This window comes from Trachypithecus francoisi, unplaced genomic scaffold (genome assembly GCF_009764315.1).
Source record: "Trachypithecus francoisi isolate TF-2019V2 unplaced genomic scaffold, Tfra_2.0 Lachesis_group15, whole genome shotgun sequence".
Lineage (NCBI taxonomy): Eukaryota > Metazoa > Chordata > Mammalia > Primates > Cercopithecidae > Trachypithecus > Trachypithecus francoisi.
In genome coordinates, this window is record NW_022681460.1 from 51,439,920 (window position 1) to 51,661,557 (window position 221,638).

A 221,638-nucleotide genomic window follows, 5' to 3' on the forward strand; every position below is an offset into this window, starting at 1 on the left:
GAAAGCACACAGGAGAGTGCTAGTGGTTGGGGAGCAAAAGGATACCTCACTGGAGCAGAAGTGGGCTCTTCTGTAATACATATGATGTATTGTTCCTACCTGTGTAGTTATACTCTTGTGGATTATGAAGTTATTCAGGGAACACTATTTAACTCATGGTATATCTAAATTCGTAAAGCATCATCTGTTGTTATTATTGCCTTCGTCTACAGTACATGTGAAGAAACCTAGGGTCATTAAAAAGTGTAACAATCATCATTACTTCTGAAGTTCATTCTAGACTAAAAGTTTTCCTAATATATACTTTATGAGCCTTCTTTCTGTCACCAAAGATGTGCATTGTGGATTTCAATACAATGTCCTCACCTCAGTTTTCTGAAGGACATATGCTTGTGAAGGAACAGGTGCCTGTTCAATGTTATTTTTATTAAATGCCTGAACCATCACAGATTAAGTAATTTTCTTTAAAGGAAGTATAGCTGCCTCTAAATATAACTCTGGGCTACAGTTCACCTTTTCTGTTTATTTTATTCTCAACTTGTGAAACTGTATCTTAGGACTTGGGGTATATAACTTGTTATTTGATATCAGTTGCTCAACAGTGGATCAATTGTAATGCTCCTGGCACCAAAGGAAACAGGGGGCTTAAATATGTTTACAGAAGACAAAAGGCTTATTTTTGCGTAGTTTACAACATATGTTTCCACAGTTTTAAATATTAAAAAGCCCCCCCCCCCAAAGTTTTTTCACTAGTTCCCTCATTAAAGACTAACAGGATCAAACAGAGAAAACAACTCTACAACCCACATATTATTTATCAGATGTTTTGGATGAAATTCAGATTTAAAAAACCAAAAGGCTCTCTCTTCCTCTCCCTCTCCCAGCAAGAGCATTAGGGAGATACTCCCCACTGCAAAATACACCCACTCACACACTGGCGAATGTTGCACTATCATTCCAGGAGCGGGGGGAAAGTTGCTGCGACAGCCTTAGGCTCCTCTCCGCGTTACTGGGTCGTCGTACGTGCGCTGTGGGCTGCTGCGGGGTTTGAGACCTGGCCAGAGGACTCGCGGCTCACGACCTGAGTGTACCTGGATAAGTTCTCAGAGGCTACTAGGAACATCGCAAATACAGGACGCCTGTACTGCAAAGCTCTCCCTAAAACCTCATCAGTCCTCCTCTCTTGACTCTTCGTTGTCCCAGGAATTTTAACTTTTCCTCGGCGCAAGTGTTTCTCCTGCGGACCCCTTGCAGGCGCAAAGCCTGGCTCGCTCTGGCCTCCTCGCTTGCCCAGGATCCAGGCAGCCACGCGGAGCATGGTGCAGCTTCCCCTCGCTTGCCCCGGACGGTGAAGAGAAGAAATCAGGAGGGAGGAGGTACTCAGCCCTCCTGGGTGCACTCCCAGATGTTTTTAAGTTGGCCTTTATGAAAAACAAAATGATGCTAAAATGCAAAATAGGCAACGTGGAGGTACTCAGCTCTCCTGCGTACACGCCCAAATATCTCTAATTTGACGTTTACGAAACAGTGCTAAAATGCAAATTAGGCTTTGTAATACCCAGAATGAGCCTTGTTTGACAGGCCAAACTGAGATTTAATGGAAAGCTTACTCATATCCCCACACAGAATTCATTCTTTTAGGAACTTAAAAAAAATTGTGTAATTTTAAGTTCCACCACTGTCATAACGAACACTCCACAGTAATACGCAGTGGAACAATGGACACCCCCCATATCGCATTGTGTCAGGTAATTATGAAGTGTCGCGGCGCGGGAAAGAGAAGCTGGGAACGTCAATTTGTCCTCTGCAGCGTGTGGGAGCGCTCAGAGCCGCGCGTCTCCCAGAAACATCATCCAACCGTCACCCCCAATGCCTCAACCCAGGGACAGGGGCAGACTCAATCAGACCTCGGCCCCAGGCGTGGCAGGAGAGGGCCAAAGAGGGGACGTGTGAGCGCAGAGGGAGCGAGCACCGCTCCATGGAGGGCAGGCGCTAGCTTGGAAGTCGGGAGGAGAAAGTGCAACCGGGCGGGGAGGGGAGGATCCCACCAGGGTGTGGCGAGGGCGCCCGGACTCCGGGTGAGCGGGACCCTACGCGGGACCGTGCGCTCCCAGAAGCTCCCACTCAGCCCAACCTTTTGGGCGAAACCCAGGGCAGCCAGATAAGGGTGCAGGCGGGGTCACGCGTAAAGCTGTTGCTTTGAAGCAGGGCATAAGTGAGAAAGAGATAAAGAGAGAAGGAACAAGGGGAAAAAGAAATCAAGGGGCTGAAGGCCGAGATGTCCTACTTCTAAGTGGTTCTGTGAGAGGCAAAAGCTTCATTGCCAGCGCAGTCCGAGGCAGTGCCGCGTGGAGGACCGGCCGGGTCGGGCGCGGGGACCTCTCCAAGGGGTCTCCAGCCTCCGCGCACTCTGCGGTGGCCCCTGGAGGGGGAAACTCTATCCTGGCAGCTCAGTGGGGGGAAGCGCGTCGGGGCTGTGGTTTCCTTCCCCCGAGACCCCAGCGCTGCACCCTCGAGGCGGCAGGCTCAGTCAACCCTCCCCGGGGGACGGCAGCCCTCTAGCCAGGCGACCTCAGGTCTCGCGCCCTCCCACCGCTCAACCTCCTCGCTTCACCCCCATTCATTCTTCCTCAGCGGCTCCTAGGACGGGCTCAAAAACCAACTCCACACGCAACCCAGCCCACGTCGCAGAGCTGAGGAGTAGGGCTGGGTTCGGAGCGCGCGCCGGCGCCCCCGGCGCGCGGCTGGGAGTTAGCGGCCGCGGGGGGCGCCGCGAGCCGCCCGTGCCCGCCGCGGATGAACAGGAGGCCGCGAGCAGCCCCCGAAGCCGCGCAGCATCCGCGTATCCAGTGACGGTGGAAGCCACGCCCGCTCCAGAGCCGGGGGGCTGTCCTCGCCCCCCCACCTTTCCCCTCCCTCCGACCCCCTCCCGGCCGCGCTCCCTCCCCTCCTCCCGCGCCAGCCCCCGGCCCGCCCCCGGCTCGGCTCGCGGGAGGCGCTGGGCACTGGGGCTGGCGCGCTCTCCCGGGCTCACACACAGCCGCGCACGCACGCCCGGGGCGGCTTTCCGCGCCGGCCCTCGCTCCCCGCGCCCATGCGGACGGACAGAGCGACGGAAGATGGCTGACGACTCCACGGGGCCCCGAGGATGCGGCCCGGCGGCGGCGGCGGCGGCGGGAGCGGCAGCGGCAGCGAGAGCGGCAGGGGCAGCGGCAGCAGCGGCGGCGTTGGCTGCGGCGGCGGCGGCGGCGGCGGTGGCAGCAGCAGGAGCCGAAGCGGCGGCGGCGGCATCCCCGAGACTCTTCGAACTACCCTTCCCCGTGACAGCCACTGACGTCCTCCGCCGCTAGAAGAGACCCCGCTTCTCGGCGCCCGCCCGCCCTCCCCCTCGCGGCCCGGCCCGGCCCCGCCAGCACCGCTACCTCCGCCAGCCTCGCCACCATCAGCACCACCTCCACCGCCGCCGCCGCCGCCACCACCACCGCCGCCGGCGGCGGCAGCAGCCATTTCATCTCCACAGAAACCAGACACAAAAACATGGCAGAAATGGAGAAAGAAGGGAGACCTCCGGAAAATAAACGGAGCAGGAAGCCGGCTCACCCAGTGAAAAGGGAGATCAATGAGGAGATGAAGGTATTTTTGGATCTCGGGGGCCAGGGAGACTGAGCTCTTTCTTGCGCCCGCTCCCCGTGGGCCGTGGTATGGATCTGGGGGGTACCGGGGCGCGCTTGTCAGTTTCTGTAGGATGCCCAGAACGGCTCCGCGCCTCCAGGTGTAAAGCAGAGGCCAACTCGCGGGCTGCATCCCCGAAATTGTTGCCAACCTCAGATTTGATGAGGGGGGACCACATACTATTTAACCTTAGGAACCCCAGGTTGGCACGGGCGCGTTTCAGAGCGAGGGCACCGGGGACCCGAGCGGCAGTGGGCAGGGGAAGAGGCTTTCCCAGTGGACGGTGCAGTTTCTGCCCCCCTTTTTGGGAATCATTCTCAGGTTCCCTCCAAAGTTAGGAGCCACCTGGCCGGGGCACCCCGGAGAGAGCTCTGTTCCACCCCTCTCCCCCAGCTCACCCTCCTGCTCCTCAATCCCGCTTCCCCCCAACCAACCAGCTGCGACGGCGTGAAGAGCCCGTCAGTGCCCGGCGAGCTGCGGCCCGAGAGGCGCGGGTCTGGGCACGGTCCTGACCGCTCGCCTCGCCCACCCCCGCCCGCTCCTCGCCACTGGCAGCCTCCGCCTCTCGCTCGCCTCTGCCTGCCTCACTTCCCAGCGAAGCAGACCCCGGCCAGCCCCGCTGGAGGACAGCTGTCTGAGGGCGGCCTTTGCAGGGCGCCTGCCCATTGTTCGCGAAGGCCGGCCCCGAGTCCTCTCGGCAAGGCCGGGCTCCCCGCCAGGCCAGCGGTGCACCAGAGGTGGAGAGCACAGTAGCCTGGCGCTCCAGCTGTTCGCGTTAGAGCGATTGCACAAGAGCACTGCTCGACTCCGGACCCTCTCGTTGCCCCCCAGCCCCTTATTTTCCATGAAGTTGCGGCTTTTGCCTGGGCGAGGGTTTTATTCTGTGTTGATTTCACGAGTCTCTATTGATTTAAAACAATTTTTCTGCGAGCCATCAAAAAGTAGCAGGTTTGCATTTTGCGGTCTTCTTGGTGTTCCCCATCTTCTGCATGAAATCCTTAATACTACCAGGTGGCTAAATACTACTACATTTTCTATCATAGCTCACGCTTAGCAGGGGACACATGGATATATATCATATATGTATGTGTACCTAGGTGCATATGCTTAGCTTTATTTTCCTCTCGGAAATGTCAGAAGCAACCTAAATATCAGAATTAGGGGTTTTATTACTGGATAAGGAACTTAGTACCTGGAAGCTAGAGGTGCAGCATGAGTCCAACGGAGAGTTACGGGAGATTTGCCTTGAAAATCAATACCATTTCTTATGATGGAAACCACCGTTGATTCCAATGATGGACAGTTATATATATTTTTAAGACCAGTAGAAGTTGTTGTTTTTTGATAGGAACAAAATTTAAACAGTCCATAATAACCATGCTTCTTCACTTACCCTTGCCTCCTGTCCTGCATTTCCAGATTACTTTTGCATTTCATTTTAGGTTGGGGGTGGGGAAAGGGGAGAGAGGTGAAAGCCACTAGGAAATCGCAACGAGCTCTGGCCCTTTAAAACACTGCCTAATGTGATGTATATGGATGGCAGCTTTTAAGTTTCATAGGTTCTAGAATTACAAATTAGCTAATTTTAATCAAAACATGTGAAATGTTATCCCGGCTGGATATAAAGGCTGACTGTGCTCGATGCTTGGGGCTCTCGTTGTTGATTTTGGCTGCAGGCGCACTCCGTGGTTTGGGAGATAGTTGTCCTTCTACAGTATAACAGATGTTTGTCTGAACTGGTGAGGAAGAAACAAAAACAACATTGTGTGAAGGGGAAAAATTACACAATTTTTAGCCGATGCTGCAGGACTAAGTATGGAATTAACCTTGGTGCACAGAATTTCCTCTTTTTAAAATGTTATTTTCCTTCCAAATCACCACCCACTATTTGAAGTTTTAATCCTCACCCTTTCAATCCAGAGTATTATTAAATAAGAAGTTTTACACAGCAAATAATTCAATTGTCTGTAGGATCAAATTCAATTGTCTGCTTTGGACCAAAGTAAAATACCCCTAACCAAAATTTTTAGTCATGTTCAAGTATACCATGCCCGAGATCTAGTGGAATTGTTTAGGTGCATTCTTCTAATATAACAGCACCAAAAGTCCTCACTTAAAAAGTGGTTTCTCAAAGTTAAAAGGTGGAAAGGTTATTTTGAACTCCTTAATATCTTTCTGTTTTTAATATTAATAATTACATCAACAAAACCCCTCCCCAAACATCATGGTACTATTACTCCTCTAGCTCCCCGAACCTAAGTGTAGAGTAACATAACAAGTTGGTTGCCCTGTATATAGTTGTGTGCAACAAAATGTCACCAAGAACACAATGTAGCCTTGTGCAGCTTCATATCGGTGCCGCTGGAGCTGCCTGGCTGTGTTTGCCTTCATCTGAACGGCTTTCATCTGGACCAGTGTAAACTAAGCCCTGGTAAGTAATCACTGCCCGGCAGAAAGAAAGGAATGTATACAGCTAGCATGGCCTAAGCTGTAAAAACGGAAACCTGAGCCCCCACCTCGGATCACATATCAAGGCTTGAAGGTAGGGGAAATGAAAGGGGGAAAGAGGAGAGAGCAAATGAAAAAGTCAGCCTGGGAAGTGGAGGATCAGGAGGAGGCCCTCCTTAGGGAGATTTGGCTCAGGGATTAGGGAATTTTATCGTGGTGTACAGTGACCTACTCAGGTTTCAACACTGGTTGGATTGAGTTGCTTCTCTGTGAGCTGAAAGAAAAAGGACTGGTGTGTATGTGATTTTTTTTTTCCCCCTTCGGGTAATAGAAAGGACATTGGTACAAGTGTCTATTTTAAGTACAGCAAATGCAGGGCACTGAGAATGAGCAACAAACTTGCCTCATCATAGAGACTTCCTTCAAGATTTCCTAATTGAGATAGTCACATATTTATTTTAAAATGGCTGGAGAAGACAAACTGGCCGAGGTTTAGCTGACACCAGTAATGGCATTGAAGAGTGTCTTCATGTGGCTGAGAGCTAATGCTGATTGCTGTTTCACTAGATCAGATATTGAGTTACATTTTCGTTATCACTGGTTTAATGTACATGGCAGTTGTAACAAATTTAAATTTGATACAATAGAATTTTGTGTATGAAAAGTACATGACTTGGCATAGCTTGCTTGTAGTGTACTCCCTGAAAATATCTTCAAGTAGAAATGTTTCTCTCACTATGACCTTTACAATGTTTCTTTATCTTTCCTTTTCTTCTTCCCTTATCCTGGTTTTTCCTGATTAAAAAGATTGGTTGTACTAATGTACTTACAATTAGTATGCCTTATTTAATTAGTGGCTAGTAGAGAGAGTTTTTAAAAATCAGACAGCAATACAGTGTATATGTTTCTAAAGTGAATATCGTGATTGTATCTAATGTAATATGTCTCAGGTATATTGTTAGCTCACATGTATCATAATAAATGAATGTCAGGAGGGAATTCTGACATATGGAAAGGTTAATTAGTTTCAGGAGTTCATCCAGAACATAGTAGATATAATATAGAAACTAACTTCTACTAGTGGATGTGTAAGCGTAAATGTATATATAAGGTAAATATTATTGCACTTAAGGATATGTGTTTTGTGCACATATCTTTTGTGATCGGTAGCTACCAAACAACAATACAACTCAAAATATCCAAACTATGAGTAGAGATTATGAGTCCAATTTTTGTCTTTTAAAATTCTTTGACAAAACCAGCATGATTAGATCAAGCATTCTGTGCTGGAAACTTTCCTAAACAAACCATAATTAATTTACTTACAACGTTTAACTTCTTTATCAATTGCTAAACTACAGGAGAATCTGTGTTAAATGTCAGAGATGCTTCTTTGCTGAAGAAGTTTTCTGTCTATAAATATTCTCAGTAAGTAATTTGTACCTAAAATTACGCTTCAGTCCTGATGCCTACAATTTGAGTCAGGCACATCTGTTAGAGTTTAGTAGTAAACTTACCACAAGATTTTCTAGTTTGTTTTCTGATGGTCTCGATTTGGCATTAAAAATAACCTGTGTCAATTGCATAGACAATAAAGCAAGTTGCAGAGCCGAGCTGGTGAGATAAATAGCTTGATTTTAAGAGAGAGAGAGAAATCAGAGCGTGGATTGGAAAAGTCAGCATGTTTAAGTTTGAAATTGGCTCATTATTAAAACAGGTATATTTTAAGTTTTGCTGTTGAAACTCTCCTGGTGTCAGAAGCATAATTCTCAGGAACTTAGAAAGTGGACTTAGGACCCCAGATCCCACTGTGGCATTCACAAATTATGTTAGATTCCCCCTCTAAGCAGTGGCCTCAGGTGTGCCACGTGGCAGGGATGGGGACTAATGTTAGTGGGCATATAGTCCTGGCCTCTTGGGAGCAGGTATAAGATGTTCCTGAGCCTTCAGCCTTGTGCTCACTTGTTCTGCCAAAGCCTTCAAGCTAAACCCGTAAAAGATTGTCCTGTGAGAGCTTGGAGGGTTATGTATTATGGTCTGTTCAAACCAGGGGTTTTCTGGGAAGAGTCTCTTTCTCCATCCATGATCTGGTGTGATGTACAGTAGAGCATCATTCTCTAAACTTACTTATACAACTCGCAGGTTCCAGAGACGAGGAAATGGAAAGGAACCACTCCACTTCCTCTTGAATCTGAAATAAACATTTGAACTAGAAGAAAATGAGTCTGACAGACTCATTCCCTTCTGCGTTTCCTGCCTCTGTGCTTGCCAAGCACTGCTCTGAGAAGCCAAGCCCTACTCTCCTTGTGTGAAAGACAGACTTACAGAAACCAAGAGGTAACAGAATTTTTAAAGGAAAGTAAAAAACAGGGCCTCAAAAAAGGGCAAATATTAGCGAGCACAGTGGCTCTCTAAAAGGGAGAGTTCTAGGAAAGGGTAGTCTCTTGTTAGGGTAACCAAACTTTTTATATCTTATATAAAATTCTCTTTTATTTACTGAGTCTTTATACTTAACAAAATTATTAGAAGTAGTAGAAGGTATATCATCAAAATCCTTAAAGTCTAAAACTTCCTCTTGCGGAATGTGAATTTAGCCACACTTGTCCTATCAAGCTGATAAGATTATTGAATATGTTCCTAAAGGAGAGGGGATATTACAAGTTAAAAGAGGAAGGAAAAAAACACAGAAGACTTTGTTTTTGATAGTGCCCCTTGAAGCATGTAAACAGACCTGAAAGCATGTGGTAAGTGAGATTTGCTGAATGTATATTTTAGGATCTGTGGACCAATTGGGTGTTAATATCTCTTATATAACCAAAGGCCTGTGGAACTCTGTGCTGCATTAAGGCTAGTGACTTTGGCACAGACAGCAAAACAATGTAACAAGTCTTGGTGATTTTTAAAGGCAGTTCTGCAGCTGTGAAAGGACACAGCTGCACACAGCTGTACACCTGCCATGCCTGCCACAGTGTTAGTCTGAGGGCTGGTATTCACAATTTCACAGCATTTGTTTGACCCTTTTAGGACATTTGATGTCCTGGCAGCAGATTAAAATGTGGGGACATGATTGTCTGCTCTGTATCACGACGAGACAATAAAACACTATACATTTTATATGCAGAACCACATGATTTTGGTTTCATATGCCAATTATATAGCCATCCAATTTAGGATATATCAATAAGAGAGTAAGACTTTCTTTTCCAGCCTGTTCCAGGCCAGAGTTGGGTATTAGTGTTAATGATGTGTCCTCTGCATTAAAATCATTGTGTTGTGGCAAAGAACAATTCTGCAGAATGAACCAAAATGGAGCATAGGACTATCTTCAAAGAATTTCAAGCTTGAAAGCTGTAGTTCAGGTAAAAACAGCAGAGTTCAGTATGTAAAGTCTGCACTGAGAGTGGGAATCTGGCCACCCTTACTGTTTCATGCACATTGATGACCCGCTAGTGGGTCATCTGTGGGGAGTGGCTCGTCCTAACTATGCCGTTGGATCCAGTGGGATCATAAATGAGGAAGTACTTTGTAATCTGCAAAGGGCTCTTCAGATATTTCTTTTGCACTATTTAAATTTTATGTCATGACCTTTTTCTTGGCAAAACCATAAAATAGAACTGATCCACTGGGTTTGTGTTAAGAAAGACAGCTCAGACTCAGCCCTGGGCCAGGCCTGAGAATAGAGCTAGAAACTGACTTCTATCGGGTTCAGTTCCTGCTTCACTCTGGAACTTGAACAAGGCTTCTGCCTGTCTTCTGCAGATTCCCTTTCTTTATCTCTATTAATGAGTCCAATGATGCTTAATAGATATCTACCCCAGAAGTATGTCAGAGCATATGGAGATGGAAAGGGAGATAAACTGTTTTCCAGAAATAACCATCATTCCACTATTCATAACCTTAACTAGCAGAGGTAGTAGCATTTTTTCCCCCATGCTTTTGAAATTGTTTGGAATTGGGAGTTTCTTTTTCCTATGAAAGCATTTCTCATGTGCTCCACTTTCTTGGATAATGGGTGTCAGAATGTTTTGAAGTTAAGTAATGTAACCGACAAATCCTTTTTGTTGTCATTAGGACTGTGACTATAGCTGATGTAGTTGTCTGTGACTGAGACTATATGTTAATTTTTAATTAAAACTAGCTTTTTATTTTTATGAAAATAATACATGGACATGACAAAAATAGTAGAGTAGACAATAGAAATAAGCAAAAAGAAAAACAAAGCCTGTAATTTTCCCACCCAGACACAATTACTGTCAACATTTTGATTTATGTCTTTTCATGTCCTTTCTCTATATATGATATATAGTTTTTATAAAAAAAAACTCATACTGTACTAACCTTCCTTTTAAAACTTAATATACTGTTAATAGCTTTTCATGGCAATAAAAATTTATCTACAGTATATATTTTAGTGGCAAAATAGTATTCCATTATATGCCCAAACTATAATTTATTTAACTAGGATTCCTATTGTTTGGCATTTAGTTTGTTTCTAAGAAAACAACACTGAGATAAACATTCCTGAAACATGCATATTCCCATGGCTGTTTTCCTAGGATAGTTTCAACAGTCCCTAGAAGTAAAATTGCTAAGTCAAAGGGTATGTACAATTTTAAGGCTTTTAATGCACAGAGTCAAATTACTCTTTCTTACAGTTGTAGCAATTTAAATTCTCAATAGCATGAGAGTGCTTACTAATACTACATATTATAATTTTTAAGCTTTTACATACTTATTTTTAAAATCAGGTTTTCCTGAGTTTTATTTGATCGTTTGTCTGTAACTATGCATTTAAATAAATATTTGTGACTGGATTAAGTGCTAAGCATTATGTTAGGTGAGGCATAAAATGAAATTAAAGGTTCCTGCCCTCAGGTAACTTACATTGAATTTGAAATAGATGACATATTTTACTAGAACTGGGACTTGCAGTGAAAATGGGAATTATGTTTATGGGAAGGGGAAGGGCATGACTTGCCCCTCACTGGGTGAGTGACTGGGGCCTCTTTGAATACTTCCTGCTGTCTTGGGTAGAATACAAATTTGAAAGCACATTGACATTCAGTTTTGCAAGGCCTGGTATGAAAAAATCAGTATCTATGTTTTAAAATCTACTTGTTGTTTTCAAAATAAATAAAATCACCAGTTCTTTTTGAAGATTTTGAAGTACTTGTGTTTCAGAGGTATTTTGAGAATTTGTAATTACTGCTATTTTCAAAGTGTTTTGAAGTCAACTCTTTATTATTTACCTGGTAAAATGTTCAATCAAAAATCACGTAATGTCATTCACAGCTCCTCAGAAAGGAAAAAAAATCACGTAGGTTGAACTTTGACATTTGTACAGTACTTCCAGTTGAATAAGGAAGGTGTTTGATGAATATCCTGGCAGTTAAGATCCAACAAAAATGATTTTGCTGGTATAGGAAGAACTCAGGAGGAGTAAAGAAATAGTAAAATTTCCTTTCCACCTGTCTTTCTGTGACCTTTTTGTTTTTGTTTTTATTTTAATTATCAGAAGAGATCATGCTTTCAGACTAAATGTTAGGATTGTCTTTTTTCCTTATGAACCCCTGGAAGTGAGAGAGGAGAATTGGAGAGGGAAGGAAAGAGGCAGAGAAATTAGGTATTAGAAGTACAAAGCAGTTAGAGTTAGATGTAGTATCAAAACATTGTAAAATGAGGAGATTCCATTTTAATTGTGAATCTTGAGCACCCCTGTTAAGGAAAGTAGAGGTCAATGATCACATCCAAAAGCAAGCAAAGTCTCAACGTAAGTAGATATGCCCTATTTAGAAATCTCTTTATATATGATATTGACATCCTCTTGCATGATATCTTTGCAGCTCTTCGATTGGTCCGGGAGGTAGCTTCTTTGGAATTGCGGACACATTGGGAAGTACAGAATTTATAATAGAAAGAGACTTGGCTTAAGAATTAGAAAATACGTATTTTAGTTTTGACTTTACTAGATCTCTCATGCCTGTCTTTTACCTTCTTGATGCTCTAATTTTCTGTCGTAAAAAGAAGATGTCATATAGGTTCACCAAAAGTTTATTGTGGAAATCAAATATCTAACACATAGGGTTATTGAAAAGATCAGGAGAATTAAGAGATATAGAAACACTGTAAAGTGCTATAAGACTATTAGACATTATTATAATTACAGTGACCTATTTTCCAAATCCAAATTGGACCACATGGTTTGAGAGATTATTTTTGTGTCACTTCCAAGGTCAAGAAGCAGTCTGCAAAATGTAGTTCAAATGCCAAAATACTGAAATCTCTGGCACATTTTGATGATATATGGGAGCAATGATAAAATATTTGAAATAGTGACTCAGTAAAATTCATGAGGTATGATCACTGTAATTATGAAATTTCTTTGCAAAAGGTTTTTTTTTATTTTATTTCTTATATAAGTAGAAGTTCTTTGATTTCACAGAATCCTAAAACTGGGAGGGACTCTTAACAAGAAACTCTGCTTCATTTCCTGCCCTAGGTCTCCAGGAGAAATGCTGGGTAAAGATTTTGGGGGAGGCAGATTTCATAACCTGCCTTAGTTCAGTGGCTTGTTTTATTACTGAACATCCTTATCTCAAACATCTCTCTGCATTTTAACTACTATTACCTTTATTATTTTTCATATATATATGTATATATAAAAGAAACTTAGGAAGTGAATAAGTTTTTAAATAGGAAATTCCTTTTTAAGGGATAATAATACAAAAATAATGCTGAAAAGTAACTGTTGTAATTCTCTGCTAGAAAGACTTGAAAATCTTTGTAGGTCATAAACATTAAATTCATGTCTCAGAACATATTGTTTCTTCAGGCACGGTAGCTCACACCTGTAATCCCAGCACTTTGGGAGGCTGAAGCAGGTGGATCACTTGAGGTCAGGAGTTTGAGACCAGCCTGGCCAACATGGTGAACCCTGTCTCTACAAAAATAGAAAAATTAGCCGGGCATGGTGGCTCGCGCCTGTACTCCCACCTACTTGGGAGGCTGAGGCACTTGAGCCCAGGAGGTGGAGGTTGCAGTGAACCAGGATTTGTGCCACTGCACTCCAGTTTGGCCCACAGAGTGAGACACTGTCTAAAAAAAAAAAAAAAAAAGGAAAAGGAAAAAGAATATGTTTCTTGGATGATAACATTAAAAATGTATTTTATTTACTTTGGTTTAGCACCATAATGAACTATGACATCTAGCATCAAACTTCACCTTGAAATTTAAAATTAAAAATTTTTGATTCCTTGGAGTCCTTTGACTTCATACAATAGTGTATACAACAGAAGTAATAGTCATTTCTTGTAACCGTACTACAAAAAACTTTGGTGATCATTTTCTCTTTCATCTTGCCCCTTTCGTGAAAGCTTTGAGATTTATGGCTTGAAGTTATATAAACCTTTGTTTTCTGCTTTTGTAGCAGTATATCAAAACATTAAGGTGTTTATTTTTATTTTCCATGACAATAAAGGGAATGTTTTAGAGTTTATTTACCCTGACATTTATAGTAACTTGAAAATCATGGAATAGATCAAGTTCATATTGATTGTTCCATGAAGCCTCTGACTTTTCAGCACAAACCATAAACTAAACTAATGCAGTTTTATTTATTTATTTATTTATTTTTGTTGTTGTTGTTGTTGAGACGGAGTCTCGCTCTGTGGCCCAGGCTGGAGTGCAGTGGCTGGATCTCAGCTCACTGCAAGCTCCGCCTCCCAGGTTTACGCCATTCTTCTGCCTCAGCCTCCCAAGTAGCTGGGACTACAGGCGCCCGCCACCTCGCCCGGCTAGTTTTTTTGTATTTTTTTTAGTAGAGACCGGGTTTCACTGTGTTAGCCAGGATGGTCTCGATCTCCTGACCTCGTGATCCGCCCGTCTCAGCCTCCGAAAGTGCTGGGATCACAGGCTTGAGCCACCGCGCCCGGCTGATGCAGTTTTGATGCTCAAATAATGTGAATTTGGTGTTAATATTCCAGCTGAGGTTTCAGTTTTTACCCAAATGTCTAAAACTTCTGGATCCCATTCCTGGAACTGGTTCTGAAAGGCTGAATGGCTTTGCAGCTGGACTAAAACAAATCTATATCCTTGGCTAGGGGGTTGCTCCATGAATTATGCATTCGCAGCCTTTGTGTGACTTCAGAGGCTAGACAGAAACAGGAGAAAGTGGCACCCATAGATGACCGGTCTATAAAACTGGATATAGTCACTAGGATATATGCAAAAGATATTCCGTCTTGGCACAGTTTTCTTAGAGATTGGGGCAAATGGCACACAGACCAATCGGATGGCTTGCATTTGGCTTTTAATGCTGTTGGGAATTGGTTTTTTGATGAAAAATATAAGCCTCATCCTTGGAGATTTCTGCTGCCAGACCACTGATAGAGGACCTATATTTGTTTGCCTAGGGATTGTCATTCTCAAGCCAGGCTCTCATCTCAGTGAAAGAAATTAGGTGTTGGGGAGACTGATGCCTCATTAAAGGGATCTCTTGATTTAGTGGGGCAGCGTTCAACCCAATCCTCCTCAGTGATATTCCTAAAGTTGCTGAACTTATTATTCATATTAATCATATTTTTGTGCATTCATGAAAAGTATGTCTATTTAATGTGGACACTACCAGCCATCAGAGAGAATAAATGCCTCACTGAAGCTTGATATGACTGACTGTTGGCCTTGCGAATGGTAACACTGAGTCAATCTGGCTAGTTTTTCCTAATGGTTAATACACTGTACCATCACAGATTGACCCAGTTGGAGTTCACAGCTTAAGTGGGTACTAAAGCAAAAAACCTAGCATTCTATGGGTAGTTTGAAATGCCAGGTTTGTTTTTGTGGAGTCAGTAGTGTAATGTCTTTTATTTTTTGTGCAACCCCTGCTGAAATTTAAAGTCGTGAAATTCAAGAAAACATGGAACTCACACGTTGAGACTGTGCACACTCTGGCTTAGCCTTGGTGCTTTGTTTCAGGTATATAAATTATATATCGCAGTGTAATTCAGAAATGACAGCTTCTCAGAAGGATAATAAAAGATTCTTTGAGCCACAAAGAAGGTTAGAATATATAGTTTTTCTAGCTCAGCTTAGGAAGCTCGTGGTTCCCTGCCAGATAGGAATGTTTAAGGCACACACAAGCACTAAGGTCATTAACACACGGAGTCTTACATCTTGTTTCCAGATATAGCAATTAATAAGGTACTAAGATATAGTCACTTTAAGATATTAAATCTGTCCAATTATACTTACTGTTTTCAAAGTATGATATCCATAACAACAGCAACAGTGATATTATCTTACATTTATGTATTGATTTATAGTTCATAAAATGTTTTCATACAGTATCCCAAATCTGGGCTGGCTAGTAACTTTAAAGTTATTTGGCACTTTTATGTTATTTGTCAGAAGACAGTCTTAGTGACCTTTGATTTTATGGAGAAAGAACCTGTCACTAATGAAATTTATAAAGCAACTTATGCATTGATTTTTTTTTTTTTTTATTTCTTTTTAGATGGAGCCTTGCTCTGTTGCCCAGGCTAGAGTGCAGTGGTGTGATCTCAGCTCACTGCAACCTCTGCCTCCCAGGTTCAAGCGATTCTCCTGCCTCAGCCTCCTGAGTAGCTGGGATTAAAAGTGTGTGCCACCAGGGCATTTTTTGGTAGACATGGGGTTTCACCATGTTGCCCAGGCTGGTCTTGAACTCTTGATCTCAAGTGATCTGTCCGCCTCAGCCTTCCAAAGTGCTGGGATTACAGGCGTGAGCCACCGTGCCTGGCCTGATTTTTGAAAAAAAATCTTGCAGAAGGAAAAAAATAAAAAAGAAAGACCCTTGTAACCTATTGTAATCTAGCTTTCTGTATGGTATTGTTAACAATTGTGAAATTTTTCTTTGTTGAAATTTGGCTTTATCTGCGATAAGAGTTATGTTAAGAAAACAACACCTAAATCAGAAAGCAATTTTAGAACCACAAAAGGTTGTTTTCATTTTCAAAATCTTTTCTTAGCTGTTTTTGTGATTCACCTTTCAATATTTTTGTATTGATGTTAGAGATAGACTTTAGAGACTAATATGCTAAAATATGACTTCCTATTCACAGGCAAAACTAACACATGTAGTACCTTATTATCTTATCTTTAAATTACAAATATCTGAAGCCCTGTCATAATTGAATGCATCATCCTAAGATTTAAAAACATTATTGTTTTTGAACATGATTTGAAAAATGAACACCACACTAGGGGAAGTGAGGCAGGGCAGCAAAGAAATGGAGAGGACAAGCAGAATTCAATTTATGCATTCTTTTCAAGTAGTTATTGATTATAGAAATAAGTAGTAGCCTATGCTTCTTTTTCAGAACTTTGCAGAAAACACCATGAATGAACTCCTTGGCTGGTATGGCTATGATAAGGTTGAATTAAAAGATGGTGAAGATATTGAATTCAGGAGCTACCCTACAGATGGGGAGAGCCGGCAGCACATTTCTGTTCTCAAAGGTAATGACATTTAATGTCCTTTTGTTCATGCAAAGAAGGATTAACTATCTCAACCTGCCAGAATTGAGTTGCTTTGGGACTCATTTTGTTGATTATGCCAATGGTTGATTTAAACATACATCCCCAGTAGTGCTTTCCCATAAACAGAATTCTGCAGAAATATAAAAGAACAACATAAAACAAAAAGAGACACAACTTAATCTCCCAGCTATGGGAGAACTAGACAGGGACTAGTGGCCTAAGTGCCATGGTCCTGCATACAGATTTAAAGAAAGGGACAATGTTTGCTAACTAGAGTTTCCTGATGCCTTTGATAGATATCAGTTGTTGGGGACTGGGGCTTCTGTTAAGTGAAATGTTAGGTTTAGATCTTCAGACTGCTAGAGAGATTCACTGTTAGTTTGGTAATCCTCCTTCCTTTTTTTTTTCAGTGGGAACTCTAAATGGTAGTACTATTTTTGTTTTGCTTGATGTTTTCATTCTTTCCCTGCCCCCACACACTTGAATAGGGTAAAAAGAGGAGTAAGAGAGTGGTAAATGATTAGAGCCTATATTACTCTTTAAGAATTTTTTAATCAAAGCCCAGCTAAAGAGTGAAAATTACAGAGCCTTGGCAGAGCTGAATTAACACCGATTCTACCAGTGGGTAGCAGTGCCAGATATCTCATGGGGGAAGTCTGTATGAATACTGAATTTGTGAACCTAAATTAGGAATGAGAGCTTGCTTGTCAAAGAAGAGAAGTATGTGAAGAAGCAACCCATTTAAGGAATTTTAATAAAATGTGGATAAAACAAATTGTACATCATCACTGGCAATTTGATCAATATTTGCGTTGCATTCAAAATCTGTTGGCATAAACTACCTGTTCAAACATTTTATTTCCAGTCTTTAAGATAGAGCTTTCCCTTCATATATGCCAAGCAAGGAAATGTAATTGAGCTGTCCTGCAGGCAAGTGGAATTGAATGTACATGACACATTTTATGTTAAGCTTACTATGAAATTGTACACATCATGCTACAGAGATAATATCATCAATTTCACTGTAAATGAAAAATGCAAGTCATGAGTTTGTATTCTGTAAACTAATAGCTCATATAATACTTGGCCTAGGTAATAATCTTTGCTTCTGGGGAACATACAGCATGCCAGGATATGCTATAGAAGGAAAAAGTTGTTTACCATGGTTGAGGTTTTTGTTCATTTGTTTTTTTAAGTGATTCACATGCAAGGATACGATGTACAAAGCTCATATCATTGTAAGTTTTAAAAATTTTTATTTTTGTTATTTTTTAAAGGGTATTATCAATACCTTGTGAAGCATCAGTTTTCTTCCCTGCTTCTTTCTCATTGGTTCATGTGATTATATTATGATATAAGTTTATAATACAGTGGTACCTAGTTACAATGCTGGAGGGCATGTTTTAGGCTTTCTCCGATAGCCAGAGAGCTATGTTTGCTGTATATCATGTTGTACATGGAAAAAAAGGTTAATTGCCTCTTACTTTTCTTTTCTTTCTTTCTTTTTTTCTTTTTTTTGAGACAGTCTTGCTCTGTCACCTAAGCTGGCGTGCAGTGGCGCAATCTCAGTTCACTGCAACCTCCGCCTCCTGGGTTCAAGCGATTCTTGTGCCTCAACCTCCCAAGTAGCTGGCATTACAGGCGTGTGCCACCATGCCTGGCTGATTTTTGTGTTTTTAGTAGAGAGGGGGGTCTTACCATGTTAGCCAGGCTGGTTTCAAACTCCTGGCATTGAGTGATTTGCCTGCCTTGGCCTCCTGAAGTGCTGGGATGACAGGCCTGAGCCATAGTGCCTGGCCACCTCTCAGTTTTGTTTTGTTTTGTTTTTGTTTTTTGAGATGGAGTCTCACTCTGTCACCCAGGCTGGAGTGCAGTAGCATGATCTCAGCTCACTGCAACCTCTGCCTCCCAGATTCAAGTGATTCTCTTACCTTAGCCTCCCGAATAGCTGGGACTACAGGCACACATCACCATGCCTGGCTAATTTTTTTTTATTTTTAGTAGAGACGGGGTTTCACCATGTTGGCCAGGCTGATTTTGAACTCCTGACCTCAGGTGATCCATCCTCCTTGTCCTCCCAAAGTACTGGGATTACAGGCGTGAGCCACCTCGCCCAGCCACCACCTCTCAATTTTCTGTGGAATTTTACAGTGCTAAAATTTATCACCATGATTCAACTGGAATATTAGCTATCATAGTGGAACAAATTATAAAGGAACCCATTGGAAATTTATGGTAACCAGACTAAAATGTTCCTGGATGAACTGTGGAGTTCTAGTACATTATTTAAAGATTTGCAAGAAAAAATTTCTTTGGTTCATGGCCATTTTACTTGAGAAAATTAGGAAAAATTTAATTCTACTGCATTACATTCTTTGGTCATGTTGAATATGACTTTTTTCTTTTGCAGAAAATTCTTTGCCAAAACCAAAATTACCTGAGGACAGTGTTATTTCACCATACAATATAAACACAGGCTATTCAGGGCTTGCCACTGGAAATGGACTCAGTGACTCACCTGCAGGGTCAAAGGATCATGGCAATGTGCCCATTATTGTACCTTTAATTCCACCACCTTTCATAAAGCCACCAGCAGGTAAGTTACTACTGGTGTTTTCAGTGATAACAATTCATAGAAAGTTGTTTTAACTATCTTATGAATAATTATAAAATGCCCAAGTTAGCTTTGGTAGAGGCTGTCTTAGGGACCTTATAGGTAAGAAATGTTGATACAGGCATTACTTAGAGTATTATTGTTATATTAGGAAAATTTCCTTACCTACTACTACTTAGGCTATAAACTTTCAGCTGACAATAAACCTTTTCTACCACTGACTACAAAACAATGTTATTTTTTTTCTCTGAAGTCATCTGTTTAAAATGAGAAAAAAAACATAAAATGGTTTTTAAAAATAAGATATAGACAATGACTGTTTAGCAAGAAAAAAGTAACCATGGTTGGCCTGTAATCCCTGCACTTTGGGAGGCCAAGGTGGGTGGATCACCTGAGATCAGGAGTTTGAGACCAGCCTGGCCAACATGATGAAACCCTGTCTCTACTAAAAATACAAAAAAATTAGTATTTTGGGATTAGCTAGTAATCCCAGCTACTCCGGAGGCCAAGGCAGAAGGATTGCTTGAACCTGGGAGGCAGAGGTTGCAGTGATCCGATATCGCGCCACTGCACTCCAACCTGGGCAACAAGAGCAACACTCCGTCTCAACAAAAAGAAAAAGTAACCACGGTTGAACTGGGTGGTGCATAAAGAGGGCCACCTCTCCTCTGAGGTCTCCTGAGGAGAGGGATAGTTTTATAAAAGAGCATGTGGCAGGCTTGTTCTTCAACATGCCTTCCTTGAAATCTATTAGAGAAACCACCTAGATTAAGCTTGTCCAACCTGTGGCCCAACACAAATTTGTAAACTTTCTTAAAACATTTTACAAGTTTTTTTTTGAGATTTAATTTTTTTTTTTTTTCCGAGACGGAGTTTCACTCTTCTCGCCCAGGCTGGAGTGCAGTGGTGCTTTCTTGGCTCACTGCAACCTCTGCCTCCAGAGTTGAAGTGATTCTCCTTCCTCAGCCTCTCGAGTAGCTGGGATTACAGCTGCTCACCACCGCGACTGGCTAATTTTTGTATTTTTAGTAGAGACAGGGTTTCACCATGTTGGCCAGGCTGGTCTTGAACTCCTGACCTCAGGTGATTCACCCGCCTCGGCCTCCCAAAGTGCTGGAATTACAGGTGTGAGCCACCATGCCGGGCCCTAAAACAATTTTTTAATCTCATCAGCTGTCGTTAATGTTAATGTATTTTATGTGTGGCCCAAGACAAGATAATTCTTCTTCTAATGTGGCCCAGGGAAGCCCAAATGTTGGACACCCCTGAAGATTATGTATCTTCTCCACACAGAGTTCTTTCTAATTCCTGGAAACCTCTCTGAGAGCTTTTCTCGTTTCTTTTCTTTTTTTAATGGAAATCTTTCGCTTGTATGAAAATGTAATTCATTCTTTTATATTTCCAGAAAATTAGATGGCAGTGTATTAGATCTAGATGGCAGTGGGCTGAGTGTTATGTGATATTGCAAGCTGGGCTATAGGTATGTTTCACACGGAGAAGTTAAATAATATTGTATCTGGCTCGCTGTAAAATGTTGGAATCATCCTAGAGTGTTTAATTTTAACGCTGGTTATTTTTCTGTGTGTTGAACAATGATAAAACTGAGTTTCAACAGCAGTACTTATTATAACATACTAAAGCTAATGTTTGTGTTTTTATTAGGGAAGATAGGTATTTGGTTATGCTTCCATAAACAGTGAAGAAATTTGTAGATATAAGTTCCTGGGCTTATGTTATAGATATACTTACACTGTATTCTAAGTGTTACTCTCATTTTCCTTCATGGTTCCTGCTACATTCTTTCTTTGGTCTGCTACAGTTTAGCAGTAAAAATGTCCCTTCAGCCTGGCATGGTGGCTCACGCCTATAATCTCAGCACTTTGGGAGGCCAAGGCGGGTGGATCACCAGAGGTCAGGAGTTCAAGACTAGCCTGGCCAACGTGGAGAAACCCTGTCTCTACTAAAACTGCAAAAATTAACCGGGCATGTTGACGGGCACCTGTAATCCCAGCTACTCGGGAGGCTGATGTAGGAGAATTGCTTGAGCCCAGGAGGTGGAGGCTACAGTGAGCTGAGATCATGCCACTGCACTCCAGCCTGGGCGACAGAGTAAGACTCCGTCTCAAAAAAAAAAAAAAAAGGCCTTTCATATTGAGGTCTTAGATAGGTCATTAAAATCCATTTACCTGTCAAAATCACTTGTAATTGTATTTGTCTACTAATTACTAATGTAATTGGTGTATCATATAAAGTTTGCCTTATTAATGCCCCTATTCTTCTTTGGTTGATTGTTTTGTGATACAGAGGGGTCCATATTTATTTCCCAAGGACCAAAGACATATTTTACATAGGCCAAGTGGGAAAAAAAGGGTAACTAATTTTGTAAATGTACAGTTTATGTTTGAATATATGCCCAGTGGCTTAGGGGAGGGGAGATGATGATGAGGGTATCAATAAGGTAGTATGAGTAAATGACAATTACGTGGGGTTCAGATTCAGACAGATTGGGTTCAAATCTAGGCCTTGTCACATACCACCTCTGTGAACGCGGACAAGTTACATAAGCTCTCTTCCCTTCAGTTTTCTCATCTGTAGAATGGGGATCCCAGCCCTACCTCATGTGGTTGTTGTCAAGATGAGATAAGAAAATGTATGTAAGGCTGGGCGTGGTGGCTCATGCCTGTAATCCCAGTACTTTGGGAGGCCAAGGTGGGTGGATCACCTGAGATCGGGAGTTCGAGACCAGCCTAACCAACATGGAGAAACCCCGTTTCTACTAAAAGTACAAAATTAGCCTGGTGTGGTGGCACATGCCTGTAATCCCAGCTACTAGGGAGGCTGAGGTAGGAGAATCGCTTGAACCTGGGAGGCGGAGGCTGCGGTGAGCCGAGATCGCGCCATTGCATTCCAGCCTGGGCAAGAAGAGCGAAACTCCATCTCTAAAAGAAAATGTATGTAAAGCCCTTAGCATAGTGCCTGCCACACAAAACCAGACCTTTTTTCTTTTTTTCTGCCCTAGAGTTATCATGCAAATAAATTGTGCATAAGAAGGTGTGCATCCAAATGCAAATTGATCTCTAAGATTTATTTGAGCAAGGCAAACAGCTTTAGAAATTAGCATAGCTGAGGCTAACATAAGTCTGGCATGCCAAAAAACCTGCCCTGGAGTTTCCTGGTGAGCCAGCCACGTGGAATTTAAGCACACAGCTCCTATTTAACTCTAATTCCACATCAGATCAGGAAATAAATATGTGAAGGGACAGAGGCCAAAAATTGAGCCTTGAGAGTCTTAGATGTAGGAACTCTGAGGAATTAGAAGCCAGAGTAACTGAACACCAGTGGTTTTATTGGTTTAGTGCTGTCTTCCATGGAATTCCAAGGCGCTCATCTGTTGAAAATAAAATGTAGGGAAGGACATGTTTAATTTTCTGTCTTTGCTCTCAACTTTGATTCTGTCCTACTCAAGGGTTCTATATGACAAGACAAAGATACAAAAAGATTCTCTACTTTTAAGGAGCTTATTCTCTTAGTTACCAAGCAGGAACTTACGGGGAATGAATTTTGATTTAGTCATACTATCTAGGGCAGGGGTCTGCAAACCTTTTCTGTAAAGGGTCAGATAGTATTTTAGACTTTTTAGACCATACTGTCTCTATCACAACTGCCGAGCTCTTCTGTTGTAGCAGAAAGGTAGCTATAGATAATACAGAAATAAATGGGCGTGGCTGTGTTCCAATAAAGCTTTATTTACAAAAAAGACAGTGGGCAGGGTTTGGCCCGGGGTATAATTTGCTGCTTGTGCTAGGGTAAGATTAGCCAAAGTCTCCTGATAGCAGGAAGGTGACTAGAGTTTTTCAAAGAGTCAGACTGTGGACTTTGCTGAGGTGCACTATGTAATATTTCAAGAAAGGAAGTACAAGGGCAGGAAAATAGTGAGTTTTCAGGGTGTTTGGTGAGCTCTGCCACAATATTTGTTGAATAAATGAATGAATGACTGATATTCAACTCTTATTGCACATACATAAGCATTTCACTGAGAAAATACTAATGTTTTGTCTGGATTAGTCCCAACCTGTTTGACCTTGACCACAGCTTCCTTGATAGTGAAATGAGGATTCCATCAGTCTTAATTATCCATGGCTAAAGTCAACAAATTATCCAAAACTTCCATCTAGTGAATCATTTTAACTCTTCCATTGCTAAAACTTTTACCAGAGTTGTGATTCAAGGTAATTGAGTTGAGATATGCTCTCAGTTTTCTAGCTGTATGTAGGTTAATGCGGCATTCCTGTGGGGAAACCAATAAAGGGTACAGTGGCTAGGAGCAAAAGGCCCCTTGATAATCAGCCCTTGGATAATTTAGAGTTGACTGTATCATGCAAGTTCACCTCTCCATAGAGGGAAGATGAGGATCACGTGTATGCTTTGGATTCCTGTGTTAGTGTTCCAATTATTGTAAACTGGCTATGTGAAAATGCTAATAATACCTTTTATTTTATTAAATTTTTTAGACTTTATGAAATTTATTTACATTGATTATTTTATTTAATTTGGTCTTCATATAACTCTGGGAAATAGCATATTAGATATTGAATTTAAAGAGCTGAAGTTCAAACAGGGTTAAATGGCTTTTTCTTTTTTTTTTTTTTTTTGAGGCGGAGTCTCGCTCTGTCACCCAGACTGGAGTGCAGTGGCCAGATCTCAGCTCACTGCAAGCTCCGCCTCCCGGGTTTACGCCATTCTCCTGCCTCAGCCTCCCGAGTAGCTGGGACTACAGGCGCCCGCCACCTCGCCCGGCTAGTTTTTGTATTTTTAGTAGAGACGGGGTTTCACCGTGTTAGCCAGGATGGTCTCGATCTCCTGACCTCGTGATCTGCCCGTCTCGGCCTCCCAAAGTGCTGGGATTACAGGCTTGAGCCACCACACCCGGCCGGCTTTTTCAAGGTCACATGGCTTCTAAGTACTTGAGCCAAGACTAGTACTGAGGTCTTCTGACTCCTAATCCAAAATTCTTTTTAATGTAAGTTGCCTTTTAGCATATTCCTACAAAATGTCCCTAGATTGTATCAGAATAATAATGCCTATTAATATACTACTTCCAGATACCCCAATGACAGGACATACACTCTTTTCCTGCTAAAAGTTACTTTTTCAAGTCCACATTTTTGGGGATACTCGATGAGTTCTTCCCTAACCCTGAGAATCTGTGGTTCTATAAATGTGGATGGCCCAGTAGGGGTAAAATCCTAGCTTTTTTTTTACAATTCTTGCCATCATGAGGCGAGTTGCTTCTCTTTGGGGGTACCAGAGGGCTCCATCCAGTCAGGCACTGTTTCCCAAGCATGTGTTTCATGTGCTGGGGCAGGCTTACCACTGGATCCCATCCATGTCTTGGCAGCCAGTGGGCCCAGTGGAATACTCATGATTGGGAACACGGTGATACTGCATTCACTTGGATTTCCACTCTCCTTTCTCACAGCTGCATACAGAATTGTGGGTGTAGCTTACCTCTGGGCCTGGAGAACTGCTCTTCTGGCCCTGCCTTCCCTTTTCTCTGGAGAAGGGGAGCTCCCGTGTCTTGGTGGTTACCACAGCATTGACCCTGCTCTGGCCACACGTGTGCATTCATCTTCCAACTCTGTGCTGCCTTTCCCCCAACAGAGACAGCCTCTGGCCCTTGGTATAGTTTGTGACATCACAGGCATTACTATGGTAACAGATGTGTTATAAACACAGGATAATAGCTTTGCTTTTGCTTTCCCCATCCCCCGCCCCCATGCAGTGAAGGGAATCACCATGATCCTTAAATAATAATCACAGACTTTTTTACAGACTCTAGGAAATGAACAGAATAAGGCTTTGACATATAGGCAAGCCATGAAGAAAACTGTTATAAGAATATTAGAAAATAATAAAAAGTATTCAACACTTTCTTTTTGTGCAAACATGTCTTTATTCTTTCAGTCTGAACAAATGTAAAAACCTCCTTTGCTAATTTAAAAAATCACATCATGAACATAATCTGAAGTGGCAAAAAATATATCAGAGAGAATTTTGAAAGTTAACTTAGGTTAATTAAACTGTAACTTTGCTGTAATTCATCTCATGTTAGAGACTTTAGTATGGGTTCAACCCTTTGAGACTTCATTCGAAGGTGATCATGTAAGCCCTGTAAAGGGCTTATACATGGATTGTAAGAACTGTGCTGTAGTGAGTCTTCATGAAGATATTTGGCCTTCTCTGATTTTAATTGAGCATTAAATTTGGTCCCCTCCAAGTTTGATGATTGAGGTAAAGCACTCAGAAGGGATTTTGAATACACATCTTTGTCAAAGGCCTTATAATGGTCTTCACTGCTTTACAAGTGTAGTAGCCCTTGGCTGCATTGACTGGCCATCAGTTTTCTGGATGGTAGGGCAGGTTTGGGTCTCCCCACCTTGTCAACTTCTGGTCAAAGTAGTCAGGGTAGACCCTGGCCCAGCTGAGACTCAAACCAGGACTTTTTCCCCTCTAGTTTCGGGTTTGCTCCATGACAACATTTTGCTCCCAAGAATTTTTTTTTAAATTAATAAAACTTTCAGTGTGATTGTTTTTGTTCACGAGGAAAAATGAAATGAAGCAACTTTTTCTAGTGAGAGCTTTCCTGCTGCAGAAAACACTGTATACCTAGAAAACCACATTTTAGATCTGAGTCTTTTGACAGGTTTTCCCAGAGGCTTGCAACTTGCGTATTCCAAGTCCGGAATCCCTGTAAATCTCTGAATACTTTAAAATGAAATGAAATGTGAAAAAAAGAGGGAATATACTTCTCTTTATGTATTTATGTGGCAGTCTTCAATGAAATGTCTTTTACCTCAAATGATAAGTGCCCTTATTCTTATTTCTTACCATGTTCGCACATTTGAAGTAAAAGGAAGAGCCTGTCCACACGGCCCACACAGGTTTGTGTGGAGTAAGATAAGATCAATCCCCTAAAACCAGCTTGATTTCTTGTGTGCAGAAATGTCTTGTCTTTCTTTGAAAACAATAACCATTTCCTGTCCTCCAGGATGGTTTGCTTTTCAGTTAGTTTTCCAAATTTGAGTTCCATTATAGTCAGGGAAATATGATATATTTTTTCAGACAAATCTTGAAATTCCTAAGGGGTTATAAGAACTGGGCTCTAAGGAACCATTAGCTTAACGGAGAATATGGAAACAGTCACGTGATCTGCTAACCTCTATGTAAATAGCTGAGTAACCCACAGTTAATAAGCATGTTACTTTTTGGCTTTTATACTCTGACATGGAGTTGTACTTGCAGGGAAATGGGAATGAGAATGTGGTTTGCATTATGGTCATTATTTATTTTATCTGTTATTCAATATTCTTGGGGCTTGCATATGATGATGTGTTCCAAATAGCCATTGAGAAAACAGGATTTAATCAAAATTGCTTTGGACTTTATTTGTCCAACGTTTAAAATATGATTATTAAATAAAATTACCTAGAGTTAATGGGATTGGGATGACTTACTATTTATGAACCAGTTGCAATTCTCAAAAAAGAAAGAAAGAAAGAAAAAGAGTTCACTGAACCCTCAGTTTTCCCAGTCACTTAGGATAAGGACAGGAGGAATTAATGATGAATGGCAGAAATATGAGTACTTAATAATGTAATGATATAATCTCATCATAGCTAATAGTTTCTGAGCATGTATTATGCGTTGTGCTAATAGATTTATATCATTTAATTTTCACAACTCTATGTGGATGCTATTATTAACCTTGTTTTACAGATGAGAAAACTGAGGCCCAGAAAAGTTGAGCAACTTGCCTGAGGTTACACAGATACTGAGTGGCAGAGCTGATATTTGAACCTATACATTATGTCTCCTTAGCCTATATCCTTAACCACTGGATTATCCAAAACACTATGCCAGTATTTCAGTCAGTTAAGTATTTACTGAATGTTCCTTACATTGTACTAGACAATACAGATGTATGTCATCATCCTTGACTACCAAGAACTTAATAGTACTGTTGGCATATGATCAAAACATCATTCTAGTTTGACCTTGGAATGTATAATATAATTTTAGTTGCATATGGAGGGTCGATGGTAAGACTACAAGGGTAATTAAAGTGGAGTAGCAAAAAGTCTATAGGCAGATAATCAATAACTGTTATATTTATACAGTTGAGGGGAAATGGCACCTGAAACTTAATATAGGCTAGAAGATAGTAATTTAAAATTCAAAGTGATAAAAAAAGATCCAAAATGAAACCTGAAAATATTAGCTACTATGATATAGGTCCTGGTTTATTGTTCTCTTTACGGTTAAGGGTTCTTGAAAATGTATAAGGCATATTTTAGTGTGTTCTGTCATTTTTAATGCCAGATGAAATGTATAATTTGAATGGTAGCATGATGTGGTGAAGACTGCCAGAGCAAGAACCAAGAGACCTGGGTTACTAATGCCAGCTCTGCCATTTATCGGCCTTGTAATCTTGAATAAGGTAGTTTCTCTAAGCGTTAGTTTCCTTGTCTGCAAAGTGATGTGGTTAGCTTAGGTCATGTGTTACTTCCCTATATTTATAAAATCCTTATTTTGTGACTTGTATGGTTAGTTGCTCTCCTGATTTTATGATTTGAGAGGGTATGTTTTAATATGCTTTAATATGTACTTGTTAATTGAACAGATATAGAGCAAACTGCGTATATGTATAGTTATAGCAGCCAGAAGTCTGATGAAAGATTTATGCTGCTTAGGACCACTTTTAATGATTGTTACTTTTTACTTTGAACAAATAGTGAATGAAATAATAAGATTTAACATTTTTTAAGATAACAAGTGCTAGAAAATATGAAATGTGAGTAAATAAAAGGGTTCATATGCTATTAGAACTAATCATTTTGATGTTATGCATAGTGATTACTAGAATAATTCCGAGTTTCTTTGACAGAGACATCACATTAGTTTAACTTACCAAAAGAGACAGAAGAAATAGAAAACTGGAGTAGTCCTATATCTATTAAAGAAATAAAATAATTGAATCTTTTCTACAAAGAATATTCCAGACATAGATGGCTTCAATGGTAAATTCTATGAAACATTTAAGAAAAACAACAACAACAACAAAACCAAAACAACAACAACAAAAAAGAAATTGGAGAAACTTTTTCAGAGAATAGGAGAAGAAATAAATGCTTAGACTTATTTTATGATCTCAGCATAACATTGATCACATTACATGCCAAGGGCATTGTAAGTAGGGAAAACAATAATTTAATGTAATTTTATTACATTTAAATTGAAAACCTCTGGCGGGGCGTGGTGGCTCTCACCTGTAATCCTAGCACTTTGGGAGGCCAAGGTGGGGGGATCACTTGAACTCAGGAGTTTGAGACTGGCCTGGGCAACATGGCAAAATCCTGTCTCTACTAAAAATACAAAAATAAGCTAGGCATGGTGGTACATACCTGTAGTCCCAGCTACTTGGGAGGCTGAGGCATGAGAATTGCTTGAACCTGGGAGGTGGAGGTTGTAGTAAGCCAAGATTACAACATTGCACTCCAGCCTGTGTGACAGCGAGACTCTGTCTCAAAAAAAAAGGAAAACTTCTGTTCATCATGAACATTGATGCAAAAATGCTGAGCAAAATTATAGCAGACCAAAGCCAATGATATATACAAAATGTTAATACATATGACTATTTAGATTTTTTTTTTCTAGGAATGCAAGGTTGGTTTGAATTTTAAAAATCAGTCAATATAATTAACAAAGTAAAACCTCTGTTAAAGTAAAACCATTAACAGAATAAAGTAATAGCTGCAGCAGCAATTTTGATAAAATTTAGCACTATAAATGATTAAAAAACCTTTTGGCAAAGGAGGAATAGAATGGAACTTCCTTAATCTGTCCAAAGGTATCCACAGAACACTCCACAGCCAATATTATACTTAATAGTGAAGTATTGAAAACTTTCCTTTTGATACCAAGAATGAGATTAAGATGACCATTATTGGCCAGGCACAGTGGTTCATGCCTGTAATACTAGTACTTTAGGAGGCCGAGGCGGGCAGATCACTTGATGACAGGAGTTCGAGAACAGCCCAGCCTTCAGGGCAAAACCCAGTCTGTACTAAAAGTACAAAAATTAGTAGGGTGTGGTGGTGTGCTCCTGTAATCCCGACTACTCCGGAGGGTGAGGTGAGAGAATTACTGGAACCCAGGAGGCAGAGGTTGCAGTGAGTAGAGGTTGTGGTGAGCTGGGATTGCACTATTGTACTCCAGCCTGGGCAACAGAGTGAGACTCTGTCTCAGGAAAAAAAAAAAGAAAAAAGAAAAGAAAGACCAGTATCTCCCACTTCTATTCAATTTTGTACTGGTATTAACAGACAATTATTTAATAAGGAAATAAAAAGAAGTAGGAAACTCAAGATTTGTAAGATGGAAATTCTATTTTGTATAGACCTCCCTACAGTCAATCTGCAGGTTAACTATTATAATTCACGACTCAATTTATCAAAGTCTCTAAACACTGTCAATATCTGCAAATCAATTATATCTCTATATTCCAGCCATAAAAATTTCAAAAATGAACCTTAAAATGTAATTTAAAATGGTATTAGACACATCAAATACCCAGGAAAATAATCTCACAAAATATGTATAAGATTGTTACACAGAGAATCATAAACATTGCTGAGAGAAATTAAAGAAGACCTAAATGAATAGAGGGACATGCCATGTTTATCGATTAGAGACTAAATATTGTAAAGAGGAAGATTCCTCCCAAATTGGATCTATATATTTAAATCTAATTCTGATAAAAATCCTGCGTAAAATTTTGTGGAAATTAAAAAGTTGTTTTTAAAAATGTATATGGAGATGCACAGGAGCAAGAATAGTTCAATCTTGAAGAAAAAAATAAAATTGGAAGACTTATACTCTTAGATATCAAGATTTATTATCAGGACAGAATAATTATGATAGTAGGCAAGGATGCAAGGATATGTGTATAAACAATTACAGCAAGAGTCCAGAAACAAATCTAAATTGATACTTGACTATGATAAATATATTAGTTAGCTCAGGCTGACATAAAATACCATAGACTGGGTAGCTTAAACAACCAAAATTATTTTCTCACAGTTCTGGGGACTGGAAATCAAGATCAGAGTACCAGCAGGGTCAATGTCTGGTGAAGGCTGTCTCCTTGGAGTGTAGATCACTGCCTTATTACTACGTCCTCATGTGGTGAAGGGGGAGAGAGAGAGAGAGCAGGCTCTCTGCTGTCTCTTCTCATAAGGGCACTAATCCCACTGGACAAGGGCCCCATCCTCATGATCTCATTTAACACTAATTATCTTCCAAAGGCATCATCTCCAATTGCCATCATATTGGTGGTTAGAGCTTCAACATGTGAATTTGGGGGACACACAAACATTCAGTCTATAATGACAAAGATGACATGGTAGAGCAGTGGAGAAAGGATGGTCTTTTCAATAAATATGTTTATGGAAAAAAATGTATGTTGATTCTCTACTTCACGTCATTCATGAAAAGTTCTACATGAATTGTTGATCTAAATGTGACAGGTAAAACAATAGAGCTTCTAGGGAATACCTGGGGGAATATATTTATGATCTTGAATACACCAATATTTCTTAAACTACATACATAAAGCACTAACCATAATGGAAAAAGTTAATTAAATATAATAAAATTAAGAATGTTTGTTGATTTTAAAAAATCTTTCCGGTTGCTTGGTGGATATAATGTGTGTTATTCCAGTGATGGATACACTAAAGGCCTTGACTTCACCACAGTGCAATGTATCAATGTTGTTAAATTGTACTCATATCCCATGAATTTATACAAATAAAAAAAGAAAAAAAATCTTTCAAAAGAATGAAAAAGCAAATCACTGAGTACCAGATGTTAGTAATGCATTTCCCTATAAAAGACGCATATTGACGATGTATAAAGAACCTCTGTAAATAAAAATAAAACAGCTCAATAGAAAAATGGGCAAAAAATGTAAACAGGCCCTTCATCAAAGAAAATATCCAAGTTATCAATAAACATGAAAAGTTTTTCAATCTCATTACTCATTAGGGACATCAGATTTGAAATCATAGTGAGACCCCAGTAAACACATGAGAATGGCACAAATGAAGAAGATTGACAATACCAAGTTTGAAAAGGATATGGAACAACTGGTACTCTCATGCATAGCTGCTGAGAGAGTAAATACATATAACCACTATTGAAGGCTGATTGGCAATATCTAGGAATGCTGAACATACACATATGCAATAATTTATACAATTAAGTATTCTTGAAAATGTATAAGGCAATAATTCTGTCTTAGGTATGTTCTCAACACAAATGTGTACATATGTGAGCCAAAGGCACATAAAATAATCTTCATAACATTTATTCATAATAGGTAAAAACTGGGAACAACCCAAATGTTCACCAGCAATCATTAACATACACTTGGGATTCCTTAGATGGGCTTAGGTGGGTATGTGTAGGTCCTGAAGTTGACTGTGAAATTGTGTATATATCATATGTGCACAATTTAGGAAAGGCTGGTATTTTTTTTTTTTCCTCAAAAAGATCCTTGTCTCAAAAAACGCTAAGAATTCCTGCCTGCATACGAGATCTAGATTTCCATCGTTTTTAAGAAAATTTTAAACTCCTCCTAATTTAAGCAACTAAGCCCTAGAATGTAATTTAACTTTTTAATCCTATATTTAGTCTGTACATAGCTTTCTCAAATCATGTAGAATATTTAAAATCTCATCATTCCTTATTAAGGAATTATCACCAAGTGAAATATAAATGTATCATGGTGAAGCCTAAAAATTAAGTTACAGGCATAAGGCATAAATATACCCCTCTGTGGTCTACTTTAGAGCTGCATTTGATATGGTGTAAAGTGGAGAGTAATTAGGGGACACTGAATGAGTGACAAAAGTAGAATATACAATATCTCTATACCAGTGGTTCTTATCAGGGGGTGACTTGGCCCCCAGGGGACATTTGGTGATATTGAGAGACGTTTTTGGTTGTCACAGCTGGGAGAAGGGGTACTAATGGCATCTAGTGGGTAGAGGCCAGATATGGTGCTAAATGTCTTGCAATGTACGGGACAGCCTACACAAATTATCCAGCTGAAAATATGAACAATGCTGTGCTTTAGAAACCAGGCTCCACAGTGATGACAGGTCTGTGTGTGGGACACCTCTTGTGTTCCTCTTCAAATCCTCTTGACCCCACGTGTTACTCCCATGATTGCTGTAACACTTTGACCGGCTTGGGCTTGTGCATTCTGAAAGTTACTTGCCTTGCACCTGTGGCATATGTCTCTCGCTTCCTGCTCTGGGACTTCTCTGACATAGCAGCATGGGCATCCCATGTGGATCCTTTTGGCGTTCGCTTACACATTTGCAAACCGGCAGTGTAGGGGATTAACATACTATATCATCAGGGCATGAGAGTTGAATAGAGTTTTCCTTCTTTTGTCCCCTGGGTCGATAGTTATGAAATGTTTTCATGAACTCCAAAGAATTACCTCTGCAATTGAACACCAGTCTTCGTTAGCAGTGGCCGACTCAATAGCACATCCTTCTGCTGGCTCTTTCTTCTCCCTAGGTTCATTTCTCTTGTCCCTCACTCCTACTTCCTGGCATCACATGCCCAATAAAGCACCTACATGCAAGTCTTTGACTCAAATTCTGTTTTCTGGGAAACCCAGGATAAAATACCATGTATATGGAAGTCCACAGTGAAAGACCAGAAATTAATGGAAGAAAATATAAAAAAGTTAAAATTTTATGAGTATTTGTCTTTTTCCCTTTAAAGTCCAGCATTAACATATAATGAAAGAGTAAAAAGAGAGCACCAGATTCTCAGTGGCACAATAATGGAGCACTCAGAAAGGGCCATTTCTAAAATTGTCCTGTCTGCCAAAGAATTTTCTAAGCCTCTTATGATGGGGTAAGGAAAAACAGTGGTGGCTACACAGAAAGAGAAGAAACAAAGAAACTAAGTCAGAAGTTCGAGTGAAAGAGGAAAGAAAAAAGAATATCCTTTGCCTCAACTCCTTTAAATGGATTGTGTTATTGTGAGAGCTTTAGAATGCTAGAATTTTACTTAGAAGAAACCTAGAATATCATTTAATTAAATGTTCTCTTTTACGGAAGAGGAAATGAGGTCTAGAGAGGTTAAATGACCTTCTCAAGGTCACTCTGTTGCCTTAATGGCAGAACCAGGACCAGAACTCACTTCTGAAATAGGGACACAATCTAATCATGGATTCTGAATCATGTACTTCTGTGATTCTAGAACTTCTCTTGACATTCTCTAAACTCTTTCTGGAGTTATGACCTAGCTAGGATAATACTTTCAGGATACCCTGAAATGTCAGCTGTGCCTTTCCTTTCTTGTTAGAGGGTGGCCATGTTTCTAGCATTTCTTGTTATTCTAGGGACAGTCCCAGTGCTGACTTCTCAAAGTTCCTGTTAAATGGAGAAAACTTAATTGATTAACTTGACCAAGGAGAGTGGTAATAATGATCCCATTCTGTTTTAGGGCTTTTCACTGGTGTTTCCCTCTAAGACAACTTTGTTCTCAAAGGCAGTGCCCTTGGCTTCCTCCCACTATTCCCCCACTGGGTATCCAACATCCAAGGTGCACCTAGTAAGGATGCTTTTCTTCTCCTTGTGCTGAGGCCCCAGGTCAAATATTTTATTCTAGTGAGCAAGACAGATATGCTCCTGTCTTACCTGGCTCACAGTCTGGTGGAAGAGATAGACGTTAAAACACACACACAAACAAAAACAAAAACAAAAAACAACTCAATGAAGTCTGATAATTACCAAGTCCAGAGTGCTGTGGGATCTGACCAGGTTTGGGGTCAGGGAAGGTCTCCCTAGGATGAGGTTTAAGATAAGGTACAAAGGACTGAATTCATCAGTAGGACTAAACTGGCAAAGGAATTTAGGGTTGTGAGGGAGGAAGCAGCTCATGTAAACGCTGAGTGGAGGGAGGACCTCAAGGAAGTGAAAGAAGCCAGAATCCAGAAAGCAGGTGAGAGGCTGATGTGGTCTTAGAAGCCATGGAGGCCATGCCAGGAGTGCCACTTTCTTCTTGAGGGCAGTGGATGCCACTGAAGGGTTTTGAGCAGGTGAGAGCAGTGGTCATATTTGTGTTTCAGAAAAATTTTCTAGATGCAGAATGGAGAGAAGGAACTACATGACAGTGAGTTCGGAGGCTGCTTGTAGTATGGGCAAGAGATATTGGTGGCTTCACTGGGATTGAGAGCAACAAATTCCATGAAGATAAGGCACCTAGAACAGTGCTTCACATATAAGTAGACTTGATAAGCATTCATCGAATGAATGAATGATTGGGTGTAGTATGAAAACTTTTTTTTTTTTTTTTTTGCGGCAAGGTCTCATTTTGGAGTCGAGTGGTGCCATCACGGCTCACCACAGCCTTGACCTCCCTGAGCTCAGGTGATCCACCCACCTCTGCCTCTTCAGTATCTGGGACTATAGGCATGCACCATCATGCCCAGCTAATTTTTGTATTTTTTGTAGAGATGGTGTTTCGCTATATGTTGCCCAGGCTGGTCTCAAACTCCTGGGCCCAAGCAGTCCACATGCCTTGGCCCCACAAAGTGCTGGGATTACAAGCATGAGCCACCACACCCAGCTATTTAAAAATGTTTAGGAGGATCTGGTGATTAATCAGAATGTGGGCCGGGCGCGGTGGCTCAAGCCTGTAATCCCAGCACTTTGGGAGGCCGAGACGGGTGGATCGCGAGGTCAGGAGATCGAGACCATCCTGGCTAACACGGCGAAACCCTGTCTCTACTAAAAAAATAGAAAAAACTAGCCGGGCGAGGTGGCGGGCGCCTGTAGTCCCAGCTACTCGGGAGGCTGAGGCAGGAGAATGGCGTAAACCCGGGAGGCGGAGCTTGCAGTGAGCTGAGATCCGGCCACTGCACTCCAGCCTGGGCGACTGCGAGACTCCTTCTCAAAAAAAAAAAAATTAGAATGTGGCAGGTGAGAGGGAGGGAAGAGGCAGGAAAGATGCTGGGTTTCTGCCATCAGGTAACTGGGTAGATAATAGGGCCAGGAACTGAGGTGGGAAACACAGTGAAGGGGACTGGAAATGGAGAGGGATGTGTATGCAGCTGTGGACTTGACTTACTAAGATGTCTGGGAGGCAGTTGGACATAGTAGCTCACGAAAGATAATTGTGTTGATTTGGGAAATGTCATATTATGGATGGTAACTGGAGTCACAAGAATACATAGTGCAGCTCAAGAGGGATACGTTAAGAGAAGAGAGTGCACTGAAGGATTTCTTGTTAGTGTTGCTCTCTACTTTTCCTATAGCAGGAGTATTTTGGCATGCTGTGTCTCATTACATTCCAGAATAGGGATTGGCATGGGGCCCCTTCAGAGAGTCCCTCAACCAATCTTTGCTCTAAGAAATCTAAATAAATATTTAAAGGTGGGAAGAGTGAAGAGTGAAGTAAATTATTTTGTTGAAATGTTCTAGTAGGTTCATCTTGGTTCTTTTAACACATTTAGTTGAGTGCAGTTCTGCATACCCTTCAGCCTACTGAACTTGACTTTCTGGATGTGACTGCAATTCAGGGCACCGAGGGAAGAAAAGGGGCTGAGGAGGAGAACAAGCAGTGCTGTCTGTGAGTGCTTAGTCCCTCCCAGGTGTCCCCTTGACACCCAGTCTCTAGCCTGTCAATTTGCCTCCCCTAGGAGGTGGCCCCACGTGGCCTGCTGCTTGGCAGGACTGGCTGGAGCACCGAGGAGGCACTTGGCTTGCTCTTCTGTCACGATGGGCTGCTTGTGCTCCCCTCCAGTGGAAATGCTAACGCCCTCCCTTCTACAGTCACCAAGACATCTGGCTCCTGTGACCTCTCATGGTGATGGAGCCCTGGGAACAGGACAGGCTTGTCCTTGACGATTTTCTCCTGCACGTTGACATTTTACACTAGGGGCAGCCATGGGAGGCTCCTTGAGGCCTTGTTAGTGTCCATGCATGTCTTGTTAGTCAGTGTATTTCCAGCCCCTCATACAGTGCCTGGCATGAAATTGAGTAAAGAAATGAATCGTCTGTCTACCTCTGGGGAGATTTGTCAACCACTGTGGGACCCATTAAGTGTAATTATTGGGACAGTCAGATCTCAGAAGGGGAAATGAGCCCTTCAGTTAAAGAGCAGATGACAGAAATGCTTTTCTTGTTTTGAGGTCCTGTATAAAGCAGCTTGATCTTTTAGTCTTTATATGCTGCCACCACTTTTGTATCTCTTTGAAGATGGTGCCCCTCTAGGCAGGGCAAGGCCTCAGAATTGGTTTTCTATGAGTGGTGGGTTTACTGGAGCACACTTTTTGATCTGACTCCCTTGTTCCTCGTCACAGCATTCATTTGTGAACTAGATGCTGAGTAGACTTCAGCCATCTAGGAGAGAGAAGTTTAGCGGACAGCAAATCCATGATTGCAGCATCTTTGTCCCAGAACATCTTAAATTGCTCAGAGGTTCAGATTGAGGGCCCAGGGATGGGGATACGATTTTACTTGAGCATCCTGTCTATGGCAGCCACCCAGTGAACATGAGCTATTCGGTCTGTATTACTCTCTCTTTGTCTTGTTGTTGATTTCTCCCATTTTCTCTGTAGGGCTTTATAGGAAAAGGATTGCCTTCTCTGTATTTGATGCGAGTAACAGACACCATGGGACTTTGTGGACCATGGGTGTCTTTAATCAATCTGAACGTGCATATTGAGGACTAGTAGGTGTTGGTCAGCGTGCCCAGTACTGGCCACATGGCTGCAGGCCTTGTCTTTCTGCCCAGTGCAGGCAAAGGAGGCTCCTGGCAACTGAGGATATAATTGTGGGCAAAAGACAAGAAACCTTCCTGATAATTAATGACCCACATGGAAATGCTCATGCCTCAGTGCTGATGTAGGGCAGTGGAGCAGCACATTCCAGGAAGCTTCCTCAGATGTCCAGTCTTGGGAATTCTCTGTGAAAAGACATGTCCACTGTTAAATTTGTGAAATATGGCTCCCTCTGTCTCCTTTTCAAAGATTCTTAATTGTACGTTAGTGGAACCAGAATGTCCTGCTGTAAAAAGCCTGTTGTTTAACTTTGTGTAGCCTGCTGTTTTCCATTCATATTTAATCATGGAAGTCTTTTTTAAAAATCACATCCACGTAAGTACCCTATGGGCTTAGTGTTCTGTGGAATGTGCTTTGGTAAGTGTTGCATACAGGACTCTGGGTTTTCCTTACTCTAAAGCTCTACCTTTTTCCTTTCCTATTCCAGTTTCTTAGGGTGAGTACATAGGAAAGACAGACTCCACAGTGAACACTGAGAAGCAGAGGCGAGGTTATCAAAAAAACTTAGAAGAAGAAGCTGCTTCACTGGCAAGTCAGTGAAATTATGGGGAAATACTCAAATTAATGTCAGGGAGCTGGAGGCACATGTGCTTAGTAGTGTCATATTAAATAATCCAAGTTCAGCATGGTATTCAAGAGATAATTACAATTTTGTGACTTTATGAGTCTCTCCTTTTGCTCTCCTTCTTTATTGGAGTACGGGAGAATAAATGAGGAAGGGACATTGACTGTAAAGCAACTTCATTTTGTTTGAATTTGACTCTGGAGTCAACTTCCCCAAGAATGCTGTGGACTTTTCCCTGGCCTGCTTTGACTAGAAACATGGGAAGATGAATACTATGAAATTTCAGTTATTTCAGGGTTGGCAACATTTCTACATTTTGATAATTGATTTCATCTCATTCTTAAATCTGTCCTCTTCATTTCCACTGTCACCCTATAGGTTTAGGACTTCATCCCTTTTCCTCTGCAGCCATTTATTCATCTGTCCATTTATTCCTTCATGTAGCGTGAGCGCTGCTCTGTGCAAGGCACTGAACACACAAGACAGAATGAGACATGGACCCTGCTCTCACTTTGCTTACTGAGGCGTCTAGATGTGGAACTGGATTCTAGTCTCTCCAAATTCTGATCCGTCCTGTTACTCCTGTTGGAATAACATTTCTTAACACATCTCTGATCCTGTCATGTTTTCCCCCGCCCCCAGACGGAGTTTCGCTCTTGTTGCCTGGGCTGGAGTGCAATGGCACCATCTTGGCTCACTGCAACCTCCACCTCCCAGGTTCAAGCGATTCTTCTGCCTCAGCCTCCCAAGTAGCTGGGATTACAGGCAACTGCCACTGTGTCTGGCTAATTTTTTTTTTGTATTTTTAGTAGAGACAGGGTTTTACCACATTGGCCAGGCTGTTCTCGAACTCCTGACCTCAAGTGATCCACCCACTTCATCCTCCCAAAGTGCTGGGATTAAGGTGTGAGCCACCGTGCCCGGTCTGTCATGTTCTGTTGAGAAACATTTGGGAGCTTCCTATTACCTGTGGAATAAAGACGAGCTGCTTCCCTCCCGCTATGGCAAAATGACATCCATGAGACTCCTTGTTCAGGCCCTATCAGCTCCTGTCTAATCTACTTTTCCCTTCACACAAGCTTGGTCAACTGGATGACTGCAGGATTCTTGCCCACTTCAAGCCTGTCTGCCACTCTCTGGCTCCTGCAGTTCCTCTGTCCTTTCTCTCCTCTTTAACTCTCCCACCTTCCAAATCCTTCAAGACCCAACCCAAATGCTGTGCTCTCTGGAATGGCTCTCACAACTGTCCAAAACTCTCTCTTACTGCATTCTGCCTGTCATAAGATGAGCCACACACTTCAGGTCCTATCCAGCTCACATGTAAACACGTAATTCTTTCTGGAATCACATCCTTTGTATCTATATCTGTGTCTATGTCAGTCTTCATAATATGAATATAAATAATTTAAACTTGGGTAGAATGTTCCATTAGAAAATTGAAAATTAATTTTAAAGTCTGTCATTTTTCTGTAATTTTGTGTAATACATGCTCATTCCTTTTACTTATTGGAACCAATTTTTAATTTATGCATAGAATATTTAGATTTTACTTTGGGGTTAAATACTACTATGTTTAGAAAGGAGTGGACTATTTAAATTCTTGAAATAACTTCAAATCTATTTTCCAAAGAAAATTAGGGATAATTTTAGATACTACAAAGACTCATGTAATATTATGGACCTTTATCATTTAATTGCCTTATCCGTTTAAGGAGAACTAAATTCAATAAAATTTTATTATTTCAGACACCACTCTTTGGGAATTCTTGATAGTTCAGTTACCAAAGTGGCAGACATTTTTAGTTGTTGCTCTGATACTTTTTAAATGAGCAAACTTCTCAGGCACTTAGGAAGATCCACCCATGTGTGGATAGTTAATGTAATAATTACAAAGAATTCCCATCTATTAATTACAGAATATCTGGCAGTGCAGTGATATATTTGGCAACATCTTGTCAACTATTAATTCAAGTTAAGTACTTTTTTAAAAGAATAGCTGTAAGTGAGGCTTTTATTAATTTTAATGGCTTTACTCTTAAATAATCTAAGTTAGTGAAATTTAACCAATTACTGGGTTCTTTGTATTCAAGGATAGTGGTTCTACAGATGTCATCCACAGGAGGGGATGTGATTGAAGAGACTAGTGCCTGGTCACTGGGCCTCTCCAGATTGCATACAGCTGACACCTACCCTTTTCTTGTGGTTCTAATTGCCACTCGTTCTAAGGAAGGCTCATTTACATATAGAATGTGCATATTTAATCTTATTTGATCCTCACCGAAGCTATAGTTAGGGTGGGCATTACCAGTCCTTGATCGACTTACTCTTGTCACACACAACTAGAAGGGGCAATATTAGTATTTTCAGCAAAGTCCTCTGTCTTCATCTCTGTGCGTCACCACACTGTCTTTCAAATAGTAGCAACTTAGATTTGCAAATCAATGTGCATCTACTACCTCATTTGCTTATAAAAAGTCACCCCCTTGAGATTGTCCTAAGTGGATCTGCCTGTTGCTTTTCTTTTCTGGTAATCCTTGGCTATATGCCATTGTCTACTGTGTTTCATATTCATACTTAAAAGGCACTCTGAACGTATTTGACATATTCTACAGTGTCATCACCCTTTCCACGTCGCCTTCCTTTGGCTGCCCTCAGGTTGCTCTAGCTCTTTCCAAGGCTAGAGATTAGCTAAGTAATATGTCCCAACTCTCCCATCTTTGCCTCTCTACCTTTCTCATTGGAACCCTATCCTCAGCCCTTCTTTCCAATCCTTGTAAAAACATATTCTTCAGAAAGAATCATTCATTTCAAAGCATAAATCATTATTTACAAGTATATATTGAGCCTCCTTGCTTTCAGGGAATTTGTGTTTTAATGGCTCATAAGAAACATTTAACCAAAGAAATGACCTTCTAGTGGCAGAATTTAATCTTAGTGAGCAGCTGAAGGATAATTTTTTGAAGCTAGGATATTCTTATTGGCACCCTTGAAATTACAGAGGTAGGGGGTCTCCCATTTCAACACATGGAAAGCCGGTCGTATCCATGTCCTGCTGTGATCCCTACTCCTTAGAAAAGAAAAGGCTGGCAAGAGTATTGCTTGCCTGTGGGTAGAATAACTGCTTCTTGAGATCCACATATTATTGGGCCTGTCTTATCATTTAATGTTTAAGTAGCACTTGCTGGTGCAAGTTATACAGAGTGTTTGCAGCAATTCCATGTCTCACAGTCATAAAGAAGTAAAGGCTTGCGCTGTGGGCCTTTAACTTGTTTTTTAAAAATCAATAAACAAATACTGATTAACACTTCAGCTGTCTCCTCCAAGACATTTTGACCTTTTTGATTTCATTTTCTTTGTGTATTGTTGTGTTACTGAGCAATGTGCTGTGTAAGTTGCAAAATCTGTGACAGCTTTTAGTCCTTTTTGTGGAGAGAGGTCTGTGAGGATGGTTTATAATCTTACTGCTTAGAAAAGCCGTGGTCTCTAAGGTGTAGTGGTCAAGAGCTTGGGCTCTGGAATCAGATGGCCTGGTCCTCAGTAAGGCTCTAATATGTATTCATTGTGTGATTAGGAGCAAATTACTTAACATATAAACTCACTTTCCCCATTTGCACAATGGAGATTAATGTTAGTACCTGCCTGGTTGGTGGTCGTTGTGAAAAATATTAAATAACGTTGAAATGAGCCATGCACTGTGTGGGCACCTACTAAGTACTGTTAACAATCATTATGTTCTTTGTGGTTTAGTGGTCCCAGTTTTCTCTGGGTCTCCTTGTATGTTCACTCCTAGAACACAGGGGATTGTACAGAAGCTCCTGGTGGGCTCTATAGAAACTTTAACTTAGATTGCCTTAAAGTCTTTGGAATTGAATTATTTCAAAAAGGAATTTCTTTCTTCACAGAAGCTATAGAGAAAGCAAACTTTAGTTTCTTGTCTGTTTTCCAGGCCTTTACTTTATTCTGTTCTTAAATATAGCTGCTGCAACAAGTAGATTGACACAGTGCAGCCCAGCCATGGGCCATTTCATGTCATTTCATGGCATGGGGAACACACAGGAGTCTCCTCAGGCTGCTTTGTAACTTCTCTCAAATATAATCCAGGTCTTTCATTGATTATCTGGATGTGTGCATTCTAGGAACTGTTGGAGGAGATAGATGTCCCAGCAAATACTTTTGGAATTTCCCCTCAGTCTTGGACTCCCATGAAAGTTACAAAGGGGTGGTAAATCTACAGTTTAATTGCCTGGAGTCCATTAATGCCCTACTGATTTTCTTTGGGTGCTGGTCAGGTAAGTTAGTATACATGTTTATAGCCAATTTAAATGCCCCAAGAAGATCGCTGACCAATGGCCATCCTTATTTTTGAAAGTCACCAGATAAGGCAATTTCTCAAACAACTTCAGCAGGGCATTCCGGAAATGGCTTGATCTCATACTTCTCTGTACTGTGATAGATAAATACAATTTTGATTTTATCTTGGAGTAGTTAATTTGAATTTCTGGGATGTAAAGTAGAAAAATGTTCTATAGCTCTTTAAACATTAGATTGGAAAGAAAATGCCTTAAACATTCTGTTTAATTAAATTCTAAAGAGGTGGTACAAATTTTTCATGATTAATTGAAATATGCATATTTTGACTGATACGTATTTATATGATATTGTATGAAAATTTTATTATGTTATACAAAGCGTTCTCTGTGGGAATGTGATTTAATGCTGTAAACATTTCACATTTGTCAGTGCATTGTTTATTATAAAAATGCACAGGCTGATGGCTGTAAGATAATGTAATGTAAAAATCTGTTACATGAATCTTCTCTGAGGTAATCTCAAGTCTCTAATGGCACAGACCGTTAGCCAAAATGTAAGATAGGTAATTAGGTTTTCCCTAGCTTGAAGAAATATTTTTTTAAATAGAAAAAAATTTAAAGCAGATCACGTTAGAAAAGTTAAAGTGCTGAAACCTTCTATTTTGCCATTGTAAAGCCTGCATTTCATTTCCATGTTTCAGGTAGAAAGAGATGCAGATGTTGAGGTGGACTGCTCCCTTTGGCTTTAACCACTTGAGAAGTGTTCACTTTTCTAGGGGTGTAGTCATAAGATAGGGACACCATCTCATGTCTGGTGACAGAGTTTTGAACTATAGTTTGACTGACAATATTAATTTAGATAATCACAGTTCTTTATTAGTTTCTAAAATGTATTACTAATATAAATGACTTTTATTAATCTAGAATGCCTGAAATATCGGAAAATGTTTTTAAAATTTTTTGAATAACCCAATTATCAGACTGTTCTTTGGATCATTAGCTGCTGATAACAGTTTAATACTAGAAAAGGAGAAATCTAATGGGCTTTTTCCAAAGCATATACCTTTATGAAATAGAGTTGCATGAAAAACTGCTGGGAACGTCGACTTATTTAACAAGGCAGATGCTAACCATCATTCTAGAAGTCTTTCCAGCTGCCAGATATAAAAGTGCACAATTTATTTGGTCTCATCTCATATTGTTGCTTTGTAGTAAGAATGATTTGTAAGAAATAATCTGTTTTAAAATTCTACCTTTTTGTTCATTTATTTGTTAGGTCCATTGTAAGAAAGTATTCTTGCCTCCCTTTAAAAAATGACAAGTGGGTCTGTCTGGTGATGATGGACTGAAGCTTGAGAAAGACCCCGGAGCTGCCCTTTGGCCTCAAGCATCATTCCTCCAGGCCAGGCCCAAGCTGCACGCTAAGCGCCTGGCCTTATGAATAGCTTTGCACTCTGTTCTTTCTTATGTCAGTGTTGGTCCATTATAGCTGAAGATCTAGGACTTAAATAATTTTATGCTTTGTTTCCCAAATCAGATTATTTAAAGGAAGAAATAATGAGGGGGATCTAATGCATGTTCTAAAATGGCTCCTTGGGAAGTGGGGTCTCCTCTTTAAACTGTGAGGCCAGGTGATTTCCCGCATAAATTTTTTTTCCTTACAGATTTCACCAGAATCAAGCTTACTGCCAGTGGATCATTTATGAGAATTCTGCTGTATCTTCTTTTTCAGGAATTTAAGATTTTAAAGCATCTTATCAATTGAGAAAAATAGAAACTATTAGTTGCTATCTAGTTTAGTAAAGACAGGTGATTATTTTAAAATATATGCTCTTTCTAATCTAAGAAAACTCCTCCATACACTAAGGTAAATTATAAAACTTTGCTAATTTTTCATACCATGTAAAATGTTCATATGTAGAGAGATGCCATGTTAGAGACCATGTAAAATATAAATAAAAGCTTACTTTTATTTATTTTTAAATTTTTTTTGTTAAGGATATTCCTGAAATATCAAAAAGCTTGCTTTGAACAGAGCAAATTATTAAATATAGTAATTGTTTGATATTTGAATTTGTATTATGCCATTTAAAGAAAGTTATCAAAAATGTTTGACATCAAAGGTCATTTTTTATACTATCTCATTTGATAACAATAGATCACAATATGTAATTTGTGAAATACAAAAAGGTCATTAGAATGGCAATATTTATTCCATTGAGGTAAATAAAACGCTGCACATAGTTCTGAGTGGTGATGCTCAGGGGGAAAAAAAGCCGTATCACTGCACTACAAATTAGTTTGCTTCTAATTTTGCAGGCTGATGACCACACTGCCTCAAACCAAATCTTTTCCCTGGAAATGAAATGATTGCATGACAGACTCTATGAACCCTGAATATGTCAACACTCGTGGACCAGGCCTTGCTTAGCAATTAGTCTTTGGGGGATTTTATCCAGAAATCAGACAACACTATACTAGTGCTTGGTGGGGATTTTGTGATTACCATTCATGTATGGAGCATGAGTGTGGGATAATAATAATAATAAAAATTCCATAAAGGAAGAGAGATGTGGCAGTGAGTCTCACACACACACACACACACACTGTCAATTGGTAGGACAGAGAAAACTCAAGATGTAGCAAAAGCTGTTAAGAGGCAACAAGGAAGTATTACCTAGGTGTCTACTTAAAGTTTCCTTTTATTCATCCCTACCCACCCCTCAGAGAGGCCAGTTTCTCCCAGACCTGAATATCACCATCATAATTTTTGTCATAACTTCTGACTACCCGCACTGTGATTTACTGAATATATTTTACTAATTGACTCACTTTAAAATCCTTTCTTTGTTTTAAGCAGTAGTATTTGTGATATCAAGGGCTCATTATGCTAGTTAAATTTGTTTTCTTCTCATACAAAGGAAAAGAAATACAATTTACATAGTGGAAATGTTTGCCAACCACCTAAATTCATTCTGAAGAACCCCATGACATGACATGACATGAGAGGCCGGGAGGACCACCAATCTGGCTGAGAATGATCTGACATTTCCATTACCATCCCTCCATCCAGGGCCCATGAACCACATCACATGGAGGAGAATTTCAATCAGGCCTGCATCTCCCTTAGGACACCAGCGCCGGAAGGCTGCATTGTCAGAGTCTGTTCAGCGAGCCAGGCTTGGCCCTTTCCATTGCCAGAATCTGGCCGCGCACATCTTTCCTTTTTTGACTAAGAGCATTGCTTGGGAATTATTACATTGCAAGAGTAAACAATAGCACATATCATTTAACAGTAATAGGGAACATGCCATGGTTGAACCTGGCGCCTGGTCAAGGTTCACATGAGGGTGTTCCATTTGTAAGTTAGCACCCTACAAATTGTCCCACCCAGTGCAGATCCTGCAGGCTTTCACAGGACCTTTGAAGAAACAGGTTATTTTACAAGCTTCATTATTACTGGGGCTGGTTTAACTAGGCAGATGAAGCTTTTTTTTTTTTTTTTTAACTAGGCTAGGAAGCCCTAGGAGCCCTTGTGGCTCTGCCATCATGCTCTAGTTTTTAAGTAAATGTCTTTTGGAAACTTAGGAGCCAAAAAAAGAGAAAGAGAGAGAGAAAGAAAAAGCACTTCTCCAAGGTCCAGAAACTAAAATCAGGCCTGGGTAGCTCTGTCAGGTTCAGGGTGTGTCTAAATTTGAAGGGATGTTTGCTTCTGATATGAACATTTTTCTTATACTTTTATTATAGAAGATGATGTGTCAAATGTACAAATAATGTGTGCCTGGTGCCAGAAAGTGGGAATCAAGCGCTATTCCCTGAGTATGGGAAGTGAGGTGAAAAGCTTCTGCAGCGAGAAGTGCTTTGCGGCCTGCCGACGAGCCTACTTCAAGAGAAATAAGGTAAGAGCACCGGAGAGAGAGGCGGCCCCCCGCAGGCCTCACCAGCCCACACGCGCATGTGCCACGTAGCTTCTAGCGGAAAACACTGCGCACCTTTTACTTTTATATTTTTATTCTTTCTGTTTTGTTGATTCCCCTTTTGTGTCATGCTTAACCTTTTGGAATAAGGAATCCCCTTCTAATGTGTTTCTCTTGGCTTAGTGTTTGTGTTCTGAGAGGGTGAATGAATCTGATGAGGACACCGTGATCACAGCTGGTATCCTCATGGCCAGTGTCTTTCCAGCAGTAGAGTGCAGACTGCACTCTGAGTCCATGAAAGATAAGTGGTAGATATTCCTTATAAAAGCCAAGTAATTAGCCACAAAAGCATGGCCAGAAAGTTTTAGCCCACTTAGTTTAATTCTTGTACCCAGTGGAAATACTGCTATTGCTCTTTTCAAAATCTGGCCCACGAGTTCTTGTCAAGAAAAATGTTAAGTCTCTCTTGACATCTTACGTTAAAACTGATTGATATTGAGAAAAAAATGAAATCATGTATACATGAAACAACATTGCTCACACAGCCAAGCATTTGTGAGAAGCATGGTGGGTAAACACAGGAACAGCCATCATTAGAATTTTTTTTTGTTTTGTTTTAAAGACATCCCAGGTCTGAAAATGTCCTTTTTGAATAGTGTTAGCCACCATGGATGGGAAATGGAATGCATGGTATTTTTACGATCACACACACATGCACACAACTATTTTCTGAATCCTTAAAGAACTGCTGTAGCCTTTGCCACCAACTACTGAGGTGACTTGCTAGTCCTCAATTATTTTCCATTGATAAGTAAAGCTTCCTTAATTCAAAAAATCTTTACTAAAATTGTCCACATTTTGTTGTTTCCATTTCTATAATACAAGATCCAAATCTGTTCTTTCTTGAAGCAAACAATTATTATTTTTCTAAAAGTGTGATATTTGCAATCCCGAAATGCTAATTATGGGCTCACTGCATTGCAAGAAGCACTGTTGCAGCAAATTATCTCCTGCAAATTTGGGTCACATTCATTCTGCCAAAAAACATAATGCCGAAAGAATTAGGCTGCAGAATTCAGCGGGGTGGAATTTTAGTAGCAGTCTCTAAGAGTTAGGCTCATAATCTTCACTGGAACAGAGAGGCAAGTAAGGAAATTGTTTGGAATTCTTCTGGGACTGTCAGCAGTCAAGTTCACTTTCCCCTGGGGGGAGCCAGTGAATCTGGGGAGGAGGGTGGGAAGAAAATGGGAGACACGTTTTGTTTTAATATAGGGGGATTAAAATGATCTCCGAGACCCTGGGGCTCCCGTTTTGAATGCTGAGCACTGGAGTAACAACCCCAGCAGTGGGCCCAGTGCTTTCTTCTTCAAAGCCCTACTTACCACAACAAAATACTTTGCATTCCATCGCAGAAGATGGCTATAGAACAGGGCTTTTTGTCTTTCTATAATTCTGAAGGTTATAGGTCCGAATCTTGATGGGCTGCCTGTAGGGACTAAAATCAAGCAAGATGGATTTGTCACAATCCTGGTGATATATACTATATTTTGCAGACTATTTTATAGTGAGCCTTTGAAGAAAGGCACCTGATTCCATTTGGAAAAACACTCCAGAATACCATATCTATATCTGTGTTGTTTGCATCATTATAAAGTTTAAGGTCAAACTGAATTTAAGCTTTCATAGTGTACATTTTTGAAAAACGGATAACTGGGAGCCAGAATAGGAGTTAGCATTTGGAATACTTACAGCAGGTAAAGTCAGCAGTGGGAGGAAGCCCATCACATTTCACTTTCTACCAAGAGTTACTGGGGTATGTCTTTGAACATCTTGCTAAACCTGGAAGTTGCAGTGGTTTGGTGTTTAGCCAGTGACTTTGCCAGCTGATCTCAGTTGTCTATTAGTGTACAAACAATTCCTGCCTTCTCTGTAGTCTTCATCCTTCCTTATATGTCCCAAAGTTCTGACATGCTATGCCTTCTTGTGTGTTTTTTCTTCCCAAATAGAGAAATAAACTAGTCATATCACTTGCTGGCTTTTTTTTTTTTTTTTTAAATTTTAAAGAGTGTTATCTCTGTTACAATATTATATTGTATTACAATAAACATGTACAGCTGCTGCATTTCTGTTAACTGATAGGATTTTGTGGTCATTTTATTTAGGGCTTGGGTTTCCTAATGGATTGTATTAGATACCAGTCTCCATCCTGCCATTTCTAAGAACTGCTTGTAATAAGCCCCTGGGTGTTCCGTACTGAAGACAATAGCAAATAGCTACTTCTCTTCTTGTATCATTTAACAAAGTCCTTAGTCCTTGTTAATTAATTATGGACTTTCTTAATCTTAGAAAAAGGGCAAAATTCTTCCCATTCCTACATAACAGATTTTTTTTCTGGCTAAATTCTACCTTTTTTAAGTATTGAGAAGTGAATAGGAAACAGAGTGAATAATGTGTGTGTGCAGAACAGAATTTTGCCTTAGGTATAGTGTAGACTTAAAAAAAACATAAAATTAACTGTGCTGTAAATTATGCTTTATAATGACAGCCCGCTTCTTGCTGGATAGCATGCTGGGATCTAAAAATGGTCTCCAAGTTGAACCCAAATTGCATGCATAACTTTACAAAGAAAAATCCTAGTAGAAAAGGTAGCTAATTAGGAGCAGTATTCAGCTGACCTCTGTTTTGTGTCTGAGCAACACCTGCATTTGTGAATGTAAATTGGACAGCTGTGCTTGTGGTCTCTGTGCGTTTCTCTTCACACACGCTTGGGTGGAGAGTCAGGAATTGATTTGCTGCTAAAAACACGGACAAAAATAACCCAACTCTCAAAATGATGGCCCACTGAAAATGGGCTCTTTAAATTTCATTTGGCTGTCAGTTCTTCATTTCTCTTTGGGTTTCTCTGTCTGTTTAATGGGGTGGGTTGAAAGTGTCACATACATGTCTCACAGATTGTCACTATGCAATAAGGTGGGATGGATTGAAGCCAGGTTAACCTATATAGTATGTAGGTTATATTTTTAACTGAATTTAAATTTTTATTTGAAGAGTTGTCTGGATTGCTACAAATATTAGGCTTTCTTCAAAATACTTCTGCTCAACACTGCCAGGAGAGGACCATGAATCACAGCTGTATTCACTTAAGGACTCTAACTACTAGTTTACACATTTCAGAATGCTGGCTTAAGAAATGGATAGTGTTAATTCATAATATATTTTGTAGGATCCTTATCCCTGAAGGCTTATTTGCTGGCTTAAAATTTTTGAAACAGTGGGTAAGAAAAATACTTGTGTAGTCTGTGGGCAATGTATGACGATGGGATGTAAATCTCATTATTTCATGTATTAGAGACTTTTCAGGGAACTAATAGCTCACTCTTTTCCCACCCCGTTTTTGGACCTGAGAGCATTTCTGTCCTTGTGATTCACCTAGGAACTGGAAAGTTGCAGAGACTCCTTAGTGATTTTGCACTCTTGTAGAAACATTTAGTTCAATTTGCTAACACCAGTTTTACTTTGCATAGTAATACACACTTAAAAATTCTCTTCCCTAAGGGAGTAATGTCTTGTAACCATTATCCCTCTAAAAAGGAGTAACAAACAAGACCACAAATGTTAGTCACTTCCAAATGGCCTGTGTTTGATCTCTTTCCTTTTACATGGGAAATATCTTATTGTCCAAACTAATATCCAAAAATCAGGAAGGAAATCAAAAGTCAAGACAAATGGCCACTGCAGGCAATGTAAAGGATGATTGTTTACTTTTCTTGTTCAGATCTCAAGTTTTTAGTGTTCTTTATTGGATTAGGAATGTTGATAATTTACAAGTAAACACAAATTCCTAAGAGCACCAAAGTTTTGCTTCCTTGTTTTAGTTTTTCTTATAATTTGAAAGGCCGGGTGCCATGGCTCATGCCTGTAATCCCAGCACTTTGGGAGGTGGAGGTAGCAGGATTGTTTGAGCCCAGGAGTTTAAGACCAGCCTAGGCAATAGAGTGAGACCCTGTCTACAAAACATGCAAAAATTAGCTGGGTGTGATGGTGCTCACCTGTAGTCCCAGTTACTCAGGAGGCTGAGGTGGGAGGATTGCTTAGCCCAGGAGGCTGGGGCTGCAGTGAGCCATGACTGGTCCATTGTACTCCTGCCTGGGCAACAAAGCAAGACCCTATCTCAAAAAAAAAAAAAAAAGATCGAAATACTTCTTCAATAGCATAATATTGTTGTTCCCCAGCAGTCCATAGTGAGAAGAAACCAATGTGGCTCAGAGATGAGGACAAGGATGCATTAAAAAGAAAAAGATGATATAGACAGAAGCAACATTTGCAAATGATGCCATTAAGATTTCCTAACAATCATTATAATAATAACATAAATATTCAAGGAGGAGAATATTGTATTATTAGCACTTCTTTTACTTTCAAACTATATTCTTGGTTGTACAGTGATCTTTTCTTAGAAGAGATTTCTTTTGAAAGAACCCATCTCTAATTAGCATGTATCATCATGTTATTTGGAGTCTATTTTATTTAGACATAGTCTATTTGTCTTTTTATTACAGTTGAATATATCCTGGGAAAGATTTCTCAGTTTCAGACTTAATTATAGAACCAAGTAGTGTAGAAGAAATGTGTAACAAATGCCATGTTAATCTAGTGATTAACCTGTCTACTCTTTTTCCTTTAAATACCTGCGAGATTTAATTTGCAAAATGGCTATCATTCTTGAAGGCTTGGAGAAGGACATTAAGAAATTACTTGCAATTAATGTCCCCTGACCACCTGAAGCTCAGGCCACAGACTTGCTTTTGCCAGTTGCTTGCAAATATCCTTGGTCCACAAGTAAATGCACCCGGGGAGCCCCAGGGTTCTTCCTGTGGATTCCCCTTGGTTTTGACAGCCACCAGTGAGCCTCCTGGATCTGTCCAGCTGCACCCTGGCCTGCAGGATGATTGTTTGATTTTGCAGTGTCCCTTAGTACTGTGCTATAAGCCTGTCCACTGCCTCATGTGTATAATGGCTTCTCCTCCCAGGGATTTAGTCTGCAGGCTAGTGGCTGAGCTCCCTTTCGGTCATAGCAAACAGAGGTGTTCTCAGAAAGCTCTGGAGAAAGAACAACAAATTCAAGTGTTTCTTATTCTCTTCTATTTTGAAATACAGAATGGAATATTGGTGAGCTGCTGCAAATGAGAGGCTGGAGAAAGCAATCACAGAGGAGGGGTAAATGTCAGTCCTTGGAAACACATTTGGGAGTAGGGTTAGAGCAGGAAAGTTCTGGCTAGTGAAGTAAAGTGTAGATCCATATAAAGTTTGACATACAAGCTCTTGAGGAGAGCCAGAAAGTGTTCCAAGGCAGAGGTTCTGCAGACAGAGTGGGACAGAGTACTCTAGAAAGCCATCAGAGGCTTGGGGAGAGGCATGTGACCTCATGTTCACCAAAACACTTGAAAACCACTTGAGAAACTCTGGTCTAAGGGATACCTGGAACACAGCATGGGACAAGTGGGTTTGTACTGAAAGGAACAGCAACCACTTCTAGTTTTTAGTGAGCCACATGTTGGGAGACTATGAAGGAAACAGCAATAATTCTAACCCATTAGCCAGAATGGACATCTGTTTCTGAAGAACATTAGATATTTTAGATTAAATGTGAAGAGCTGATCAAAACTCTAAATAGCTTCAAGCCCCAGTCTGTGTTCAACATTTTTCAGTGAACGGAAGGAAGAGAGAGAATTTTTCGTAAATCAGAATCCGGTCACCCGGGGATCAGTACCCAGGGCTATTGACGTATATGTTGGAATGTTAATTTTCAGACATAGCACATCTCTGGCCATCCTCCTGGTGACGGCTAGTGCTGTTCACTGAAATCAAGTTTTTTCTCATCTGAACTGCCGGTAATTATCCAATCCATCTAAAAGGCACGCTCCCTTTTAACATTAACCACAGTGTCAGATTGCATCAGCCACATTGTGTTCTGGTGACTGCTTCTGCAGAGTGATGAATGTGCGTGTTTGGAGTTCATAGTCCGACTGTCTGTTTGGGCAGTGGGCAGTTCAGTGAAACAAATGATCAGGAAAGGATCTATTTATTTGGGACGAACATTCTCCTTATCGATCCAGTCACTTACATTTCCTGCTCTCTCACCTTGCCACTAACAGTGTTCAGCTTTATCTGAACAATGAACATTTAAAGAATTATCTTAACAGGTCATTTTGATGTGATTCTCTGATCATAAGCTGCATTCAGCACAGAGTTCCTCTTTGTGCCTGACTTAAAAAGGAAGGTGTTGTGAGACCTTATTAATAAAAACCAGAGGAGGGAGAAGGTTCTGAGAGTGCTTAGTGAACTGTCCTGAGAAACCAAGAGATAATGATTATTCATTTTCCTGGAATAGTAGTTATACTCTGTTGATTCAGTGCTTTGTTAAAAATGTTAAGTATCTGAATAAGTGCATGCATAAAAGGCCAGGTGGCTTGCCTTGAGACATTTTAAGGTAGTAGATTGAGTCCTGAATTTTTCTCATACACCTTTGCAATGTCTGGTCACAATGCCTAGTATACTCGAGAGGCCCCATGGGGGATCCAAGCTATAGATATGCTTGTGGTTATTTTAATTTCTCCTCCATTTCAGTATCTCTGGATAGCTTTTGTACACATAAGCAGAAGTGTGAACTGGCCAAGCCATGTGTAATTCTTTGTTCCTTGGGCTCTTTGCTCTTTGTTTATATTATCACAGATTAGAATGAAATAAAGAAAATCTTGCTACAAATGGTCACTTAATTTCTGTCCTAGCAGTTGAGACTGAGAATGGGAAATTCCCTGTGTTACAATCCACTCTTAGGGTGGCTGTGCACACAGTGGAATCTAATGTCTACTGACAGACTGCCTTTGGAGGTTACAAACATCAGTCTATTGCATTCTCTGTAAACACAGGCTGTGGGCCAGAGCTGGACTCTACTACAAGCTCTGTGAGGCAGATCAATGGTTTAATGAATCCATAAAGATGCTTGAACTCTGCTGCAATTTACTGAGCACTCTAGTTAAATGAAACTCCTGTAGTCTTTAACAAAGATAGCGATAATCGATGGTGGGGGATGGAAGTCCATGTCCAGCAGTCACAACCTCCCAGAATTTGTGTTGTCTCATTGCTAACAGAGGGTTAGTCACATTCAGGCTCTGAGGCTCACTGTGTCTATGTTGATATTTGCTCAATGTTTGAGAGCTGAATTTGGCCCAGAGATGACATAATCTTAGTAATGTTGCTTCTGCGAGGACTATTTTTAAACTATGGAATATTATTTAAAATAAATTTCTTTAAAGTGACAAGATTAAGCTCAAGAATTATATTTGTTCTAACAGGTAGTGTCTTTGTAAGTCATCCCCATGATGAAAAGTAAATAGCGGAATAAAATCCATTCCTGATTAAGTCCTCAAAATGTCAAATTGCATAGTGTTGGAGAGCCCTGATTAATTTTTCCATGGTAAAATATTCCTCATTAGTTTGCTATGGTTGAGAGTTAACCACTCCTATTATAAATTCAGACATTAATGTATTTTCTGCTTAATTCATCTTCGAATAGAGGAAAATATAGTGAGTAGATATGAATTTTTTACTTCCAAATGTGCTTTGGAAACATTATACTGATTTATGAGAGAGCTTTGGAGGCATGTAGTCTAATTCCTTCATAAATATGTTGAAATGTATTTAAAAGTATTTAACCACCTTTGATTGTAGAAAAACAAGTGCCTTGACTTTGAAATGATTATTTTTCCACAGAAATAGTAGAAGTTATGACATAATTCAAAGATTTTGCATCTGATTTTTGTCACAGAAACTTAAACTTTCTTAATGTTTAACTTTCTTGATTAGCTAATTAGCATTAATTAATCCCACTCCAATAACTATATTTTGGAGGTTCCATGGGTAATAGGAATTTTGAGATATTATGACTGCTTATTTTCACTGGCCTTTTGCCAAACATTCCATGATAAAGCAGTGATTTTTATATGGATCTCATAAATGATATATTATCTTGTAATCTGTTTTGATAGAATGATTTCATACTATTTAAAATATGGTGAGCGTTTTTATGACCACACATCTAAATCTTTGATATAAGGAGAATCTTTGAAGGACGTGACACTTTCTGTGATACTCTGTAGGATTGTATGTTTCATAAGTGGAGCAATATAAATTGATATCAAAGAAAAAGGGGAGTTTGCCCGATAGGAAATAAATACCTCCCTACAGCTTTTTGTTTGTTTTTAGCCACACTTAAAAGAAATCTTGTTATTTAATCATCCATTCATTCTTTAAAAAATAAAATAAAAAGATATATTGAGCCCGTGTACGACACTAAGCGTGTTTTACTCTTGGTGGATAGACTTTTGAACAAGAGAAAAAGTCCCTGTCTTAAAGGGACTTACACTCTGGCAGGGGAGATAGATGATATATACAGTCTTAAAAATATCTTTGTAATATAATTTCAGGTAGGAAAAAGTGCAATGAAAAAAAAGCAGACTGAGGGAGAGGCTCGTGAGGGGCTGCTGTTTTATGTCTGAGGACCACAGGAGTTATTTTTGAGGAGGTGACGTATGCTGGGGACAGAAGGAAGTGACGGAGCTAGCTGTGTGTGAGGAGCTGGCAGCAGAGTGTCCTGTGGAGAAGGGGGAGTAAGTGAGAAACAGAGGTCCTAAGGCAGGAACAGTCTTGGCATTTTTGAATAGCAGCAAGAAGTACAGATGTCTGGAGCGGAATGATCAAGGTGGTGAGAAGCCAAATGACGTAGGCTGGAGAGGCAGTAGTTTGGAGTTCATTCTAAGTGTGATAGCAGCTATTGGAAGCTGTTGAGCAGGATGGGTGATATGATCTGATTTTTGTTGTTGATTGGGCCTCTGTGAAGGAAGTAACACGTTTAGGATCCCGTATGCAAGGGGGATTTGGAGAGTAAGAAAGGCAACAGCATTCGCATCAAAGTTGGGTGTGTCTGGCAATAGAAAACTAAAAATATCTTATTCACTGAATTATTCATTAGTAGTTATGAAACATTTCCCAGTAGCAAAAGTGTGTTGAACCAATTTAGTTTTGTGTGTGTGTGTTTTGTTTTTTTTGTGTTTTGTGTTTTTTTGGGGGGCAAGGTGTGGGAGGAAAGGCATCAGGGAGGGATACTGTTCGGTAAGTGTTCTGACACAGCAATTTTCTTTCTATAGGGCAGGTGGGGCTTGTCTCCAATCTGGTAGAGAGGTTAGGGCCTCAGAAGGCAAACTCCATACAGAATCTAACTCTTGCTCTGGGAGACCTACAGCATCCACGGACCTTCTCAAGCTCTAGCCTTAGAGGTAGCATTATGGTAAAGAGATGGTAGTCTTGAAGGGACCATCTTTGGGTAAAGGGATTATTTTGAAGTCTGTTTTATTCTGAGAGTGGGTATAGTTTGGTGATTACTTGTAGGGTGTGTCAGGATTTTTAATACAAGTAACAGAAGACCTCAACAATAAAAGACATCATTTGGAGTTATAAAGTCCCAAGCTAGTATATACTTTGGGGCAGGTTGATTCAGCAGCACAGTGGTCTTATCACGGTCCCATTTCTTTCCATCTCTGTATTCTTCCATATAGAGTGTTGGCCACATTCCATGGCAAGCTCACCAGTGGTTATGGGACAGCTGCTAGCAGCAATCAGGGCTACACACTTTCTTGTTGACATGCTCTGGAATGAGTGTCTCTGTCCTAGCATTCCAAAAAAGAGTCTTGAAATTCATACTCGTTGTCTGTGCTTGCATTACATGCTCATACCTGAACTGGGGGGCTATGACGAGAGAGAGCAATGGAATGTCTAGCATGAGCCAATCAGGGCTTCCCTCTGAAATTCAGGTTGAGCTCATTTTCCTCTGAAGCCCATGGGCAGCATGGGGAGGGGTAGCTACCAGAATGAAAGTCAGGGAACTGTTAGGGAGGGGACCAGAGTGATGGCTGATGGGAGATGCCAGCAAATGCCCACAAGAGAGAAAGAGAGATGATTTCCTGAGGTTATTTCATGAAGCTGAATTCTTTACACAATGGATGTGTCATGCCTGTCTACTCTTGACATGTGGGAGAAATAATCCAAAGTGGATTGAAAGATAAAAATGTGGTTAGCATTTATCATAGGATCCTTAGATAAACCACCTCTTCTACCCAGCACCAGCTGTTTTGAGAAACCTGAGTATTAGAACACTGGCTGTAGTATCAGGACTGATGTGATCACTGTTTCCGCCCTTTTTGGACTTTAGAACATGAGATTGCACAGAACTAAAACAAAGGGATTGTGGCTAGCTGTTATCCCCATTTGTGAAGAGGAACAGTGGTGCCATTACAGCAGCAGATAGCCCAGAATGTAGTTTCCTCAGTGTAAGTGGCCTAGGAGAGGCTGGCCAAGGGCTGTATTGGATGTGGGGAGCTAGATGCTTTGAAGTAGAAGTCTGATGGGATGAGGCTGCTGTTACCCATCAAGAGTTAGCTGGTCCAGCTCAGAGTCGCTGCCGCCATGACTAGTCAGTCGCAGGGGATTCAGCAGCTGCTGCTGGCCAAGAAGTGGGCAGCCGAGAAGGTGTCTGAGGCCCTCAAAGGAAAGAACCGAAGGCTGAAGCAGGCCAAAGAAGAAGCTCAGGCTGAAATTGAACAGTACCGCCTGCAGAGGGAGAAAGAATTCAAGGCCAAGGAAGATTCGGCACTGGGATCCCATAGCAGTTGCAGCACTGAAGTGGAGAAGGAGACCCAGGAGAAGATGACCATCCTCCAGACCTACTTCCGGCAGAACAGGGATGAAATCTTGGATAACCTCTTGGCTTTTGTCTGTGACATTTGGCCGGAAATCCATGAAAACTACCGCATAAATGGATAGAAGAAGAGAGAGCACCTGTTTGTGGAGTGGCATTTTAGATGCCCTCATGAATATGAAACTTTAGCACAGCTCTAGTTATATTCTTATGAAATGGCATTAAATTATTTCCATATATTATATAGTAGGTCCTTCTACTTTTTGGACAGTAGCAAATCTAGCTTTTTTGTACAGACTTAGAAATTACCTAAAGATTTCATCTTTTTACCTCATATTTCTTAGGAGTTTAGTGGGTATATGTTGTCTTTTTTTCCTATGCCTTTTGGCTCAAGCAACATGCATATCACTGTTGACTTTTTCTTTCTTAGATCTAGTTAAAAAAAAAAAAAACCACATAACCATTGTTTTAAGAAAGGAAGGGATTAAATATTTTTTTTTCCCCTAATACTTTCTTGAAGGTCAGGGGCTTTATTTATGTAAAAGTGGTAACTAGTTCTTTGTAACCTGTCTGAAGCAGCAGCGAGCCTTAACGTAGTCCGTTCTTACTAATGGTTAGAACAGTGAATACTAGTGGAATTATTTGGGCTGCTTTTAGTTTCTCTTAATCAAAATTACGAGATGATAGAATTCAAGAACTTGTTACATGTTATTGCTTGGTGTATCAGTAATCATTTAAAAGTAAAGACTCTGTCATGCAAAAAAAAAAAAAAAGGAAAAAAACAGCTGGTTCACACATTGAAGCTACTTTCTTTGTGGCTGAAAACTGTGTCTGCTAAACAGAAGGAAAAGAGAAGTGTTCAGAAGAATTGCGATACAGTCTGAGGCTAAATGCTTCAAGTTCAGGTGGCCAAAGGAGTAGAAGTATTGAAGATTGCAGCTTTCACCATTATTAATTATTTATTTATTCATTCAACAAATATTTGTTGAACAGTAACTATGGGAGTTGCAGTGGCCAGCAAAACCTGGTCCTTGCCCTCATGAATCTTATAGTCCATTGAGGGACAGAAGTTTATTTAAATAATAACACAAATGTGAAATTGTCACTGTGGCAAGTGCCTTGATAGTATTGGGCACAGTCCCATGAGAACCTTTTTCAGGGTGAGTTGACTTGTCAGAAGATCTTGAAGCTTCCCTGAGTAAGTGGGACTAGCACTGAAATCTGAAGGATAAAGAGGTGTGAAGTAAGGAAAGAGAGAAGGAAGAGCTTATTAGGCTGAGGACACCGCAGTGTGATTTCTAATTTTGGCATTGATTTGCTCTTTCTTTGCTAATTTCGTGTTCTTTATGGAGGAATGGTCCTTTACCCACAAACAAGAAAACAATTGAGCAATCAGATATTCCCTGGAATGATAACCCTATTCATCCATTTGTTTGCTAATTCATTCCTTCCTTCCTTCTTTCCTTCCTTCCTTCCTTCCTTCCTTCCTTCTTTGTTTCTTTCTTTCTTTTCCCTCCCTCCCTCCCTCCCTCCCTCCCTCCCTCCCTCCCTCCTTCCTTCCTTCCTTCCTCCTTCCTTCCTTCTTCCTTCCTTCCTTCAAATCCTTGGGGATTCGTTGCTTGCCTGCTGGCCTCTGCCTGCTCTGACTTTTTGATCAGCTTCATGGACTATAGAGTTAGCACATTAATACTACATCACTTCAGAGAGTATACAGCTTGTAACTCTTGAAGATAGAAGCATTTTATAAATACATCATAATACTGTAATAATCACAATGATAATTATAAGAGCTTAAGTGTTTTTAACTATCAAATGTACTAGAAAAGCAACAATGACAACAGAGAAAAGATTGTGCAAAAACGCACTGATTTGAGAGAGGAGAATAGTGTAATTACTGTCTGATGAATGTGGTTGAAAGATAAATGAGGTAACTCACTTTTTGCTGGAAAGAGCCACAGAAAGGGCAGATACCCTCATCCCCACTAGGTGTGGTGAAGAGATGTAGTTTTGTTATATATAGAGAGAACTACATAGTTATGTTAACATTAATGCAAGGGCAGACAGAAAGTATGGGTAATGATGAATTCCAGGACAGAGAACTGCTGATTGACACTCAGGTCCCTACGCAAGACAATTGTGATAAAATGGAAACAGAACAGCATGTTTGCTGGCAAAGCAACAGAGGGTGATTTTTGTGGTGCAGTGGTGTGGCGGGAAGGAAGGGATTCTCCTCCCTTTCTTTGTATTCTTTGTTTCAGCCTCGCGTCTAATTTTAGTACCTAAAATCATGATGACAACTCTATAGAAATGTAGTGACAAATAAATAGGCAGGTGAGTAATTCAGATTTTATCTTCCTGGGTCTTACCTGGGTGATATGGACATGGATATTCCTAATGAGAGGAATCTGAATCTCTCTTCAGAATGCCAAATGGGAGAGATGACCCTTATAAGGCTACCCACACCTTTTCTTGCCTCAGGTAACTGTGAACCCGGGACTTCCAGTTCAGCTGGAGTCAGCAGCCCCTCTCCAGTTCTAGTAGCTCCTGAAAGCCACAAATAATGACAGTCATTTCCAAAAGAGGCTGATTTTAAAACTGTGCTGAAAATGGCTAACAGCAGGCTGAAGGTTAAAGTAAAAAACTTAAAAACCATAAAATCTGCCTGGAGGCTATTTAAGCAAACTGTTTTAGAGGCACAGATGGTTCATATACCTCTGAGCCAAAAACAAAAAGGAAAAAGGGGACAGTAAAGCTGGCGTGATTAAGCAGACAAGTATGAAAGTTTTATTAGTACTAAAAAGGCATCCTTTAGAAAGTAAAAGAATCTGTCTCAGGAAATTCGGAAGACATATTAAAGACCAATGGGAAATGGAGAGGGCACACAGATGACATTTCGGAAAGCAACCAAAGATAGTGAAGACACACAATGTACGTATGGACATTGGATGTCAGAAGCTGTGCTCTAAGGACCTTAGGAAGCAGTGTAAGAGAAAGATACCGTATATGGACAGTTGGGAGTAGCTTCCCTGTCCTGTATCTGTGATGTAGAGCAGGTTTTATAAGGATTTTGTGCAACTTAAACAGTGGTTTGAATCTCCAAGGAAAATCAGTTGAAGCAAATTTGAGAAGCTTAAGCGCCATAAATCAGAGGGTCCAAAACATATGAAGGAAATAAAGTACGATGTTGCTGATAGCATTAAAAATAGCACTTATACTTGAGAGTGGAGAAGTCACTGGGGTACAAGGGCATCCAGCTTCTCTCGAGGGTCCGCTTTGCTGCATCCTGGATGCAGTCCTCCAAGTATCTTCCCATAAGCATGCAGGTACCTGCACTCATGTGCACACAGAAAGCCTCTGGATTTGAGATGGGTGAGTGTCCATTATCAAAATTTTGAGAAAAGCCAGACTCTAAGGAATGACAGAATAGTACAAAGTTTGCAGGGTCACTATATGAGGAGCCTCCTTTGAGAGAAAAAAAAACAAAAACCAAAAAACAGTATTTATGTCTTGAGTTAGCATTTGATACAAACCTAAATAAAAATGACCAAATATAGCCTTGCAAAAAAGTAAGGTAAGTTGTTTGGATTTTCAAAAATCCATGTAATTCATTTAGAGTTTGGCTGACTCCCCCCGAAGAGACCCTTGAAGAACATAAACAACTGAAGACAAGAAATAAGGCCCAGCCTTGGATTAAGAACCTGGGGAAGGAGTGAATGATATTCCTCAGAGTAGAGAAATTAATAGTGTACCATCCCAGGGGTTTATATTAGGAGTAGTGTCCCTTGGTAATACTGATGGCTTATTTGGCAGTAGATGACAGGAAGGAGGGAGCATTTCCTACTTTCTCTTAGTTGCTTTCATTTGAAAAACCACAGAGAATTACCCTGTCCCCAAAAAGAAACCCTTACAAATATATACATATAATGAGGTAACCTGACATCAGATGCAATTCCATTCACTCAGCCATCAGCGAGCACAAGGGAACAAAACGTTTTAATCCTCACGTCCCTGATATGGGCTGACTCTCAGCATCCCCAGAGAGGAGAACTTGGTCCCATCTGTAGGGGGCTCATTGTGTTGCCTGCCTAGAGTAAAAAAATTAACGTTTAAATGTTTGACTACATTAAAGACAATTTTTTAAAGCAGACAAAAGTACGTCAAACAATATGCTGATAATCAAGCTATGTCCCTTCTCACAGGAAACGTGTAGTTCATTCTTCTTGAACCTGATTTTTATAAAAGGCTAATGCTGAACTTTAAAAGAGTTGACACAGAGGATTAAATGTATTTTTATTATACTGCAGGCTATACAAATATAGGATACAAAAGCCTGAAAAGGTATATTGTTGAGGACAAAAGAACTAATAATAAAACTAAAGAATTGATAAATGTAAATGTAATCAAAGTGTATTCAGTCTCTTAACACTCAGGGGTAACCTTTGCAGTTGGCCACAATGGGGAAAGACTGGATCAGACTCTATGGCAGATGGTTTAATATGTAGTGCATATATTAATCCATGGAGGCAGCCCTGGAAATGCAAGCAGGTTGTTAATGATCACAGATAGCAGTTGTGAGCTGTTCCTGGTCTTGCAGTTAGGTGTTCAGATGTCATGCTTCGGGGTCCAAGTTGATGGGTTTCTAGGTTGGGAAAACATTTACCCCCTTCTATTGCACTGCACAGCTGATAAGGCATGCTTCAGGGAAGGAGTGATTTAGACTATTGCAGGTGAATGGAAGGGAGAGAAGGTAGACTTACAACCCAGTCCCATGATTTAGTTTGATGACTTCTTACTTCTAGTTAAAGTGGTACCATTGAGAGCTCATTGAGTATGAGGGATTTGTGAATCAAATGTAAAGGGAGCAGACACCACTGCTGTAAATCCAATAGAACTTCAAATCTGACATCAAGTCAATACTGCTTACCAACAACAACAAAAGGAATCCCCAATCTCATGGCCTACTGGCATCAGAGAAAACCATGTACGAATGACATAATTTTCTTTTTCTGTGTTTTTTTTTTTTTTTTGAGAGTCTTGCTCTGTCGCTCAGACTGGAGTGCAGTGGCGCGATCTCGGCTCACTGCAAGCTCCACCTCCCAGGTTCACGCCGTTCTCCTGCCTCAGCCTCCCAAGTAGCTGGGACTACGGGTGCCCGCCACCATACTCGGCTAATTTTTTGTATTTTTAGTAGAGCCGGGGTTTCACCATGTTAGCCAGGATGGTCTTGATCTCCTGACCTCGTGATCCACCTGCCTCGGCCTCCCAAAGTGCTGGGATTACAGGCGTGAACCACCACGCCCGGCCAACCAATAATATACTTTTCAACTTTCTTTATCATGAATTATTTAATAAGTAGAAAAGAATATTGACCTCCCAGATTTCAGCACATTCAAAGTTGACTTAAAGAGTGAATTAAGGGCTAGGTGCAAAGGCTCACATCTGTAACACCAGCACTTTGGGAGGCTGAGGTGGGAGGATCACTTGAGGCCAGGAGTTCATGACCAGCCCGGACAACATAGCAAGACCCTGTTCTACAAAATATAAAAAAAAAAATTAGCCAGGTGTGGTGGTGCACACTTGTCATCTCAGCTACTAGGGAGGCTGAGGGAGAATTCCTTGAGCCAGGAGTTTGAGGTTGCAGTGAGCTGTGATTGTGCTACTGCACTCCAGCCTGGGTGACAGAGCAAGACCTTATTTTCTAAAAAACAAATAAAAAAATTAAAAAGTTGAATTAAAAACAGATAAACCGGCCAGGCACGGTGGCTTATGCCTGTAATCCCAGCACTTTGGGAGGCCAAGGCGGGCGGATCACGAGGTCAGGAGATCGAGATCTTCCTGGCTAACATGGTTAAAGCCTGTCTCTACTAAAAATACAAAAAAAATTAGCCGGGCATGTTGGCAGGCGCCTGTAGTCCCAGCTACTCAGGAAGCTGAGGCAGGAGAATGGCGTGAACCCGGGAGGCAGAGCTTGCAGTGAGCCAAGATCGCACCACTGCACTCCAGTCTTGGCAACAGAGTGAGACTCCGTCTCAAAAATAAAAATAAAACAAAACAAACAAAAAAAAACAGGTAAATACAGATAATTAATTATAAAGAGGCATACTCCCAAGCCCTATACTGGGGTGGAGCTCATAGAAATCATTTGTATTATTGAAGCACAAATTGATTATAGAAGCTTAAATCAAGACAACCAGAATTAAATAGAAACTCAGGAAAAAAAAAAAAAACCCTAGATGCCTTATGGTGTTTCATTTAGGGTGTCATTTTGTATTAAATGCGATGAAAGAAGAAAGTTAAAGTGCCCCAAAGTAAATGGAGTTAGAACTTTATATTTCCATTTCCCCAAAAGTACAACTCCCCTCCTCATTCAAGCCCTTTTGCTCATTTTTTTGCATTTCTAATGTAGTCATTTAGTACTTAGTAAATATCAGTTAATTTTAAATTTTTTATGATCATATAATTCAGCTCTGGATAGGGAGATGTTTGATGTTCCATGGCCTAGATATTTGGCTAAATGTTTGATCAGGGGCAAGTAATGGTGATGTAGACCTCAATGTCCTTCTCCATATGTGTGCAGGGAGATGGGGTGATGTACTGGAGAAAACCTGTGTCAAAACAACCATGATAGTTAACTCCTATCACCTGCACTCTGTAGGGATGTCCAGGGACCTGGTAAGCTATGGTCATGTTACTCTAACCCAGCAGTGCATGGGAGGAGACATGGAGAGATGGGCCTTACTCATTCCTGGGCAGCCTGGCACCCATGGGGTCCCTCCTCTCTACACCTGAAAGGCCAGTGGGGACAGGAAGGAAGTTGGCAGCTTTCATTTTGGTCTTGAGTCCTGAAGCTGAAATAATCCTTTCTGTCACTCAGCCCCCTTGCAGGGCAGCTGCTGACAGGAACAGTTGACCCACACTCAGCTTGGACCAGGATACTGGAATAGTGTGGGCAGTGAAAGGCTGGAGAGAAGCATAAGAATGCGTATTTGGGTACAGACTGGTGTCTGTAAAACAAGCACATGAATCAGCAACTCAGTGAGGTCCTCAGAGGATGGAACTTGTCTCAGGGCTGGGTGCTGTGGAAATTAGACATCTGAGACGTGGTTTCTGCTCAGAAGAGTGTCTGTTTGAGCGTGTGAATTTTTCTGTGCTTGTGTGGAAGTTGACCTCACGCCACACATTTATTCACTTACGCATTTATTTAACAAGCAATATTGAACATCCGCAGCATGAAGGGCATTGTTCTGTGGCTGGGGATACAAAGACAGATAAAGAGAGGTCCTTGCCTCTGAGGCTCTCACAGTTGAATGGGGAGAGCAACCAGTAAACAAATGACATGATGTGAGGCGTGCTGGAACCGATGCGGGTAAGAAGAACCTGGGCACCACAGGGTGACTTACCCAGCCCAAAGGCCAGGCTCTATGCATGAGTGAGCACATGCTAATTTAGAGACCAAAATATAGATTCAGGAAATGGAATGGATAGAAAAAAGGACGGCGAGGCTCACAAAGGATGTGAGTCAGGAATGAGAGTGCCACATGTCACACATTAAAAAGCAAATGCATAACCCTTACTGTCATTCCCTTGTTGTGCTTTAACATTTTAAAATATCACAGACTTTGTAGGAATGCTTGAAACAATACTACATAACTTAAACAATGGATTTTTGACATCATTTTGCCCTTGGGATGTTTTATGAAGAAGTATTCAGGAGATAAAGGAGGCAAAGAAGCAGAGAATCTAACAGACAGGGCTCAGGGCTCATGGATAAAGTAATGCAGAGACTGACAGACACGTGAAGAGTTTAATATGTGTCTGCACATTTCCTGAATTGTGCAAACTTAAAGTGATGATAGAAAACTTCTCCAACATCCTCCTCCTACGGCCGAGAAAACTGTGGCCCTGAGAAGTTAAGTGACTTGCAGGGGCCACACATCTAGTCAGGGGTGGATACCACAACAGACACATCAGCTCTGATGAAGTTTCTGAAGTCAGTAACAAGAGGAGGCTGTAATTGCAGTTGCCTGAAGAACAATAGAAACTGGTCTCCTTCATGATTAGAATATCAGTGTTTAGTAAGTGTACATACAAACTTCGTAAAATGGCGTAGTATGCTATTTTTCAAGCTTTTGTTTACTATGAACCAGTAGTAAGAAATTTGTTTTATAATTTGGTACGCACATACACAAACTCATAACCAGTTTCATGGAATCTAAGTCACTTTGATGATGGCGTTTTCTTGATTTTACCAGAAGGTATCAGTGAAGATTTTCATACAATTATGTCACAGCTGCAACCTGGCTAAAAACAGGGGTAAAATGAATTGTGATTTCAGAAGCGTTAAAATGTGAATAATATCTGGAGTTTAGAATACACAAAACAGGGCATATGTATTTAAAACTAAAATAAAAATTTTGTGAAATAATACAGTACTTATTTTCCTAGGTGATGCACTCTGATATTTTCTGTTTTATTTTATTTAAAAAATTGTTGATTGGGGCTGGGTCCAGTGGCTCATGCCTGTAATCCCAGCACTTTGGGAGACTGAAGCAGGTGAATCACTTGAGGTCAGAAGTTCGAGACCAGCCTCAACAATATGGTGAAACCTCGTCTCTACTAAATATACAAAAATTAGCTGGGCATGGTGGCGCATGCCTGTAATCCCAGCTACTCGGGAGGCTGAGGCAGGAGAATCACTTGAACCCAGGAGGTGGAGGTTTTAGTGAGCTGAGATCACACCACTGTACTTCAGCCTGGGCGTCAGAGCAAGACTCTGTCTCAAAAAAAAAAAAAAAAAATTGTTGATTGGGACTTACTGATGAGCTGAGAAGCTTGAAAATAATAGGTAAATAGGTATATTTGTATGAAATGTCATTATCATGGTAGGTTGGGAGCCTTCAGTTTCTCACCATTGGATAGATTCTCCTTGACCTTAACTCTGCAATTTCACCAAGTTAAACCAAGCTATGATCAGTTATTCTAAACTTTCATTGTGGGCTCTCTTAGCAGTGTTATATTTATCACTTAAAATGGCCAGTGGCTGCTCCATTTATAATTTAAGTATGCATTTGTCTTGATGGAGAACTGCAGGTGATGTGTGTATTGATCGGATAGTAAAAGGAATGCTCACATTTTAAGCTGTGCTATATGAAGCTCTTGTATCGGGTGAAAATGAAGCAAAGGAAGGCAGAGGCAAGTTGGTGGGGAGAGGCAAGGGTGGGAAAGCCAGGGGAGTGGAGGAAGACCAGACAATGAGGAGGGGATAGACTCTCACCATGTTTGGCCTGGTCTTCTCCATTCCACAGTCAAATGAGATGAGGCCCAGGCCTGTTCCACATAGCTGTGTTGTTAACCATGGCATGAGACACATCCTTCACAAGGATTGGCCAACATCAGGGGAGTTGATGAGAGAACATCTTGGCTACCAAATAGAAAGAGTGGCTGACTCTATTTTAAAGTCAGCCACTGGTCAGGGGTGATGGTATGTACCTGTAGTTCTAGTTACTTAGGAGGCTGAGGCAGGAGGGTCACTTGAACCCAGGAGTTAGAAGCTACAGTGAGCTATGATCACACCACTGTACTCCAGCCTGGGTGACAGCATGAGACCCTGTCTCTAGAATAAATAAATACATAAATAGTAGACTGATGAAGACATGATAGCTAAGGCTTCCCCGTTTAAATAGTTTGGTACTTTAAAGCCAGATTAGAGATGGGATGGGTGTGGAGTGGAGAATAAACCTGAGAACTTATTCATGTAACCAAACACCACCTGTCCCCCAGAAACCTATTGAAATAAATAAATAAATAAATAAGAAAAAGAAAACTCTCTGAGCTGGGAGTTCTTAACTGTTTGAATCATGGCCTTCTTTGATAATATGAAGAAAGCTTCAGATTGGAGTCTCTCTCCATGGAATACACATGCACAGAGAATTTCACACATAATTTCTTGGGGTCTGTGGACTTTCTGAAATCCACTCATGGGCTTATTATTTTTTATTTTTATTTATTTTATTTTATTTTTTTGAGACAGAGTCTCACTGTGTCACTCAGGCCTGAGTGCATTGGCACGATCTCGGCTCACTGCAACCTCTGACCCCTGGGCTCAAGTGATTCTCCTGCCTCAGTGTCCCAAGTAACTGGGACTGCAGGTGCACGCCACTACACCCGGTTAATTTTTTTTTTTTTTGAGATGGAATCTTCCTCTGTCACCCAGGCTAGAGTGCAGTGGTCTCTGCTTACTGCAACCTCCACCTCCTGGGTTCAAGCAATTCTCTGCCTCAGCCTCCTGAGTAGCTGGGATTACAGGTACCCACCACCACGCCTGGCTAAGTTTTTTGTATTTTTAGTAGAAACGGGGTTTCACCATCTTGGCCAGGTTGGTCTTGAACTCTTGACCTTGTGATCCACCCACCTCGGCCTCCCAAAGTACTGGGATTACAGGTGTGAGCCACTGTGCCTGGCCAGTTTTTTTGTATTTTTAGTAGAGACGAGGTTTTGCTGTGTTGGTCAGACTGGTCTTGAACTCCTGGTCTCAGGTCATCTGCCTGCCTCAAGCGTGGGCTTTTTGAATTCAGGTTTAGGGTCCTATCTGATGTAACATGCATTGGACATGGGAGAATTCAGCTCCCATCTTCTCTTCTACAAACAAGGTTTCTTCCCTTAAGCCAGAGATGGAAGATGGAAAGTTTTCTGACACATGCAGCCTAGAATGGAGGTTGGGGCAGGTGGAGGTGAGCTGTAAATCCACCAGTCTGAGGGACAGTGTGGCCAGACTGGGTTTTGACTTGTACTGCCTGGTGTGTCTCCCAGCAGATTTTTTGAGTAACCCTCCATTAATAAACTTTACAGTATTAAGGAAAAGGGCATTTGGCCTGCGAGCTAGAGATGATGCTCCTTCCAGGATGCAGGCCTTGAGAAATAAGTGACAGAGTTTTTCTACAGTTTGTCCAATACTTAGAGCAGTCCCAGACCTCTCAAAATGGATGACTTTAAAGTCACAAAACTGGTGATGTTAAGGAGAGATTCTTCCATTTGCATTACAGAGGCTTGATGGATGTGGGGAAGCTCTAGTCGTGGTAAGCTGTTGGATTAAACAGTCTTGCTGCCTGGATGTCCTGTCAGATGCAGCGTAATACTTAACAGAACTCCTTACTCCTTGCCACCTCTGAAAGGAATTTAAACTGTCAGCCCATTAAGTGTTCATTTCTAATGTGAAATTTCTAGATGAAGGCAATTTAGCTTAATTTACCAAGACACCTCTTCATGTCTGGGAGGACTGCTGGGGGAAGTAGAGCTGGAATCCATTGGAGCCACCTCTCTGCAGAAGTCTAGAACACAAGTGACACAGAGTGGCTTTGGTGGGTCATTATGGCATTTGTCAAGGAAAAGCAACATTGCCCTCTAACTGACTCTCACTTCTGTTCTGGAAAAAAGGCATCATCATTCATGCCACCATCCCAATAGACATGGGAAGCAATTTCTCTTCAGATTTTGAGAGCGTCTGAGCATTGACTGTTGTTTCTACAGAGGCCTGGGATGGGGCATGGGAGGTGGTAGAGAAACTATTACTCTGTGAGCCTGGCTGGGTCTGCAGATGGAAGGCCCTGTTCAAGTACAGCAGCATCCTTGTGCTGCAGTTAGTGGTTTTACATTTTTAAAAATCCCCTTCTGAGGGAAATCTGTGATTACATTTTTTTCTCTGCACAGGTGCTAGAATGCATTGCGCAAATACAAACATCCCACTTCATGAGAAAATTTGGAAGTCATTTTCCTTCCATCTGTCTGAAGTAGACTGTGCTCTAAAACTGGCCATCCACCCACCCGTTCTCCCACGCACCTTCTCGGTGACAGGAGGAGATGGCATTGTAAGAGAATGAAAAAAAAAAAAAAAGATAAACCCTGCAAGGCATTTGAAAGGATGGCTTATTAGTATCAGTTGGACAGCTATGAATAACACATGATAGCTTCTGGGGCGGCATATTATTCATAGAAGAGTCGCCTTAATTCTCCTTCTCTCCTCTTTCCCATTCCACTGTCCCTTTATTACAGATACTCTTCTCCATCAAATTCTCACATCCTTGCCAAACCTGAGTATTTTTTGATCACAGATCATTTTCATATGTCCACAGTGAGTTCTCACCCACGTAGGTAGGTAAGCAATGTTCCTTCAGAAAAGGGAGGCAGTGCCTGTTTCCAGAGGACGGTGCAGCTGTAAGCGCCTTGTACTCCAACAATCAGAGGCCCAGCAGGGCACCTTCCAAGCGCAGCTGCACGGCTCTCCAAGGCACTGCGCCCTACGTGCAGATTCCAAGCTACATTTAACACAATTGCCCATCAGCACTTAGGAAGCAGTTACCACAGAAACCCAGCAGAGACCAATTAGTCACATGATTAAATTAATTAAAATAACCCAGGGCATCTGCCATCTTGCCTGTTTCTGCCACGGATAGCGCATGACCCAGACAGAACCGCAATTGGTTAGCAATAGTGTTGTGTCTCCTAATCCTAGAATTGTCTTCTTACCATGAAAGCGGGTTCTCCTGACTGGCTTTCGTCTCCTGAAGAACTCTCTTGGGTTGTTTTGGAAGACAATTCCTCCCTATAAACTAGGAAGGATCAAATTTACAAAACATCAGACTTAATAAACAATGGGATTTGCTATGTTAGGGGTAAGAGGATTTGGAAACATTTTCCGGTTGCACAGTTGAAGACTTTTAGAGATTTTTAAAAATGAGGACATTAACAATGCATGCCAGAGGGTGCTCTGTAATATGCATTTACACTTGACCTGAGAATTCTGTGGCAAGTTGCAGAAACCAGATCATGGCTCTCCTTGTTAATGTAATAGGGATGTTATAAAGGGCACAGGCAGCCTGTGTTGGAAGATGGTTCCAGTCAAGGGTGGTGTCTAATGATCCCATTCAGTGGTTTGTCATGTGTAAAAAGCAGAAATGCACACTCTGAAGCAAACCCAGTAAATCAGTGCTTTGTCCTTGATATGCTGAATGACCTAATAATGGCCTCTCTGAAATCTGCATGTAGTCAAAGGTTTTCTATTATACCAGTGCTATACTTCCATGCACATACACAAATCAGCTTACCTGAAATCTCATAATGCTCACAGCAGCATGATTTCCATCACCTCAGACACTTTCTAGGGACCTATCTGATCCATCACACCTGAAACCAAATCACTGAATACAATTTGGAGGTATCCAACGAGGTAATAGTATGGTTTCCCAATGCTCTTTCTTTGTGAATTGGCTTGACAAAATGGCATGAATTAATTATATAGTTTGACTACATTAATGTTTGCCTAACAAAGCAAGTGGCACAACCTGGTCTATAAGCCTTGACTCTGAGACAGGGGGATCATGGTTATACACGAATAAGAGGTAGCATGGAAACCATCAGCTTGGGCAGGTCTTTCAGCCGCTGTAGACATTGGGCCAGTCCGAACCTTCCTTTTGCCTGGGTGAAACAGATTCTAGTCAAACCTCAGAACAGGTGTGTCCATCTGGCAGTTCCCAACATCAGGTGACTGATAAAAGAGAACCATGTGGTGATTGGATCCAAACTAAAACTGTGATCTAACATATATAATGAGCCTCAAAGGAAATTAATTGATAGTATATCATCAATAGCAGTAATAATAATAATAATATACATTTATATCACATTTTATAATTGATAAGACATTCATATACCTCCAGACTTCAACTTAATCTCTCCTTTCTGATCTTTACCAATTCTTATATTTGGGAACTATATTGTGTGTGTACTTGGTATACTTATTTTGTTGGTGTTGCAAGTGACCATTTTGTGAATAAAATAAATGTAATATGACTGCAAAAAGAACTAAAACTGAGGTGTAGGAAATATATTTCACATTTAGAGATTTTTTCCTTTGAAATCAAGATAAAATGAAAACATATAAAACTTCCTTTGTATAAGTAATTAGTGAATACCTCTGATAGAAGTGATTTGAAAAGCAAAGATATATTTTAAATATATCATAAGGCTAAATATGAGTGCTTTTGTAGGCTTGCTTTGTACAAGCAGAAATTTGTTTTTGCTATCTCTATATGAAATTGTTCTGAAACTATTAAAAATTATGGAAGATATAGCCATTTGGAAACTTAATGGCTACTCTTTCAAGAATGACAAAATTAATCAAAAATCAAAGTATATCTGATGGCCTTTAGCTGTATATCAGACTTGGTCAATATAAACCAAATGTTCGGAAAGTTACTATAGAGTGTTTCAGCAGATGGAAAGAGTGCCAAGTAGTGGATTTGAAACAGAGATTTCACTTTTTTTGGCCCCATTTTGTGTAGATGATACTTGATTATTCATGAATTGAGCTCTCACACCAACACAAGGGATTTCCTGTCACCATCATTATTCTAAAACCTGGCTGCTAAGAAAAACTTTGAGGCTGAGTGACTGAGGTTGGTTATGGAGCAGGTTACTGGTTGATTATGTATGTTCTGTGATTTTTTAGGTTTATCCTTTGTGTCATTCAACTTTTCCCATTCTACCAAGGAGGATGAGCAGAAGATGATTCTGCATAATTTATGGATAATTTCTCTTGTCTTTCTGCCTCCATTCTCACATGTTATATTGACATTCATTGTATCTAGAATGCAAAATTTAAACATTTTAGACTTAGAATGTTGATTCATGAGGTTAATCCTGACATGCTTCTGAGACTGACATCATGAAAAAAAATTACAAAGTTAAATTTCTACGAAATGTATGATTATAAGATGTAGGCTGTATTGATTTTTAGCCTTTTCATTTGATCTTCCTTGCAAATCTTGATTCTCAGGACTTACTGATATACTTAGATTGTCTGAGAAATCAACTTCAAATGAGAGAACATAAAATACTTTGGAAATGAGTTTGTGTTTCTACTCTTTTCATAAAGATCTAGTTCTTTTTTTTTTCCTCCAAGACAGAGTCTTGTTCTGTCACCCAGGCTAGAGTGCAGTAGCACGATCATGGCTCACTGCAACTTCCGTCTCCTGGGTTCAAGCAATTCTTCTGCCTCAGCCTCCTGAGTAGCTGGAATTATTGGTGCCTGCCACCACACCCGGCTAATTTTTTTATTTTTAGTAGAGACAGGGTTTCACCATGTTGGCCAGGCTGGTCTCGAACTCCTGACCTCGTGATCAACCCGCCTCGGCCTCCCAAAGTGCTGGGATTACAGGTGTGAACCACCATGCTCAGCCTAAAGATCTAGTTCTTGAATAGCAAAGAGGCAGGGCGATTTATGTAACTGCTCTGTCATAAATCCTTTCTAGAATGAGGCAGGGAAGGTACAGGTAAATTAATAAAATATAAATATATTTTATATAATGAAATATAAAATAATTAAAACTGCAGAATACCATGGGTAGCATTTTAGTTCTCATATGTTAATTCATAAGATACTAGAGAGATCAGAAAAAATTTAAAAATTATTCTAGTGATATTAAAAAGTGAGCACTTTTTATTTTATTTAACAACTAGCTATATAGATTAGCAGTTCCCATCCTCTCTAAATGCTTTATAACTTCTTTTGTTTTTCATAGCATATACTACTACTAGATATCGTATATCTTTTATAGATTTTAATTTGTCTATTGCCTGTGTTTTTCATTATAATAAAAACCCCATGAAGACAGGGATTTTGTCTGTCTTGTTTACCACTACATCTCCAGTGTTTGAAACTTCATCTGCCATATGAAAATGTCTTGATAAGTATTCACTGAATGAATGGATAAACTATTTCTGAACCAAATGATGAACTGAATAAACTAGGACTGGCTTTTTGAAATGAAGAACATTGAAAGGAATGTTAATTTGTTTACCAAATAAGATTAAATTTTTTTTTTTTTTTTTAAAGCTGGCTTATAAACTAGTAGATTTCCTCATCTGTACTGTCAAGTGTTGGGTGTATTTTCTTTTCTTTTTTTGTTTTGTTTACTTCCCACACTACACCTATGTAAAGGGTGCATTTTTTGAACCTGGGAACCCGTATAGAAGATGTGGAGGCTGTACAAGTAAAGGCTACACTAGTTGACCGGCATATTTTTCTCCCTTCAATATACACATCCTTTAGTACAAAGTATGTAAAGGGAACAGAGATGAAAAAATTAAGATGAAATTTATTTAAACTAAGAAAACAATAGAAACAGGCATGAAGTAAGAAAAAGAGGAGATACTGAGAACTACCATGTTCACCTAGTCCTGTCAAGAATAAATGGATCCACAGTCAGAGGATCCTTAATCTCCTGATCATCCATCCACATGGCTTTATCAGGGAATCATGGGTTATGCAAAACCTTTGCAGATTAACTAATCAATCTTCCTAAATTTGTCATGGTAGGAGTAATTATCTTATTCTCAGTCACAGTCGTAATTGTCACGTGAAACCTCTTATTTTGTGTTGTGTGAGAGAATATGGATTTGTATGAAATTTGGGTGACATATAGATCTGATTAGTTTCTTTAATACACATGTGGTTTGTACCGTGCGGCAAACATAGACTCTTATAATCTAAAGTAGGAATCTCAGTCATCAGTCCCTCAGTGACTTGCAATAGACATGTCAGTTTCTCCTCTTAAAAGAAACTGTGTTCAGTGCACTGCATAGAACTGAGTTATGACTTTATTCAGGGGGCCACAGTGGGGGAGAGGGTGGCCTGATGTCCCGGTGTCTATCAGAGGGAGCCCAGAAAAAGATAGAAAATGACTAATTCAAAATGACCCTTTCACAGTTAAAATAATGCTATGTGCCCTAGAATAACCATTCTTTTCTCTCCTCTAGTTTGTCTGGTGGTTTCTACTTAGCAGCTTCCTGCCTTCACCTTACCAATCTGTTTTTAAAAAACAGGATTTCAGGAGCCTTACCTATCCTTCCCCAGCCCAAGAGGTGTTCAGATATGCTTCATGCAGCTCTCTCCTGGGTCTCCTGTGTAGACCCTGGTAGTAAAGATAGGAGTAGCCCTGGAAGGATTTGAGAATTTTCATAGGGGTCTATTACAGGACAGTGTGAAGCCAGGGTGAGAAGTCAGCAAAGTGTGACTCTTGAGGTCCACCTGCTCCCTCTCCAGGGTCTCACCTCTGTCCACCCAATGAGGGATTCCTTTTTCTCTGGATTCTCTCCTTCAAGTACCAGACTCTCCAGGCCCACCCTCCTTTTCCCCAAAACCTGAGCACTGGAGCCTTCCTGACCCCTAACAGGTAGCATCCTCTTCATACACCTGTGGATACTCACGGTTTCTCCCATTTTTAAAGTTTTCACTATATTAGATACTGGGCTAAGCATTTTATGTTGTTTAAGCTTCATAATGCCCTGATGACAAAGATGTTAGTGTCCGCATTTTACAGGGGAGGCAACTGAGACTCAGAGAACTTAACCTACTCACTCAGACAGTCCAGGAGTGACCGGGCTGGGAATGGACTCAAGTCTCTTTCCCCACCAGACTGTGGAGGTGGGTATACATGGCCATGTTCACGGCCTCTGTTCTGTTCTGCTTCTCATCTTGTTTCCTATTGACGCAACTGAAATCGCTGGAAAAGCCCAACCACCTTTTCAGGCTTTTTTTCTTGAGAGACTGAGATGTGTGCTTCCAGCTGGGAAGCAGCAGTGAGACCATTGTCAATAATATACTCGCTTTCAGTTTCATAAACACTTCGGATGCATGCCCTTTCTTCTGCAAAGGTCTGTCTCGGGGGGTATCTGACCCATCAGGGAGAGATGCCAATTAAATCCGCATGGAATCAGAACATACTCAAATCAGGACTGTGCCAAACCTATCAGCGTAATGATTCTGGGTATCGTCAAAGTCTTGGGAGTATCTGAGGTGGTAGATGGATGTTAAGGTGAATGCTTCTTAATGTCTTGAGACATTTCAGCTAAACTTGTACTGGAAAACATTACAGAAGGGGAAGCAAGGCATATGTAGTTCATGGGGTTTCTTTAAATTAAAAAAAATCCAGCTAAATATTTCATCATTCTCTGGAGAGAAATTAGACTTAGGAGAGGGGAGTTTTACAGCTAGATGTGTGGACAATTTCTCCAACCATAGCCCTTTAATGGGAATTATTTTCCATAGCCTTTCATTTCCTTAGATATTCTGTGCTTGCATAGATGGTTCCAAAAACCCCTGCCCCGACTGAGGAGGCTTTCTCCATGAAGTTGAGGCGACAAGTCGGTCTGGGCTTGACTGGGCTGGGCTGGGCTGGGCCATTTCTCTGGGAGGAGGTGCTTTCTCTTTTGTAGTTCTGTGCTTGTGCACAGCTGCCTGATGGGAGCTCTGAATATAATAAAGGAGCTTAGCTGGTCAGATTCCTTGTCAGGTGAAGAAGCCTTTTGTTTCTGTTTAGTTTTCTGAAACAAGACAAATTATGATATTTTCTGTTAATTTCTTTCCTTAATGAGTTTCATTAAAATCAAAGCTTCCGGAAGACTGAGCCTTGACAGCTGTCTAAGGGCTGTTTCATTTACTGGGGGCTGCTTAGATGGAATAATTATTACAGCTTGATAGTTTAAAAGGAAGTAAGAACAACAGAAAGAAATAGATCCCTTGAATGGTGTGTCACACATTTTTATTTCTTTCTGTGTGTGAGATTCTGTGGTGTTCAAAAGAGATCACAAAAATCGTGTATCCTTTGAACTAAAATATTACTACATCATCACACACTTGCTTCTTAGTGGCTCCCTGGTTCTTTTTTTTTTTTTTTTTTTTTTTTTTTTCTGAGACAGGGTCTCCCTGGCTGGAGTGCAGTGGTGCAATTTTGGCTCACTGCAACCTCCACTTCCTGGGTTCAAGTGATTCTCGTGCCTCAGCATCCTGGGTAGCTGGAGTTACAGGTGCATGCCACCATGCCCAACTCATTTTTATATTTTTAGTAGAGATGGGGTTTTGCCATGTTGGCCAGGCTGGTCTCAAACTCCTAATCTTAAGTGATCTGGTGCCTGGGCCTCCCAAAGTGCTGGAATTACAGGTGTAAGCCTCTGTGCCTGGCCTCCCTGGTTCTTAAATAGTGAATTTTACTTAATGATGGTATATTATAAGGAAGCCTTTTAGAGGTTAAAAAAATTGTCTTTAGACCCTGGAAAGCCATCTGGTGCATGGGGCCATGAGGTCTTGATGAGACTATGGACGGCAGCATATTTCATGTTATGTTGACCAAGTAGTATGGTTAGCACAATCACTTGTCTTCCTCAGATAATTTTTATATGCCAGTTGGCATAATAAAAGAGACTTTAAATTCATGACCGGAATTCCATGTTTTGTAATAAAATCAGAAGTGTTTTTGTTTTGGGGCAAACAGTTATTTTCTTGTCACCTTCTGCAAAGTAGAAGTGACAAAGTATGACTGAGACATGTTGAGATGCTGAGATCCCTTGAGGAAGGGACTGAACATTGTGAGATGGGTAACGTGAGGGACAAATCTAAAGAATTCTCAAAAAGGAAACTAAAATAACATCAAAATGATGGAAAAATTGATAAAGTGAAATATACTGCTGTACATGAAACGGGATGATGTCTCAGAATTTTCAGGAAGAAAAAAATAAGAAGGGATGGATGAAGTAAGAGAAGTAAAAATCTTAATAATCGTTGAAGCTGTGTATTGAGAAATTGGAAATTCACCATTATCTCTATTTTTGCATATATTTTACAAATTCATAATACAAATTTTGAGAGTAATAAAATGGTAATAGAAACATGGCAGGAGGATTGCTTGAGCCCAGGAGTTTGAGACCAGCCTGGGCAAGAAACTGAGACCCTATCTCTACAAAAAAATTTAAAAATTAGCTGTGCATGATGGTGAATGCCTATAGTCCCAGCTACTTGGGATACTTAGGTGGGAAGATTGCTTGAGTCCAGGAGGTCAAGGCTGCAGTGTGCCATTATCATACCAGTGCACTCCAGCCTGGGCGACAGGGTGAGACCCAATCGCAAAAAAAGAAGAAAAATAAGAATAATAGATTGTAGGAGTTTGATGGGTCAAAATAATTTCACAAGAAAAACTTTATGTTATTTGAGAAAAACATTTGTACCATTGGGAAATTTATATCATTTGATTGATAAATTTTTATGATTAGGAAATTTACATACTTGAGAAAAAATAATGAGATGCAACTCTAATTATTCTGAGAATTCTGATTTTCTCAGCAGATAAATTTATCGATTTAAGAGATCTTAAAACTCTGTATTTTAGGGAAGGATTTCTAGGAGCAGATCTAAAATTTCACAAGGGACGCATCATTAGTAAAAATAAGTTTAGTGGCTCATGTGAGGTAAAGGAAAGATATAAATAGTGAGAAATGGACCACTGAAAAGAATAAGCATTTTCATTGTTCCTTTTTTATTGCTATTGGAAATAAAAAACAAACAAAAAAAACTTACAATAGACAATAGGGCGTCTCTCAGTGATTCTCCAGTATGTCTGGAAAAGCAAAGGACAGCCTTTCCACATGACTTTGGCCTGAGGGGATGCAGCCTCATAGCCACATTTCCCATGAATGTAGTGCTTCAGGAAAGCACAGTGAGGCCCTCACAGCTTGAGACAGAGTGGACCAGCACCAGCTACTGGGAGGAGCCAGCTGGCCGTGGCAGCCCTTGATAGCATCTAGTAGGGTTGCAGAGCCTCTCTGGAACACTTCCAAAGGCAGGAACTAGTATCCATTTTTGTACAGCTCTACTTAGTGATGGAGTTGGGTGGGTAGTCTAAGTTTCCTTCAAATTCTGAGATTCTATGATTATATAAGACAAAGAGAAATGGAAACATTTGGATGCAAAATAGGTATGTCTGTGAATGTGACAATGCACACCCAAATGTGCGCGCGTTTCCCTATAAAGGAAGACGTATCCATATTGTGAGCTGTAGGCTGGCTGCCCACCAAGTAGCAGACTGAATGTAATCTGGCCCTTCTATTTCTTAAAGCTTTTAATACTAAGGAGCCTGGTCTCTCTCAAGAACTCCTCATTAAAGTATAAAACACTCTCCCGTAGTTGCAACGCTAGGAAGGTGCTCTCCTTCCATAAAGTCTATCACTATCTTATGGAAATCTCTCCCCCAGGAGGTCACTGAGCCCAGAGCTGCAGCTGTGTTTTAATAAGGGCTGGATAATTTTATGACCAATAACATTTGTCGTTACACATGCTACAAGAAGGTTAATCAAATCTCAGCCTTCAGGGCATAATCTGCGTTCCCACAGGAATTTTCTTCCAGAATTCCGTGTTTGGCTGGGGAGGCTTATTTCCCTCCTCATATGTTAGTTGTTGACCATAGCTCTGTGATTCTGGATTTGTGCTTGTTTCTCTTACGATCACTAGAATATTTCAGTAATAAAACTATCTAAGAGCACAAACCTGAGTGGCGTGGCTCAGAGTTTCCCAGCTCTCAGAGCTCTTGCTTTCAGGCTGTTACTTTATTTTTCAGCTTGAAACTTCTGTGAGACTGGAGTATTCAATCTATCTGTTTCATTTGCCTTGGGGAGCCAAAGTTTAAGGCAACTTGCAGACCTGAGATACCAAATATTTTTCCAGCGTTTCTCTGTTGCTTAGGAAACCCATAAACTGGTTCAAACATCTCACTTGGGGAAATATTGAAGTGACATTTAACTCAGAAACAAACTGCCTTTGGTTTGCTAAAGAAAACAGCATCACTGCCTGAAAGGGCAGCAGATCAAAATAAAGAGGGCAAGAGGGAAACAAGAGATGGCTATTGAGAGCTGAAGCTGGGTTGGCTGTAACACAAATTGTGAGATTGTTGATGTTTTTCCTTTGGTTTGGAGTGTATGGCTAGATCAGTCTATAGTATTTCAACTCACGCAGTGATGAAGGAGTAGTCTGTTTGTCATTTAAAGGGTCAAGAGATGGCCAAGAAATCATCTGCTCAGGACTCAGTGATATTTAATGAAGCAGAAGAGGTGACATGGACAATCAGAAATAAGACATAGTTGCCCATGGGTTCCAGAGTCTCTGCTAAGTCCCATTGAGTTCTTCTTCTCCATCTGCCGTAGAATCTGTCTGCATAAGGCTGCCCCTGCAGGTTCAGTCAGACCAAGGTCAGATTGCCTCAGAGACTCCCTCATGGTAGAATTCTATGTTGCTCCACCCCTTCGTGGAATCCAGTACAAGGCAGACGCGAAGGATCGGACCCAGATTGCATGATAGGTGGATGGAATGGGTGGGGGGCGGGTGGAGAGAGAGGGAGAGAGACCTAAAGCTGACCAAGGGCAGCTACTAGAGAAGGTGTCGAGCAACCCATGACACACTCTGTTGCAAGAAGATGTACGGCTTCAATCCAATTTCCTCCTTCAGTAATATAAACTAGAATACACTAAGAGACTGCAGCAGGTGAGAATGGGAGCTGAACTGAGAGGACACAATGTTGAGAGGCGCTGAGATACCACTTCCCATATGGTCATCTGAGTAGGAAGTGACTTGCACCTCCGGAATGAGATAGGTGTGGGATGGGTGGGTAGAGCCTCAGGAGAGGAGGAAGAGTCCTAGGGAGTGACAAGACTCTATTAAATTGGAGAATATGCACCTAATCTATAGGCAATAGTGCAGAGCCAGAAGGACTGAAAAATCAAAATGAACCTAAAAGTCATCTGAGTATCCAGATTAATTGACCAGTTTCAGGAACGTCCAGATCTGTAACTGGGAACACTATGGGAAACACAAAAGGAAATTGGAGTGGGAAGGCATCCTGGCTCATCCCGCGCCTCCTGTGCAGGGAAAGCAGTTGAAGCCATGTTCTCCAGTTGCTTCAAGCATAATGTTGTACTTTCCCCCAGTGGGTTTCAGCTCAGTTTGTGTCAGCTTATGTGTACAAACAGATTTTTAAAATTTGTCCCTTGCTAAGGGAGCTGACATCTGCCACTCTCAGAAATTAGAAATGACAGACACCCCAAAGGGTGAAAGGCTGTGAACTAATCGGCTGATTTTTCGTCAAAAATAGAATCTACTCCAACTCCACTATTAACTGAACAGACAGCATTGTCTAATCTGTGCATTTAGTGGTGATTTCAGGTGATGAAGGAAAATGGGCAACTTAGTTCTGTTTAAACCAAAACCCTTCTCATTCATGTGTTTCCCTTTCTTAGATTTAATGCAGTGCCCAGTCTACCTGGCTCAGCAGGTGATGGTGGGTTGTGGATGAGATATTTGATTGTTTCAAAATCCTTATGTTTGTTCACCCTTTGAGGCTCTTTTCCTCTATAGGATCCCATTCCCCTCTCCCCAAGGGGGAGAAAGAAAATAAGCATCAAGACTTTAGAAAGGGAAGGGAGTGGAGTGAAGTTGAAGACAGAAGATGTTACTGTGTATTTTAGCTAGGCTCTTCAGGAAAGGGGGCTGGAATTGGAAGCAGAACGCAGTGAGAACTGAGGCAGCTTTGGGCTTGGCTTCTCTCCACCTTTCCTTCTCTCACGGTATCTCTGATTTTCTCTGGCTGTCTGCTCCATGTTTTTCTCGCCGTCGACCAGACCAGATTTCTTTGCATCCCTATAGCTCCTGGTCTTCATCACTTCAACACATACAAATCCATCACGGCCTCTGCAGCGCCTCTCAACACTGTGTCCTCTCAGTTCAGCTCCCATTCTCACCTGCTGCAGTCTCTTAGTGTATTCTAGTTTACATTCCTGAAGGAGGACATTGGATTGAAACCGTACATCTTCTTGCAACAGAGTGTGTTATGGGTTGCTTGACATCTTCTCTAGTAGCTGCCCTTGGGTCATGTGCCCAACCTTGGTCCAGTCAACTCAGACTAGAGCATGTGATATAAAACCATGGCTACACAGTCCCTGAGAAGGGGGTGTGTCAGGCAGATACCTGCAGTGATCTCTCTGCACAACATTTGTTACAGACATTTAGTGTGACATAGAAGTTCACTACACAGCATTTATTGAGCACGTGTATCAAGCACTATGCTGGACATCAAGGGTGATCAAAAGTGCTGAGTCTTTCATGTTTTAGAAGGACTCACTTTTTCCTGCATTTCTTATTTATATAGTAAAGAAGGAAGGAAAAAATGACCATGACTAGAAGTAGAAAAGAAATAGCAAGAAGCACGTTGGGAAGACAGACAGATTTGTGGTTCCGATCTAAAATCCAGAACACATTTTCTTCCTCTTCAGTCTTGCTCCTTGAGTGTGGAATTAAAAGAGGGACATATCTTTAAAAATTATTTAAAATCCTTATTGAAATCTTACCTACGGTACTCAACTAAAATCCCATGTCCTTCTAACCACTCTAGCCTGTGAGGATGGCTATATTTCACTGCCTTGGCTAGCAGGGCACATATTTAAACCAGCATCTGCCACTTATTTACTTTATTTTCCATTAATGTGTATATACCTAATCTTAACCAAGCGGAAAATTCCCTGAGAGAAGGCACCAGCGCTCGTGTGTGTCTTTCCTGTAATTCCCATAGTTGGTATTCTGTGAGATAAAGTGAAATGAATTCAGAATACTGGAAGAAGTTCCTCTAGAAGAGACTTGGCTCCTGATTGAATATGCTTTGTATTAAAATGAAATCCAATTCCAGAATTTTGTGTGTAAAATATGTAGGAATTTTGATGATACAAAATAAAATAATAGTACTTGAAATGCCTTAGAATACAGACTTTAGGAAGTCATATCTTGATCTGATAAGGACATAGCTTAGAAAGCAGCTGCTCATACCTGGGTGAGCCATAATGCTAAGGTATGTCTTTGCTCTGGGAGGCCTGGAACAAAGGGAATTTCCAAGGAGAACTAGAAAAGGGACTCTGAGAGTAGCCCAGAGAATCTCCCCAGCTCCACCTTTTCTGGCCCCAGAGTAGGTAGGTGTGTGGAAGGGGCAGTATTTAAGCTCAACTGGCTGTTTCCCTTGTAACCTTGTTAAAAGGTCCATTTTAAGAACCTGGGACTTTATCCAAGTATGTAATATGTCTTTCCCTTAGGTTTTTACATACTGCTTAGAAATCTCCATTAAGAATTTCAGCTGTATCAGTAACAATGATCACACACTATTGTTAATAGATAGGGTTAAATGATGAGAGTAATTTCCAATTATTGACTTCATTGTATTTTCATATATTTCAACTCATTAAGAAAAAAAAGCAACCATAAAAACAAAACAAAGAAAAATAAACCTGGAAAATGCTAGTGCTCAACAGTGGGAAACACGGTCAGGTTGCCTGTGGAGTCCTTACAAAACACAATTTTAAAAATATGTATTTTATTGTTTTTAGAAATTTGACAAACTAAAGCCATATTGAAGATGAACAGTGGACTCAAATGAGCCAAAGCATGCCTCAGACAACTCTAAGCTTCCCACCAGTTTGGGGCTAACTCCCATTACTCCAAACTTTTGTGAGAGTATATGATTCTAAATAGCATGGAAACTAGATCACAAGTTCTACACACAGAATAAATTAGGGTGGGAGCAGCATGCATGTCAGCATTATTAAGCCTGCTACTCCTCTACTACCTCTGACGTTGCACCGTACGAAAGGGTTAGGAGGGAAGAGATGTGTTGAATGAGAAGGAGCTGCCAATCGATAGGGACGCTAGCGGGTATTGTGGTGGATACCTTCTGCCCTTTTCCTTGGGTACTCTAACTCTGTATCTTATGAAGAATCCTGTATTATAATTCTTATTCTGTGCCTTCGGTCAGATCGCCTGGCTACCTCTTGGTTTCTTCATTTGTGAAGCAAGAAGATGTTATCACTCTCAGCAGGCTGAAACAGACTGAGAGAAACCTTCATGCATTGACCCCGATAAAACTGGCTTTATTAACACAATCTTTAAACTCCCATACTTTGTTATTAACGCATGTAAGGCTAATAAAAAAGAAAGAAAGATCTGTGATTGGAAGTGAGAAAGGATGTTTATACTACTCTCCTTATCTGGAGAACAGTTGTTTTAAAAGACTTATTTTAAAAATCATTATTTGGGGGGCAGGTAAAGGAAGAGTGGGAAAAGAAGAAAGGTCAGAACAATCCATCACTTTGCCCCTTTAATATCCAAAATATACAAGGAGATCTGAATCCTAAGCAGTATCAGATTTTGCTTTTAGAAACACTTAGGAAGTGAAAATGATGCCAGTGACTCTCTAAGGGCAGCAGCATCCCGTTGCAGAACAGTAGGCTGAAGACTTCAGGGTAAGAAGACAAAAATAACGATTTCATCACTATCCGCTACCAAGGCAAATCTGAGAAATTTTGCTGAAATTGTTTTTCCATATAAATTTCAAACGTTCTGAAAAATAAAGCACCAGTGGGTACAGGCAGAGGTTTCCCAGAGGGCATAGTGCATGTGGAAAGGAAGCCCATTCATTGGACCTGAAACCACAGGATGAAGGGGGATGAAATAAAGGCTGGCTGAGAGTCCCCACCTTCCAGAGCTGCCTTTGTTGCAATGAGTGTGAAGCACACGCCTCAACTTTTCGTTACTTTGGCTTTTTTTGGCTAGTGTTGCATCTTATAAGTCACAGTCTAGCTTCTCCTGTCCGTATTTTTACTGCACAGAAGGTTTCCCAATTTGCAAGCGTTTGCAGCACGGCTGGGCCCGGAGATAAAACAGAATGTGTATGTAGTACAGTATGCATTCAACTGATGCACAAGATTCTTTCCACCATATGTGCAAAGTAGTGTGCTTTTCACTCGAGGTGCCCCTGCCAAAATTGCCAGGAGCACATGAATAAGTGAAGGAGAGACGCCCTGTGTGTAATGCAGCTCCAGGCCTCACCCCACCTGGGAAGGAGACCCATGCATTCTGCAGCCACCTGCATTCTTGCCCCCCTTTTCAGCCCATCTCTCACATTGTTTTCTGCTTACCTTTATACAGCTCGAACTTCATCCTTCTCCCTCAACTGGGGCCCGTGATGCTAGCCATTGTGAAGGGCAGGTGTAGGGTCTCAGTTGCCCTTCCAGGAAGAGAGAAGCAAGGGTAGTGAGCACTTATGCTAATGAGGATAACAAGACGGGTTAAACAGTCATCAGTTTCTGAGGTATACCACTGGAGGAGAGCTAGTTGGTGTTTTTTCCTTCCCTTTACACATTTATTGTCCTTCGTCTCCTGCAAAGTGTAGCTTACCAGGCATTTTTATTGGAAAGTAATATTGGTCTGGTCTTTGAGGGTAAATCTTCCAGTGGAACGTCTTTCATGATGAGATTTATTTCATGGTAAGTTTTAAAAAAGAGTGAAGGATATGAAAGAATTGTACTTTCCACTCACCTCTTTGGATCTGTCTTAATCTCCTTGTATCTTTTAGTCTGAATCAATCAGTCTAGGGAATTTTTACCTTGATATTCACTGCCTAAAAATTGAATCACCACCTTCCTTGGCTTTACTGAAAATGTGATGTTGGTTTGAAAGCATACAGTATTTTTGACTCAAAGTTGTCAGTAGGACACACAACTCAGAATCTTTTGTTGAGTTTTAACTATTGGTGTTACATGGTGGTTACAGCCACGCTCTCATTCTACCAAGTGTGGGTAACAAGTACGAGCCCTGCTTTGTGGATGGGAAACCAAGCCATGGGGCAGCCACTTCCTTTCACCTGTCCTTTCATTCTTTCAGCCACCAGTCTGGGAGGTAGGGCTCTTCCACCCACGGGCCCTGCAACAGGGTATGCCTGGCAGAGAGGAGACATTGGTCCACGTTTGGTGAAGATCTACATTAAGTGTAATAGCAGTGCTATCATAATCCATTGTAAATAGGTCAATATCTCAGCTTTCTTCCTTGACTTTATTTGAGTTACTTGCAAGCTTTCTCCCTCAACATATTAACAACCTTTGGGCCAATAAAAATGCAATTTTTGTGCTTATGGTTTTCATGAATGCAAAGGGATTTGCTGTCCTTGACAGTATTCATCTAGAACCTAGAACAACGCAAGACTCTGTAGGCTGCTTGCTTCTACCACACCTCTCCTGATCAGTGGATCTGGGGAATTCCTTGCCTGGTGAGGGTACACTTGGAGTGTCGGGGCTGTTTGGACTTTGGCATTGTTCTTTGTTACCATGGGGTCTGGTGGAAGATGATGTATATCACAGAGGAAAGATATAGGATAAATATGGCAGATAATGCCCTGTTCACGTGGACATCTGGGTGGCCAGAGAGACAGTTGTGCCAGTGGGTGCTTGGTGACAGGTGAGGATGATGTGTTCTGGAAAAGTCAAGGAAAGGAAGTGGTGGGGATGATGTTGAGTTGCCCAGAAAACCTGGCTAACCATTCGTTTGTGTCCCTGTTGGAATCTCCATTACTGAAGGGCAGGGGCCAAAGGAGAAATGTCCCGTATTTTATCAAATTCAGTGTAGAGCAGCAAAGGCTTCTCGCAGCCCTGGAGAGCATCCTTGGCTGAGGAGAAGCCCAGACAGAGCCTCCCCCTAACGCCTGAGCTTTGGATGACACATCATCACTTTGCAGTGGTGGCAACAGTCGCACTGGAGCTTGATTCTCATTCATTTGGTAATTGGTTATTTCAACACAAACTGTGACTAAGGAACATGATTACACACCTGTCAGCCATATGATGGGGAAGAGAGCTGTCTGTGAGCAGAGGAAGAGGCCTCGTTTCTGCCGGGGTCTCCGTGGAGTCTTTTCCATCAAAGATGTCATTTTTCATTTTAACCTCGAAACAAGACATATTATAGCTACTGCCTTGTCTGTATCATTTATAGGAATCGCTGCCACAGATGGTAATCTAAACTAATACAATTTCATTTTGATTATATCTTCGTAGGCATCGGATTCTAGTGCACAGGAAGGCAGGATGTAATAGAAAGAAACAAATGAGCATAAACATTATGTGGTACCTGTGGAGCAGCTTCCTGTGACGAGGCAAGGGACAAGGAGAAATAGCAATTAAGATGTTTTGTACAAGGAGGACATTTTGCTGTAAGATGAAATAAATCAGTAAAATAAAAGACAGCTTTTTCAGGTTGCACAGCTGACTCAGGGAGGGGAGTTCTCATTTATGCAGAAGAAATTACCAGGTGATGGAGAATCATGTCTAAGGATTATAAATAAGAGATGATGTTTCAGAAAGATAAGGGTGGACACATTTAAACAAAATCAAACCCCGAAGACAGCAGTTTTGAACTGAATTCTAAAATGAAGCAGGACCTAATAACTCTGGCAACACTTAGTTAAAATGAAAAGCCCTAGCCTTTCGAATAAGAAAATAAGAGCTGCAAATTTGCACACGTTCTTTTTTTTTTTTTTTTTTTTAAGGCAGAGTTTCGCTGTATCACCCAGGGTGGAGTGCAGTGGCGTGATCTCAGCTCACTGCAACCTCTGCCTCCTGGGCTCAAGCGATTCTTGTGTCTCAACCTCTGGAGTAGCTGGGACTACAGGTGCCCATCACAATGCCCGGCTAATTTTTGTATTTTTAATAGAGACAGGATTTTGCCATGTTGCCCAGGATGTTCTCAAACTCCTGAGTTCAAGCTATCCACCCACCTCAGCTTCCTGAAGTGCTGGGATTATAGGCATGAGCTACTGTGACTGGCCTTAATTTGCACACTTTCTGGAAATGGGGAGCCAAATATCAGATTGTTCAGAAAAATCTCCCTCTCGTTTATCTTTTCTGCTCCTCTCCCTCTTTGGTGAGGTTACTCAGTGTGTGGATTTCAATGTATGTGTGCCCAAGCTCTGCTGAGCACTGAGCATATAAATCAGCAAATGATAAAGGTGTCCTCTGTTACTGATTTAGAAACAAAGTTTATATAGGGTGAAGTTAGTACCTGGAAAATAAGGAATTGAAAGAGGTGACATAAATGGTAATCAAGGGAAATAACACCAAAATCTTTTTTTTTTTTTTGAGACAGAGTCTCGCTCTGTCGCCCAGACTGGAGTGCAGTGGCTGGATCTCAGCTCACTGCAAACTCCGCCTCCCGGGTTTACGCCATTCTCCTGCCTCAGCCTCCCAAGTAGCTGGGACTACAGGCGCCCGCCACCTCGCCCGGCTAGTTCTTTTGGTATTTTTTAGTAGAGACGGGGTTTCATCGGGTTAGCCAGGATGGTCTCAATCTCCTGACCTCGTGATCCGCCCGTCTTGGCCTCCCAAAGTGCTGGGATTACAGGCTTGAGCCACCGCAGCCGGCCCCAAAATCTTAGTTTGAGTTATTTGGCAGAGGTGTGGTGAAGGCCATGGAATTCAACATACTGCAGTGCCCATGAATCCTGGGCTGCTCACGTGGGAGCCCCTTGGCGAGTGTGGAAAGTTTGTTGACCGAGATGCTGCTCTGGACATACCAGGAGTAAAGAGATACAAAGGAAACAAAACAATGCCTTTTTTTACAGGGAGCGAAATGGATAGTCAGATGGCCAAAGAGAGATAGAAGTGGTCGTTAAGTACTGATTGTGTCCAGATTGTGTAGAGGGTTAGGATCCTGATTAGTGGGTGTGTTTGTGCATTTCTAAAATTCCTCCAGCCTTTGGCAGTGTCTTCTGATTGGCATTTGCAGTGGGTGCAGTGGATGCTGGGCATACCCTTATAGTTGCATGCAATTTAATTTTAATCAAGACTTTAATGATAAGAAAAGATAGTGAGTTCCTATTGCTTTCTTGCCAGCTGAGGTTTTCTTTTTTTCTCCGGAAAAGGAAGCAGATTTGTGAAATTTAAATAGCTGTCATGTATTGAGTACTTATTCTGTGCCAGGCATTGTGTGACGGATTGTCTCATTTAATCCTTGCAACAAATTTCTGAAATGGATGTTGTGGACCCCATTTTGCTGATGTTTAGGTTCCTCTTTTCCCCATCACTGGTGGCACCAGGAATCAAACTCGGGTTGGAGTGGCACCACCTGGCTGTCCTCACCCCTTTCTGTACTGATGTCCTCAACTTAGTGGCACATGGGGTGCTCAGCCCTTGAGAATTTGCTCTCACTTTTTCTTGCTTTTTACTTCCTTAAAATTCTTGCCTGCTAACAAGAGTATTTTCTACTTCTTGCCTTTCGTAGTTTACTTTTATTTACCGCTATAAAATTGTAATTATTTAAACATCTAAGTTTTAAACAGGATATGAATATAAGATCTTTGACACTCCAGATTGTATATGAATAGAGCTTTCAAGGGACCATTTGCTCTATTGTTATCATTGAACTTAAAAAATTAAAATGTATTGAGCTGAATACCATTCATTTTAGGTGCTTGATTATTCAGTTGTCTACTACTGCCCGGCACACAGTAGATGCTCAATAAGTGAAGATCAGATGACTAAGTGAGTGAATGGAGACCTAAGGAAAACATTACTTAAGTGCCCTTGCCCCACTGTCTGCATTCTGTGGGGCCACAATGACACATATAGTGCTTTGGTATAGATATAGAGTATTGCATCCTACAGTTTATGGAACCAGTCAAAACATTTTTATAACTCAAAGGCAAAAAGTCTTTTATCCCTTAAGACAAAGAAATGACTGAAATTTCTTTATTATACTAGGATACTTGACTGTATGTAAACACTGCCTGTTTTTATTAAGAAGGAAAGGCTGATATCAATAATCTTATGAAATGATCATTCTTATTCCCCTTTTACTATTTTCCACATCAAAGAATAACAATTTTCTATTCTGTGATTAGGCAAGAACCGTAGGAAGAGGTTTATGAATCTAGAATCCCATGTCCTTGAGAACATGTCTCAGTTTGTCTAGGAACCTGAGAAAAGATTTGAGCTCACTCTCACTTTGATTATGGGATCACTAAAGATCCCTTAATCTTTCATTTGTGGGATGTGCACATGAAACTGGAATTTAAGAGATTTCAAAATGAGTGAGCCCTCTGGTGAGAAGTCTGTCAGCTTCAGGGATGTCTCCTTCCCCATCTCTGTGCAGGGTTTCTCATGCTGACTCACAGGACCCCACTGGCACCACTCCTATTTCATCTGCAGCCACCATCGTCCCATCCTTGCCTCATCTTGGTCCCATACCCCAAGTCTAGAATACATGGAGAGGCCACCCCGCCGATACTGGGCTTAGGGTTTGGGTCTGCTCAGCCTTTGGCTGTGTTCCTCAACCTATGAGATTGGCTCTCAGGTTCCCCCGTGAGGTGCCAGCTCCCTCACCATCCCTCCGTTTGAGCTGCATTGGACACCAATAATTCACCATGAAGGGGAGAGACCAGAGGGCGTGTTCCCTCTCACCCACAAGGACCTGCAAGGATGTGAGGGTTTGAGCCACGACTTCTCTGCCTTCTAGTAATCCCTGCAGTTTCTGTCACTCATCGTCACCGTGCTGCTTCTGCCAACTGTGCTCCTGGGGCACACAAGCAGTGTGGCATGGGGGTTGAGATCTGCGCCTGGTGTCATGACACCTGCATTTAGAGCCCAGCTTTGCCTTTTATGGGCTCTTTGGTCTTAGACAAGTTGCTTAACTTCTCTACAGGTCAGTTTCTACACTGGCAAAATGGAGGTGGTGAGTAATAGGGACTTTCTAAAGGTTTAGGAAGCTTTAATGAGCCAAAGTCTGTAAAATGCTTAGCACGGGGTCCGGCACAGAACAATCATTAAATCTTATTATCATTGTCAAAGTGGCTTCTATATTGAATTTTCTTCCTTTGTTCCTGATGACAGTTCTATGAAGTAGTCACTGAGTTGGAAGGTTCTGGAATTGGTGGTGCCCTCCCCAGTGGGGTCCAGCCTTCATACAGTGGGGTTTCTAGTCATCTCTGAGATGCCATCTAGAGTAACTCTGGGTGGTGGAGAGATCAGGGTGCAGAGGAACTGGACAGCTTGGAAATTTTGGTAACTAGAAAGGTTCAGTGAGGGAGGCAATGGAGCAAACAGAAGGGGTGGGGCTGCTCACTGTGCAAGGCAGAACCACGTATTATTGTTCTCAGTTTATACTAAGAAGGGAGAGGATGTGGAAACCCAGGTCACTTTTTGTCTTTCTTCACCTGGGCTTTGACCCCAAAATACGCCTCCTGGAAATGTGATAATAAGAAGAAGAAGAAGAAGAAGAAAAAGAGAGGGTGACAGAGGAGCAAGAATTAACTAAAGTTGTCATCCAGAAATGAACTTTAACTTGATACTCAGCTGTTGGTTTCAACAGGCGTGTCCCTAAACCCCAGTCAAATTCTGCTGAAATGATTATCCCCTATTTAAGCATACCACAATCCCACCTTTTATTACCTCAATTCATCATCTGCAGAATGGCTGGGGTTTAAAACAAAGACTCCAGAGAGTATCATTGGAGCAAAGGTCATTATTTATGAAGCCTCTTTGCCTTCATTGGTCCTGGGTTTGGAAGCAGAGTAATTCAGATATTTTTCTTCCTTAAGTCTGATAGCACCTCCGTTAACAGGTCAGGTGGCACATGGATCATATTTGGAGCTGTCAGGAGGACCATCCTGCTCAGAATCATGTTTGAACTTCACAGTCTGAAAGACCAGGGATGTGTTACCTTATCTTCTTCCTTTGCCTATATCCACTGGCAGAAGTCGCAGTATTGCTGCATATCTGTCAGAACATTTATGTGGCTAGCGCATAGTAAAAGTCAGGATTCTATCCTGGTTCTAGGCTTTCTCCTTCATGTTCAGGCTGATTTTAGATCTTTACATATATTGTATAATACTCATACTTCTTCCTAAAGAAATCTTATCTTTAAGACAAATTATATTTTGGACAACATTATGCAATGCTGACTGTAACACTGTCCCAGGCCAGAGCAGTGACCAGGGTGGGATACTTTCCTATGTCTGTCCAGAATAAAGACCAGAGTGGCAGGACCAAGGCCATACCCATGGAGGACAGTCAGCTCCAGCCAGGCCGAGTACACAGATCAGAGGGCCCAGGGCAGGGCCAGAGTCAGGGTGAGGGTAGTGAGCTGGGAACAGTATGGAAGTGGGCTCAAGCTGAAGCTGTAGGGAATGAGTGGCGAGAGTGCAGGGTGATGGCTGGGAACGGCTTTGAAGCATCTGCAGGCCTGCCTTGCTGGTTGGTGGGCATCTAGGGGATGAGGTGAACTGAGGCTTAGCATATGGACTGGCCAGAACAGATGTAGGCAACCCTGGTTGTACCCAGACCCTGATTATAGCATTTCTGTGGTTGCTGGTGGGAGAAAAGAAAGTTAAGTTGATCTGAGTGCTGAGCTCTTGTTACAAATAACAATTGTGACGTCATGTCTTTGACAAGTATTGCTGTTAGTAGAGAATTTATAGTCCTTGACCTCAGGATTAGTAACTAATTCATGGACACCATTTGTTTCAATTTGTGACTCATAGCTATCCATGACTACCCTCACCAGCATATGCCCTGTGAGTTATTTCTTCCAGAAGCAGTGAGAGATGTGCACTGATTCATCTGCATCCTTTCACATGTTTTCTGGTGTCTGTCTCCCCTTTGCCAAGACCTGTACACATGTGACATGGCAGGTCATGACGAAGGGTGTGTTCTGTGACAGTGACACAGAGCATTCTAACTCACTCAGGGCAGTGACCTAAGCCTCTTGCTTTGTGCTCCCACCAACTTGAGCTAATCAGCCATTGACCTGCTCAGGGCTGCATTATTATACTTCTGTCTCTGTTATTCCTAGGAATGGAGGGTGTTGTGGATGAAGCAGAGGCTGGCCAGCTGGCTTTTGGTGCTCCACCCCCTCACCCCCCAAAACAATCACCACAATCTGGGCAGGTTTCTTGACAAGGCACATCCAGGGACTCAGTTTCATTGATTGGTCCAGGGATATCCACTGCCTTGATGAACTGACTCATGTTGACCAAAGTCACAATCTGCATTCATATACCAAGTGCCAGAAATACAGGAGACAAGATAACATGAATGCCCCTTGTAGTCTGTACAGCATCACCTACAGGATTAAAAAAAATTGTATCATAATATTGATGATGTTTTTAGAAGTCCACAAAGGAGATTGCTAAAGGACCTGCAGAACTGAGTGAGTTTGGTAGGACATGTCTTTTCTGGTATTGAGAGACCTAGGTGTCATACTTAATGATCTGAGGTTTATTTAATAAGAATCAGATTAAAGAAGTTGGTTTGGCCGGGCGCAGTGGCTCAACCCTGTAATCCCAGCACTTTGGGAGGCCAAGGTGGGCGGATCACGAAGTCAGGAGATCAAGACCATCCTGGCTAACACAGTGAAACTCCGTCTCTACTAAAAATAGAAAAAAGTTAGCCAGATGTGGTGGCGGGCGCCTGTAGTCCCAGCTACTCAGGAGGCTGAGGCAAGAGAATGGCGTGAACTGGGGAGGCGAAGCTTGCAGTGAGCTGAGATGGCACCACTGCACTCCAGCCTGGGGGACAGAGTGAGAGTCTCTCAAAAAAAAAAAAAAAAAAAAGTTGGTGTTGAAGATGTTGAAGTACCATCTTCTGCAGGCTTCACGAGAGACCTACTGACGCTGCTTCTGAAGCTGCAAGGAACCCTTTTCTTGGGCTCTTTGCAGACTGCCTCTTCCCCTTCCCCTGCACCCTCCTCCCCCATTTTCCCCACCTCCCCACCCCCCGATTCTGTTATATTTGTCATTAAACACTCTCTTTTCCTAATTTTCTTGGTATATTCAATCTTGGAGTGCTAAAACCAAAGAAATTTGGAAACTTCCCTTAGTAACATGTTTTTAAAACGTAATGACACCGTGTTTTCAAGTTATTGTACACGATTTACCTTTGCCATCAGCACGCAGGTGGGAGATCATCAGTGTGTAGAATGGGGATTCTGGAACCAGACTGCCTGGGTCTGAATCCTGGTTCTACCACTTGGTAACCATGTGAGTTTGTGTGAACTCCATAACATCTCCGTGCCCCAGCTTCTTCATATGTGAAATGGAGATAATGATAGTACCTACTTCATAAGTCATTTTTTTTCCTTGATATATGTATGGGTGTGTGCATTAAATGAGTTGATACATATAAAGCACTTAGGATGATGTCTGGTGCATACATGAAAAGCTGTAGAACTGTTAGCCGTTATTATCAATCCCGGATAATAACCAGAACAGCATCTTAATCTGGTTAGTATTGTGTTTTTTAATCCCATTCGAGGCCAGGTTATTTCTGGGCGAGGCATCCTATAGATAGTGAATCTCCTCTGTAACATCTGGATCCTTTTCTAGCCTTACAGACAGGGTCCTGGAGTTCCCTTCTAGCCCTTGTCTGTTTCACATTTTCTCTGATTTCTCAGGTCCATCATGAGGTCTGCATATAATCATATGAGCCCAACCCCCTTCTGCCTAGTGATTTCAGAGAAAAGGAATAAAAGGACTACCTGAAATGCCTAGATTAGGTCTATTAATTAAGCATTTTGTGGGTGCCAACCAGTAGCAAAGTGGAATCATTTGTGTTTCCCTTCCTTTTGTTTCCCCTCACTGTGTCCCTGGGTAATAGATGCAAATGACTAGTGAAAAGCCAAAAGGCAGGCAGTGGGCAGAGGAGGAAAGTAGGGGAAGGGGAAGGAGCCTGGATAATCCAGTGTCGATTAAGCTTCCGGAGTAATCAGCTTCCAGAGTAATCAGAAGCTGCCTGGGGCTTGAGGTGGCGTGGCCTTAGCAGAGAGTGAAAAAGAAGGGAGCTGCGTGCCTCTAGCTGCTGGGCCTTACCTATAGATGCTGTGATATAACAATTCGTACCAAACAAAGACACTCAGGTGACCTGAGAAAGAGCCCTGCAAGATAAATGCAAAAGGGTCACCTGTCCAATAAAGGAAAAATAAATTTAAAAATAAAAAGTAAAAACAGACATTTTCAGAACTGCTTAAGCAACTGCTCTGATTATTCCAGACACAGTTGTAATGTGCTGGGATGAACATGATATATTTTAGTTCATGTGGAAGCTGTATTTCAGGCTGATGTAGAATCTGTTGCCATAACTGTCATGCAATCCATTAGGGCCCCCGAGTAAAGGCAGCCATTAATCAGGCACAAGATCAGCCCCATAGCCTCACATGCGTGCGGCTCTGAGGGGCTCTGACCTGACATCATTTAAGGAGATGCTCATGGAGGCCATAAACATGATTCGATTCCCATTATCTTCATGTTGCATATTTGTTACCATTATTCTTTGAAGACTCCAAATTGGATATTAAAAATTTATGATATATATAAAGATTTGCATGATGTGAAAAAATAGCTGCAGCAAATAAGTCCATCTCATCCATCAGAGGTGTGTGAGCTGTCAGAGGAGCCTGAAGAGGTATGGAGAAGGCCTGTCAGTTAGCCAGTTAAGGAGGATGGAGAATTAGGAGGGCCTTCTCTGGGCAAACAGCTTCTCCTACAGCCTACACGCTAAATGGGAATTTAAATACCTTTGGTTAAAAGAACAAAGTAAAACAGCACCACTGCAGAAATCCCCATAGACAATCGACAGGCAGATGAAAGGAAAGGCAAGGGATCCTGATGCAGACATTAGTAGTAATGTGAATGGAGCAGATGCCTGGGTCCAGAGATGGATGTTTCTGGGTTACTGGCATATCTCCAGAGCAGAGAGCCTGATGCCAGGTGGGAGCCCTGTGTCCAGGAGAAAGCCCTCCACCCAAGCTGCATGCACACATAATTTTGTTTGAGAACCATGCAACTCTCTACAATCTGTTCAGTGACTTGAATATTTGCATATAAATAACTCGTACTTAAGGGATATCCATTCATAGAGGTAAGCAGTTCAGAGTAGAGAAAAACAGAACACTCCAGGCCTTGGCTTAAGGAAGAGTGAGAGCTAATGAAACCATTCGATATATATTTACAGGATTGTTTGTTATATAAGAGACTTCATACATAATGCATGGTCTCTACCTTCAAGGAGTTTCCAGTCTGGTAGAGGAGATAAGACATGGATGGTAACCAAGGAGTCTCAGACAGACCTGGGACTCTAGGAGAAGGTGAGATATCAGAAACAGGGAACAAGGTGCCCAGTTGTTTAATCTAATCAAGGAATGGACTTTTGAGGGTGAGAATTTGTTGGGCAAAGACCAGAGGATCAATCCAGCAGGGATGTGGAGGAGAGAAGCATGTAGGGCGAAAAGATGATTGGCCAAAGTCTAAATTGAGTGCAAGATCTTCTGTGAGCCCAAGACCCTGGTATCTAACCAAGTAGGAGGAACAGATGTTAGACAGAAGTGCACCGAATAGTTGGTGAAGGTCTAGGTGTGAGGAAGGTGTGATCAGATAGCTCTAGGAGAGCCCTGCTGAGACTTGGGTATGGAGAAGATTCCTCAGGTTCAGAGGCAGAACACTCAACTGGTAGGGACTGGAGGGCAAGGCTGAATATCCAGCCATAGCGTTAAAGGATAGAAACCCATTCATTTATTCATTTGCTCACTCGGTCATTTATGGAACCCTTATAGTATGCCAGGCACTAATCCAGGATCTGGACATTTGAAGCTGGACAGAACGCAGTTTCCACACTCAAGGACCTCTTTGATTAGTGGGAGAGGCAGACATACACATGGTCATAATGCAATGCAATAAATTGGTGTGGAATGTAAATACATACAGGGACAGAGGGTGCAGAGCTTAGGTGAGGACCAAGAGGAAGAGTCACCAATGACTTCCTAAAGGAGCTGCGGTCTGAACGAAGGCTTAAAGGACACATAAGGGTCTGCCAGCAGAAGGAGAGATGGAATCTAGTTCCATCAGAAAGAATGGGGTTAAAGGATAGGAGACCCAGTAGAAGGGCACTGAGAATTGAGACCCGAGGAGCTGGGCCACTGAGATGAGCTCAACAGTGCAGAAACTCCAGGGGAGGCAGGGAGCTACTCTGAAGACCTCCCTATGTTGTTCCCATCAGAGGCAGGGGTGGCTGAACAGAGGTCCCAGGTGTCTGTCCCCTGCAGGACAAAAGAAACAGCACTGACCTTTAGTTCAAGTTCACAAAGACATTCACAGCACACTGAAAGGCAGTGTGTGATAGCTGCTGTTTATTTCTGAGCTTCCTCAAGAGAACGTGTGTATGCATTTGAGAAAGGGAGGCTAAACCAGAAATGAGATTTCAGAAAATGAAATTCCATGCATTTTCAGAGCAGTGTCCCCATGCTTTTACTTTGAATTTCGAAAGGAAATTCTATTATTTCTGGTTCCAACAATTAGTTATAAAATATAAAATCTATGTCCCCTATTTTCTCCTCTCCAATTATTCAACTATACACTTATTCTCACAACTTTGAGTTGCACTGTTTTTGGTGTTCTTAAGTCCGGTAACAGTGCCACATGTGTGAGCTGACATGTACTGCCTCTGCTGCAGCATAGGAGGGCTAAGCTTGGAAACTCTGCTGTGCTCTCCCCAGCCCTGATTCCAGGCAGAACCTTTGCTTGTTTTCAAAAGAAATCCTGAGATCACAGTGACACAGAAGTGTAAACTCCTATTCATCACAGGGAGGTATTAACTCTGAAGCCTAATTATCTTTCCACTTAAATGGCAATATTGTTAACCTTTTCATGGAGTCAGAAACATCACACTTCTCTGGGATAGGCAAGTGGAGCTATTTCTAGAATGTGTTCCACCTTTTCTAAAGGTGTTCTCCAGAGGAAGAAGAACACCGAGCTTGCTCCAACACGCACATGGCACCATGACTTTGTCCCAGAGGAAGCAGTGAATTCTTTAAAGAACTAAAGTTTGCCGTATTGCAAGAATCAAAATAAGAGAAGTGAATTGGTGCTGATTCAGAGGGAAAGAGAGGTGAATACAAAGTTTGTTTAAACCAGAGGTTTTTGAAGTAGAGAGGCAATTACTGTAAATTTCTCATATCATCTAATATTTATCTAAATGTTAGGCAAACCATGAAAATGGATACACAACTGTCAGCAAGACAGGGAAATTGCTTGCAGTTTAACTGAAGGATTTTTGTTTCTGTTATGGCAAAAAAAAAAATGAAGTTTCCTTTGAATAATAGGTCAAAAATGCACCTTTGTTCTGACAATCACATTTGTAGTAAAATGCAAAAAAATAGTCCCCCATTTGCTTTTCCCTGCAGTTGGCATAAATATCTAGCACATTAGTCAGAATAAAACTGTTGAAAATAAGACACAAGGAGAGAGTTAGTTCATCATGAAGTGCCTTGATGTGCCTTCTTTCAGAACTTGTCACTCTGGAAAAAAGTCAGACGTGAACACAATTCTTTGGCCCCAGTGGATATCTAGAGCCGACAGTGGGGTGGTCTACTCTCGACAGGCAATTAAAGAATGCATTGTCTGCAGAGGATTTAAGAACAATAATAAAACCAGCCAAAAGTTGGTCTGCTTTATATTATTACCATGAGTCAGTGATTCTGAACAATTTTAGTGTTCACATATTCCTCCCTGAAGGAGTCATTGGTGTCATATGTCCACCCTCCTTGTTAAGTCATTGTCTGGCACCCCAAGTGGGGGCAGATGTAGAATATATTAAATATATTAAAGCCTCTGATTTTGGCCGGGCGCGGTGGCTCAAGCCTGTAATCCCAGCACTTTGGGAGGCCGAGACGGGCGGATCACGAGGTCAGGAGATCGAGACCATCCTGGCTAACACGGTGAAACCCCGTCTCTACTAAAAAAATACAAAAAATTAGCCGGGCGAGATGGCGGGCGCCTGTAGTCCCAGCTACTCGGGAGGCTGAGGCGAGAGAATGGCGTAAACCCGGGAGGCGGAGCTTGCAGTGAGCTGAGATCCGGCCACTGCACTCCAGCCTGGGCGACAGAGCGAGACTCCATCTCAAAAAAAAAAAAAAAGCCTCTGATTTTAATGTATAAGAGGTTGTAAAACAGTATGAACTGATTCTCTATGTAGGGTAAGGAAGGTCCTATGGATTTTGTCTAACATTGCCACCAAGTTCTGTGAATGATCCAGCTCATTCTTACAGATCACTTACTGGGCATCGGGCAGTGGCTGGGCTGAAGATACAGTGGTAGAAGATCAGACTCCATCCTTGCCCTTAGGAAGCTTGTAGGCTAGTGGGGGAGACAAAAATCACACCAGTGATTCCAAGGTTACAACCATGTTGAGTCTAAGAAGGATCACAGAGAAGATATTTGCCTTGGATAGAGAGGTTTAGGAAGGCCTTTTTAAGGAAGCAGTACGGTAGTTCTTCCAAGATTATTGGTCATACCAGAAACTAAGAAACAAACAAATAATGATAATTTTTGCCCACAAGCAACTAGTTGTGTAATCTCTTAAATCTTTTTTTCTTGAGACAGGGTCTTGCTCTGTTGCCCATGCTGGAGCGTGGTGGTGTGATCATAGCTCACTGTAACCTCGAATTACTGGGCTCAAGCAATCCTCCTGCCTCAGCCTCCCAAGTAGCTAGGACTACAGGTGCATGCCACTACACCTGGCTAATTTTTTGTTTTGTTTTGTTTTGGTAGAGATGGGGTCTCCCTGTGTTGCCCAGGCTTTTTGAATATTTAGAGTAAGATCTACCATAGGGACTACATCCCAGAGGTAGAGTGTTCCTTATCCAAAATGCTTGGAAACAGAAGTGTGTGGGATTTTGGAATATTTGCATTGTATATGCTTACTGGTCGAGCATGCTAAATCTGAAAATTCAAAACATGAAATGCTCCAATGAGCATTTCCTTTGAGCATCATGTTGGCATTCAAAAAGTTTTGTATTTTGGGGCGTGTTGGATTTCAGATTTTTGAATCAGGGTTGCTCAACCTGTATATCCCCCTCTCATAGCACAGTGGTTCACTCCAGTGCCTGGGACTGGAGTGGTTAGAGAACATTCTGGCAGCTATGCCAAGGGCCTCCCTTTGATAGCTGTAGACACTCCCCTTATATCAGCAGTTCTCCCCCTTCCTTGGTACATTACAATCACCTGAGAGCTTTCTAAAAACCACCTGTGTCCAGGCCCCAATTAAAGCAGAATCTTAGAAAGGGAGGGGGGTCAGATACCAATATGTTAAACAAGCCAAAAACAAACAAACAAACCACCCCAGATGATTCTAATATGCAGCTGGGGTAGAGAATTCCTGCCTTAGATGAATGCACTGAATTCCACTTATTCCTGTCATAGTAATTTAAAATTACACATTAAAAACTTCACAATGCAAAGGGGATTACAGTGGTGAGAAGTGTGCGTGAGTTCTTATGTGTGCACACAAATACACGTGAAGGTGATGGTTCGAGAACTCCTTGTACTTTGCGTGCTTTTCATTTCTGTGGCATGTGGTGGAAACATGGCAAATGGCTGAAGGATAGAATTTCTTGGACTCTGGAGTCAGGGTGGGTGTTAGAGGACAGGCCATTCCCAGAGCCATGGAAGTTTGATGCAGAGGTGAACACAATAGTTCAATAAAAAAGCAAGTTTCTAGCCTTCTCTCTCCACTTCCAAATCTCTTCAATCCGCCTCTCCTTTCTCTTCCACTGCTACTTTCTTTAACCTCATAAATTATGTGGCTTTATATGAAGTCTATAGCCCCTTTGAGGAAGCACATTCAAATCTTAGATAATGGGATTTTTTTTTTTTTTTTTTGTCCTTTAAACACACAAAAAACATTGTGTGCACCTTACGTGTAAGTGGAATGAATGTATTTTTGCCACTAATGTTGAAAATATCCCTAGGCATCTGGTGTGTATGAATGTGTATACATAGTACATGCATAATAAACACATTCCACCTTATGAATATTTATATACAAGATACATATATATTGAATATAGACATACATATGTAAATAGTAGCCCTTGAAAACTATATGCAAAGTGTGTTTCCAAGCATATGTATCATAGTGCATCAGGAATATAATAAAGCTACTACCAAGTTTAGCATATTTTGAGGTGGCATTTTCTACAGAGTTGTTTATGGTAGGGTCTACTTACTATCCACGTATGCGTTTTTTGCATCACTTAAATGTTTGCTAAATATCAACTAAAAGCAAGGCACTGGGCATGGCAGAATAAGAAAGATGAAATTGTTGCAGTCCCTGCCTTTAAGAGACCTGTACCTCATAGAGTGGCTTAACATTTTGTTATGAAGAGTCTAATATTGTCACTGCCCATTGGCATCTTCCTGCTTTCTTACAACTGCCTTTCATTTATGTATGCCACTGCTACCTTTGCCAGTTGGGTTTTAAAATGCGACCCATTTGAGCTATATTAATTTAAACCCTGGCATAGCTGCAAAGTTGTTCCGATGCAGTCAGAAGATGCATTGATCTCAGTGCCTTGTCAGCCACTGGACATGAACAACAATTAAACTTTTTTCTCTGTCACATATAGCCAATCCTATAACTGCATTTTTATTTTAGTCTGATTTAGTAGGGAAAAAAGGTACAACAAAAAGGCACCAAGCCCCAGGGATGTTGATAAATCTCAAAAGTGAACCAAAAGAGAGCAGTCTCTTCTCCCCACAAACTTCTTGTAACCTAAATATTACTGACCATGACATTGCACTTCCAAGTTCCATCTAGTTCCCTCCCTGGGCTAGGTAGCAGAAGCTTTCTTAAATACAAGCAATACATTCTAAAATGTACAAAATATGGGTCTCTTTTTAAAATGACAAGACCCAGTATAGCCAGGGAGCTCTGAGTGACACTCATCAGGGCAGATTTTACTCCATTAAAGGAGAAACAATACATAAGCGTTGTCATCTCTGCCACAGTGTATGCTCATTGTTTTCTCCCCCCTCAATCCATACATAACAACAGGTAGTTCTCAGCTGTTCCCTTGGTGCCAGACATACATTTTATCTAAAGAGACAGCAGACAGAACTACCTGCTGCTTCCTGTGCGGCTCTCCCTGTGTTTCTCTCCTTTTTCCTACTTCACTAGGGCTTTTAAAAATCAGCTGGCAGGGAGCCAGGAGCTCATCATTTTAATGCAGTGTAAAATGGAATATGCATAATTATATGCAAGCCATATGTGAGGGAGACAGCTCAGCTGTGAATTTCAGGAGGCCAGGAAAGAGAGAGCAGTTAGGGCTAAGATGAGATGAGAGCAGAGCGGAGTGCAAGTGTCACCCAAATGAATGGTTTAATGAGTGTGCTGCAGACACGCCCCCTTTCACCTACCTCTGCCTTCTCTCCCACTCCAAACCAGAAACTGGTGGAGATTAGAAAGAAGACTGTATGCAAGTGGTATTGCTAATGGGTTCTGTTAATGTCTCCATTTAAACTTCAGCTTTCTTAATTAACAGCGTAGATCAAAATAACCAGTAACTTTTTAATGCAGCTTTTAAATTAAGTCTATTTTTTTTTTACTGCATTTAATTGAAGAATCATGGTTCTTACCAGATCATCGCTCCTTTTAGATCTTTATTTAAAATTGGAGGGGAATCAGTTTATCTCTAATAGTATTACAATGCAAAATATAATTATGCAGATTGCTTTTCTTATGGCCTTGCTATTAGAATTTTTTAAAAGTGCATTATCTAGAGATTGCTTAAGCATGCCAAAAAGTTTAAACACGTATGTATGTCATATAATCCTAAATGTGCAATGAACAATGTGCACTGAAAAACTAAGGTGGTGGTAATTGCCAACAAAATTATTTGATTTTGGTTTGCTTGATATTGTTTTAAATATTACACCACAATGAATTTGCATGTTCAAACTAAACAATGTAAAGAAGAATAAATCCCAAATTTTGATACCTAAAAGGCGTACTGCGTATTTAAACAAACTTCTTAATATTGTTGTTATTTCTGGATTCCCGTTTGTTGAATGATCTGAGCTGTTATGCTTTTAGCTTTTTTTCTTCCATTATTTGTAAGTCCCTAAATAGGCCATTATATTTCCCTTCAGGCTAGAGATGAAGATGGACATGCTGAAAATTTTCCCCAGCAGCACTATGCTAAGGAAACTCCAAGGCTTGCCTTCAAGAATAACTGCGAACTACTTGTAAGAATAACATACTTACAACAAGTCTAGAATGTTACTTTAGCACAGTGAAAACAGTTTTTGAAAGGGTTTGTTCATGATTACATAATTTATGAAATATTATAGTTTTCTGTATAGAGTTCTAAATGCTAATTCTGATATCACTGAATATTAATTTTAAGATCTCAAATTGTTTGCACATTTTTTATATCTGATTATAGAGCTTGAATGGCCCTGTCTTTATTAGCTTGTTTTGTTTAGTAGTTTATTAGCAGCCACTTGGAGAATGGCTAGTAAAGTTAAAAATATAGAGAAAGACAGTTGATATATGTAGCTTGGGAAAAAACGACCTCACCCTCACCCCTCCTCCTACGTCCTCATTGTACACTATTTTAGGAGACGACATGGTAATATTTTGTTCTGCTAGGGAAGATAGCAGAGTTGACACGCAGTACTCCCTTTAGAATTCAAGTATTCCTCCACTCTCTTGCCAAACTTAATCGTCTCTCCTATGCAGAAGGAGTCAAAGCAGTGACAGGGTGCGGGGATGTTTACAAGTCGTGAGAGGGAGGATATCAGCTGTGACATTGAGACTCTGTTCCAATGCAGGGTTAATTTGCTGTTCATTTTAGCATTTACAGCCAGACAAGATGAAAAGCAAGCAGGAATGCCTATTATATTTCTATTAAATGAATCTGTTGGGACCTAATGTTCTTGATTAGCTTTTGAAAATGAGGGCTCTGCAATGCATTTTCTGTTTACCTAAAGTAAACAGAGAATGAATTGTCATTTATTTAGAGATTCAAACACTCCTTTTGAAAATGAAGCTTTATGAGGGATCTAGCTATGTTGTCCCTAAATGTTCTTTTCTTTTCACTTGCATTAGTATATGTGCTGCCGAAGCAAGCACCTTTTCACTTGCATTAAAGCAAAACATTTGTTCCAACTAAATGAAAACACTGAAAGAGAATGAGGATGCTCAGTTGTTACATTTTGAGGTAGTCTAATTTCTGTTTAGTTTTTTGGCCGAATATAGTACAGCTCTGCCAGGTCTCTGCATTAGGAAATCCCACATGTAACAGTCTTTGGATTTAGCTCTGATACCAACTGTTCATTAAAAACAAAGTGTCCAAAGAGCAGGAGAAGAGACAAAAATACAGTTCTTACCCATTCTAGCCGCAGTAGCTACATGTTGACAGCAAGAACCTCCTTTTCCCCCTCCACAGTCTGCACAGTTACAATTGCACTACTCATTCTGTGTGTGTAGTCCCTTGACCAACAAATCCACAGGCAAATTTGCTGCTTATAAATGTAATTTTTTTTTCTGAAAATTTAACTTACCTTATATTTTATCTTAGGACTCTTAAACTTCCAGGACTGCTAGCATTACCTATTTATTCTGAGGAAACCCTTTTTGTTCATTTTGGTTTTAATGTTTGTCTCTCTAACCATGATTATTCAGCAGAAGACCACAGAGGCTCTTATGCTGTGTTTTGGTATCAGAATGCTTTGGGGTAGCTTACTTCTTTTTAGAGACATTGGTAAAAGTAACATGCCATATTTAATTTTTGTCTGTTTGTTAGAAAAATGAACATGTTTGAGTCCTGGTTGTGGTCAGTTTATGCTGGAGGAAGCAAAACATATATGTGAACATCGTTTTTAGCTGTCTTTAGGGAAAGTAGATGTTTTGTCATTGCTGTGCTTAAACACATTGTTGTGTTGGCAGTAGTTTTGAGCAATTTGGTACAATCTTTGTCCTGCTAGTCAGTGTTAGAAATGCTTTATTTTGGTCAGTATACTTTCCTGTGATAAAAGAAAAGGAATAAAAAGAAAACATAAGTAAGCTTGTTTCTCCAAGGAGAATTTTAATTTTTTTCAGCTGTAAGAAAAGTGATGGTGTTTGGCTGGTTATGAAGCCCTGAGAAGTTATGCTTCTATATGAAAAAGACTTGTTCATTCATAAGAAAGAAATAGGAAATCCTTGGAGTTTTCTTAGTGCAGCTTAGAGCAGATTTTTAAAGAATCTGTCAGAGAAGATTGCAAGCTCCACTCCAAAGTGCTTTTTTAGCTGAAGGGTGGTTCTGCCATCCTCTTGCATGGATTGCTGCAAGAGCAGTAGCCAGTTTAGAAAGTGTGGGAGCTCTGGAGAAAGCACTGAGGCACAGGGTACTTCTGGGCCCCCAGATGATCAGGAGCACATGGCTGGAAGACTAGTCCTCTGTGCCACAGACACTGACAGAAAGTGCCCTGACCAGGTAGATGGGACGTTGCCTTGACTTTATTACTGACTCTCTAATGTCTCTGCCTGCTCCCCACCCCCACATGACTGCTTCTTGGAAGAGGGAGGAATATTAAGTAACTTAAACAAAAGCAAAGCAAAATCGATGCCCGGAATACACAAGTATGTGTAATCAGAAGGCACTGACAAACAAAGCATTGGCTGATAGAAAAATCTGCTATGCAACTGTAGATTTCCTGTAGGGTATTGATTTTTCCATTTAAATCCCAAACTGTGATGTGTGCCTTCACACTTAATGTACAACACAGATGACTAGATATTTAGCTTTGTGGCCAAGATCCTTTAGCTGGTGACTGTGCAGCAGTTTCCTTATGCTTTTTATTAATTTTGAAAATGAAAGGCTGTCAAGATGAGTGACATTAGATAAAACGAGTACTATTTGATATGTTACAATTCCCTGTGGCCCCACCTACCTCTTCATAGATAGGCATGTACACTTGCGCGCGCGCGCGCACACACACACACACACACACACACACACACACTGGTGTTTTGCTGGCATATCTAAGTTTATGACTAAAGAAAACTTTTAATAAAAGAAAATGTAGGAATTTTATATCATGTTAACACTATAGCAGCCTGGTTTACAAGAGCCTGGAAAAGGGAACATTTAGAGCCAGCCATGGGTGAAACTAGCCCTTGCCCCAAATTCCAACTCCATTCTTGGTCCCTTTATCATTACTGCTTCTTTCTTCTGGGACTGGAAGGCTTCTCATTTCCTCGATTCAAATGCTACTATCTCTGGCGAGAGGTAGGTTCAGAGCTAGAATGAGGAGGACCATAAGCATGTTATGAGCTCACTTTTTCTCCTCAGCCATGACTTTCTCAATTTTTGAAAGCCCACTGAGAGTAAGACCTTGCAGAAATATAGCATGAGCTGGGTCATTGGAGGGGAAAGACCTGTAGTGAGAAGAAGAGGAACACTGAGAGGGTTTTGAGAAGGAACTGAAGACCCCTGAGCCTACTCCCCGAGTTTTCAAAAGATCAGTCCAGAGAACATCCCTGTGTTCAGGAAGAAGGTCAAAATATAACCAAAGAATAACAGCAACTGATGGAGTATTATGTGATTGGAAAAAAGCCAGGCTTAGGAAGTTTGAAAGGGGAAGTAAGAGCAAAGAAACTCAGGGGGGTAAAATCAGCCTCTCTCCCTCAGTTTCAGATTCCTGAGTCATTACCTAGACAACGTCTGAATTCCTTTGGCTTTTCCTGAGGCTGTTAGGGGTGAGGGCTTTGCAGAGGGAAAGAGAGGGAGCTCACAACTGGGAGGTGAAATAAAAATAGCATCGGGGAAGAATTCTTCCTGGTCACTTACAATGCCAGTGTAGGGAGAATATGAAAACTACTTTAGTTTTGTGGCTGTGTGATCAGAAGTGATGAGGAGAAGAGATGCTTAGGCTATTCTTCTGTGGGCTGATTTTTCCATTTCATTTCCTTGTGGATGTAGACAGGTGGATTATAAGAGTTGCATGTAGGCCTTAGGCAGTAGAAATACCCCGTGCTAATCCAGTGCTCAGTAAACATAACATTATTGAGCATCTTCTATGTACAAGGCATTGTACTAGACCGTGCAGGTAGGGACACAACATAGAAAAAGACATAGTCCCTTCCCTAAAGGAGCATGCAATTCAGTAGGAGAAATAAGGCACATACAGTATCATAGACATAAAAAATGTGGGTTCTCAGGTCTCGCCCCAGCTAGACTTTATACCCTGTCATCTTGGTGGTATAGCTAAGGATCACAGGCACAAAGGCTTAACATTTATTGTAACATATCTGATAACACATCATACTTTTGGATCCCTGTTTCACCCCCTTGGATCTCTCTGAGCTTCAGATCTTTTGTAAAATGTGATAATAAAAGGAGATAACTTCAGAGCATATCATAAGGATGGAAAGTGATGACATATATAAAGAGCCAGGCACATAGTAAACACTCAGTATATATTAGCTGCTGTTATTATCATCATCTTATAGTCATGATTGTTATTGCATAATGAGCTGTGCCCCAAAAGAACACTAGCAAAGTTCTTGGAGTACAGAGGAGGAAGAGATTGTTTCTGTATGCAGTCATTAAAAACTTAACAAGGGAAAATACCTTTGATCTAGGCCTTTCATGGATTGGATTTAGATCGTTGCCAGAAAGTGTAAGGGAAGGGGGTGTTCCCAGCAGAGGAAAATAGCCCAGGCATGGAGGTAGGAAAGTATGGGCCAGGTGCACCGCACACAGGTTAGTATCTAGGCTGGCCAAGTGTAGGGTACCCGAAGGCTAAGGAGTGAACAGGCAGGCAGTCCCATATGCAGGGGTCTCAATAACGGACACTATCCTATTGAGTCTGGGTTTTAGTAATTCTGCTTCATGGGAATTCCTAGCACTTCTGTGGATTAAAAACATTATTATGGAAAATTTCTAAGTATACAGAATTAAAGTAGTAGGAGTCATATAATGACCCCCCCATGTACCTTTCACCTAGCTTCAACAATTGTCAACTCAGGACTAATCATGCTTCATTTTCCTTCCCTGCATCCCCCTCCCCCAACCCGCTTTTTTTTTTTTTTTTTTTGCTGTACTATTCTGAAGTATGTATTCTTTTGTGAGGGACAGATTTGGTTTTTTAGTGTTTGGGGTTTTTTTTTCCTTTTGTAAAATCTTTAGGATCCCTCTTCTCTGGCTAGAAAGAATCCATTGATACTGATGAAACTAGGAATCAGAGCTTTGGGACAATGCATACATAAAACAAATCACTCTTGGTTATATATTGTGCTTTTCTTTCCCTGCTCAACACAACCTTGGTAAAGCTTGGCCAATCAGACCCAGTTTTAAAAGCCCTTGAAGTGTAAGACATCACAGTGTCAGTGATGACTTGAACTTTCTTTACTCTCAGGCCCCTGGTTCTAAGTGTATTTATTTAAAAACAAAATCAGATGTCTTTGCAACCCAGCCCAACTCACCAGTACATGTTAGCTTCTCACAGTCATGAGGGGAAATTCTGGATGGCTGCCATATATTAGCCATTGCTAGAACTTTTCTGCTAGATCATGAAGATATAACAAGGACCCCTGAAAGGTGATAGAAACTGTCCTATTTCATTTGAAACTTAATAGGTGTCTCAGAATGGGTGCAATTGACTAAAGACCCTCCCCCTAATGCTGTTGGTCTAATGAAAGTCAGATTTATGCCCCAGCTCAACATGAATTTACATACTATTGCTTTGATGTTACAGCTGAGCAGCACAGGCACTGAAAATTAAAATCATGATGGCACACATTGGAACTCATATCACATCAAACAAAACATCATATGATATATGCATGCATTGTATACTATATACCAGTTTCCTGAAATAGTCACTGCAATAGCCCTACAGGTATAAAATAACCAGAAAATCCCAGGGGACTGGCTGCTGTCTAGAGAAATAGCCTGTCTCACCATTTTTTTTTTTCCCCAGCCATCTTCCAGATCCCTTTTGTTTGTGGTTATTCCTGTATTTCCATAGTTTTCTAAACTATCTTGGAAAAACAGAACTTTCCAGAAATAAAAGTCACAATCTTAGACTAAGCAAGAGGCAGTTCTGATAGAGGTGGCATAATTATGCTCTCTGCAAGACCATCTAGACTTTAATACAGGCAGAAGGGATGGATTCCACTTGAGTCGTATTTCATCTGCACATTCCCCTGTTCCCATCTGTGCTGGTGTTTCACCTTCTTCTTCAGCTGTGTCTGCCACTTCCCTCTCACTCTTCAGCCTCTTGGTTCCCATTTCTGCCATAGTCTTGTTGTTCAGGTCCTTTCACTTTTCTTATATAAAGACCCTCTTGACCACAGTTGACCATCTCCCCTCCTTTCCCGTGCATGCAAACCCTATTTTACCTCTCTTTGTAATTCCGTTATTTGAGAGAAAATCCACATGAGGGAAGGCTAGAGTTGCTCAGCTTCTGCTCTGATATAGGGGCCTTATTGGGGGATGGAGTCTTGATTTGGCAGGCTCTCCTTTCCAGAGCATGGGGGATCTTTGCCCTTCAGATTTCAGAGCAATTGCATACAAATGTCAGAGGTATAATGGTTTGGTTTTCATGCTGGCTTCTCACACAGTCCATCACAGTGATTCTTGGAGCCAGAGGGAGGTATGAAAGACTGTGTGTTCTCCAAGGGAGGCACTGTGGTCTGGTGGATAAGAGTGAGAGTCCCAATCCTTTCTCTGCAGATGTGCTAGCTGTGCACCCTGGGCAAGTTTCTCACCCTCCTGAGCCTCAGCATCTTTATCAATATGGCGAGGATAAATACACACCTGCCTTCCTCAGGGTTGTTTTCAGCAGTCGATAAGATCATGTATATGAAGCATTTAGTATACCTAGCACCTAATAAAAGCTCAACAACCAGTAGTCTTATTACTAACAAAATGGAGCTAGAAGGATACATTAGTTTAAACAAAATCTTGAGGCAGATGCTGGGAGTACCTGTCTTTATTCTTCAGCTTGAGTCTCCTCCCAATTTGTTTGGATAAAAACTGAAATGTAATATTTTTAATTTGGGTAAAAGAACTTCTGAGAAAGGGTTGAACATCTATCCACTTGCCTTTTTATGCCCCGGGAACTAGAGGTACTTGTTGGTGGCATCGCAAATGTTGCTGACTTATGAAGTACTGCAATATCTGAATACCTTTTCAGAGGATAATCTAAAATTTCCAAAAAATAGTATAGTATTGCAGTGAAGAACTTGGACTCTTAAGCCAGATTATTTTGTTCATATTCAGAAATCTCCTCCACTCCACCCACTGGCTGTGTAGCAAATCACTGAATCTCTGTGTGTCTGCGTCCTGATGTGTGAAATGAGGACGATAGTAGCTATTGGGTAGGGTTGGCCTGGGGTCTAAGTGATGACTACCTGTAAGGTGCTTAGAATGGTATTTGGTAAACAACTGGCACTCAATCAGTGTTGCTGTGATTGTGATTATGATTATGATGATTTATTCTAAGGTTGCTTGCTTTCCAGTACATCATAGACTACAACTTGACCAAATTTACTAGCGATGGAGTACCTGAAAGTTTTACATATGCATATTTGCATGAAAACCCCACAAAATTTCCTTTTGAACAATGAAGGGGACAGCACAAAGATAATTCTTAGCACTAAGCTTATAAAAAAAAGACTCAAGAAAAACTCTCTACATGGTCCCAGACCTCTTCATTCTGCCTAACCATTTAATAGGAAAAATTTTAATGTTAAAATATGCAACTAAGAACATAAATGCAAAGCGAAGGAAAAAGATGTAATTTACAAGAGCCATATCTGCCATAGAAAATGGATGTACCTCTGATACTGTGCTAAGGGAAGGAGACAAGAAATCCACCTTTGTGAGGCACCTCCAGTGAATGAGCGCTGTGATCTGTCTGTATAGACCCCTTTTAAGGCCCTTTATTCTCACTGTAACTTTTCTCAGTAGATATTGTTGTTTCCATTTTAGAAGTGGGGAAATTAAAATGCAGAGATGGGATACTCCTTGCCCTGGGTGAGGGCAGGAGGCCCAGTGAGCAGGCACAGAGCTGGAGCTTGACCCACATCTCTGACCACACACCCATGCTTGTGCTCAGGCCAACACATGCCGCTGCCTTCTCAGGGTAGGGGCCAGGTCTTACACATTTTTACATTCCAGGATCAGAGAAGGAGTGCAGTCTATGATTGTGGAAGGAAGGGATTAAGAAATTAATTCAAAATGACTCTTTCTAGTTTCTTTATAGTAACAATTCTTTGGTAGAATTCTGAAGCCAGAAAGAACATTTATGGGGAATGTTAGGAAGGGCAGTTTATTCAGAAAGTCATGGCAATGTTTGCGGATTCCCAGTGCATAATAAATTGTGGGGAACAGAGCCAAGGTGTATAGTTTTTAATTTGGTAGACTTGGGACATTAAAAGAACAGCTGTAGACTCTAGAAAATATATTTCTCAATGTGATATAAACATTCAAGTGTCTTTTTAAAAATCTGACTGCTATAGATTTTGATACTTTTTTTTTTTAGGATCACTAAGGCCTTTTAAAAAAATCTTGAAGTATTTTGGTTTGTTAGGGTTGTATTCCTTAGAGTGAATGGATCTATTTCTTTTGAGATTTCTGGCCATAAGATAGCATATGGGAGTCAGTCACATTCTCCTTTATTGTTTTAATTACTAGAACTGAACAATTACCTAAAATATCAAAGAGAATTCACCTCCAGTGGCTTCAAGGAAACTATAGATCATATATCAAGCAAAACCAGGAAATCAGATAGGATATCAGTTATCAATATTAAAATGTACCAGTAACCAGCCAGAACTAATATTAATCATATTCAGTCATGTGCTTAGTTTATGGTTAGAAGAACAAGCTAATGAAAGTCAAGTCTTGAGAGGAAAAGGGAAAGGGTATAAAAAATATTTGAAGTGGAGAAGAATGACATATGTGAATAATAAGAGAGGCAAGAAATTAGGGATGAGAGGACTGGTAAGGGAATTTTAAAAGAGAAGAAGGAAGATAGCAGCCCATGGTTAAGCTTCGAATGAGCAGGTTCAGGAAAACAACATTCTTCAAAATAATGTATTTCATTGCATTTTGGCTTAAAATATTTTTCCTAATTGTATTTTTTGCATGCTTCCTACTCTTTTGGTCTCTTCCTGGAGAGCTACGTGCTACCAGGAACTAAGACTTTTGCTAGAGAACAGTAGGCATTCTCTTTTAATTCCAGATGAGTCTACCCTGGCCGAGAGCTTTGTGTGTCAAGAGCCTTGTCTCTCTCGTTCGTTGCTGGATCCCTGAGAACCACGCTTAGCTCACACCATTTTTCATGAATTCTGAGATGCACTTTCCCCGCTAACATTTTAATATCTCAGAAATGGGAGTCATATATTACAATCGATGACCTGTCATTGTTTAATTGCCAGTGTGTGTGTGTGTGTGTGTATGTTTTCCTGGTGGCATTAAAATAATGGCATTGTAACAGCCAATGGTGATATAGATTCAAGGAACCATGGAGGTGGACACTTAAGAATTGTTTGTTGAATGAATGTATGCAATCACATATCTCCCTGGTTCTAGTTCAGGTAAAAATGAAATTCTTATGAGTTGGTTCTGGATTGTATGTCTGCCACCAGTGAGGCGGGGTGGAGGTTGGCCTCTGGCTATCTTGACTGAGCATCTTAATGCTGTTCACTTTTCCTTGAGTGGAACTGATAGATGGCTTGTTCATTCTTGCAAGTGAAATGTTAAATCAATTAAGACATACCCCAGATAAACTGAGTTTAAAATAAGAAACTTTACTTTTGCCTTAATTTTCCAGAAAATTGCTTTTTGTTCTATTTTGGATTACATATCCATCAATATTTCTCTTGAAAATTCATGGAGATACATTGGTAGATGAGCAATAATCTCTTTCTCTGTCTCTCTCAATAAAACAAGCTATAGATTTCATTAGGATAAAGTATGTTTCTATAGATTAGGATGCCCTTATCCATCACCACCACCGCCACCATCTGTTAGAGAGCTTCCCAACCTACAGAAGAGACAAAGTATGTATAGGTATATTATCTGTACTTTAGAATTTCATAATCTGCGTTCAGTATATCAAATTGTGTAGGAGAAGTTATGCCTCAAACTTAACCATGTGAAGTACTCTCCTGTTTTTTGGTGTTCTGATCTCATTTTAGTTTGGTTTCCTTTGAATGGAAAATTTGAACCTGATTTTGATATTGGAGCAGGATGTGCTATTCATTTCTCTATGTGACCAGGGAGGGGAAAAGAAACACATGAATATTTTTAAATGGCAAAGCCTGAGATGGGAAGGGAGGCAATATTTGAATATTGAACATGTGCTAGGATAAGGCTTTCACCTAAAAAGTGTTCAGATATTAAGGTATGTGAAATATTTGGGGCCCTTCATTAAATAGCTATTTCAATAAGTGATGCTTTTAAGTTCCAAATTGTCTGGTAATTGTGTAAAGACACTCCCAGTGAAACACCATTTTTGGCTTAGGGAAGTATTTATGTACTTACCAGATAGCTTGAATTTTGAAAATGTGCAACGTTATTGCATAGATACACATATAAAATACAATATATGAGGGCAGATTTATATATCCGATGTAGAAATGTGGGTATTTATATATAGGAAAAGGAAAATAAACAAGCATTACTGAAGTATTTGTGAGTTTATGGCATTTAACTCATCTCAAACATTTATGCAGTATTTTTTCTATACTAATTTAATGTTTATATATGAATACATAAAAATAAACAACATGGAAAAATTAAGTTGTAATGGAATTTTTATTTTCATTTTTCCTTAGCTTCATGCATTTTGATTTTTAAACAATGTTCTGACTGTCATCAGATCAGCCAAGTTGAAAATTGAGCTGCATCAGTGGAGACAGCCGGTCTTGATAATTCAAACCAAAAAAAGACCTTTTCTCGAGGGATATATTCTCCCTGGTTTATTTGGTCTGAGTTGTTTCTCATAGCTCTAATTTATTCTTTTGTATACACTGCATGAAGACAATGTCTGTAGAGATTTAAAGCCTTAAAAAAAATCTGGGTATTTAATGTCATGGACGCATCTCAAAAAGTGGAATTCACATGAGAGCAGGTGGTTATGGGGTGTGTGTGTGTTACCCCGATTTTGAAGACATTTGTCTTTCAATCGACATGCATTTATTAGATATCTACTGTCTCCCCAGAGCTGGGCTTAAAAATCATGTGTTGCAGTGCAAACAAAGTATAATGTAAAATGTTCATCCTTCTCATAAGAAGTTTACGAATTTGGGCTAGACAAAGAGAACTTTAAAAAAAAGTTTACAAACTATGCTTATGTGAACAGTGTACCTCCGGTGTACAATAAAGTGCCAGATGGGGTAGCATGGTGATTAGACAATGGAAATACATATTAAAATATGTATGTGTGCAATAAGGAAGTAAAGTCCGTTTAATAGGGAAGAAATGATGGCCTGGAGTCATCAGGAATAGGTCCGTGGAAGAGATGAAGGTTGGGCTGGCCCTTGGAGGGTGGGTAGTAGTGGAAGGGAATCCCAGAGAAAGAGAAGATGTGGAATGATGATGAGGAGGGTGCACATCATGCATATGGGGGCCAGTTGGGAGACTGCCTGCCTGCACTGGCATCATTCTGTGAGTGGTGAGAATAAAATTAATTCAGTAGGTTGTGGTCAGATAATAAAAACAGTAACAGCCAAACAGCTAATTTTACATTTGGTGTTTTGGCTATAGGGATCTCTGTTAGGTACCTGAGCCGGGAAGTACTATTATGAAAGCACTGCTTTCATGGGTTGGAGGAGGGGAGCAGGGAGACTTCTAGAAGGCGGTTAGAACAGTCCAGGCACCCTGTGATGAGGACAAAGACTTCTAACAGCTGGAAAGGCAAGAAAGTGACTCTGCAAATGACTGTCCAAAAATATTGGTCATCAAGTTTTTATGATCATCTTAATATAAATAACTGGCAAAGATTTCATCTCAAGCCAATTTTCCTGTAAATTTAGATTTTGGATAACAGTCTTAAGTAGCTAGTTCTGTGCGGTGGGAAAAACAAGATCAAAGTAGAAGCAAGAAACTGAAGTTTAAAAATATTTGTGATCCGTAGTGATTCAGGGATCAGTACGATTTAAACTATAAAAATGCAAAATAGGAACGAAAGATTCTTAAATGTGGACAGAGTCTCTAGTACGAGGAATGCAACAACCCCTTCCCCCTGAAAATAGCATAGAGACCATGTAGTGTGTATGCCCTAGAATCACTTCCTGGCTGTGTGGGTTACCGGCTTTGTGGCCTTGGGATGGTCAGTTTCTGCATCTGTAAAACAGAAAGAATAACTGTATGTGCCATTTAGGGTTGCTGTAAAAGCTAATTGAGATAATAAATGTAGTATGCTTGTCATTTAGTAAGTGCTCAATAAAATGTAATTAATAAAGAGAAATCCTTTTGTACTCAACTTTTAAGAGAAAGAAGGAAATACTAACAAATAAAAGTCATATGAGTAGTCCGAATCCATTTTTTAAAAATGAACCATCTTATGATATACAGCTTTCAATCATATGGATTTAGCTTATTCTTTACACTTTGCACATGTATAGGACTCTAGACAGAGAACTGGTATTTATCCAGTAATAATCCTAAATATTGTCAAGATCTTCATCAAAGAAAAAACATTTTATTTAATTTGCTGGGTTTATAAAGGTAGAACATTTGATTAACATAAGATGATTTTTGAGGAAAAAAAAAGGAGGTTGCTGATCTCCCAAATTAAATTTATTAAAATCCCACATTTCTTAATTACCCGACCATTTAAAATCCTGACTTTCTTTTGGAAGTGAACACAAGCACCCACTTTTTGGGGTCATCTTTTTTGTTTATATGCTGATAAGTTTCAGAATATATCAATTAGGTACTTTTATTGATTTGATAAATCAGTTTTCCTTTGTTCTGGCTTAGATGTCTGGAATACATTTGGGACTTGTTTCAGTTGTAAAAATGAACAAACAAAGAAACAAAAATCCACAAGAATGTGGGCAAAATGTCATTTAGTCAAAACTCAAGAGCATCTCCCCTTGATTAGAGCTCCTCTTTGAAATAGTTGGGCTGCCCATACACAGATTAACAAGGTCATGTTCAAGATTAAAATGAGCTATGGGACAATAAGCTGCCTATTATGGTAAGAAAACATGCAAACAGATATTGAGACCTAATGTCTTTCCTCTATCCTGGCTTTTTTCTTTCTGAACCTAATATACCTATTTTGTCTGATTTAGTTTTAGCTTTAGTTATGCTTTCTAAAATTACAATGTGTGTGAGGATTGGAATTTTTCTCTTCCAACAGGAATTAGGGTCTGTGTGAAATGCCTTTCCTCCTACGGGGATGGGAAGAGCCACATACCTCCCTACGTGTTGTGCCTGGTCAGGGCTGCAGTGTGGAGCCTCTCACAGGGCCCATGATGTGAATATGCCTCCAGGATGCAGTGGCCCTGCAGCCTTGCTGCTAGGAGGCTGGTTCTCACTTCATTCCAGTGTTAGCCCCTGCAAACAATGACAATACAAGGATTACTTTTTAGATGATGAAACTAACCATGCAAAGTTAATGTTTAGATTTTGAAGTACAGGTTTAAGAAATATATATGTGGTTGAATCTACTGTTAAAAAAAAAAAAGACCAAAATTCATGGGTTTACATTTTAAGTTTTCTATTGCAAGAAAGAAATGACGACTGTTAAGGACACTGATGGTTGGAGCTGAAGCCTGAGGAAAAGAGCCTTGGAATCAGTTCTCCTTCAGTATCAGCTGCCATAATCATCAGCTCTTTGGTTTATCCTGGCCAAGATATTTAGTTTCCATAAATTAGAGAACTTTATGCAAGTGCCATATACCATCATGTTTACCACAGAATCCACGTCATCAATGCCATCTATCTAGTCAACAAGCTTTTATTGGGTACCTACTATGTGCAGGGCACAAAATCATTTTGGAAGGGCGTGAAATGAACTCGATTTTTACAGATCTCTACCCCTCATTTTTACAAGATCATTATATACTTACTTTATATTATTATTTAGAGTTATATTGTTAAATTATATAATGTATATGAAATAATCTTAATAAAGCCTTTGAATAGACACTCAAGAAATATTGGCTGTATGAATGAATGAACAAACCATACCGGCGTGGCTCTCTATTGGCAATTTTCCCCAGTCGGCTCAGACTCCAAGGTCTCTCCTGTGTCTAGGGAGTTGTCAGGAATGTCTAGAATGTGGCAGCATTGGCTCAGCTGAGTTCCTCTCTGACATTATTTCTGAGTTGTGGCGTTTCTTGGGCAGAATGAATAGAAGCAGAAGCTGTGGCAGCCACCTATGGGCTCTGACAGCTCTCTGTGGCCCCGTCCCTAAACTACGGCATATCTCGTCGTCTCCCCATACCCCAATAGCCCAGGTTTGTTTCCCAATAAGAGTAGGACCTAGAAAGAATTTTCTCCAATTTGCTCTCAACTCCCCATATTCACGTGTATGTTTGAATTGAGCTGCTAGAGAAGGTATCAAATATTGTAGAAAGACATTAGTTTTAAAAATAAGTGTTTGTCATCTTTTTGAAACTGTTTAGATTAAATTTTAAATGCAAGAAACACTTTGGAAATTACTTTGGAAACACAACTCCATTCCTAAATTTAAGTGTCACATTTGCCCTGGCTGGTCTACCAGGGCAGGCCAGTGCCTCCAGAGCCTCTTCCCCCTTCTGTCTCTTTCTTTCTCTGTGTGTGATTTCCACACAGAATGTCAGTGGGTCCAATATATAGTTGTCTCTGGAACCCCCATTCCGCTAAATTGACCCCATAGAATAATCATACTTCTTTTTGAAATGGAACTATGCAAAGTCTTGAATTTTATTACAGAATTTAATACCAATAATTACTTAAAATTTAATGAATTTCACTACTGACTTAATTGCTTTTGAGTAGTTCCACTTAATTTATTAAAGAGAAGCAAGGACATATTCATTTAATGAGCAGCAGAAGTCTTGCCCTCACATCTGCCTACATTCTCTTTTCAATTAATCAATTATAGTCCAATGGTGTGTAATTACACATTAAGAAAGTTATTGGATAGCTCAGCATGCCTGTCCCAGGAGGCTCATGAATACACTACTATAACACACCTGTAATGACCTGTGCTCAGATCTGCAAATTATACTCATTGCTCTCTCTCTTTCTCTTTTTTTCCTAAATTAAGATGAGAGCAATTTCCATTAACTTTTTGAGTCACATGTAGTTCAAGTGATATAGAGAAAGGGTAAAAGAAAGACTGAAACAAAAGTAAAACTGGAAGAAAAAGATTTGATCTGCAGTTGTAAGTAATCTGCCTTTTGAAATTAGCTTCCTGAGACTCAGTCCTGATTGGAGAACTGTTGCAATGTTTCAGAGGAGCAGGGGTTGTCTATCCGAACAGTGTCTCCTGAATCATACCAAATACTTGAGAAAATCAGACCAGCTTTATTTGAACTCAAATAGTGACTTGCTTCTCAGCTTCCTTCAATCTCCTGATGAGAGAAATAGGAAAACAGGAAAACCTTTTGAAATCACATTCAAGCAAATTTGCTTGGCTTGTTTCAAATCAAACCAAAGTCTGGAACTGATCCCCATGCAGGAGCGCTAAGCCTCTGCATAGCAACTAAGCCACGTTAAAAAAAAAAAAAAAGGAAAGAAAGGAAAGAAAGGAAGGAAGGAAGGAGAATCCACTAGAAAGGCAACACAAAGAGCAAATTTTACTTCATTAATGTCCTAAAGCCTCAGGTTAGTGAAGGGGTCTATTCCAGTTATGTCCTGATTTATGCTAAACCAGTAAAACTCAACAAGAACCTCTTAATCCAAGTTACGTAGTCAGAGACATTCTAAAGGCCTAAACCAACCAAGCGATTTTGAGCAAAATAAGCTTTTGATGTCTGCACAACTCAAAACTCAAGAAGCAATCTGTTGACATTTTCAGCAAATGCTAACTTAGTCTGAGGCAGAGGCAGCAGTGGGCTTCTTCACAGTATTCTTCTGGGTAAAGTGATTCTTCTCCCATTCCCTTGCCCTTCCGCCCAACAAAAAAACCTCTGCTTCCATTATCTGTTTACTGAGGTACTGACAGGGCAGATCTACTGTGATTAATGGCTGTCCATCAGAATAGAAAGAAGGATACATTGATACTCAGCTAGCAGATGCTCATGAACATGCAAATGAATGTGGTAAGCCTTCTTGGTCAGGAAGGATTTGCTTTGTTGATGTTTTAAACTCTGCAGCCAATTTTGGGCATTTTGTGTGCTGTTTTCCCTGCTACGGCCACTGGCCATGGACACTCTGCTGACACTTGGGCAAAGCCTGCCTCCCAGTGTGCCTTCTGGGGATGCCCTGAATGGAGAATGGGTGTCAGTGGCAGAGGCACCCCGTGTACTTTCAAGGTGTGTCCTTTCCTGGCACTCCTGGCCTGTCGGGACAGATGTATCTGCCCAAGGGGCTGTCTTCCTGTGTGGGCTACGTTTGTGGCATCTCATGGGGCTCCATGGGGTTGAATTGTAAATAGTGGCCACCACATAAAACATGCCATCTGTACCCCTGTGGGTAGTAGGATGGAACACAAAAAAGATTTATTCCAGGAATATGAACTGATGTTTACAGACATGCCAGGACTGACTTTTGAAACACAGTGGAAAACTGTCTCAAAAGCAGCTTAAGTACCATGTAATGGAAGACCCCCAAAAAGTACTTTGGGGGCATGAAGGAAACCTGTATGCTCAGAGAGATGCACTAAGCTAGCATATCCACGGCAGGCCCCTTTTCCCTGAAATGTGAGATACCATGAGGTCTCATCATGAGTTTCTGAGAAAGTAGGGCTATACTCAGGGTGCCTGTGGCTCTCATGCTTTGGGGACCTAGAGTTCCCCAAATCCCCAGCCCCTGCAATGATATTCAGAAAATGAAGGGGAAGGAAATAACTTTGGACTGAGCAATTGGATCTCCATGGGAAAGTTTTCTTATCTTCTGACTGGGACTTAGGGCTGTATTGGGGGCATCCTTTGTTGGTGGCATTATATTCACAGGCAGACATGGGCACCTTGGCTATCATGTGATGACCATATGTCCCAAGATTTGCACACCCTTTTCTGTTTCACCTATAGTGTCTGTTTTCATAAATCATTGGTCTTCAAATGAGTTCAGGTGGCCCAGCATTTGGAAATGTGCCAGTCTTTTGAGAATGCTGTGAATTATTGACATATTTAATTCCCATTGTGTGAACTGAGAGTAATTTTTGCCATCTTTAATATGGTTATGAAATAAAAGTCATAAACAAGAGCCAACAGGTTCACAAATCTATAATCAAGCTGTCTAAGCAGGCTGGACTGTTTGTGGTGTTCTATTAGTATTCCTTTGCCACTTGCTTGTTGGTTTTGTCATCTGTGAATGCTTGTTAGCAGATACAGTAGCCTTGGTCTGTGAGATAAATCCTTGCCTAGTGAATTTGGGCAATTCTTGTTTATGCATGCTGTGGTTATTGTCTTGTGATGTAATTTTGTTTCACTGCTCATCCTGTTCTAGAGGCCTGGCCACTCCTCTTATGAAGAGTGGCTCCTGCCCCCACCCCCTAATCCCCCCACACCCTCTATCCCACTCTACTCCTACCCCACCTCTACCCACATCCCATCCCCACCACCCCCCTCCTTATTACCTGTCTCCCCTCCCACCTCCTTCTCTTTGGAAGCTAAGAAGGTGAGGTCGGGGACAGGCGGGCTCCCTGAACCTTTACTGCAATATGCCTATGAGGGCACCTCCAGTGACGTGGCATAATAACACCCTTCAAGTTGGCCCTGAAGCGGGATGAGGTTTCTGGACCCAGACCTGCACATTGTGTCAGCACCTTGGAGCCTGTGAATCTCTCATCAGGCAGTGGCATGTGTGTGTCCTCATGGGTGCGTGCATGTACATGCAGCAAGTTTCGCTGAAGATTCAAGTTAGTGAAGGGCATTTATGTCACAGCACTGTGAAAAATTTAAAATTAAATATGACATTTCAGTTCATAAAAATTCTTTGGCCATCTGGTCCCTGGAATTTCTCCCTGGCCTCACTTCCCTTCAGGTCCCTGTCACCTGTCAGTCTGCTCAGAGCCCTCTTCCTCTTCCCCCCTCCACTCTGCATGTTCATCCCCCATGCTCAAATTTCCCTCAAGTTCTGATGCTGAACAGATTAGTTGTCAACCAGACAGCCTTTGTGCTTCCTGTATTCTCTGGATACATTTCCCTTTTGTTCTCATATTTTATATACATACTACAATATCTCTTTTTCAAAGTCCCAGTGGGAATAGAGCAAGTCAAAGGAAGGCTGACACTTGTACCACAATATTAAAGACCAGGCAACCCTATCTCCAGGCCCCCGTGGGGCCAGCAAGCTGAAGTGGGGGACCCAAGAGGTGCTGTGGTTCAGGGGCCTTGGCCCCTTAACTGCCCTGATCCTAATAAAGATTATGGCTTCTAATTAAAGGAAGGAAAATATGTAGGCGAAAAACAAATTTGCTAAATCAGTGCGTTAACATTTCTTTCCAATGGTCTGGGAGAAGAGAGATTTGAGTGCAGTAGCAGCTTCAGCTGATCCAGTTTACCCACAGTGTGTCCTCAGAAGCTGAGTTTGGGACCCACTGTCTCTGCTGTCTGAGAATGTCCCAGGAAGCATGAATCTTCAGCATTCTGGTGTGACTCCCAGACTGCCTCTGGCTCCAGGAACAAAACCCACACCTTTCCTCAGACCCTGTGCCCTTGTTCAAAATTCACAAAATACATCTCTCATGGCTGTGGCCCGATCTTTCATGTCCAAGTTGTCTGTAGCCTCTCACTGTTGAAGATGTGGCCCACCCACCGGCAGTGGGGACATTGCCTGGGCCACTGTTAAGAATACAGAATCCCAGGTCCCACCCAGACCTCCTGAATCTGAGCTGCATTTTGATGAGATCGCTACAGCATTCTTGTGCACACCAAAGTTGGAGATGCTCTAGGCTAGGGGGTGATGATTTTTAGCCTGTAAATTTAGGACAGCTTCAGTGAACTCCTTATCAATATAGGACATATACCCACTACACATTCACACACCCCCAAACTCCTTCATAGCCATTTAGAAACATATTGTGTACATCAGATAGGCTCCTTTTTTTTTTTTTTTTTTTTGAAATGGAGTCTCGTTCTGTCTCCCAGGCTGGAGTGTAGCGGCGCGATCTCAGCTCACTACAGCCTCTCCCTCCTGGGTTCAAGCAATTCTCCTGCCTCAGCCTTCCGAGTAGCTGGGATTACAGGCACGCACCATCACACCCAGCTAATTTTTGTATTTTTAGTAGAGACAAGGTTTCACCATGTTGGCCAGGCTGGTCTCGAACTCCTGACCTCAGGTGATCCACCCTCCTTGGCCTCCCAAAGTGCTAGGATTACATGTGTAAGCCACTGCCCCTGGCCCCTAGATGGAACTTTTATCCACAGCTGAGAGAATGTCTTGCTGGAATCCCAAAAAGTAACAGGTTGGGGTGGGTGGCAGTGGGGGTGCAGCAGGGATGCAGCATTCAAGGGAATGCAGCTCCCCAGGAAGTTCAGCTCTCTTCTTCACTGCTTCTAGATATTTGATGTCTGAGCTTCAGGGCTCCAGCTGAGGGAGAAAAGGCGAGGCAGCTAATAACTATCTAAATCCCAAACTGCCTTTGTGTGCTTGTAATTTGGGCTCTATTGTTTAATCTCTGAAAGGAAAAGAGGGGCTTCCTACCTTGAAGGTCTGGGTGGGGGATGGGATCCCCTCTTCCTCCCACCTTGCTTTCTGCCTACAGGAGCAGGAGAGGCTGGGCTTGGCTGGCCTCCCTCTGCTCAGGCAGATGAATGTGCACTGTGAGGAGAGGTAGCCAGGGGGTAACCCCAGCCTCCGCCCCACAACTTCAAAGGAACTGCCTATAGTGATGTCCAACTTGGAGCTTATCACCACCCCCATCCCTTGAACAGGTCAGGGAGCTTTGTGCCTGGTAGACTCCTTGGCCTTGGGTTTCGCCTATTGTTGGGAGAGAATCTGCCCTGAGAAAGGAAACTGGGAAGAGGGTGTGTGTGGCAAAGCACTGGGGCTGGTGAGCATTTGACCTTAAGTCCAGTCCCAGGGACGTGCTCTGGGTGATGTTATTGATATGGCTCACGTACATTTTCCAGGACACCTGGTTTTAAATGTTCTGCCTGTTGTCACACTATAAATCATGGAGAGGACTTGGGGCTCCAGCTACACATCCCAGTCTGCCTTACATACCCCACCCACAGCAGAACAAACATTGGTCAGATAATGTGTCCTGATTCTTTTCAGGCAATTGGTGACAATTTGTTGCACAACAGGAAGTGGACAGTAACTTAAAGGATCATGTCTGTAGCCACCTGGAATTTCTGGGACAGGCCCAACATGAAATATTCTGGTCTGTTATCATTCAACTCCCAAGGAACACTGGTGCGCCTCCAGCTGGCCCCTCGTGCTTTGCTGCTGATGTCAAATGCTGGCATTGTTGCAGAAAAAAATTGAGTTAATGAATATAATTTTTTTCCATTTAAGAGTTTCTCTCCTACTTTTTCTTACACATTTGGCACCTGGTACCTATTGTAGCAAGCATATGCTAGCACTTATCAAACTGAATAAGCAATAGGAAAAAATGAGCACTGCTGAACTCAGAAAGAGCTGATCATGTGTAGTTCAGCAGCCTTTTGTGTGCATGTGAGCAGTATGTGGCTTGAGGTTGGGTTTTCTTGATTATGCACATGCAATATAATCAGTATAATTGTATTTTGGGAGTATAACATTGTTTTCAGTTCAAATATAGAATTAACCATATCAGCATCTCATGGGGTTCCATAGGGAACTTTGCCCCTTACCAGGTATGAGACACACTGTGTCAATCCAGGATCTTGATGGCTGCTGGAGCTATGGGCCTCTTTACAGGGCCAGCTCTAGAGAGACGTGAGTTGGTTTGTAGCCATGAATGTGCTGTGATCTGAGAGGCTACTCAAGTGGAAAGGATGGGCTACCCACTCACACAATATTCCACTATTAGAGGTTACTTTCTTTGGGTTGTGAATGCCATCTAAGGTAAGAGCCTTATGATGACTGACACTTTGAGTTTCATTTGCCTGGGACTGGGGTCCTGAAGGAAGGATAGATAACCAGCAAGGAGACAGAGAGATGAAGAAGGTGGACAAACATCTTCCATCTTATACATTATGGTTTCGTTCAGAACTGGGCTTGTCTCTCCTTTGACCACTGGTAGGGCAAAATGCTGCCAGTGATTTGGTTGGAATTTGTGTGTTATTGTTTCCCCTCACCTCCGAGTTTCCTCGATGGTGATGTATGGACTGGGGCATGATGAATGAGATGAGAAAAATGCAGGGGGTGGGGGGGGTGCTGGATGTATACTTTATGTGGAGGTGCGAGGTCCTGGTCCTTTCTTGGGAAGGATTCTCTTTTCTTTCTGACTTGATGTCTTTTATAGTTGCATGGTATTAGAATGTCTTTTTTCTTTTCCTTAAAACAATGAAATGAAGTACTATTTTTGAGATTTCAAAAATAAGGCAGCAGTAATTTAGAGGACTGACATAGGATGGTAAGTTTAAAAGCTATTTTTTAGCTTTTGCTGATTATGGAATCTAAAGCCAGGTAAATGCTGCATGCTGCATCATGCCCAGTGACCTGGCTGTAGAAATCGACATCTCTTTTAAAATGAAAGGTTCAATTATGTTTCCAAGTATTCTCCATCTGATACTACATGCAAGGTCCTCAGGAGATGAGTTAAGAGACAGATACGACAGGAACTGAAGAGACAACAGAAATTATAGTGACTTGTGCTTTGAGCAAGGCAAAAAGTATCAAAGAGGGGTCCCAAGGAGGAACAGATCACATCCTGTTGGGGAGAGAGAATCAAGTGAGTCTGTTCGATTTGGCATCAGAAAGCCCCTTAGCCTGACACAGAAACAAGAGACATCCGTCACTTTTGATCTATTCTTTAACACCACTCCCCCGCCCCAAACCACCACTACCAAAGGAAAATCTAGGGAGTATCAGCAAATATGTTCCCAGCTATTCACACCCTATTTGATACTTTCAGTTAATGACAATGAGGCCAGATTGTATCACTTAGATCCATGATCTCAGCAGGCTTTTGATCACACACCTCATCAGTAAAAATAATTTTTGAGCATATGCCCACACTCTTTACTTATTTGTAAATTGTATAGATGTACTATTGTAGTATCTTTATATAATTATAAGTTCTCACACAAATAGAAATGATTAATAGTAACTATAAATAGGCATTCTAATATTTTCTTCCCTTCAGTGAATGATCTTTGTATCCCCTGGGATACCCCACCCCCAACTTGAAGACCACCACTTCAGAGAGGTATGTATAGGCTGTCAAAGGAGACAGGATTTTATAATAATAGCTCTTATAGACAAGAAAAGCCCCAGGTTGTATACTCTCAGGCTACACTTCCTGCTCCTGAGCAAATCCCAAGAATGAATTGGTGTCTATGGATAGTAGAGAGAAATTACAGAACAGCCATGGAGCACAATGCAGAAATTCTTTGTCTTAAGTCAACTCATAGTGTAGAATTTGTACTTAACACGTCAGTAACTGATACATTTCCCAGGACTTCCTGCTTGATCTTGAGGGGCTGAGGTAGTAAGTGGTGTTGGCAGCCCTGGTGAGAGGGTAATCTTGTTGCCTAGCTCCATTATGCATAAGGAGTCCTAAATATTAGGAAGAGGACAGAGGTTCCAGGAAGGCCTGCTGACGAAGCGCTACTCCCACCAGACCATCACTGGCCCTAGGGGAGTGCTAAAGTGGGAGCAAAGCACTAAGTCAGGACTGGGCAATGGGGTCATGATCTTAAAGTGCTACCCAAGTGTTGCCAGCTCCTAGTCATCTGGTGCTCTTTATTTTTTTATTTTTTATTTTTGAGACGGAGTCTCGCTCTGTCGCCCAGGCTGGAGTGCAGTGGCTTGATCTCGGCTCACTGCAAGCTCCGCCTCCCGGGTTCACGCCATTCTCCTGCCTCAGCCTCCCAAGTAGCTGGGACTACAGGCACTGACCACCACGCCCGGCTAATTTTTTGCATTTTTAGTAGAGACGGGGTTTCACCATGTTAGCCAGGATGGTCTCGATCTCCTGACCTCGTGATCCACCCGCCTCGGCCTCCCAAAGTGTTGGGATTACAGGCGTGAGCCACCGCGCCCGGCCGTATCTGGTGCTCTTTAACCCATTCCTGACTGAGGATTTCCAGTTCTACGAGGACCTCTCTTCCCACTCTAAATACACATATCCAGTGTCCTTAAGACAAGTTGGGACCCACATAGGGCCCACTTCATAGGAGCTCATTTACAACCACCTCTTCTTAGTCACATCTTATCCAGTTGAAGGCCACCTGTACTGCCACATAGGTTGTAAACTCTGGGGAAAACTGAGAAAACACTTGACACGTCCACAGACTTCTATCAATCATGCATCAGATGTCAGGCACCTGGGAGGAACTGTGAGTAGAAGGGGAATGAGATGGATTCTTCCCTTTCCACAGTGCCCATTCGGTCCAGAGCTCTCTGGGGTCTCCCTGAGCAAGACAGCCCACCCAGGGCTGCAGAGCTGGCTGTCTTCCTTTCTGGGGATCTCTCTGGACTGTCTCCTGTAAGATGTTTCATGACCAGAATCATTGCTAGCTCCTGAAGAGGAGGGTATATCAGAGGGGAATGGTCCACAGAGGCAGCAGGGAGTGAGACGCAGTGATCTGGGAAAGAAGAGACACAGTAGGTCTGAGCAGCCCAGGGATCCACATGCTAATGTATGGCCTTTGCTCGAAAGGTCCTCGCAGGTGCCACATGGCTACCATGCAAACCCTTGGGAGGCTCAGCCCATGCAGAATAGTTGAATCAGAATCCCCAAGGGATTCTGGGAGCCTGAGGAGAAGCTCTTCAAGTGATTTGAATGTGTTATAAAGCTCTTGAGCATTTCAAAGCATTCAGGTCTTGTTCCAGACATGATTGTTTGGCTGGTTCTGAACATACCTAAAGCAGTAATACCATTTGCTCCAACCACATGCCCACCCCCTCCCCATCTTTCTCTTTCTGTGTGCATGCTCGCGCGCGCGCACACGCACACACACACACCCCCATGGAATTAATGAAGGCAATTGAATACTTGCCTTGAGAAGAGTTGAACATTTGTTTCACTGGTAATTTTTAAATAAATGCATCATTACCATAGTTACCATTTGTAGAGTATGAATTTAATACCTGGAAAACAAAATGATTCTGGCAGGCTGGAGAGAGCAGGCTGTTTGCTCGGCAGGTGCTTCCCAGTGGGGCCCAAACCCAGAAGACTTGCTGTCCAGTTGTGCTTTCCACCCTGCCCAGCCAACCCCATCAGCCTCCGTTCCTTTACTTCTGAAGGTCGTATGGTTCTGCCCCTTGTAGCTGCCCCGGTTCCCTCTTCACTAAAGGCTTCAGAGGCGGAGGCCTGTGCTAATAACTGAGAACCGACATGAAGCCTTTGTGGGACTGTCTGAGCCTGGGGTGTTTATTATCCTTCTGAATGGCGTTCTCCCAGAGAGGGGAAGAAAGGGGGGGCCCCGGCAGAGCCAAAGAACAGTCATCTTTCAGAAAGAAAGAAAAAGGCCAGCAACAGCAACAAAAACTTCCTGCAGATGTGGAATTTGAAGGAATCCAGAGAAAGCAAGCCTATTTTTAGCAGGAGTAAGAGTGCAAACCATGATAGACGCCACAGGCTGCTGTCACTAACATTTGACTATAAGCAACATTTTCATATTTAAACATGACAGCCCTGCAAATTGAAAAGAACCAACACTATCTGCTTGCTGAGTAGAAGCTATCACTTTCCCCCCATCCCAGTAGGAGAACCGGCTGTATGTGCTGTCTGGCCAGGCCAGCATTGGACTCACCCGTGTTGTTGCCATGACTATTTACATGTCAGCCGCTGATGTCAGGGTACGCAATTGTGGTGACACGGTTCCTGTTCTTTCCGGTCCAGAATCTGTGCAGTGTTACCTCTATAGAGAAAATGTCCAGCAGACTTTGCTCCATTCAGCATGTATGTGTAGAAATACAACAGTCAAATGAGCAGGAATAAAAATAGATTAAATTTGAAGGAGCTAACTAATTCCATCAGGAAAACTGGTGAACTTGAGGTGAACTCAAGAACGTGAAAAAAAGAGAATCCCAGAAACATGAGCTCTGGAGCAGTTTACCAGACCGCAAATGAGACATATGCGTTACATCCTCTATACCTTTCATGAATATCTTGCCCAGATCAATATCAGGAGGGCTGGCACACAAGTTCTTTTGAAATTTTAAGCAGCAAGCATTTTTCTAAGTCCTATTAGAAAATAATTTACTGTTAGCATAGTGAGATTGTGAGATTGGACAATTTGGGGCAAGATTTCTGAGGACAAGGCCTGGAGGCTGACTTCTCCACTGCCCATTCTGACTTGCACCTGTTCCCACTCTGCTTGAGTAGACGTTAATTATTGGCATTCCAAATGGTCAACAGTGGCTCAACACTGAGTGAGAAGAAAAGGCAGAAGAAAACCAAAGGGCAGAACTGATAGCTTCAGGTCAGCCTGAGTGCAGAATGACAAACTCAGCTGTTTTGATTATTTCCAGCTTGTCGACCTTGCTATACATGCACAGAAGTTTGAACTTTTCTAGATAATCAGCACAACAAAGCAAGATGAGAAGAGAGTTTGAAGGGTTTGTTTAGCCTCCTCTTTGTAGACTTAGAGCAGCAGTTTCAAAATTCAGTTCCAGCAGCATCAGGTCACCTGGGAACATGTTAGAAATGCAGATTCTTGTGCCCCACCCAGGCCTACTGAACCAGAAACTGGGGAGGGGGCCCCAGGAATCTGTGGGCTAATTTTTAAAAATATTGTAGTTATATATATAACATAGCATTTTCTATTTTAACTGTACAATTCAGTGACATTCACAGTGTTTTACAGCCATCACCACTATCTGTTTCCAAAACTTTTTCATCACCCCAAACAGAACCTTTGTAATTATTAAGCAGTAATTCCTCACTCCCTCCAATCCCCAGCCCCAGATAACCTCTCATCTGCTTCTGCCCTATGAATTTGTCTATTCTAGATGTTTCATACAAGTGGAATTATGTGGCCTTTTTAGTCTGGTTTATTTTGCCTAGCAGAATGTTTTCAATGTTCATACATGTTTTAGTATATAGCAATGCTTCACTACTTTTTATGGCTGAATAATATTCCATTGTATGGCTGTACCATGTTTTGTTTATCCATTCATCTGTTGATGATGCTTGTGTTGTTTCCACCCTTTGGCTATTGTGAATAATGCTGAAATGAACACTGGCATACAAATACCAGCAGTGTGTCTTTTAACAAGCTCTCCAGGTGACTCTGATGCATACTGAAGTTTGAGAAGCCCTGAAGTTTCCAGAGACCAAGGGCTGTTTTTATGCAGGAACTCAGAATGCTAGGTGGAGTCTGTGTGCCCTACTGCAGCTTCCTGCATCCCAGCTAGGGGTCAAGGCTATAGCCACTTAATCTTATTTCTGCTGCCAACATCAACATTTAGTTTCTCGAAGGTCCTAAGACTAGACTCAGGAGAAAAATGCCTTTCTGGATTAAGGGTTCTCTTTGACCTCATTTCAAGGTGATGTTTCAAAATATTTCAAAGGGATGGCAGAAAAACATTTATTAAAAATACATAGCCATTCAGTTGTTTTTGACTAGACTGTCTGGACTCAGATGTTTTATGTTACTCCGTGATTACCTTGATATTAGGTATAGGAATGACTTACTCTACTTTTATGTAGAGAAATCAGGTCTGTTTTCTGAGAATTATAGAAGTAGTGAGTGAGAGGAAAAGGAGAAAGAAAAAATTGTTTGTTATAAGTTCACAGATACTTGGTTTACATTTGATTATTATTGTATAAGAATTTCCAGGTTCAAAGACCTTCTTAACTAATTCCTTCATGTGCAGAAAGGTTAAATGATTTTCTTGCAGTTTTACAGCTAGGAAATGACAAAGTCAGGATTAGAATCCAGGTCTAAGTCCGAAGTTGCTGAATAAATCAATTTATACTGGCTTCTAGAAGCTTAAAATAGTATGCCTTTTGGAGATATTTGGATTTTTAACAGGGGACTCCTGGATACATAATATTTTAACCTGAAGAAATCCGCCTTCAAAGGTAGAATATGATACCTAAGGCAGAGGAAGGGGAGGCCTTTTCAACAATCACAAAATCATCCATGTAATCTGCAAGCTCAGCTCTAGCAATCTCTGAGGTGCAGGTTCAGAAGCGTGTTGTGTTTCTTCTTGTGTCACATGTTAAGAATGAAATGGAGGCGTAAGGCGGAGCAGCCTGGCCCATGATGGTCTGGATATTATGATGCCTTAAGTACAGTAGGAGTAGGGCAGGTGCAGTGACTCATGCCTATAATCCCAGCACTTTGGGAGGCTGAGGCGAGAGGATCACTTGAGGCCAAGAAGTAGAGGCCATGGGCAATATAGCGAGATCCCATCCCTACAAACAAATTAAAAATGAGTTGGGTATGGTGCACACCTGTGGTCCCAGCTACTTGCAAGGCTGCAGCAGGAGGATCCTTTGATCCCAGTAGGTTGAAGCAGCTTGAATGATAGAGTGAGACCCCATCTCTTAAAAAATATGTATACAAAAGGACAGTAGGAATAATTGAGGATATTACCCCGGGACAAAAAGGCCAGGGAGCACGTGACACTGTTGCCAGGTTTATGAAGGGCTGCCATATGGAGGAGGATGTTGTGCTAAGTACCTTTGAGAGAGAGAGGGCCAGGCCCATGGGTAGGGTTTGCAAGAAGGCAGTTCTCTTCTCAGTATCGGAGTCTGCTAATAAGAGTAGGATAAACACTTTTATAAAGTAGTGAGTTCCCCATTGGCAGAAGCATCACAGTAGACTCAGATGAGCAGCCAAGCATATGGCAGCAGGGCTGCCTGCATGGATTGGAAAGTGCGATGAAATGACCCCTGGTGCCAGTGATCAACTCCAAGGTGTTATGACCCTGAGGTTTCACAAATTGCTGGATTGTTATTTGCTCAATGCAAAACTGGTATCAAAAGGGAATTTGGTATTGATCTATTGTGTTAGCTGTTTTAAAATATGCCCCTCCTTGTAAAATATCACTAAGCATCATTGACGTAAATTTCTGAAATATTTAGAGTTAATTACTGTTTGGGGATTTGTTTCCTCCTGGTTATAAATTCAGTGGGAACATCATTTTGAATGTTTCCTGATAACTGTGTACTGCTCTGACCTACTGGCGTCTCTCTTTTTATGCTGATAATTAGAGAACTCAAAATGGAGCCACTCCCTGAGTAAGGACCTTGGGTTCTCACAAAGCAGGAGAGATCCAGCTGGAGCCTGCGGCACCCGTGGGGACTGTTTGTGTTATTCTTTATATTTCATGCAGCCACATTAGTGAGGTTTGAGGATTTGGGTGGTCGGCATGATCATGGTCTTCAGACATTTGAAGGACATAAACACAGAGGAAGGAAGGAATTTATTTAGCTCGAAACAAAGGGTATAATTAGGGTAGGAGTAATGAAATAAAATTAAGGAAAGAAAGATTTAGACTGAATATTAGTGGGGTACTTCCAAGCAATAGATTTATTAAGCTTTTAGGTATTTTCTAGGGATTATTACTCTGTTTTCCAAGTCACTTGGAAATCAGAGGGATAAAGGCTGAGATAATCTTGAGGAAACGACAGCCTTTGGGTATGGGGCACAGTGAGAGGGCTTCACTTCGTCCCTCACCTGCCCCTAGTCTGTCTTATAAATGTAGAAAGCTCAGTGGGCAATCCCCTTCTGAATTACTTCTGTTTACCTATAGCATGTGCTTGGTGTTTTGTTCAGACCAGGAATTATTCAAAGGGTGGTGTGTTCCCCAAGGGAAAAATCTGATTGTGCGAATGTGGGGAGAGTTCCTACCTGCCCTGGGGTTGGGCAGGCTGATTTCTGCTTGTTATTCCTGCCTCTGAAGGGCAGGAAGAGGAGGCAAAATTAAATCAATTCCAGTTATGGACGGGAAAGGATTTTGAAACTGTAGGTTAAAAGAAGATGACTAGTTAGAGACCAGCCTGGGCAACAGAGTGAGACCTTGTCTCTACAAAAAATTTAAAAATTATTCAGGCATGATGGTGTATACCTGGAGTCCCAGCTACTCAAGAGGCTGGGGTCGGAGCATCACTTGAGCCCAGGAGATCAAGGCTGCGGCGAGCTAGGATCACACCACGGCGCTCCAGCCTGGGGTGACAGGGCGAGAGTCTGTCTCTGGGCAAAAAAAAAAGGAAAGAAAAGAAAAAAGGATGCCTGCTCATTGAGGAAGTGGGTGGAGGGGGAGCGAGCTTCAGCCATTGTGGAGTCTCTAATAAATCGGGAGCTTTTCTTTCCCTTTGGAGCCTTTCCTGTGCACTCTTGGGATCTACTTGTGATTTTCAAAGTCTAATATAGCCAACTCTCCCATGGGGAAGGAGACACTCAGCTTCCTGGGACCACCAGTCACAGCTTTAGGACTTCAGCTTTCCTGGACCAGCCCTGACTGCACCATGCATTGCCTAGATGGTATGCACGGACCCAGGCTTCCTTCTGAGACTAAGAACAGATATTTGCATTGAGGTATTTTGCATATGCCATTGATAGCACTGAAAAGTAAAACAATAGAACAATATACTAATATCTGGGAAGATTTTCTTGGGACTTTCAGTGCATCTAACTTCCTTTCTGGTCACAGGGGTAGGCAGCTGGGGACTCTTCTATTACTGGGGTAGCTTCCTTGTAATTTTCCACTTTGAATCCTACATCTTTTTGTATTAAGTTAAATGGTGTTTTGCTCTTTAAAATAACCTTGTAATATGGCTGGTCTGCACTGCTCGCTTTGTCTTAAAAGGGAATAAAATTCTTAAATTGAAACCAAATCAGAGAGGGTTTTATGGTGCTCTCTGCGAGAGGCCGAGCGCGGATTCCGGTCTGATGATTACTTTGACTGAGGAAACAGTGGGGGCTGTAATCTCCGAAGCAGCAGCGGACACTCGAAGCAACGGTTCCCCCAATCCTTTGATTTAGACAGCCCTTGGCTGTCTTGCCTGGCCTAGAATCCCTATTCCATTGAAGTCTGGCCTCAGGCTGTCTTCTTGGGCAGTGCCATTTGCATCCAGGCGTGGGGAGGGCCTCTGTGTCCTCAGGGTGCTGTGTGTTTGTGGCCAGAGAGGATGAAGGGGCAGCAGAACCTCGGAGCAGCAGACAGGGGCTCCCGGGGAGTTGCTGGGCTGCTGCTTTGAGCGTCTGCCGGGGATGATGAAATGGGAGGAGGCAGGGAAGGCTCCACAGCAGCAGGGTTCACCCGTGCACCTGAAGTCCTAACGGCGTGTGGGTATGGTATAAAACAGGTGATCTCTTAATGAGGTTTTGATGTGTGCTCTGGCTTTTGAATTTTATGCTGGAGTGTCACCGCAGTGTGGGGTAATCTCCAAGGAAACCCTCATATACCTTTGACATCCATTTTCTAACCCTGCTTCTGAAGAGGGCAGCGTGCCCCAGTGATCTTAAGGGGCATTATAAAACTCTCGAGATAAGATTAATTTGGATTCTTGCTAATTTGAAAAGTCAGTGTAGTCATGAGGAATGTGTGAGTGTGCTGAAAAAAAATGGAACAAGCCACCTTCTAAAAGGCAGGGTAATTATTGTGCAGGGTTGGGTTGAACAGAGGGTTTGTGTTGCGTTTACTGTTGGTGATCATCAAAGATGTCTTAAGCTAAAAACACAGTTGTCTATCTCAGTGTGACTCCCGTTTACTGCGTATCAAGCTGCAGGAAGTCCAGCTGATGTAAATAGATTAATATTTAAAAAGTAATACAGAAGAATGAGGTTCCAAACATGTAATGTTTAATTATTGAAAACCCGTAATGGAATTCCAATCCAAACTCATCTCTCACATCTCACTAGTGTTCAGCAAAGAAGCTCAATTAGCTGGGGAGCCTGCCCACCCCACAGCTTGATTTGACCATTCCAGGGCCAAGCCCATGCTCTCTGTTAAAGTGCCTGGCAACACAGATATGGGCAGCTTGGGTTGTTATATGCGTCCCTTTTTTTTTTTTTTTGAGACGCGGTCTGTCTCTGTCGCACAGGCTGGAGTGCAGTGGCTCAATCTTGGCTCACTGCAACATCTACCTCCTGGGTTCAAGCAGTTCTCCTGCCTCAGCCTCCTAAGTAGCTGAGACTACAGGCGCCTGTCACCACGCCCAGCTAATTTCTTGTATTTATAGTAGAAATGGGATTTCACCATGTTGGCCAGGCTGGTCTTGAACTCCTGACCTCAGGTGATGCGCCTGCCTTGGCCTCCTAAAATGCTAGGATTACAGGTGTGAGCCACCATGCTCGGCCCTTATGCCTTCTTATTAGGTAATTGTTGCAGCCCTTTTTAGTAGAATTAATGGGTAAATGACTGTACAGTGTGAACAGGACAATAGAGGAGAATTTGAGTAACTTCTAACTGGTACAACTCGGGAAAGTTAGGTGACCTTCCAGAAATCACAGTATTAAGGGCGTGCATAGTTCCTTTGGGTTTATCAGGCCGTGAAGTATGTGTCTGGTTAGAAGAGTTTACTTAGTCTAGGGGTAGCTGATCACCCACTCTCCTCTGGAGACCATAGTTCTTTGGCCCTTTAGGACATATGTGTCACTCACTCTGGATAAGGCTGAATTTGCACAGAGGCCTGTGGCAGAGAGTGGCCAAAGGAAGAGGTAAAATGCTCAACATGACTGGAGTAAACCCTCATCCGTAGACCAATGGGATTTAGTTCAAAATCAGTGTGCCAGAAAGGCTGAAGTAGTTTTCTTGATTTTATGTTTTTATTTAGCATGACAGTTAAGGACAGCCCTTTATGTATAAATACAAAAATAGCGATATGCCATTTGTTGTTGTTTGGTTTTAAGTGCACGTGAAGAGGCTGCTCAGTTGTGGCTCCTTTCTCATGTAATGCTGAGGAATTCATCTGTCATGCAGAAAATGCACCTGTGTGACCTAACATGCTCTTGAGGGGAGCCTCGGGGTTTGGAAGGTCACACCATAGGTACTGGTATTCATGACATCCTGTCGGGCTTGTGGGCTGCGTGGGGTAACTAGAACTGAGAGGACAGAAATTGAGTTTGTAGTGACTGCTGAAGCTGAAACCACAAGATGAAATGTAATAGGGTCTAGGCCTCGGTGAGCACAGGAAGCTGATTAGAGGTGAGTCGGTGGGGAGCACTGAGGCCAAGAAAAGTGCCACAAGGGGACAAGTAACCTTGATTTCTGGACAGAGCCTGTTAACATGCAGAGGGGCCCATGTGTAGGAATCACTTTCACCTTCTCCTGCAGTTCAGTTACAACTGGTAGTTGCATCCTGAACCCTTATCATGTGCAGGATGGGGTTCTGGGGTATAAAGGTGCCATGAGATCCAGGCCCAGTACCACAAAAGAAAGCTTTAATTAAAGAAAACGTGATAAGGCTTAGGTTTCCTGGCCCCATGTTAGGCATCCAAGTGATTAAGGTAGCATTTTTTGAAGAAAAAAAATTTCCTATAGGAGCCTACTTTAAAAGTAAGAGTTCTGTTTTTGAAAAGCTGGGGAAACTCTGGATGAATTAAGTTAAGCATGTTTCTTTTCTGCAGATCTCCTCAAAGGCTTAGGCATGGCAGCATGCACTGAGACTCCAAAGAAGAGCATAGAATATGCAATATTTCCCAAGCTTATTGGGCCATGGGATCCTTTTTGAGGGGCAGAGCATTCATTGGTGGAGCTAGTGCTTCTCAGCACACACTTGAGGAAATAGAGAGTTGGGGCATACTGGTCAGTGGTAGAGTCAGTGGCGGCAGGGTAGGGGGGGCAGTTGGAATGGGTTTAGGAATAGACAAGAACCTGAGAGAGTATTCATGTTTCCTTCCTATGGAGACTCTCAGAAATAGTAGTGCAGGTGTATGCAGGCTTCTATAAGAGGCTGTCCTGGTGTAAACGTTATGCTTTTGCACCTGCAGAAGACAAGACCTCCCAGCCCTTGGATTTGAGTTGGTCCACCCAGACTGAGGCTGTCCTGGGTACCCCACACCCATAGCAAGATACAGGGTCATTAACCACCGGGAGGGAGTATTATAGGATTAGTTAAGGACCTTGAAGTCGTTGTCCCTTCCTAGATTTTCCTCATTTTTTTAGCAGAGAGTAATACCTGGAAGGTTATGGTAAGGATTAAATCTGAGAAAGTCTGTGAACCTGGGTGAGACTTTTGGTCTTCCTAAAGTTAAGGAAGCTTGCCATAAAGAAGCCCAGGAAAATCAGGAAGATGGGAATAACCATTGCCGCTCATCCTTGTGGTGCCTGGGCAATTGTTCTGGCAACGAATGGTCCCACAGTGCTAATAACTGGGCCACTGGACTGCCTTACTGCTCCCAAGGAGCAGGCATCCTTCCTTCTTGATTTAGCATGTGGCCGTTAAAGATTTGCAATTCCCTGCAGCTTGACTTCTACTCCAACCACTTCCAGCTCCCTTCTCTCCACTTTCTAACTTGTGACCCATGCTTCCCTGGAGTTTCTGCACATTGCCTCTCTCCTCTGTGGGCCTCTGGCTTCATTCCCATGACCACTCTCTCCACCACTATTTAGTCTCTTGGCGTTATATTGATTCCAGACTTCCCAAATGAGAACATCTAATTGGTTCATTGAGTTACTCTGTCCCTTTTAGGCAGAGCCCACACCAACATCTTGAGGTGTCTTTGGGTCCAGGCAGCTACAGCCAATGAGACAGCAGGGCCATGACCACAGCAGGACCAGCATCTCATGGGCTCTGTTCTGATACAGAAGTAGCACACAGTTGTTTTTGTCCTCCTCTTTCTTCCCTCTCCTGTCCCTGCCCACTTTTGGAACATGCCAGTCTGTATCAAAGGCATGCCTATAGCAGGAAATACCCAGTAACACCTTTTATTTCACTCTTAGATACTAACCACTGAAAGAAAGGCCCGCCTCATATATTTAGAGCATCTGCCATATTTCTTTTTTCTGTGTCTCACTAGATCCAGGGCATGTTATGCAGGCTGTTTGAATTAGGCAACTCTGTTATGCTCATTTCTCCTCTTACCCAGGAGCCAAGAGTCCAGTTGTACGAAGGGTAAGATGGCAGTACAGTCTTTTTCTGCATCTCATTTCCTCCTTCAGAGTAGGCCAAAGAATGATGTCATTAGTCATACAGAGTTTAGGAAATGGGGATTTCTACCCAAATACTGACAACTGATATGTAATTGTTGCTAGTCTTAATTTACTTAGCTGTAAAATAAGCTGCTTGTCTGGTGGCTGCTTGTCTCTTTACAGATTTGTGGTGAGTGATAATGTGATAGTACTATTGAGCCACTTGAATTTATTGGAAGAAAGGAGCTACATAAATAACAGGTGTGTTTAAATATATATGAATACATATCTGTGTCCCGGATTGTCTTGGTTCACACCATTTAACCGTTCAGGCATTTGGCCTGGATGAGGAGATTCAGCTGGGCTAACCCAGGATTTGCTGATGAGGATGGAGTTGTAAGAGGGATCCTTAGTGGAGAATCCAGCATTTGTGGAGTATTGGTTTTCAACCAGGTAGTTAGCACAGCAGGATGGCTAAATTCACAGAACAAAGACAGAAGAGAACTAGGCAAACCGACAGTCCACAAACAGGAAATAAGCTTTTCAGAGACAAAGGAACCATTGTGGAGATCCAAAGAAATCAGAAGCAGTCCAGCACATCCCTCCCAGGTATCTAGGAAATTGTCACTAAGCAGTCACTCTCACACAGTTTTTAATTAACTAAAAAAGACGATAGGCAACCCAAATTATTCCTTCTCCCCAAGTTCGTGAGCCCAACACACGGGGCGTTTTGAATTTGCAGCATTATATACCAGATGCCATAAATGTCACATTTGTATGTGATGGAGCATAAGGGATTCCATTGGTAACTCTGGCCCGGGTGACTGGTGCTGGCCTGAAGCTGAGCCTAGGGCTAAAACATCCATAGTGAGCTTTACGACCACAGCCTGGCCCGAAAACCTCCTCATTATTGCAATTATATTGCTGTCAAACACTCCACAAACCATTAGAAGCATAGTAAAGAATTTGGGGTCAAGTGTTTTGCTGGTTTGGGTTTCTGGGTTTTATTTTTGCAGTGTGCTTTTTACTTTGAAGTACACATCAGAGGAAAATTTGTAGTAGGGTATTTTTCTCCTTCTCTTTTTTAAAATAACAGATTAACAGAATAAAGGGTAAGAGTAGAGTATAGGTAAAACAGTTCGCCCTGTTTTTCTAAATAGGAAAATGTGTTACCTTACATTTGTAATAATACATGAAAACATGTGTATTTATGCGGCACTTTTTATTTTTTAGAATGCTTCCATTTGCACTATTTGTTTTGATCTTCCCAGCAGCTCTTGAAGGTAGGCGGGGTGCCAGAGGGCACAGGGGCAGGACCCAAAGTTGCAGAGTGGGCAGCACGTGGGTCTTCTGAGCCAAATGGAGTCAAAACCTGAGGCACTGATTGAAAATTGGGAAGAATGTATTTACAGATTTAAGAGTCTAATCAAGAAAACTTTCAAATGCTAGATGGCGAGCAGAGGCAACAACTATCCCAATAAACTTGAAAACTGGACATGATGAAGGCAGCTGGGATGATACAAGGAGAGATGGGATTGTGGAGAAGAGCCAGTTCTTCTCAAGAGTAAACAAGGACATTAGCAGGAACAAACAATTGACTTCCAGAGTCTCTCTGCCAGTGCAGAGAATGGGAAGGACTAAGTTGCCCTGGCTTGTGGGCACAAAAAGGTAAAAACAGTCTCAGAGATCCCACTGAGACTTGGCAGTGTCTTATGCCTAGACTAGAGCTAATACAGAGAACTAAAATATAAAATGACATACCCCACAGACATATCTAATAGGTAAAATGCTTGAAAATATATCCTTGTATAGCAGTTGACACTCTTGAGGAGGAAATGCAAGACAGGAATTTTAGGAAAATAAAAGGAAGCATCAAAAGAATAATTTGGGGATATTTAGTACAAAATATAGAGCAGACATTTAAAATTTACATTAATTAGCAAAGAAGCAGGATATGGGATAATTTATCTTGATATCTACTAAAAATAGTATTCTCTTCAAAACAGAGCAGTTAATAATCCCCCCCATGCCTTGTGGAGAGTTCTGAGAAGGTGGAGGAGCAGTGAAGGAATCCTACTTTGACCACCATCTGATTAATCTAGGGGAGAGCTACTTGGAATGTGGCTGGAGTGGGGAAGTGGCACTATCTTGGAATATGTGATAGCAGAGCGGAAGAATGCTGGATATGATCAGCCACATTCCCTGGAGTTTAGAAAAGCAGATTTTTTTTGAAGTGCCAAGGAAAGGTGGATTTGGTCTCACAATCAGAGGCTCAGTACAGTTTGGGGAGTTATTTGAGGCTTTGTGTAAAGTTCTGAAAATGAAGTTATATCAGGAAGGCTGGGCTGCAAAAGGAGCTGAACCCTTGGGGGAATGCCCAAGTTAATAAAAGGAGCTAGTAACACTATGTTCATAGAAGGAAAAAGAAGTAGAAGTGGATAGATCAGTGTTTAGAGCAAGTCGTGTGATATTTAACAAAAGAGGATGAGAAGGCAGGGGTCAGCAAATTTTATTTGTTTTCTGTTGTCTCCATAAAGAGAATGTTCTCTACACTGCAAGGAGTAGGGAATACCATAAAGAAGGGGACCAGTCCCAAGTCAGGGTGAGAGAGAGAGAGAGGCAGAGAACACCTGCTATGCTAAGCAAATTAGATCTTCCAGCTCACAAAAGGAAATTGGTAGATGATTTCATATCTACGTTTGGTTAATCTTTGCTCTGTAAAAAATACCAAAACAGACAAATGTTGACCAAAGTTTTAAAATTGGGAAAGGGTTTCTGATTTCTGAAGCTCTAGATGAGTAGTTTGATGGCTTACTCTCAAAAGACCTTGAATATATTATTAAAGAAATAGTTGATGAGCACTTAGAAGAAAAAGGTTTCGGCTGACCAGAAACTCAGAATGAAGTAGGCAGCATAGTAGAGTGAAAAAAGGATGGGTTCAAAGTTCTGGATCTGAATCCTGGCTCCACTATTTGTAGGCTGAGAGCGTTTAGGGAAACCACATCAACTCTGAATCTTTGCTTTCTCATTTTTAAGTAAAATGGGGAAAACAGTAGCTCCTTTACAAGTTTGTTGCCAGAAATAAGAGAGATAAGTGAAAGGCTCAAGCTTGGAATATAACGAATAGTCAATAAATGTTTGTTTTTAAAAAGCAATGACCTTGGGTAAGCATATGCACACAGTAAAGAATAAAAAAATACATATAAAAAGCAAAGACCTAACAGTGGGACATGACTGCTGAAAAGCACATGCATTCTTGGGTGGCATTAGCAGAGGTATAGTGTTTTACATGAGGGAGGGAGAATTCCACTGGACTCTATGCTAGTTAGGCTACTGCATTCCATTCTGGGCTCTGCCCTTTAAGAGGGGCATTAACAAGGTGAAGTATATTCCTGGGTCAATGGCAGCTGGTCTCACTATAATGTCCCTAGGAGGACAGATAGCATAGAAGGGCCCTGGGAACTTGTGCCCTGGGAACTGGATGCTGGAACTGGGGATGTTTAAAAATAACAATCTGGAGCAAATATGATGACTCCTTTTAATTTTTTCAAAGATTGAGATTTGGAAGAGGAGTTGATCTGTGTTGGGAGACCTGGCAAACAGTAGGTAGAAGTGACAGGGAGGTGGAGTGGTTAAACTTTCTAGTAATCAATGCTGCTTGACAACAAAATAGACTGCCTCAACTATATTGCATAGAGACCTGCAGTTATATTGCAATCCTCTTTAGCAAGCCACCAGGAAAATTGGTGCAAAGGAGAAAGATCGCTGTGTTATGAATCACTCTTTTGGCTGTGTAGATGGGTATGAATGTTTGTCTCTGTCACAGGAAGTATGGATGTCACCTGGAAAACGACCTATGTGTAGAAGGAAACCCAAGCTTGCTGTGGGAGATAGGTTGGGTTTGACCTGTGAAGTTCCTTAGAGTTCTAAATGTCAGTGATTCTGGAATTTCGAAACAGAAAGTTATTATCAAATATTAGTCACCTATCTTAATCCTGTAATTTGTAGTAAAATGCAAAAAAACCCTTGAGATAGTGGAGCAGTATGAGTTTTGAAGCCAGACAGATTTAACTTAGAATCTGGATCTGCCATTTCTTATCTGCATAGGTAATCTTGAGCAAGTTATTTAACCTTTCTAACCCCCAGTTATCTATATGATAAGGTATTTGTGGAGATTCAGTGAGGCAATTCATGTAGCATGCTCAGCATGGGTACTAGAGCTTAAATAATGCTACCTATTGTTACTAGTGTATAATTTATTAGTATTACATCAAATTGGGGCTTGCAGTAGTCACAATAATAAAAGCCATGACTTTCATTAGAGTGTCCTGGAGATATTTGAGGACTGGGCAGAAATGGACACCAGGGTCTGAGTTGGGCAACCTAGAGTGCCTACAGGTAGGTTCAGGCTATGGCCCAGGGTGCAGAAGATGTGCGAGAGACTGTCAGAAGAGAACTGAATGAAGCAATGCAAGTAAAGCCCATAGCCAGGTGCCTGGCAGAGCCCAAGCAATCAATATGTAGTTGGTGAGTGGATGAGATGTCAGTAGGAGCAGCTGTGGACTTTTGAAAAGCAGCCAGAGAGTGGACTAAGGTAGTGGACACAATGAGGGATTATCAGAGGTGCCATTCGTTCTGCCCAGCAGTGCCCTTGACCTCGGCCACCTGCACACAACGTAAGCTTGGCCCTGTGGTGTTTCAGGGGTACCACCCATCACCGGGGCGAGATACAGCCCAGGGAATGAGGAGGCTGGAAGGCAGATTCAAAGTCCCTGGGTGGGGGTCAGGGGGACTGCTTCAGATACCACTGATAGTAACAGCAGTCCTTCCAAAAAGTCCTCTTACTGATGTCTGATTAGTTGTGTTGTGGAACTATAACCACATATTTTAGAATATGATTTTTGCCATTTTCTAAAAAAGGTTTGCAGGAAGGAAGAAATGAGGGGTGTGACCACAGACAGAAGCTGGGCAACTAGCACACTTCACTTTTTAACACATTAGTTTGATGGGTTTCTCTTATATACAAGTACAACCCAAAGTCCTTCCCTGCAACTTTTCTTAAACTTTTATAGCCACAAATGATGAAACTTCAAATATTCAAATATTCATTAGAAAACAGGAAGAAAAACAATAAATGACACAAAAGAGAGCCAAATATATACTTGAAAAACAAAAAGTTACAGTAAACAAGGTAAATACACATCTGAAAAAAGATTCAGATAATACATTTTTTAAAAAGAGGAGTCACAGTATTGGGTTAGAAGAACAAAGGGAAATTTGACATTGAGATAGTAGATATTAAGGATAATTTTTTGCTAAAAACTGTTAGTTGCATTTTAACCTTTAGAACAAATCTGTTGATAGAGGAGAGTGTGTGCTAATTTTTCCACTGATTGTTAATAGACAGATTTTGAACTCCACAAGGGCAGGTGTACTAAGTCTCTCCTGCCCTGTTCCACAGCCCATTGTCTTCTGGAGCGCAGCGCAGTATTTATTTCAGAATGAATAAAAGTGTTACAAATAGAAGATCGGTTTTCTCTTAAGCTTCAGTGTGAAGCAGAGATGCTTGAATGAAAACAAAACAAAAACTTGCGCCTCCAGTTTCTTGGGGCAGATTCTACCTCGTATGAGGGCAGGAGCTGCATTTTACTCATGTCCCAGGTTCCTAGCACAATACCTCACCCATGATAAATGATTTTCTGAATAAATGTTCACTTTTCAGTGAGTAAAGTGGATTATGTGATGGCAAATTTTTCAGGGCAGAGAGTAGTTATAATACCTGGAGCTGATAAAATGGGCATGGGACGGCCTGGCAATGGGAGATGGGCTAGGACGTTGCTTCCTTCTTAGGAGGCACATTTTCCATGTCTGTAGTTCCCTCCCAGTTTCCTTTCTTTCTCACATGTTTCCTGGGCAGGGTGGTCACTGTGGATGATCTCCTTTTCCAGCTGAGCACCTGAGGCTCGGAGGGGTTAAATGCCTGGCTCCACCAGGAGCTGGAGGTTGGAGGAGAGGACAAGATGATCACCAAGGTTCCATTCAGGGCTTAATTTCACTGCTTTGAGATTTCTTAGGTGATTTCTGTGCCCTCTCAGGACCAAATAACTGGAAAAGAAAGAGGCAGGCATTTGGTACCAGGCAGATCAGGTTTTTTGATGTATGATTGAATTTTTTAGTTTCCATCTGGATGACTTGTATTGTGAAGGTGTAAGATGCATTCATCCAGCTTAAATGAAGCAGAGAATTTTATCATGGTATATTAATACTCTTAAGCAACCTAAAACATCAGTGCAAAGAGAAAAATCATCTTCTGAATCATGTGTTTGGCTGTCAGGGTGGGCCTGCAGTCACTGAATACAGGCCAGGATTCCATCTCTTGCATTGGCAGTAGAATCAGAGACTTGGGTCTGTAATAAGCCACTTGGTAAAGCTCATTGAGATCCTGAAAACCAAGCCCATCTCTGCTAGAGCTCATGGCACATGAGAAAGAGAAGGAATGATCTGCTCCTGTGACCTGGGTCAAGATTTCTAGAACCCAGCTTAAAATTTATAAGATAAGTAGAACTTGAGTCATGGTATAAAGTTCCTACAGGTCTGTTTTCTTTTTCTTTTTTTTTTTTTTGAGACGGAGTCTCGCTCTGTCACCCAGGCTGGAGTGCAGTGGCCGGATCTCAGCTCACTGCAAGCTCCGCCTCCCAGGTTTACGCCATTCTCCTGCCTCAGCCTCCCGAGTAGCTGGGACTACAGGCGCCCGCCACCTCGCCCGGCTAGTTTTTTTTTTTTTTTTTGTATTTTTTAGTAGAGACGAGGTTTAACTGTGTTAGCCAGGATGGTCTCGATCTCCTGACCTCGTGATCCGCCCATCTCAGCCTCCCAAAGTGCTGGGATTACAGGCTTGAGCCACCGCGTCTGTTTTATAATGAGCCCAGGTCTGTTTTCTAATGAGATTTTTCACTTCTAACAAAGATGTGCTTTAGCCTCTCCTTGAGCTCCAAATCTTATTTAAGAGAGAGAGGGCTAGAGCAAGCTAGAGAACGAGAATGAATAAAATACAAAGCAAAAGAAACAAACAAACAAAAAATAAACCCAAATAAAAAGAACTATGTAGCAAACACCAGCATGTTGGAATCTAAACCTGCAGAAAGTTTCTTATTTTGAAAATGAACTTCTTCATGCATTTGTTTTTATTGTATAAGAGCCCTTGCTGTTTCTACTTTAAATTCCTCTCTCAATTCCGTATGGCTTTGCATGTCTATGACTAGGTCATCTTTTTCCTTCCTTCACTCAAATCCAGCTCTGCAAGAAAAACTTGGAATGGTGAGCTTAGTGTTGGTGTGCCCTTCCCCACTTTGTGAGGGCTCTTCCCTCAAGTGAACATTCTACCATGGCAGGGTGGGGTCATCCAGTCTTAAAAGGCACCTGATACTGTGGCTTCTGGCCTTTCCTTTGGAAGATAGTTCTGCCATATAATGAGTCAAGCAGATCGTCCATCAGCTCTGTTTTTTAATAAAATATGCATAGCACAGTTTATGGCTTCCACTATTCAAACAGCAGTTGAGCCGAAGAGGAATGATTCATTTTAATGGTTCTAACGCTCATTTCTAAGCAGCCATGTCGCTTTATCAAGCTTTTGCCTGAATTAGAAAATGACTGGCCTTGGAAAAAGAAGAGGGCTCAGCAGGAGTTGAATAGAGGCTTTTCAGGATGGTGGGCAGCTGGGATGCACATAGAATTGTGGGCTGGTTCCTTGTCCCTACAGACAGCTCCTCTGTTAGCCCTGGGACAGAGCCTCCTAGGGAGCAAGGTAGGGGCTGGTATCTGTGAGGTGTAGCATGAGTTTGCCCAGAGAGAAACGTGCCGTTTTATCTCACAGGCTCATAGGAAGGCAGTGGATGAAAATCTCCCTTTCCCTCTTCATGCAGCCATAGAAGCATCCTCCCCATAAAACACATGTAAAACATGTGGGACAGGCTGAGGATTGAAAATATATACTCTGTAACAAGCTTAGTGATATGCCTAGCAAATAATCATTAGCTCCATTTTACAGATAAAGAAACTGAGGCTGAGATTTTCATAAGGTTGCACTGCTAATAAGGAATGAAGCCCAGATTCATGCCAACATCTTTTGATTCTAAATCCCATGTGATTTCCATAGCCTCTTTTGCCACTCAGGGACACTGAACTAGGGCCCTGCTGGTGGCAGTGCCTAGACCCAAAGGAACAGTTGATGCTGGAACGACGGCACTCCAGGGTAGGGCTGGGAGCAAGTGCTCAGGTGGGTCAGTCTGAGGCCCTCAGCTCATGCTGTGAGGTGACTGTGCATAGGCAGAGCAGACACCAAAGCCTTCAAAACACTGAGCACCCCTGCCCACGTCCTTCCATCCTCCTTTTTTTTTTTTTTTTTTTCTTGAGACGGAGTCTCACTCTGTCGCCCAGGCTGGAGGCTGGAGTCACTGCAAGCTCCACCTCCCGGGTTCACGCCATTCTCCTGCCCAAGCAGCTGGGACTACAGGCGCCCGCCGCCACGCCCGGCTAATTTTTTGTATTTTTAGTAGAGACGGGGTTTCACCGTGTTAGCCAGGATGGTCTTGATCTTCTGACCTTGTGATCCGCCTACCTCAGCCTCCCAAAGTGCTGGGATTACAGGCGTGAGCCACCGCGCCCGACATCCATCCTCCTTTGCTTCACTTGAATGAGCTCATGATTTTTGAGCTGGCCTAGACTACAAGATCAGTGCCACAGTCAACATGCCAAGGCCCAGAGAACCTCCCTCTTATGATAAGCTACAGTTTTGCTTAAGGAGCTATAACTTCTGGGCTGTTACGTAGGAGATATATTAGTAGACAGTCAGATGAAGTGGAAAGCACGTGAAGATTTTTTGTTTTATTTTTCAAATTGTTGATGGCATTCACAGAGGTGCTAATATCTTTTTTTTTCTTTTTTAACTGTTCCGTTGCTACAAACATCTTTGCCCAATTAAAGATTTCAGCAAAAGGGTTTCTTAATTAAATATTGCCTGATGCCAGATTATCACTCAGAAGGCAGTGGTGGATTCCATTAAAGGCTGAACTTTACTCCCACAGCTAACAGCTGATTAATGTGTTAATTACGAACCCTGTCCCCCTCCCCCAGTTGCCTGAGTTTTGTCTTAAGCCCAGAAGAACCTGTATATTGTGCCCATGTGGGTAACCTTATGGCATACTTTGGCCTTGACTTTGACGTTTATATAAAAATAAAGGCTCAGTTGCCAACATGAATTCAGCTTTCTCTCTTTCCGGGGAAATACAAGATGGAAAGAGTTATAGGAACCACAAGTCCTGCCTTTCGGCTTTCTTATATCAGGAACAAGTGATATATCTGCTGAGGCAGTGTCTTTGGAGCAGTTGAGCGGTGTAGGTTGCCACACATTTATTTCACAGGAAAGGAGTGAATCCATCAGGCCACTGAGCTTAAAAGTACTACCCTGGCAGTCAGCCACCCAAATATAAAAATATAAATACTCTAAATGGACTAAAGGAAATGTTCATTCTGTTGTTTAGAACTGGACGCATCCCAGGAAGGTAAATTTAATCTTTTTGAGGACTGCTGTTATAGGGTTGAATGGAATATGCATTTGTTTATCTCCTTTGTGATCTTTTTGTCTTCCTGGTGATACATTATGTATTTGTGATACGAAGCATTTCAGCTGTCTCGCTCAATGGCGTTGCATTTGCTGATTGTTGGGTCCCCAGATTGGCATCGTTAAACAGCTTCAGCCTCTGTCCAATCTGGGACCTGTTAGTGAGAGAAGTGGAACCAAAGAGGCCAGATTCCAACAGAAACAAAGCCGGGGTGAAATTATGGGGAAATCATTCCAGAGCTCAGTGCGTAAATCCCTGCACTTCTTAATCTTTATCTTTTAAAATATCTGAAGGAATTTTGGTACTCCTTGGCATAATGAGGAAAAAATGATTCCTCAAAAAGTTAAAAAGTGAAATAAAATGTAAAGCTGTCAATGAAAGAAGGGAAGAATAACCCACCACCCCACAATTCAGAAAACCAGAGTTTGAGACACATGCTGTGTTTCCTGGATATGCAAATGTTATTTTATTAAAGAGAGAGGGATATAGTATATATTTTCATCTAACTACCACATCTTATGTAATCAGTTCAGGCTCTTATGATGAAATCTTTAATTACTAGAAGTGTGTCATTAGTTAGATGTAGAATGAATGATAGTACCGTGTTTTATTGCCTCACATGATATAGCCATTTGTGCCATAAATTCATTGACCTCATCTTAAATGATGAGTCCTGTAAGACAGACTTGATTCATTATTTCTTAAGTGACAGTTTTTTCCTCTAATAATTTTTTGCTTCATCAGAAAGATTGCTTTTGTGTATTTTTAGATCAGTATTTTAGCTCAGTATTCTGAATTGAAATTTAATAAGGCAAGGACACACACACACTCTCTCTCTCTTTCTCTCTGTTTCTCTGTCTCTCTCTCTCTCTCTCACGTTACCCAAAACAAGATAGTCAGGAACTGTCACACTTTGGGATGCTGCCGAAAATCAAGCAGCTAACTGTAGGCCTTTGCTTTAATGGGAAAGTTTGATGAAATAGGATTTTGCTTCTAACGTTGATGTCTGTAATTCTTTTTATGTCAAAATAGATGAGATATGGTGGAGAATTCTCATTTGACAACTGAGATTGATCTATGAGCATTCCTTATTCATCAATGGATTACGGAAAGTGAAGGAAAGGAAGGGAGAACATATAAATTATATTTAGATTATTATTATTTTTTACTCCATTTGAAAATATTTATTTGGCTTGAGGAAACAGGAATCCTTTGGAGGCAAATAATTCAATCTGGCAATTTAAAAACCAATTAAGGATTTCAGAAAACTCTTCTCCCTTATGGCTAAAAAATAAGATCCAAAAAAATATGCCAGAAAATGGGTATATTATTTTAATTAGTTTAATTCATTGATAATTTTTTTTAGTCAATGATTAAAGAAGCTATTTTTGATCCTTCACTTCAAGCTTGTAAATTTGCACTTCAGGCTTTCTATGGATGCCTAATATTGAAACATAAGCAGGTGGTTTTATTTCATAGTGGAATTTAAGTGCCACATCATTATACATTAATTTTATTTAAATGATCAGGTTTATAAAACAATAACTTACATGCATCATGTTTCTAATACTTGTTTACTTAACCTTTATATGAAAAATTTGAGGGTCTGATGGATTCTGTGGGTCTCTTCTCATCAGAGGCAATTCTGCACTTTTTTGTAAACTGGGCATCTCGACAATTATGATAAAAACTTCCCTTAATTCAGGAGTAACATGAAACACTATAGTGAAACACAGGAGTATATTAGCATTGAATTTTTTTTACCACTTTAATAATTGCAACAGTTTTGGAAGCTAAATTGAAAGAATGCCTTTCTAATTAATCATCAAAGGTAACTCAGCAGTTTCCTCACTCTCCAAAATTTTTTGCAAGAAGTAGTTTGAAAGGGCAATTTGATGAGACTAAACAAAACACGAATGTGTGCCAATAAGTATCTTACTCAGTCTCACACCATCAAGTTTATTACCTGCAAATATCAGTGGGAAAAAAGTGAGAAGGAAAAGAGTGGATTTACACATACAGACCCACATCTGCCACGTGCATGTTCACCCATGATCACATACCAGCATGCCACCACTGTTTACAATCAAGGAAAGCTGAGAGTTAAATGAGATGAGTAATCAAATGCCCAGCATATGTTGTTTTTGCATTGTTTATGTGACCAATCATTATTAAAATTTGTCATCTTTTAATTATATCAGTTTATGATAGTTTTTTAAAAAAACCAACACACACCAACAACAGAACAACAGACAGCCTCTTCAACAAAAACAGGGTCTCATTTAGAACAATATTGGAACCAGTGCTTTATTGGGGGAGAGACTCAAATTCAATAGACTTACCATTGCACTGTTTCACAATTCTTTCTTTGCTACTATATATGGCTTAAGTGCTGAGAAAATGGCCAAAAAAAAAAAAGGAAAAAAAGAAAAAAGATTGTGTGTGTAAAACTCTGTCAAAAAAAAGTAAGGCACTGAAAGAACTATTGAAAATTTTGACATCTGTTTATCTGTTTATAGCTATGGCAAGATTACTCATATTAATTCTTGTTTAAAATGCCATATGAAGGAAAGACATTTGTGCAAACAAGAGTCATATTTGAATTGTAGATCATGTCTTCACCATCTGTGAGAGCTGATGGTGTTGCAAAATTAATGTGTTAATGAAATCACAATAATTTCTCCAAAGTAATGGGTTCTGAAGCTGAGAATGAGTATTTTTTGAACTTTGATGTCTAGTGATTTCCAATTGGGAGAAGCTCTCAGCCTTTAATTAGTTCTGCAGCCCAACTTTAAAATAAATTTGGTGATGTCTTTCTTTTGCCAGGAGTAGATCTGAAGGGGGGAAAAAGCCATAACAACTTTTGGAAAGTGTTCTCTGGTGTTTGAAAAGTTGTTAAATAAGACTGCCTGCCAAGAAATGTCACCAAAAATTCTGACTACTGAGAGAGAGTGGGCAAACAGCTCAAAAAATAATTCTAGCTTGCTGCAACATCACAGGTTGGGAATAGCTAAACCTCACACAGACTTCATGATTAATTCCAAGTTTCTCCTTGGAAGCCAGACATAATGATGTTCAGCGCTTTGTGTTATTGGTTAACACAGTACACCCTTTCCAACTGCATTATCAAACATAGTCAACAGTGTAAAGTGACTTCACATGAGGAGAATTGTAAGGGGTAATATTTCAAGCCCATTGAACTTTCTGGAGAACATTTCCCTCCAAAACTCTTTAGGTTTGCATTTACAATGAGCCTTTCTGACAAGTGAAAATGTGTGGGCAGGTACATTGGACAGGTATATATATTCCCTTTTCTCAGAACCGTCTTTAAGTCATGCTTAAAGGGGACAACACAATTTCTTTAAGAAGAAAGAATAGGAGGTTGTGATAATTGGTATTCTGAAGGGCTCATATTTATAAAGCCAACCCATCATTTTACAAACATTTCAGAATTTTACCTTTTAGAAGGAAACAGTTCTGCCGGTTTGAGAAGTGCTGGTAAAGTCTAAAAGAACGTTTATGTGAAACACGAAACGTCATCTACCCAGGTAAATTGCTTGTCTTACCTGTTGTGGTTTTTTATTACTGTGTTGTAGGTATGTGACTGGTGTAAGCACATAAGACACACAAAAGAATACCTGGATTTTGGGGACGGGGAAAGAAGGCTTCAGTTCTGCAGTGCAAAATGTCTCAATCAATACAAAATGGACATTTTCTACAAAGAGACCCAGGCCAATCTTCCAGCTGGGCTATGCAGCACATTACACCCTCCCATGGAAAATAAAGCAGAAGGCACCGGGGTGCAGCTGCTCACTCCAGACTCTTGGAATATCCCGCTAACAGATGCTCGGAGGAAGGCCCCCTCCCCGGTGGCTACAGCTGGCCAAAGCCAGGGCCCTGGCCCGTCGGCGTCCACCACCGTCTCTCCATCTGACACTGCCAACTGCTCTGTCACTAAAATCCCCACGCCAGTGCCCAAGTCCATCCCCATCAGCGAGACTCCAAATATCCCTCCTGTCTCCGTCCAGCCACCTGCTAGCATCGGGCCTCCCCTTGGCGTCCCGCCTCGCAGCCCTCCCATGGTGATGACCAACCGCGGCCCAGTGCCGCTGCCCATCTTCATGGAGCAGCAGATCATGCAGCAGATACGCCCACCCTTCATCCGCGGGCCACCGCACCACGCCTCCAACCCCAACAGTCCCCTGTCCAACCCCATGCTTCCCGGTATCGGGCCCCCGCCCGGCGGCCCCAGGAACCTGGGCCCCACTTCCAGCCCCATGCACCGGCCCATGCTATCGCCCCACATCCACCCCCCGAGCACCCCCACCATGCCCGGGAACCCCCCAGGCCTGCTGCCCCCGCCGCCCCCGGGCGCCCCGCTGCCGAGTCTTCCCTTCCCGCCGGTGAGCATGATGCCAAATGGTCCGATGCCGGTACCCCAGATGATGAATTTCGGGTTGCCGTCACTCGCCCCGCTGGTGCCGCCCCCGACCCTGCTCGTGCCATACCCCGTGATCGTGCCCCTACCGGTGCCCATCCCCATCCCCATCCCTATCCCTCACGTCAACGACTCCAAGCCCCCCAACGGGTTCTCCAGCAACGGGGAGAACTTCATTCCGAGCGCCCCTGGCGACTCCGCGGCGGCGGGCGGCAAGCCAGGCGGACACTCCCTGTCCCCGCGGGACTCCAAGCAGGGCTCGTCCAAGTCTGCGGACTCGCCCCCTGGCTGCTCGGGCCAGGCCCTGAGCCTGGCACCCACGCCCGCGGAGCATGGCCGGAGCGAGGTGGTGGACCTGACGCGGCGAGCCGGCAGCCCCGCGGGCCCCCCGGGCGCGGGCGGCCAGCTCGGCTTCCCAGGCGTGCTGCAGGGCCCGCAGGACGGCGTCATCGACCTGACCGTGGGCCACCGGGCCCGGCTGCACAACGTGATCCACCGCGCGCTGCACGCGCACGTCAAGGCGGAGCGCGAGCCGGGCGCCGCGGAGCGCAGGACCTGCGGCGGCTGCAGGGACGGCCACTGCAGCCCGCCCGCCGCCGGCGACCCGGGCCCGGGCGCCCCGGCGGGCCCCGAGGCGGCTGCGGCCTGCAACGTCATCGTGAACGGCACGCGCGGCGCCACCGCCGAGGGCGCTAAGAGCGCGGAGCCGCCTCCCGAGCAGCCGCCACCGCCACCGCCGCCCGCGCCCCCCAAGAAGCTGCTGTCGCCTGAGGAGCCGGTGGTGAGCGAGCTAGAGTCGGTCAAGGAGAACAACTGTGCTTCCAACTGCCACCTGGACGGGGAGGCGGCCAAAAAGCTGATGGGCGAGGAGGCCCTGGCGGGGGGCGACAAGTCAGACCCGAACCTTAATAACCCCGCGGACGAGGACCATGCCTATGCTCTGCGGATGCTGCCCAAGACCGGCTGCGTGATCCAGCCTGTGCCAAAACCCGCGGAGAAGGCTGCTATGGCGCCGTGCATCATTTCCTCGCCCATGCTCAGCGCCGGGCCCGAGGACCTGGAGCCGCCGCTCAAAAGGAGGTGCCTCCGAATTAGAAATCAGAATAAGTAAAAGGTTTGTATGTCCGCCGGGCGCTCCTCCGCACCAGCCAGTGCACCTCCCTTACTTCTGACAAGGCAGAGGCGAGAGTTGTAATAATAGTCATGATTTTACCGTGTGTGTTTTATATTGCACCCGGTATGGTCACGCTATCAACATTCTGAGCCAGCAGCTCTGATGCTGAGTTGTTCAGTAGCATCATTCCCATTTTACAGCCGAGGAAACTGAGTCACAGCGTGTGAGTGCCAAGCCCCAGGTCACTTACTTGAGGGGAGAGCTCAGTCTCGAACCTGTCATGAAATACTCTCTCTGTTTAATTACACGTTTATTATCATGCTCATCTCCGTAAATCACCCTGTTGGAGAAGTGAAGGATAGGGGGAGGAAGAAGAGATTAACTTGGGACACCTAAATGTGCGATCATGAGGTTGCAGGGCAGTAGTGAAATGTCTAGTAAATCCATGAGCTGGGCCACCTCCTAAATAGAGTTGGTTGGCTCAGTGGCAGAATGTCACCAGCTTTTCTTGATAAGGACGGGATTCCATTTGTAAAGTGAGAATGCAGCCTAACTCTTACATGCATATGTCAACTGAACCCAGGCTGCTAAGTCCTATTTACCTGGCAGGGTGTCTTTCCTGTTCATGGGGTCTCCTTCCTGAAGTTTGGCACCAAGCAGCATTGACGCCTCAAGCGTCACTGACCAGCTTTGCTCTCTCCCCCTTTTGGGGCCCAGCGGCTCAGCTGATGAGTTGCTCACCTTTGTAGGTAATGGGAGGCTTCGATAGGGAAGAGGGTGGCATTGCTAAAGTGAGTGACACTGCACATCTCTGACCTCGTAGACTCCTGCTTAATGCCAAGTGAGCTGCTGAGAGTGAGTTAAAATGTTCAGCATTGGAAAGGGAAACTAACGTGTGCCTGTGACAGGCAGAGGTGGCCTCATTTGCTCCTCCTGCCAATGCTGGTGGAGTAGGCATCATCTGTATCTCACCAAGGAGGTAGATGAAGCTTAGAGACTGTGCCCAAAGCAGAGCTGGTACATGGGGAAGCAGTATTCAACTCAGGCCTGTTGGACACAGCCCAAGCTCTCTCCTCTATCCAAGTGGGTGTCAAACAGGCCAAAATTCAGTTGAGTTTATTAACTTCTTATGGAGAGGAAGAGGAGAGATGAGCATTTATCAAGCACCTAACTTGTACACTGCTCCTTCCAGGGACTGGGGAGATACAAAGGCAAATATGGTGGCGTGCCCCCATCTGGTGGGAGTGCAAACTGGAAGGAAGCGGGGCCAGGAGAGTGGATCTCATAAGATGAATAATTGCTCACATTTGTATTCAGGCTGTCTTCTAAGTGTTTTTCAGTAGTATTTATTTGGATCTGGATCCATAGGACAATTATTGTCTTCATTTTATTGATGAGGAAACCAAGACAGAGACATTAAAGTAACTTGCCCAAGATTTGACCAAATTAGCAGAGTTGAGATTCAAATCCAGGCTGTCTGACTCCAGAGCTGCATTTTTTTAAAAACCACTGTAAGAGAATAGGCTAATTCGTTTCTTTATTACTCTACATACTAAAATTGTTTTACCCACCTCAGTGGGTAAAACAACTCTCAGGTGTCGTAGGGGAAAGTTTCTTAAAAAAAACAAACAAAAACTGAGTCTACCTCCTAACTTCTCTAAGTGTTCAAACAGTTGAATTCTTGTTTCTGCAGCACCAACAAGCCTACATTACCAACCCATTACTCCACAGTGGGAAATACAAACGTGGAGCATATAGCACTTGCTGTGGTGTGTCCAGTCCATGGTTTCTAAGTTGGGCCTTTAGCATAGCCAGGAGATTGCTTGGGAAGCACAGACCAGAGCAAGGAGACTTGTAGGTTGTGGAAGAAAGGTTTCTCAGCCACCATCGTTTGAGGCTTCCTTTTCCTCTGATGGCTTTGCCAGTAGAGGAAGAATACTAAAAATGAGTTCACCATTCCTTCTTGATTTTACATCTACAAGTTCTGCTGCCTGAAGACAGATGGCCTCAGCCTTCTCACAGTCACCTCAATTGAAAATGCCCCTGATTTCTTCACGAGAGTAATTTAATCTGGTTGACAAAGCTGTGAGTAATGGGAAGGTGTGTGACAAAAAAAGTGACGGCCTTCAGAAAGTCAGAAAGCATTGGGAATTGTCAGTTTAAACACATTCTAATATCACTCATTCAGGTGAGGCTGAAAGAAGAATGGGAGGGTGAGAGATTTTACTATTATACCATCACTGGAGTGAGAAGAGACCAGGTCAAGAATAGTGACACTAACGTATGAGTAGCATGAGACCAAAAGAACATAAAAACATAAAATATACGATGGCTATTTGGATGATATATGTTTCTGAATAAAGAATCAGTCTTGTATGTGGACCAGAATCATTAAAAATATTAACCTGGCTCCAGCCAATTTCAGAAGATGTAGTGATGAAATTGCCCACTACCTCTTGAGACTGAAGAGTTCTTTCAATGATGGGTCCCCCAAGAAATTACAGCTTTTCTTTAAAATCAGAAATACTCAGGCTTTGTCAGCTATGAAAGGGTTACAAGGCAAGTGATTTAAGATGGGAGAAAAACCACCTCTCCTCCACTAAATCACATTTCCTCTTGCCCTCGGAAGTTCCGTGTCACCTCACAGCACAGTCTCAACCTACCATAACTTACTCACATTCGCTGGCCCTTCCTGGTTTATTTATTTATTATTTTTTGAGACGAGTCTCACTCTGTTGCCCAGGCTGGAGTGCAGTGGCGCGACCTTGGCTCACTGCAACCTCTGCTGCCCAAGTTCAAGTGATTCTCCTGCCTCAGCCTCCTGAGTAGCTGGGACTGTAGCCACACACCATGATGCCCAGCTAACCTTTGTATTTTTATTAGAGATGGGGTTTCGCCATGTTGCCAGGTTGGTCTCCAAATCCTGACCTCAAGTGATCCACCCACCTCGGCCTCCCAAAGTGCTGGGATTACAGGCGTGAGCCACCACACCCGGCCCCTTCCTGTTTTTTTGTGCACATGTGGTGCTGTTTTTCTTCTATGCCTTCAGAAACCCAGACCATTCATATGGTTGGGGAAACTGGAAATGTATCCACTAAATGAAGGACTGTATGACTTTTGTGCTCTGATGCTGAACACTGGTGACAAGTTAAAAGCTGAAGTGGAAAGCATTACAAACCAAAAGCGAAACTCAGGCTGAGATATGGTGGGTGAGGTGCAGGTGAGTGATTTCTCCATGTGCTTGTTGGTGATTCATTATATATTATTTCTCATATATATTCATTATATATTATATAGGATAATCTGTCAACTTCGGTCAGCATCTTCGTTCTTCTCCCTATGTCTGCCTTTTTCATATGGTAGTACTATTTTATTATTTTTATTTTATTTTATTTACTATTTTTTGAGACAGAGTCTTGCTCTGTTGCCCAGGCTGGAGTGCAGTGGTGTGATCTAGGCTCACTGCAACCTCTGCCTCCTGGGTTGAAGCAATTCTCCTGCCTCAGCCTCCAGAGTAGCTGGGATTACAGGCATGTGCCACCATGCCCAGCTGATTTTTTATATTTTTGGTAGAGATGGGGTTTCACTATGTTAGCTAGGCTGGTCCCAAACTCCTGACCTAAAGTGATCTGCCCACCTTGGTCTCCCAAAGTGCTGGGATTACAGGCATGAGCTGCCGCGCTCGGTCTGTATAGTACTGTTTTAAAAAATCATTTAAAATAGATCAAAAGCAGACCAAAGTATCTAGAAAATAGCAACCCAGGCAGCTACAGTTGTCTTCAAGGAAGTCTTATTTGCTAGTTCTTTGTAAATTACAGGGTTTTTTCCCCATTTGGAAATTATTCTTTTCCTGGTTACCTGCCTTTATGCATTCTTGTGTGTTGATATGATTACAAATTATTTCAGTGGGCAGCTATTTTCCCCAGATGCAGAACTAATTAAGTTTAGTTGAAGATTTTAAAAGGTTGTAAACTTCCTTTAATCTTCAACTTTTGAGACTCCAAATGCCAGTTCTGTAGCTTCTGTAAGCTGGAAAAAATATCCCCCCAAATAATAAGGAAAGCAATGTACAAACATTTTCCAAACTATTCTATCCACAAAGAATTCCATTTATAAATGGAATACTCCCTTCTTTGTCTTTGCCTAGGAGCTTGAGGGATAGCTGTTTGTATTTGTACATTTTCTGAATTTCTACAGTTTACACTTGTTTATGGTACATTGGGGAGTTCAGAGTAACCATTTGCAAATGTTTGAAGATATTCAAAAGAAAATATTCCCCCTCCTCAGTTTTCCAGGGAAATGACATAGACTCTTTAAGTAAAATAATCAATGGAAAAAATGTGTACGAGGAGTAACCCTTTCATCATCACTTTTTCCATTCTCAAGGAGCAACAGGTCCATACAGCTTTCCACCTTTGTGGCTCCCAAATTTCTAAGTTTCAAAAACCAGAAAGAAAATATGAGACCCCTTTTCCTGGTCCCAATTTCCTGATACTACTGCAGGCTCAGCAGGGGAGACTTGACTTCTTATTTTCTCAGGGAAAGCTGGAGGAGGCACCTGTAGTTTGGCTTTTGGAGTTTAGTTATTAGTCTGGTCATGGAGCCACAGTCCTAAAACAACTGTTCCAAGGCAAGGAGTTCGCTTCATTGGGGAAGCCAAAAGGGTGGAGGTCACAAGTAACTTTTTTGCCAATTTAGTTTCTCAAACTGAGAAGTTCAAGAGAGGAGGCTATCTGGGAGGATGTTGGGAAGTCAGTCCATACATTCAAAACAATACTATAGGTGCCTACTTTTAAAACAAGGAAAAGAAGGAAAACTGAGAGTGACAAGAGGAAATCAGTATGAATGGGATGTGCTCAGATTCTGTGTCAGACTTGCGCTATCTAATGGTCCAGGACTTGACTATTGGGAATGTTAATTGGTGACAATCCCTAAGTTAAGGGTTAGCTTGTCTGTTAGGATGCAGTTGGCACATATAGTTCTAGGTAGAGGTACTTCAAAGAGCCAGAAAGAAGACACCAGGTCTGTGCCATGGACACATGTGAGTGGGGAGGACCTGGGAGTGTGCTTCCTGTGATCATTTCAGACTTGTAGAGGAAAGTTTTCTGAAATAAATGGTGTCAAGATTGGCCTTAGACATGTTCCATTCAATGCTGCCGGGACCATGTTAACCCTTATAACCAGGGACTTGGAGGGAAGGTTTTAATGTACCGGCATCCAACTTTTAGATATGATGTCAATCAGGTTATGATGGAATATGAGATGTCATCTGTGACTGGATATTTATTACTTTCAGACATACCCATAACCTTCCATCTTCAGCAGGACTGGGACTAGAGTGAAGCAAAGGAAGTGCTTAGGGCAGAGACTTTGAGGAGGCACCCACTCAGGATCGTGCTAGTGCAGCAATGGTCCTGGCTCTGTCTCCAGATCCATATGGCAGCTCCCTAAAGCTGGTCTCCTGGCCCCCTGGACTCGTCCATGCAACTCTCCCTGAAATTTCATGGAAAGTTTTGTGTGCCTATGCACAGAGGCATTTTCATGGAAGAAGAGGTCCATAGATTTTGGCTCCAGAAAAAGTATGCTCTATATCTGAAGGATTATCTTACCTTGTTATGGAGCAATATCTGAGTTGAAATTTTCCTTGTTTCTCTGAGGAAGCCGAATTAGTGGAAAGTTTCTCTTAAAACTTAGAATACATTGTTCGGCAGTTTCTGCTGTGGACCTCATATTGCAGAATCAAAGTTGGAGCTACATCATGTAGCACTTGCCTCAGTAAGATTGCCTTAGTGACACATTGCAAGGGGTTATAGACTTTTCTTCAAGTTACCATTTCCCACAAGGGCCTGTGATGAAAGAAGAAAAGAGAAGCAAGAAAAGAAATAAGCTAGATACTTCCCCAGCACTTGGACTTTCAAAATTTATATGTTATAGGGAGACACTGTTCTTCTGTGGAAATATCTTCTACCCTGCCACTGAGGCCAAGAAAGCAAAATGGCCAGAGTCAGAGAGGTGGACAGGTCGGTGAACACCAGGGCATTGATGTGGCAGTGTCTGGGAGTGCTGCCCATGCTCCCTAGCTCCCCAGTTTGCCTCTTTACTTGGAGAGACTGCACTTGGAAAGAGAGATGCGTTCGGCCAGCTATTAACCAGCTGTGCCCAGGAGGGCACTGGAAATCAGCTCCCTGACTGGTTTCCAATGAGTCACTCCCTCACCGGCCTAAGCTGCTGCCTGTACACCATGTTCAATCATTTACACCTACCTTCATGCAGACAAGTGCTGCAGAGGGGCAGAGATGTCTGAGGACCAAAATACACTGCACCGTAGAACACTTACCTCATGTTGTGGAACACTGACCCCCACCCGAACGCCCCACCTTTTCCAGACTTTCCTGTCTAAGATATCGTGCCAAAGGGACAGGGGTGGCCATGCTGTTTTCTTTCACCATGTCCTACACATCTTATTTTGTATCCTTCAGTCGTCATTTTAAGTACATAGCACTTTCTATGTGGATGGATGTTAAGTCAATACATTCTGCATGTGTAACTTTTTCTTAGTGCCTCAAAGGGCATAAACGAAATTCATTCAGAGAAAGAAATAAATTAGCTTTAGAAAATAAACAGTTTAGCACTGGCATCGTTTAATAGGGTCCCATTCTCAAGGAAATGGGGTAAATGCCATTTCAGACACCAGCTCTAAATACTAACTGCAGAGAACTCTTCTCCAGATTTCTGGATTTCCACAGCACAGAAAAAAAAAAAAAAATAGGGTGGGATCAGGATTGGGAACATGAGACCATCAACAAGGAGGGGAAGTACACACACATGCGCGAAACTTATTTCAAGGGTCATCGAAAAGATTCTAGTGAAAATGACTGGAGCAAAAGCAAATGACAATAACAAAAACTTGGAATTATTCTCTAATGCTTTAAAATAGTCCCGAGTGTACTACATAGTTTTCAATTGGAAAACAGTCCAGTTACCTAACTTTGCCACTCCTTGAACTGAATTATGATCATAAGCAAAAAATGCTTGTGCAATTGTACTGTGTTGCCCAGATGTACAGCCCTGAGTAGAGAGATGGGGGCAGAGCAGATCTGGCTTTCCAGGTAGCCAAGGGGTCAGGGCTGGGGCAAATCAAAGCTTCCAGTGTTCCCAGCCTCATTCCCATCCAGATATTTGGCTGCACCAGCACTAGTTGTCTAGTCATTTTCCCCTCTGAACCTCTGGTTTGTTGTCTGTCTTTGGTATAGTAAGCTGTGTTTTGTTTTGGGTAGAAAGGGAAGTAAGAATGCAACTGATAGTATTTAAAGAACAAAAGGGAGAAATGTTTCATGGATTCATTTGATATGGAACATTGACCTAACATCCCCCCCCCCAAAAAAAAAACAACTAAAAAGTAGATCTTTCCCTCATTTGCATGGCTTATTTCCCCAGACGTGTTTTTGGTATTGAAAATGAATGGTATTCCCATACAACATGTGTCTCAATTTGTAATGATATCCTCCTTGCAGCTGGCTTAGTTCTGCAAGTGTTTCTAAAATGTTACTGTCTTAAATTTGAACAAACCTACAATAACAAATTATCTAGAAGCAAAGTGGCTAAACGGCATTTGGTGAGAGAAGGGGAAACCCTATATTTCATCCTTCAACTCTTGTTTTAGAAATTCAGACTGTAACATGATCTTTTTCTAAAGAAATCTACACACGCACACTTTAAAAATTGTGCAGATTGGGTGTTGTGGGAGCAAGAATGATCAGGTTTAAGTTTCTCTGCAAAGCTCTGCATCCCATCAACAAGCCCTTTTGATATTTTAAACCCATATTTAGAGTAATTTCAAGATATTTGGAGCACATGTGGTTAAATGTAAAACTTTGTCATTATAATGTGTTAGATGCTTATACTTTAAATATTTATAAGCTTTTTTTTTTTTTTTTTGAGACGGAGTTTCACTCTGTTGCCAGACTGGAGTGCAGTGGCGTGATCTCGGCTCACTGCAACCTCTGCCTCCTGGGTTCAAGCGATTCTCCTGCCTCAGCCTCCCAAGTGACTGGGACTATAGGCATGCGCCACCACGTCCAGCTAATTTTTTTGTATTTTTAGTAGAGGTGGTTTTTCACCATGTTGGCCAGGATGGTCTCCATCTCCTGACCTCATGATCCACCCGTCTAGGCCTCCCAAAGTGCTGGGATTACAGGTATGAGCCACCATGCCCGGCCTTTATAAGCAGCTTTTAAGTACTTTACCCAAAAGCTTTCTCCCACTAGAATACTATAATTGAGTGGTATCTGAGCATCATTATAGAAGATACAAGATGAAGTCACTGCAGCATGCATTCACATTCTTCTTGCTTTTCTGGTTTTAATTCAAATGTCATTTTTAGTAGAATCAGCTTATTTTATTATTTTTAAAATGTATTATAAAGTCATAAACAAGATTGGTTGTCTGTGATTTAAAACAAAGAAATTCCCCAGCACTCAAAGGTTAAAGTGTTCTAACTTGAACTGTATTGAGTCCCACGCATGAGCATGGTGGTTCACTCCTGTAATCCCAGCACTTTGAGAGGCCAAGGCGGGTGGATCAGACTTAGGTCAGGAGTTCGAGACCAGCCTGGCCAACATGGGGAAACCCTGTCTTTACTAAAAATACAAAAAATTAGCTGGACATGATGGGTGTAGCTGTAGTCCCAGCTACTCGGGAGGCTGAGGCATGAGAACAGCTTGAACCTGGGAGGCAGAGGTTGCAGTGAGCTGAATTCGTGCCACTGCACTCCAGCCTGGGCGACACAGTGAGACTCCATCTCAAAACAAAAAAAACAAACAAAAAACTTCCTGTTAGAGCGTTGGATCTCAATCTGTGTCCACATGAACTTAAAGTGTCATATTGTTCCTCTGAAATGTCTTAGGGACAATTTATTGGTGGTTGGATCGAATTCTTTACTATTTACCTTCAGCCATCTTGGAAGTTAAGACATAGGATCCTGTCTTTATCATAGGTAGCCTGTTTGTGCACTTAATATGAAAAAGAGGAGGGGGAAACCCTTTTTCCAAACACAGAATCCATTTAAGCTTTGGAGGTTATAAATTTCAAAGTGATCACAGGCCCCTGGGGCTCACACTCTTTTATGGCTGGCAAAATACAACTTTCTGGTAAGAACGGGGAAAAGAAGGCTTTAAAAGGCTCATAAACTTGCTTGGACATCTAATAGCTCTTACCAAACAGTATTCTCATGAGTTAAGTGTAAATGAGTCAGAAACATATAGATCAACTTTCTTTTAAAATACACATGGGTTTAAAAATTAAGGCCGAAGTGCTTGGCAAAATAAGTTTTGGTTTTATCCAAACCCAAATGTTGAAAAAATAGTTCTAAGATTTGCCAAACCAAAAATACATGCAGGTCTCTTCAATCCTCCCATTAAATAAGATGGCATCATAAACATGGGACTTAGTGGCTATTTTCATGATCCCCCAAGGTTTAGGCAACATGAACCTTAAATATTGATTGAAAGACTATGAAAAATTTTTGGTGGAAAAACATTATAACCCTGCAAATGAAGATGAGGGCCACTGGTTTAGGGTTTGAATCCTGATTTTGACAGCGCTTCTCACTGTCTGGTCAGGTGATCAACTTGTCCTTTGTCTTAGCTCTGGGTGTGTGTGTGTGGCCTATGCATAGCAATAATAATGTTTAAAATCCTATTTTGGATTTTATAAATCCTAAATTTATGCTTAATTCATATATTACAATCTGCAAAACTTAATAACTCCTCATCATATCCAAACAGAGGAAAGCAGTCCCCTTTTGCTGAGTCATAGTTCAGAGATAGTCTTCATTTATTTCCCTAGAGAGTAAAACATAGCCATTTTGCACTAACAGTATCTATTGCTGACTTTGCTCAGGTCTGTGTTATTAAAAGGAGAGAGAGAGGGAAAGAGAGAAAAGAAAAAAAAGTGGGGGAGGATGTGTGGCAGGAGTCTTTGACTTGATTTGAGGAACTAATAACCTACTGAGAGACAAACAACAACAACAAAAAGATAACCAAGGTCACTTTTACAAGCAACATGCAGAACCTGCAAACTGATTTGACACTGCAGACAGTAGACTTCAGCAAGAGCAGGGACGTGTCCAGTTCACTTATTGTTGTAACCAAGTGCCTGCACAGGGGCAGGAGGAATGAGCACACAAGTATTCAGTGATCATGTGAATGAAAGCGTCTCTGTAGAGGAACAGCTAATGAAGTTGCCTTGATGGAGTGCCTTCAGGTCAATGAATTCTGAATTCTGAACCTGAAGAGGGACGTGGGCTGGTGATCAGGGGTGGAGGAATGAGGGGTGAAGTAGCATGTTAAAGGGCACAGACACAGAAAAGAGCAAGCTGTGTTAGGGATGACCTTCCAGTTCACTTGGTTGGAACAAAGGACTTGACCACAGAGAGTGAGAAGCATGAGGCTGGAGGAGAGTGGGAAGGTGGTAGAACAGGAGGTTGGGGAATTTATTCTCAATACATTGGGCAACGTCACTGTGGCCTCAAGCACAAGAATGACAAGATGAAATCTGTGTTTGAGGAAAATTACTTGAGCAGCTGTTCATAGTCTGAAAGACTGGCATTGCTAAAGCTGATGGTTGCATTCTGATGGCAGGCTAATTGCCAACAGTTGATTCTAAACATTGTAGAACGTCATCGCTGGAGTGTGAGGGACATGTGCTGCCAGATCTATGGGTTAAGTTTGGAAAGCCATTGTCTCTGGACAGTGAGAAGAACTTTCTTTGTGCTGAGTGGGCCTAAGGAAATGTCACAGTGCCCAGTGGAAGGAAATCTCACAATCAACAGACGATTCCAGGGTCTAAAGAAAGAGGATGCTGGCTGGGCTCCAGATGGCCATGGAAACAGAGGCCCCACCCTTCTGACCAACCAGCAGCTCTGAGCCTTAAGCCAGCAGGGAAGGGCAGATGTGGGCTGCTGTTTCATGAGTGCACAGGCAGGCCCTGGCTCTTGGAACAGCGGACTTCACGGATGCGGAATGTGGAGATTGCACAGCGATGCCTAGACTGTCTGTCCTTGGACTGAAGGGCGGTAGAAAGGCTCAGGAGGCTTGTTCTATATTCCTTAGACACCTCTGGAGATTTTCTCAGAATCAGAATCAGAATCAGATCCTCCCATGGCCTGCAGCTACTTTTAAGAAAGTTTGATAACCTTTTTGGAGATGTCTTTTTCTCTTTTTTGACTTTCCAGGCTGTAAACCTTCAGAAGCTTCCACATGTGGTGCCAGTGGGCTCCTGGTGGTGAAGGAAGGTGGCAGTGTGATTTAGTGGAAAAGAACATCTGCTCTGGAGTTGGGCCAGCTTGGGTTCATATCTCAGCTGAGACACTTACCAGGTGAGGGAGAAAGGGACTTCACCTCTCTGAGCCTCAGTCTCTATGTCATGAGTACTAAGATTGCTGTAAGAGGTAAGGAAATGTATAAAGGGTGGCTCATCACAGATGCCCTAAAATGGCAGTTGCCATCCTGTTAGAAAGGTTTCATTGCCTAAGGAAAGAGCTTGGGACTGGAGTGAGACCTGCCTGGGTTTGAAAACTGGCTGTGTCACTTACCAGCTGTGAGGATTTGGACAAGTTTTATAACCTCTCTGGGCCTGCATTTTCTCATTAAATAATTATAATAGCTAATATTTATTGAGCACTTTCTACATGTAGGCAGTGTTTTAAATGCTACATACCAACAATGCATGAGACTTAGCATTATTAAGCCCATTTTGCAGATGAAGAGACTGAGACATGGAGAGGTTAAGTATGCCACCCAGAGTCATGTGGCCAGTAAATATAGGATTGCTGAGATATGACTGGCAGCCTGGTTCCAGAGTTTCCATGCAAAACCACTGTCCATGGCTTATGTATAAAAAATGAAGATAATAACTCCTACTTTGTGCAGTTATCAGCTCCAATGTAAATAACAAGTTAAAATGTCCGGGAGCTACCTGGCTCATAGTAGATGCTTATTACAAAAATTGTCATTTTTTGTAATTTCTGCAGCCCAGAACTTCTTCCCTTGAATGTGTAATGGAAAATAATGAAACACTTCCACGTTGTCAACCTCAGAGGTTAGGGAAACCATTCCAGAAATTCTCATAAAATCTCTGGTTCCACTTTTACAAGTCGAGACTGCAACAAAGTGAGCGAGTGCCCAAGGTCACAGGGTGGCGCAGCCAGGATTAGAACCCGAGTCCTCATCTGCCTTTCCTCTCGGTGGGACATGGGATCCGACCGCAGCTGCTTCAGTTACATGCCTTGTGCCAAGCACCAGAGTCATATTTTTGCCACCCACGGCATGGCTTCCTCACATCAGGAAGCCAATTCCAGAGAGAAAATAGGTTGTGCCTGAACATCTAGGGTTGAGGGGCTAAAGGGTTGCAGAAAAGCAGTTATTAACCACACTCTCCATCATTTTTGTTGTTGGGGGAGAATCAGTATTCTAGCACTTACGTTTTGCAATGGCATTTCTACTAAGATGAAGCTTTCTCCCTCCCTCTCTCTGCTAATAGGCTGGTCATAAAGAATGAATCAAGTGTGGAGAAGACTGCTTTCCCAGACCTCATCTAAATCCTAAAATCTGCTGTTGACCCACAGGTCAAAGCTACTTGCCACATGAAGCTGCTTTTATCTCTGTATTCTTTCTCTTTCACCTAGAATGCCTCTGTTCATATAACATAGAGAACTAACGCACGTAATCTTAACACAGTAAACATCTGGGTTTTTTGTCACAGGCATAATTTTTGGAAGGCCGCAGTCTTGAGAGTCAATGTGGTAGAAATCAGAACAGGACAGGGACCCTGGCCTTTCTACTGACCCCTTGAATGAATCTGAGTCTCTGAATTCATCTAGGACGTGGCATCTCCCACTTTAACAGGGACACAGTGACACCTGCTTCTGTAGTCACAGTGGGGAGAGGGGAGCAGAGCTGTGGGCCAGGAGCCTGCTTAGTTCCATGAACTGACATCAGCTAGTTCGTGTGTTGGATGAGACTTGATGAAAATGTGCTTTTTTTTTTTTCTTACGAAATAAGAAGTTGAGAGTTCTTTTTTTCAGAGTTCTTGTTTGCAAAGGCAGGGTGTTAGGCCATGTATGTCTCTAAGGCACCATAGAGCTCTGACATTGTGACACTACCCCCCTCCACCCTACTGTCAGGGCAAAGAAGGGGGGAGACGGAACATAGACTAGGGGTCAGCACTCCCAGTGGGAGGGGGAGACTGGACTTTGGGGTTCTAGAAGCTGGACTTACATCCACCTTTTCTTATTTCTAGCAACCCTTCCTGGCAAAGTTCTTCATCTGTAAAATGGAGATAGTAATAAATATTTCAGTAGCATTGCTGTTTGCTTCCAAGTGAAATAAGTATATAAAAATGCCTGATGCTGTATTTGGCATAAATTAGGTGTGCAATAAAATGTGACTCCTAGCCTGGGCACAGTGGCTCATCCCTGTAATCTCAGGACTTTGGAAGACTGAGGTAGGAGGATCATGAGCCCAGGAGTTTGAGACCCCATTTCTACAAAAAATTTAAAAATTAGCTGGGCGTTGTGGTGCATGCCTGTAGAACCAGCTACTCAGGAGGCTGAGGCCCAGGAGTTTGATGCTGCAGTGAGCTATGATCATGCAGCTGCCCTCCAGCCTGGGTGACAGAGCAAGACCCTGCCCGCCCCCACTACCAAAAAAAAAAAAAAAGTCAGGAGCCATGGCTCATGCCTGTAATCCCAGCACTTTGCAAGGCCTAGAGGCCAAGGCGGGAGGATCACTTGAGCCCAAGAATTTGAGACCAGTCTGGGCAACTCAGGGAGACTCCATTTCTACAAAAAATTAGAAAAATTTAGCCAGACTTGGTGGTGCATGCCTGTGGTCCCAGCTACTTGGGAGGCTGAGATTACTTGAGCCCAAGAGGTTGAGGCTGCAGTGAGCCATGATGGCACCACTGCACTCCAACCTGGGTGACAGAGCAAGACCCTGTCTCAAAAAATAAAAAAAAAAAAGGAAAGAAAGAAAAAAAGAAAACTCCTTTCATTGAAGACGTAAACCACAATAGGAAGTACTTAGTTCTGAAAGCCAGGGCATAGGACCTAGGCTCCTGTTCAAAATTTCCTGCAGAACATTAGCTCTATCATGTAATTCTTCTTTATTCTATTTTTCTTTTTTGGGGAGTGAACAGAGCCATCTGCTATAGTGTGTTTGTTAAAAAAAAGAAAGAAAAAAGAAAAGTACACTGTTAGTCATGAATCCCTCCATGGTTTTGGAAGAGGGCCTGCCAGAGACCAGGTCATTTGGTTTGCTTAAACTTGCAGGTTCCAAAAAGAACTTAAAGAGAATCCATTGTCCAGGGTGAAGATAAGGACTCACTTAAGTGAATGAACAAGAGGGGGCTTCATAGTTCTGGGTTTTTTGCCCCTCAGAAACTTTTAGAGGTCAGCAAGAAATAGCAATGACCGCTTGTAAGAAAAAACAGACCGTTGTCTCCTAACCCATGGAACCAGCAAAGGAAAACAACATTTTCATTTGTAAAACAAAGACTTAAAGATAGAGTTATCCCAGGAGGGAGTCTTATATGGTTGTAATTTTTACTGATTAATAAGTAAAATAAGGGATATAGCTAAAGGAAAAAGTTATTTAAAAATTAAAGAAATCCCAGCACTTTGGGAGGCCGAGACGGGCGGATCACGAGGTCAGGAGATCGAGACCATCCTGGCGAACACGGTGAAACCCCGTCTCTACTAAAAAATACAAAAAACTAGCCGGGCGAGGTAGCGGGCGCCTGTAGTCCCAGCTACTCGGGAGGCTGAGGCAGGAGAATGGCGTAAACCCGGGAGGCGGAGCTTGCAGTGAGCTGAGATCCGGCCACTGCACTCCAGCCTGGGCGACAGAGCGAGACTCCGCCTCAAAAAAAAAAAAAAAAAAAAAAAAATTAAAGAAAACAAGGCCTTATAATTGGTTAATTTTAATTTTAATTTTAGTACTCAGGAACCTTAGCTTCACAGAGTCATAGGGTGAGTAGCATCACGGTGATGAAGCTGAAATTCAGACCAGAGCCTAACACTGAGCTAAGATGAAACTCACCCTTGGCTCCCATACCCTCTCCTTACCACGAGCTACAGACTCGAAAGGAGAAGGAATGTTTTTCAGTTGCAGGCATATCTCACTTTATCATGCTTCACTTTATTGTGCTTCACAAATATTGCCTTTGTACAGGTGGAAGGTTTGTGGCAACCCTGTCAAGTCAATGCCATTTTTCCAACAGCATGTTCTCACTTTATGTCTCTGTGTCACATTTTGGTAATTCTCACAATGTTTCAAACATTTTCATCATCATATCTGCTATGGTAATTTGTGACCAGTTATCTTTGATGTTACTATTGTCATTGTTTTGGGACACCATGAACTGTACCCATGTAAGAGGTGAACTTAGTCAATAAACATTGGGTATGTTCTGACTGCTCCACCAACTGGCTGTTCCCCCATCTTTCTCCTTCTCCTTGGGCCTCCCTATTTCCTGAGATACAAGATTGAAACTAGTCCAGTTAGTAACCCTATAATGGCCTCTAAATGTTTAAGTGAAAGGAGGAGACGCATGTCTCTCATTTTGAATCAAAAGCGAGAAATGATTAAACTTAGTGAGGAAGGCATATTGAAAGCCAAGACAGGCCAAAAGCTAGGCTTCTTGTGCCAATCAAGTTGTGAATGCAAGGAAAAAGTTCTTGAAGGAAACTAAAATTGGTACTCCATGGCTAGGCATAATGGCTCAAACCTGTAATAATCCCAGCACTTTGGGAGGCTGAGGCTAATGCATCGCTTGAGCCCAGGAGTTCAAGATCAGCCTGGGAAACATGGCAAAACCCTGTCTCTACAAAAAATATGAAAAATCAGCTGGGTGTGATGGTGCACACCTGTAGTCCCAATTGTTCAGGAGGCTGAGGTGGGAGGAACACCTGAGCCCGGGAAGTTGAGGCTGCCGTGAGCTGTGATCATGCCACTGTACTCCAGCCTGAGTGAGTGAGATATTGTCTCTAAATAATAAAGTGCTACTCCAGTGAACACACAAATGATAAGAAAGCAAAACAGCCTTATTGCTGATATAGGGAAAATTTGAGTGGTCTGGATGGAAGATCAAACTGACCACAATATTTCCTTAATCCAAAACTTAATCCAGAGCAAGGCCCTAACTCTCTTCATCAGTGAAGGCTGAGAGAGGGGAGGAAGTTGCAGAAAAAGATTTTCAAGCTAGCAGAAGTTGGTTCATGAACTTAAAAGAAAGAAGCTGTCTCCATAACATCAAAATGCAAGGAGAAGCAGCAAGTGCTGACGTAGAAGCTGTAGCAAACTACTCAGAAGATCTAGCTAAGATCATTGATGAAGGTGACTACACTAGACAACAGATTTTCAATATAGATAAAACAGCTTTATATTGAAAGAAGATGCCAACTAGGACTTTCGTAGATAGAGAGGAGTCAATGCCTGACTTGAAGCTTCAAAGGACAGGCTGACTCTCTTGGTAGGGGCTAATGCTGCCGGTGACCTTAAGTGGAAGCCAGTGTTCACTTACCGTTCTGAAAATCCTAGGGCCTTTAAGAATTATGCTAAATCTACTCTGCTTGAGCTCTATCAGTGGAACAACGAAGCCTGGGTGACAGCACATCTGTTGATACCATGGTTTACTGAATATTTTAAACCCACTGTTGAGACCCACTGCTCAGGAAAAAATAATCCTTTCAAAACATTACTGCTTATTGACAATATACTTGGTCATCCAAGAGCTCTGATGGAGCGGTACAAAGAAATTAATTGTTTTCATGCCTGCTAACACAACATTCATTCTGCAGCCCATGGATCAAGGAGGAATTTTGACTTCCAAGTGTTATCATTTAAGAGATATACTTCATAAGGCCCTAGCTGCCATTGATAGTGATGCCTCTAACAGATTTGGGCAAAAGTACATTGAAAATCTTCTGGAAAAGATTCGCTCTTCTAGATGCCATTAAGAACATTTGTGATTCACAAAGAAGAGGTCAATATATCAACATTAACAGGAGTTTGGAAGGAGTTGATTCCAACACTCATGGATGACTTTGAAGGTTCAAGATTTCAGTGGAGGAAGTAACTGCAGATATGATGGAAATAGCAAGAGAATTACAAGGGGAACCTAAATATGTGGCTGAATTGCTGCAATCTTATGATCAAACTTGAACAGATGAGGAGTTGCTTCTTATGAATGAACAAAGAAATTGGCTTCTAGAGAGAGAATCTGCTCCTGGTAAAGATGCTGTGAACAATGTTAAATTACAACAAAGGATTTAGAATATTCCATAAACTTAGTTGATAAAACAGCAGCAGGGATTGACTACAGTTTTGAAAGAGTTCTATTGTGGGTAAAATGTTATCAAAGAGCATAGCATGACACAGAGAAATCCTTTGTGAAAGGAAGAATCAACCAATGTGGCAAACTTTAATGTTGTCTTATTTTAAGAAATTGCCACAGCCACCCTAGCCTTTGGCAATCACCACCCTGCTTAGTCAGCAGCCATCAGTATCAAGGCAAGACTCTCCACCACTACAAAGGTTATGGTTCGCTGAAGGCTCAGATGATTGATAGCATTTTTTTTTTACAAAGTATTTTAAATTAAGAAATGTGCATTGTTTTTTAGACATAATGCTACTGCACGTTTAATAGACTACCGTATAGTATAACATAACTTTTATGTGCACTGGGAAACCCCAAAAAATGCATGTGACTTGCTTTATTGCGATACTCACTTTATTGCAGTGGTCTAGAACCAAACCTGCAGTATCTCCCACCTTATGCCTGTGTCTTCATCAGCTAATGAACTGTAAGAAAAGAGATGCCATCCTCTTCAAAAATGAAAGCAATTTGTATCCTGCTAAAAGCCATTTAAAAACTCTTCATGAAGCAATGGTTGATGGAGGAGAGAAGGAATCATGTTTTGGCAAAAACCTTCCTTCCTGGGATGGGTTTCGTGTGGGGACCACTATCTGGCATCGCGCTCAGAGTTTATCAGCTGGTGCAGGCGGCTCTGTTCATTGACCGCAGGGCTCTACCCTTGTGAGTGTACCAGAATAGCTGCGGCTACCTGAGAGCAATCCAGTCCTCAGGGACTCGTTATTGTCCCAGATAAACAGCGTTGCCGCAGCCAGCACTAATGGCTGTATTTAACTGTGATAAGTGATGGGCAGACGTGCCCGAGTGAGTGGATCTCTGCTAGGTCCTGGGTAATTGGACAAAGGCAAGCTGGCTGGCAGCAGGCATTTCTTGCACATCACAGAATTGATGCCACAGGGTTTTAGACTCCTGGGGATAAATATGACAGACATGGGGAGCTTGCCTTCTAAATGAGGAAGACAGGACAGACCTACTGGATTCTGATTATGCTAATTACAAAAGTATTTGAGGAAGGAAATAATACAAGTTTAGAAAATGGGTTAGATTAATAGAGGCAGGCTTCCTGATAGAGGTGGAATCTGCCACCACAAAAGGGCTAGTTTGGAAATGTTGGGATGTAGAATAAGACAGACATTTTTCTTTGGACACACATTTACTTTTGGGAATGGTTGCCTGGAAGTTTTATGAAATGCTGCAAGTGTAAGTTTTAGGCTATAAAGGTCAAAGAAGTAAAGGTGAGAGTGGCCATATTTTGACAGTTTCAACATTGAGAGAATGTATTAGGCACAGTTTTGCTCTCTATAGTTCTCTGGAAAATTTTGTGTTATAAAGGAAGATGAGTATCTAGATCACATTCTTGGCCATGCTTCCCTGATGAAACAGAAAAGTGACTCACCAGGTGGACAGAGAGTCTCTCAATGCATTTGGTGTGCAGTTACAATTCCATGAAGAGAAATATTTCATTCCTCTGGCCAAAAGGGGCAGGCAGGCCTGGAATTCTGAAGATAGCTGGTCATACATGCCCGGTGGAGACCATGCCTTGTGGTGCCAGCGTGTATGTATGGTACATCCATAGTACATGTATGATACATATATGGCATAAGAAATGGGCTTATTTGTACAATTGTGTGTGTCTGATGCTCCATGTAGCAGGGGTGGATTATCCTGCCTTCAGACAAATGCCCAATTCAGAGGAAAACCCAAGTGTGAGGCACAAGTATGGCCACTTCCCCAGAATCCCCTGCTTTAAGGGGTATTCCACAAACCTCTGCCATAGGGGTGTGTGTGTGTGTGTGTGTGTGTGTGCTGAGAGAAGGAGACCCTTTCTGAAATTTTGGAGTTCAGGGTCCGAAGTTCATGGGCTTCCTTATATACTGGTAACAGATTAAAATCCAGTTGTTCAAGTTTATAATTCTACATATTTGATACTGGCTTTTGTTGAAAGATTCCACAATCTCAGCATATGAGAAATGGGAGACTTAATACTAACGCTCACCCAGGCCCCCACTGCACAGAGGAAGAAGAATCGAGGCTCTGAGGGAGGGTGGCTGGGGACACAGTGGAAGAATCGAGGGTCTGAAGAAGGGTGGCTGAGGAACATGGAGGAGGAATCAGGGCTCTGAGGGAGGGTGGCTGAGGAACATGAAGGAGGAATCGAGGCTCTGAGGGAGGGTGGCTGAGGAACATGGAGGAGGAATCAGGGCTCTGAGGGAGGGTGGCTGAGGAACATGAAGGAGGAATCGAGGCTCTGAGGGAGGGTGGCTGAAGAACATGGAGAAGGAATCAGGGCTCTGAGGGAGGGTGGCTGAGGAACATGAAGGAGGAATCGAGGCTCTGAGGGAGGGTGGCTGAAGAACATGGAGAAGGAATCAGGGCTCTGAGGGAGGGTGGCTGAGGAACATGGAGGAGGAATCAGGGCTCTGAGGGAGGGTGGCTGAGGAACATAGAAGAATCGAGGCTCTCAGGGAGGTTGCCTGAGGAACATGGATGAGAAATCGAGGCTCTGAGGGAGGGTGGCTGAGGAACATAGTAGAAGAATCGAGGCTCTGGGGGAGGGTGGCTGAGGAGCATGGATGAGAAATCGAGGCTCTGAGGGAGGGTGGCTGAGGAACATAGTAGAAGAATCGAGGCTCTGGGGGAGGGTGACTAAGGAACATGGAGGAGGAATCGAGGCTCTGAGGGAGGGTGGCTGAGGAACACAGCAGAAGAATTGAGGCTCTGGGGGAGGGTGGCTGAGGAACAGGTCCGAGGTCACACAGCCAGTTAGAGGCATTTGGACTATAACTTGGGTCTCTGTTTCACTTACTGTAGTAATTTCCCCTTTGCACAGATGAAGACATTTAGACATGGAGGACAGTGTTTTTGTAAGATCTTCTGCTTGGCAAGGGCAAAATCGAACCAGCTCCAGACTCTGGAACTTCCTGCCATGATCACTTTCTAAAAATCCCAAGCTTGTTTCCTCCCCACTCTGTTAGATTTCATACCTTGCATACCAAGAAATATCAGAAAAGTGAAGCCCAGCTTGGTTCTTCGTTTTCATCGATTCCAGAGTCTTTTCCTGTGTCACCAACAAGGGGGCTGCCCTGAACCAGCCAGAGCCAGAAGGACAAATGAGGGTGCCTTCAATACCACCCCTCCTCAAATGTTATCAGCAGAGAGGGACTTGTACTGCCACCATCTGGCCTTTGTAGGTGTCCCAGACACGGCAAGTATGTGGTGAGAGGGAAGGAAACAGCACAAATTGTCTACTTTACCATTCTCTTAAAATAAGCTTCGTGTGAGCAAGCTTTTCAGAGCAGCAGGACTAGGGCTGCGAAAAATAGAGTGTGGTGCAGCTGCACCCTTTAGAACTTTGGGGGAAAACACATATTATTTACCAGACAATAATAGATACCAGAGAATAATAATGATTATTATAGTGTTTGGGATGGCAAATGCTGTAGTTAAGGTTCCAGAATGGCTCCTATTATAAATCCCGTTTTCCCGAGTCTCTTGTGAAAGCCTGGAAATTTTCTTTAAGTAGGCTGATGCTGTCCATGTTTGGTCTTTGTCCAAAGGTGATTTAAATATAAAGAAATTTACTGGAGAAATATTCCTTTTTTAAAATAGTGATTGCATTAAAGAAAAAAACTACATTATTTAAAAAAGCAGTTGCAGCATTCTTAAGTAAGCAATTCAAAATGGTGGTGTTTCCCAGTTACTGGAGGAAAATGTTAACCACTCTCCCTTCTCCCTTTTAAAGAAAGACTTTGGAGGCCCCTCTCACTACAAGATTCAGTCACTCTTGGTTCCAGGCCCAGAGGTGGGGATGGCTTCCCTCCCTCCACAGCAACTTCCAGGCTGTGCTTGCTAAATGCAAAAGAATTGTCCCCAGAAGAAGTGACCCCGGTGTCTTTGGATCCACTTGTCATCTCTGCAGCTCCTCAATTTTTTGTGGTCTCACATTTGATGGTGGATCTTGGTGCTTTTGTTTTTGTATCCCTTCTCTCCATTGTCACTTATTTGAAAGAAAGAGAGAGAGAGAGAGAGACAGAGAGAAAGACAGACAGTCAAATATGAACTCTTTATTCAGAAATAAATATCCACATTTCCAAATCTGACCGTGCCAAATGAAAAGGTTTCCATGGCCTTGTAATTCCACCCCCATTACATATTTGTGGTGTTTTGCATTTTCACTTTGGTTATTTAATATACATATTAAGTACACACAGATCTGGTGATTTAATGTGATTGGGGGAACTCAGGCATTTCCTGTCGTGCACAGTGAAACTTTCAAACCTTGTTTTTGGCTGCTGCTGATTATTGTTGCCATTAACACCAGGATTTGGATAGCAGGGTTCAAAGCACAAGCTTCCACTTAGTCCTCCCAATGGGCATTTGACCTCCTCTTGCTCTTGCTAAATTCGTGTTACAAACACTCCAAGCAAGCTTCCAGGTCGCTTTGTGGCTCCATTTCTTCACTATAAAATGAGGAATGGGTACTGTATTATCTCTGGGGTCCCTTCAAGTCCTACATTCTATCACCTCTCTGGAGTTATTTGCTCATTGTTCTAAGAATAATCTCAACAGTTGTAAAGATGTTTACAAGTCCTCTGTCACCACCTCACCTTAGCCAAATTTTACCCATTCACATTTCTGATGGCCTCATTTATTGGCAGGAAGAAAAGGTGCTGTTTTGGGGCATGGCAGAAGAGAGCCGCCTGACCCACTCACGTGATCAAAGTGTGTCGAGCGCCCACAGCGGGCCAGACTCTGAGCTAGGAGTTGGGTGTAGAGACACGAGCAAAACGGACAAACCCCTGACCTCTGGTTCTTTACCGTGCATTGGCTGACTTCTAAGTGGCTGCTCCCGGGAGTGACTGAGTGGCCTCAGGAAGCTGTATTTCAAACCAAGCGACTGGCAGCAAATGAAAGAAGCCTGCAGGGATAAAGAGGCAGAGCCTCATGTCTCGGTGAATGTTGGGATGAGCCTTCCCCAGAAACTAACTTTCCTGGTGGAAAATCCTGTTCAGAGCCTCTGCCCTGGGACCCCAAGGCTCTTGGTTGGTTTATTTTCTTCCAGTCCAGTGCTACTGTTTGTTTTGGATGTGAAGACATGTGAATGGCTCACCTTTTACAGGCAAGACCCACACACGGAGAAAAGCAGGCATTTCTTCCAGCTTAGTTGCCTTTGTGGGAAACTTCTGAAGATAGGTAGATGTGTCCATGGTAATTTTCCACTTGCCAAAAAGTGAATCTATTGGCCCTCTTTTCAGCAAATACCAGAGCTGAGACATAGGGTTACAGGCGTGAGCTCTGGAGCTCCAGGGTCCCCCGTGACCTTGCCTGGCTTTGGAGTGACCTTGGGTGACTCAAAAGGCCTCCTGCTAGGGCTGGGCACAGTGGTTCACGCCTGTAATCCCAGCACTTTGGGAGCCCAAGGTGGGTGGATCACTTGAGGCTGGGAGTTCAAGACTAGGCCTGGCCAACATGGTGAAATCCTGGTCTCTACTAAAAATACAAAAATTAGCTGGGCATGGTGGTGCATACCTGTAATCCCAGCTACTTGGGAGGCTGAGGCAGGAGAATCCCTTGAAACTGGGAGGCAGAGATTGCAGTGAGCCAGTTGCGCCACTGCACTCCAGCTTGGGCAACAGAGCGAGACCCTGTCTCAAAAAAAAAAAAAAAGAAAAGAAAAGAAAAAAGCCTCCTGCTGGTTAAGCATGCAGTCATGTGGAGGGGGAAGGGTTGCTGGGTTGCAAAGGATGCTGTGGTCTTTGGGTGAGGGCGTGGTACACCCTGCTCATTATGGTATTCCAAAAAACGACTTGAGTTTCATTTCCTCACACAAAGCTGGCAGGGCTGACCTGAGCAGACCGTGAATGAAACTCCTGTTGAAATCACGCTGTGCTGCAGCGGTTCTGGGGCTCATCCTAGGTCTGCCCTGGTGGCTGGAGAGTGCGCTGCTGTCTGATTCATGCCTGGGTTCTCCCCAGCTGGGCGGAGGGAGGGGATCGGTCCAGTGGATTCTGACAGGCCCTTCTGCTCTTTTTCCAGGAATGCTCACTCACAGGGTACGCTCACGGAGAGAGGGCGCAGAGCAAACCATGTCACGCCATCCAATGACACCAGCTGGTCAGCTCACCACCCCCTCTGGCTCAAACTCAAGCAAATAAAGCCGCTTCCTGTCATTAAGCATCTCAGAGGAAGCAGCCCTCCCTCGATGGCCTCTAGCCCAGAGAAGCCCGCGCGTCTTGGACCCACCAAGCAGGCCCAGCCTTCCTGCTGCCACCATCTCTGCTTCTCCCCAGAGGAACTTAGGGATTTCACTCCTGGCTTTTAAAAAAAATGAAATACCAACAAGCCACAAGGACCAATGTAGGTATTCTCCCCGCCCCGTCTTCAAGGCTCAGCGGCTGAGGCTGGAAGATGATATGGATTGGAACACAAAAAATCTTTTTTTAATCTTTTTAAAAACTGCTGTGGTTTTGCTGCTACACTAAGAATTGTGATTTGCATTGTACGGTTTTGGACCTATACTGTTCACGTTTTGATGGCGGAGAGGGGTGGTCCTGGAGGCCCAACGCTTCAGAGTCATCTCTGTCCTGCCCGGGATGCACTTTTAAATGAAGAGTTAGAATATTTTATTGGCTAATATACTTTTCTTGTTATTTTTACAAAGGCCACCTTTATCCTTTTTGATGCCATATTTTCAGTGTTACACTTTTATGGCTTTTAATTTTCGATTTGACAGATGTAAGAAGCAGCATGAATAGTTTATACTGTGGTTTTTCAGAGACTGAATGCCAAGAGAACTCGGTAAATGTTTATTCTTCTCAGCTTTCTCTTTAAATTCCCCTAAATAGCACCCCATTTGGGAACAGAGCAAGAGTGTTGAACTGAAGACCAAAATGCCCTCAAGGTGTAAAATAATCTGAGGAGGAATATTTGCTGGGCGTCAGGAAAGACTCGGATGAAATTTCAACCCTGATGGTTTTCGGTGATCCAGGAAGTCAGTGAGACAATCTCTCTATACGCAGAGCCCTTTCATGATAATTAGAATGGTATGGACAAACCAATGAAAACAAGAGGGAAAGTGAGAAAGATCACCCATGATTCTGTTTCACTGTTTGCTTTCTCCTGTCATGGTTAAGAGAAATGTGCAATTCAATCCTCAATCAGTGGGTGGAGGATAACAGGGTAGATTCACTTGTGTGCACTTGTACAGTTGTAGCTGCGAGTCCAGAAGTCCTCTAGAGCATGTGTACTGGCACTGAGTTGGTGAGACAGTTGTGGAGTATCCCATTCTGATGAGTACAGAAAAACAAAAGAAAAAAGAAAAAAAAAGAAAAGAAGAGAAAAAATTAAGAAAAAAATCAAAAAAGGAAGAAAACTAAAAAAAAAAAAAAAAAATCAAATCACCTTGTGATTCAGTGTATCTGTTTACTAACTCAAATAAAGCAATTGTTCCCTCTGGAGGGGTCCAGGTTCCCCTGCCCCACAAGACCGTGGAGCCTCAGCAGGAGGGGTGGCGAGTCGCGGGTGGGCAGGGCCAGGACGGTGTGGCACCAGCCTTGAAGCGCCACGGCCCGAGGATGCGGTGTACATACTGTATTTCTAGATTCTCCTTTGTACAGAGTCACTTCACAAGTCAAGCTACTGTTTTACAGGTGCTCCTTATTTATTAGAGCTGTGAGAGCTTGGGGGACACACCTGGCGAGCAAGCTCGCTTTTTAAAAATGAAATTTGGGGGCAGGGGAAGGGGAGGTGGGAGGGAGGGGAAGCGAGCAAGCCTGGGGAGAGATTTATAAAAGTAAACGAAAGAAAAACTTCCAGCAACAAATTAAAAAATAATAACAAATAAACCCCAGCACAAAACCCACCCAGGCAGGAAGAAGCCGTCCCTCCTCTGGGGCCGTATTTTTCTGCTGGGTCACAACATTCTCCTCTCCCTGACTGGTGTCAGATTCATCAAACAAAAAATAAATCTCAAAGAAAAAAAAATGCACTTACATGTGCTTATTTGGCTTTTCTCATTATTATGACTACTGTTGTTATTTTATTTTATTTTTGTTACAGAGGTGTTCATTTTTCTCCCCCTGGGAAACATTTTAAAAAATAGAACTAAGGAGTTTTAAAAGATGGTAAGCTACAGGGATAGCACTGTCTCTTCCTGACCTGCTAGACCACGCTTGTCTGCAGACAAGAGCACACTCCATCCGCTCCAGGACCTGCTTCCCAACCATGCCCATCGCTGACCGCACACAGTGTGTGGGAAGTGAGTGCTTAGGCCTGTAGACCCAGGTGTGGGGTCCCTTCCAAGTGTTTTTCAAGTCCTGATCTTTTTTGGCTCCAAGAGTTCAGGCCTAAGGTTCAAGAAGCACCATCAAATGGAGGCAAACATGCTCCACGGGTTGCACTCACATTCACACACCATCTCATCCCACTGACTAGAGACTTTTATTTCAGCCTTCTGTGAATGGGGTGGGTCCGTTTGGCTCTGTGGTACCTGAGTTAAATATCAGAAAGTTCCTAAGGTGGAAAGTATGCTAATAGCTGGTTCTAGTCATTGTAAATCTAGTTCCGTTCTCTTGTTCTACATATGAAAAAACAGAAGCCTAGAAAAGCAACTCAACCTGTTCAGAGTACCACACTTAGTTGATTTCTCTTCTCAAAAAATGAATGCTCATTAACATCTGAGGCACCATGAGCAGTTCCCTCAAAGAGACCATCCTGTGGATTCCGGAGACCTGATTTCCTTCTCCCTTGGAGCCCGAGAGAATCTTGGAGGCTTCCTGGTGCAGGATTATATTTATGGCGGTGACTCCGTCTGAACACTGCCGAGGCAAGCCCCGCCAAGGCCGTGCCAGTGGCCGAGGCACCTGGCTGTGGTTGTCCTGATAGCGTTATTCATCTGGACCTGGCCATGGAGACAGTCATCCAGGATATTGATTTTGCTTTTGTCTGTAGTCCAAGATTGTCAAGCAAACATTTTGACCCTTTTGGAAACAAAAGGTACCTTTGTTCCAGCATAGAAAGATTCTGTGGCATCTCATAAGCCATCAGCACCCCTTTTCCTCCTCTTCCTTCTCATGATCTTACTGCTGTCTGAATGCACAATTCTCTTGGGATATCAAAACCATATATAAAGATAAATAGAAACAATAATGTATGTAAGCATGAGTACATGTTGAGTGTTTGCATATTAGTCTCATTGAATCTTCACAATAACCTTCTTTATGGGAGGGGCCTTTATTTTCCCTTTATTACACAGGAAGAAGCAGGAGCTCAGCAGTTTAGTAATCACCCAAGGTCACAGGGCTAGTGAGTTGCTGAATGGGATTCAAGCCTGGAGGCTTGGTGCCAGTACCCCGACCCTACCTCCAGTGTAGAGAAAAACTGTTGACATCTTCATGAAGAGTCTTTGACTTCCTGTAAATGTGTGGCAGTGATTCTGTTTTTTTCAAAAGTGGTCCTCATTTTAAACCAAGCCAGAAGATTGTGTGTTAATGGTGAGTGCACGCCTCGCCTTTACTGGATGCGGGGACTTGCAGAGGACATTCTGCTTTCTGAAAAGTAAGTCAGACAGGATTTTCCTTGGTGGTTATCAACCCCCTACGGAACACAAAGCCCTATGCCTGATGCTGAGGGGAGGCCAGAGAGGAAGAAAACTCACAGTCCTTGCCCTAGTGGTTTATACTTGATGGGAAGACAGGGCTGTGGAAAAGATGGACCACTTCTTGGTCTCACTAGGATGCTCTCTCAGTGTTTTCCAGGGTTTATGTAATCACGTGTTTGGAGCCTGGATTCATAACTTTGCAAAGCTGCCCTCCCCTTGCAGGTAGGTGCTCCCCTGATAAGGGATGGGCAGCTTGAGTCACAAGTAGACCTATAAGTGCCAGGCCATGCCACCCAGATGGCACAACCAAAAGCCAGACTGAGGCGCAGGTGCACAGGCACTCAAGACTCTGGTGAACTCCTTTCCCTCCTCAGCCACCCCATGTACCCCAAGGGCCAGATGCTTAGCCTCCTTTAATAGCTTCAATAGGGACCCTCCCTGAGACATGTAATACCTCCTTGCAGCTTTTCAGTGATTCCTGTAGCCTACTAAGTCAAAGTCAAGGGCAGGGTATAACACGCAAAGCCTCCCCCTCTGCCGGCTCTGGCCTTTGCTGCCTCCCAGCCCAGTCCACTCCCACTCCCTTGTCACCAGCCTCGCCCACATGCCACCTGCCTAGGATTAGGAGCTGGTTCCTGATGCCCCTGCTCTCTCTCCCTCCTGTGCCTTTGCACATGGGATGTCTGTCCTTCCTCTTCCCTGGGCAATTTCTGCAGCCCACCTGCTCAGATGAGGTCTTTTCCGGGAAGCTGCATGGACCAGCTCCTCCCCTCCCCTGTTGGGGCAGGCACTCCCTCTGTGCTGACCTCCCCCCTGGTGCAGATCATACTCAGCTTTTCCAGCCGCTCATCTGTCTGTGCACTTTACCAGTCTGCACAGTCCTTGAGGAGGGGAATTATGCCTTATTTGCCTCTCATCTCCTGAGCACATGCACAGCCCCTGGAAGGCCCTCATTGTCATTATTTATTTTAAAAACTAACAAGGCATCTCCTTCGAGGATCAGTTTACATGCCACCCCTCCATGAAGCCAAACTTGAATCCCTGAGGGGCAATTAATTGCTTCTCCCTTGGGCTTCCATGACCCACGTTTAAATGGACAGAGGCCACTTCTGGCACTGTGCTGATCAGTCTTCCCATATTGCCAGGCTCATTGGAGGGATGCACTGTGGCCCTCTTCACTTTGCATCTTTGAAGAGCTACTCACTGCCCTTGGAACTGAAAGTGTTGGCTGAGTTGAACCAATTTTATGCTACTAGCCTAATGACAGAGGAAGACAATAAGACCCTGGAAATCAGAGCAGTTGTGCAGCAAACACAGAAAGACTCCTGAGTTTCATTTTGTGTTTCTAGTCCTTGAGGGAGGTGCCAGTGCTACTCCCAAGGCAGCCAGTGAGCCAGCACACTTTGGGCTTCTGAATGCAAGGCCAGGGCCAAGTGCTGGGAGCAACACAAATGGGATAAGACTCAGCCAATGCCCTTGCATTTGTGCTGAATGCTGATTCCAGGTCATGCAACTGTTACGCGTTTTGCCAAAAGTGCCTTCCAGATGAGATAATTCCTTGACCTTGAACACATTTATAGATGGAAAGATAGTCTTCAGTACCCAGAAAATGCCTCTTCTTCTATCTCTCAACTGTGGGTGGGAAGAACAGTTGCCACCTGTGTATGTCATTCTTCTAGTGAAGGGGGACTTTGGCTGGGAGGTGGCTCCCAGCCATTAGGTGCTTATTCTGTGCAGGGCCCTGTGCTAAGGGCTTTCCTGACAGTCACTTATGTACTTCTCACGTCAGCCCAGTGAGGGACTGATAGTATCATCATCCCCATCTCACAGCCAAAGAAACTGAGGCATGAAGACAAAGGGGTTTTCTGTCCAAGGTGTTATAAATAGTAAGAGGCAGGACCCAGGAGTGGGCTCCAGGGCTGAGCTGCCTCGCTATGGCCTGAGGCGCTTGGCAGTTGAGGCCATAGGGCAGAGTTCAGATTGTTTAGTTGGTGCCTAAACCAACTAAATGAGATCAAGACATCTTTGACTATCATATTAGGTTTGGAGAAAAAAAAAAATGACTGCTACTTCTCCTGACACCTGGTTTTGGACAAGATCTAAAATAGGACTGTCAAGGTATCTGTAGGTAACATTTGAAGGAGAGGGGCTGGGGGCCTGTGTCATAGCTCAGAGAAGGGAAGGAGCGAGGACACTTTGGCATATGTGTTAAATTTCCTGGGGCAGGGAGCAGAGGGCAAGTGAGCCAGGGGCATTTTCCACTTCCCATTGTTCCAATTTTTTGAACTGCACACCAGGCTCCCCCTGCCTCGCACTTGCTTAGATGGGACGGTGAACAGAAGCACCAGTAGAGCTGCCGGGGCCGCACCGACTGTGACCCATGTGGGGTCATTTTGCATAGGGTGCAGGAATCCAAGCCCCATGGTCACTTTTGGGCTATGCCTCAGATCCCCAGTTGACCAGTTGAAAGACTGGATGAAAGGACAGACATGCTGAGAAACTCCATGTGTCAGGCACCACAACATTCACCCAGACTGTCTCAGGCAGATCTCACAAAACCACGTGCTACAGGCAGTGAGATCCTCATTTCTGGATGAGGAAAATACAATCCAGGAAGGTTAAGTGGTCTGCTCAGCCACTCAGCTAGGACATGATAGAGCCCAGATTTGAACCCACTGCCCCCAAGGGCAGTCTGTGCTCTTGACGGATGCAGAAATACCAGCATCAACTCAGCTCATAACTCAGTTTGGATCTCAAGCAGCCAGTGTGATGCATGTCTGATGATGCCATTCCATCTTGCTACAGACCTCAGGCAACAGTTGATGCTCTCCTTCCTCATCTGTTCCTCACATGCAGATTTGGGCCAAATCAACAGACAGTGAACTCCTACAAGAAGGAGTAGACACCACTGTTAATTGTAATGTACATTTCTTCAGGGACTGCTAAATGTCGTTTAGTTGAATTACTTCATTTATACCTCACAACAACCCTGTGAGGTCAGTACTAGTATTCCTGTTTTACTGATGAGGAAACTGAGCACACAGTTGTGGCACAGCCTGGAACTATACTTGGGGAGTGTGAGCTCAGAGCCCGCATTTCACTGCACACTCCCATTTGGGCCTTTCTCTTGTGGATGGATGCATGTCTGCATGCTGTGTACATGAGAACAAAGCCAGTTTATTGAATACCTCATTTCACTTTCACACGTGTCAGTTCATCTTGGAGAACATCAACCTTGGAAGTGACATAGAGGAACGTAACAGTGATTCTCATCTCTTGAGTTACAGAAAAAGTCAATTGCCCATCTCCTTTTTACCTAACAAACTTCCCATAAATTCCCATCCTCTATGAGAACTCTGTGTAAACATTGCTGCTTCTGAATCTAATAAGAATGCTCAAGGAGATCCACTCTGTGGCCCTTTACTGTTCTTATTTCCCCTCCTCTGCTTTCCTCTAACCAGCCCTGGAGCTCCTGAAAGCAAGGGCCAGGGTAAGGCATCTTTGCCCTCTGCATGGACAGGCGGAGTTGTTTGGTGTCTAGCTCCCTAGCTGCTGTGCCTCTCATCCACTGATGGAGCAGTATCAGTTGAGTTACTTGAATCTTCTCCATGTCCTCTGTGTTCTTCAAAACCCCCTTTCCTATTTCCTGCTCTGGGCTTCCCTCCGGATCTTCTGCAGTTAAAACTGTTGGGGTGTACTGGTGTTCTGAGCAGCAGGCGAGGGGCCACCGCCTCTCCAGCTGTGTGGACACGGCTGGCTCACAGGACGGCATGTAAGGGTCTCAGCTGGAAGTCACTAGGTCTCAGGGATAACAGGAAAAACCTCTCATTATTTCCAGTCTCCTATGTCTCATGCAAACAATCGCATTCCATTTTAATGTTTCATGTAAAATAATTTCTGGTGTTGGAAATACTTGAAAAAAACACTTTTTAGGAAAGGCTAGGTTGTGAGTGAGTGAGCTCTGGAAGGCTCACTCACACAGAAAGGCATGCCTTTGACATTGGTAAAGAAAAGGAAGGTAGAGACTGAAACATTTTAGCCAGAACCTTCAGACTATGTGTTTGTTTTTATTCTTCTTTCTAGGTTTACTTAAACAAAAGAGAAGGCTTGGTACAAAGTAAAAACAATGAAAACAATGGTGGAAAGGAAAAAAGAAGAGTTTTATAAAACAGCAGGACCGTACCTAAGCCCTTGAATTTCACACTCCCCAGCATGACTGAACCCCACCCAACACCAAGACCTCCCTTCTCAGTCTCCACCACAAGGCTCACAGTATCTCCTTCGCACACAGTGGCTGGATTAGGGCTTGGACCGAAGGCCAGGAATGCAATAAGATACTTTTATACTTATTGATCCTTTGAAAAAGAGTTTGTTTTCATGAAACTTTAATTCACTTTTTTCCCCCCTTTTTTTAGCTTTTTAGCCTAACTGCTACACATTTTCTCCCTGTTCTTTGTGAAATGCTAATCCAGCCCAGGGTTTTCGTTTTCCGGGTGTAACTTTTCAGAAATTGTATATCTGCATAGCAACCCCGCAAGGGCTGCCTATGTCACGGTATCACATGTCAGAAAGATGAAAAGGACTCCAAATCTAAGCTCTCCACAAACTTGGCCCTCCGATTCTGGACCAGAGAGCTTCTTGGCCTTAATATAAATGGCAGGAGAGATATTTCAGGGCCAGAAAGGTGCAAACTTTTATCTTGTTGATGACAGAAAACGACATATGACCTCAGCTCAGCTCGGTGGGGACGATCAAACCAGAAACAAAGGCCGTATTTTTCTCTGCTCTTGTCCCTGCCGTCAGCTTCCAAGTGCAACCTGAGCCTGGATTCCGAACCCAGTGTCCAGATTAGAGATTGTTGACTCAGATTTAGTGGTGAAACGTGAGCTGCACTCTGTTGATGGCAAGCCTTGAAGAAGCAAGTTTACTTAAGCCAAGAGAGAGATTGTATGTCAGACCAGAGCCTGGCTTTTCTTTATCACAAACTTCCTGATCTGCCTCTGTTTTAATAGTTTCCACCACCACCACCAAGAGCCAGAGAGTGAGACAGAGAGACATAGAGAGAGAGGAAGCACCCCTCTCAGTTCCATCTCTTCAGTGTTATAAATCAGGAAATTAACAAGTGTGTAACTGGCCTTTGCCACAGTCAAAGACAATGAGCCTTTTGTGTTTCTAACTGGGGGCCGGCACTTAACATAATCAATGAAGAGCTCTACTCAGAAGGGATGAAAAATGGAGGCTTGATCTGGCCATTTAAAGGATCTTTCCTAATACTCAGGCACATGGCTTTTATGAGATGCAAACACGGCTTAGAACCTTGCCTTTGGTCTGAAGGCGGGTCATTAAGAGAAATCATTACATTGCTTTCCCTGTCTCTGTCTCTCTCTCCGTTTTTCTTTGGCTCCCTCCTGGCTTTTCCTTGGCTTCTGATTCCATCCCTCTTTTAGATTCTCTGTGCCTTCAGTAATTTATGTGCAAGATATTTTCCCAACCTCCAAATGTTTTTCCATTTGGCAAACCATGTCCCGAAGCCTCCACACAATGTAACTGTAGAGTTCATTTATGCTAGAAAACATAAGCTTGGTTAATGGACAAGCCTAAGTGGCCAATGGCAGTGACCCTGTGGGCCTGGGCTGTCATAGACTGATCCTCGGGGCCGCCCCTGGGGATGCAGTGGAGGTGGGTGTCAGAAAGGAGTGTCTTTTCCAGGTTGCCACAGATGCTTGGCTTCGACCCTCCTTGTCTCCAAAAGGGAAAGAATTCCTTCCAAGCCCCTTTCTCGTATAGTTTTTGGAAGCTTCAGGGCACCATATGGAGAATCATTTCATGATCCTCCTGATGGCTTTTACGTGAGCAGCTATAAATTGGATGGTTTCCTTCAGGTCTGATATCCTGCAGTACCTGCCATGGATTGTCAGGAAAGTCACTGAATATGTTAGTCCTGTGCCGTTCTTTGGGAGAAAGAAGGCCCAGACCCTCCTGGGAGGGACCACTGTTACTTTGAGAAATGAAAACTAGAGAAGCGGGTAGGGTGGCACGTGGTGAAAAAGCCTGGAAGCTCAGGAGGGTCATGTGCCCCAGTGAATTTTTCATTCCAAAATCTTAGATTAGGACGAAGGCAGAAGTTGAGGCTGGTGCCTCTTCTCAAATGCCATGCTCATTGGCTTCTCCCTTGAGGCTCTTAATAAGCCTGGCTGGTCTGGGCCACTCTGTGAGATAAAGATGAGGTTAATGGGCTGGGTTTATGTCCAGGCGCTCACAGGGTATAACTAGACAGCATTTGGCTTCTGAAATATGAGCTCTATTCATTGAGTAACTGGCACTTTTTCTTTCTAAACAGTTGCAATGATATAATGCAACTCTCTCCATTTTACTTCTTTAAAAGGTGCCACGTGAAAGGATTTCTCAACTCTTGATCCAGGCATCTGTTGATTTAATAAGCAAATCAAAAGCAAAGAGCCATCCCCATAAGAAAAAGGCTTTAGGTGAGTTTTTTAAGGGGACTTATTTTGCTTAGACACTTATCTGAATTCCTTTGACCCTATACATCCGAGCCAGCAGGGCAGAGGTTGGTTAGTGTATTCTACTGGGCCACCCATGTATGAGGAATGGAGCCCTTCAACTGTTTCCCAAGCATCTCTGAAAAAAAAAGTCACAATAATCAGAGTACTGAAGACTGATTGGCTCTGGGAACTCATTCACTCAGGTGTATTTTTAGGCTTTTGTTTATCTGTCTTGATTGATAAAGTAATTATCAAAATGCATTAGAAAATAATAGCCAACTGGTGAGAAATGGAACAGTTGGAGGCAGCGCGGCAATGGAGGAAAGCATCTCAGACTCCCTCAGACTTTCCAGAGAAACTCTGGGAAAATCCATCTTCTCTTTTCCTTTCTCCTCTGTGCAGCTGAGCAGGGCTCTGGCTTGATAAAGCCCATCTCCCACCCCACCACATCACAGAGTAACTCATTAACTCCCCCAGAAAGGCGGCCCGAGTCCTCCTTTCCCTCTCCTCACCTTTCCTCCATCCCTCTCCACTCTGAAGTCTGCTGCAGGCCAACCAGAACCCCAGCAGATGTTTGTGTTTTATGAGCCAAATGGGAGCCTGAAGGATCAACCAAATACCAGCCCCACTGAGAGGGGAACAAGGCCATCTAACATGAGGAACACAGAAGGCCGCTCATCCAGCAGGGCTGGGGCTTCCAGGGAGCAGAAGGAGGGTTGAATAATTAGCTGGCACAGCCTAGTGTTGGCCCATTGTTCTGTCCTTCTGAAGAGCTCACAGAGGCCTTTAATGGGGGCTCAGAGAGGTTGGAGAGGCCCTCTGTGAGTCCACCTCCCTGGCTGGCCGTCCTGGCCAGGATGGCCTTCTCTCATGCCAGAGCACCATGTGGCACCCTGACCATGGCTCCTGGCACAGGAACGACCAGGAGGCTACCGTGGAACCAACTTAGAAGTGCCGTGCTGCTCAATAGCCATCCCTGCCTCCACACCGCTGTAGGGCCACGGAAGAATGGACGGGGTGGGTGTGCAGATGGAAGACCAAAGTTTCCCTCTCAGCCCTGCTACTTCCTGCCGTGTGCTGCTGGCCGTGTTGGTCTTTAACGTCTCCAAGGCTCAGTTTCTCTCTCAGTGATACAGAGATGATGAGACCTACTCTTGCGGTTGCTTCCAAGGTTAGATGATAGCAAGTGTGCTGGCTCTGGGCCTGTTTGCTCTAAGATCCATTTCTCAACTTTCACTGCTCTCCTCCGCATGGCAGGGCCCTCACGCTGGCTGTATTCAGCCAATGGGAGACGGGATTTCTCTCCCTCAGCCACCTTCCTTGGTTCCCTCTGGAAAGCTCTTAGGAACTGCAGCTCCCATGAAGTCTTCTTATGTTTGTTCCTTCAACCTCAGGGTTTTCTCACTGACCCCTGCCCAGCTTCTCAGCTCTCCATCACTGTGGATCCCCCTTCCCGTCCTTGCACTCCCCTGGCTGCAAGGGCCTGAGGTGCTGTTTTCCTGGTTGGGCCTTGGTTGATGAGAGTATGTGAACATGTAAACGTGTTGCACACCAAGACAGAGACAGACCTGCTGAAGACCCCAGTCCATAAAGCAGAAGGGGGACGGTGCAGCTCACCTGGGTCTTCCCACCCTGAGCATCACAACCTGGAGCTTAACCATAGGTCAGGGTGATCTATCTGAAACCATTCCCTGAGGGGTTCTTCAGCTTGGGCCTTTAGACAAACAGAAAAATGGAATAGGAAGTACGTATGGTTTTTTTAAAATCATATATTAGTTTCACTAAAAATATGGATAAAAAACATGCAGTGGGCTTCTGGTATGCCTTCCATTTATTCTTTACTTTAAGGAAAAAAAAAAGAGATGGGGGTTCTCACTCTGTCACCTAGGTTGGAGTGCAGTGGCACAGTAATAGCTCACTGCAACCTCAAACTCCCGAGCTCAAGTGATTCTCCTACTTCAGCCTCCTGAGTACCTGATGAGAGGTGACAACGTGCTAGCAGCCCTCTCAGCGCCTCCTCGGCCTCGGGGTCCACTCTCGCAGCACTTGAGGAGCCCTTCAGCCCACCACTGCACTGTGGGAGCCCCTCTCTGGGGTGGCCGATACCAGAACCGGCTCCTCTGCTTGCGGTGAGGTGTGGAGGGAGAGGCCTAGGCGGGAACCCGGGCTGCGCGCGCGGGCGCTCACAGTCCAGCGGGAGTTCCGGTGGGCGCTGGCGCGGGCGTGGGCCCTGTGGGCCCAACACTCAGAGTGGCTGGCCGGCGCCGCCAGCCCAGAGCAGTGAGGGGCTTAGCACCCAGGCCAGCAACTGCGGTGGGTGCGCCGGGTCCCCCAGCCGAGCCGGCCCGCTGGCGCTGCGCTGGAGTTCTCGCCGCGCCTCAGCTGCTTCCCCGCGGGGCAGGGCTTGGGACCCGCAGTCCACCATGCCCGAACTTCCCACTGCGTGGTGGGCCCCTGCGCTGCCAGAGCCTCCCGGACAAGAGCCTGCCCCTGCTCTGCCGCGCTGGGTCCCGCCGACTACCCAGGGCCTGAGAAGTGCGGGTGCACGGCGCGGGACTGGCGAGCAGTCCCGCCCACGGCCCCGGTGCGGGATCCACTGGGTAAAGCCTGCTGGACATGTGAGTCTGGTGGGGACTTAGAGAGCTTTTATTCTGGCTGAGGGATTGTAGATACACCAATCAGCACTCTGTGTCTAGCTCAGGGTTTGCAAATTGGTGCTCTGTATCTAGCTAACCTAGTGGGGACTTTGAGAACTTTCGTGCTTAGCACTCGGTGTCTAGCTAAAAGATTGTTGTAATCGCACAATTCAGCACTCTGTCAAAACGAGCCAATCAGCTCTCTGTAAAATGGACCAATCAGCACTCTGTAAAATAGACCAATCAGCTCTCTGTAAAATGGACCAATCAACAGGATGTGGGTGGGATCAGACAAGCGAATAAACGCAGGCTCCCCGAGCCAGCAGTGGCAAGGTGTTTGGGTTTCTTTCCACGCTGTGGAGGTGTTGTTTTTCTCGCTCTTTGTAATAAATTTTGCTGCTGCTCATTGGGTTCACGTTGCTTTTATGATCGGTAACATTTACATGAAAGTCTGTAGCTTCACTTCTGAAACCAGCAATATTGCAAACCCACTGGGAAAAACGAACAACTACAGACGTGCTGACTTTAAGAGCTGTTAACACTCACTGGGAAAGTCTGCAGTTTCACTTCTGACAGCGAGACCACGAACCCACCAGAAGGAGAAAGCTCCAGACACATCTGAATGTCTGAAGGAATAAACTCCGGACACACGATCTTTAAGAACTATAATGCTCACTGTGAGGGTCTATGGCCTCATGCTTGAAGTCAGTGAAACCAAGAACCCACCAATTCCGCACACACTGGGACTACAGGCCTGTGCCACCACACCTGAATAATGGAAGAAAACCTTATTTGGTTGGGCGTGGTGGCTCATGTCTATAATCCCAGCACCTTGGGGGGCCGAGGCGGGCGGATCAGGAGGTCAGGAGCTCTAGACCATCTTGGCTAACATAGTGAGACCCCGTCTCTACTAAAAATATGAAAAAATTAGCCGCGCGTGGTGGCGGGAGCCTGTAGTCCCAGCTGCTAGGGCGGCTGAGGTGGGAGAATGGCGTGAACCAGGGAGATGGAACTTGCAGGGAGCCGAGATGGCGCCACTGCACTCCAGCCTGAGTGACAAAGCGAGACTCCGTCTCAAAAAAAGAAAAAAAAAAATCCAAAAAATTAGCTGCGTGTGGTGACATATGCTTGTAATCCCAGCTATTTAGGAGCCTGAGGCACCAGAATTGCTTGAGCCTGGGACGCAGAAGTTGTAGTGAAACTGTCTTGAAAAAACAAGAAACACCTTTTTTTTTTTTTTTTTTTAAAGGAAAACGTCTCACTATGTTGCCCAGGCTGCACTCCTTGCTATGGAACCTATAGGCAATGTCTGGTGTGTCTGGACTCTCCTCCTAGGTTCTACTGACCTTGTCTGTGTCTCCTATTATTCCTGTTCCATACAAAGTTGCATTTTCTTGGGTTTTTTTGTTTTGTTTTGTTTTGTTTTTTACTGATTCCCTGTTTTAGTGCGTGTATGGGAAGAGTTGTCTCCTCGGGTGCCACTGAGGAAAGCTTTTTCCATCAAGCTGCCTGCTGTGCGTGTTGCCTGGGCTTTGCCTACCCCTGGTGCTGCATCTCCCTGTATTCTATCTTCTGGTTCTGCTGTGCTGTGGGGGCGGGGACGCTCGTACTCCTTTTGGCAGGAAGAGTCACTTCCACATTGAGGTCAGAATTGAAAATGGCTTTCCCCATAGGGCAGAGGGATGGAGGCCTATACTTCCTGTGTAGTGTAATTAATCGCTGCCCCTTCCCTGCCTGCAGCCGTCCAGGCTCAGAGCCGGCCATGATTAACCATTTCCTGCCCAACTTTGTGAAGGCTATGAAAGACTTGTGTGAACTTTAGCGTGCTTCCTTTCTACAAGTTCGCTGTTAATCTCGTGTAGACCATCCCTCGGGTTAGGGAGCTCTCTGTGCTGGGCTGGCTTTGGCCATGTGGGGAGAACTCAGTGCCCAAGAGGCTCCACGGAGCAGAAAAGCCTAAGTCCAGAGGAAGAGGGGCAGAAGCTGAGGAAGCGAGGATGGCAGGGCCCTGCTAAGGGAGCAAATTGTCTGTCTTTCTCACCTCCTTCCCATTCCCATGGCTATGTCATCTGAAACGGACAGGGCTCAAAAGAAGGCTTCTCTTCTCCCTTCTGGCTGATTTTCATGTCATCTGAAGGTACAGTGAGTAAACAACATGACCTCACAGATGACGTTTGGAAGTCTTTAGGTCCTGCAACTTCGGAGCTGTCCCTTTCTCACATGTGGGTAAGCCATGACATTTGAGAGCTGGAAAGGACAGGATTGTTTGTATTGTTCAATGCCATCATTTTTGCACATGAGGGAAGTGAGGTATAGAGAAAGGCGGAGTGACTTGCCTAGTGGCAGATAGCTCGTGAGTAGCGGGATCAAGATGGGAGTCTGGGTCTTCATGAACTCTCCAAATGCTTCTTTCAGCAGTCACTTTGGAATTAGAACCAACTAAAGTGTTTGCTGCCTTGATGTGGGGTGTGAGTTGTGTTCCACGGACACAAAACTCAGTGGATTAATGGTGTGCTGGTACATGTTTAACTGTGGGCTCTCTGAAGGGAAAAAGCATGATTATCCATATATACATAAGTTTATTACACATTTTGCTGTTATGAAAGATGTGGAATATGTAATTTTTAAATAATGATAAAATATATAACACTGTTATAAATTCCATAGAACCAATAGATGCTCACAGAATGCTGTTGTTTATTTTTATTGAATTCTTGTAACTACCTCGTTGCAATTGCTGAATGAGTGTAGTTCTGATATAAATGTTGAATGATATTTTCTTGTATGTTAATGTATTAGACAAAAGTGAAACCACAAAGATGTAAGTTGAAACCTCACTCATTCATCAATGACATGAGTGACTTATTTTCTAAATTAGATAATAGTTTTCAAATACTGGGAGAATATTTCCTCAAATTTTCATTTTATTCACAATGTAACAGCCACAGACATGGCACTTTTTTGAGTTTAATCTTCATTATGAACATTCCTCATTACTTTAAGTCTAGACAAGCAACAAAACAAAATATCAAGACCTGATTCCTAGCACTTGCCAATTTACATCCATGGTGTAAATATTCTCACCATGACAGATTTCAAGCTAACACTGTGATGTCACAGAACTCAGCAAGGCATGTGTAGCCACATATTGTTATATAATTTTCTACTATGCAGATATAATAGATGTAACTAACCTCAAGAGAATAGATGATAATATAATGTAGTAAAATAATGGAAACATGTTCTTAGCATTTATTACCTTTGCTTTTAATATAACTTAAGTGTGTATAATTTTAACTTTTAATAATGTCTATACTTAACAGCTTCTCAGAAAATTTCTGAAAATTTAGAATCAGCTCTTGTGAGCTGATAAAAGCAACCTCCAGCGCGTCACTAGCAGAAGATGAATGGGATAGTGCTTAGCCTGGTTTTACTCTTCTCAGTGTATACCCAAGGCCACTAGGCCACTAGACTGAGGAGGCCAGGATGATGGCTATTTGAGTAAGAAGGCATGGGCCGAACTCATGCTGAGGGATAGGGGTAAATTTAAGAACAAGAAGTAGATCCCATATAGTAGGTAACTAAAGATAATTCCAGGTACAGTTTCCAAATACTACAGAAGATAGATAGTTTTAAATATCACACAGTCAAGAAAATTGAAAGGAAACGAGGGGAGAAGAAGAAAGAAATAAGAAGGAAAAAAACTGAGTAAATAGTAAATGCCTTTTACTAAAAACATAATTTGCTAACACAGAACAGACCTGCTTTTGTGGAAGCTCCCTGACCCATCGCTCCCACAGCCTCCCACAGACGTGCTGTGGTGGACATGGAGCGGGGCCTCTTGGGCATTCCCTGTTTGAGGACCTGACCTCTTACTTCTTTGGAAGGAGAAGATGAGATTACCAGAGCTTTGGATCCATTTTTGGATCAAATGAAAACCGCAGGCTAATCCTTAATGCATCCCTCTCCTCTTACAGATGCTGGCCTCACCCTAGGGGCGGGGCATCAGATGCCTCACAGGCCCAGCCCCAGGAGGAGGCTGAAAGTCACATGCTGCTCCTGAGGTCTGGGACGGCCCCTCCTTCCCCCTCAGCAGAACTCGGTGCCCTGGGGAACCCACTTTTCCTGACTCAACTCCAGTACCACCTCCTCTGTGAAGCTGCCTAGTTGTTTTCTGTTGCTATAACTGCATACCTGAAACTAGGTAATTTATAAAGCAAAAAATATATATATTTCTGACAGTTCTGGAGGCTGGGAAGTCCAAGGTCTAGGAGCACATCTGGTGAGGGCCCGCTTGCTGGTGGGGCCTCTCTGCAGAGTCCTGAGGCAGCCCAGGGCATCACACGGAGAGGAGCCTCATCAGAGAGAGCCAACCTGGCCTTTTGTAACAGACTGGCTCTTGGGATAACTGACCCACTCCTGTGACGATGACCATTAGTCCATTCACGAGGGCAGAGCACTTACCACCCAGTCAGCTCTCAAAGGCAACACCTCACACTGCTATTACATTGGGACATGAATTTCAACATGACTTTTGAGGGGACAAACATTGAAATGGTAGCAGAAGAGATGATGCCCCGAGGTAGTCACCCACTGTCTCCTCCTTTTCCTTACAGCATTTTTTGTAAGTTACTGTACCTTTTTATTCACTTGTCTATGTTCTCAACAAGACTGTGGGCTCTTCAAGAGAAAAGACCTCTTGTCAGTGCCTGGTGCATAATAGGTCTCAATAGATCTTAGACCCTGCATCACTTTAATGATTCTCAAATATGTGTGCATAAAAATTACTTGAAGAATAGGTTAAAATGCAGATCCCCAGACCTCAGATTAGTGCTCTTATAATCTGCATCTTTTAATAAGACTGTGTGATTCTGAGGCATTCATGTTCCCAAACCACACTTTGAGAAATACAAATTTGTTCAAACATTTCATTTTATAAGTGGGGAAACAGAGGGCTGGAGATTAATTAACAGAGGGCTGCTTTCAGACTCTTGACTACTCAATGTAATGGGAGATCCTGGTGCTTTCAGATAGAACTATCTTAAATTTTTATTAATCTAAATTCACCACAGCCGCACTGATGATCATTGTTTGGAATATTAACAATGCCTTGAACTGAAATCATTGAATCCCACATTTTAAAATAATAACAAGGCTTAACAGGGTGGCTCACACCTGTAATCCTAGCAGTTTAGGAGGCCGAGGTGGGCAGATCACTTGAGGTCAAGAGTTGAAGACCTGCCTGGCCAACATGGTGAAACCCCATCTCTACAAAAAATACAAAAATTAGCCGGGCATGGTGGCTCGCATCTGTAATCCCAGCTGTCAGGAGGCTAAGGTGGGAGGATCACTTGAGCCTGGGAGGCAGAGGTTGCAGTGAGCCGAGATTGTGCCACTGCACTCCAGCCTGGACGACAGAGCCAGGTCTTATCTCAAAAAAATTTTTTTTTAGTTAAAAAAAAATAGTAACAAGACTCTCTACTATTGAGTTAGATCCCTTTACTCAAAGGGTAGGCGTGCAGACACGGGGCACCCTCTCCCACTGCTGCCATTAGTGTCTCTTTAGAATTTGAATTGTTTTTCCACTGACAACAGAACAAGTCCCTCGGGTGATTTACACCTCCAAGGTGTCATTTGCCTCAATGGCTGTCCCTGGAGGCTGTTTGCCACAACCTCTATTTCCAGCAGGGTGTCCTCTGACCCCTCTGACGCCCACACTTTATGGTGGCAGATATAGGGCCCCAAAGTAGAACAGTGTTCAGGCGTCTGGCTCATGCCTGTTTTTATGAGCAAATCCTTATTTCACCTGTCAGTCTTTTGGTGAGCATTGTGTGTGCTGGTTCCTGCCTTGAGCAGCAGGTGCCACCTAGAGGTCCCTGTGACTGCCACCATGGCTTGGCAGGGGCTGGGCAGCCCGGGTCCTGAGGAAACTCAGCGAACATCCACTGAGGGTCACACAGGCCCCTAAGCAGCCCTAACACTGAGCCTCCCTGAAGCCCTGGGTTTCCCAGGAGGGGGCTGTCGGGGAACCCGGGAAGAACAATAGGAGGTGGGCCTGATTCCTAGCACTCAGCCACCTTGCTTGACGTTAATTCTGAGAGGAAATGGGCAAGAACTCTGTTTGCCGGCCACAAGGTGTCAGCAGCGGGCTGACCAGGGGATGGCTCTGCGAGCAGACCCGGGAGGAGCTGCGGCACGCAGAGAGGGTGTTGCTGGTTGCTCTTTGAAGTTCCTAGCTTGCAGAGACTGCTTTTCTTATTAGTGGGGACCTGATGATTACGTTACCAAAAGACCCCTCTCCGCCTTGCCTGCGGACCAGCCACATGCCTCTCTCTGCTTTCAGATGGGTAAAATTGCCGCCTCCGGACATCTCAACCAAGCCTGAACTGCGGCTTGAAGAGCTGGATGCAGGTGGAGATTTGGGGATAACACCACAGAAAGCAATGATGTAGGAGGTGTGCGAAGACGGAATAGTTCAGGACACTCCTTTTCTTTTTTTTTTTTTTTTTTTTTTTTTTTGAGACGGAGTCTCGCTCTGTCGCCCAGGCTGGAGTGTAGTGGCACAATCTCGGCTCACTGCAAGCTCCGCCTCCCGGGTTCCCGCCATTCTCCCGCCTCAGCCTCCGAGTAGCTGGGACTACAGGCGCCCACCACCGCGCCCGGCTAGTTTTTTGTATTTTTTTTTAGTAGAGACGGGGTTTCACCGTGTTAGCCGGGAGGGTCTCGATCTCCTGACCTCGTGATCCACCCATCTCGGCCTCCCAAAGTGCTAGGATTACAGGCTTGAGCCACCGCGCCCGGCCAACACTCCTTTTCAAAAACTTAGATGTGAGTTCTGGCCTGCCTACGCGCTAGGTGTGAATTTGAAGTCTGGGTTTGCACCCCCATCTGTAAAATAGCATGTTCCCCGTCTTTCAGATGACGATATCCACAGGGTTCTTACGTGGGTCAAATGAGGTCAAATAATTTGCAAACTATGAGGTACTATACACACATGGGTGCGATTGCTGGGGCTCATCTTTTGACCCAAGCTGTGTCCTAGAGCTTCCTTCTGACTAGAGGAACAGATACTGAAGCACAAAGGGGTGGCTGACTCTTCCGAGCGGGTCATGTGGAGTCTCCGTGTGAGCTGCCAGCCATCAAGTTCTGATCCAGCCTGATAGAATCATCTTCCAACTAGATTCTTCCTGGATGCCTTTGCATGGCTCGTGTCCAACTGGAAAGCTGGCAGTGGATGCTCGCTCTTGCCTCTTCAATGAGCCTGCTTTTCCATACTGGAAGAAAAGATGAAACACACGTTTCAGAATGTTTTTCCTGTTGGACACTATCCCCCCTGGAGTGATGGAGAAAAATATTAGATGAAGTCAGGGGATAACTGAGTAACATACTGATTTAGAAACTCATGGAATCAAATGAAAGTGTTTTTTCCACTGGTGGGGTTATTATATGCTGGCTGGACAGGTCCCAGAGAGGAAAAGGCTTTGATCCCTGAGCAATATAAGTTAGCAGGAAACAATATTCTCCATTGCTCTGCTTAAAAAAAAAAAATAGAACTCACCTGGGTTTGAAATTCATCCCACTCATCACCTTTGGAGTGAGTGCGGACTGTCGCACAGGCCCCATCATGCTGGGATGATGGCAAAGAAGAGATGAGGCTGTTGCTACTGGTCATTGCTCTGTGGAGCTTTTCATGTGGCCTGTTTCCTGGTGGAAATAAACTACCTGGAAAGTATATTATGAAAAACTCTGATGGGATTTTGATTGTAATTTTACTGTTTATATTAATTTGTGGAAAAGTGTCATCTTTGTGTTATAAAGTTTTCCCGTCCATGAACATGGTGTATCTTTCCATTTATTCGATTTCTTTTTTATACCTTTCAAAGAAGCCTTTTAATTTCTGTATAAAGGCCTTGGGCATCTTATGTCAGGTTGATTCCTAGATAAATTATAGCTTTTTCATGCTATTGTAATGGAATCTTTAAAAATATTTACATTTTCTGATTGTTGCTGTTGTGTAGGTAAATGTATGTGTGTGTGTGTGTGTGTGAGTGTGTGTATGTGGGTGTTGATAGAAATTGACTGAAGCCTTATCAGTTCTAATGGTTTGTTTATTGTTTTGGATTTTCTTTGTAAACAATCATATTGAATAATGCACGTTTCAGCTTTTCCTTTTTAATCCTGATACATTTTTTTTCTTTGTTTTGTTACAGTGTCAGTTAGCATCTTGAGGTTCATCCTTCTTCTTGTCCTGACTTCAAGGGAAATTTTTTGGCATAAATGTTTTATTTTTAAGTAATTTTAAATTTATTTTAAAAACTTGCAAAGATAGTACTTAGGGTTGCCATAGACTCCTCACCCAGTCTCCTCCTCTGCTAACAGTTACAGAACATGGTACCCATGTCAAAACTAAGAAACCAAAACTGATACATCAATATTCACTAAACTCTAGAGTTTTTTAAGATTTCACTAGTGCTTCTGCTAATGTCCCTTTTTCTGTCCCAGGATCCCACCTGGGATACCCCATTCTATTTAGTCGTCATGTCTTAGTCTCCCCTGGTCTACGACAATTTTTCCTTCTTTCTTTTTCATGACCTTGACAGTTTTGAGACATATTGGTTAGGTATTTTATAGAATGTTTCTCAATTTTGAGTTTGCCTGATGTTTTCCTCATGAATAGAATGGGTTTATGGTGTTTTGGGAATAATATCAGGGCAGTGTCCTTCTTACCATGTTGTATCCAAGAATACATGCTGTCAACATGAAGCATCATTGGTGAAGTTGACCTAGGTCACCTAACTAAGGCAATGTTTGCCAGAGTTTTCCGTAGTAAAGTTACCTCCCCTATGCCCTTTCCATTCTCAATCCAACCCATCCTCAAGTGGGAGAAGGGGGAAAGGGGAGAGGGATTGTATTAGTCTATTCTCACACTGCTATGAAGAAATACCCAAGACTGGGTAGTTTATAAAGAAAAGAGGTGTAATGGGCTCGCAGTTCTGCATGACTGGGGAGGCCTCAGAAAACTTACAATCACATGGCAGAAGGCACCTCTTCACAGGGTGGCAGGATGGAGTGAGTGCTGAGCAAAGGGGGAAAAGCCCCTCATAAAACCATCAGATCTTGTGAGAACTCACTATCACAAGAACAGCATGGGGGTAATTACTCCCATGTTTCAGTTACCTACACTGGGTCCCTCCCACTACACGTAGGGATTATGGAAACTTCAGTTCAATATGAGATTTGGGTGGGACACAGCCAAACCATATCAGTGAGGATTAAGTTTCACCTCTTAGAGGATGGAGTATATTCATATACTATATTATCTGGAATCCTTCTGCAAGAAAGACTTGTCTTTCCTATTTATCAGTCCGTTTGCTTATTCAATCATTTATTTACATCAGTATGGACTCATACATTTTCTTATACTCTGGCTTATAGTATGTTATTTATTTTCTTGTTCAAACTGTTCCAGTTTGGGCATTGGAGCTCTTTTGGGTTGGCTCGGTGTCCCTTTGACATGCCCCTATATTTTTATTTTTTGGCATATTCTTACTTTCTGGTTATATAACAAGATCCACACTCATTTTATATTTTTCTCTGCCCTAGCCCTAGAATCAGCCGTTTCTCCAAGGAGATCTGGTTCCTTTTATTGGAGAATGGAATTTGGAAACCAAGATCTGGGTGATGTGTACGCTCCTTACAACTGGGATCTCACTGTTTCTAGTCTTCTCAGCAGACAGAACTAAGAATATATGTATATGTACTAGCCCATGTATGCACATACCTATAATTATGTCTGAATCTATACATTTGTATCTTTATTAATCTCAACATGAGCTCATACTGATGTTTCCGATTGTAATCCAGTATGACATGGTTCGTTCTAGACTTCCTCCTTTATTAACTGTAGTTTTCCTGTCTAACAGGAAGAAACCTAGCTTCCACCATCCACCATCTGCTTACTTAGAAAGAGAGTAGTTTTAATGTTCTATCGTTAAGTTTGATGAAGATTTTTGTTAGCTATGCTTACCAGGTTAAGGAGGTTTCCTTCTATTGCTATTTTGTTTTAAAAAATTAACCTTGAATTATTAAGTCATATATTTTAGTCAACTGTCTATTGAGGTGATAATATAACATGTCAAAATGACAATATGAAATGTTAAATTATTTGTATCCCTGGGTCAAATCCAACTTGGTCATAGAACTCTTTTTTATTAGATTGAGGTGCATGAATTTGCTGTCTTTTTGTACATCAAAAATTGGCAACCAAATACATTGCTGAATTGTGTTTGCTAGTGATTTGTTTAGGATGTTTGTGTATATGTTCATAAGAGATTAGTTTATTATTTTCCTGTCACTCACTGTTCTTACTGCCCCTGAAATACAAGAGCTTGCTCTTAAGAAGTCAGGATATCTTTTAATTATCACTAGGCAAGGTTATAAGCATGAAGGTTATTGCCTTTAGAAAGAAAGGAGATGAGTAAAAGAACAGAGAAACAAGGAGAGGGAGGGGTGACGGAACTGGAGAGGAGGAGGAGGAGTTTTGGCTAGTTCCAGATGAACCCTCACCCCCACTTGGCCTACCATACAGCTGCAAGTAGCTCTGTCATCTTACTCTAGAGGACCTCCCCTCACCTCACATTCAATTCACACACATCCTTAGAATGGGGCAGGAGAAGACAAACTTCACTGGAGATGCATCCGTACTGTTTCCTTAACAGACCTGAGGCAGAATAAGAGCTCGTGTCCTATGTGCATTGGGGTGGACTTTTGTTTTTGTTTGCCCAGCCTTCCTTTCTTCTCTCCTCAGATGACAGCACACTTTATTCCTTTAGAGAATTGCTCCTCTATGCCTGTGTCCTACATTCTGATGAGGCCTCCATCCCTGTACCCTGCCCCATCCCCCAGCTACAAAAATGGGCACATGGCCCAGGCTTGGCCAATTATTCCCTGGCTTTAATGACTGGTCCTCATGGTGGACAGGAGGCTCAAGTTGGTCTAATGAGTTCCTCCAAGACGGTGAATGCGCTCCCCTTTCTTTCCTTGCAGATCCTGAGCTGGAGGAAGGTAAGTCTGGAACTGCCTACTGCCAGTTTTCCTTTCTTTGGTCCTACCCTCTGAACAGAGTTGTTTGAAGAAAAACGGAATGAGATCAACACAAAGAGAGAAGCTGAGATGCAAACTGTAGGTATACTTTGAGTCTCCAGATCCACCCTATTCATTCCAATTAGATAAGCTATAAATAACTCCCCTTTTCTGCTTAAACTACTTTGAGTTGGGCCTCCTCACAGATTTGTGGTGAAATCTACTGAATCATGTCAGGACTGAGGGAGTTTGTGCTGCCTCTGTGTTCTCAGTTTACTAATCTCACCTACAGGGTGACACAGCTGTGACTGTTGGTAGTGATGGCTCAAACCAGCTATCCTCATTCACTGGTGGGCAGGAAGTAGATGGGACCCCTTAAAAGAGACCCCAGCCCAGTTAGTATAAAGAAACTTCAAGGTTCTCTGCTATGATAGTGATGAACACCTCAAATGATGGAAAGTGGCACTGTAAAATCAGCACACGTGGGAGGGGGTGTATAGACGTTATTTATTGCCTGTTGAGCTTAGAAAAGGGTAGTATCTTAAAGGGGGTTCTCCGTCAAAATAAGCCATTGTAGCTGAGAGTTATTTAATAAGGGAATAGGGAAGGGAGGTCTACTTTTCAGTAAGAGAGAGCCTTGTTTGCACATTGATGTCCCTGTCCTTCTACGCACCAGAAGGGCAGTCACGGTGGAGGACAGCTGGATTTAATGTCCAAGTGTACATGCTCTATGCAGGAAAATGATGTGACCTAACAAAGGCTGGGGCATATGTTCAGTGAACAAAATGATGATTTCAGTTTATTTTTTCTTGTGATACATAATGGCTTTAAAGACCATTTCCGCACAAGGTTAACAGAAAAGTTGCATGATTTCTCTAAGGCCAAAGAACAAATGTTTTCTTTGTTTGTGTTTTTGTTAAGAGGGAGTCTCTGTCTATCGCCCAGGCTGGAGTGCAATGGCGTGATCTCGGCTCACTGCAACCTCCGCCTCCTGGTTACAAGCAACTCTCCTGCCTCAGCCTCCCAAGTAGCTGGGATTATAGGTGTGCACCACCACTCTCAGTTAATTTTCCTATTTTTAGTAGAGACAGGGTTTCACTGTGTTGGCCAGGCTGGTCTTGAACTCTTGACCTCAGGTGATCTACCCACTTTGGCCTCCCAAACTGCTGGGATTACAGGTGTGAGCCACTGCACTCAGCCTTAAAGAACAAAGTTTTAAAGAAATATCTTAATTTTTCTGATAAAAAAGTACAAGCAATTCTTTTAAAATGCCAAAAAAATTAAGAAAACAGCGATCGGACGGGCGCGGTGGCTCAAGCCTGTAATCCCAGCACTTTGGGAGGCCGAGACGGGCGGATTACGAGGTCAGGAGATCGAGACCATCCTGGCTAACACGGTGAAACCCCGTCTCTACTAAAAATACAAAAACTAGCCGGGTGAGGAGGCGGGCGCCTGTAGTCCCAGCTACTCAGGAGGCTGAGGCAGGAGAATGGCGTAAACCCGGGAGGCGGAGCTTGCAGTGAGCTGAGATCTGGCCACTGCACTCCAGTCCGGGCGACAGAGCGAGACTCCGCCTCAAAAAAAAAAAAAAAAAAGAAAACAGCGATCATTTAAAATTCTATCACTCAGAGATAAGCACTATTTATATTTTGGTGTATTTCTCCCAGATATATTTCTATCAAATGGCAAGCTTAGAAGCTGACTCCAGACCAGAATTAGGGTCTTGTGATGCCTTTTATTTGTTTTTTATTTATTATGACATTTAAAAATATAATTATAGAAAATAATGTGATAAAATCCATGGACCTAAAGCCCACATATGACAAAACTTAGCATTTACTCTGTTTACTTTGGATGACTTCGTTTTAATAAACACAATACTGCAGATTGTTTGATCCCTCACGCCCACCCCACACTCTTCCCTGATCCCATTTTTCTTCCCTGGTGTTAACCATAATCCTGAAGTTGGGAGTATCTTTCTGTGTTATGGTTCTCTAAAGAAAAAGAACTGATAAGACATATATATATTTACAGAGGTGCAGAAAAAAAAAGGAGTAAGGTCCTTCTTCCTCTACTCTTTGTTCTATTCAGGCACTTAATGGATTGGGTGGTGCCCACCTGCATTGGAGAGAACGATCTGATTCAAGTGCTGATCTCATCTGGAAACACTGGCACAGACACACCCAGAAATCATGTTTAATCTGGGCATCCCATGGCCCAGTCAAGTTGACATGTAAAATTAACCATCACACTTTTTCTCGTGTGGTTTTGTTGTTGTTGTTTTTAGAGACAGGTTCTTACTCTGTTTTCCAGGTTGGAGTGCAGTCATGCAATCATGGCTCACTGCAGCCTTGAACTCCTAGGCTCAAGCGATCCTCTTGCCTCATCCTCTCGAGGAGCTGGGACCACAAGTATGCGCTACCACATGCAGCTAATTTTTAAAACGTTTTTTGTAGAGACAAGGCCTTGCTATGTCACCCTAGCTGGTCTCAAGCTCTTAGCCTGTCTCATACATGTTTTTATATTTTTCTATGTATGTATGCATACTTAAACAATATAAAGTATCATTTTTTGCTTTTAAAAAATTTTTAAACAAATTATATTAATATGTGTGTCTTCTTCTAAAACTTTCTTTTTTTTTTTTTTTGAGGCGGAGTCTCGCTCTGTCGCCCGGACTGAAGTGCAGTGGCCAGATCTCAGCTCACTGCAAGCTCCGCCTCCCAGGTTTACGCCATTCTCCTGCCTCAGCCTCCCGAGTAGCTAGGACTACAGGCACCCGCCACCTCACCCGGCTAGTTTTTTTTTGTATTTTTAGTAGAGACGGGGTTTCACCGTGTTAGCCAGGATGGTCTCGATCTCCTGACCTCGTGATCCGCCCATCTCGGCCTCCCAAAGTGCTGGGATTACAGGCTTGAGCCACCGCACCCGGCCCTAAAACTTTCTTTTTTGCACTCACCTTTATATCTCTGACATTTATTCATGCGATGCATCTATATCATTTAGTTACTGTATACTACCATTGAATGAATATATCAGAGTTCATTTATCCATTCCTTTATGAATACACTTTTAGGTTGTTCTTTATTTTGCTATTTCAAACAGTGTTACCATGGACATATTTGTCCTCACCTTGTGAACACCTGTGAGAATTTTTGGAGGTGGAATTTTGAGGTGGGAGTACAGGCGCATCTTCAACTTTTTGTTAAATGTTGCCACACTGTTTTCTAAAACAGTTGTATACTCTGCAGTGAATGCAGGTTATGGCCACAAGATCGACAGATTCTCCTTGGTTTTTGGCTGGAGCAGCTCTCACTACCACTTGTGCTGTTGTTTTGGAGCCAGTTGGCCACTGTGGCCTCCACTGTTGCCATGAAACAGCAGCCTGCTTGTAAGCATAAAGTCACAGTGCTCATGGTAGAGTGTTTGTAAAGGTGGCTGCAATGACCCCTTTCATTGCTGTGTGCATGCCCCATTACAGTATGCCTATTCTACTCCCATCAAGATGTCTATTTGCCTTCTCCTTGAATCTGGGCTGGCCTTGTAACTTCTTTGACCAACAGAATGTGTAGAAATGACCTTGTGTGACTTCTGAGTCTCAGCTTCAAGACATCTTGCAGCCTCTTGTCTCCTCATCTTGGAATGCAATGCTGCTGTGTCAGAAAGCCTCCAAGAGGGTGAATGATCATATGAAGAGAAGCAACCATGAAGGATGACCATATGACAAAGTGATGCCATCAGGAAGTACCAACCGCCCAACATGTCACTGTGGCCATCTTGGACCATTCAGCCCCAAGTAAGCCACTAGATGACTACAGCCATGTAAGTAACCCCTGGAAAGATCAACAGAAGAACCACTAAGCTAAGCCCAGTCCCTATTGCTTGCCTGTAGTATTGTAAGCAAATAAAATGGTTGTTGTTTTCAGTCATTGAGTTTTGGGAGTGGTTTGTTCCACAGCAATAGATAGCTGATGCAATGCCTATCCTCACTTCCTGTGCCATAGATCTCTTGCCTCTCATTTGCTGGCATGGGACTTTCCTTTTACTATGGAGATTCAAGATACTATGGGATCCATTTGGTATTCATACACACACAAATCCAGGAATGGTAACTAGCAAACTATGATCAATTGGAGATGGGAATTGGAGGAAAATCCTTCTGTCCGCCTCTCCTGAGAGGTACTATTTGAGGGTGGATAGTCCCATATGGTCTCTCTAAAGACATCCTGCAGGACTGAATCAGTTTCTCATTAAGCTGTGGCCAGCTTGGTAATGCACTTTATTTATTTATTTTGAGACAGGGTCTCACCCTGTCTCCCAGGCTGGAGTGCAGTGGTAGAATCTTGGCTCACTACAACCTCTGCCTCCTGGGTTCAAGTGACTCTCATGCCTCAGCCTCTCAAGTAGCTGGGATTACAGGCATGTGCCACCACACCCGGCTAATTTTTGTATTTTTAGTAGAAACAGGGCTCCTCCATGTTGGCCAGGCTGGTCTCAAACTCCTGGGGCCTCAAGTGATCTGCCTGCCTCAGCCTCTCAAAGTGCTGGGATTGCAGGTATAAGCCACCACACCTGACCAGTAACGCACTTTATATTTGCTAACTCTCTTTCTCTGTTTATCTCTTTTCTTCACTCCTGCTTTCCTGGAATTTCATTCCCCCCAAAAGCCTTAGCATATAAGATTTGCTCAGTCTCTATTTTCTAGGGAACCTGGAAAAAGATAGTTTCAAGAGTGGCCTTAGAAAGCAGACCTTCAAGATGGGATATGGAGTTGAACTGCCCACTAGTCTAAAGGTAGAGGGCCCCCATTGCTGGTGGTAAGTGTACTGGTAACAACCCCTGATGTGCGTTGGTTTCACTATCACCAAGGCTTTTGCCTGTAGTTAATTGTGATGAAGTACAGGTAGAAGATGAGGCATTCAGAGATGCCAATAGTTTCTAAATTGCTGTACATTAAGATCATGGGGAGAGCTTTAAAAAAAATCCCCTTGCCTAGGTTTCACCCCAAACTAATTAAATCAAAATATCTATGGGTGAAAGCCAGGTGACAGTAAGTATGTTTTTAAAAAAATCTCCAGGTGATTCTTATATGCAGCAAATTTGGGAACCACTGGGATATGCATTGACTATGGCTCTTCATTGGTAGAATGTGGTGATCATAATTATAAGGATTGTAGTAGGTACAAGCTGCTTTTGATGACATTGGAATGCCTGACAAAAAAATTCAAAACAGCTTGTTGCCAACTTAGAGCATTCTGGGAAAGCCAGAGGGCCTCTATGGCAGCCCCTAACTTCTGCATCTATAGAACAAACTACTGAAAATCAGACCCAGGATCTGATAATAATAGTAGCAGAGCTGCAAAGCCTACTGAATTTGCATGGTTGGGTCTCCTATGTCAAATTCACAGTTCTAAAGGTGAAAGAGTGGTACCCTGAGACTAGGGATAGGAACAGTATGTTGGAAGTGCGTAAGAATCTCCAGCCACCAATTCTCTGTAATTCTCCAGGTCAGCAGAAGCAGGCCTCTCTTATTTAATACGTGAAAACAGCTTCCCTTTGCTTGAAGATGATATAAAGACTTCCTCTGAAGCCTCACAAGATGGTGTATATACTCTTCAAGATCTTCCTAACCCCCACTTCCAACCCCCGCTGCCTCTAGCCCATTAGCTAGGGTCAGGTCTCAGCATAGCCAAATGAGGAACTATAGTCCCTGCCTCAGGATGGAAGTGCTGCATGCCAAGGCATTGCAGGACCTGGTTAGTCTGTTGGCAGAAACAACAGGAACACGTGTGAAAGTGGATTTTGGGAGGATGGACAGAGGAAGATGGACTATAAGGTTGGCTATGAAAGACTTCATTGGCATGGGTCTCACACCTGTGCCTCAGGATTCAATGTTCTAACAAGGATGTTAAGCCTAATAGTTTGCTTGAAATTTAGATACAATGATAGTCTACAGTAAAGGATGGACAAGTCCACTGCTACTGCACATGGCATATACAGGTATATCTGCTTGCTGAGAAGGTGTTTTATCCATGGCTTTCTTCATGTGGCCAAAATAAAATCTCTGTCCATTTTTGTTCTTGGGGTATCAGTAGCTTTTCAGAGGCTTATATCCTGAGTCCCTCAAAGAAGTAAAAGGGGTCCACCTAGATGGAGGAATGGGCCTGTTAGAATCCATTCTTGCCTAGAGCAGAGGCTTGATCACATTTTTGTCTTCTGGATAGGTTTTCTGCAAATACCTAAGGCATGCGTACATGCTGGAGGTGTTTTGGGAAACCAACATTGGCATTAAATTAGAAAAAGAGTGGCGAAGGGACTTCTAACCATCTGACTGTCATCAGGATCCACGTAACTCCCTAGGTTTGACCCCTTCTCCATCTGTGATCACCAGGGGCAGAGCTGAACATTATGCAGGTCATCAGTGAAGCTAATGGTCACTGATTTGGGAAGTGATCAACTCATTTAAATAATCTAGTCTCCAGGTTTTTCCCTTGTCCCTCTGCCAACTGCCTTTTAGATCTCTTGATAGCCAGGAGCTCCTCTGTCAGAAGGTAAGTAGGAATGTCCAGTGGAGGTGAGGCTCAAAGCAGCCTCATCCTGGCCCACCTGCTCCCAGGAGGGCTGGTCAGGCAAAAGGTGAAGGAAGTGAAGAAGAAGGAGAATGTATCCTTTCCTTAACCTTGAGTTTCCTCGTCTGAAGTTTAGGTTTGCCTGTGCATTGATTTACCCCACCCTCCATGTCCATTCTTATAGATGGTAACCATAACAGCACTATTATCAGCTAAACTTCATATGTACAATGGCAGAGATAACGAGATGCTCACCAATCCTGTTTTTTTCTGCCTGCATACCCAGGAAGACAATTATATTTTTCAGCTTCCCTTGTACTTAGATGGGGTTTGGATCAATGCAGATAGAGTGATGTATGCAGTTTGCAGGCTTGGTATAATTCCCTCTGCGCAATCCTTCTTCTCTCTCTTTTCCTCCCATGGCAACTGCAGAGGACACATGTTGAGGATTGTAATGTTACAAGATGGAAAGAGATTAGATCCCTGGGTCTCTTCTTCAAGGAGAACCCTTGGACCCACATCGGGCTGTGGTATAAATGAAATACAAGTATTATGTTAAGCCCTTGGTATTTTGGGTTGTTACACTAGCCTTGCTTTACTTATCATGACTAATACAAGTTACAAATGCTTATTCTGTGACAGATATTAGACATGCATGACCTCATTAAATGCTTAGAACAATCCTATGAGATAAGCCGACTACTAGCACCCCTGTTTTACAAGTGAGGATGCAAAGATGTGGAATAACTTGTCCAAAGACTCACAGCTAGGAAGTAACAGGGTCAGGAATCAAATTCTTATAGTCTGGCTCCAAAATCCCCATGCTTGGGCTTCCTGCTGTGTTCATTACTGGGAACTGACTACTACGGGATCCTGTGAATGAGGCAGATCATAGCAAGAGGATTATAAAAGAAAAGTTATAAGAGATACTAAAATATTATCTTTGTCACAGTGACTCCAATTTTTTAGGGCTAGGCGCAACTCTAAGTTGTGCACCCCATACACCTCACTACAGGAGTAAGGTAGTCTCAGTGAAAGACATTTTGTCTTTCTTTCCTCTCCTTGTCCTATCCAGTCCCATGCGCAGTAGGCTGGAGGGTGGCCTAGCCTACTCTACTTCCTCTTAGATGTGTGAATCTGGGCAGGAGGTTAACTGAGTAACCAAGTGAGGACCAGTTCAGAAGGGAAAGCTGGCCTGAATCTTGATCCAGAAAGGGAAGCCCTGTGAATGAGTTCGTTTTCACACTGCTGATAAAGACATATCCGAAAAGATGGCCGAATAAGAACAGCTCCAGTCTCCAACTCCCAGCGCGAGCGACACAGAAGACCGGTGATTTCTGCATTTTCAACTGAGGTACTGGGGTCATCTCTCTAGGGAGTGCCGGACAATCGGTGCTGGTCAGCTGCTGCAGCCTGACCAGCGTGAGCTGAAGTAGGGCGAGGCATCGCCTCACCTGGAAGCGCAAGGGGGAAGGAAATCCGTTTTCCTAGCCAGGGGAACTGAGACACACAACACCTGGAAAATCGGGTAACTCCCACCCCAATACTGCGCTTTAAGGAAACAGGCACACCAGGAGAATATATCCCACACCTGGCCGGAGGGTCCCACGCCCACGGAGCCTCCCTCACTGCTAACACAGCAGTCTGCGGCGATCGATCCGCAAGGCAGCAGCGAGGCTGGGGGAGGGGCGCCCGCCATTGCTGAGGCTTAAGTAGGTAAACAAAGCCGCTGGGAAGCTCGAACTGGGTGGAGCTCACAGCAGCTCAAGGAAGCCTGCCTGTCTCTGTAGACTCTACCTCTGCGGACAGCGCACAGCTGCAGTCCAATAGGGAAAGCAGCGGGGGCCGGTGCAGACGCGAACGACTCTGTCTGACAGCTTTGGGGAGAGCCGTGGATCTCCTAACGCGGAGGTTGAGATCTGAGAACGGACAGACTGCCTGCTCAGGTGGGTCCCTGACCCCTGAGTAGCCTAGCTGGGAGACATCCCCCACTAGGGGCAGTCTGACACCCCACACCTCACAGGGTGGAGTCACCCCTGAGAGGAACTTCCAAAGAAGAATCAGACAGGTACACTCGCTGTTCAGCAATATTCTATCTTCTGCAACCTCTGCTGCTGATACCCAGGCAAACAGGGTCTGGAGTGGACCTCAAGCAATCTCCAACAGACCAACAGACAGTCCTTCTGACTGTCAGACGGAAAACTATCAAACAGGAAGGACACCTATACCAAAACCCCATCAGTACGTCACCATCATCAAAGACTAGAGACAGATAAAACCACAAAGATGGGGAAGAAGCAGGGCAGAAAAGCTGGAAATTCAAAAAATAAGAGCACATCTCCCCCTGGAAAGGAGCGTAGCCCATCGCCAGCAACGGATCAAAGCTGGTCAGAGAATGACTTTGACGAGATGAGAGAAGAAGGCTTCAGTCCATCAAACCTCTCAGAGCTAAAGAAGGAATTACGTACCCGGCGCAAAGAAACTAAAAATCTTGAAAAAAGAGTGGAAGAATTGACAGCTAGACTAATTAATGCAGAGAAGATCATAAACGAAATGACAGAGATGAAAACCATGACACGAGAAATACGTGACAAATGCACAAGCTTCAGTAACCGACTCGATCAACTGGAAGAAAGAGTATCAGCGATTGAGGATCAAATGAATGAAATGAAGCGAGAAGAGAAACCAAAAGAAAAAAGAAGAAAAAGAAATGAACAAAGCCTGCAAGAAGTATGGAATTATGTAAAAAGACCAAATCTACGTCTGATTGGGGTGCCTGAAAGTGAGGGGGAAAATGGAACCAAGTTGGAAAACACTCTTCAGGATATCATCCAGGAGAACTTCCCCAACCTAGTAGGGCAGGCCAACATTCAAATTCAGGAAATACAGAGAACGCCACAAAGATACTCCTCCAGAAGAGCAACTCCAAGACACATAATTGCCAGATTCACCAAAGTTGAAATGAAGGAAAAAATCTTAAGGGCAGCCAGAGAGAAAGGTCGGGTTACCCACAAAGGGAAGCCCATCAGACTAACAGCAGATCTCTCGGCAGAAACTCTACAAGCCAGAAGAGAGTGGGGACCAATATTCAACGTTCTTAAAGAAAAGAATTTTCAACCCAGAATTTCATATCCAGCCAAACTAAGTTTCATAAGTGAAGGAGAAATAAAATCCTTTACAGATAAGCAAATGCTTAGAGATTTTGTCACCACCAGGCCTGCCTTACAAGAGACCCTGAAGGAAGCCCTAAACATGGAAAGGAACAACCGGTACCAGCCATTGCAAAAACATGCCAAAATGTAAAGACCATTGAGGCTAGGAAGAAACTGCATCAACTAACGAGCAAAATAACCAGTTAATATCATAATGACAGGATCAAGTTCACACATAACAATATTAACCTTAAATGTAAATGGACTAAATGCTCCAATTAAAAGACACAGACTGGCAAACTGGATCAAGAGTCAAGACCCATCAGTCTGCTGTATTCAGGAGACCCATCTCACATGCAGAGACATACATAGGCTCAAAATAAGGGATGGAGGAAGATCTACCAAGCAAATGGAGAACAAAAAAAAGCAGGGGTTGCAATCCTAGTCTCTGATAAAACAGACTTTAAACCATCAAGATCAAAAGAGACAAAGAAGGCCATTACATAATGGTAAAGGGATCAATTCAACAGGAAGAGCTAACTCTCCTAATATATATGCACCCAATACAGGAGCACCCGGATTCATAAAGCAAGTCCTTAGAGACCTACAAAGAGACTTAGACTCCCATACAATAATAATGGGAGACTTCAACACTCCACTGTCAACATTAGACAGATCAACGAGACAGAAAGTTAACAAGGATATCCAGGAATTGAACTCATCTCTGCACCAAGCGGACCTAATAGACATCTATAGAACTCTCCACCCCAAATCAACAGAATATACATTCTTCTCAGCACCACATCACACTTATTCCAAAATTGACCACACAATTGGAAGTAAAGCACTCCTCAGCAAATGTACAAGAACAGAAATTATAACAAACTGTCTCTCAGACCACAGTGCAATCAAACTAGAACTCAGGACTAAGAAACTCAATCAAAACCGCTCAACTACATGGAAACTGAACAACCTGCTCCTGAATGACTACTGGGTACATAACGAAATGAAAGCAGAAATAAAGATGTTCTTTGAAACCAATGAGAACAAAGATACAACATACCAGAATCTCTGGGACACATTTAAAGCAGTGTGTAGAGGGAAATTTATAGCACTAAATGCCCACAAGAGAAAGCAGAAAGATCTAGAATTGACACTCTAACATCACAATTAAAAGAACTAGAGAGGCAAGAGCAAACACATTCAAAAGCTAGCAGAAGGCAAGAAATAACTAAGATCAGAGCAGAACTGAAGGAGATAGAGACACAAAAAACCCTCCAAAAAATCAATGAATCCAGGAGTTGGTTTTTTGAAAAGATCAACAAAATTGACAGACCGCTAGCTAGACTAACAAAGAAGAAAAGAGAGAGGAATCAAATAGACGCAATAAAAAATGATAAAGGGGATATCACCACCGACCCCACAGAAATACAAACAACCATCAGAGAATACTATAAATGCCTCTATGCAAATCAACTAGAAAATCTAGAAGAAATGGATAATTTCCTGGACACTTACACTCTTCCAAGACTAAACCAGGAAGAAGTTGAATCCCTGAATAGACCAATAGCAGGCTCTGAAATTGAGGCAACAATTAATAGCCTACCCACCAAAAAAAGTCCAGGACCAGATGGATTCACAGCTGAATTCTACCAGAGGTACAAGGAGGAGCTGGTACCATTCCTTCTGAAACTATTCCAATCAATAGAAAAAGAGGGAATCCTCCCTAACTCATTTTATGAGGCCAACATCATCCTGATACCAAAGCCTGGCAGAGACACAACAAAAAAAGAGAATTTTAGACCAATATCCCTGATGAACATCGATGCAAAAATTCTCAATAAAATACTGGCAAACCGGATCCAGCAGCACATCAAAAAGCTTATCCACCATGATCAAGTGGGCTTCATCCCTGGGATGCAAGGCTGGTTCAACATTCGCAAATCCATAAACGTAATCCAGCATATAAACAGAACCAAAGACAAGAACCACATGATTATCTCAATAGATGCAGAAAAGGCTTTTGACAAAATTCAACAGCCCTTTATGCTAAAAACGCTCAATAAATTCGGTATTGATGGAACGTACCTCAAAATAATAAGAGCTATTTATGACAAACCCACAGCTAATATCATACTGAATGGGCAAAAACTGGAAAAATTCCCTTTGAAAACTGGCACAAGACAGGGATGCCCTCTCTCACCACTCCTATTCAACATAGTGTTGGAAGTTCTGGCTAGGGCAATCAGGCAAGAGAAAGAAATCAAGGGTATCCAGTTAGGAAAAGAAGAAGTCAAATTGTCCCTGTTTGCAGATGACATGATGGTATATTTAGAAAACCCCATCGTCTCAGCCCAAAATCTCCTTAAGCTGATAAGCAACTTCAGCAAAGTCTCAGGATACAAAATTAATGTGCAAAAATCACAAGCATTCTTATACACCAGTAACAGACAAGCAGAGAGCCAAATCAGGAATGAACTTCCATTCACAATTGCTTCAAAGAGAATAAAATACCTAGGAATCCAGCTTACAAGGGATGTAAAGGACCTCTTCAAGGAGAACTACAAACCACTGCTCAGTGAAATCAAAGAGGACACAAACAAATGGAAGAACATACCATGCTCATGGATAGGAAGAATCAATATCGTGAAAATGGCCATACTGCCCAAGGTTATTTATAGATTCAATGCCATCCCCATCAAGCTACCAATGACTTTCTTCACAGAATTGGAAAAAACTGCTTTAAAGTTCATATGGAACCAAAAAAGAGCCCACATTGCCAAGACAATCCTAAGTCAAAAGGACAAAGCTGGAGGCATCACGCTATCTGACTTCAAACTATACTACAAGGCTACAGTAACCAAAACAGCATGGTACTGGTACCACAACAGAGATATAGACCAATGGAACAGAACAGAGTCCTCAGAAATAATACCACACATCTACAGCCATCTGATCTTTGACAAACCTGAGAGAAACAAGAAATGGGGAAAGGATTCCCTATTTAATAAATGGTGCTGGGAAAATTGGCTAGCCATAAGTAGAAAGCTGAAACTGGATCCTTTCCTTACCCCTTATACGAAAATTAATTCAAGATGGATTAGAGACTTAAATGTTAGACCTAATACCATAAAAACCCTAGAAGAAAATCTAGGTAGTACCATTCAGGACATAGGCATGGGCAAGGACTTCATGTCTAAAACACCAAAAGCAACGGCAGCAAAAGCCAAAATTGGCAAATGGGATCTCATTAAACTAAAGAGCTTTTGCACAGCAAAAGAAACTACCATCAGAGTGAACAGGCAACCTACAGAATGGGAGAAAATTTTTGCAACCTACTCATCTGACAAAGGGCTAATATCCAGAATCTACAAAGAACTCAAACAAATATACAAGAAAAAAACAAACAACCCCATCAAAAAGTGGGGAAAGGATATGAACAGACATTTCTCAAAAGAAGACATCCATACAGCCAACAGACACATGCAAAAATGCTCATCATCACTCGCCATCAGAGAAATGCAAATCAAAACCACAATGAGATACCATCTCACACCAGTTAGAATGGCAATCATTAAGAAGTCAGGAAACAACAGGTGTTGGAGAGGATGTGGAGAAATAGGAACACTTTTACACTGTTGGTGGGATTGTAAACTAGTTCAACCATTATGGAAATCAGTATGACAATTCCTCAAGGATCTAGAACTAGATGTACCATATGACCCAGCCATCCCACTACTGGGTATATACCCAAGGATTATAAATTACTCTACTACAAAGACACATGCACACGTATGTTTATTGCGGCACTATTCACAATAGCAAAGACTTGGAATCAACCCAAATGTCCATCTGTGACAGACTGGATTAAGAAAATGTGGCACATATACACCATGGAATACTATGCAGCCATAAAAAAGGATGAGTTTGCGTCCTTTGTAGGGACATGGATGCAGCTGGAAACCATCATTCTTAGCAAACTATCACAAGAAGAGAAAACCAAACACCGCATGTTCTCACTCATAGGTGGGAACTGAACAATGAGATCACTTGGACTCGGGAAGGGGAACATCACACACTGGGGCCTATCATGGGGAGGGGGGAGGAGGGAGGGATTGCATTGGGGAGTTATACATGATATAAACGTTATGCACATGTACCCTAGAACTTAAAGTATAATAAATAAATAAATAAAAATTATTATATCCTTATGTTATCATTTTTGATAACATTTCTTATATTGGGTTTAACCATCTTGGCAATAATTTCTAAGCCAATTAATTATATACGCCAGCAGAGTTCAATTTGATTTAGTTGTATATTCAATTCCCTTTGACCGTGGTGGAACTGGGAATAAACTGTAATCCAATTTTAAGTACAAATAATGAAATGAATTGGGCTTGTGAATGAAATCTTCTCATTGGCAATGCCAGGAGGTCAATTAAGTAGTTTTACAGTATTTCTGTGAATGAAAATGCATCTCCAATTGTGTGATAAATATTTGCTGTATAGGACTGAAAACACTGTTGATTTTATTAGTCTTTCAGTTAGTCTGGAGTAGATATTTTTATTAGATTTACAGAAACCACTATGTATTTTTGAAAGTAACATTTCTTAATATGAATTTGATGTGGAAGACTATCATCTCTTCTACTCGACCAAAATAAAACTCTTTGGAGACACTTAAAAAAAAAAAAAAGACATATCCGAGACATAATTTGTAAAGGAAAGAGGTTTAATGGACTCACAGTTCCACATGGCTGGGGAGACCTCACAATCATGATGGAAGGCAAGGAGGAGCAAGTCATATCTTACCGGGATGGTGGCAGGCAAAAAGAGAGAGCTTGTGCAGGGAAACTCTTCTTTATAAAACCATCAGATCTCATGAGACTTATTCACTCTCATGAGAACAGCACGGGAAAGACCCACCCCCATGATTCGATTACCTACCACCGGGTCCCTCCCACAACATGTGGGAATTGTGGGAGCTACAATTCAAGATGAGATTTGGGTGGGGATACAGCCAAACCATATCACCCTGCCTCGCCCTTTCCTGGTGACTTCTCTCATCCTTCCTGGGAACTTACCTAGTCTCTAATCACCGGATAGAGAACATTCTGTTTGTCCCACTGGCCCAGACTCCTGGAACTGGTGAGTCCTCAGTGACACTGGGAGTTGGAGAAAGGAAGAAACGGTTGGGGGCTTTTGTTTGTTATCTTCTTCCATTCTCACTTATAAAAGCTACTACTGATTATTATGTTCGTGTTTCAGGTGAACAAGCTAAGGCTTAGAGAGGATGTCACTTGCCCAAAGTCATGGGACTTGGAAGATAAAATAGAGTCTGAACACTGGTCTCCCTGGCTGCAAAGTTCCTTCTTTCAGGATTCTCTTGGTAGGGCTTGTTTCTTAGTGAAAGTAATCAGCTTTCTAGTGACCATTTGGAACCTCCTCACTCTTATAAATAAATATATTTAATTTTCTGGAATATGAATGTCATCATTCACCATTATTTCCCTTCTGCTTTGGCTGCCCTCCATACTTTTTAATTGTTCAAGGACAAGTCATTTCTTTGTGGGCTCTGAGTGCTGCCCTGTAAATTCAACTTACTTTCTGTGGATAACAGTGAAAGGCAAAATTGGCCAAGTCTAGACTACTAATAGCCCACCCATCTCAGGGAGTCTTATGACCTTTTGTGGAGGTGATTAATAAGAAACAGATATTTTGGGGTTCTGCACAGAGCTTGAAGGTCCATCCTCTTGCTGGGGAATAAGAGGAAGTGATAATATATTTATTCTGTGCCCTGCCAGTTTGAAACAAGGGCAGGAGTATCTAGATAATTCTTTTTTTTTAATTTTTTGAGACAGAGTCTCACTTTGTCACCCAGGCTGGAGTGTAGTGGTGTGATCTCGGCTCACTGCAACCTCTGCCTCACGGATTCAAGAGATTCTCCTGCCTCAGCCTCCCAAGTAGCTGGGACTACAGGCACCTGCTAGCACGCCAAGCTAATTTTTTTTTTTTTTTTGTATTTTTAGTAGAGATGGGGTTTCACTATGTTGGCCAGGCTAGTCTGGAACTCCTGACCTCATGATCCGCCTGCCTCAGTCTCCCAAAGTGCTGGGATTACAGGTGTGAGCCACTGCACCTGGCCGTGTCTAGGTAATTCTACACTCACCTTGCCTGTACTCTCTGGATAATAAAACGAGTTTAGCCGGTGATGATGATGATGATGATGATGATGATGATGATGATGATAATGACTCTGGATAAATTGAATTTACAGGGCAGCACTCAGAACCCACAAAGAAATGACTTGTCCCTGAACAATGAAAAAGTATGGAGGGCAGCCAAAGTAGAAGGGAAATAATGGTGAATGATGACATTCATATCACCTGCAGGTGATATGGGATTATTGGAAGGACAGAATGACAGATCTGAAAGGGACCCCAAAAACCACTGGCTTCCAAGACAATTTTTACAACAGTGGATTCCTTTCTTCAAACATAATCATACACTCCAACATATGAAGTAGATCAAAGTGGAGCAGTTCTAGATGACAGGGAGCAGGAGGCTGAGGCCTGGTCTGTCCCCCCAACCCTCAGGGACCCTCAGAACACAACTTCAAAAGCCAGGTCTCATTCAATACCTTTGTTTTACAGATGAGGAAACAGAGGCCCAGTCTGTGAAGTTACTCAGCAGAAACCTCCAAAAATGCACGAGGGTGGGAGGCTGAGGTGTCAGGGGGTTTCAGAACAGTCTTTCCCTCTTTTGGGTACAATTCTTGAAGGCCATCAGGCCAGGTGTGCTTTCCCCCTCGGTGGCTCTCAGCTGTGACGGGGCAGAGGCACCTGAGAGTGTCTGGCAGGACTGTCACTTGTGAGTCAGGAAGAGCAGAGCCTGGAATTGCTCAGTCTGATGTTGGAGTGGCCATGGTGGCCTCTTCTTTGAGGACCCAAACCCATTGGAAATGGGATTAGTCTCCCCTCCATTCTCATCAACCACACTAAGGAGAATCAAGTCCTCTCAAGGCTGGACTACCCAGCCTCTGTCCTCATGGAAGCACCCAGGCCTCCCACACAGGAGCTCCTGCCAGCCCCTCAGGGGTGCCTGAGCTGTCCTCACGCACTCACCTTCCCCGTCAGGTGCGCACAGTGCAGGGTCATTGAGAAATCAGTCAGATGTTATGCCTGAAGCACCCAGTGCCTGGCCTGGCCCCCAGGAGGATGCGGCCTTGGTCTTCCTTCTCCTAATGCTTTCAGCCAGAGTTGGAAAACCGCTTTCCCAGGCCCTGAGTTTCCTAAGGCCCTGCCCAGGATTTTCCTGCAAGCTCCGATTGCACTCTGCTGGTCCGGTTAAAACCCCTAACGGGGAGCTGGTTCATATCATGAAAGCTGCTTTTTAGAGGGGACACCGCCCAGCTGCATAATCAAATATTAGAAGTCCAAATGAGAAATCACAGCTTGGAATGAGGTCTAGAGGCTTGACCAGCTTTTCAAGTCATAAATCATACTCATTCTCCAAAAAGGGTGGGTCATGAGGACCTCTAGGCACCTCAACATGAGCTGTTGCAAACAGCAATGGTAGTGTGAGCCACGGAGTAGAAAGCCAGTGAACAACCCATCAGGCTCAAAGCTCCCCACCCGCGGGAGAGATTCTGTGTCATCAAATGGGGGTAATGGAACCCCAGAGCCCTTTGTCCCGGCCCTTCCCTGATGCCCTGGCCTCCCCGCTAGCTTCCACACCAGCACGATGCAGACAAAGACCCACTGGGGATTTTCAGCGCTTTTACTGGATGCCTCTTTAAAGTGTCTAATTTTAATGAAGAAATCTTTCATCTGCCATCCTGTTTCCAGGAGACAGGTTTGGAAGGAATTTTCACAAGTCACTAAGGCCCCTTGGAAATGTGTTTTTTGGTGGAAAATGTAAGGCTGTAAGACATGCACAGAGATGTTCTCACTGGGGGCGGGAGTGGAGGAGGCAAGGGGAAGAAATAAAACACCAAGAAAAAAACGCTTCAAGAGCCAAGTGGAGGAAGGATGCAGAGGTGCAACCGAAAGGGGAAAAGTGTTTGGGAATATATAAAGAATAAGTCAGCCAGAAAACACAGAGTCTCTCCCTGGGGAAATTACATGCAGCTCTTAAAAAATGCTACGGACTGGAAAGTGCATGGGAGGGGTGGGCGAGAGGGGTGGGGTGAGGGGAGAGAAAGGGCGGGAAGGAAAATGTCATCAACAACTGGAATGAGGTAGAGACAGTACATGCACACAGAAAACATGCCAGAAAAAAAAAAATACCCTCAAGTTCCTCCCCTCTGCAGCTTTCTGAGCCAAAAAGAAAAAATAAAGGCAACAACGGCTGAACTGGAGAGATGATGGAGATGGAAGAGCAGGTCTGCAGGGTCACGCAGCTGTGAGTGCAGTGGATGTGCTTAGACACAGCCCTGCCCCTCTGGAGGTGATGTCGGCTAGAAAGCCTCCCTTGCATACCCTCCTGGTTTCCAGATGCCTTTCTCCCAAGAACCTCCTGTCCTGTATTTTTCACCAAGGGAGCAGCTTCCCTTGCCCGTCGCCCCACCCCCCCACCCCCGCCACTCCCTCCACCCAACTCCCGGACTGCAAGGAGCTCCCACAGCACTTCCTGTCCACTGCATGACACTCTCAACATTATGCCACATGGGACAATAGTCCATCGTGGTGGGAGGTCAAGGCTGATGCCAACGAGTTCAGCAAAACCTGAGACTTCACGGAGGTTCCTGGGCCCCACGGGGAAAGGGATAGGTGAATATGCATAAACTCACGCAGAGGAAATTTGGCCACTGATGCTATGGAATTTAAACACAAACATGAGTCAAGGGGTGGAGCGGGGAGGGGTGAGAGAGTGTTGAGACAAAATTCATAGACTATTCCATGATGAAACGGCAAGTGAGAATCACAGGGGTTAATGGAGATGGTTTTGTTAAAAGAGAGGGGCCCTCCCCCCATCACTAAATCACTGGACAAGGCTGATGAGCAGAGCCACCTAGGGTTGGCGGTGACTTGAGTTAGGCTTTTACAAGCCTGTGAATTTACTCTTGGTGGCCATGACAGGGTATCTCCTGAAGCTAATGATGAAAAAAGGTGTGTTTTCCTACCTCTTTAGGATACACAGTCCAAACCAGCACCAAATAACTGAGGAGTTTGGCAGGGGGACAGGCTTACATGACTTTGAAATTTCTGAATGAAAAATATCGTCCTGAATTACACACAAGAGACATTTCCCATGTGCTTCTGTTTACCCTGTTTCTGCTAACGAGATATTACTTATAAATGTAAAATGTTAAGGATGTTGTCTTCAGCCTGGAGAGAAAGAAAGTGTAATTTGCGGCTTTTGCTCAAAGTGATAACCTTATTAAGTAATGGGATTCGCTGATTAACTGCTACTAACAAAACATTGTTGCCAAACCTGATAGTCTGAAACCTTCAACAGAGCTGCTGTCAGAACCACTTCTCCATCCCACCAACCCTGGGGGATTTTACAGAGATATTTCTCATTTAAATAACCCTCATCTTTCAGTATTTTTTATTGCTTCCACTAATAGGTTAACAATAAGTTAGGAGCCACTCCTAAATGGATATCGAATCAACCTTGGTGAAGAGTTCAAGGAGAAAAGCAATTCTACTTAAAAAATGATTTTTTAATGAAAGGGGTAATGGGAAAATGTGCGAGTTCATTGAGCACTAGAATGAATGGAAGTTCTTAGTCAGAGATCAGAAGGCAGGATCTGCCCATGCTCAACATATGTGATGGCACTTTAAATTCCTAGAATGGAGCAATATCTCTTTCACAGTGATTCACATAGTATGTGGGAAATTCTCTTTTCCGGTAACTTGCCTAAGAACATCAACTCCATTCTGTTCTTAAGAAATACTTTACTACTTAGATAATCAGGAGAGAGACCCCTGAGGTAGGTCATCTTGGTCTTAGCTATATATCTCCTATAATTCCTCTCTTCCCTACAGAGCCCCGATGAGTCCCACCAGCTCAGGACTCTCAAGGTCATGAATCTAGTCATAAACGGCCCGTTCTGCAGCTAAGTCATAGATCCAGGGGCTATTAGAGCGGGCCAGGGTGGGGCTGCGGAACGTGGACCTTGTCTAGTCCAACTCCCTGGGGTCTGGAAAGGTGAACTGACTTGCCCAAAGCCGTCATCTGGTCAGTGAGAAAGCCAGAACTAAAATCTGGGCTTGTGGCTTCTGGTCCAGTCTGTCTTCTGGCTTGTGAGGAACAGGGAGTGAGGGGGGCAGTGTGGGTACATAGGCACATTCCCATGTGCACACACCTGTACATCAACTTTGAGCCTCACTCTGCTCATTAACTGCTGATCCCGTCTCTCCATGATGTCTAATCATCCACATGGCACAACTGTTTTCCCAGGGCAAGATGCTTCCCTCCTTTTTTTTTTTGAGATGGAGTTGAACTCTGTGGCCCAGGCTGGAGTGCAATGGCACGATCTCAGCTCACTGCAACCTACGCTTCCTGGGTTCAAGCATTCTCCTACCTCAGCCTCCCGAGTAGCTGAGACTACAGGCATGCACCACCACGCCCAGCTAATTTTTGTATCCTTAGTAGAGATGGGGTTTCACTGTGTTGGTCAGGATGGTCTCGATCTCTTGACCTCATGATCTGCCTGCCTCGGCCTCCCAAAGTGCTAGGATTACAGGTATGAACCACCGTGCCTGGCTGCTTCTCTCCTTCTTTTCCAGGCCTGAAAGTGTTCAGGTGTTCAGGTGGCCAAATCCGTGTTCAGATTTGACAGAAAAAATATAACATTTATGTCAGGATTTCTTCATCTTGGATAATTTATAGGTAGGATACTATTGTTTGTACAACTATAATGAGAAAAAACTAGTAAAAGAAGCTGGGTGTTGAGAGCTTGTGTCTAACTATTGGAGGAGAGCAGACTCAGAGAAGGAACCCTTAAATCCAGGTAAGTGAGGGCACTTGGAGGTGTATTTACTTGTGTTGGCTAGAGACTTAGACTTCCTGGATGTATGAGAGAGGTCATTCAGTGTGGACCCGTGCTGGGGGAGAGAGGACGGATATGAGCTTGGTAATCATTTTGTTCAAGGCGGGGCAAGTAGCAAGATTAAAATTCTCAGTCTATTAAGTTGTAAGCAAACCAAGGGCAGATGATGAGAGACGGCTTTGGAGGCCTGCACCCCAACACTCCCCAAGACTGGCCTTCCTTGCTGGCCTCACCCAGCCATCGAGGACACTGTTATGGGAGGATTACCTCCTTTAACCCCCTGAATTGCTTTCATTGAGAACTGTGTTTTCTTTGCCAATGATCATTGCTAAGCATTAGGGACAGGGTAGAGGCCTCTGGGTAGGAAATCGGCAGGTCAGGATTGGGGCTGGATCAAAATCCAGAAGGAATCGTGACCCTCAAACTAGAGCCACAATCAACCAACAGGAGTAGACTACCCTGGAGTAGGACTCCAGATTCTGCAGACACTGTCTGAGGGCCTTTGACAAGCACTGTAATTTATTTTAATCCTCTCACTAACAGAGAAGGGAGGCCCTCTCGTCTCTGGTTACTGACCAAGAAGGAGACTGTGTTAGCCATTCTTGCATGGGTATAAAGAAATACCCGAGACTAGGTCATTTATGAAGAAAACAGGTCTAATTTGCTCACTGTTTTGCAGGCTGTACAGAAGCATGGCGCTGACTTCTGCTCAGCTTCTGGGGAGGCCTCAGGGAGCTTCTACTCTTGGCAGAAGGTAAAGAGGGAGCTTGCACATCACATAGCAGGAGCAGGAGCAAGAGAGGGCGGGAGGTGCCATACACTTTTAAGCAATCAGACCTTGTGTGAACTCACTCACCACTCAGGGGATGGCGCTCATCCATTCATGAAGGATCCACCCCCATGACCCAAACACTTCCCACCAGACCCCACCTCCAACACTGGGGATTACATTTCAACATAAGATTTGGTGGGGACAGAGTTTCAAACCATATCAGTGACCCTAGAGGAGAGACTGGCCCAAGATGACCCTGGGTGGACACTCCCCTCGGGTCTCTGATCAAATCTCACATTTCTTCCCTGCACCAGACCACCCCTTTGTGATCATAGGAAGGTCAGGGGGACACAGTAAGCTTCTTAGAGAACCCTGGACTCCTGTAATGAGTCTCTCCAGGCCGAGTGCAGTGGCTCGCACTTATAATCCCAGCACTTTGGGAAGCTGAGGAGGGCGGATTGCTTGAACCTGGGAGTTTGAGACCAGCTTGGGCAACATGGCAAAACCTTGTCTCTATAAAAAATACACAGCTTAGCCAGGCATGGTGGTGTGCACCTGTAGACCTAGCTACACAGGAGGCTGAGGCACAAGGATTCCTTGAGCCCAGGAGGTTGAAGCTGCAGGGAACTGTGATTACACCACTGCACTCCAGCCTGGGCGACAGAGTGAGACCCTGTCTCAAAAAAAAAAAAAAAAATTCCCTCCTGAACTAGTGTGGGACCTGGGCTGGCTGTCCTGAGGTACAGCAGGTCTCCAGGTGATGGGGGCCTTCCAGGCAGCAGCGAATCAGCCTCTGTGGCTTCAGTTGTCTATGGGCCACCTTGAAAAAGCTTATCCTTGCTCTCTACCTATGGGAACCAGTCCTAATGAAATAGTAATCAACATAGAGAAGTTGATCAGATAAAACATATACATGCTCACATAAATTTTATTCTTTATTTAAAGTACAGAAATACTTTTTACAGCATGAACAGAAAGTACTACATTGTGTTGAAATCTTAAGATTTAGAAATCTCACTGCATCATACCCAGGCCCATGATGCACTGTACTAGAAAAATATACTGTATCAAAAATGAAAACAAACAAACAAAAACCACCCCAAACTATTAAAATCATTAAGGCCAGTAGTGGTTGTTTAATGAAATTGTACATACCTGACTGTGGTGTACATACCAATCACTGTTTAAGAGAATACATTAAAAACAGAAAAATTGACCTCTAAATAATGAACTAATTGCCTCCCTGCAAAAGTTAAAAACAATAACAGGCTTTGAAAGATTCAAAGCACATTTTGATGTAGTGTCTTATATATAATGGTCAATTTATGAAAACACTGTATGATAAAAATAAGTACATCCAACTCACTCCTAAGTAACACGCTATACTTACAGCCTGTTTATGACAAATGAGAGATCGTAAATATATGCAGTAAGAATACATGTGTGTTTATACTCAGATAATGTATATGTATGCACAGTATGTGATGAAATTAAACTAGAGGAGAAATAATGTTAATAAACTCTACATTTTGAGGCACATGGGGAATAAAATTCATGTTGTTTCTAAGTTATAGACAGAGCATCTTTTTTTTCCCTATCTCGGTACCTTAGTGTAATGCCGATTTGCATTTAACCTAGTTATCTTATGTTTGCATGCTTTGCAAACTGAATTACAGAACCAAATTGCCTATTACAATTTCCCATTATGTAACACAATTACATAGGAACACTTTGAGGTGAGAGGATTGTCCCAGTATTAGGAAACACTGATTCCAGCATGCTTGCAAAGAGCAAAGATTAAGGAGGGGCCCTTTCCCCAGGTAACAGGGTTTACTGCTGTTTCTCTCCAATGTAAATGCCACTCACCATTACAATGAGCTATATTCACTAATGTTTAGTCTGCAAAATTAGATCCACTGGTTTTGTTTTGTTTTTAAAGAAGCTAGGACCTAAAACGACACCATTTCCTAAGCCGAAAGCTTCTCTCTCCCCAAGCACTTCCAAGTAAAACATGGAGTTGAACTAATGTTCCAAGATTCCATTACGTTCATAAGAAATGAAAGCACAATGAATTTTCATACAATTAGAATATCTGCAGTACATACGCCGAGTCCTTCTTGCACACGTGCCTCAGCACAAGCAAATGACGTGCAAACTTTCACTGATGACCTTTCTCTTTAGTTTGCAAACCCAATCATAGAAACACACATGA

At 42.6% G+C, this 221,638-nt stretch overlaps 2 protein-coding genes across 4 annotated transcripts; both read left to right on the top strand.

Annotated features, from left to right (window-relative positions):
* Positions 1-3,014: 3,014 nt before the first annotated feature.
* SOBP (sine oculis binding protein homolog) lies at positions 3,015-176,116 on the top strand. 3 transcript variants are annotated; one of them, XM_033234759.1, is made up of 7 exons: positions 3,015-3,633; positions 16,476-16,614; positions 19,046-19,231; positions 45,798-45,949; positions 101,369-101,464; positions 148,727-150,682; positions 174,152-176,116. In XM_033234759.1, exons 1-6 carry the CDS (start codon positions 3,538-3,540, stop codon positions 150,677-150,679), a joined length of 2,622 nt encoding a protein of 873 aa, XP_033090650.1. In that variant the 5' UTR covers positions 3,015-3,537; the 3' UTR covers positions 150,680-150,682; positions 174,152-176,116. The 3 variants fall into 3 exon arrangements, with proteins under 3 accessions (XP_033090650.1, XP_033090651.1, XP_033090653.1); XM_033234760.1 differs by lacking the exon at positions 174,152-176,116 and adding an exon at positions 172,774-173,022; XM_033234762.1 differs by lacking the exon at positions 101,369-101,464.
* Positions 56,166-57,158, top strand: LOC117097165 (V-type proton ATPase subunit G 1-like). Its single transcript, XM_033234763.1, has one exon. The coding sequence runs from the start codon at positions 56,489-56,491 to the stop codon at positions 56,843-56,845; it is 357 nt and encodes a 118-aa protein (XP_033090654.1). The 5' UTR covers positions 56,166-56,488; the 3' UTR covers positions 56,846-57,158.
* Positions 176,117-221,638: the final 45,522 nt, after the last annotated feature.

What these genes read in the sequence shown, in the direction of transcription:
- SOBP (XM_033234759.1), top strand. Translation starts at nt 3,538, where the DNA reads ATGGCAGAAATGGAGAAAGAAGGGAGACCTCCGGAAAATAAACGGAGC. An exon ending in AGATCAATGAGGAGATGAAG is followed by an intron (nt 3,634 to 16,475) that starts GTATTTTTGGAT and finishes CTTCTTTTTCAG; the next exon opens with AACTTTGCAGAAAACACCAT. An exon ending in AGAATAACTGCGAACTACTT is followed by an intron (nt 101,465 to 148,726) that starts GTAAGAATAACA and finishes ACTGTGTTGTAG; the next exon opens with GTATGTGACTGGTGTAAGCA.
- LOC117097165 (XM_033234763.1), top strand. Translation starts at nt 56,489, where the DNA reads ATGACTAGTCAGTCGCAGGGGATTCAGCAGCTGCTGCTGGCCAAGAAG.